Source organism: Microtus pennsylvanicus, chromosome 6 (assembly GCF_037038515.1).
Source record: "Microtus pennsylvanicus isolate mMicPen1 chromosome 6, mMicPen1.hap1, whole genome shotgun sequence".
NCBI lineage: Eukaryota > Metazoa > Chordata > Mammalia > Rodentia > Cricetidae > Microtus > Microtus pennsylvanicus.
In genome coordinates this window covers 123,991,793-124,233,491 of record NC_134584.1, presented here as the reverse complement: position 1 = coordinate 124,233,491, position 241,699 = coordinate 123,991,793, and the positions used below count along the sequence as shown (strand labels likewise).

Here is a 241,699-nt window from a genome sequence, read left to right as displayed (position 1 = left end):
GGCCAACCAAGGAAGGCCTCCCTTGTCATTTTCACACAGCAGTTATCTCAGCGTCAGTGCTAAGGACTCGATGTCCTAAGACCCCAGGATCTGTCCGTCTGTCACGTGCAATTCCAGGGCCTTGCCACTGTGAGGAGTTAAGTTCCTTCGCTTTTTGATCACCTCAAACCCCCAAGTGTGTCGTACGGTGCTGCTCTTCTCTCATCCATGCATTCTTGTCCCTGAAAGGCGCCCTGTGCAGAAGGCGGGAGAGGTGGCTGTGCAGGGCTGCCCGGGTTGGCCCTGGCATCAGCGTATTGCTTCTGGGCTCTAGTGAGCAAAGGGAGACATTTAGCACCCCCACTCATGCTGCCGTGGGAGATAGGGAGCTGGATCTCCCTTGCTCAACTCCAGGGAACCTCCTTAAAGAGGTTAACTGAGTTGGGTGCGATGCTCACCTCTGTAATCTCAGTACTTGGGAGGCTGAGGCAGGAGGATTGCTGTGAGTTCAAGGCCAGCCTGAGCTATACAGTGAATTCCAGGCCAGCCTGGGCTACAGTGTGAGACCATGTCTCAAACAAACTAAAATAAGAAGGAGAAAGAGTAAAAGGAGGCGGGGAGAAGAGAAAAAGGAAGAGAAGGGGGAGGAGGAAGAAGAGGAGGAAGAGGAGGAGGAAAGTGATCTCCAAGAGCACTGGGGGCTCAGTTGTTGAGCATGTGCAAGACCAAGGCCATGGGTTGGATTTTCCAGCACCAGAAAAAATAGTCCCTGGAATGGTGGCCATTTTCTTATCTCCCCAAAGCTACCCACAGCTCCAGGTCTGCCCAAGTGACTCCCACTTCCCAGGCAGGGGCTTGACCCTGGCTTTGAAGACTGCGGGGCTCCCCCTGGCCAGCTTTTTTGTGTGTTCTTACTCCAGAGTCTCTGGAATCTTCTACCAGAGAGCCAGACACCACCAGAGAACCACCACCATCACCATCACCGCCACCACCCCAACCATGGCCACATGTGACTGCCTGGGTCTTCACTTTGAAGCTCCTTTCCCTCCATCTGCTGGGGTCTTCCAGAACTGTGTCTGTGGGTCAACAGGACCAGCTGAGCAACTGAGGACATGGTAGCCAGGGTCCTGTGGGCTACCCTGAGGGCTTTAGATGGACTTATAGGCCACTGAGCCAGAGACCACTCAGCAGGAAGAGAATCCAAAGAAGCCAAAGCTATGCCTCTGCATTGAAGGTGACTCCAGGACCCAGTGTGGAGGCTGGACAGCGCTGAACTGCTCCTGGTGACGTCGGAGTATCTGAGGAAACAAGGGCCGTGAGCAAGAGCTCTGAGGTAGGACTGGAGGGTCTGTGCAGCCCAGTGGTGGGTACTTGGGAACAGGTGCAGGACCCGTGCACAAAGGCAGAGAGGAAGCACGGTTGGGATGCCGTGCAGATGCATCCGATAAAAACCAGCCCAGCTGATGGACAAGTCATTCCTCTGTGTAAAACGAAATGCCTGATGAATTCTTTCCAAAGGAGAGAGCAAGGTTAGGGCCAGGCAGAGCGGGAGACTGCGGGACGCTGGAAGGGAGGTCGCGGGGCCTGAAGGAGGGTGACTCCATGTGGACCTCACCAGCGAGAGCAGCGCTCCTCAGAAGAAGGAGAGCCTCCCTGCACCCCAGAGAACCCTGGCTCATGTGGAAAGACAAGTTGTAAGGTGTCATCATCCAGTCTCAGCCTTTCTCCAGGCCTTGTTTGTCCCATTGTGACGGAGCCACCCATATTACCACCAGGTACTTCTCATGTTCAAGATGCTTCCAGCAGGGCACCCAGGGAAGTTACAGGGGCTTTGATGTGAGGCCAGGGTCTGCTGCTTCTGTGCTCAAGGCCTAGCTCAGGAAGGAAGGCAGAGTAGATAGATTTCCATCAATGTCTGGGAAAGCAGGTTCTAGAAAAAGCCACCATTGTGCAAAGACATGTCACTGTCTTGGATTCCAGTGTTTCTGTTTGTAACTAAGAATGGAATGAATAAACTTTAACTGGTTATTACACACCATGTATGTGTGTGTGTGTGTGTGTGTGTGTGTTGATAGCACATGGTTAATAATAAACTTTAACTGGTTATTACACACACCATGTAAGTGTGTGTGTGTGTGTTGGTAGCACATGGTTAATAATAAAGGCCTTAAGGAAGCCCTTCTGAAGGGTTCTGGTAGATTAATGTCCCTTCCATTAGTCCTGAATTAGTTTGTAGTGTATTGAAGACTCCATATCCCGAAGGCTCAAGGTCAGTTTCTCCCAGCAGAGGTGACAAGCTGCCGGTTTGGCAGGAGCAGACTCCTAGAAACAGGTTTGACACTGGCGTGGAGTGACATCACCGCGCAGACTCATCTTGGGATACCCGTCCCAAAGTTAGCTTTCCTCTCTCCCTCCAGAAAAAAAAAATCTAAGGGGAAATCAAACTTTCCAAACAATGTCGGACAACATCAGCCTGAAACCAAAGGCTTCCAGAGCGCCCTCTTGAGGGCACCCTGGGGACCATAAGCTCTGTGGCACAGAGGTGAGAGGTCACTCCTGACAGACATAGGCAGCCACAGTATGGCCTTGTTACTCACAGCGCCTTCACTCTCCATCCCCCCCAAAAAGCATCTTCAGACATTCACTGGCTACTGGGACTTCCTGTTGTGCCCTTGTCCTCTGTGAGGGCCTCCGTGACAGCCAGCTAGGCCGCAGGAGCCACCAGGCTAGTTGCCTGCCAGCTTTGGCCGTCCGAGGTTTGTTGGCACCTCCAGTCCCGTGTGCAGGGTGACCTGGAAAAGAAGATGAGACAGCAGGGATTGGCTCAGTGGCAGAGCGCTTGCGTAGTGTACACAAGACCCTAGGTCCCATCCCTAACACAGAAGAAAGAGAGAGAGGAGGAAGAGGCAGGAGGCCAAGGAGATGGAGCAGAGCAATGGGCAGGCGAGGCCGTCCACAGCACCAAATGCTGTGTGTCCACTGGAGAACTTGTGCTTTGGGCTTTGTTACTCTCTTGTCCAGGTCACATTGCTAAGTCTGTGTCCCCCTGTGCATCTTTCTTCATCATAGGAGCTGCACTGATGGCCAGCTGGGTGCCCTGTTTGGCTAGCGCCATCAAGCCCTGCAGCAGAGGGAGTCTGGTTCTCACAGCCGAGTATCTAGCAGCACCTGCGTCTCCTCTAGTCACCTGACAGCTACTCTGTGCTCCTCAAATCCCTTTTCTTCTTTTTTTCTTTTAGTTTTTGTTTGTTTGTTCTTTCGAGACAGGGTTTCTCTGTGTAACAGCCCTAACTATCCTGGAACTAGCCCTGTAGAACAGGCTGGCCTTAACTCTCAGAGATCTGCCTACCTCTGCCTCCCACTGCTGGGATTAAAGTCATGCACCACCCTTTTTCAAGTAACCAATCAGTTGTTGGGCAGTAGACACAATGCGGGTCCCTACAATGATGGAGGAAGGTCATTGGCTAATAAAGAAACTGCCTTGGCCCATTTGATAGGCCAGCCCTTAGGTGAGCAGCCTGGCTAGCTTATGCCCCGAAATAACAACACACAAACTGTATTCATTTAAACACTGCCTGACCCATTTCTATTAATGTGTGTAGCACTGAGGTGCACTTACCAGGAAGATTCTAGCCTATGTCCATCCTGGGTCGGAGCTTCATTGCGTCTGCCCCAGAGAGCAGAGCTAAGGCGCATGAGCTCACTTCCTCTTCCTCCCAGCATTCTGTTCTGTTTACTCCACCCACCTAAAGGCTGGCCTATCAAATAGGCCAAGGCAGTTTCTTTATTAGCCAATGACCTTCCTCCATCATTACACGGCTCCGGGGATAGAAGAAATCTGTTAGAAATGAAGGGATGGATACCCCTGTCCTCTGACCTCTCGTTTGGCCTGTGTCAGGAGCTCCTCTGCCATCTCATTCCCTTGGGACACTGAGCCCCTGCTTCTTCCTGGAACCCCCCAGAACCCATTTGCTCCAAGTTATCAAGTAGAAACCAAATGCAATACTTAGGACCTCCTCCTCCATGGATACTCAGAGAGGCCGGCATGCAGGCTGCCTATCTGGTGAACAAGGTGGCCAGTCTCACTAGAGTGCTCATTGTTCAAGAAGCAGACACGTCGCAGGGATGGGGCAGGCAGCTGTGTTTCCGAGGATACCTGCACGTTTCGGTTGAGGCTGAGGGCAGGCATGAAGACCCCATCCACGTGGCTGAAGGCTGTGGGGCCCTGCTGCTGCCCATTGATGAAGAAGGTCAGTGTGTGCTTGTTCAGGTCCAGCAGCACGCCCACGGTCGCCCCTTTGCACACTCCGCCTTCAGTCCTGGGAAGACAAGCCAGGAAAACCTGTCACCATGCACAGCTCCTGATGTCACAGTAACTGAGAGTACCCCAGATGATTCTGGGAACACCCTCATCCAAAATCAGCCTCCAAGTGTGTGCGTGCGCGTGTGCATGTGTGTGTCCATCCACATGTGTGTGCATGTGTGTGTCTGTCCACATGTGCGTGCATGTGCGCGCGCGTGTGTATGCATGTGTGTACACTCGTGTGTGTTCACATGTGTGTGCCCATGTGTGTGCGTATGTGTGCATGTGTGTGTGTGTGCGCGTGTGTGTGTCAGACACAAGAGAAGACAGCCCTGAGGGACTAAAGCTGCTCAGCCCCTTCTAATTCATAGTGTCTGAGACTTGCCCACCAGGGAATGAAAGCTTGGCAGCTGGATCCCTCCTGAAAAACCACAGGGCACCAAGTGTGAGCACAGAAGGGAAGTAACGAGGTCATCTTTCTGTGTTTGGTCCACACTGATACGGAGCTGGATGGAAATACAGGTACCACGTTCCAGAGATATTTTGAGAACATTCCCCTTCAGTTCGCCTGCACAGAACCTTCCCAGGGGACCAGCAGCATGTGTGGGAGATGCGTGCTGAGTTGGGAATCAGGTCCCCTATCTGAGTCACTACTCCACCACGGGTGACCATGCTGGTTTTGGAGCACTTGACAAATGTTAGGACTAACACATTGCTGGGATGGTAACAGTCTATCTTCAGATGGGGAGGAAGTTTAAGTAATGACCTGGAAGACTTCGCATGGAAACCTCTGTGCGCTTCTGCAGACTTTCCCTCGTTAATTAAGGGCTCCCTTAGCATCAACCTCATTCAGCCCTGGGAGGAAACTGTGAGTCCTTGGTTAGGACTGAGCCAGGGGCAGAGGTGAGGAGTCTTTAGAAGAAGTCTTTTCCTGACACGAGGTCTTTAGAAGGACCTGGTGGAATGACTGGGAGGAGGATGTAGCTCCTTGTGGGGTCTTAGGGCTCAGTGGAGAGTCCCACAGAGGGACTCTCAAAACTTGACAGTCGACGCATTTCTAATACTGAACACCAGGTGGCAGTAATGACAAGTCTGCCCTGCCTGCTTTCTACACAGCCACCCCTAGGTCACGTCTGGAAGTCGTGCTTCCTCTGGGAGAAACATCACCAGCATTTGCCTCACACCTGTGACACGGGAGGTGTGCAAACAGGTGTAGTTCTTCCCTCTGCTGTCTTTGGACCCTCATGTTCCTTCTGGTCCTCTATGGGAAGCCAAGGGGCTGGCTGGCAAGGGCTCCAGGGCATTTGGGGACTATGATAGCCTATGCCCTGGAGATTGAGGGCTTCCTACCACAGGAGACTCCACTGATGTCCTCTCTAAATCCTAACAGCACCTGTTAGTCTCTCCAGGTCTGAGCAAAGTCCAGCCTGCCTAAATATGCCTCATTGTCTACAACAGAGATAGGGCTTTTGTGAGGAGGAAGGGCGCTCAGGTCGCCCCCTTGCACCCTACAGTATCAAGCAGAGTCAGCACCCGATGCATGCTTAAGGTTATTACTGCCCCATCACAGAGTGTGATGGAGTTGGTTGCTGTATTGGCTCCAGCACACAGACACAGAACGGGTAGGCCAGGGTGGTCTTGGTCCCCCCTGTTGGTTAGAGCTGGAGAGAGGTCAGCCTGTAGCACCCAGTAAGTCCACAGCACCTGGTCAGCCTGCATTGTCAGGTTGGCCTTTATCGCCTGGTCATCCTCGACCACGACCTGGTCAGCCTGTATCACTTGGTTAGCCTACATCACTTTATCTGCGGTATCTGGCCAGACTGCTTTGCTTGGTTAACCTGCAGTGCCTGGTCAGTTCCATAGCTCAGCTAGAGAGTCCAGGGATAGCCACTTCCCTTCCCATAAGCCTCTGGAGAGGAGGACATTACCGGTGAAAAGACAGTGGTCAAGTAGGGACCTGAGAGTCCTCATCAAGCTCCTGGCCAAACTAGACCTGACTTTCCTGGGGGAGGAGCTGGGTTACTCGCTGAAGAGAGCACACTGAGCTCTCTGTAAGAGCAAGAGGGGGGCCAAGAACACAAGCACCTCAGGGACAGACCAGCCCTGCCAGAACTGGTAGGGTCATTCCAGGCAAACCACCGGCCGTGGCAGAGACTTCTGTTCCCTCTGTGGGAAACAGCTCTCCCATTAGCTCTGTGCATTGACTCAGGCTTAGCTTGGCGGTTGTAAAGAAAATTGGAGCAGGACGGGTAAGATAACCGCAAATTAAGCTCCCAGCAGAAAGCCACTGTGAGGCCAGCTGGGGGGTGGAGCACCTCTAGGCCAGAGCCGCTCCTGCCGTCAAGTACTTTCAGTTTTGCCATAGGCAGATGGTTTACTTCTCCAAGTCATTGTCCAAGCCCCCTTGAACTAGAGTACAAAGTACCTCAAAAGCATCTCGTCTCCCGACACTTGGGGACAATCAAAGGGACCCGGTCTGCAAGCCACTCATTGCTAATCCCTGAGTCCCTGGAGGGCGGGGCGGGTGCGCACCTGTTGGTGTGTGAGTTACAGTGCATGAACCAGCTGCGGTTGTTGTCCACGTACATGGCCCAGGCCTTGTCATCCTTGCCCAGCATCATGTCCTTGACGACGCTGGCCCTGGCTACCCCGAAGGCGGGGTCTGGGTGGTTGTCATAGCGGTCCACATGCAGCTCCCAGTAGTGCACGCCTTTGGAGAACGCAGCTGTGCCTAGCACCACCCGGTCGTCATAGCTACTGCAGGTGGCTGTCTGGTTGTCATTAGATAAGATGATGTCCCGGTGACCAGAGTTGGGGTCAAAAGTGAACCAGGCCACTGGAAAGGAAGAAGTCAAAACGAACAAGGTCAAACAGTCTGTTCCTCTCCCTCCCTCCCCTACCCTCACGCAAGCGCGTGCGCATACAAATTTTGCTGTATAGCCAAGGTGACTAATAGATTCATTTGCTGCTTTAGAGTTGATTTTCTGTGACCAGTGGTCTTTGTGGGATGCACACACTCACAGAACAAGCCACGAGGAACAAGCCAGTAACCACTCCTCCATGGCTTCTGTTTCAGTTCCTGCCTCCAGGTTCCTGCCTTCAATTCCTGCCCTGAATTCCCTCAGTGTTGGACTGTGACCTGAAACCTATCACAAAGTCTCTCTCTCTCTCTCTTTCCCCCTCTCCTTGCTCTGTGTTCCTCCAAGTTTCCATTCCGTTGATCCAGCATTGCTAAGGAGCTCAGACATGCAGACCCCCTTGCCCCACAACCAGGGAGTACATTTCCTAAGCCCTGAGTCCCAGCCTCTCCCCAATGATGCAGGCTCTGTTAGAAGTGACAGAGGAAATGGCTACCCATGGCCCACCTTGTAGGGAGGAGATTGAAAGACACAGAGGTGACATGAGGTCACAAATCTCAGGTCCCAGTAGAAGGAGGCACCGTCTTCTGCTCACCCCTCCACCCCAGCCTGTGGGAAGTGTGGCCTTGCTCTGACAGCTGACCTCCCAGCTAAGGCCTGCTCACCATCAGAGGTCTGCAGGACCACGGTCTTGCTGTAGGGCCCGACGCCAGAGGAGTTGAAGGCTTTGACTCTGGCGTTGTAGGTGCTGTTGAAGTGGAGCCCGTCAATGGTGCACAGGGTCTCCTTGCCCACGTATACTTCCTGAAAGAGCCAAGGACATTCATTAGGCCTCAGAGCTTCTGCGAGTTCCCCTGAGGGCACATCCACACTAGAAGTGCCCTCTTACCTACAGAAGTACCAGATGGAGATGCTCCAACCAGGCTAGTCACCCTGGTGGGGGGCAGGCTTTGCCATGGGATGCTGTAAGAGGAATGGGGTCCTGGGAGGATGGGGGTGTGGATGTGAAGCTAGGATGTTGCCTGAGAGCTCCCTGCCTCCACTTTCAGCCCTTCCAGAAACCAAGGGGGACACCTGAAAACCCTCCTGCCCTGAGATCATCATCATCTGCTCCTTGACACCTGTCTCTCTGGTTTCTGTTTCTCCAAGACAACGAGCTTCCTCGTGCTGGACCTTGATTCTCATTTCCTAGGGTTTTTGCTTTATTCCCTGTTCATTTATGAGTTCCCTTTGTCCTGCTAAACACCAGTTTGTGTTGGATTGTTTGAAACAAGATGTTACTCCATAGCCCAGGCTAGCCTCAGATTCTCACTCCTTCTGCCCCAGCCTCTGAGTGCTGGGGTTCCAGGGATGAACCACACACCTAGCTAGCATTCATGAGCCAGCAGCTTGCCAGTTCCTGACGGGCCCAAGAGGACACCCTCCACTGCAGAAACATGCTTCCAAGACAGCCCACCTCACCACCCTAGCGTCAAAGCCAGAGAGCCAGGCTAAAGGCAGTGTGGAAAAACCCCGCAAAGAATCGTGTGGGAGGTATGTAAGATATGGGCTAGCCTGTGGAAAGTGTATACATGTAGGCAGGGCCTTCTCTGAGATGTCGTTCCTTGAATATCACCCAAACTTCTTTGCCAGGCACCTCTCCCTGAGGCTGTGGCCACAGCTACTACCATAGGAAGTGCTACCTCCTGAGAACCCAGACTGGCAGTTTCTTCATCTTTGTAGTCAAAGTGCTTGTTTTCGGGTAACAACAGGGTTAAGAGCAGCCCAGGACAGTCCTGTCTGGGCCTCGCATTAGGGTTTTCAAACAACGGCAGGCGTCACCTGCAGCTGCCCTCCGGACCAGCAGGCCTCAGCAGGCCTCACTGGAAGCCACCCCCTGAGCAGCAGGCTTCTCTAACTCACCCGGAACTGCCCCCCATCGCCGTCGTCCAGCTCCAGGATGTAGCCATCAGCGGGGCTGTGGGTAAAGGGCGGTGTCCTCCAGGCCAGGGTGACGCTGTTATTGCGGGTGCAGCACTTCTCCAGCTGCAGCAGGGGTACAGGTGGCACTGTGACAGGGGTCACTCTGGTCAGCACACAGCACCCTCCTGCAGGTCCCAATCCACCCCCACCCACCCAAACCCTCGGGACCTGTGCCCTGAGGAAGAAACCCCTCTTTTCTTTCTTCCCACCAAGAGCTCCCGGGCCATGAGGCACACCCAAATGACCTCAGCACAGCCCGTACTGTACATGGTGTAGAGTCACCTGCGTGGGTTCAGAAGGCAGAGGACAGGGCAGAAACCAAGTGAGAGCCAGTCTGCAACTTACACTTGATCTGGAAATGGAGGGGCTGTGGCTTGGATCTTAACGTCTCTCAAACGCCCCTGTGTTAAAGGCTTTCTCCCCAGGATGGCACTAATGGGAGGTGGTAAAACCTTTGCGAGATGGGGATGAGAGGGCACATTAGTGGTGTGCCCATGAAGGAGATGGCGGGGCCCTAGCTCTTTTCTCTTTCTCCTTTCTGGCCACAGGACAGGGGGCTCTGCCATGGCATGCTCACCACGGGTCCAAAGCCACAGGCCAACCTCAGACTAAAACATCCAAAGCCATGAACCCAAATAAATCTTTCCCCTTTTATAAGCTTATCACCTCGGATGTGACAAAAAGATTACTGACACTTGATGGAAACTTGATGGAAGCTTTGCAAGGTCACGGGACTAGACCATGGCATCAGACACAACTTCACATGGCTGGGTAGCCAACCCATGGAGCAAGGGACGGAATCCGGCATGCTCTGAGCTCACTAAAGGCAAGCAGGAAAACCTGAATATGTCCCAGCTCTATTCAGGCTCAAGAGGATGTGGAAGGTGACACAGGCCACTCTGGCCTGGTTTGGAAGGGGAAACAGCAAGACTTGTTCTATAAACCTGCAGGCTTCGTTTTGACTCAGAATGACCTTGTTGTCTGTCCAGGGTTGGCTGGTGGCCCAGGAGAGGGAGCCTGTGTCAACAACAGGCGTTTGGCCTCTTTCCTCCTGCTCTCCTACTTTCTTACTTCCTCTCCTCCTTTTTCCTTCATTCTCTCCTCTTCTCACTTCTCTTCTTCCTCTTCTTTTCTCCCCCCTCTTTATTCTCCTCCTTTCTTTTTTTTCTTCCTTCTCCTGTTAGAATTACAGGCACCCCATACCTGGCTCCTCCCCCTCCCCTTTGTTCTTTCCTTCCACCTCCTCTTCTCCTCTTCTCCCCCCCCCCCGCCCCTGTCATCTTCCTTCTCCCCCTCACCTGGGAATACACCCTGACATCTACACAAGCCCTCTGCCCTTTCTCCCTAGCACCTGCTGCTAGCATTAATAGGCCCCTGGAAGGCTGCTTCTTTAGCCTGGAAGTGCAGTCTGGGTAGGAATTTGCAATCTTGCTCACATATGCAACCTGAGCCCCTGGGAAGCCCAGGTCATGATGACACTGCCCCTGCTCTTTCTGCTTCCTGTCCTTGATCCTTGGTCTAAGAAAGGCAGTTCAGGCAGCTGCAGCTCTCCCTTCCTGGCTGGGACCTGGGATCCTCACCCTTCCCTCTGCTACCATGCATGACGGGTTCCCGCCACCATCAAGCCGGCCTTAGCCTGTGTGCCTCTCGGGGAGGCAGCGTCACTAAATGGGTCCGACCACGGCTCACCCCTACATTTCATCTGGACGAAGTCCAGCTGGTGGATGGCTTGCAGCAAAGGCTCGCTGTCCAAAGTTAGGTCAAATTCCGCAGATACTTTGGGCTCCAGGGCACCTTTGACCCACTGCTCCTGGGACACCTGCACACGCTTGATCAGGGCATCTGAGATCTTAAAGGAAGCACAGAAAGGAGGTTTGGGTCTGCAGAGGAAGAGCGGCCAGCCTTTGTGGGAAAGGGCTCAGCTTTGTCTATGGCTCATCCAAGGGAAAAGGTGGACTGAGCCTGGACCTGAGTCATGGCCAAGCTTAAGTGAACACAACCACCTAGACAAACTGTGTTGTTTCAGCCACAGCTCAAATACATAATCATATTAATGTGTGTGTGTGCATATATATATGTATGTATTATTTTTCTGATCATGTTAATGTGAAGAACCACCAGTGAAATTAAAATAAAAAAGGTAGCCCAACATTTTTACAAAGTCATGGTGCTTTTTTCAGGTAGGTAAACACACCCTTTATACATCTGTTTGGCCAGGCCTCTCACTTGGCAAGGTGAGATATACTAGCAGCTTGTCCTGGGTGTGAAGAATGTGCTTCCATTGCCCCCAGGTTTTGAAGCCATGCCCATGTCCTCCTGCTGTGCCTTCTGCCAACTATTCCATGGCTTCTGCTGCAAATCCTGTGTTGCACCTGTGTTCTGCCTTCCTTTGCTGCAAAATTCTGCGTCTGAGACCTGCGTGCATGTTCCCAAAGAATCATGATGTGCGCCTTTCTCCTCTTCTTTTCTTTTTAGATTTCTTTTTACCTTATGTGTACAGATGTTTGCCTGCACTGTGTGTAGGTCTGGTCCCCTAGGAGGTTGGAAAAGGGCATGAGATCCCCAGAAACTAGGGTTACAGATCATTGGGAACCACCACGTGTGTGTTAGGAACCAAACCCAGGTCTTCTGCAAGGGCAGCAAATGCTCTTAGTCGCTGAGCCATCTCTTTAGTCCGCCCTGCAGCCTTCTTTGAGAGTAAGCAATGGGATCCATGACTTCTTCCATGGCTAAGCTGATACATGACGATGTTCTTGAGAGTGAATGTCCTCAAGTTAGCCTGCCTGTGGGGCAATTGCCCTAACAGGACTGCACCATCTCTGGGGGAAGATGGATCCTGCCCCTCACCTTCCTCTGTGCAGTTTGCCGGGCTCATGTGGCATAGACGGTGTTTTCCCGTTACTGGGAGGAAACTGGAGCGTGGCATGTAGTCCCTAGAGATGATGCCTTTTCTTGCTAGTGAGATTCAGAGCCATGGTGACAGCCCAGGTCTCCTGGCCTCACAGAGCAAATGGGAAGCTATTCAAATCCCAGCCAGAGAAGGACAGAGCCTAGAGCAAGACCTGGTTCAGGAAGAGCAGGGAGCATTGGTGGAACAGAAGGAAGTTGCCTTCAGTAGTCCTCCAGGGGCTACCCACCTGCAGGAACCCAGAAGGGTCATCTTCCTTGATCACCTCCAGGCAGTACTCCATCAGGCCTGTGGACTGGCGCAGCTTCAGCGTGCAGTGATTGATCTGGTCCCAAACCATCTGCAATGGAGAGCGTATGAGCAAGAAACATAGTTACAGCGACAGTGTGTGAGCAAGAAACATAGTTACAGCGACAGTGTGTGAGCAAGAAACATAGTTACAGCGACAGTGTGTGAGCAAGAAACATAGTTACAGCGACAGTGTGTGAGCAAGAAACATAGTTACAGCGACAGTGTGTGAGCAAGAAACATAGTTACAGCGACAGTGTGTGAGCACGAAACATAGTTACAGCGACAGTGTGTGAGCAAGAAACATAGTTACAGCGACAGTGTGTGAGCAAGAAACATAGTTACAGCGACAGTGTGTGAGCACGAAACATAGTTACAGCGACAGTGTGTGAGCAAGAAACATAGTTACAGCGACAGTGTGTGAGCACGAAACATAGTTACAGCGACAGTGTGTGAGCAAGAAACATAGTTACAGCGACAGTGTGTGAGCAAGAAACATAGTTACAGCGACAGTGTGTGAGCAAGAAACATAGTTACAGCGACAGTGTGTGAGCAAGAAACATAGTTACAGCGACAGTGTGTGAGCAAGCAAGAAACATAGTTACAGCGACAGTGTGTGAGCAAGAAACATAGTTACAGCGACAGTGTGTGAGCAAGAAACATAGTTACAGCGACAGTGTGTGAGCAAGAAACATAGTTACAGCGACAGTGTGTGAGCAAGAAACATAGTTACAGTGACAGTGTGAGCAAGAAACATAGTTACAGCGACAGTGTGTGAGCACGAAACATAGTTACAGCGACAGTGTGTGAGCAAGAAACATAGTTACAGTGACAGTGTGAGCGGGTGCCTGGGCGGCTGGGAAGGGCGCTGTGGCTCTGCCCACTACACCACCAGCACTGGACTCTGCTCCCCAGTTTTGTAGTCTTCGCTGAGAATCAATGGGCCCACTTTTAGCACAGCAAAGCTTTCTGGGCTCTAGGCAGCCAGGAACACAAACAAAATGATGTACACCTCCCTCTGTGATGTGGCCAGCTTCCTGATTGATCAGAGATAACTTCCCAGAACACATGGCTCCCTTCCAACACACAACCATCTCTCTTTAAAGTAGCGTTTTCTGAGGGGTGTGTGGTACTCAGGAAGTCTGGGTTATATACCGAGTTTGATAGTTTGTGACCAGCAAGCCCCTATATAAAAAAACAAACAGATAAGCTAAAATAGTATGTTTTGGGATGGGGATGTAGTTCAGTTCGTAGTGTGCTTTGTCTAGAATGTCTGAAGCCCTGGGTTAGCCCAGGAAGGGCAGTACATGCCTGGAATCCTAGCACACAGGAGGTGGAGGCAGGAGGATCAAGAGTTCAAGGTCTTTCTCAGCAAACTTGAGGCCAGCCTAGGCTGCATGAGACTCTCTCTAAAGGAAAAACAGGTGTTTGCTAATTCACTGAGATGCCTCTGGCACAGACCTCCTTAGAACCACTTCGGGTCATTCTCAGCCTCTACCTGAGCCAGGAACTTAGTGCTAGAAAGGGACATGACTCAAAGTCCCTTAGCAGAACCTGGCCACACACCGTTTTGCTGATTATAGATACGTGAGATCTAAAAGTCTGAAGAAGGAGACAGAGCGGGAGACCCGAGCAGAGCCTGACTGCTTCTGTTGCTGTCCGCACCTACTAGGCCAGATGAGAGAAGACCCCACTCACTCAACAGACACAGGCATCCAGAGTAAGTGAGAGAGGGGAGATGGATCTGAAGAAATCAGGATGCTGTAGGCTGGCTGGCTTTGGAGACTGTTTGAGAGGACTCCCTGATTCCTGAGCATAACTGGACCAGCCAGCTCTGAGCCTCTCAGCCATATCCACTCACTCAGTCACCTAAGACCATCCCGTGCTCAGTTAGGCAGGGCCACCCTATGCTGGGTGCAGGTGACATAACAGGGATAGAGGACCAGGTCCCTCAGTTCTTACCTTCAGCTTGTGCTCCCTCTCTTTGGTCACCTTGGTGAGCAGCTTGGCTTTCTGCCGGGTCAGTGCATCCACCAGGGCATCACACTGGGCCACCAGACAAGCTTCATAGTCCAATCCATTTTCCTGGGGAAGCAGAGAACCACGATGAGGAGATGCTGGTACCATAGTGTAGAAGAAACGGCTCCTCTCAGAGCTCTCCCTAATGTTTCTAAGGTGGGGGCAGCATGAATCATGAGTGTGCATCAAGAGAGGGTCCCATGAACCATGACGCAGCTCACACGGTGAAACAGCCTGTGCTCTGTTCCTAGGACATTTTTAGTGCCAGGTAGAAGTAATCATAAGAGATAGTTAAAAGGGAAGAATCCTGGGCGAGGTGAGGCTTACCCGACATCCCAGCACCTGAGAGGTGGAGGCAGGAGGAGCTTGACCTGAAGTCTAGCCCCAGACCTTGTCTTCAAAAAGGAGAAGAAGGAAAAGGAGGAAGAAGGTAGGACACAAGTTGTTCATGGAATAATCTCATACAGTGTCTGTATGTCTATATATATGTATATGTGTATGATTGTATCTGTATAGATGTACAGATATGTGCCCTGTTCTATATGTACTTATATGTGTGAGTGTGATTGTATGTATATGGATATACATATGTGTGTCTGTGAATCTATCCATATGTATGTATGTATATATATATGTGTGTGTGTGTGTGTGTGTATGATTGTATATGGATGTATAGATGTGTGTAGTGACAAGCTTGGTCACCTCGGATGAGGAATGTTGGTCAGCTTTTTCTCTGTTCTATCTTCCTTACTCTCTAAAATCTCTGTACCACACACTTTGCTTTTTATAACCAGAAAAAGTAAAGCGAGTGTGAGTCTGTCTGCCTCAGTTCCCGGCTCTCTAGGATCTGAGTAGATTCTGACTTCTAACTAGGGGTTAAATTGTCCCCCTGGATCACATTCTGAATCATAAGCCCCAGGACCACACAGTGTGGCTGTGTTTGAAGACAGAAGGTAAAATGAGGCCACCAGGGTGGCCCCAGTCCAATCCAAATGGTGTCCTTATAAGAAGAAATCAGGACACAGCCACACAGCGGGACAGCCACATGAGGACACAGGACTGCCATCTGCAAACCAGGCAGAGAGGTCACCTTGCTGAGTCCATTTCTGCTACTGTCTCTGCTTCGTCTCTGATCTCTTACAGTAGCAGTCAGAGAAAACTAATATTTCCTGTGTTTCATGAAACATCAGAGCCCTGTGACTTAAGGCTCCCATGGGAATCAGGCAGGGTGGACACGGGATGTCTATCCTCTTAGCACTTTTGAGACTAAGGTCAGCTTGGGCTTTGTAATGAGACCCTGCATATAACAACAGCAACAATGATAACAATTTTTAAAGGAGGAAGAAAGGTAGGGGAGAAAGAGGAGGATAAAGAAGAAGAGGGGTTCAGAGCCCTTAATCCTTTTCTCAGGCAAGGCATGAAAATGCTCCAGGCCTTCCTCTGTGCACATGGACCCTCTGTGTGTACGTGGTGAACTCTCCCTCCCTTGCACACAGCTCACCGAAGTGAGACTCACTGCTCTCTGTATGTCTTTCAGGCTCAATATGGGACATAGCATAGACACTCAGATAACACGTTTGTTTAGGAAATGAGGTGTTTATGTTCTGGTGCACAGATTACACAAGCGCATCTCAGTACAAAAGTGTTACCTGCGTGTAAACGGATGGAGACTGGCTCCTTCAGTACCCAGGACGGTACAACCAGACAGGTGGGCCCTCTAAAAACATCACTGCTGAAAACCACTGTCTCAAGACCAACCGTCCTCTTCCTCTGTGTGTGACAAACATTCCACCCGGTCTGTCCAGCTATCTGCCCAGCCGTCTGTCCAGCACCAGCGTCTGCTCACCTGGATCTGCTGCAGAATGTTCTTGAGCTGAACCAGAAACTCCTTTGCCTCCTTGGCCTTATCTGAAACCCCATTCAAGGCCTGAGAGAGCTGGGCCTGGAAAAGACATCAAGGATGGAGAAGCTCGTTAGCGCGGGAGGTGTGCACCTGCACCGTCTTGCTAGCCTGTGTTTGTAAGGGAGCTAAACCGGTCCCCTTGGTAAGTCGTCCTCACTTAGAAAAGAGGCCACGGCTGATCCACAAGCCGGACAGTGCATGCCTGTTTCCCGAGAGGGAAGCTCGGGATCTTGCTACCTGCACATGCTAAGTAGCCACTCTGCCACTGAGCTACATCCCCAGACCAACATGGATCTACTTCCTGGCAGGGCTTGGTGAGTTGTTCTAGTTTCATTTCTGTGGCTGTGATAAAATAACCTGGAAAAGGTAATGTAGGAGAGGAAGCGTGTGATTGGCTCGCAATTCCAGCTTACGGTCCATTATTGCGGGGAAGTCAAGGCAGGAACATGGAGCACCACACCCGCCATTAAGAGCATAAATGCATGGTTCCCTGCTCGCTTGCTCTCAAAAGGGCTTCTTCCTCTTATACGGTCCAGGATTCCTTGCCTAGGAAATAGTGCTGCCCACAGCCAACTAAGTCTTCCCACGTTCATTAGCTTAGTTAAGACAGCACCACCACACAGGGAGAGATGCCTAGAAGCAACCCAATGTCAGTGATCCCTCATAGAGGGACTCTCTTCCCAGGGGATTCTAGGTGTGTCAGGTTGACACCTGAGTGTTGACTAGTCCATGCTCCACCCACTGACCCAAAGCTGCATTCCAGACTTGTGAGCTAATTGGTGGAAACTAACAGCCTACCCCAATGGCTGCAGTGCTCTGGACAATAACACAGTGGGCACAGGCCTTTGCCTGTCCTGTCCTTCCTCTTCCTGCCACAGACAGATCTGTCTCCCACCAGTAGTGCTGTAAATATTCCTGACCCCAGTCAGGCCCCACCCTCCACCTACCACGGTGACAGAAAGTCTGACAACTTGCAAGGGAGAACTGTGTACGGACTGGACTCACACTGCTCCATCCACGGAACCACTGGACCAGATCCTTTCTGGATCCTCGTGCAGAGCCTACCTACTTACACCTTGGTATGGGCCCCCGGTCTCTGCAATGTAGAGGATGGATCTGTTTGTTTTTCTCCAAGACAGGGTTTCTCTGAGTATCTTTGGCCGTCCTGGAACTCCCTCTGCAGACCAGGCTGCCCTTGACCTCACAGAGATCTGCACATCTCTGTCTCCCTGAGTGCTGGGATCTATTATTGTAAGCTACTTGATTTGCACTGACTTATCTGATAACTGCAACCAATGAATCCATTAGGTACAGTCTTTTCTTCTAGTTCTTCATGAATATTCATAAGATGGAATTACACCACGCCTGTACTTTGTCCATGTAACACAAACAGACATGACCTTCTGGTGAAGAGGAGGGGGCAGGCCAAGGTCCACTACCTTCAGGATGAGTCAGAAGCCCAGAAACCCAAGTGCTCAGCAAGCATCATGGCGTCCTGCTAACTCTCTCTAATCAGTCCCCACCCAGCCTTTCCGGAGGCAGATGGAGACTAGGGAACCTACTTGAGGACAGTTCCAAATGAACCAGCTCTTTGGGGCTCAGTCCTGTTTCCATTCCATCGTTCAGTGGCAGAGCCCGAGGTGGGAGCTGCTCTTTCCAGGAGCCGGCCAGAGGAACAGGACAATTAGGGCAAGCCAGCCATGCTTCTAATTCTCACAGAGGGTCCAGTTATGAGAGACGTCCCGTCTAAGCCTCACTGCGTAAGGGCACAGAGGCGAGGCTGTGGACAGGGACACGTTCTCTGCCACCCAGCCTTTGCACTTACAGTAATGAACATGACAGTGACAGGGCTTTTCCTTGTGACGTGTGACAGGTGGTCTCCATTGTGTTCGGTCAGGAAAGTGCATTGTCTCTGGGCTGGGGAAATGGCTCAGAGAGTAAACTTCTCGCTGTGCAAGTCTGGGGTCCCGAGTTTGGGTCCCCAGCCCCTAAATAAAAGCCAAGCGTCTGTAACCCCAGTGCTGTGTGGGATGGTGAAGGACAGATGTCTGAAGCTCATTGGCCAGCCCACCTAGCCGTTGGAGAACCATTGAAGAAGATACCCGACGTGGACCTCTGGCCTCTCCCGTCACCTCAACACAAGTGTATTCAAATGCACAAGTGCACAATACCGTCATAAGCATGTACATAGACAAGAAGAAGTTCATCCAAGAAGAATGTATTGTCTTAATACAAATGGCAAATGTAGAACCAAATTCTACAAACACCTTCCCTGTAACTAGCTTCATCTGCCTTCCCATACCTCCTCTGCCCGTGTGACATTCCAGTAAGTTGGTCCAGCAAACCTACGCCCAGTGTATGTATTCTCTGGGTCAAGAAGAAGCGTTCTGGCATTTCCCAGCTGGCTCCTGTCATCTTGCGAGGTCAGCTGATTGCTTCTGACACACACAAAAAGAGACATCGGTTGCAGGCAGGCAAGAGGGAGGAACGGAGGAAGGAAGGGATGGAGGAAGGGAGGAAGGGAGGAAGGGAGGAAGGGAGGGGGAGACAGAGAAGGATGGGAGAGGTGGAGAGGGAGAGGAAGAAGGAGAGGGAGTGAAGGAGGGAGGGGGAAGGGAAGGGAGGGAAAGAGGGGGCAGGCAGACAGGCAGGCAGGAAGGATGAGGCAGCGGTGAGCTCAGAGTGTACAGAAATGTGTACCCGGAAAGACATTGATTGTTCTTGTATTTTCACACACGGTCCCCTAAGAATGACCCTTCCTTTGTGAATCTCTCTGCGCACGAGTCGGTGAGCAGTTAATAGTGTCAGCTCTGAAATAATAATCTATGGTATTGACATTAGCATACATCTCAGGGTTACAGCTTATTCATTACTCAATAAAGGTTCTTTTGACCTCCTGAGTGCCGGCTGCTCTCCTGGCTACTAGAGTACAAAGACGCAATTAAGGTGCGATCCTTGCTCACAGGGTCCTTGAATTACGCTGTTATTTATGTGTGTAGTGTCTAGAGATGGCTCAGAAATGAAGAGATCATGTCAGGCTCTGTCAGCTGCATGGCGTCATGCAGGTGTGAATAACGAGAGTCTAACAAGATGGAATTCTATTTTTAAAGCCAGTTCTAGTATTAGAATAAGTGCCCACTGGAGGACTCGAGACTGCCCAACTGGTGGGAAAGAAGCGAAAGCGAGCACAAGCCACACTTCCTGAGCAGATAATAGCTCAGGTCACACCCCACCAGCAACAAGAACAGGCCTGGTTGGGGAAGTATGGGCACAAACCCTGCACTGGCATCTCAACCTCAGCCGTGAAGCTAGACCGCATGCCAAGCAGAGCCAGGCAAGGTGCTTGACACCCCCAAACCAAAGCAACTTCCTTAGGACCAGACAGGTTATAGTTTCAGCACCCTAAAATCAAGATGACTTCGCTATGGTCAGGTTAGCTCAAGTATTGGTGTCTCAGAACCAAAGTGCCCTCCCTAGGATTAGGTCTTGAAACTACAATAGAATTGCTTCTGCGACAATAATGACAAAGGAGAATCTGTCTCAGTTCATTTCTGTGGTCAAATCACCCAAACAAATAAATCATGTCTGTCTCACGGTTTAGATTACACCCTTTATCATCCACATCCTTCTACTCCCCTGACTTGCCTCTCCCATGCCCCCACGCCTCTCTTCTGTCCCACACTGAGAACTATCTCCATGCATGTTCAGTAGTATGCACACTGCTGCTATTCTCTTTCCTTCCTTCCTTCATTCCTCCTCCTCCTCTTCCTGTTCTTCTAGGTTTTTCAAGACTTGGTTTTTCTGTGTAGCCCTAGCTGTCCTGGAAGTTGCTCTGTAGACTAGGCTATCCTCGAACTCAGAGTCTGCCTGCCTCTGCCTCCCCATTGCTTGGATTAAAGGTGGGGGCCACCACCCTGCTTGGTATTGCGGATGTTCTGGATTTCTTGTTTGTAATGTGACAGCTGCCTCTTGTCCACTTAAACGACCAGAGGTAAGAATCATCCCAAATCATCCTCTCCATCATCCTCTTAAATCCCTTTCTACCATTTCCTCATGGATCCCTTTTTCTTGCTTATTTTCTCTTCTCAATTTTGTTCCAGTAGCTTGGAAAGTAAATTGAGGTGTTAAGAAGGGGTCTTCCATCAGGTTTTATTAGCAAAACAGACTAAAGTATGTAGACAGAAGTTTCTGTCCCGTCTGGTCCCGCAGCTTTTCTCAGTAAGGCATTCTCATCTTGCTTCCTCTGCTTCTGGATGACGACTGCACTCTGCCTTTTCTCTTCCCAGAATTCTCCTAGTCTGATTGCCCCACCTATACTTCCTGCCTGGCTATTGGCCAATCAACATTTTATTAAACCAATACAAGGAACAAATCTTTATAGTGTACAAGAGCATTATCCCACAGCAAAAATAATGAAAATGGATAAGAACTCCGACCTGGCTTTGCCAGTTCTCCCGTGAGGTTTAAATGGGGCTAAGGATAGACCTTTCTTTGCCTCTCAAGCTTGATGTCCCTTCCATGTGGCCTCTTGGTTTCTTTGTTCCACCAGACCTCTCCACTGTCTACAGACATTTCCATAACTTCCCAGTGCCAAAGGGGCAGCTAATCACTCAAGTTTCCCAGTTTTGTTAGACACAATGTCATGTTTTTTACTATCCCTATCATTTGTTGTTGCGGGAGGTCCTCCCACTCCTCCAGCCTATCGTCGCTGAGATACCAGCCCCTTGGGGCGTGGTCTCTCTCCCTTTAAAAAAGCAGCCACTTCCCTCTCCTCTCTCTCTTCACTTCCTGCTCCGCCGGTGACTTGACTTCCTTCCTGGTTACGCAGAGGGCTGAAAGTGATCTGTAAGTTTTTTTCCCCTTTAAATAAATATCACCCTATTAATCATAATCCCAAATTGGCATTGTTTGTGACTTACGCCTTCATTTGGCGCCCAACGTTTGGTTTTAGAACCTCTCCCGGCTCGCAGCCGCGAGTTCGGCTTGGCGGCCGGAAGTTCGGCTTGGCGGCCGCAAGTTCGGCTTGGCGGGCGCTTGTTCAGCTTGGCGGGAGCAGTTGCTTCCTCAGCCGCTGCCTGTGGATTTAAACTCCACAGGCCCGCGAAGTCTCTGCCCGCGTGATTTGCTCTTTTCTGAGTCGTTTTCAAATCTCCCTTGCAAGCACAGCTCTTAAGTGGCGCGAACCAGAGCACGTGGTTGCTGAAAGCTGCAACCCCTCAGGGTGACTCTGTCACGTGGAGGCATAAGCGGCTTCCAGGTTGCTCTTCCCTACCCCTGGATTCTGGTTTCTGGTTCCATCTCTGGAATTGATTTAATTACATTTACTTTGTTGAGCAACTTACATTTTCCAGTTTTTAACAAATACTAGGCGGACTCTGAAACAGGACCGTGTTTTCGTCGCGACTTGGCAACAGCGCCACCTGCTGGATAATAGGTAATATGGCAGTTCTCGTTTCCAACGCGAATTTTACTGTTCTGGTTACCAATACAATGGGTTATATCATGCAAGGCTTATATGACTATGGGGATAACTTAATTTACTGGTTACTAGGTTTCAGTATTTTTTTGCATATTCTATCATTTAGGAAGATCATGGCACTCCTAAGAACCATACAATCTTTACTAGAAACTCATGCAGGTCAGGAGATTAAGGATTCAAAAGAGACAATAATAAAAAGACTTGAAATGATTGAAGAAATGATTGGAGCTGGTGAACAGAGTAATAAGGCACAAGGACAGAATACAATGCCAACACCAGCTATTAGAACTGGCTTACCAAAGGTTTTAGCAGCATACCCTATACTTAATTCTGACAAAGCATCAACTTCTAAAGGCTCAAAGGGAGTCAGAGAAGCTAGATGGACGCCAATAGCAATAAATGATCTAAAAGAAATTAAGCAAGCTATTGTTAATTTTGGCTTGCACTCTGCATACGTAAAGGAAATGATAAGGACTTGGGCTTCTAATGCTAGAGCTACCCCCCATGATTTCCATCAGTTAGTGTCTGCAGTTTTAGATAATGGACCTTCCTTGATGTTTGGAATTTATTTCAGAGAAGAATCCAAACATATGGAACAGCAAGGAAGAGCAAAAGGTATTGAGGTTTCCCAAGATCAAATTCTTGGTGCAGGAGAATATGCTGATCCACAGGTCCAAGCTCTTTATGATGATGAAGTACTGTGTCTATGTCACCAAGCAGCTTTAAATGCTTGGAATAGGATACAAGATCCAACAAAAAGGGTTTAATCATATACCAGAATTAGGCAGGGACAGAGAGAACCCTTTATTGACTTTTTGCAAAGATTAATTAAGGCTCTGGACATAGGGGTAACAAACCCAGAAGCTAGACAAATACTTCTTGAATCTCTAGCTTTTGAGAATGCAAACATAGAATGCAAAAAGATAATTGGGCCTTTAAAGTCTAGATCAGCACCTATGGATGAATGGATTCAGCATACGATGAATGTTGAGACGTTTAGCTATAACGATGAATCTTGGGTAGGAGAAGCGATTTCCACAGCAATGAGGAGACATCAAACTGCCAGGTGTTTTAATTGTGGTAAATTAGGACATCTGAAAAGGGATTGCAGGCACAGAATTTCTAGGAATATTATCTCCTCTGGGAATGACAAAGATAGGAGACCTAGGCCTTCAGGTATATGTAGGAGATGCGGTAAAGGCCGACATTGGTCCAATGAATGCAGGTCAACAACAGACAAACAAGGCAACCCGATACCGTCGGGAAACTCCTTGAGGGGCCTCTCGCAGGCCCCCAAGCCAACAGTGGCCCAGTCATTCCCAGTCACAGTGGAGAACGTGCCTCACCAAGAAAATTAAAAGCTCCAATTTCTGCTGTAAAAAGTAATACTGGTCTAAATGATGAAATCCATGTGGAGGATGAGTCAAAAAACCCAGTTGGACAGAGTAAACGTATATTTTGGCAGACTTCTATTAATGATCAAAGACCAAAGCTAAGAGTCTGTATAAATGGCACTTTTATTGAAGGCTTATTAGACACAGGTGCGGATGTAAGTATCATTACCCCAGAATCTTGGCATCCGAATTGGCCTCTTCAAGAGGTAGATGTTCAGTTCCTGGGAATTGGAACCCTATCTCGTGTAAAACAAAGCACAAGATGGGTTGAATGCATAGGGCCCGAAGGGCAAATAGGAAGACTAAGGCCATATATAGCCAATATTGCCATAAATTTATGGGGCTGTGACCTGCTACAGCAATGGAATACCCAGATTAACATTCCTGTAGTTCCAGGAACTCATAATTCTGGGAAGTATATGATGAGGTATTATGGAAAAAGGTCACTAGCCATTCAGGCTGTACAAGAACATACAGCAAATACCAAACCTTTAGAGGTACCAACAGCCCTACCTTTAAAATGGCTAACTGAATAGCCAATATGGATCAAACAGTGGCCTCTAGCTGAAGATAAACTACAGGCATTGGAACAGCTGGTGCAGGAGCAACTAGATGCTCACCACATTGAAGAATCAACCAGCCCTTGGAATTCTCCTGTGTTTGTTGTAAAAAAGAAATCTGGTAAATGGAGAATGGTGACAGATCTAAGAGCTGTCAACAAAGTAATTCAACCTATGGGCTCACTACAATCTGGAATTCCTTTGCCTTCTCTGTTACCAAAAGGATGGCCTCTTATAGTTATTGATTTGAAAGATTGTTTTTTCACTATACCGTTACAAGAAAAGGATAGAGAAAAATTTGCCTTTACAGTGCCTACTTATAATAATTCTCAGCCCAATAGGAGATATCAATGGACTGTCCTCCCACAGGGTATGCTCAATAGTCCTACACTGTGCCAATATTTTGTAAGTAAGCCATTGGAAATAATTCGTAAACAATTCCCCAAGTCCATTATTTATCATTACATGGATGACATCTTGTTATCTGATTCAAATAAAGATACTTTAGAAAGGATGTTTGAAGAAGTAAAGAAAGTCTTGCCTAGGTGGGGATTACAAATTGCCCCTAAAAGATTCAAAGAGGAAACTCTATTAATTACCTAGGTTACAGAATAGGGTTAGAGAAAATTAAAACACAAAAGGCACAAATTAGGAGAGACCGCTTAAAGACTCTTAATGACTTCCAAAGATTGTTAGGAGACATTTCCAGTCTACGACCAGCTGTTGGGATAACACCTGATCTAATAGTTCATTTAAACAAAACCTTAGATGGTGATAAAGATTTGAATAGTCCAAGAGAACTGACAGCTGAAGCAGAAAAGGAACTGACAATGATTGAGGAAAAATTACAGGAGGCACATGTGGATAGGGTGAACCCAAATCTTAGCTGCATCCTAGTCATATTGCCTTCCAAAATTTCTCCTACAGGGATTCTAATGCAGAGGAAAGATATTATTTTAGAGTGGATATTTATACCTAATAAACCAAGTAAAAAATTAAAAACTTATGTGGAAAAAGTCTCTGAATTAATTATAAAAGGTAAGCTGAGACTTCGTCAACTAGCAGGTATAGACCCAGCATAAATTATAGTGCCTTTTACTACTGAAGAAATAAAAAAGTTATGGGAAGACAATGAACCGTGGCAAAGAGCTTGTGCTAATTTTTTGGGAGAAATTAATAGCAACTATCCCAAAAGTGGTAGACTTAACCTCATAAAAAGAACTTCTTGGATTCTTCCTAGAATTGTACGTGATGCTCCAATAACTGGAGCCCGTACGTTCTATACTGATGCAAATAAATCAGGGAAAGCAGGTTACAAGTCAGATAAATTGAGTAAGGTGGAACAAAGCCCTTATAATTCTGTCCAGAAGGCAGAATTATATGCCATTCTTATGGTGCTAAGGGATTTTAAAGAACCTCTTAATATAGTTACAGATTCACAATATGCAGAAAGAGTTATCTTGCATATTGAAACCGCTAAATTTATACCAGATGACACAGAGTTGACTTCATTGTTTATCCAGGTACAAGACATAATCAGGAACAGGCTTTGTCCGATGTACATAACACACATCCGTTCCCATACAGGTCTGCCTGGTCCTCTAGCCCAAGGCAATGCTGAGATTGATCAATTATTGATTGGAAGTGTGTTGCAGGCCTCAGAATTTCATAAGAAGCATCATGTCAATAGTAAAGGCCTAAAGAAAGAATTTTCCATTACTTGGCAACAAGCTAAGGACATTATAAAGAGATGTCCTACTTGTTCTTTCTATAATCAAACACCGTTGCCTGCAGGGAGTAACCCAAAGGGCACTAAGAGAAATGAAATCTGGCAGATGGATGTGTTCCACTTTATGGAATTTGGTAAATTAAAATATGTACACCACACCATAGACACGTATTCAGGTTTTCAATGGGCTACTGCCCTGAGCTCAGAAAAGGCTGATTCAGTAATCACACATTTATTGGAAGTTATGGCCATCATGGGTATACCTGCACAAATAAAGACAGACAATGGTCCAGCATATGTATCTAAAAAAATGAAACGCTTTTTTGATTATTATAATATAAAACACATTACAGGTATACCAAATAATCCTACAGGTCAGGCAGTTATAGAAAGATCAAATCGTACTATAAAGGATATGCTGAACAAACAGAAAGGGACCGAAAATACCCCCAGAAATAGATTACATAATGCTTTATTAACCTTGAATTTTCTTAACGCTAATGAGAAAGGAACGACAGCAGCAGAAAGACATTGGATAATGGAAAAGTCTGCTGAACTAAATCAACCGATTTATTTCAAAGATGTGCTGACCTCTCAGTGGAAGCCAGGAGATGTGCTACGTTGGGGAAGGGGTTTTGCTCTTGTTTCCACAGGAGAAGAAAAATTGTGGATACCATCAAAATTAATAAAGTTTCGATTTGAAGAGGAAAAACCTCTTGGAAAGGAGAAATGACAACTTATCCACAATGATGATATTCATACAGGTGGTAAGAAAAACATATAGAATGGGGGCAGGGTTCTGTTCTTATCTCCACAGGAAAACACTCATCTTTGAGAAATTCAAGGGACCCTGGATGTTTGGATACTGACAGATGGAAAAATACCTGCCCGATAGGAAATATCAAGAAAACTAAATGGGTTGTGTAAGTAATATTAAACCATATTTCTAAATTTATAAAGCTGGTTTTGAAGTTGGACTCTGGCTCAGTCCCTCTCCAATTCCAAGCCTGTTAGTAAGAGAAAAACCCAGAGTTTCTGGAGTTTCTGTCTCATGTCAAGAGCCATGATGTGGGACAGAAAGAAATATGAGTTTAGAAAACATCTTTGCTTTTCTTCATATCTATCATACTTTTCATTGAATATATCTATCATGTCTTTCATTGAATATATATATATATATGTCTATATGATTAATGCTTAAGTTTTTCATAATGAACAATGAGTTTTTCCTGAAGTGACATTTGAAGTTTCCAGGAAGAAGATGGGGCCCCATAACAACAACTCCACCTGGTTGATATGACGTCAGATACTGATAGCGCTACAACAAGACCTGCTTTGGGTACCAGCTGCACAAGACAGTTCCAACTTGGTTAGCTGAAATGGTGCACATCTTGTACAACATTCTGGCCAGACCTCCACAAAATACTCAGAGACTATTTGCAATTTTAAAAGACATTGATCTTGAAATTTAACCATCATTTTACTTTCACAGGATCCCCCAGAAAGAACGTCGCCCCTATGACAGCTGGAAGTAATTTTAGAGGACGACGTCCCCTCTCCCAGTAAAGTTTGCCCTTGGGTTTAGGGACATCATTTAGGGGTTGATTATAATTAGTATACGATTGAGGGTTGGGGGAGGAATTTTATAAGCTCAGGGATCATTTTGAAAAAAAAAAAAAGAGGGATGATGGGATAATAGATTTGTAATTGTGAGTTACTGTTGTTAGACAAATATATTGATATAGATTCTTGTATATTGATACAAAGTTAAATTGTATTGACTATTGTATGCATTCATGTTTCTACCTCTGTTTAAAACATTTTTTATGTATTGACATATATATATTGTATATATTTACCATATTGCAGTGTACATTTCTACCTCTGATTAAGATACTTATATAATGTTCGTGTATTGGTATATATTTACCCACTGCAATGTATATTTGTACATTGTTTATATTTGGAGGTCATTGTCCTCATTTGTTTCACAGTCGTTTATTGTCTTAGTCTTTAAGTTAGATAGATATTGAGAATTATATAGACTAATAGTCATCTAAGTTTGTCATTTATAATTAGACTAATCAGGTTCTTTAGATATATAGAGATTATACTCAGTATAGATAGATAATCTTCAACTTCTTCAAAGAGCTGTAGAAAATGGCCTTTAATCTAACTCAGAGTTTTGTGGTAGTGAGACACAATTGCTCCTGGCAACACCACTCTATTCCCGAGAGAATGTTGAACACCAAAGACACTCCACCTGGAGCATTTCTTTTTGGCAGAACTGGCCTTGGGGCAAAGAAATGCCCATACCTCAACCACTGACAAAGATACAGAGCATGCATCAATGGATAAAACAGGGCTGTCTTATCCTGCCAAGACAGGGTAAGATAGTTTTGAAGGTTGCTTGCCTTTGAAAATGGTGTGTCAGTTATGTTAGGCCTTAGCCAAAGTTGGTTGCTTCAACGCTGCTAATGTGACTTTGGGTGATTGCCTAGGTAGCTAGTTGTCTCTGTGATTTGTTGCATATTTTGGAAGTTGTTTTACTGAACTTCCTAATTACCCAGGTAACAGTATTTCCCTTCTCAGATCTTTGATGGGGTTGAAGACTATATAAATGTAGTTACTTTCTCTCATGACTTGGCCAAGTTATTTATTATACAAGACCTAAGCTAGTTAGAATAGCATATTTGTACTTATTGTATATAATTTCATAGTAGGTTTAGAACTCTCTTATTTAAACAGAAGGGGGAGGTGTTGCGGGAGGTCCTCCCACTCCTCCAGCCTATCGTCGCTGAGATACCAGCCCCTTGGGGCGTGGTCTCTCTCCCTTTAAAAAAGCAGCCACTTCCCTCTCCTCTCTCTCTTCACTTCCTGCTCCGCCGGTGACTTGACTTCCTTCCTGGTTACGCAGAGGGCTGAAAGTGATCTGTAAGTTTTTTTCCCCTTTAAATAAATATCACCCTATTAATCATAATCCCAAATTGGCATTGTTTGTGACTTACGCCTTCAATTTGTGTCAGCATTTAAACACCAGGCGCTCTAGCAGTAGTGAGTCTTAGTAAACTACAGGTATGGAACCCGGCTGGGTGAGCGGGGCTGTGTGAAGACCAGTCCTCAGCAGTGATGGATAGAGTGACAGAATCAATAGGGGAGGCCAAACAGGCTGATGGGCTACAATGATGCCATAGCAGGTGTGACATCAGACGGTGACATGCCATCTCAACGTACACAGTGGTCATTCTGGAGTCTGTGGTACCCACGCTGGGAAGAGTAGCTTCTTCCAGCAACCATAAAGATTCTGGGTTCCTGGTGTCAATATCTCTGGCAACATACTGGTTTTGTCACGGTCTCTGGGACACCTAGGAACTAGGGGAGTCTTGAGGCTGATTTTCAGAGCACTCACTTCCTCTGGTTTCCTGCAAGCTTATGTTTGTTTTATTTTGGTTTTTGGCTTGTTGGTTCAGCTGTTTACTTCAAGGGTAATTGAAGGTAGATCGTAAGCATCTATACAATTCAGGACAGCATTATTCTTCAGGAGCAGCGTGACCACTCTGTAGCTGAGGGAGAAGAGAAGAAAGCACCTCTCTTCCTGAGTAAGGAACAGAGACTGTCCTGGGAGCACACCCTGAGGGGCTTCTTGCTGTGAGGAAGTGGGCAGAATGACCGAGATACCAAGAAGGCTTCAAGGTGGTGAGGCTAGTCAGAAGACTTGACACAGCCTGGGCAAGAGCTAGTGATCTCAGAGACTCAGCAATGGATGTTATTCAGACCATAACACAAAAGACGAGGAAAAACAGAACAACGCATCTGAGAAGCAGAAACACAAGGCAGTACCAAACAATCTAATAGACGCGCATTGGAGTCTGAGAAGGGTGAGAGAAGGCGTGGGGAAGGAGTTGCCAGAACAGAGACGAGTGAGCTGAGAATACAGTAGACAACAGTTCTGCAAAATAACAAAGGATATCAAACCACAAGTCCAAGATGCTTAGAGGATCCCCAGCAGGGACAAAGGCAAAAGCAAAAGCTCCCCCTCCACCTCTGTGGCTTTTCTCTTGATGTAATTCTCACACTTAGAGCTCCGTCTACTGGGAATGCCTCTACTTACACTTCCTGCCTCCTCATTGCTCCCAGAGAGCAGAATGGCCTTTTTGGAAATGAACATCTCAGGATTGGAGGGATGGCTCAGCAGTTAAGGTACACGCACATTAGTGTCGTTCACACTCTAGTACCTACCCCTTATCCAAAGCCGCCCATCTCATTACCCACTCAAATATTTTGTTTTTGCTGTGATGGGTGTACACGCTTGTGCATGCATGCATGCATGTGTGCATATGTGCGTGCGTGCGTGTGTGTGCGTGTGTGTGTGTGTGTGTGTGTGGAGAGAGAGAGAGAAAAACATGTGTGTTCATTTATATGCATGCCAAAGGACAAACTTAGATGTCATTCCTCAGGCACCTTCCTCCAACTTCTTTGTTTGAGACAAAGTCTCCTATTGGCCTGGAACTTTGTCAAAACTAAGCTGACTGGCTAGTGAGCGAAAGGGACCTGCCTATCTCAGCCTCCATCTCACAGTCTCTGCAACTACAAACGTGAGCCACCATGCCAGTTATTAATGTGTTTCTGCAGATTAAGTTTGGGCCCTCACCCTTGCCAAGTGAGCTTCTTACTGACTGAGCCATCTCCCAGCCCCCATGCTGAAATTTTTACCCTTTGAGGTAAAATAGCAGCTCTTCCTGAAGCCTTGGTCCTTAGGACACTAGTGGTCATGGCTCTTTAGTGGGCAGATTGTAGCACAGACTTTCCTGAGACGTAACTCAGTGAAGGATGTGTTGGTGAAGAGTCACGGTCAGCTCTGCTTAAAACAGGAAGTGCCAGTAGCGGCTGGTGGCTGTGTAGACAAACAACTCCGTGCATAAGCCATCATCCAGATGGCGGTGGTTTGCTGAGTGACAGCGGGGCTTCTTTCTCCCTCGAGGAAACCTTTCTGGTTAGTCATATTTCATTAATTTCCTAGATTTTAGACATCACCTAGATGTCTAAAAAAGATCACAAACTAGAATCAAAGATTGGGGGATTGGGTTAAGGCCAAGTATTTGCCTAGCACAGCCTAGACCTAATTTTTTCAAAGTGGTTACTACTACTACTAATGTGTATTATATCTGACTGTGTGTTTGTGCAAGTGAGTGTGCCCAAGGAGACCAGTAGAAGGTGTCAGATATCCTGGATCTGGAGTTAAAGATGTTTGTGAGCCACTAGATGGAAATGCCACCACCGCCAGCTCTTAAAGAATATTATTTACATACAAGAGGGGAGATGGCCACGGCTGCAAGACAACAAATCAACCCCAAGCCCAGGCTGATTTTCCAAACTTGTAGCAATCCTCTTCTTGCCTCAGCCTCTTGAATGCTGAGATTACAGGCATATACCACGACACCCAGCTGAACATTCTCTTATTTAAATCTTTGCTTACATCTTGATTATTCCCTTAGGTCAAAATCATAAGCACCAGCCCACATGCTGTGTGTAATCCCAGCTCTCCTGTGGGAGAGAGGAGGCATAGAGGTAGGAGGGCCACTTGAAACCCCTAGACCAGCCTCACCGCAGTGGGCACCGCAGTGACAGAAACAAGAGAGAACCTTTGAGGACCACCCAGGAGTTTCGGGGTGGGGGGATCAGGTTTTGGTCAGCTACTCTGTTGACTTTGACCTGTGGTCACTGATGGCTGCTTTTGGAAGGACTGAGTGGGTATGGTGGACGCCAGGTAACCCGTGAAACTGAAACTACTTGGTGTCTGGCCTTTCCAGAAGAACACGTTTGACCCAGCTATAGGCAGTGCAGCCTGCAGCTCTGCATGGTTGCCTCTCCTGGGAACTTGTTGACATACAGAGCTCCACAGAAGCCTGGCCTGCTCAGGATCTACGTATACTTCAGAAACCTGAATGGGGCTGCCTTTGGGGCTCTAAAGTGACTGTCACTGCAGGCTATATGGAACGTGGGTATGTCCCTTAGAAATAGGCTCCTGGGTAGCTGGGCTTCTAGGAGAACCCCGTGTTCAGCTGGCTCTGAGAAACAGCAGGGAGTTCGGGGCCTCCTGGCCTGGAGAGGGTGGGACGTAGCTGCAAGGTTGTGGGAGGGCACAGGGGAAGGACTACTAGCCCAGTGACTTTTGCCGCTTTTCTGGGGATTGTAAAGAAGTTGATTTGATACTGGTGATTGGGTTTCCTTGCACTTGTACCTCGGTTATCCCAGAAAGCAACAGAGAATGAACCTCATTCCCGGTGAGAAGGTTGCCAGATGCTGGGAGAACTCACAAAGGTCCCAGCTGCAATGGGAGGTCGGAAAATCCCAACCATGTGGAAGGCCAGCTTACCCTTCCCCACATGGAATTCCCACCTGCAAAGTCTTTCACCTCACAAACTGTGGAAAGACAGGGACTCGTGTCTCCCATGGTGACCTTAAACTCAGAATGTAACTGAGGATGACTGTGAACTCCTGATCTTCCTGCCTCCACTCTGAGTACTGGAATGACCGGTGCGGGCCATCTGCTTTATGGGGTGATGAGGCTTGAACCTGGGTTTTTGTTGGTAGCGGCAAGTGCTCTACCAAGTGAGCTGCACCTCTTTCCTCTCCTTTTCTCATCAGCTATATCCAAGTTTACAAACTGCGGCTTCTTCACTTTCAGATGAAACTTGAATAGCAAGGCATAAAATAAGTTTGTTTGAAAATGGCCCAACAAGAAGCTGAGCAATGGTAGCACACACCTTTAATCCTAGCACTTGGGAGCAGAGGCAGGCATCTCTGTGAGTTCAAGGCCAGTCTAGTCTAGTTCCAGGACAGCCAGGCCTACACAGAGAAATCCTGTCTTGGAAAAAAAAAATAACAAATGTAAGTTTAAAAAGCATACCAGTGAAAGAAAACTGAAATCAATTCAGAAAAAAATATCCACAGTCACCACTTGCTGCTTTTTCCAAGTCAACGGGGCTAAAAAAACAGGGTGCTGCTGGCCTGTTCATGGATTGAGTCTAAGTGCCCTAAATGACAAATGACACCTAATGCCTTGAGGACCACATGGGAGGCTATGCACTTACTTACCCTATCCCACAAGAATCCAAACTAGATGTATTCCCTGTGGGTTCAAAGTTAAGTAGCTAGTAGCTTGCAAGGCTGTGCTGTGGAACCAAGGCTGTGGAAGCCCAGAGCAGGGCTTCGCTCCAGGAGCACAGAGCAGGGGCTGGATCACTGAGCCACTTCTCACTCGCACTGCTGGATCACTACATGTGGTGGAAGCCCAATCTCCAGAACTTTCGGGGTCAGGAGGAGCCGGGTGGAAATGCACATTCGCCCTGGTGGCTCTAAGGTCTAACCCCACATCTATTGAACGCATTTCCTTCTCCAAGGCAATTTTTTGAAGGGTTCTCTGCTTACTTTTTTCTGTATTTCTATATGTCTATATTTTTCATTTATGTATAATACATATAACAAATAAACTCCAGGTGTGTGCCGTGGTTTGCATCTGTAATCCCAGCACTCAGGAGACAGAAAACAGGATTTTCGTGAGTTTAGTGCCAGCCTGAACTATACTGTATGTAAAATAAGACTTTAAAAACAAAACAAAATTCCTCAGCAGGGGAATGAAGCAGGGAGGGAAGGGGTTACAGGGAGGTGCACACCTTTAATTCCAACACTTGGGAGGCAGAACCTGGTAGATCTCTGTGAGTTCAAGGCCAACCTGGTTTACAGAGCGAGTTCTAAGACAGTCAGGGGCTTTTACACAGACATACTCTGTCTTGAAAAACAAACAAACAAACAAAAGCAACAAACAAAAACCCAAACTTTTCTAAATATTAAATTATGAGCTGGGCGGTGGTGGCGCACGCCTTTAATCCCAGCACTCGGGAGGCAGAGGCGGGTGGATCTCTGGGAGTTCGAGGCCAGCCTGGTCTACAAGAGCTAGTTCCAGGACAGGAACCAAAAGCTAAGGAGAAACCCTGTCTTGAAAATCAAAAGAAAAAATATTAAATTATCATAACAACATGTGTTTATTGAAGCAGATGAGAGCATAAAAGTCACTATGTGTTCCACATAGATAAGCCACACCTCTGACTGCTCTGGGCCGTTCGCTGTTCTTGTGATAAGGTGTCTTGGCAAGCAGCCTTATTTTCCTATGGCTCTGCTCAACCCAAATACACACAGTTAGTCTGGGCACCTCTTGCATCTGAAGATTGGCTGCATAAAATGCAGCCTTTGTCGTGGTCCATGAACACATGACTCTAATTTGTCAGTCTAAGGAGGCACTGAGACCTGGATAGAATGTCTAGTGAGGAACGAACCTGGCCTTGCTTTGATGACTGGTGGATGGCCCAGCCCAAGCAGACTGTCCGGGCTTTTTCTCTCACTCTGTGACAGAGAAGAGAGCTCGCTGCCAGGCATAAGTGGCTAACAGTGACACCCCCAGAGGGAAGGCTGTAGGCAGATGTGTTTGGTCTCTTACTAAGAACTTGGTCTGCCATTCCTCCACAGCTTCAGTATCAGAGCCTCAGACAAGAGGACTCTGGGGAAAAACCACTCTCCCGTCTTAGAAGGACACACCCAAAATCTCATGCATAGCCCAAGAGGCATCGCCTAAGTCTCTACGGGCTGAAAGAAATTTTGGGCATAGAACAAGCTGGAAGCTAATTGAAGGGAGAGACATTTCTTCCCTGGAAGCTGACAGGGGGAAAGTGTATCTGCTTGTTGAGGTGAAGCTGACGGAAGGTGTGTGGAAGCAGTACAAGGTGAGCCCCGGGTGCTCAAGGGTGTTTGAGTCGGGTGCTGCCTCCCTGCCTTGGCGGCAGATCCAAGGAAGACTTCAGATGGGTACCACTTGCACCTGAAAATCTTTTTCTCCCTTAGAAGGAAGTAGTCCTGACAGTGTGCCTTATACTTTAAGAGTGAGAGCCCTGTTTTTTGTGCTTTGGCAACCCTTTGCGAAGAATAGGAAAGTCTCAGAGAGGAAGCTTAACAAGTCATTTTTATAACCCACCCATCTAACACCCAGTGCAGGGGTACCTGATCCACTGAGTATTGGCCAGATAGTGATGCTGGAATCCTTGGATGGGTGGATGGATGGATGGATGGATGGATGTATACATGAATGTATTCATGAACACATGGATGGATCTGTGAACATGCTGATGGATAGACAGATGGACATATACATGGATGAACAGACAAACACATGGGTAGATGGATGGACGGAAGGGCAAATGCGTGAGCAGATGGGTGCAGTGAACCCTGTTTGACCCTCAGGCCCAACCTCCTGCAACTTCCCAAGAAGAGGCCAGGATACTCTTGACTTCCACCCTGGCTGACATCCCCACGCAGCTCACCTTGTGTTGCTTCCACGTTGCCCCCAGCGGCTTCACCTCGTGTTTGCCATGCCTGCCTTCCTCCAGGCACAGGAAACACACCGGGCTCCGACAACTCACGCAGTACATGCTGTAGTTCTCCATTTCGTGCTCGGGGCATGTGGGGAACTTTCGAGGCCCGCTGGCCCCGGCACCCCCTGGGCTCCTGCATCCTCCTGTGCTGGGGGCCGTGGATGTGCCGGCTGAAACAGGGGTAGCTTCTGGGGGTGCTGGCGGAGGCGGCGGCTGAACTAGCCGATGCTTAGCGAAGGGGCCCCGGGACGGGTGGCACTTAAGCTGGCAGGTGGCGCAATAGAGCACGTCGCATTGCTCGCAGAGAGTGGCTGCCGGCTCCGGTGGGGTGCGGTCGCACAGCTGGCAGATGGCCACCGCCGGGGCTGCAGACGCTCCAGCAGCAACCCCGCGGCCCTGCTGGTACCGCTGCACTATGCCCTCCAGCAGTCGATTGCGCTGGAAGCCTCGCAGGCCGCGGTGATCCAGTGACGCGCTGCGGTGGCATTGCGGGCAGGTGATGGAGCTGGAGGATGAGCAGAGTGAGGAGCAGGCAGCGCCCCGGGCAGCGGCGGCAGAAGAGCCTGGGGGCGCAGGCACCATCGGCAACACGCGGACTCCGTTGGGAGACTTGAGGCTGGGGGTGTAGGAACCATAGCCGCTGTCAGTCTCGCTGTACAAGCTCAGCTTGTCCGCGTGGTCTCCACCACCGGCCGCCCCGCCGCCCAGGCCTCCAGCTGTGCTAGCGCCGGCGCCTCCGCAGGTAGCGCCGGCCGCAGCGTCCTGATCCGGAGGGGGCGCGGCGGCGGCACCCCGCGAAAGCAAGAGCGGCGGGGGCAGGTGCTGCTCACCGTCTGGGGTCTGAACCGCGATGGTGCGAGCGCACGGCAGGCAGACATTGTGAGAGCAGGGCAGGATGATGGGCTCCCGGAATAGGGAGCCACACACCGGGCACTTCAGCTCCTCCTCCATCGCCGCGCCGGGGGCTCCGGGGACCAACGAAGAATGGTCAGGCTCCGAAGTCAAGAGCAGAGGGGCAGGCGAGGTGAGCGCTGCCGAGACGGGAGGCAGAGGCATTTACACGGGCATGCTGTCTTCACCCGCGGGAGGGGGGCACGCCCCTTTCTGTCTTCAGGCCACCGCCCTAAGAAGCTCGGCCGCCAGAGAAGGGAGGGGTCCTCACCTCCCGAGGGCGAGGCTCCCGCACCAGAGGCGGCCGTCTGAAGGTGGCGGACAGCCCTCGCGGTGGCCTCCGAGGTTGTCCCGGTGATGAATCAGCAGCAGCAGCAGCGCCGTCCGGATACTTTGTGCCTCCCCTCCATGCAGGACCAGTGGCCCGTTGCTGTCAGACAGCTAGGCGACTGAGCTGGGCACCGCATCGTCGTGGCCCGAAGTCGTCTTCTCCGAGCGCCCCGCCCCTACCCAGCTCTTAGCAGCTGCACGAGCGGCTGGGCCAGGACTGGTTCAGCACCACCAGACGGGGGACAGCGCCCGCGAGCGGGTGGAGAAGGAGTCTACGTCGATTCCCGGTGCGCTCCGCCAGCCGGGCTGCTGCGCTGCCACGGCCACCTCGGCATCCCCCGGCCCGGAGGTCGTCGCCGTCCCGCTCCCCGGCCGCTGCTCGCAGAGCTGCCACCTCGCAGGCGGATATCGACCAGCGTCCCCGACTCGTCTCGCCAGCTCCGATTCCTGCAGCGCCCCTGACCTTGGCCGCACCACGCTGCCGCGGCGGGCGGGGAGCGAGCGCCCGCTGGCTCGGGGATCCCCTCCCGGCCCCGCCGCCTCCCGCGCCCGCCGCGCCGAGCGCCCAGGAGTTGTAATTTCCAGAGCGAGAGTAACGGGGCTGGGGGGCGGGGAGCCAGGCGTCAGCTCAGCGAATGAGGGCTCGCCACTCGCTGCTGGCAGTCAGGGGCCGGTCGGAGGGCTGCGCGGGGAGGATCATTGTGGAGAGGAGCTCGCGATTCGGATGGAGACTGCATGGTGAATTAGCACGGCGCCCCGCCCCGCATGCCAAAGCGCCCCTGGCCCGCTCCCGCCCTGCCCACTCCGGGCCACCAAGCAAGCGTAAACAGCGGCCGCTAAAAGGCCAATCGCTTGGAAAAAAGGCCCCGCAGAGCAGTGCGACAGTCGCTTCCTAAATCTATTACCCGCAAAACCTTTCAAAGCACAAAATGTCGGACAGCCTCGCGCCAAAGGGCGAGGTTTGATTTACGTATGGTGCCACAAGCTTTTTTTTTTGTCTCCTCTGTTCTACCGAGGCTGGACGAGGCCAGGAGCGGAGAGGACCTGGCGGAGACACCGTGCAGGTTGCCAAACCCAAGCTCCCCAGGCTGCTCGCGGCTGGGAGAGGCAGGAGGCGGCGAGCAGGTGTTCGCTTTATGAATGGGAGCTTCCTGCTACGCCGCCGCTCGCCCGCGCGCCTGGCGGTCTGGCTCCTCCCGCCAACCGCCTGGCTTGTCCTCTCCTCCGCCTCCCCGGGTAGTGCCAGCTACCCGGAGAAGGGAAGGGTGCACTGTGCGTGGAGCTCAGGGCGGGCCGGGGAAGGGAAGATCTCGCTGGGGCAGGAAGAGCGTATGGAGCTAAAGGCGCGCCACGCGGTCCTCTCTTCCTGTGGAATTCACGCTGGCTTGGAACAGACAAGGCAATCTGTCGGTTTAAAAAGGATGTGTCAGCCAGCGTGGTGGCTCGGGCTTGTCATTCTAGCACTTGGGAGACTGAGGCAGAAGGGTTGCTGTGAGTTCAAGGCTAGCTTGAGCGATGTAGTAATTTCTAAGCTAGTCCGGGTGACATAGTAAGACTGCCGGATAAAAACAAACAAAAACATCAACCGTGGTGCAGACTCCCGCTGAAGTGATGCAGGGCGCTGAGCCACTGTCAGTGTTTGGAGTGTCGGCAGCAGGGAAGAATGAAATCACAGAAGAAAGAGGCAGCTGCCTCGGCCTGGCTCAGTGCCTCCGGGATAAATCCTCTGGCAGGAGGGAGGTCTCTGGAAAGGCTATAGTAAAGCATCCCAATAAAGCCCAGACCTCCCAGGCTTCCCCAGAGTTCTGTAGCTTGCTTCCACTTTTGCCTAGTCTGGAAAATACACACTTATGTGTGTGCGCCAAATTTGTTACCGTAAATACAGATGCTATGGCCTACTTTCTAAGCATCTCACTTCAGTTAAACTGAATAACTTACAGGAGCCTGGCTCTATGTTGAAGGGTAGGCCCCTGCTAAATCATACACATCACATCAACCTTGCCTCTTGCTCCTCAGGAAGCAATGCTGTTCCCAGGTGGATGGTGGGGACAACCTTGTCCTAATCTGCTCTCCATAGGTGAGGCCTCAGTCATCTAGTCCTGCCCACAGCACATTGAAAAACCCTTCAGAAAGTCACCGTCGAACCCAGAGTCTAGGAGAGGGACAGCACGGGTTACTGAAGGTTCTTCGCGGGGCCTTTCTGCCGAACCCAGCTGTCCAGCTCAGCCCGGTCCCTGGTAACCACAGCGGAAGTCAGAGCCTCTGAAAAGCTTCACGATTCCACAGTAAGCAGGTGGGACACTGTCCTCTCCTGGCATCACATAGTTGACCCCTGTGTCCTTTGTCATTTTCAGACCAAGGCAGCCTGCTTACATTTGGGCAGGATGGCACTTCTAAACAGGTATGTGTCTCTCTGCACGAGCAAGACTTACCATGAAGCCACTCCTAGGCTGGCGAAGTAAGTAGTGTGCACATGAAATACCAGCATTTGGAAAACTGCAGTAAGAAGACAATCAGTCCCAGGCCAGCGTGGGCCACAGAGTGGGACACACACACACACACACACACACACACACACACACACACACAGGCTCTGACTATGTAGAGGACTGGTTTCCTGCCATGTCTGCATGTGAGTCACTGTTCCAGCCAGCTCTGTTGCTTCTCATGCAGAACCGTAATCTCTAATGATTGTCACTGTTGTTTATTAAAAATCCTGCCTGCTGCAACTGTGCCGTGAACCATACGTGTACAGAGATTGTCACTTCCGGGGCCAGTGAGATGGCACAGTGTGTGAGATGCTTGCTGAGCAAGACTAGCTACTGAGTCTGAGCCTTAGAACCCAGGTACACACCTGGCTTTATCAGGTTGCAAAACGAAGAACAGAATTCATTAATCTTCTTCTGATTCTAGGATCTCAGTATATTTGTTGTGTCTAAGAGGGATTCATCCAGGGCTGGAGAGATGGCTCGGCAGTTCATATCACTGGCTGCTCTCGTAGAGGACCCGGGTTCAGTTCCCAGCACCCAGGCTGAATTGTTCGTCACTGGCTAGAACTCCACGGAGCTCAAGGAGATCTGATACCTCCCTTCCCGTCTCTACAGGCACCTCACACATATGCGCTCACCCGGACCCATTCACATAATTGTTTAAGAAGTGATTTATCTAGCGGTGGCACACGCCTTTAATCCCAGCACTCAGGAGGCAGAGGCAGGCAGATTTCTGTGAGTTCGAGGCCAGCCTGGTCTACAAGAGCTAGTTCCAGGACAGGCTCCAAAGCTGCAGAGAAACCCTGTCTTGAAAAACCAGGGAGAAAGAGAGAGAGAGAGAGAGAGAGAGAGAGAGAGAGAGAGAGAGAGAGAGAGAGAAAGAGAGAGAGAGAGATTGAAATCCATTTTTCCCAAGTCACCTCTAGAGTATTTTTTTAAAGATTTTATTTTGTTTTATGTACATAAGTGCCTGCTTGCCTGTAAGTGCCTGTGGAGACCAGAAGTTAGAGACAGTTGTGAGCTGTTTCCTGGGAGCTGGGAAAAGATTCTGGCTCCATTGCAAAAGCAGCTGGGGCTCTTAACCACTGAACCATCCCTCCAGCCCTCTTCTAGTGGTTTGTTTTTGTTTTTCAAGACACGGTCTCTCTGCATAGCTCTGGCTGTCCTGGAACTCACTCTATAGATCAGGCTTGTCCTGAACTATATCTGCCTGCCTCTGCTTTCCAAGTGCTAGGATTAAAACCTTCCTTGTGCCACTACCACCTGGCTTCCTAATGTGTTTTAAAAGTCTGGACTTTGGGGCTGGGGAGATGGCTCAGAGGTTAAGAGCAGATGGCTCAGAGATTAAGAGCATTGGCTGCTCTTCCAGGGTCCTGAGTTCAATTTCCAGCAACGACATGGTGGCCTACAACCCTATAATGAGATCTAGTGCCTTCTTCTGCTGCGCAGGCGTACATGCAGGCAGAACATTGTATAAATAATAAATAAACCTTTAAAAAAAGTCTGGATTTTGGAGCAGCCAGGGCAAAATATTCACATGGCCGATATTCAAAAGTATAAAACTATATTCTCACGTGGAACCCTATTTAGTCTTTACAACATGGGAAGAAAGCATCACCTCCTTCCATAGTGTTCAGATATACATATTTTTACATTTTGATGTTCACAACAAAAAATATTCAACAAACGACCCACACTTCTCCTCCCACTTTTACCAGGGGCCTTTCTTGGTGTATGGTTGTGCAAAGCACATTAGCAATTATTATTAATTAACACTCCACAAACCAAGGCCACCAAAGCAGAGAAAAGCAGGCTTCTGCAATGGTCACTTCAGATGACACGGTTTTCGCTCTCAAGTGTCGCGGTAACCCTCAAGAGACAAGTTCCTGTTACTTCCCCTATCAAAATAGCACAGGTAACTTAAATAATTTACCCCAGCGAATACAGTAAGGCAGGGATGAAGTGGTCCTGCTGGGTTGCCTTCAGAACCTTTTCAAACTCAAGTTGCTGTTGAATGAAATTTAGGGCTTTCTTGGTAAAAACTGAAGGTACGGTCTCGACTATAAATTCTAAACTCTAAAACAAACTGTAAGTGGAAATTCACGGAATCACTCTTTTGAGTTCAGCCTTTATAGTTAGCGTTTGGTTCTGCTGCAGAGCAGAAGGATTCAGGGAAAGTAGAAATCTATAGGCCAGGAATCAGAGGCTTGCTGTGGTTCGCCTGTCTCCGCATCTGTGACACCGCTGAGGAGGGAAGATCATCAGTAGCCACACAAAGAGCAGCTGACTTCTTTCCCCAATAAAAGACTCCAGTAAATAACTTTACAGTCTGGTCACTTTGCTGACTAAACACTGTTGATCAGTGCTTAAGAATCATATTTTAAGATTTTAAGATTTGGGCTGGAGAAATGGCTCAGTGGTTAAGAGCACTGACTGCTCTTCCAGAGGTCCTGAGTTCAATTCCCAGCAACCACATGGTGACTCACAGCCATCTATAATGAGACTTGGTGCCCCCTTAAAAAAAAAAAGATTTTAAGTTTCTCAATTATGAGTCTGCATGTGTGTCTGTACCGTGTGAGTACAGTTGCTTGTGGATTCCCAAAGAGAGCGCTGGGTCTCCTGGAACTGGAGTTGTAGGTACTTGTGAGCTGTCTGATGTGGGTGCTGGGAACCAAACCCAAGGCCTCTAGAAGAATAGACCCACGCTTAATCGCTGAGTCATCTCTCCAGCCCCAAGAAACATATTTTATTTTGTGTATGTGTGTATATGTGTGTGAGCTGATTCATAACGTGAGACAAAGATTAACCTTGGTTTCCTCCTCAGTTTTTTTTTTTTGACAGAATCTCTCACTGGTCCCAGAATCACAGATTCGGCTAGGCTAGCTGGCCAATGAGCCCCGGAGATCTTCCTGTTTCCGCCTCCCAGTGTCGAGATTATAAGCATGTCACTATGCTTAGGGGTTTGAGGGGGAGGGGGATTAGTACTGGTAATCACACTGAGGTCCTCACGTGTAGTGATATTTCATTTGTATTTTAATAAATAAAGCTTGCCTGAAGATTAGAAGGCAAAACAGTCACACTAATCAGTCATACAGACCAGGCAGTGGTGGTGCACACCTTTAATCCCAGCACTAGAGAAGAATATAAGGCGGGAAGAGACAGGAACTCCTCTCTTTCATTCTGAAAATTTCATAGAGGTAAGAGCTAGTGGCTGGCTGCTTTGCTTTTCTGATCTTCAGGTTGAGACCCAATATTTATCTCTGGGTTTTTATTATTCGTGCTACACTCATGCTTTTGTGGAAAATATTTTACTGATGCAAGCATCTCCCCGACCCTTCCTTTATTTTTTTCAATACTAAGTCTTGACCTAGTCTGGGAGTCTTCTTCTTTGTGATCCTGATGACCCCGCCTTAGAACGCCTGCCTTCCTCTGCAGCATCTTCTGTAACAAAAGACTTTAGAACCGGGTCCCAGGTGAAGGAGAGCCAGTTCCATTTTTCAGGGTCTTGATGTGCCTAGGGTTTTTTTTCTGGTGCGTAGGAGCTGACATCACTGACACGAAGGCAGTAACAGAGTCGGGGGTCTGGGCATTTTCCCAGTTACGAATGTTGGTAATAGAATTGCGGTAGCCCCTTGTGTCCTCGCGCTCCCTGTCATTTCTGCTATTTGTCCCATCTTCATGTGACACCACCTGGTCTGGGCACTGAGACTGAAGGATGGGCCTTGGCCCTCTGGGTAAGTTCTTGCGAGCCAACCTAAATGTAACCTGACACCCAACCAAGGCAAGGTGGTTCTTTCTGACACAGGGTAAGAAATTGCTGTCTAGGGGTGGCATGGGAGGCAGAAGAAGTCCAGATGTCGTGGTGCATGCCTGTAATGCCTACACTTGGATGGCTGAGACAAGAGGGATGCCAAAAATTCTAGGCTAGCCTGGGCTACAGGGTAAATCTTGCCTCGAAAGGCCACACAGAGGGGTTAAAGAGGTACCTTAATTGGAAGTGCAGCCATGAGGTCCTGCGTTTAGATTCCTACCATCTGTGCGAAAAACAGAGCGTGGTAGAGCATGTCTGTAATCCAAGAGTTGGGAAGGCACAAAGAGGGGGTTCCTGGGGTTCACTGGCCACTCGAGTCTAGCTGAATCAGGCAGAGAAGAGAGGGGTCTCATTCCCCTCATGTCCCTGAAACCGTCAAGGGGCCCTGGGTTCTGTGAAGCCTCCTCACACGCTCATGATATCTGCCCTGTCTGTGCTCACATTGGCTCCTGCTGCGACCCTTGACCTCCTCCTTTTCCCCTCTCGCTTCTTAGCTTCTTCTCCCTTGCTTTTCTAAAACTACCCGGCGTGAGGTCTTCAGGCAGTCGAGGGGTCCCCTTCTGCTTCGTTTGATTCTTCAGCTGCCTGAGTCTGAATGTCAGTGTTTCTGTTGGCGTCTGACCTTGACTCTTCTGTGGTTTCCCATGTTCCTTTCTGAGTGCTGTTCGCTGCCCGCAGCTGCCTGGCTCCCTTTTTACTTCCACGACCACTCACTTTAATGGACAATTTGCTCTGCTGGGCTGAGTTTCTGGCTTCCTCTCCCTGACCACACCGGACGCCTGACTTCACCAGCCCCTTGTCTCCAGGAAATCAATGGGATGTTAGAATGTACTTGGGAGTGCCTGTGGGTATAGCAGCATCTTCATCAAAACAACAAGCAAACCCCAAGATCGTGAGCTGTTGGGGGGCTATACCAGAGGGTGCCAGTCACTCATGCCCTAGTGGAAATGACAGTGATCAGACCACAGTGTGAAGTGACCGCTCTCCCTGGCCATCTCCTCTATAAGGCTTTACCACAAGGACAGACATCTTATGCCATCTATGTGAGTGAGTGCTGAAGACAACAGAAGATCCTGTCACCATCCAATCCACCTGTCAACAACATATCTTCATGTCTTGGTCAACGTTCCATTGCTGTGAAGAGACACCATGACCACAATGACTCTTACAAAGGAGAGCATTTCATTGTGGAGGCTCACTGGCAGTTCAGAGGTCCAATCCGTTAGTTGGTAGGACATGGCAGCGTGCAGGCAGACGCGGTGCTGGAGAGGGAGCTGAGAGGCCTCCGTCTTGCAGGCAGCAAGAAGTCGTCTGTGACTCTGGGTGGGATCTTGAGCATCGGAAACCTCAAAGCTCACCCCCACTGTGACACAGTTCCTCCAATAAGGCGATACCTGTTCCAACAAAGCCACATCTCCTAGTAGTGCTTACCACCTATGACTTTATGGGGGCCAAATACATTCAAGCTACCACACTTCATGACAGGAAGTCCCCCCAAACTCCAGCATAGAAAGAATAGGTTCTCAATGTCAACTACATTGGCCTGATTTTTGCTGAGAGCTTGGAAGCCATTGTCCTTCATCCCAGGTCTGCAGGTAACATGAAGGTAGGGACAGTGGGCTTGGGAGCTGGACCACTGGAACTCTGCTACTATTGCTCACTGGCCAGGAAAATTTGGTCAGGATGCTGAGCCTCTAAGTTGATGACTTGACCTCATCAACTATCAGATGAAATAATAGCAAGCTTATATGTCAAGAGTAGAACAGTTAAGCCAAAGGATTTAAAACCAGAGACTTGTGTGCTCTGTAGAGGGAAGGAGTCGCCTTTAATCTTCCAGCCCAGATCTGTCACCTCTGTGGTGGGAACTGCAGGATGGCTTGATTTCAACAGTATCTGTACACAAAGTGCTATGTAGACTTTTGACTGGAGCATCAGTTGCAAGCCAGCTCAGGGAGAAGTGAGCCACCCACCCTGAGTGAACGAGAACGGAAGGTGGCCAGCTGGCAGGCCGACATGTCAGGAAGTGGAGAAAAGACAGTTTTAGCTCAGGAAATGTTCAGTGTCTCTTGCAGGTGTCCTACTAAGAGATAAAAACTGCAGAAAGGATGGACTTCCTGAGAACAGAGATTGAGACTTTATTACTGTTATTACATTTTGTTTATTTGGTGTGCATAGGAAGGGATGCACACATGTAGAGGTCACAGTCTTACCATGTGGGTCCCAGGGATTGATCTCAAGGCCTCAGGCTCAGTTATAGACTTTTCCCACCTGAGCGCTTTGGCCAGCTCACTGGCCCTGGAGAAAGATTTAAAAAAAAAGAAAAGAAACACGGTCAGCGTGGTAGCACGTATCTGTAATCCCAGCACTTGGAAAGTGGAGATGGAGGTTCAGTAGTTCAAGATCATCCTTAGATACGTACTGAGTTCTAGGCCAGCTTGGGCTACAAGAAATCCTTTCTCAAATTAATTTATTAATTAAAAAATAAAACAGAACAAAAAAGTAACCATGAAGAAGACAGCCCTTTGGATAAGTACACTATCTGAAATCAAGGGCTGTGTGCATTGATTCAGGAAGCATTTGGTGGAGAAATGCTACATAAACAAATTATGAGCAACTAACACTTGCTTATATTTTATATACATGGAAGAGGACAATGATTTTATATGTTAAAGCAATCTCAATAATTTTAAATTTTCAACGATTTCTCTTTACCCTTCCTCCATCTACATTCTCAGGGGACGCAGAGAGAAAGAAGGAAGTGAGTCTTGGCTTCTGACTACCTAGTATGGTCTTCGAATTTGTGGTGTAGACAATATTTTAGAACAAATGCTCTTCATAAAACCTGAAGTTTGAGTAAGTCAACATTCTGGGTTCAAAATAACTCAGTACCACTGAGCAGTGGTGGCGCACACCTTTAATCCCAACACTCGAGAGGCAAAGGCAGGCAGATCTCTATGAATTTGAGGCCAGCCTGGTCTATAAGAGAGAATTACAAGACAGGATCCAAAGCTACACAGAGAAACCCTGTCTTGAGAAACAAAACAAAACAACAACAGATCAAAGCAAAAAACGCTCAGTACCTGCAGCCTGCATCATGAACAACTGCCTGGGGAGACTGAGACCATTAGAATCTGTTCTTTATGTACAGCAACAACAACAACAAACAAAATCCAGCCAAATAACACTTCCACGGTGGAAGAGGAAACAGGTGGGAGGAGAGCTAGACTCCTGAGACATGGACGCAGCACCAGGAGCGTCCTCACGTGGGCCCCTCAGCTGGGGCCACCCTCTCCTTAGAAGTCAGTGAGCAGAGAGAGGAACTGAATCCCATTCAGCTTTGTTCAGAGTGATGTAATCTGGAGAGACAGAGATTTATATCCTAACGGTCTTAAATCTCATCTCCAGCTGGCAGATTATACAAAGAGAAGAGGGTGTCAGGGACACAAAAGCATCAGTCACTCCAGAGCTCCGTCTTGGCTTTGGTCAGCCAGGTTTCTGAGACTTACGGTGTCAATGTTTCTCTCCTATCTCTTCCCTCTTCTCTCATGGTGGATGTCTGAGTACAGGCGTTAGTTACTTCTTGAAATGTGGGGTCAGGTTCATTTCTGCTGGTGTCAACTTTGTACCCTTCCAGGAGCATCTGAGCGGGGAGGGGTTAACTCACAACCAAGTAAGCATTAACAACATTGTGCACCGATTCCTTCTTCCAATATGAAGTGTATGCATCTTTATAAAGCAGAATATGAAAATATGCCTATCCCTCATTCCTGTCCCCTGTTCAGTCCACATAGCCTGATCCGGAAGCCTAGGCTTCCATGCCAGGGGGGAATCTATGGAGTCACAAGCTCCACCAGGGACCTAGACAGGCTCTGAGGCCTTGAGGTCAAAATGTAGGCAGGTAGGCAGACCAAGGTGTCTATCTGTCTCTCCATGATCCCAACACATACCCCAGGAAACCCTGAATGTCTTTTGTGCAGCTCCGATGGATGAGACTCATGACAAGAAAACCACGCTGGAAAGCAGCTGTCTCAGCAGATGCCTGCGTGTGAAGGTGACAGGAACAGGAGCCTGGGTGCCGGGCCCACCCGCACAGACACACGCTATCATCAAAGAAAACCCCACAGATGGGAAACTTGTCCCAGGAGGAAGGGGGAGGGGAAGATTTGCCTGGCAAAGACCCAAAATCACTTACTTGACCGCCACACAGTATCACGGCAGCTGGTAAGAGCTAAATCCATCGAAAGACACAGTAAAAAGTTCTCTGGGGCTGGAGAAATGGGGAGAAAGGCTAAGAGAGGACCTGAGTCAGATTCCTGGTACCCAGGGGGGAATGGTCATATGTATTAATAATCCAGGTGCTGGGGAGACAGAAAGAGAGACAGTGTATCCCTAGGGCCTGCCAGCCACCCAGCCTAACCAAGTCAGTGAGCTCCAGATTCACTGAGAGACCTTGTCTCAAAACACAAGATAGAGAGAGACAGAAGACACCTGAAATTGACACCTGACCTCCACATGTGTGCCTGCATAGACACCTGCACACATACTAGTACACACACACACACACGAGTTCTTTGACCCTAAGTGTGTGGTGTGGGTTCATGTTAGCCTAGATGTTCCACTGTTTAATTATCATAGCCACACAGTAGATTTTGACAGTTCCACTTCACACACAGGTGTGAAGGGGATGGAGGGGGAGCGTCTGCTCATCTATGAGCGATCCCAAGCACAGAGAGTGTGATCCACACCTCTGTTTCACACCATTCTGTCTTTGGAATTGTGTGTGTGCCTGCTCTTTGTCAAGTGTGTTTGAGAAGGAGGCTGGCACAAGTCTTGTCTTCACGGAACCTTCAGAGCAAGAAGAGGAGGAGGCAGAGCTGGGAATGGGGTCCACCTGGTAGAGTGTTTGCCTGGCATGGAGGAAGCCTGGGGACGGGGCCACTGTGCTGCATAAACTGGGCTTGGCGGTGCACACCTGTAACCACCAGGCTCTGGGAAGTGGCAGCAGAAGGCTCAGCTAAAGGCCTCTCTCAGTTACGTAGTGATTCAAGGACAGTCTGAGCTGTAATAGTCCTACCTCAAAAGTAATAACGAAAGAACAATTTTATGCCAAAGGGAAATATTCCTTAAAGGACACAGATAAATAAAGCAAACTCAAGAGGAAAAGGAGATAGTATATCCATTTAAAAAAAAAAGAGGGATCTGGAGAGATGGCCCAGAGGTTAAAAGCACTGGTTGCTCGTAGTAGGGGGCCTGCTTGTTTGTTTCCCAGCCGCCCAGACTCCCGAAATAATCATACAGAAACTTTATTAATTAAATCACTGCTTGGCCTATTAGCTCTAACTTCTTTTTTTTTTTTTTTTTTTGGTTTTTCAAGACAGGGTTTCTCTGTGGTTTTGGAGCCTGTCCTGGAACTAGCTCTTGTAGACCAGGCTGGTCTCGAACTCACAGAGATCCGCCTGCCTCTGCCTCCCAAGTGCTGGGATTAAAGGCGTGCGCCACCACCGCCCGGCCTTAGCTCTAACTTCTTATTGGCTAGCTTTTGCATCTTAATTTAACTCATCTCCATTATTTTATATTTTACTATGAGGCTTGTGGCCTATTGGCAGGGTTCCAAAATTATCTGTCTCTCGAGGTGGCTCTATGGCTTCTCTAAACTCCGCCTTCCTTCTCCCAACATTCAGTTTAGTTTTCCCTGCCTAACTCTACTCTTTTGCCCTATCACAGGCCAAGACAGCTTCTTTATTAACCAATGGAATTCACAGCACACAGAGGGGAATCCCACATCAGCTGCTCTTCCAGAGGTCCTGAGTTCAATTCCCAGCAACCACATGGTGGCTCACAACCGTTTATAATGAGATATGATGCCCTCTTCTGACCTGTAGGGATATATACAGGCAGAATACTGTATACATAATAAATAAATATTTAAAAAACGAAGTCATAAAACGTTAAAAACCCTGCAGTCCCACATGGCCTCACTGGTGAAGGCCACCAAAAATTTAAGAAATGATATCCATTTTATATAAATGTGTCCCCAACGTAGACGTGAGGGCACACATTTCCAGTTCAGTTTTGTTTTAAGATCTGTTTTATTTTCAGTATGCATCTATGTATGGGAATATGTGTGTGAATTCAGATGCCCATGGAAGCCTGGAGGTAGAGTTACAGGAAGTAATGGGCAACCTATTGTGGGTGCTAGGGACTGAACTCAGGTCCTCTGCAACAGCAGTATGCACTCCTAATCACTGAGTCTTCTCTCCAGTCTCCAACTCAATTTTTGTTTTGTTGGAGCAGCATTTCTCTATGTAGCTCTGGCTGGCCTAAAACTTACTGTGCAGGTCAGACTGGCCTCTAACTCATAGAGGTCTGCTTGCCTCGCCTTGGGAGCTGAGACTAAAAGCACGGGCCGTCATACCTGGTCCAATCTTAATTAGGGCAGCTGTTGCTGCCACGAGACACCATGAGCAAAGCAACCTGGGGAGGAGAGGGCTTATCTGGCTTGTGCTTCATCATCAAGGGAAGTCAGGGCAGGAACTGAGGCAGGGCCGGAAGCTGGAGGCAGGAACTAAGGAGCTAAGACAGGATGCAGAGATTGTGGAGGGGTGCAGTTTACTGGCTTGCTTCCCATATCTTGTTCAACTTGCTTTCTTATAGAACTCAGGACCACCAGCCCAGGGATGGATCTATGTTGGAACCATAATGGACCTGTATCTCCTTAGAAATCACTAATTAAGAAAATGCCCTTACAGGCTTGCCTACAGCCGGATCTCATGGAGGCATTTTCTCAATTGAGGTTCCTTCCTCTCTGATGACTCCAGCTTGTGTCAAGCTGACATAAAACTACCCAGCACAGCCAGCTTTACCCCTATGCCCAAGCAAGGTGAAAGATCTTAAAATAGAAGAAAACTGCAACCAGTGTTTCTCCTGAGCAGAGCAGAATTCCAGCAGCTCAGGTCATCACACATGGAAAGTATAACACTGCATAATCAGGCGGGCTTTTGCAAAAACGTGATTCTGTTTCAGTGTCAGGAAATTGATCAATTCAGTTCTTGTCGTGATCAATACAACGTATGTCTGCTCTACAAAAATAAGCAAAAAGAAGAATTAGCATTTGGCAAAACCGAAAAGCAGGAGGTTAAAATCTCTTGGCCAACCAAGAGCAGGGGTTGTCTTCAGTCTAACACAATGCATTTTGTGGAACCCTAAAGCAAATGATACACTTACTGCGGAAAACCGAGCGCTCACCACAGGGTGTGTTCTGGGCAGAGGTGGGGTGGGGTGGGAGGAGGAGGAGGAACAACTTTCAGGAGTCTGAGAGTCTGTTCTCTTCTCCCATTCTGTGGTTCCCAGGAATCCACTCTGTAGATCAGGCTGGCCTCAAACTCACAGAGATCCTCCTGCCTCTGCCTCCTGACTGCTGGAATCAAAGGTGTGCACTGCCACTGCTCGGCATAAGTGCCCTTATATGATGAACCATGTTTCTGGACCCAGTAGATTTTTTTAAAATAAGGGACAAAGGCAATTCAATGGGAAAATGATACTTTTGATCCAACCATTTAGAACAATGGGTGTTCATGTGTATACTACGACCTTATATTGTATAATTGAATTGATTTTACATTGCTCTTCAGTCTAATATAAGTTATTTTGCTAGAACTATTAGAAAACAAGTTTTGTGATTTTTCACAGAAGAGGCGAAGATTGTGTGGGTATAGAAGGAACAATACCTAATGTTCATCAAAATGCAGGAGATTGACCTTCGTCAAAATTTCTCAAAAGGCACTGTTTTTGTTTGTTTGCTTAATGAAGAAACACTGGGTGTGGCGGTGTGCACTTATAATCCAGCACTTAGGAGGCAGAGACAGGAGGATGAGGCATTCAAGACTACCCTGGGCTACACAGCAAGATCTGGTCTGCAAAATTCAAAAGCCTAGGGATGTAACTCAGCAATAGAACACTTGCCTAGTATGGGGCTCCACCCTCTAGTACCACAAAAACAAAACGGAACAAAAATATGAAACAGAAAAACTATAGCATATTCAGTCTTGTGACTCTTAACATTCCTTAAACATTAGAGGGCACAGAATCACATTTAAATTGTTGCTTTTTTGAAAAGGATAAAATTATTTAAATTTGAGACCATCTTAGAGAACCTGAGTCCTTTGTTGTCATAGGATCTGGTGGCTTTGTGCTGTGTTGGCACAGAAGGAGGAGGCACCAGGCCAATGCAGTTTGAAAGGCTACCTTGTGCCAGACACACGCTAGACATTGCAGGCATACTGAGTGCTGGAGGCAGCTGATGCACAGGACGTGGGAGGAGCAGAGCCAGCAGGGCAGGGAGACAGAGAGAGTTCCTAATGCATAGGACTGGTGACTGTGTGTGTGTGTGTGTGTGTGTGTGTGTGCGTGTGTGTGCGCATGTGTGCTTATGTGTGTAAGAACGAAAGAGAGAGAGGGAGGAAGGGAGGGAAGGAGGGAGAGAGAGAGAGAGAGAGAGAGAGAGAGAGAGAGAGAGAGAGAATATGCAAATCCAGGGACCTAAGGGGAAATTTCCAGTCTCCTCTGTCTTCCCATGTCAACACTCACCTCCAGTTCTGCTGTGAGGTACCAGACAGTCTTTGTGGATATGAAACAGGGCACCATACCCACCAAGGACCCCCTTCCTGGCAGAGCTATACCCACCTAGAGAGGTCTCTGGATCCAGGATTATCTGTCCTCAGTCCCCAGGGGTGATCAGCAGACTTTTATTTTTCATTTATTACATTTATGTAGAGAGTGTGTGTGTGTGTGTGCTACAGAACATGTAGTGTGTGTGTTGTGTCTGTGTGCTACAGCACACGTGTGGAAATCAAAAGACAGTGTGAGGGCGTTTGTTCTCTCTACTCTGGGTCCTAGGGATCCAACTTGGGTTTTCAGGTTTGGTGACTAGCACCATTACATGCCGAGCCATCCACCAGCCCTAAAGAATTTAAGTTTTTTCATAAACTGAAAAGTGGCATGTATTTATAACACACAACACAATATTCTGGCATATATTATCCCTCACTTGAGGGAGTATATCCAGACCCCCACTGGACCCCTGAAACGGCACAGTGGTGAGCCCTGTGAACAGTAGGTTTTCCTAGACACGGCAGCATCGCCCTGGAGCTGGGACTACACTGTTATCACTGCTAGGAGCCGTGGGTCGTTTAGTCCTTGCTGATCCCACTTCATCTCGCCCCCCCCCTTCCGCATCACTTCCAGCATCGCTGGCCTCTTTGCCCCTCCAGGGAGACTCCAAGCACCTGCTCTGACACTTGAGGTTCCTCTGTTCAGCAATCCGTGTCCACGCAGCCTCTACCGCCACACTGCACACGGGCAGAGCCGTCACCTCTGCTCCCCTGTTTTATACTGTGAGGGTTACTCTGCTCTGTCATCTTGACTGGCTTCGAGAACGCCTAGAAGACACACACCTGAGCACGTCTAAGACAGAGTGTCCGGAGAGGGTTCACTGAGGAGAGGGGACCACCAATAAAGGTGGGAGCGCGGACCCATAGGCTTCAGTTTCAAACTAAATAAAAAGGAGAAAGGGGGAAAACAATCTGATCGCCAGCATCCATTGATCTCTGCTGGCTGACCGCGGATGCCAAGTGACCAGCGGCCTCCAGCCCCGGCTGCCACGCCTTCCGCACCCTGATGACCTCAGGCTGGCACCAGCCCCTTCCTCCAGTTGCTCTTATCGGGTATTTTGGCACGGTCACTAGGAAAGCAGCAAAGGCACATATTTTTCCTTGGGTAGGGGGGTGTCTTTCCGCGGTCCGCTGGTCTGGCTTTCTCGTATTTACTTGTCTGTGGTTGGTTTCCTGACAAGAAAGTGCCTTTTGGAGAGCGGAGACCGCGTTGCATGTTGGGTCATGGTTCAGGCAGTGTGTGGACAGGAGCAGGTCCTTGGCACTGAGACTAAGTAAACACGGGGATTCCTGTGGAGAAGTTGGGAGGAAGGTGCCGCCCTGGGGCTTTGCTTGGGACTGGCACACTGGCCCCTGCAGTTGTTCGACACAAGGGACAGGTTAGGGTGAGCTTGGGATGATGCCAAGGCTCACAATGCCCAAGCCTTTCAGGAATGCAGAGCATACACCCAGGTCAGGAGTCAGGCAAAGGGAGATTCTTTAAGTCAACACCCGGTCAGAGATGAGAACTCACTTTGTGGAGACCACCACTCAGATCGCCCCTGAATCTGCCTGAATCTCAGTGCCGGAACATTGCACTCACCCTTTTCTTTGGTCTTCAGTAGTTACCAAGCTCTAAGGGTCTGTTTCACCACAGGCCTGCATTGTGTGTCCCCACTCAAGGCTGCTTAAGCAGAGTCAGAATCAGCCACGCTTCAGCACTGACATGAAGCTATGTTTCCAGCCTGGGGGAGGACGCTGACCAGACCTTAGCCCCTGGAGTTCTGGGTGATGCTGCATAGGAAGTGTGGTTTGCAGTGCTGCTGACCGCAGCTCTCCGGATAGGCCTGCTCTTCCATCTGTGTCTTAGCAAAGGACCAAGTAAAGATGGTCTTTGTTCAAAGAAAATATGCATTTTTTATGCAAAAAAAAACCTCCACTAAAATCTCTGTTAAAACCAATAAACAAATTAAGCAAAATGGCAAGATTCCAAAACCTTTAAAACCTGTTTTTTGCATTTATTTATTTATTTATAGAGAGAGCAGTGCCCTTGGAGCCCGGAAGAGGGCTTTGGATCTCCTGGACCAGGAGTTACAGACGGTTCTAAGCTGCCCAGTATTGGTACCGGGAACCGAACTTCCGTAGTCTAAAGAGCAGCAAGTAGTCTTTTTTTTTTTTGGTTTTGGTTTTGGAGACAGGATTTTCTCTGTAGCTTTGGAGTCTGTCTCAGAACTAGCTCCTGTAGGCCAGGCTGGCCTCCAACTCAGAGATCCGCCTGCCTCTGCCGCCCGAGTGCTGGGATTAAAGGCAGCAGTGAGTACTCTCCATCCCTGAGTCGTCTCTCCAGGCTCCCTCTACCCAATAGTATTTTTTACATAAATAGAAATAATCTAAAATTCATATGAAATCTCAAGAAATTCTGAACAGTCAAAACAACCCTGAGAAAGAACAGCTTGATGTCTCACATGTTCTCGTTTCAAAAGCCACTCCACAGCTGCAGGAGTCAAAACAATAGTGCTGGCGGAAAGACAGACCAAAGAGTCAGGCGCGAGAACTGACGGAGGAGCCTGCTTGGCACCACAAGGGTCACGCAGTCCGAGAGGCCGCCAGGATATCTGGTCTATTCCATGAGCCTTGGAACCCCAGCGCAGAGCTGGGGCAGTGTGTGTGTGTGTGTGTGTGTGTGTAAGGTGTGTGTGTAAGGCGGATGTGGGGGGCTGGAACCCCAGCACAGAGCTGGAGCAGTGTGTGTGTGTGTGTGTGTGTGTGTGTGTGTGTGTGTGTGTGTGTATGTATGTAAGGTGTGTGTGTAAGGCGGATGTGGGGGGCTGGAACCCCAGCACAGAGCTGGAGCAGTGTGTGTGTGTGTGTGTGTGTGTGTGTGTAAGGTGTGTGTGTAAGGCGGATGTGGGGGGCTGGAACCCCAGCACAGAGCTGAAGCAGTGTGTGTGTGTGTGTGTAAGGTGTGTGTGTGTGTAAGGTGGGTATGTATGTAAGGTGGGTGTGGGGGGCTGGAACCCCAGCACAGAGCTGGAGCAGTGTGAGTGTGTGTGTGTGTGTGTGTGTAAGGTGTGTGTGTGTAAGGTGTGTGTGTGTGTAAGGTGGGTTGGGGAGGCTGGAGCCCCAGCACAGAGCTGGAGCAGTGTGTGTGTGTGTGTGTGTGTGTGTGTGTGTGTGTGTAAGGTGGGTATGTATGTAAGGTGGGTTGGGGAGGCTGGAACCCCAGCACAGAACTGGAGCAGTGTGAGTGTGTGTGTGTGTTAAGGTGTGTGTGTGTGTAAGGTGTGTGTGTGTGTAAGGTGGGCTGGGGAGGCTGGAGCCCCAGCACAGAGCTGGAGTAGTGTGTGTGTGCGGTCTGTGTAAGTGTAAGGCGGATGTGGGGGGCTGGAACCCCAGCACAGAGCTGGAGCAGTGTGTGTGTGTGTGTAAGGTGAGTGTGTGTGTAAGGTGGTATGTATGTAAGGTGGGTGTGGGGGGCTGGAACCCCAGCACAGAGCTGGAGCAGTGTGAGTGTGTGTGTGTGTGTGTGTGTAAGGTGTGTGTGTGTGTAAGGTGGGTATGTATGTAAGGTGGGTGTGGGGGGCTGGAACCCCAGCACAGAGCTGGAGCAGTGTGAGTGTGTGTGTGTGTAAGGTGTGTGTGTGTAAGGTGTGTGTGTGTAAGGTGTGTGTGTGTGTAAGGTGGGTTGGAGAGGCTGGAGCCCCAGCACAGAGCTGGAGTAGTGTGTGTGTGCATGTGTGTGTGTGTGTGTGTGGTCTGTGTAAGTGTAAGGCAGGTGTCGGGGGACTCTCTCTGCTCAGCTGCTGCTCATATGCTGCTCCCTGCTCTTGTCACATCCTTCTTCCTGCCCCATGGCCCTGGGGGTGGGGTGGGGATGTAAGAGCCAGCCAGCTGTGAGCCAGGCTCCAGATGAGGAGTCCAGTGACCTGAGGCATGGCCCCCATCTGTGGTCTAACATGTGATGGACGCCTACAGGGCTACATTGCCAGAAGTCAGACAGCAAATACACAAATGATGAGAGAGAAAGGAGGAGGCAGACAGGGAGAGAAGAGGGTGGGGGGAACAAAGACAGAGACCATGAGACAGAAACACAAAAAGAGGGGGAAAGTGAAAAAATAGACAGACGAAGAGAAAGAAATAGAAACAATGAGAGAGAGAGAGAGAGAGAGAGAGAGAGAGAGAGAGAGAGAGAGAGAGAGAGATATGCAAAGAGATAGAAATAGAGACCAAGATACACACAGAGAGAGATAAAAAGGGGAAAGGGGAATGGGCATAAGTCAGTATTGCAATGTTTGTCTGGTTGCACAAGGTCCTGGGCTCCATTCCTAATGCCATAAAAACAGAAAGAAATACCCAGAGAAAGAGCCAAAGATAGAGGAGACGGAGACAAAGATAAAGACAGATAAAGAGACAAAGAGGTGAGGACACAGACAGGTGGAGATGCACAGAGACAACAGACTAAGCTGGGGAGGGTGAAGTGGGCACTTCCGAGAAGTCTGGTGTGACTGTTTTGTCTCCCCTTTGTCACAAAAGGACCAAGTCTGGATTGAGAACGGCAGAGCCTCCAATAGCAGAAATGCTGCTGACTGGGGAATGACCTCATTAAGAAGCTGCTGTCTAAGCTGGCTTCTATTTATAGCTGAGCCTGAACCTTCCTGACAGGGAGACAAATTGCAGCCTCTGTGTCACCAGGGAGGCCAAGAGTGCTTCCCAAGTCAGGGGCTGGATGTGCAGCCAAGCTCTCTTTGATTGACAGGCCACTCCCTTTGTCTGCTTGAGATGATACCCAGGGAATATAGTCCTTACTCAGAGATGAGAAACTAAAGGACCCTCTGCATTTCATTTTAGCTAAAAGAACACATGTGAGCCCCGGGGTGCACCCCAGCCTTGATGTCCTGTGTCAATTGGGGATCACTTTCAGCGATCTCATACCTTCACTGAATCCATTCTAAACCATATCCACAGGAAAAGACAAACTCGGAAAAGCCACTTGCAAAGGTCAAAAAAAAAAAAAAAAAGACTTGGCCGGACGGTGGTGGCGCACGCCTTTAATCCCAGCACTCAGGAGGCAGTGACAGGTGGATCTCTGTGAACTTGAGGCCAGTCTGGGCTACAAATTGGATTCCAAGACATCTATGGCTGTTACACAGAGAAACCCTGTCTCAGAAAACCAAAAAAAAGGGGAGAAGGAAGGAAGGAAGGAAGGAAGGAAGGAAGGAAGGAAGGAAGGAAGGAAGGAAGGAAATAAGTCTGGGCCTGGGAGATGGCTCAGCCTGCAATCACATGAAGCTTGATGACCTAAGTTCCCTCCCTAGGACCAACAAGGCTGAAGGAGAGAATCGACTCCTCTGAGTCTTCCTCTCACCTCAGCACCAGCGTGTGCAACATGGCACATACACATTTACATAGCTGTGCACACAAAAGAGCACAGTCATACACATACATGCACGTAGGCATACATGTACACCAATGCCCACAAACACACAAGTACAAGCACAAGCTCTCTTGCAAGAATATATGTGCACATAAAAATACACCTGTCCCTACACATGGGCACTTGCACAAACACATGTGCACGCACATGTACACATGCCCCTACATACATACTAGCACATACACCTTCACATAGATTCACATACACACATTCATCTTTATTCACATACATTCACACGGGTGCACACACACAGTCCGGCACACTGAGCAGCACACACACACCAGATTGTCTCTGCTTCCTTTTCAAAGAAATCTGGATTTTTAAAGGTCCTTTCCCATCTGTGATGTGGGAGTCCCCTCTGTGCGCTGTGATTACCATTAATACCATTAATGAATAAAGAAACTGCCTTGGCTTGTTGATAGGGCAGAGCTTAGATAAGCGGGAGGACTGGACTAAATGCTGGATGGAAGAAAAAAGGGTGGAGTCAGGAGTCATCATGGAGCCACTGCCACTGGAGATAGATGTGCTAAAACTTTGCTGGTAGGCCACGACCTCATGGTGATATACAGATAAATAGAAATGGGTTAAATGTAAGAGTTTATAAGGTTATATGTAAGAGTTAGTCAATAAAAAGATAGAGCTAATTGGCCAAGCAGTGTTTTAATTAATACAGTTTCTGTGTGACTATTTTGGGGCTGAGCTAGCCAGGCGGCGGGGACAAACAAGCAGCCCCTTCCCCCAACACATCTGGACACCCATCAACATGATATGTAGAACGCTAGCCAGCTTCAGCCCAGCACAGCGACCATCAGCCAGGTCCTGTCCACCCCGTCCATCATCTTGTGGGAATTTTCAGGGGTCAGGCTGCAGAAGGGTCAGTGGTAACACCTAAGGAGCAGTCAGCAGGAACTGGCTGAACCTGTCCTGGAAGAGCACCCATGAGCAGGCCACAGGATCTGGTGAGTGGTGAGATTTTCCCCTTCTTTTATTGCTGTGTCTTCTACGACGGTGTCCCTGGAAGATGGCTCTCCAGGATAAAATGCCCCTCAGTGTTATTGTCCTGCCATTTCCCTCAGATCTGGGAGTCAGTGACCCACTTAGGAGGTGTCAAGGGGACAGAAATAAAGCAGTCATGTGATGCTTTTAGCAACTGTTTATGCAACAGTTCTCCCAGGATGGGGGGGGGACCGATGAGGGACGGGCCCCTTGCTTAGATACAGCGAAGAAGTGTCCTCAGAAAGTGCTGGGGCTGGGGGTGTGGCTCATGGACAAATGCTTCTCCATGTTTGGGACCTCGGTTTTGGTCTCCAGAACCACACAAAATAAACACATGGGGCTGGGAGGTGGCTCAGCTGGTAAAGTGATCTGTGTGAAGGCACAAGGACCTGAACTCAAGCTGATGTAAAAAGCTGAGCATGGCAGTGCGCACTCGTAACCCCAGCACTGGGGAGGCAGACAGGGGGATCCCTGGGACTCACTGGCTACCAGCCTAATGGAATTGGCAAGTTCCACGTCCCGGCGAAAGACCCTGTGGACAGTTTATGAGAGGTGACATCTGAGTGTGATCTCTGGCTTCCACATGTGTGCACATGCACACCCACACATACACAAGCATGCACACACAAAATAAATAAAATACATTAATGAGAACAGATTAAAAATGTACTGTCTTGGTTACTTTTCTATTGCTATGAAGAGACAACCATGACCAAGGCAACTTAGAGAAGCAAGGGTTTAATCGGGCTTACTGTCTCAAAGCCTCTTAAAACGCCTTTAATCCCAGCACTCAGGAGGCAGAGGCTGTGTGTTCTTTACCACCATGGCAGGAAGCGTGACAGCAGGCAGGCAAACATGGTACAGGAGCGGTCACTGAGAGTTCATACCTGATTCACAAGCAAGAGGCAGAGGAAGAGCTAGTTAGGAATGGCGTGGACTTTTGAAACTTCAAAGCTCACCCCAGTGACTGACACACGTCCTTAACTCACCAAAGTGACACCCGTCCTTCACAAGGCTACACCTCTTACCCCTTCCCAAACAGTTCTCCTAACTAGGAACAAAGAATTTAAACACATGAACCTATGGGAGCTATTCTCATCCAAGTATTTAAACAGAAGAATTTACGGGGGCTACTCTCATCCAAACCATTGCAAGGACACTGTCCAGAGTTGTTCTATAAGAGGGCTCTCTTAAGGACCTCTGTCTGGGAGGCCACCAAGTATCTAGGCACTCGGTTCCAGCTTTTTGGAAACACCCACCTGTTGACCTGCACAATGTGACTTAAATTGCCCTCCCCCCACGGGGGAATCCAGGATTTTCTGCACACTAAGCAAGTTCTCTACCATCAAACCCCATTGCAGCCTCTTAATCCTTTAAGAACCACATGAACTGTGAGTTTGTGAGCTTGAGACCAGCCTGGTCTACAGAGTGAGTGCTGGGACAGTCAGGACTATTTCACAGAGAAACTGTCTTGAAAACAAACAAACAAACAAACAAACAAAGCATCATATTGAAACAACCAAAGAATTCCCCTATGGGTCTGGAGAGATGGCCCAGCGGCTGGGTGCTTGCTGCTCTTGTAGAGGACCTGAGTTTGGTCCCCAGCACCCATGTTAGGTGGCTCACAACAGCCTGTAACTTGAGTTCCAGGGGATGGGTGGGGACAGCAGTTACAGGTGACAAGGCCCAGAACTACAAACTAAGCAAGCCTGGCACCGCTTCACATACATGGGGGAGACAGGAATAATGATGAAAGCCAAGCAATAGTGAAATAACCGTGGGTTCACAGAGCTACCTGGCAGGTGTGGCCTGCCCTCCACCCTCTGCCTGCTGCCCCGCCTACATCAGCCCGCTCTGATTTCATCAATTCCTGCACACACTTGAACTTACTTTTGCCATTCTAGTGTAAACAACCCCCTCCCCGCTTTTCGTTCTAGACAGGGTTTCTCAGTGTAGCCCTGGTCCTCCTGGAGCTCTTCTGTAGACCAGGCTGGCCTTGAACTCTCGGAGGTTCGCCTTCCTCAGCCTCCCAAGTGCTGGGATTAGAGGTAAGCACCACCACCACCTGGCTGCCTTTTGCCATCCTAAACAGCCTGGGGAGACACGGACATCTCAGTGCCTCTCTTACAATTCCAAGGGGAAGGGCCTTGACGGAGCAGCATCTCAGGCTGAGAATCTGTACTGTGAGCACAGCGTCCTTCTGGGACCCCAGCAGGGGGTGCCCATGAGCACTTGCTCGAGCTCTCTAGGCTGCAAGTCAACCTCACTGACCCCACCCAACCTGCAGAGGGAAAAGCAAGGACTTCCTTCATCTGACTGCCAGCCAGCGTTCCACACTGGTCGCCTGTGACGCTGACTTGGAACTTGACAAGGACAGTTGCCCAGAATGTGCACTGACTGGCAGACCTTGCCTCCTCGGCTCCTGGATGTGTGGGGGTTGGCAGCTGCCTGTCTTCTGCATCCCCCATCCCCCAGGACCACCTGGGACTAAGCAGGTCCATCAGTGTGCCCGGATGTCAATCACAGTCACAAGTGTGACTTTCAAAGCCTAGAGGGAAGAAGGGAAGGTAGAAAGTGAGCCTCATCCTCCTGCCTCCCAGGCCACACGCAGCTGCTTTAGGAAGATGTTTATACCCAAGTCTCTCCCCTACCAGTATGGGCAGGTTTGCACTGTCCGTGGTCTTTCCTTGACGGAGGCTCCTTTCCACTCAGGATGCTGAGGGTCCCTGGACTCCCCACAGGCCTATTCCTACTCTATATGGCCACTCACTGCTGGGAGGCAGAAACAAGGGTTGGCATGTATGTATGTATGTATGTATGTATTTGGAGTAGATCATGCCTTTCACTGCAAGCTTATAACGTCAGAGGAGGGCTTTTCATTCTGCTATGCGGAGGGCGGAGAGTGAACTTAGTCTCGCTGGGTGGCAGGTGCCGTTACCCACAGAGCAATCCTCAGGGAAAGGCAGGCTTCCTACCTCCCGCAGCAGAGGAAACTGCGCTGTTCTGTGGGTCTAGCTGGGGAGGTGATTCCAGGGAGCATTAATTGAAGTAGGAAGTTCCCAAGACCAGCTGTCTGGGCTTCTGCAGGAGAGCAGATAACAGGTCCAGCTGTGGCCTTTGTTCTCAGCACAATAGTGGCCCAGTCTGTCCCCTCCTAGGTTCCTCCCTGAGGCCTGTGGGGCTTGCCCTTAGGGCAGGTTTCATCCTGCACAGCCTTTCCTCCAAGAGTTTGCGGTGGACCTAGGAGCTTTTTGTCCACAACTGACCCTTTGCCTGCTTCTGGGAGAGATTGTCCAGGCCCCTAAGAGTGGTTCAGGAAATACTTGAAAGTGGACCTTTTTAGAAACAGAAATCCTGAATCAGAAGAGAGCTAGGGATAGAGCTTGGTTGATAGTGTGTGAACTGCAGCTCCCAGGAAAAGAAGGAAGGGAGAGAGACAGGGAGAAAGGGAGAGGAGAGAGGGAGAACTCAAGTCAAAGACTCTATAAGGCCCAGTGCCTGGATTTAGAGATTCCAGGGATTAAATGTTTCTAACCGGAGCCAAAGATTCAGGCTATTTTTAGTTTCCCTGGAAGCCATCAACTGCCCATCCCTACGCCTGACCTAGTTGAATGAAAAAAAGAAATAAAAAGGAAAAGGAACATGACTGGTCCTGGGTTTTGGCACCAGATGAATGAAAAAAAGAAAAAAAACAATAAAAAGGAAGGAAGGAGATGACTGCTCTAGGTGTGTGGAGGAGGGTCTTTATTACAGACATGTGGGAGAGAGACAGAGACAGGGACATCTGGGAGAGTCCAGAGTGAACGTGACCAGACTGAGCTAGGTCATGTACGGAGAGGGGGAGGGGAAGGGAGAGGGGAGAGAGGAGAACCACAGCAGCAACCAGGAGGCCCAAAGGTACAAAGAGGACAGGTAACCAAAAAGGCTGAATTATATAGGGAAGAGCTCCCTGGGCTGGAGGGTTGAGGGTAGGGGGCGGGGCATGCCAGTCCGGAGGGGAGGATCCCGTAGCAGGTTTGGATGGGGGGGGGGGGGATGCAGGTGGCCAGCGTCCACTTTGATATGTTAACTAGGCAGCACAGCCGTTTGTCCCAAGTTTGAGACCTAAGGCTAATATGGTTACAACCGTTGTCTTCACAGCAGACTGCTAGCTCTCCAATAATCCAGACGCAAGAAGGTCACCGCGTCTTACCTGAAACCCACAAGAGAGTCTCGGTTACTTTTCTATCGCTCTGATAAAACACCATGACCAAGGCAACTTACAGAAGGAAGGGTTTATTTGGGTCTTACGGTTCCAGAGGGGCAGGAGTCCATTGCCATCACAGAGGGAAGCGGAAGCAGGCCAGCCGGCCATTGAAGCTGGACACCGAGAACTGAGGACTTACATCTTGACCAGCAAGCAGGAAGCCAAGAGTGGGAACTAGGTGGGAGGGTTTGAAGCCTCAAACCTGCCTTCAGTACGGTACTTCCTGTGACAAGGTCACACCCCCTAAGCCTCCTCAAAGGGTATCACCAAGTCGTCAAATTCCTGAAATACAAGGGGCATCTCTTCAAAAGCACAACACAGAGACTTCCCTGTACCCTACAAAGCTGTGCTCCCCACCAACCAATGTATTTGGCAAACACTGTATTTATGACTTTCTATGTTTAATAACTAATAAAATCTTATACAAAGCCTTTCACAGTGGAACATGAAATTCTGGGGAAACTTACATCTGTATTCCCGGCCATGCTCACTCATGTTTCGCTCCAGAATAAACTCTCTGCAAACCACTTTGGAATGAGGACTGTGTTTCTGCAACAAGTGCCTGGCATTCAGTAAGCCCTGGGACCCATCCTTAGCACTGCACAAACCAGGCGTGGTGGCGCATGCCTGCAGTCCCTGCACTTGGGAGGTAGAGGCAGTTGGATCAGAGGCTCAAAGTCACCCTTGGCTACATAGTGAGTTTGAGGCCTGCCTGGGCTCCATAAGACCCCTATCAAAGAAAGAGAAGAAAGACAGGAAAGTGTCCCAGTGTCCAGAACCACAGAAAGCAATGCTTGACAAGTGACCCTTGGTGGCCATCCCTTGCAGGTCCCTTAGTACCTCAGGTGCTGTATCAATATTCTGGGATGTCAGTCAGTCAAGAGGCAACAAGCCGGTGTCCTTCCTCACCTTGTCCAAGCTGCTGTAGGGGGCCCCCTCCTCTAGGCAGATGGGATTTAAAAGGTAGTGCAGTAGGAAGACAGGGTGGTGTCTTGGTTCTCTGGATGGGAATGTTACAGTTGCCCAGATAGAAATGGAAGGGAGGGGAATGGAGAGAGGAAGGTGATAGGAAAAGAAAGAAAAAGGAAAAAAGAAATAAATCCAAAAGTATGAGCTATACAGAGGAAAATACCTTACATCCTAGATGGACACGCCAGTGCAAATGTTTCAAAAATCAAAGCCCCGGGTTTCCCTGTAGCAAGCACACCCAAAGAGAGCAGCAATCAGCTAGAATCCTTCCGGCTTCTGAAAGAGCCTTAGCCACACCAGCGGGAAGAAGCACAGAGCCCTCTTTCAGCAAAACCGGCAGGAGAAGCTGGATGTTTTGCCCCAGGCTAGGCAGATGAGGAGAGTATCTTGGCACTTGCCCACCGGCCACTCCATCCCCTCCCCTGCCACCAGCCTCTGTTCCTTGGAGGCGCGGAGAGTCTGAGGCACCAGGTCAGCAAGCTTCTGTGGAAGAAAATGCGAGAACGGGAGCAGTGCGCGAGGTGTACGGCAAACACAGCTGTCTCTACCCACAGCCTTCACACAGATGGCGGTGTCTCTGCCAGCCCACCCTTGAAGGCAGCTCCGTCTTTCTCCCGACCAGAGCGGCCACTTCCTGTATCGCACAAGGATGGAAGGCAGCCATCTCTAAGCTGGCTCCGCTTGAATAGATCACACTGTGAAAACATAGCCGGCCCTACCCCCCATTCCAGCCATTGGCTGGGGTAGAGTCCTTGCGGTAGTGATTTTTTCCTATTACCCTGACCAAATACTTGCCAAGAAGCAACATGAGGGGGAAAAGGTTTGCTTTAGCTCACAGATTCCAGCTATGTAATCTATCATGGCGGCAGGGGTGTGAGGCATCTGGGACACAGAGCAGTGAGTGCTGGCGCTCAGCCCACTGTCTCCTTTTAGTCCTGTGGGGACTCCAGGCCTTGCTGTTACCTACATTCAGAGTGGGTCTTCCTCAGCGAGCTTTTCTGGAGACCAGGAGGTACGTTTCCACGGTGCTGCTTGCTGGTGGCATCCTCACGGTTCACACTGGGTCTTCTCTTTGCAATGTCCAAGTTCCCGCATCGGAGAAGAACACCAGTCTTTCTTCACCTCTATAACGTCTCAAAAGATCCTGTCTGCAAACGCTGTTTCTTGCTGAAGAGATGCGTGACGGCTTTCGCAGGAATTTGATGACGGAGATGGAATTCCAGCCCTGACTTCAGGAAAGTTTGGGCTTTCCTTTGACTTTAGCCCTTTCCAACATGAAGAATGTCTTTGAGGGCAGAAAACAAAAGCCCATTTGAGCAGCTGAGGACCAACAGCTGGGGAGCCTTCCATCCATTCTAAGGGATCACAAGCATCAGATGAGGTCTGAGAAGAAGACTTAGTTGGTAAAGGGCTTGCTGTGCAAACATGAGAACCCGAGTTCAAATCCCAGACCCCACATAACAAGCTGGGGACGGTAGTGCATGTTCGTCATCCTTTAGTCCCAGAACTCGGGAGACAGAGGCAGGAGAAGCCCCAGAGCGTGCTGTCTAGACAGCCTAGGTAAACTGGTAAGCTCCAGGCTCAGTGAGGGGACCCAGAAGATGGACAGTGTCCACAGATGACACCTGACTGTGATCTCTGGCCTCCACACTTGAACACACAGACGCATAGAAACACACACACACACACACACACACACACACACACGCTGGGAATGCCATGGTAAACCAGGAGATGCATTTTCTCATGTGATGCTCATCTCAAGGCTTCCCATAACACTCGAGAATGAATGTATGGAATGAATGAAGAGTAAATGAGTTCCCTAAGCACTTAAGGCCTCTGCAGAGAGAAAGCGGAAAAGCCACCTGATGGGTTCTGGACTCAGAAGGAACAGCTTCTGGGTCTGAATGGATGTCTGTTTGTGAGTGGCAGCGGCTCCCATTCAGGACTTTTTTTTTTTTTTAAGATAGGGTTTCTCTGTGTAGAGCTAGCTATTTGGAACTCACTCTATAGATCAGTCTGGCCTTAAACTCAGAGACTTTCCTGTCTGTACCGCCCGAGTTTTGGGACTAGAGGTGCGCACTACTGCCAGTCTTCAGGTGGGGATTTGTGGAGACAGCATCTTGCCCATTTTGGTCTGAGGTAAAAGCACCTCGAGGAAGGATCACCGAAGGGTCTGCTCTGCCCACTCCTGAAGGAGCCCTCAACAGAGCCACAGCCCCCAACTGCACCAATTGGAGGAAAGGGAACCCCTCTGAAACATAGGCTCCACCTGTTCCAATTGGAGGAAGAGATGGGTAGACAACAGGGTAAGATACACTCAACAACATAAAGAGCAAGACAGCACCACCAGGAACTAGTGGTTCTACAACAGGAAGACCTAAGCATCCCAACCCAGATGAAGCAGAAGAAAATGACCTTAAATATTGACTTTGTGAAGGTGATTGAGGTCCTTTAAGAGGAAATGAAAAATTCCCTTAAAGAAATGGATGAAAGAACAACCAAAAAATTGGAAGAAATCAACAAATCCCTTAAAGAAAACCAAGAAAAAGCAATCAAGCAGGTGAAAGAAGCAGTTCAAGACTTTAAGACTGAAATAGGCAATTAAAAAAAAAACACAAGCCAAGGACAACCTAGAAATGGAAAATCTGGGAAAATGATCAGGAACTACGGGTGCAAGCATAAATGGCAGAGTATAAGAGATAGAAGAGAGACTCTCGGGTGCTAATGATACAATAGAGGAAATAGACTCATTGGTCAAAGAATATGTTAAATCCAACAAATTCTTAACACAAAATATCCAGGAAATATGGGACATTGTGAAAAGACCCAACCTGAGAATAATAGGAATTGAAGAAGGAGAAATCCAGCTCAAAGGCACAGAAAGTATTTTCCACAAAATCATAGAAGAAAACTTTCCTAACCTAAAGAAGGACATGCCTATGAAAACACAAGAAGCATACAGAACATCAAATAAACTAGGCCCCCGTCCCCCCAAAAAAGTACCCTCACCACAAAATAATCAAAACACCAAACATATAGAATAAAGGAAGACTATTAAGAGCTGCAAAGGAAAAAGGCCAAGTAACATATAAAGGCAGACCTATAAGAATTACACCCAACTTCTCAATGGAAACAATGAAAGCCAGAGGTTCCTGGTCAGGCATTATGCAAACACTAAGAGACCATGGTTGCCTGCCCAGACTACTACATCCAGCAAAGCTTTCAATTAACAAAGACAAGAAAACAAGATATACCATGACAAAACCAGATTAATTAATACCTATCCAAAAAGCCAACCCTATAGAAAGTACTTGATCAAAAACACTGGTGACAGCTTATGCTAGAGAGGATGTGGAGTAAGGGGAACACTCCTCCGTTGCTGGTCGGAGTGCATATTTGTATGGTCACTTTGGAAATCAGTTTGGTGATTTCTCAGAAAATTAGAAATCAATCTACTTCAAGATCCAGCAATATCTCTTTTGGACATATACCCAAAGGATGCTCAATCATACCAAAAGAACATTTGCTCAACTATATTCATAGCAGCATTATTCGTAATACCCAGAAAACAGCCTAGATGCCCCTCAGTTGAAGAATGTATAAGGAAAATGTGTACCTTTTCACAGTGGAGTACTTACTCAGCAGTCAAAAAAGTATTGGCATCATGAAATTTGCAGGCAAATGGACAGACCTAGAAGAAAAAACATCCTGAGTGAGGTAACCCAGACCCAGAAAGACAAATATAATATGTACTCACTCATAAGTGGCTTTGAGACATAAAGTGAAGAAAAACCAGCCTACAGTTCACAACCCCAGAGGACCTAGACAACCAAGAGGACCCTAGGACAGACATACATGGATCCATCTAGGAAGGAGAAAAAGACAAAATCTCCTGAGTAAATTGGAAGTGTGGGGGTCATGGGAGAGGGTAGAGGGGATAGAGGAGAAAGTAAGGGGAGTGGGAAAAATGTATAGCTCAATATAAACAATAAATAAAAAAATTTTAAAAAGATGTGCACCACCGCCACGTGGCTCATTTTCCCCTTCTTGATGACACTTCTCTATTCAGTCTCAGGATCGAAGGCTTTGTGTGAAGCATAGCATAGAGTTAAGAGAATTCACTATGGTATGAAATGTTCTCCCTTCTTCTCTCCCTTCTCCCTCCCTCTTTTCCTCCATTTTCCCTCTGTCTTAGTTAGTGTTCTATTGCTACAAAGAGACATCATGACCAAAGTGTTAAGTAAGTGGCTGGACTATCAGCTGGGCACAGTATCTTATGCCTATAACCCCAGCACTCAGCAGGCTGCTGAACAGGAAGGCCTAAGGCCAGCCTGGGCTGCGTGCTAAGACCCCATCTAAACTAAATACGCGAATAAATAATTCCAAGCTAAGTGGGAAAAGGCAGCTTCCAAAGGCCATCTGTTGCAAGATTCTGCTCCTGTGAAATGTCTTGGTGAAGCCAGGGGGAGGGGCAGTGATGTGATGACCTGGGGTTGAGGGAAGATGAGAAGATTAACCACAGATGGATGAGAGGTGTCTTCCTGGGAAGGTGGGGCGCTTTAAACTTGAGTCACAGAGATACTCGCCAAACCAAACCATACTAAAAACCGTTCATCTGTGCACCGGAGTACTGTATAATTTATGCCTAATGTTGTCAATTACCGAAGACCAAGTGGCTTATGAGCAACAGAAATTTGTTTCTTGTGGCCCTAGAGAAAGAAGCCTGAGCTTAGGGTGCTAAGAGGGCCCATCCTCGGAACAAACTATTAACGTCTGGCTGTGTAGTCACAAGGTGGTGAGAGATTGAGTTGGCGCTCTGCCCTCTTCTCCTGCAGACTTTAAGCCAGTGGTTCTCACCCTCCTGAGGCTGCAGCCTTTTAATACAGCTCCTCATGCTGCAATTCTGCTACTGCTATGGATAACAATGTAAACACCTGTGTTTTCCTATGGTCTTAGGTGACCCCGATGCTTTAAAGGGTCGTTTGAACCCCCAAAGCAGTTACAAGCCACAGGTTGAGAACTGTTGCTCTAATCCAACCCTCGGTGAATCCACCCTTATACCTAATCACCCCCTGTTATCCTGTCTGTAAGAACATCACTTCAGGAATTTTAGCATCTGGAGCTGGAAAGGGAAGAACGCTTGCTGTTCTCCCAGAAGACCTGATGTGGTTGGTGAGATTGGCCCTCACAGGTTCATATATTTGAATACTTGGTCCCTAGTTGGGGGAACTAATTTAGAAAGGATTAGGTGTGGCCTGTTGGAGAAGGTGCATCACTGGGGATGGGCTTTGGAGTTTCAAAAGCCCAAGCCAGGCTCAGTGTCTTTTCTCCTTCCTCCTGCTTCTGGATCAGACAGATGTAAGCACTCAGCTAATTCTCCGGCATCATGCCTGCTGCCACACCCCAAGCCGGGATGGCCCTGACTCACCCTCTGAAACTGCAAACAAGGTCCCAATTAAATGCTGCCTTTTGTATGTTTCCTTGGTTGGGGTGTCCCTTCACAGCAACAGAACAGGAACTAAGACAATGGATGTCAAAACCAGCCTGCACTACAAGAGCGAGCTCAAGGCAGAGAAATAAGCCTACTTCCCGTCTACATGTATTGAGAGCATAGTGTATCAATCACCAGCTAGGAAACAAGCTCTCATTTTGTTCTGCCAACCTGGTTTGAGAATCTGCTTTACATGTTGCTGTCCCGAGAGCTGTGCAATTGTGTTATTGTTGGGAACGCGAGGCGAGATTCAGCGGGCACTCTCGCCTCCTGGGAAAGCGTAGCTTTCTGCTCATCTCTGTGACTCTAGTTGTTGTTGTTGTTGTTTCTTCAAGAAGGTTTCTCTGTGGAGCCCCGGCTGTCCCAAAACTGGCTCTGTAGACCAGGCCAACTTTAAACTCACAGAGATCCACCTGTCTCTGACTCCTGAGTGCTGGGATTAAATATATGGACCACCACCATCTGGAATACCCTGTGATTTTGTAAGCCCTGCCTGGTGCTTGAAGAAGGAGGAACTCGAACTGGCCAGCCCAAACTACAAAGTGTTTATGCAATGAATAGATATTTCTGGATGGTACACTTCCTCCTGCAGATGGTGGGCCATGTCTTAAGACCAGAACAGGAAGTTACCCAGTCAGAGACTTATTTTCCCTTTAGAACCTGAGTCCAGACACAGCATAGTCTGCCCGGAGGATGAAAGTGGCTATAATTGGCCGGCAGATCCTGTCTTCAGCTCAGAACGAGGGCTAACACAGTGGGAAGGGTGGAGAACATGTTGGTTAGTGTGTGGTTATGGAAAACTTTGGGAACAAGGATAGCTCTTGGCCTCCCAGAAGCCCCAGTTAGCATGTAGGATAGGGTAGAGGAGTCTGGGTGACCTCCAGGCCCGGCAAAGGGCATGTGTTGACTGTCCACCCCAGGCATCTCTTTACGTGTGAATGCTGGCCCTTATGTAAAACTCCTGACCGTGAGATTGTTTATTGTGCTTTGCTTATATAGCATCCAATGCCCTCTGCTGGCCTCCATGGGCACCTGAAAAAATGTCATACATATACATACAATAATAAAAATAGATGTATTTTCCAGGCAGTGGTGGCACACACCTTTAATCTCAGCACTTGGCAGGTAGAGGCAGGTGGATCTCTGAGTTCAGGGCCAGCCTGGTCTACAGAGTGAGTTCCAGGACAGCCAGGGTTATAAAAAGAAACCTTGTGTCAGAAAAACCAATCTTTTTTTTTTTTTTTCATTTAAAACCACAGATGGGGAAGGAGCTGAGGTGTCCAGAATCCCCCACATTGTACTTAAAGGTCATGGAGATCCAAGTCCTACTTCCGTACTACCAAAAGAATGACTTTAAGAGTGTTAAAATGCAGATTTGGAAACAGAAGTGAGACTGGGAAACTAAGGGACTAACAGGAATAGAAAGGAAGAAAGGGGAGGGTGATGGAATATGGGGGAATATCCCCAAATTTCACCATGGATGTGCACAAGAATCGTTCAAAAAATATTAAAAGGTTTTTTCCCCAGCAAATTTGGGAGATTCTCCAGTTTCTTAGATTTTCAAAATGACCGTTTAAATATTAAGAATCTTCTGGTATCATTTAATTTGTTGCCCCACCCAAATGCTCTCTGTGTGATTCTGGGCATGCTGGGGATCCAGCTCAGAGCCTCCTGAGGGCCTGGCGAGCCTCTTCCATGCTGGGCACCCAGCTCAGAGCCTCCTGAGGGCCTGGCAAGCCCCCCTCCACTGAGCTACCCCCAGGTCATCCTGGTGTAATTCGTAGGATGTGAGAGCCTTGCTCTCTGCAGGTTGTGGAGGAGGGCAGCAGGGCCCATCAGTTCACTTCACAGTGTGGAACCTGTAGTATAGGATAGGCAGGCATAGAGGGACAAAGCAGGGAGGGAGCAGGGGGAAAACATCTCCTAGAGCCCTCCCCAGTCACCTACTTTTATCAGGAAAGCCCCCACCTCCCAAAGTTTCCAGAACCTTCCCAAAAAGCGAACACCGCCAGCTGGAGGCCAGGAATCAGCACGAGAACCTGTGGGGGACATTTCAGAGTCGAGCCACAGCAGAGGCTCAGGGACTCTGCTTTCCTCTACTCTCCTCTGAGTCTCCTCGGAACCCTTCAAGGCTTCCATTGCTATTTACAATGCAAGGGTTTCTTGGCTTCTTTGCACCCCGTGAGCAAGGCTAAGCAAAGGCAGTCCAGGCGAATTCCCCTGGGGACTGAGCCTGCCAGAATCTAGATGTTTCTGTAGTCAGGGTGTCTGGCTCCAGATCTGGTTTCCCGGCCATTAAATCTTGTGTCCTCAGACAGCCACAGCTTCACTTATGGGATGTGGATAATAGCATACACCCCGCCTCCTGAGTCATTACAGTGATGGCCAAACGAGATGGAAAGTGTCTCTTCAAAAGGGCGTCGAGAAAGAGTGCTTATCTGCCTGCAGACAGCCCATCTCTGCTGTCTTCTTCGTGTTATCTGTGACTGGCACTTTAAAAAAATAAATGTAATTTTAAAAATTAAAATGGCACGTATTTTAAAAGGAATGTGTGCAACAACAAACACATAGATGTCATCTATGAAGCTTCTTATAGCAGGGCCTGATGGCTCACACTTGCAGTCCTGAGCAATGGAGGCAGGAGATCACTACCACAAGGCTGAGGTCAACTTGGTCAACATAGCAAGTTCTAGATCAGCTAGGGAAACAGAGAGACAGCCTGTCTGTGAATAATTAATAAATACATGCATAAATAGAAATTTGTTTTATTTTGGTGTTAGGCCCAATGTTCTTAGTTTTTCTAATAAAATACAAAAATTTGTTAACTTTGTTTGTCCACCGGATGGCGTCAGAATGTCCAGCACACACTCTGGAGCACATGGGAAATAGTCAAGCTAGAGGCTCGGCATGAAGTTCAGTTGGTAAAGAGCTTGCCTAGCATGCAGGGAGCCTGGGTTTGATGCCTAGCTCGATGGTGCACAGCTGTAATTCCAATACTGGGGAGGCGGCGGCTGGAAGATCAAAAGCTCAAAGTCATCTTTGGCTGTGTAATGACTATGATGCTAGCTTGGGATACATGAGACTTGCAGAGAATGGGGGGGGGAGGGAGGTAAGAAAGGAAGAAAGCAGTCAGGCTGTGAATTCAGAAACAGAAAAAATAGAAACGAGACTTCTTGTGGACCTAAATGCCAAGCTACTTCCTGGAGACTTGATTCCCTTTTTGCAGCACGTGTCTTTGCACAAGGCCCCCTGGGTCCTGCTAAGAAGTGAGCCTAGTTTCTCCCCAGGTTCATGGAGCCCCAGGCTCCTCATCTTCTGGGTGAGATAAAATTCTCCTTGTAGCAGCCCTGAGAGCTTTCGGCTGCAGCCCCATGGTAATCCCCTGCCTGGCACCCTAGGTGGGAGCAGGCAGGTGTCTGGACTTCCCATGCTCTTCCAGGCCCTGGCTGCCAGCTCTGCAGATGACTCTCCCTGCGGGTGCAGCAGAGGTGCCTCCAAGCTCTGCCTGGACTTGGGGAGAGTCTCCAGGCAAAAAGTCTAACCAGTGGCTCTCAGGTCACAGTCTTAACATCTGTCATGTTGAAACCCATGCCCTCAGCCCCACTTAGCAGCAAGATCACAACAGAGATCCCTGTCTGCCCAACACCCCGAGGTATCTCCTGGATCTAAGAGCACCCCCACATCTGCGGATGGTGGACACCGAATGCAGGCATGCTCAGGTAGATTCTCATGCTGCTAACTAGGTCGGGCCTTATCGCCACTGAGGGACTGAATAGTAGTTCAGCTGGATTTGACGGCACCAGCCTTATCCTCCAGGGATGGCAGCCCTTTGTGATGACATCCAGAACTCATTCATTATCTACAGCGGCCACAGGAGAGATCATGGGAGCATGGGGAGAGAGAGAAGCCCCTGCCGGTGGAGAGCAATCACCGCCTCTCATCCGCTGAGAAGCAAGAATGCAGACACAATTAGCATTTCCTGTGAAGGGTGCTGTTTTAGTCACTGTTCTGTTGCTGTGAAGAGACACACAACCAAGGCAACTCTCAGATTTTTATTTTATGTTCATTGGTGTTTTACCTGCACGTATGTTTGTGTGAAGGTACCACATCCCTCGGAACTGGAGCTACAGACAGTCACAAGCCACCATGTGGGTGCTGGGAATTAAACCTGCGTCCTTTGGGAGAGCAGCCAGTGGTGCTCTTAACTGTTGAGCTATCTCTCCATTACCCAAGGCAACTCTTATAAAGGGAAGCATTTAATTGGAGGCTTACTTACAGTTTCAGAGGGTCAGTCCATGATCACCAGGGCAGGAAGCATGGCAGCAGGCAGGCATGACACTGAGAATTTACACCCTGATCTTCAGGAAGCAGGCAGAGAGGAGAGACCGAGACAGACGACACTGGACCTGGCATAAGCTTTTGAAACCTAAATGACCACTGCCAGAGCCACACCTCCCTATCCTTTCCAAACAGTTCCACTAACTGAAAACCAAATATTCAAACACACGAGCCTATGAGGGCCATTCTGGTCCAAACCACCACAGTTGCTGACACATTGTTAGTATTCCTTTCCTATGTGGCTATTTTGTGGTAGGGTAACAATAAGCCAGGTGTAAGACCTGAATGTATCAGACTTTGGGAAGAGCCTCCTTCCTCTCCTAGACATTTTTGGGAACTCTCAAACCAGACCGTTAATTCTGCTTATAGTAAAGACACTCCACTTTCCAGCACCACTTGCTCCGTCCAGACCTCATCAGTTGAAGTCCTGTCAGGTTCTGCTCAGGACCACCCTGCGGTCTCATTTAGGTTCCTTACCAACCGTTTGAAAACAATAGCTTCAAACTCACCAGCATTCTCTAGACAAAGATTATAGAGACAACAAAGGGAGACAGACTCTTCTTCGAGAAGTTGGCACCAGTATCTGGATGGGTCTCACTTTCTTCCGAAGTACCTTCCTTTCTTTCAATCCCTGTACTGAAAATCTATATCATAATCTCTTTCTAACAAATTCTAACCTCAAGGACAGTCTCTTCATCCCCATTCCCTTTCCCCCAATAAAAAAAAACCCTCTATGTGAGCCCCGTTGATGGTGTCTCTCTCTCTTACCCTGTGTTTTAAATTATAAGTGGGCCAGCAAGATGGCTCAGTGGGTAAAGGCACTTGCCACGGAGCCTGATCTGATTCTGATCTCTGGGACACACATAGTGAAAGGAGAGAACCATAAATTGTTGTCTGACTTACACACACACACACACACCATGGCACACACACACTCAATAAATGAAAATGTGATAAATTTTAGAAGATTAATTATTCATGGTCTTGGGATCTCCAGGACAAAGACAGGTAAGCCTTTACTTCAAGGATTATTTTGCTTGGTTGTTTTGTATTTTGTTTTGTTTTTAAGCTAGAGTCTCACTCTGTAGCCCAGGCTAGCCTCAAATTTGTGATCCTTCTCTCTCAGCCTCCTGTGTTACAAGTGCGCACCATCACACTTGACCTTAGGTTGTTACTTTAAAATTCTCTTTTAGTTTATAGTAAGCTTTCCCAGAGCGGGTTCATGCATTGCTAAGTTGTCTTAGTTAGGTCTCCTGCTAGTGTGAAGACACACCATTGACAAAGCAAGTAGGAGAGGAAAGGGTTTATTCCCTCACAGTGCCTTATAACAGTTCACCCTCCAAAGCAGTGAGGGCAGGAGCTCAAGCAGAGCAGGAACCTGGAGGCTGGAGCTGATGCAGAGGCCAGGGAGGGGCGCTGCTTACTGACTTGCTTCCCATAGCTTGCTCAGCCTGTTTTCTTACAGAACCCAGGACCACCACCCCAGGGTTGGCACCATCCACTGTGGACTAGGCCGTCACACATCAACCACTAGTTAAGAATATTTACTGCAAGCCGGGCGGTGGTGGCGCACGCCTGTAATCCCAGCACTTGGGAGGCAGAGACTGGCGGATCTCTGTGAGTTCGAGACCAGCCTGGTCTACCAAGGGAGTTCCAGGACAGGCTCCAAAGCCACAGAGAAACCCTGTCTCAAAAAAAAAAAAAAAAAAGAATAGTTACTGCAGGCTTGCCCACAGCTGAATCTTATGGAGGAATTTTCCCAACTGAGGCTCCCTGCTCTCTGATGACCCTAGCTTGCGTCAAGTTGACAGAACACAGCCCAGGATGTAGTTAACCAAACTTTGAAGGAGAAGAGTGGAAACGGTGGGGATTTGCCGAGTCACACAGGTCTTTGTTGTCACTGGGGATTGGCAGCAGAACCCAGTCTGACTAATCCACGGAACTGCACAGGGCACAGTTTCCTCTGTTTTGCCGTGTGGGATTCTGATGACTGTCTGAATAAATTCTGTCTAGTCTTCCAGTTCTATTCACAGCCCAGTTCTCTCAGTGTGCGGATTCCCAGCGGATGCTGGAAGCGTCCGTGAGCCTCCACTGTGAATGGGTGCTGGGAGTTTCATTCCCACCCCCCCATCCTTGCTTTCTGTTTAGGGAGCTTTGTCCCCACAACCTGGCAGGTGTTCATTGAAACTGTGGGTGAGGCTTGGAGGGGAACACCAAGCTTTCAGTTTCTGCAGAGTTGTGGACTGAACAAGATTTACCTAGTATCTGAAGTGTTTTTGGACAGTGAGTGAGTGGGTGAGGGACTTTTCAAAGGCTGGGTTTGTGTCAGGCAGGGCTCTCAACTCTCATTTAATCAGGACGTTAAAAGGCAAGTGTAAATAGTTGGAGTCTAGGGGTGATCCTCACACCTCTGAATGCAGCCTGTCCTAGGTACACTAAGCTCTGTAAATCTTGACCCCCCCCATTCACAACTTTGGCTCCTACATGAACCCAACTTGAGCTTATTAGCCAGCCCTCCTAACTAGAGATTGAACTCATTAAAAAAAAAAAAGCAGATGAGATGAAGATATATTTTGAGATTATCCAACAATCTTACGAATGCCACCAATATAAAAAGGTGTTAGGGAGATATCTGTACTCTTTATTTGGCGCCCACTCTGTATCTCGTACAGCACATTCAGCTAGACCCAGTCCCATCTCAGGCCCCAGCTGTGTCGTCTGGAGGGTTCGGTTTGGGGCGTCATTCTTCAGCCTTTGTCCACCATCGAGTCACGGCTGATACACTCAACAACAACAACAACAAAAAGTCAACAGATTGCTGTCACTGTGGAGCCCAGTTCCGGCACACGGTCCTGTCTGTCATTGACGACTTTGGAGGTACCGTGGCCGGGAATGCCCGCTCTCTTGGCTCTGTTTCAAGTACAAATGGGAATGGCTGGACACGCCTCAAGGAGGGAAGAGGAAATGCGACACAAAAATGCCCCTGCAGAGCGAGTGCCTCAGAGCTGCCGGTGATGCCGCCGTCACTGCCACCGAAAACGACCAATCCCTTCCTTCAGAGTTCAGGGTGTGAGAGCACCGTGGCAGCACTCACCATTAAGGGGCTGAGGCCAGAGGATTTGTATGTATTCAAGGCTATCCCGCGCCGTGTAGTGAGTTCTAGGTGGGCTTAATTACAGGGTAAGATCCTGTCTCAGAAAACAAGACAATAAGGGTTCAAATAGCTTTGCCCAATTAAGGCTCAATAAGGCAAATGAAAAATGGTGGAAATCACTATGGAGAACGCTAAAGATACACGTATTCGGCCTTTGTAGGTTTTGAAAGTTTGGGTGTAGACTCTTTTTCCGTTGTAAAACTTCCCTGGAGGCCAGGCGATGGTGGCGCACGCCTTTAATCCCAGCACTCGGGAGGCAGAGGTAGGCGGATCTCTGTGAGTTCGAGACCAGCCTGGTCTACAGAGCTAGTTCCAGGACAGGCTCCAAAGCCACAGAGAAACCCTGTCTCGAAAAACCAAAAAAAAAAAAAAACTTCCCTGGAAAGAGATTAAATTATAACTGGATTAAAGCTCACTGTTGTTCTGAATGTGAAGCATCCAACCAAACCTAACGTGGGCTTAAGCTTTGAAAGGAGCCAGCTCACAGTGAGGTGCAGGCGGAAGCCTGGAGCTGCCTGGTGCTTGTCAAATACAGCTGGAGCCTTCTTACACCTGCCTCCCCAGCAAGTGAGCATGAGCTGTTGGTGTCTAGAAGAGAGTGAGGAGGCAGAGAGATGACAGCTGTAGGGCTTCAGGTTATGTGACCTGGCATAAGTACACTGGGAGGTGTGTGCTCTGGCCGCACCGTGACAGAATGTCCACTCTGACAGCCGCCAAGGCGGACGGCTCTGGTGCTGGGCAGGACAGACGAACTGGTGAGAACAGCTAAGTTGTGGGGGGTGGAACCTCATGAATGGAATTAGTGTCCTCCCAAAAGAGGCTCCAGGGAGCACCCCTCCACCCTGAGAGGACACACAGAAGGCTGTCTGTGTGACACAGTGTGATGCATGGGCTCTCTGTGTGCCTTGATCTTGGAATCCCCAGCCTCAGAATCAGGAGCAGTTAACTTGGCTGTTAATAAATAACCAGGTCTGAAGTATTTGGTTAGTGTAGCTCCAGCAGACTGAGACGGGCATATCAGATAAAAGCAAAGGCCGCATATTCCAGAGTTCTCCCAAGTAGCCTTAATGCCCCTTGCCTTTGATAGACATGAACATTAAAAAGGAGAAGGCTGGGCTTCTGGTTCATTCGGGGAAAGGCTTGTCGCATTAGCATGGGGACCTGACTTTGGATTCCTCAGCACCCACGTAAAGACCTGTACTGGAAGGCATCCGTAAACCCAGCACTGGGAAGACAGAGGCAGAAGGACCCCTGGAGCTCGCTGGCCGTCAGTCTAGTTGATGGGCAGGCTCCAGGTTCAATGAGAAGACTTGTCTCTGAAAAGGTGGAGGTAAAAGTGTTCAATGGCAAGCCCAGCGACCTTAGTTTGACCCCTGGAATCCACACAGTGGCTTTCCTGAAAGATGTCCTCTGACCCAAAAGTGTGCACATGCACAAAAACAAAATAGAATACAGTGGAAGACACCTGACATTAACTCCCTGGCTTCTGCTACGCACATGCACACATACACACACATGCACACACACACACACACACACACACACACACACACACACACACGGGGCCTAATGGCGTAGTTCAGCAATGGAGCACCTCTCCAGCAGGTACAAGCAGTCTTTAATCCCTGGCATGGCTAAATAAATAAATAAATGAAGCAAGCAAGCACTGGCACTTCCCACGGGTGTCAAAATATTTGGTTGACTGTTGCATAATTGTGTCTGGTTTTTCCATGTAGTCCTTATCAGTGCTGAATTAATTCTGTAGCGATGTCTATTCATCTTGAGGCGTTATTTGCTGGCAGGGACTTGAATATGCTCACCACCTTGAGTACACACCAGAATGTAGGGTCTACCTTTAAATCCTGTGGCTGGCATTGACCAGGTTGTCCAGACACAAAGGGCCCTAGGCTGTTTCCTAACTCACTAAGGGATCCTTTTTCCCTCAGCATCCTCCTTCCTTGGAAAGAAGTACTTTAAGACGACTTCGGTGCCTCAGTTGCTTTGAAATGCTTCCCGTTGCTCTCTCAACTCCCCTGGCCATTCTGCTAGGTTTTCTACAGAGGCAGTAAGGCGGTGGGTGAAAAAGAATTCAGGTCGGGTTGTGAAAGGCAGGTCTAATGTTTTCCACCCCTCCCCTCCCTCTCCTTCCCTCCCAAGCCACATCAGACTCTCCATTGCTTAACAGGCAGATGATGAAAAACTGCCTAGGGTTTGGGAAGGTGGCTGAGACACGGAATGCCTGGGGAATTCTGGGCAGGTGGGTAGGTGGCCTCCAGGGTGCCCTCAGATCTCACTACCTAACTTGCAGCTTCTCATTGGCTGACTGGGTCTAACACCAACTTCCCAGATTGATTTTGGGGTGGCCTCCATGTACAGAGGCAGAAAGCCCCCAAAGATAGAGGGTGTCTTTATAGTAGGCATCTGGAGCCCCTGAAACATTACGGTCCTACTGGATTAACTCAGAATCATTCAGTCCCTTTATAATTAAACTCAGTAGCCATGGGCATTAAAGTTACGGATACTGACTCTCTGCAGTTGAGCAGAAATAGAATTTCCTCATCTTGAATCTGAGCTGATCTTTTGTTAAGGTTTAAGTCTTCCTGGAAGGGCAAAGCCTGTCTCTGACTCGTCTCTTTAAGGTGTAGTTTTACTTATTCTTGCTAAAGTTGGCAAAGAGTTCCCCGAGATTCAACATCTCTCTCTAACTCCTAGACACGAAGCTCTTCTTTTTTTTCCATTGAGTTATTTTAGTGTGTATGCTTGTGTACGTTTGTCGAGATGGTCAGATCACTTGCAGGAGTCGGTTCTCTCCTTCCACCAGGTGAAGCAGGGTCGTTTAGTCCTTGACATTTCTATTTAGAATTAGTCTAGTGTTCTTGGCTGGACTGAAAGACAAGTTCATTTCTTTAAGAGTGAACAAAGCGAAACGGGTGTTCTTGACTGCTGAAGTTCGGGAAACCTTGACATCCAGGAGGAGGCGAGCAAGCCCCTGTGAATGAGCACTGTGTGCGGTTCTGGCTGCCGCCAGCACTCCCAGTCGTCACGCCCACGCTGGGGCACAGGGAGTCCGGGGTTCGGTGCTGAAACTGGGCCCTTCGGTTCATAGATGCGGTTTCAGTGGCTGGTCAGAGTTAAGCCGGCGAGGTCAGACCGGGCCATCCAGGAGCATGGACAGGGAGGAGAGCAGGAGCCTGAGGGAAAACCGCTAGGGATTGGGGTGCAGAATGGGTGGTCGGGGCAGAGCTGGTCGGGTGGGCCTGGCGTTGAAAATGAGGTTCAGAGGGGAGGGGAGGTGACCCGCTGGAGGTGGGGTGCACGGGGCTGGAGTAGGACTGGTGGAGACTCCTGGAGAAGTGGTGAAGAAGGGGGAACTGACTGCATGAGGGGGTTGGTTCACAGAGCTGAGACTTAAGGTGACCTGGGGGGGGGTGGTCTGGGACGCAGATGGGTGGGAATAGAGCTGGAGGCCAGCGGGCCTTCAGGGCGCCACCTCACAGCAGCAGGGAGCAGAAGAGGGGGGCGGGACCCGAGGAGGGGCGGAGACCAGGGGGCCGGGCAGCGGGCGGGACTCGGGCGGGCGGGAAGTGGGTGGGGACCCGCGGGGCTCCCGGGACTTCGGCTGAGCTGCGCGCGCCTGTGTCCGCGCGGCAGCGAGATGAGCGGGGCAGGGTCTGCGGGCACGGCCGGGGGGCTGAGGGTAGAGGGGCTGCCACCGCTACCCAAAAGCCTGAGCGGGCTGCTGCACTCGGCGGCGGGAGGCGCGGCGGGCGGCTGGCGACACCTGGAGCGGCTGTACGCGCAGAAGTCGCGCATCCAGGACGAGCTGAGCAGAGGGGGCGCGGGCGGCGGCGGGGCGCGGGCTGCGGGGACTCGGACCAAGCCCCCCAACCTGGACGCCGCGCTGGCGCTGTTGCGCAAGGAGATGGTAAGGACCAGGCGCCTGGGTCCCGTCGGGGAACGGTCCCTTCTGGTCCCTGGAAACCCTTGCTTCCCTCTCGGACTTCCCTCGGCTGGGCATCCACGCGCAGGGCAGCCTTAGATGCTGGGGTTCTCCTGGGCCAGGCCAGGGCGCGGCATGGTCTGCCTGCCTGGTCCCAGGAGGAACAGGCTTCCTGCGAGCCTGCGGGTCGGTGTGGACAACAGATGGATGGCCGGGCCCCTCCCCGGCTGCCCGCCAGGAATCCGATTACCGGCACGGAAGCCGTGCTCCGGCCGGGTGAAGTCCTTACGTCTGGTCTCAAACAATGGGGTTTAGTTTTTCTCCGTCCTGAGAAGTGCAGTAGGTGTTCCTGGACCAGGACGCGCGATTCAGGGTGACGCCAGGACAGGGATTTGGGCCGCAGGGAGCCCTGTCCCAGCTTGCTTCCTGTGGCAGGCCAGGTAGGGTGGGACAGAGGCATCCACTCAAGACTCTGCCCTCTTAACTTTCTGCGAGTCCAAGATTCACGGGGCCAGGTAAACACTAAAGAAATCTAAGAAAACTTTTTATTCTAAGAGTAAGTTTGCCGAAGTAAGCTAGAGGAGTCGACTCCTTCAATGTCTAGTGCATTTGACATATGGTTTAGAAAATTCCTCTTCTGCCTTCTTCTTAAAGGAGCATAATCTGCCTTGCATACTAAGACAGTTGAATCCACTGAATTCTTTTGGGTTTTCGAAACAAGGTTCCTCTGTGTAGTTTTGCCTGTCCTGGAACTCACTCGGTAGACCAGGCTGGCCTTGGACTCACAAGGTTCGGCCTGTCTCTGCCTCCTAAATGCTGGGATTAAAGGCGTGCACCATCACCGCCTGGCCACTAGACAATCTTAACACTTTTTCACCACAGAAATGATGTCTAATTCTCCCTGAAAAGATTTCCCTGATTTCTTACGGAGCTTCAGAGTTCCAGACTACCCACTTTTCTTTATTAATAACCACTATCCCAAGTCTACCACGTCCGTCAAATTGCATTTGATTAGACACACCCATACCTAGTGTGTTTACGACCTGAACTTGGACATAATGTGAACCTCTGGGTGAAATAAGAAGACTGGCCCCCAGGTGTTTGGGTTTTTTTGTTTGTTATTTTTCTTGCATAAGATGCAGGGCGCAGGGTGTCTCCTGGCTGTGAGGCTGTGCTCTAGAAACACTCTGGGGAAGCTTGGGAGCCCGGCTGCATTCCTGAAGGGATTTCCCAGGTCCCTCCTGGTGTGACTAAGGTACAGAACCTTATAATTATGCCTTGGGCGGGAGCTCCGAAGCTCAACTGTAGGAAATGAGCGGCTGTCGGTCTGCCTGACATCAGTGTTAAAGGTAGGGTTTGGCTGCAGGCCCTGACAGGCCCTCTCAGGAACCCATCCCAGGATTTTCAGTCTGTCTTGGAGGTCAAGAGACTTACTGACCTGGGGGAACACTGAGGGTTCTGCGACAACTCATGTCTTGCTTGACAAGAATGGGCTTTCATTCCAGAGCCTTCTGCAGAATGTCTGTGTTGATCTATTTGATTTGAAGGCCTGAGGTCAAATCCGTGGTGGGGATATAATTCCTTGTCAGGGAAGACTGAATAATGCCTGAGGGAAAAAGCCCTGTATGAGCATAGAAAGAAGTGTCCCCCCGGATTGAGCATACAAAGAGGGAGGTCCTCCGGATTGAGGAGAACTTCTTTTGGGGCTGCAGAGTCAGAGGTGTGAAGGCCTCAAGTGAGCAGAAAGGAGAGCAGTGAGCCTCCAGCTTGACTGACAGGAGTTTGAACAGGAGACAATTAGGAGGGTGGCCCTGTGGCTACCGGAAGCCTGGGTCACAGACAGGTCATCAGCAGGACTGGGGACTTTGAGATGAGCAACAGGTACTGGAGGCTCCTGGAAAATGCCCTAGGTGCACCCGGGAGGGATGGGTAGAGTGGAGGCCAGTTTATTGGCAACAAAACCCCCTAAATCACAAGACTGATTGTGATTGTGAGGACCCAATGGCTAATGGGTCCTCAGAGCTGATAAGGAAAAAGTGAATCAGACATGACCCAGGGTTTTTGTTTGTTTACTAATGGAGTATTTTGAAAGACAGCAATTAAAAACCACAGCCCTAAAGCTGGGCCTAATTGCTCTGACAAAAGCAAGGTAAGGGGGCATTTATCGCCGCTCCTTGTTCCAGGGTACAGTTCCTGGCGGTGAGGAAAGCATGCTGGCAGGGACATGGGGCAGCTGGTGGCATTAGTCTGACTCAGGATGCAAAGAGCTGAGTGCTGGTCCTCTGCTTGGTTTCCTCTTTTCTCTCCAGCAGGGGATCCAGGGCAATGGCGAAATACTACTACACGTGGGTAGGATGGGTCTTCCCAGTTAATTAACTAACCCCAATTAACCCAGTCTAGATACTCCCTCAGAAGTTCCCAGACGTTTATCTCCTAGGTGGTTCAAGACCCTGTTGACAGTTGGTTTTAATTATTCCAAGGTCCCGTGTTCCAGTTCAACACTGAGCAAATCTCCCAATATCACAGTCTAGCACACAGAGAGATCACTGCTAATAGTTTGATATGTGCAAATATTCTGAGTGCATGCAAATATTCTTGTTGCATGTGTACCCTGATGTGGTAGGGTGCACCCGTGCTCTCTCTCACCAGGAGGGAAGCTGAGGAAGGAGGATTATAAACTTGAGGGCAGCCTTGGCTACACAAGACCCTATCTTAAAAAACAAACAAAAGACAAGTGCTTTCTGCACATTGTCTAAATCTTTGTGTTTTAGTTTCCTCTCTGTGGCTGGGATAAAACACCCTCAAAAAGCAATTTAGGGAAGAATTTATTCATCTTGCAGTTCCAAGTCACAGCCTGTCGTTTTGGGATGTCAAAGCCATAAGCACCTAAAGCAGTTAGTTAGATCCATAGTTTCAAGCAGGGAGACTGAGGGAATCGGTGTTTGTTCGTGTTCAGCCCCTCTCCTCTGTACTTAACACAGTTCAGGATCCCCTGCCTAGGGAATGGTGTCTGCCCGCAGTGGGCTGGGTGTTATGTGTTAGTTCCCACAGCAATTAGCATTCAAGGCGATTCTCCATCAGGTCAACCTAATCTAGACAGATTTGAGACTTTCTTCTCAGGGGTTCTAGGTAGTGTCATATTGATAACTTGAACCAACCCTCACACCTTGTAAATTTTTCATGGGAGAGGCACTCTACATATGTTTTTATATTATTTTTTTCCTCTTCCTCCTTCTCAATCTTTTCTGTATTGTTTTGTTTTTCAAGACAGGGTTTCCCTGAATAACAACAGTGCTGGCTGTTTTGGAATTAGCACTGTAGACCAGGCTGGCCTCGAATTCACAGAGATCCACCTGCCTCCACCTCCCGAGTGCTGGGATTAAAGGACTGCGCCATCACTGCCCTTGGCTGGCCTGGAACTCAGAGAAATCTACCTGCCTCTGCCTTCTGAGTGCTGGTCTTAAAGACATTCACCACTATGCCCAGCTTATTTTCTTTGTTTATTTTTTTTAAGTCTCTTTAGACTTATTTTTACTACTTTTAATTGAATGCATGAGTGTATGTATGCTTGAGACACGAGTGCAAGTCCCTGGGAGGCCAGAAGGAGCTGGGTTTCCAGGTGGACTGAGCTATCTGGCCCGGTGCTGGGAGCCAGGACAGTCTGGGTTGTTGATCTCTGCGTCGTCTCTCTAGGTCCTAATTATATTTTCAAAATCAGCTGCTAAGAGTTGAACTCCCACGAGTTAAACCCTTGCTGGGTCTCTTGGGCTCCGCAGCTCTGTCTGATCATTGCCCCATATGATCTGTACACGCATGCACACGAACCATGCACACCTGCTTCACCATGTACTCTGCAGTTTGGGAGGGTGTGTGCTGAAAGCATGTTTTTTTTTTTTTTAAAAATATTTATTTATTTATTATGTATACAATATTCTTTCTGCGTGTATGTCTGAAGGCCAGAAGAGGGCACCAGACCTCATTACAGATGGTTGTGAGCCACCATGTGGTTGCTGGGAATTGAACTCAGGACCTTTGGAAGAGCAGGCAATGCTCTTAACCGCTGAGCCATCTCTCCAGCCCCTGAAAGCATGTTTTGATCACTGCATTGTTGGGTCTTCAGGGAATGCATGTGGCAGTGCTGTGTCATTTTGAACCATGCTAAGGGCTTGAAAGAAAGTTTCTCACAGCCTTTTGGGTGTTAGAGGATTTGCTTTGGAGGGTTCATGACATTCCATCAGTAGAGGAGGGTGCCAAACTGTTCAGATGCAGAGTCGGAGGCTGGCAGAGAGCTGGTTGGAATGGAGGGTGCAAGTTTCATTTCAAAGGAGGGACACTAATAAGAGTCAGGGGCATTGTTACACAGACTGGAGAGGGCAGGAGCCCTGTGTGGGCAGAGGCTCAGTCCCTAGCTGGTTATCACTGTGCTCAGTCCCTAGCTGGTTATCACTGTGCTCAGACCCTAGCTGATTATCACTGTGTTCAGACCCTAGCTGGTTATCACTGTGTTCAGACCCTAGCTGGTTATCACTGTGCTCAGACCCTAGCTGGTTATCACTGTGCTCAGACCCTAGCTGGTTATCACTGTGTTCAGACCCTAGCTGGTTATCACTGTGCTCAGACCCTAGCTGGTTATCATTGTGTTCAGACCCTAGCTGGTTATCACTGTGTTCAGACCCTAGCTGGTTATCACTGTGTTCAGACCCTAGCTGGTTATCACTGTGTTCAGACCCTAGCTGGTTATTACTCTGCTCTCCTCAGAGTTGCGGCTTCAAGGCATGTTACTTCCTGTTCTAGTAACCCCACGTCTGTGAGGTTTTGTCACTCTGAGTCCCTGTAGCCTCCAGGAAAGAGTCCATTTTGAAAGATCCAAAGGTCACGGCCAGTGCTATTGACTGTAAAAGCAATCATTAAAAACAAATCAAAACAAAAAACCATTTTGTGTATTGAGGTTTTTATGAGACTGTCTTACCATATAGCCCTGCCTGGCCTAGAACTCTCTTTTAACAGTATTTATTTATTTAGATTATTATTTTTGAGATGGGATCCGATAGCCCAGGTTCACTTTGAACTACACAGCTAAGGCTGACCTTGACTCTTGATCCTCTTATTGTAGGCACGAACCACCTTAGATTGTTTATTTGCTTTTTTTTTGAGACCAAGTCTTACTATGTAGGCCAGCCTGACTGAGACTGTGCGTCTCTGCCTCCCAGATGCTAGGATTACAGGCGCGCACCACGGTGATGCCCAGCCTGAAAAGGTCTTTTTAAAGCATTCATTACAGGGCTGGAAAGATGCTCCCTGGGCACAAAGCGCTTGCTGTGCGAGCTTGAGGACTTGAGTTTGGATCCCCCGAAGGCACAGAAGAGCCAGGCATGGCAGCGGGAACCTGTAATGCCAGCTCCAGGGCTAGGGACAAAGGAACCTCAGAGACTCGCTGGCCGGCCTGTCCAACGCGGTCAGCTCCAGGTTCAATGGGAGACTGTCTCAGAAAACAAGCTAGGGACGACACTGAGGAGACATTGATGTTGACCTCTGCCCACAGGCACACACGCGCACACACACAGAGTTTGTTATGTTCTCAACAGAATGGTGGGGTCACACACTGTTCCCCGAGTGAGCACTGTAAAACGCTGCGGAGGGCAAACGGGAAAGCAGGAGATTCCAGTGGATACTGGGTGTCCCAGACCGCTGGACTATGACCTATTTTCCTATCTGTGGAGCACCTCAGGCTCATGCTCACAGACTGAACGCCCGAGTGCTTCATCGGCTGCTCCTGCCTCTTCCCCACTGAGTTAAGGCTCCCATCTGGCTTTCTGCACACTGGGTGGGGTCTCTTCATCTTGGAGGACTCCTAGGAGCAGCGGCCTAGGCAGTCACTGCTGCATCTCAAGGATGCTGGTGCCTCCCACACTCACCGCTTTGTTCTGGGCCTTGGTCCCTGCCTTACCATGGCTCTTTTACCGCTGGGTAGGAGGTGTCTGAGAGACAGCCACGGGCCTGTCGCAGATCACCCCAGCTAGCTGCAGCTGGGAGCTTTGAGGATTCGCTCTCGAAGTGGCCACGGAAGCTCCCTGTGGACTCCAGACCTTCCATGGTCCTGTGACAGAAACCGCATAGGCAAGCTGAGCAGGAAGTCAGCCAGTCAGATATGTGCCCGATGCCAGTGCTAGCTGAGCCCTCAGACACCGTTGCCTCCCTCCCGCTAGTTTCCATAAAGGTCACTCATTGCTTCATTGCTTCCTGTGCTGGTCCCTGTCCTGCAGACGTGTGACACTGGGACGCTTGTTCTCAGGTCTCAGGAGACAAACACCCAGGCCTGCCTTCCAGGGCAACAGAAACTCTCCGAGTCTTGTTCATTTTATTATTATTTGTTCACATTTAAGTCTGTGCATGTGTGTACATATGTGTCACGTGTAAACGTGTCTTGTTGTCCCTGTGGAGGTCGAAGGACACTTTGCAAGGGTCAGTTCTCTCCCCTTCTACCCTATGGGTCCCAGGGATCTAACTCAGGTCACCAGGCTCAGCAAGAAACACCCTTCCTCACCGAGCCATCTGGCCAGCCCAACCCTGTGCCTTTTATTTGCTCTGTTATTTCACTTCTCTGGCTCCGAGAGCCACAGCTGCCTGGTCTTGTATATATATGCATATATATTCTGAGTCTTGTATATGGGATGAGAAGACCTCTTCCCTGTGACCAGAGCTCCATAGTATGGGGTAATCTATGGGAAACCGGGTCTGTTCCAGCCAGGAGCAAGTAGACAGAAGATGACTAAGGACCATACTGAAGGGAAACTGTGGCGAGAAACTGTGTAAGCCAGGCCTAGTGACTCATACCTGTAACCTCATCGCCCTGGAAGCTGAGGCAGGAGTGTCACTGTGAGTTTGAAGCTAGTGATAGAGGCCAGGAAACACCATCTAGGACACACTGCTGTGCTCAACATCCTTTGTAACTGCTCATTTAAAAACGATTGTGCTGGACCTAAAAGATTAGCGGAGACTTGACCGAAGGATGGTGCTGGGGCCTCCCCTGCCTGCCTGGCATAGGCTGGTGCCCTTCGTTTTGGGGTCAGTTTCACAGTACCCATGGAATTGAGTCTGGACCTGCTCTTTGGCCCTGTAACTTCATTTCCTTAGAAACCCTAAAACACCGTTTTTGCAAAACACCCAGGAAAATTATGGTGCTCTTTTGTTCGTGAGAGTGGGGGACACTGCACGTGGGTCTACGTGGAGGTTAGAGGACGGCCTTGGGGTTGTTCCTCAAGTGGCATCCACTGTTTTTGTTCCTGACACAGGGTCTCTCACTGAAGAGGTTAGGCTGGCTGTCCCAGGGGTCCTCCTTTCTCTGTCTCTCTGGGATTGTGTACTGACTCCGTATCACACCAGCTTTGGGCACACGGGTTCTTTGCAGGTCTTTCTGCTTACAGAGAGATGACTCTTAGGAGTTATCCTCTCAGCCGTGCGCACTGGTTTGAAAGCACGAGGGGGACCTAGGACGTTGGCAGTGTGACGGCCGGGTCGCCATGTCCTGACCTGCTTAATAGTTCTGCAGGCCTGGGACTCGACACTGACTGAGCTCTCTTAGCCTGACTCACGGCCGCTTTAACCCGACTTCAGACGTGAGGCCTGAGGTTGGGTGTGATGGAACTGATTTGTGGGTCTGCCACCTCACCCCACCCAACCCTTAACGCCACCTGAGCCTTCTCCCTAAGTTGTCTTTTCCAGAAACGCGTCTTACAGATAGAGCCACACACGGGAATAGCAATTCTCCTACCCGGGTGGATGATAGTTTTGTTTGTTTTCCAGCTGAATATTTTGTTGTTTAGTTTTTCAAGACAGGGTTTGGCTGTGTGATAGCCTTAGTTGTCCTGGAATTTGCTTTGTAAACCAGTCTGGCCTTGAACTTAAAGATGTGCTTGCTCCTGCCCACCCTACCCCAACACCCTTGCTGGGATTAAAGGTGTGCCCACCACTCCCGGCCTTCGGCCTTCAGTTGAATCTTACCTAGGCTGACTTGTGAGTCCTGACCCTCTTGCCTCAGCCTCCTGAGTAGTTAGAATTACAGGTGCATACCACTGCAGCCAGCTGTGGCGGGAGTGTGGGGGTGTGTGTTTGTTTGCTTGGTTTTGTTTGTTTTTGTTTTAAACAAATATTTATTTTGGGTTGGGTGTGGTGGTACCTGTCTTTAATCCCAGAATTTGGGGGCAGAGGCAGATGGATCAGAGTTTGAGGCCAGCCCCACCTACATAGCAAGTTTCAGGACGTAGAGAAACCTTGTTTCAAAAAATAAAACAAACAAATAAACAAATATTTATTTATATAAGTTTCTCACTGAACTTGGAGCTTGCTAATTTTGGCAAGACAAGCTGCCTCAGGCATCCTCCTACCCAGCTGGGATTTCAGGTGTGCACCTCCACACCTGGCTTTTACTTGAGTTTTGGGGATAGAACTCAGGTCAGCATGTTATGAGACAAGCTCCTTATTGACTGAGCCATCTCCTCGGCCCTTGCACAATAATATCTCTCTCTCTCTCTCTCTCTCTCTCTCTCTCTCTCTCTCCCTCCCTCCCTCCCTTCCTCCCTTTTCTTCCTTTCTTCTTTCTTTCTTTCCTTCCTTCCTTCTTTTCTTTTTCTTTTCTTTCTTTCTTTTTTTTAAGAGATAGGGTTTCTCTGTGTAATAGCTCTGGCTGTCCTGGAACTCACTCTGTAGACAGGCTGACCTCAAACTCACAGAGACTGGCTTGCCTCTGCCTCCTGAGTGCTGGGATTAAAGGTGAGCACCACCACCACCCAGCACTCAATAATTTTTAAACCTGACCAGGGACAGTGGGCATCATCTCCTAGAGGTTTGTGTGATGCGCACAGGACTGGACTCCCCCAGCACCCACCCCCTTATTGCTTGCTTTTCTCCTCCTCCTGTCTGGGAATAAGAACATTTCCCTGGGTGTTTGTTTTGCTTTGACTCTTCTTGGTTTTTTTTTTTTTTTGTCTGATTTTGAACCTTGAATGAGAAATAATTTATACTGTGGAGGTTAGGAAGACTGTTCTTGCAACACCATTGGGTGGAGGTTGGGGTCCCACTGGCATAACGAGATAAGCTTATTAAGATAAGGGACTTATTCCTAAAATGTCTAATATTTTTTTGAGACAGGGTCTCATGTATCTCCTGTTGGAACTCACTCTGTAGACCGTGCTGGCCTTGTACTCATAGAGATCCTCCTGCCTCTGCCTCCTTAGTGCTAGGATCAAAGGTGTGTGCCGTTTTTAATTAAGTTCAATTTTACCAATATAGTGCAGTGTCTGGAGCCTGATGCTGGGGGGATACCTGCTAGCTCAGAAAGAAGCCAGCTGACCATCGTGCCTGGCTGTGTGTGGCTTTTCTAAGTGTGGTTGGGGATCCAGATTGAGGTCGTGTTTGCTTAGCAAGCACTTTACAGACTGAGCCGTCTCCCCGGCCCCAACTTTCCTCTGTAGGGCTCCTCTGAGCAGAGGGTGGTGGTGAGTCCCTGTCGTTCCAGCACTTGGGAGGCAGAAACAAGAGGGTCAGGAGTTCAAGGTTATCTCCTGTTGTAAAGTGAGTTGGGTCAGCCTGGGCACCAAGGGAACCAGTCTAAGGAAAGAAAAGCTTCCTGGACTCTAAGCCCCTCCCCTACCACAGGCTCGAGGAGTTTCTGGGACTTTAGTGACCCTCAACCCAGCAGGGAGCCACCACCCTGTCGGAGACTATTTCTGCAACTGAGCCTATCGTTAAGTTCCCCTAGGGCAATGGTGAGAACCACTTCCTAATCCTGTGACCCTTTAATACAGTTCCTCTTGTCATGGTGACCCCCAACCATAAAAATTTCTCTTTTTTTGCCGCTTCATAACTGTCATTGTCTGATATGCAACCCCCGGAGGGTTACACATCACAGGCTGGGAGCTGCTGCCCAGGGAAAGGAAGCAGATTCTGGTAGGAAGGATGTGCTGGGCCCACCTGGCAGCCGGAGGGTGAGGAGAGAGCCTGGCAGAGAGGAAGGCAGCCTGGGCAGAGGATAAGCTGTTTACAGTGACTGAGCTGGCCCTTGTGGTGTCTTGTAAGTCACAATAAAGGATGGGAGATCACAGGGGCTGAGGTGACTATGGTTTGTTTAAATGAGCCTAAAGTTTTCAAGATGTCTCCAGAAGAAGGCTGTCATTTCTAAGTCCTGCAGTGTTGTCCTTCAGGGACAAGCAAGTGGGGCAAGAGATGACAGGTGACAGGTGTTTGGGGCTTGCTTATGGGTAAGGACGGGGACAATTCCTTAACACTTTGGTTCCAGAAGGGCAAGCTACTCTTGCACATGGGTGACTTCATTATGTCCTGTAATTCAGTCCTGGGGCATGCTCGCCTCCTTGTCCCTCTGCAGACCCCTAAGCGAAGAGCTGCTGGAGGAGCCCAGGCTAGCCCATTGTGCTCCTCTCTAGCTGATGACGTGGCAGGAGCCATGCAGGTGTGCTGTGAGCACACAGCACTGCCTGTCCAGCCAGGGCCTCTGGGACACCTGAGGGTTGTAGGGACGGTTCCCACTCTAATGTGACCCTACACCAGGACAGGTCTTTGTGTTCATTCAGCTAGAACCGCCTATGCTGAAGAGCACCTGCCGTGGCTAGAATGTCAGTGCCTCTCACCTCGTAAGGGAAATGCTGCCTAGTGGAGGAAGTGGGCCTCGTGCCTGGAGCAGCTGCCGCGAGGGGCTGAGCAGGTGTGATCATCTACCTCCCTGTCGAGGTGTAATCCGCCTGTGCACTGGGCACATGTTTGGCTGTGTAACAGGCGTATCTCTAGGTGGGTCAGTTGTTTCTAGGCCACTGTCACACCCAGTGACAGGGCAGCTCTGTGAATCATCCCTGTGTGACAGTGCAGGCAGCTCTGTTCAGAGTCTCCACTCACCACCTGGCGCAGGGCATGTCCGTGGGAATCCAGGAAGATTTCGCTTGGAAAACCTGGCATCATGAGTCTTGGTGTCATGGGGTCATGACCTTGTCATCCAACAGAGTTTGAAAGCCCCATGGTGCTGAGGCGTTTCTCTCACCATGGGCTGACCCATGGGACCCCAGAAAGTGAACATTACCCTTTGCTCAGAGCTCATTGGGTCTTTCTGTGGTCTGTTCTCGACATGAAAAGCAGATTCCAGTGTCTTTGACGTGATGTGAAGAGTGGCTGGGTAGGAGGCGTGCCAGATGAGCCTCTTAGATATTTTAAGCAAACACAGGTTTGAGTTTAGCAGGTGTGGCTTTATCAGAGTTAAATCTGGGAGCAGACAGACATATCTGAGTACTTAGTCAGAACTCCAGTCGAGCCGTGGAGGTTATGTTAATATCTGTGATAGAATCGTGGACTGTAGGAACCATGCGGAGGAAGGATTTGGCTAGACCATCCCGATGAAAACAGCCAACAGGCTAGGCTGCTTTGTCTTCTGGTGCTATCACTATGTAGCTCAGGCTGGCCTCAAACTCACGATCCTCCTGCCTCAGCTTCCCAAGTGCTGGGATGTCAGTCATGCTTTGTCACACCGAAACTGACAGCTCTTTGGGGGCCACAGGATGTGCTCTGCCTTCAGATACCTAAAGTGGGGTTGAGAGTGACATCGGGTCTGTTTGCAGGAGGGAGGTCACACCTAGTGTGGAGGGCTCTGCAGGATGGACACCTGAGAGGTCGTGACTTTGTGTCCCAGAGAGAGCGTTGGCGAGCTGCCCTCCTTGAGCCTGAGGTTAGCATCCCTAGTCTGGTCCTACAGGACTTTTTCTTTTCCTGGACCAGTTTGATGGTAGCTTTCATCTTGTCTGACACTGGTCTTGGCCTGTTAAAGGTTCAGGTGTGCAGGTTCCCCTGCAGTTCTAACCATCATCCTCTTCCTGGGTTTAGGATCGATGGGACCCATGCGTTTCCAGACCTGGCTGCTTCTTGTCACAGGGCAGGCAGTAAGGAGAGAGGAAGGCAAAAATGGACAACAGATACATGACATTCCCACACATTCCTTGTCCCCTGCCACTAATTTCTGTGAAGTTTCCAGAAGGCTGATATAAGGCTGTATCTTCAGGTTTTTCATAGTTCATCGTAGTGGGGAAAGGATCACACTAGCTCTGTCTAGAAGAGAGAGCATCTGAACTCACCAGGCCTGGAAAACCCTGAGGCAGAGGAGATTGCTACAGGGGCAGCATGTCACACTGACCAGTGAGATCCTGTCCCTGGCCAGGGGGAATCCATTGCCTGACAACAACCAAGTGGGGTCTGGCCAGGGTTGCCAGGAAGTCATGTGTGGGTCTTCTCTGAGTGTGGCTGTGGGGAGCAGTAATGTCTCTGGGACTTGGTGTGCACAATGAGCCAGCGGAGGTGCCCAGAACACGCACTGCTGTTGCTCCGCTGGGTGTGTCTGTAGCCCGGAGCAAATTCAGGCTGGGCTCACTGCTGCCAGGTATGGCCTCCCTCACTCAGGTCTGAGGTATGGCGCGGCCAGTGAAGGACGTGTCTGCCTGGACTGGAGCTCTGCGGCATCCCACTGGTGCTGCCTTTAGCCTTTCTGAGGGTAGGAATGGCTAGCTAACCTAGAAAGATTTCTACTTGGCTGTTCAACTACAATTAAATCTCAGCACTGACTTGGTTTTTGCCTCCTCTCCTTTCCGTTAAGGTTGGCCTGCGACAGCTGGACATGTCCTTGCTCTGCCAACTGTACAGTCTCTATGAGTCCATTCAGGAGTACAAGGGAGCGTGCCAGGCAGCATCCAGCCTGGACTGCACCTATGCTCTGGAGAACGGCTTCTTCGATGACGACGAGGACTTCCAGGAGCAGGGCTCGCTCCGAGAAGGCCAGGGCCGAGGCCCTCCCCGGGACTTGTCACTGCCTGTGAGCCACCTCTCCAGCAGCGACTGGATTCTGGAGTCTCTTTAGCACCCCTGGAGTTCATCAACACAGACAGACGGGCAGCATCTGTTTCTCTTCTTGCAAGAAAGCATGTTAGCCTCTCCAGGGTGGATGGTTCATGGGCACGTGGGGACCGGTGCCTCCAGTCTAACTTGTGGATAAGGAGTTTGTTGACAAGTGGGACAGCCTGCTCAGTTGGCTGCAGGGTCTCCCTGGTGACCTAGAGGCCTGGTAGCATATCCCTGGCATCCTGAGTGGCACCTGCCGGAGGCTGTGACAGAAGGGTTCCGTGTGGAAAGCCTTCATGGGCCTTCTGGGGGAGCTTGCTCTCAGCCAGCTTCTTTGTAGGTGGCAGACGTGCTGTACCCTCTTTGTTTAAGAATGCTGCGCTGGTGTGTGAGATGTGGAAACCATTTCCCCGCCCAGAGTCCCCAGGGTGGTCTGCATCTTTTCTTGCTGTCACTGAGCTGTTAGCTTCTTTGCTCAGATTTCTTTGAAAGTTGCGTCACTGAGTCGTGAGAACTTTCTGGAAGGAGGAAATATTCTGCCACTCTGGTCAGCCACTTTTCTGCAACTACCAAAACTGACATCCGGCAAAGGTAAAGGGGAAAACTTGAACGAATACACCCTGAATGGAGAGAGAAAACCTGGGACACCATGAGTGACGGTTGACAGCTCCGGACTGCAGACTGCCGTGGGAAAGCAGTCCTTCCAAGCCTTAATCTATTTATTAAAACTCTTTCACGAGAGCGTCACACTGTCGGTTAAACATGGATAGAGTGCACAAGTGTCTCTTGCCGTGTGTCGTTTTGTTCGGTGTCTGGGGATGTGGCTCAGTGGGTCCGGTGAGCCCCTAGCATGTATGAGGCCTGGGATTTGACCTTAGTATCGTGTCAGCTGGGCATGGTGGTATGTGCCTGTAACCCCAGGACTGAGGTGGAGGCAGGAGGATTAGAAATTCAAGGTCATCCTTGGCAACACAGAGAGTTCAGGGCCACTTTGGTCTACCCTTTCTCAAACAGAACAAAAATCATATTCTGAGTTCACAACCTGCAATGAGTCCAATACAACACATATTGAAAGAAAGTGAAGACTTTTTTGGCCATTAAGTGAATTTTAGGAGGTAGATTTATTTCTCTGCTAAGCTTGGACAGTTGTCTCATTGGTACTGGACCACATTTACACCAAGATTTCACCTGGTTTATCAGAGCACACCAGGTTCCTTCCTCCTCTTTTGGTGAGAAGTCTGCTCACCAGTGCCCTCTGCAGTCCAGCAAGGGAAGTGCAATTTAACAAGTGAGTTAACAGGGCACCAGCCACAAAGCAAAGGATTACACAAAAGTCCACCTTGGCAAACCGACAAGCTTGTTGATGTTACTCACTGGCCTGCCTGATCCCCAGACAGCTACATCATCACAAAGTCCCTCTCCAGGATGGTCGGTGAGCTTCCCGTAGCTGTGCAGAGGACGGTCCTCTTTCCCCACGCCGTCCCAGCAGCTAACTCTCACAGTCCACCCTCTCACCTTCAAGACCAGACCAGGAGACCAGACGTGACAGCTGTTCCATCAAGATGACAGTGGCTGTTGTGCTTGGAGGACCTTGTGCTGGTTACTTTGTCAACACAAGCTTGAGTCATCTGGGAAGAGGGACTGTCAATCAGGGAATGTTCTCCATCAGACTGGCCTGTAGGCATTATCTGGAATGTTTCCTAATTGATGATTGGCGTGGGAGGGCCCAGCCTACTGTGAGCGGTGCTACCCTGGGCAGGTGGTCCTGAATAGGAAGGTAGTTGATTAAGTCAGAGGGGTCAAGCCAGTAAGCGGCCTTCTTCTACAGTCTTGTGCTTGCCCCTGATGATGAACTAGTAAGTGTAAGAAGAAATAAACCCTTTCCTCTCCCAAGATGTTTTTGGTCAGGGTTTTACCATAGCAACAGAAAGTCAACCAAGACAAGCTGCATTTAGTTACACAACAACCCACGCATTAGCCTGTCTATGCTGAGGGACTATTAGAGGAAGACAAGTGTCCCTGCTCAGCGTCTCTGCTGGCAATAGTCAAAGCGAAGGGGGGTGTGTCTGTGAGTGCCACCAGCCTGTGACAGTGGTTCAGACAGGACGAGAAGTTGAAAGCAGAAAATTTAGTCACCTGTGAGGCTAAGTCCTGCTTAGCTATGAGATAGAGCCCAGGTCGGCTACTCTCAGTCCTGACTGCATTAAGGTCATGTGGAGAGCGTTGGGAAGACCTTCAGAAGCAGTGCCCCACCCCAAATCTGGGTCTTAGATACTGGGGGGTCCAAGCCCGCTAGCAGATGGGAGTCATAGATCAGGAAAGGAGCGTTCCACCACGAGCCTCTCTACTGTAAACCGTCAGGTAACCACCTTCATCCCTCAAAAGTTACCTACAGCTGCCTTTTAAAAACTCACAACACAATCAAAATGCTTTTTACTGCCTTTTCTTTTTTCTTAAGTGGGTTGACAAGTCAGGACAAAGTCAGGGCAGAAAAAAATGAAACCAGGCTTTGGAGAATGGCCACACTGGGGAAGACAAGGCATATGTCTGCTTTGGGATGCATAAGGCAGTTCTCACCTTGGTTCCACTCAAAGGAGAGCAAGAGAGACAGAGAGAGAGAGAACTACAGAGCAGACGCTCTGCCTGGTTCCTGCCACCTGCGTCCTGGGAAGTGCAGGGAGCCGCTGCAGTGGAATCCTCTTCATCTGTTTTCTTGTTTGGGATTTCGAGCAAGGTCTCACTGTCGCCCAGGGTGGCCTGAGACTCCAGGCACTCCTCCTGCCTCAGCTGTCTAAATGTGGAGACTTTAAGACTTGTATCTGTCTGCCCCTTGGTCAGAATGGAATACACTCTGAACGCTGGCCTCAAGGCTCACTGGCTGAGGTAGCAGAGCTTCGTGCATTGCCCTCACACACCCAGAGGAGAGCCCTGCTCGCCTTGGCAGTGAGCAGCGATGCCCTGGTGGATGGGCACAGCATTCACCTGGGGTTTTGCAGCAGGTGGAAAACTCTTCCCAAAGTCGTCTGAAGGTAGAACCTCTCAGGAGTTTGGCTCTGAAGCACGTCTGGAGAGGCCTTGAGAGAACTGATCAGTAACCTTGAAATGGAATCACCTTGTATTACCTAGGTGGGTCAAGAGGGACACGGGACTGGATGGAGACTAGAGTGATGCTGGCCAGTTATAAGCCAGGGAGGATGCAGTCTCTACAGCAGGGTGTTCCCCTTAGCACCTCCAGAGGGCGCACAGCTCAGGTAAGGACACATAGAAACTCATGAAACTGCCTGCCTGCATTCCTTATGCAAGAAGAATGAGCATGTCCTAAGTCTCCTAGCTGCAGGTACCTGGTAGATTCCTGGGCACCTCCATGTTCTCTGATAGCTCATCACCAGAGAGCCAACATTACTCAACCCAACACTGGGCTTAACACTGTCCTCGCTTTCCACACTGAAAACACTTCATCTACTCTCGAGAGCCAACGAAATCAACAGGTTTCTTGTGGTCATTAGGAATTAAGCCATTAAAACTGCCTGCCACAACCCAGAAGGACATGCAGGCACTTATTAAATGGGAGTAAGCAGGTTGGGTCCATTTCACGCCCCAGGTTCTGGCTTCTGTGTTCTTTGTTGATGCTTCAGAAGCCAGTATTTAGCTTGAAGCTAGAAATACTTTACTTCACAGGATTTTCTTACTCGTAGTGAAGGCTGTGGGTAGGCACGGGCAGACTGGTGCAGCTGTCAAGGGTCCCAGCAACATGTTCACTTCCTTTCATCACTGCCTCCCTCAGAGACACTCAAGCTGCAACCTGGACTAGTCACCCGAGTCCTCTACCAATCAAAACTTCTTCTCGTCTCCCTTCCCAGCACTATATTTGAGGAATGGTAAATTGTTCTTTCTTACCAATACACCCCCCCCCCCCAGACCGCCACTAGGTGACTGATAGGTCCGTCAGACCAAGAACAATGGGCACTTGATCTTGTCGTTGCTCTGGTGTGACCCTATGCACGCCCATTAGCCATTTTGTGGTTTCAACATCTTTAAGCTTTCTGACTAATGCAGCCTTACAAATATCTAAACATATCCTTTTTTGGGCTCCCGTGTACAATGCTATCTCCAGACACTGGTAATGAAGAGCACCTGTCTCATGGCTGCACCCTCTGCAGTGCTCTTATGAGCAGTGTGGTCTCTCGGCATTGAAAACAAGAGCTGGTTGGGGGCTCTGCCGCAGCTTAAGCTTTCCCCCTGAGACAGGGTCATTCTATGTGGCCCAGGCTTACTTCAAACTTTCCGTCCTGCTTCAGCCTCCAGAGTGCTGGGATTGAGGGCGCACAACACCTGGCCTCAGCCTGTTTATCACTGTAGTCACGAGGCAGATCTTCCAGGAGGGCACATGCCCCCCGTGTGTTAACACCTTGCAGAAGAAGCTGGTTTTCTCCTTTCAGCACGTGGGTCTTGAGATTCTAACTCAGATGGCCAGGCTCTGCGGCAGGTCCTTTATCCTCTGAGCCAACTCACCAAATGTTTGAATAAACCATGTGCAAGCCCCTGTGCCCAACCCAGGTCTGGAAACACAAAAACCAAAACCAACCACACAAAGAGAAGGTTGGAGCAAAATGAAGCTCACAACTGTAGTCTAGAGAGAGGCATGCATTCTTACTAAGACCCTGCAACATATTTGTCTTTCAAGGTTTTCATTAAAAATGCTGGGGATGTTAGCTGACCGCATAGACATGGTTTGGGTGTAGGGAAAGCCCCTCTCACACGCCACTCCACTGGTAGCTGACTGGTCTCAGCATTTTTTGTTCTTAAGTAACGGGACAATACTGAGCAGACTGCTCTGACCCCTTTGGTTGGCCATAAGCCAAGCGTCTAGCACTAAGCTACATCCCAGTCTTTTCTATTCTGAGGCAGGGTCTTGCTAAGCTGCTTGAACTGACCCTGACCTCACTGTGGCATCCAAACTGGCCTGGAACTTACTCTCTTGCCTCAGCCTGGAGTAGAGGGGATTATACTGTGTACCATCACACTGGCTCTAATTCCTTGTTTTAAGCTGAGCACCACTCGCTGAGCTGTGGTGGCGCACGCCTTTAATCCCAGCACTTGGGAGGCAGAGGCAGGGGGATCTCTGTGAGTTCAAGACCAGCCTGGTCTACAAGAGCCAGTTCCAGGACAGGCTCCAAAGCTACAGAGAAACCCTGTTTTGAAAAAAAAAAGTTGAGTACCACTCTTAGTGCTCAGAAGACGAGGCAGGGGAATATGCTGAGTTCGGGCATTTGAAGACTGGTATGGAGACAGGGTAGATAGATGGGGCGGGGCTACTGCTGCAGCCATTTCCAGCAGCAGCATCTGGGATATGACTTCTCTAGATTGTACTGTTCAGGGATTTTCTGATTTTGATGGTTGGAATGAGACCAAAATTCCCACAATCCCATACATCTATTTTGGTTTTCTGAGATGTTTCTCTGCCTCCCAAGTGCTGGGATTAAAGTTGTGTGCCACCACGCAGTAGGCCCATATATTTGGTTGGACCATTTGTGAAGAATTCAGAGGGGTGGCCTTGTTGGAGAAGGGTGTGTCACTGGGGGTGGACTTTGAGGTTTCCAAGACTCCTGTGATTCCCAGTGCTCAGTGTGCCTCTTGCTTGTGGATCAAGATGTAAGCTCTCAGCTGTTCCTTCCCTCCGCCATCATGGCCTCTAAGCCCCTGAAACCATAAGCTGGATTAAACACTTCCTTTTATAATGTACCCGAGTCATGGTGTTCTATCACAGCAGTAAAGAAATAATTAAGATACTTGGTTATTTCTGGCTCAGGCAATTCAAAAGACAACTGTAGTTACTGAATCAGAAATGCATAAAAAATTGATTTATTCTGAAAGACTACTTAAGAGAAAAGTGCTCCCATCAGAAAAACACAAAATACGATTTTTAAGACAGCAATGTAATACTTAGATTTAAGGACACAAACATGTCAAAGGAATCGAGCTGTGACCTTTCCTTACTGGAAACCACGGGGCCTGCCCGTGTGTCACTGCAGGGCTCTTAGCCTGGAGTCTAGGTGGCTCAGATCTTCCTGGGGGTGTCTGGGTTTGTTCAGGAATCCCCAGTCTTGACTTCACTCCACTAACCGAAAGTGGCGACCTTGTTTCTCCCGTGCCTTCTCCTTTGAGGTAGCTGTCCCGCCAGAGTGAAGAGTAAAGCTGTGGACAACAGAGAACGACTCTGAAGGGCCTGTTCTGGTCACCAAACAAGACCCGCTTCCAGGGCTGCTGGGAGCCCAAAGCAGGGCTCTCCCAGCGTAATTTCAAGGAGACGCAGAGCGAACAAAGTCCACGCTGACACAGCAGGCCGCTGCTCTGCAGTGGGCTCTAAAGGTTCATGAGCTGACTCTCCTGTCTGTAAACTACAGCAGACAACCAGATGCACAAAAGCACCGAGGAAACAGCCCTGGGTGGCCGAGGGTAAAACAGGGAAGGCAGCTGTGAGATGCCAACTGGACAGAGGCCCAGGATCGAGTGTGGAGAGGCGTCCCTCCTCAGGGGTGAACAGGGCATTCTGCAGAAGGGTAAACCAGTAGCAGCTGGAGTGTGGACACATGGGATGGACGCACCAAGTGTCAGGCAGCAGGCAGGGCCCAGCACTGGTCAGAGCAGAGGGATCTAGGGCTAGAATTCCAGTACCAGCAGGGAAGCAGGTCTGAGAAGCAGACCATGAGGGACACAGATACAGTGGCTCCTGTAAAGTCTAGGCCTGTGGACCCAGGGCGTGGAAAGGGGAGGTAAGGAAAGCTGCAGCTTAGGCAGAATGTCCAGAAAAGAGCTATATACACACGTACACGGAGAGAGGACAGGTCCAGCAGCAACACCTCCAAGACCCAGAAGGAAGGGAGATGAACTGGCTCAAAGCACAGCAGGAGGCAGGGGTTGTGAGGGTCTGAGAGCTCCACATGCAAGGTGACTTGGACCGAAGCAGGAATGGGCAGGAGTGCGGCCTCCCTTCCCTGCCATGGGTTCTGCATGAAAAGCTGAAGGAACCTATAGCTACTGCACTCTCAACACAGGGAGGCGGTGTGGCTGAGAAGTGGGGAGGGTTCGGGTCCTTAGACTGGATAGTTCTTAGAGGCCACTGGGTCCTGCTGAGATCACATGGCCAGCAGAGACCACCCATTCAAGAATCTTGAACCTTGTGTAGACACAGGGCCAGGAGGCAGGGTAGAAGGCAGGAAACGTATTTCGAGGGTCTGGCAGAGAACCACTCAGCGGCTTCCTTCAGGGTTTGTGTGTGGTTGAAAGCTGCAGGACAGTCAGAAGTAGAGGGAATCTGGAGGGGAAGAGACTGGGAGACAGGAGTTAAGGGACAGAAGGAGAGGAGCAGCTAGACAAGGCAGCAGCCAGCTATCACTGGATGGATAGAGTCAAGAGAAGAACACAGGCACAGCCATCCAGTGCTGGAGAAAGAGCCTGGAGCAGAGGGATGTGAGGGAAGAGGCCATAGGCAGTACCAGCTCAGCCACACTACTCTGCTATCTAGCGGAAAAGGACCATGTCTGACAGGATTTTCGTGGGATGCTGACCTCCAGGCATGACACTGCCGTGTCCTCAACTCCCAGCAGCTATGCATGTGAGATAGGCCTATACTCAGGCATGGGAGAGGTTCATAAGGCCCCATCCCTTGCCAGGATGCACCAGCAGACTTTCCTGGGTGGTACAGATGCCTAGGAAATTGTCGTGTTCCTATCAGTGATCCCGATTCCTGGAATTAGACTTGGGTGGAACCATTTCTTCGGTTTGTTGACGGTGCCTCCTGTGGAGTAAGTAGCTATGTTAACTAAGAGACCAGCTGTTTGCAGTACCTTCAGAAGTCCTGAGGCTTGTAGACTGCACAGTCGCTCCCCACATCCCACTCCATCCTCTGGAAGAAGCAGACCATGGCGCTCTCCAGCAACAAGCCACTCAGCACGGCCAGCAGGGACAGCCTGCGGCTGGTGTTCAGAGTCACTAGGAAACAAAGGCAGCGAGGTGTCCTAGGAACTCCCGAGACACGACAGCAGGGCCTATGTGCTGCAAGGTGCTGAGCTGAGGAACCCGCCCTGCCCTACAGGTCCTGAAACGAAGTCTCTGCTTCTAACACCAGTGCCAAGCTCTTCTCAAGCAGAGGCAGAAGCCCATGAAATAAGAGAATAAAGGTGTGGCGGTGCCTGCCTGTAATCCCAGCACTTAGAAGGTTCATACAGGTGGACTGCACTGAGTTTAAGGGCAGCCGGGTCTACACAGGGAGACTGTCTCAAAACAACCACCACCATCCAACTTGAAGGTCTGAAGAAACTGACAGAAAGGAAGCCCCATTTGCAGCGCCACAGAGCGGGAAGAGCAGCACTGAGACTGCAGTTCCCAGCAGTGCTTTTCAGTGCCTAAAAGGGAAGACTCTGGCAGGCGGGGGCTGTCTTTGCATGGGAGGCAGGCACCCGACATTTTCTCTTGGCCAGACATCTGCTCAGTCTGGTAACTGTGCGCAGGCACATTCTCCTCACAGCCCCTTAAAGCCACTCAAGTGGAGGTAACAAAAGGCTGATGCCTGGCCCACGGGAGGGACGGTGTGCATGAATGTGCTCTGAACGTGTAGTACCATAAGGCTGAACTGGATGACACAAGTGTCTGCTGTGTGTCCTCAGGACAACATGGGTCTGTGGAGAGCTCATGTTCTGAAACTCTGACGCCCCGGGGCCAGGACCTCAGCTAGAAGCTGACACGTCTAATGAAAGGGCACACTCACCTCTGATGGCCTGGAAATTGGATGTCAGGACAAACACTTTGATGAGCTTGAGGCACAGGGGTGTGTAGTCGTGCTCCCAGATGACGGCCGGGATGAGCAGGAGCTTCCCATAGCTGGACAGCAGCAGAGCTTTCAGGAGCAGGACGAGGCTGGGCTTCTTCTCCGCTGTCGTGGGTTGCTCTACCCACAGGAATGCAAAAATGCCAGCAAAAAAGGCAGCTTGTTCTGTGGAGCAAATGAGGGAAACAGAGATGTCCCACCCATTCTAACCCCTGGAAAACAAAGAAACCCTATTTCCAACTCAGCAGATGTCCTAAGAAACACCTTCATAATATCATTTTCCTACACACGCACACACACAAGCACACAAGCACACATGCACACACAGACACACACAGGCTTTGTGTCCGTCCGTCCCCCCACCCCCAGGTCTCAAAACTTCTGACCTTACTGCATCTCTAAGTTCTGGGATCAGCCGGGCGGTGGTGGCGCACACCTTTAATCCCAGCACTCAGGAGGCAGAGCCGGGCAGTGGTGGCGCACACCTTTAATCCCAGCACTCAGGAGGCAGAGCCGGGCGGTGGTGGCGCACACCTTTAATTTCAGCACTCAGGAGGCAGAGGCAGACGGATCTCTGTGAGTTAGAGGCCAGCCTGGTCTACAGAGCGAGTTCCAGGACATCCAGGACTATACAGAGAAACCCTCTCTCAAAAAACCAAACAAGGGGGTTGGAGAGATGGCTCAGCGTTTAAGAACATTGCCTGCTCTTCCAAAGGTCCTGAGTTCAATTCCCAGCAACCACATGGTGGCTCACAACCATCTGTAATGAGGTCTGGTGCCCTCTTCTGGCCTTCAGGGATACACACAGACAGAATATTGTATACATAATAAATAAATAAATATTAACAAAAATACCCAAAACAACAAACAAAAATAAAACAGTTCTGGGATCCAGATGTGAGCCAGCAGTCCTGAGAAGGCTTCCCTTTAAAGCCTGGAATCATGTTGTGTTTTACTCTTGGGTTGGTGAAATGCTTGAGCTTTCTTTTCTAAGGTTTATTTTACTTTTAATTATCTGTGCATGTCTATGTGTGGGTATATATATACACACACACATATGAGTGCCAGTGTCTATGGAGGCCACAAGAGGGTATTTGGTCCCCTGAAGTTGGGTTACAGGTAGCTGTGAGACACCCTGTATGGGTGCTGGAAACCAAACTCCGGTCCTCTGCCAGACCTGCACAAGCTCTGAGCCACCGAGCTCTCTCTCCAGTCCCCTCAAGTATTTTTTCAGTATTACTATCTCTAAGATGTACATGGTAATAAATCCTGTATATTTCAAGTTTTAATTTAACAGACAGTAAACATTCACATTAAGTTTTCGTTTTTTTTGAAGACAGGGTTTCTCTGTGAAACATTCCTGGCTATCCTGAAACTCGCTCCAGGTTGGCCCCAAACTCATAGAGATCCACCTGCCTCTGCCTCACGGCGTGCTCCACCACTGCCCAGCTTTCACATTAATTTTTATTTTTTTAAATATTTATTTATTATGTATACAATATTCTGTCTGTGTGTATGCCTGCGGGCCAGAAGAGGGCACCAGACCCCATTACAGATGGTTGTGAGCCACCAAGTGGTTGCTGGGAATTGAACTCAGGACCTTTGGAAGAGCAGGCAATGCTCTTAACCTCTGAGCCATCTCTCCAGCCCCTCACATTAATTTTTAAAGTTGCAATGGAATCCAAATTATATCTTAATTACAGACCAAATATGTATTATGATTATTAAAACAGTCATAAATCCAAGTAAAGAAACCACAACCCACCCTGGCTTCTAACCCGCAAAGGAGAGAACATCAGTGTTTTGTGTTTTCCACTGATGCCCTCCAGTCCACTACATGCACACAGAATAGTTCTTACATAAGGCAGCAATGCTGGACAGTGAGTGAGTGACCCCAGTCTAACCGAGGCACGTGCTCAGGCTGGACTGTACGCCCATCTGTATGCAATCCTTCATTTAGCTATCAGACAAATGTCTACCGAGAAGTCATGACAGGCCAAACACTCACTGGGTTTAATGTAAGTAGGCAAAGGCAAATCAGTAAGAAGTTAATAATAACCACAGCACTTGTGTTCGATGAGATAGTGCGCAGAGCGCAGCACAGTAGTAAATAGGGCTATCAGGAAGACGTGTTATCAGGACAAGTGTCACCAAGATGAGATTGAAGCGAAGACCTCAGAGATATGAGGAAGTCAGACATGGGGACATCATGGACGCGCTGGAGGCTCGTGTGCCAAAAGCAGCTGGGTTAGAGTGGGCTGGAGTGGTGGCAGAAGGTGCAGTGAGATCCACGGGAGGAAGGGGCTGGTCCGACTGTGAAGACTGCCAGTATACAGAAAGCAGGGAACTACAGAAAGCAGGGAAGAGCTACATATGTAGGCCCTAGGCTTATCAGAAAGGGAACATTTTGTATGAAGAGACCTTGCAGTATAGCAACAGGTCTGAGCCATTTATTCTAACTTGTAGAAAGTCCCAGCCGGATCTTAAGGCAATGGGAAACAGGTGTAGAACTACTCTGAAGGTAGAATAAATGAGGCTTTCAACGACTAAACAGAGCTCCAAAGAAAGGTTTCAGGCTGGACCCCAAGGCCTTTGATCTTGACAACCTGCAGTGGGAGGCTGTGGGCAGAGGCAGAGTAAGACCAGGCTTAGAGATGGCAACTTACTAGCTGTCCAGCAGGGCTGGTAAGAAGCAGGCAGACACAGGGTCCAGAGGTCAGGAGAAAGGTCTAGGTCAGACGTGGACACCTGGGAGTTCTGAGCAGATCCATGAGATGCAAGGGAGGGCAGGGATGATGGCAGATAGAGAGGGCAAAAGAGGGCAGATGGTCTAGAATAAGATGTGGAAGGTACCACACTCAGAGTCTTCCTGAAACAGTGCCTTGTAATCAGCTGAAGGGCTATTTTGAATTTATTTTTAAGATGGAGTCTTACTGTGTTGCCCAGATTGGCCTCAAAGCGTCTGGGTTCCAGCAACTCTTCTGCCTTAGCCCCTAGAGTAGCTGGGAGCACAGGTGCCTGCCACAGCCTGGCCTAAGCCAGAGGCCTCTGAGGCAGAGAAGGATGAAAACTAAAATGTTGTCACAGACAGGAACTCAGTGCAATTTGGACCTTGGCAAGAAAGCCAGGATTTCAATTTCAGTGAGAGACGCTTCCCACACAACGTTAAGTTTGGGGGTTGTTCGATTCCTTGGCTACAGTCCCACGAGCAGCAAACTTACTGCCAGACATCCGCATGAAGCAGTCAGCCTAATGCACTGGGAAACAGCAGGCAGTTGTTAATGTGTCCTCAGTGAGAGGACCTGACGCACTCTTCAAGAACTTAAAAACGGTGTAGAGTATTTTACAAAATGTCCTAGTCTGATCAGCACACTGTTATTATCTCGCTACCAAATTTTTAAGACAAAGCAAGCAGGTGATTCCGATTCCCCGAGGAGGTTAGTCAGAGCTGAAGATGTGGTCTCCAGTCCTGCACTAACTGTCTTACCGCGTGTCTTAGCTTCACTCAGAGCAGTGAGCTGCTGGTTAGCACTCGCTTACCGAAAGAAGCAATCACAAACATCCTGTAGAAATCCCACTCCTTGGCATAGCGGATCAAGTCGTCGGGGGCTGTGCTCTGGCTTGAGTCTTGCAGCTGCCACCACCTCAGGTATGCTTCACAAAGCAAACAAAACATGCAGAGTTTCCCATGGATCTGACAGTCAAAGACAGTGTCCTCGGGTCAGGTAAAGCATTCGGCTGACTGCACGCCGACAGGCACACTGCAGGTAAGCAGCTGGAGGGCTTATTCTCCTTTCTGAGATGAGTCTTGCTGTGTAGCCAAGGCTGGTCTGACACTTCAGAGAGCCCTCCTGCCTCAGCCTTCTGAGTACTAAGACTGTACATGTGTGCACGTTCACTTAGTAGTCGTACCAAGAATGCCCCATGTGGATTTTCCAGTTTTGTTTATGTTGCATTTGTTTAACTCTGTGAGGCTGTGTTACTGTGCCTGGTTAATTGCATTAGTTACGTGTCAGTTCTTAACTAGCAGTGTCTATTGGAACCTCACAAGGAATTCCAAACTTGACCATCAGAGGACCCAGTCTGGGGTCAGCTTTTTAGGAGTAAGTTGTGGATAGGTGTATTTTGCAGAATTCCTGGGGAGACCCTATGTGCATTCCTATAGGGATTACTGCTTTTAACAGTCAGCTCTCATCCGCACACAGCCAAATACAACATATACATGGCTGACACCGGTGGAAAAGTCACAAGAGAATCAATCTAATCGAAAGCTTTTTTTGTTTGTTTGTTTTTCCAAGGCAAGTTTCTCTGTGTAGTCCTGGCTTTCCTGAAACTCGCTGTGTAGACCAGAATGGCCTTGAATCCACCTGCCTCTGTCTTGAGTGTTGGAATTAAAGGTGTGCATCACCATGCCCAGCTAATCTAAAGATTTGAGAACACCACATAAACTATTAGTCTGAACAGGAATTAAAAAAAAAACAAACCAAAAAACAAAAGACAAACACACACACACACAAAACAAAGCCTTTGGGCTGAATGAGTATTAGGCCAATGAAAGAGAAAAATACATATGGTAGAAATGGGCTGGAACCTCTTAAGATACTAAAATTTTTACTGAATTGGAAAACACTATGTGGTAAGAATGGGCCTTTCTCAATCTGATGATCTTTCCTGCAAACTGAGCTTTCTCCAGTAAGTTACCATGGGTACGAGAAAGCACGTGGGAACCTGAGCTGAACAAGTCCTAGGGCCTGAGGCTCCTCAGCTGGCACACAGGTCCTCTGGTTGCACTCTAGAAGCATCTGGGAAGGGGTGTAGGCCATCCACAAAGATGTTGGGGAGTGTTACTTCAAGATGTGTTACTTTTGTTTATGTTGCATTTGTTTAACTCTGTGAGGCTGTGTTACTGTGCCTGTCTACAACACCTGATGGGCTAATAAGGAGCTGATTGGCCAATAGCGAGGTAGGAGAGAGGAAAAGGAGGGGCTAGCAAGCAAAGAGGATAAATATGAGAAATTTGGGAGAAAAGGATCTGGCAACTAGAGAGGAAGGAGAAGGAATTCAGAGGCCAGCCACCCAGCTACAGTCAGACATGAAGTAAGAAGACAAGAAAAGGTATATAGGAATAGAGAAAGAAAAAAGACCTAAGGCCTAAGAGAGATGGAATAATTTAAGTTAAGAAAAGCTGGCAAGAAAGAAGCCAAGCTAAGGCCGGGCATTCATAACTAAGAATAAGACTCCATGTGTGATATATCTGGGAGCTGGGTGGTGGGCCCCCAAAAAAGTCAAAAGACTAAAGAGCCAAAAGAGAAAAACATCACACAACACAAAGACGCTGAGCTGGCCTGTGGAGGTCTCCTGCACCCCACCCATGAATTTTCAGTGTGTAAGCAAGCTTGAAAATCAACACTCTGGTCACTTTAAAGGCCTTGTTTGAGTTGGAGAGATGGCTCAGTGGTTAAGAGCACTGACTGCTCTGCCAGAGGTCCTGAGTTCAGTTCCCAGCACCCACAAGGGGGCTCCCAGCCATCTGTAGTGGGGTCTAACGCACTCTTCAGGCCTGCAGGCATACATGCAGCTAGAGCACTCATAAATATTTTTTTTTAAAGACCCTGATTATTTGAGGGACAGACTACTGTGCTGTCTACTTCTGCTCAAACTTAGTGATGTCACATTAAGCAAATAAGAACATATGGCCAATTAAATTTGAATTTTAGATTCACAGCAAATAATCTGTCTTAAGTATATTCCATGCAATAATTGGGATAGACTGAATGCTAATAAAAATTTAAACTACTACAACTTACATTTATTTTAGTGTTGAAAAGAATATGCCTATAGGCCTGAGCTTTGCACAAAATGGCATTAATCAAGATAATAACAGGATCATACTCAATGTATTTGTCTACTGGCTTCTGGCAAGATTTCTGAAAAAAAAAAAACCAAAGTAATATCAGAGCAAATAAATTAATACATTCTGAAATTTTAAAGGACTTAAAGTCTATTTCCGACTTCCCCAATGACAAGTGTATAAGCATCTATTTAAAATGCTCAGTTTAAAAATGCTCACCCATGTAAGAAGTGGCTTCACGATGACAAAATATTAGCTTTTAGCTAAAATAGTAATATTTTAAATTTATATTCAAGAATCCCAAAAGAAAGCCAGGTGTGGTAACACACAGTTGTAACCCCAGCATTAAGGACACAGAGGCAGGAGGAGTCTGAGTTTGAGGTCAGCATGCAGTGACTAGGGAGATCCTGCCTCAAGACCAAAACAAAACAGAAAATAACATCAGAAAAGAATTTGATTTAAAGACCCACGGCAGGCACAAAGTATTTCAGAAGATTCTTTCAATTCCACTTTTGGTTTGTATGATTTTGTAAAAAGCAAATTACTAACACACTGGCTGACAGGCTGTGGTCTAGACCGTGGCTCAGGATTTGGAGGAAGGTGTTCAACAAAGTTCCTATCTCTAGCTTCTGAGCCACAGATGGATCAAGATCAGGGTACAATGTCCGTGACCTAAAGTCTGGAATTTTCTTCAATGAGATCAAGAACCTGGGACACACACACACACACACACACACTTTCTCTCTCTCCTACCACAGAGACAGTGAAGAGTGCTGTGCTATGCATGAACTCGGGTTGTACAGCCTGGGTCTATGTCACACTAATCAAGACTCCCTCAGCTTCCAAAGAGGACATTCTGAAAGGCTGACAAGGTAAGAGAGAAACTGAAATAATAATAACAGGCACACAAATATACCAGGATCACCTTTTAGTTACATCAAAACCTAGAAGGAAAGCCAAGTGCATTGGAGGGCTGTCACCCTGTACTTCAACACAATAAAACAGATTCTCCACTTAACTCACGCCATTGTAAGAAATAACATGTTTTCCCAGGTACAGGGTCAAACAGTAGTTGTGCTACTCCCTCAAATGTGAATCTATCTGTCAAAATGGAGGCACAAAGGTTCATATTTTTTCAGATTACCTGAGCAAAGACTGAGTTAAAGATTAACCACAAACTCAGGACAAAAGCTCTTTCCCAGATCCCCCTTCCTTTGCCTGGAAGATCTCCTCTCCTCACATGAGGCTCAAGCCCAGAGATGCAACATTATTGTTTAAAAAAAACTGTTAAGGTGGTAAGTCCCTTTCTAGATCCCACTTTCAGAAAGCACCCCAAACTTAGATTAGGAGTCAGATTATTTTTGGAAGCAGGAGGGGAAAGCCGGCATCAGGACACACAGCTCCTAATCCTTCGGTATCCTGTGTTAGGCTCATGCCCATGCAGTGATGTTAGAAAATCACAAGAGCGCTCTCTCTCCGTCTCAGAGCTTCATGGGCCCCAAGAATTAATTACCTGGCCTCACTATTCTCTCCCCTCAGGGTTAGAAGAGGAAGAAAGCAAGCCACCATGCCATCTGAAGGATGCTGGTGACCTGAAACCAAAGAGGTTACTTATAGTACCAGGTGATATGCTGTGTGCTGTCTAGCCTCCTTCCACAGCACCCCACAGATAGGAACCTCGCTTCAGTCAGCTGATCTAGATCACTGCGACTGCTTGCCATCCCCTCAGCGCCCCCTCTACTCTTTCCTCTGGCCTTCGGTTTGAACAGAAGGAGGAAACACCACACACACACACACACCCCCCAGAACAACTATCTGGAAGTTTACTACTTTTAGTAAAAACCAGAAAAACTTGAGGTAGGGTCTCTAAGCCAGACTGTCCTCAAAATCATGTGAAGGGGACAGGAGAAATGGCCCAGTGGTTAGGAATGCTTGTGCTGTTCTGGCAGGGACCTTCGGTTCAGCTACCAACAGACACACACACACACCCGCAAACAGCTTTGAACTTCAGGTCCTTCTGTCTCCACCTCCCAAATGCAGGGATTACAGGTGTGCACGCCCATGCCTCATAGGTTCATGTAGTGGAGCTGGAATCTAAGATTTCACGCACTTGGGCCAAGCAAGCACCCTACCAACCGAGCAACATCCCTGGCGGTAGGGAATGCTTTCTATTTTGGTTAAATTGTTCCATTCGGTACATTTACTATTTCATTGACAAGTACCCTGAGAAGACACAGGAGAAATCTCTAGAGCACCAGCCCTGAAACACTGTTTCCACCTCCTCAGGCTCAACATGAGAATGACACGCTACCCGCTACAGGGCCTACTTCCCTAGGGAATCACATCTCTCTCCATTCATTCGTTTCAGACAGGGTCTCTCAGGGTAACCCAGGCTGGCGTCGAGTTCGCGATCTACCTCCTGCCAGGCATGCGAGCGGAATGCTGGAGTCACAAAAATGCGTTAGCACTCCCGGGGGTCATAAGTCTAGCTAACGTCCTCGTGAACCCCCTGCTTTCTCTTTCCCACCATCATACGCGCCTCGCCCCCAACGCCCGGGCGTTAGGGTTCGCCTCCCTGGCCGCGCCCCGCCCCCGGCGCGCTCACGCAGATGGTTATCTTGAGTACGCCGTGGCTGTAGTCCCGGTACAGCTCCCGGGCCTCCCGGTTGCACTCGATACAACGGTACAGGCAAGGGGAAGCAACCGTCGCTGTGCCCTCGGTGCCCTTCCCGGACCGCGTCCCTCTACGCCCGCCCGTCCCCATGCCTTCAATACAGCCTCTACTTCCGGGCTTTGGCGGAAGTCACCTTCACTAGACCTGGAAAGGCGCGCGCAGGGCTTCCTGGGACTTGTAGTGCGGATGCTGGCTGCGTGCTTGAGGCTGAGAGGACGCGGACTACGACTCCCGGGGGGTACTGCGGTCGCGCGCCGCGCCCACCTGCCCGCGGCTGGCAGAGCACGCCGCGCCTGCGCCGTGCAGGAAGATGGCACCTGCCGGCCGCGGTTGCGGCTGCTGGGGCGGCTCGGGCGCCGGGGTGGTGCTGTGGCTGCTGCTGTTGCTGCTGGGGGCGCTGGCCTGCGCGCGGGCCACCGAGCACTATTCTCCGCTGTCCTTGCTGAAGCAGGAGCTTCAGCACCGGCAGCAGCAGGAGGCCCCGGCGGGCGGCGGCTGCCCGCAGTCGGGGGACTGGGCGGACCAGTACCCGGAGTGCGGTGAGTGGGCCGGGCTGCCCTCTTCCCGCGGCCGCCCCTGCCCAGCGTGGAAGCACCTGGGAGGTGGAGAGAGCGGGAATGGGCTCAGGCGGGCGATGGGGACGCGGAGCCGTGCTGGCTTGGGCCAGGAAGTCCGACTTCCTTTCTGCCTGCCTGGGTGGGTGTCTTGGGCTCAGTCCTCACCCCAGGAATACAACCCTGAGAGGTACAAGCCAGTTGAGTCTGCAGGGTGACATCAGCACTGGCCTGTGCCACTCAGATGTACCTCCGAGGGTGGCGCCTCAGATCTGGATTCTGGGTGCTTTGCAGTCACTCGGGCTCATTCATTGAAGCGCTGTAGACCTGTAGAATAAGTCATGGAAGACAGCGCTGGGCAAAATACACATACTCGTTTTCCGTCTTGAGTTGTACACTGGGCATTTTTTTTTTACCCCTCAGTACCGTCACCATCCCTTCCCCTCTGTACATTACCCTAGTAGCAGCTGGCTTTTAAGACTCCCCTCTGGTCAGCACCTTATGCCTGCCCAATCACTACCCAATGTCTTGGCTGAGATGAAATCTCAAGATGAGCCCAATCTGATTTTCTTTAACCACCATCTGGCTTGGATAAAGTCTCAGTTACCGACAGTGACTTATTGTGACTTTTTTGTGGTCTGCCGTGTCTGCCAACAGCATGGTTGGTGTGAACTTAGTGAAACGAATGGCCCTTGTAAATGTCACCTCTGAGTCTGAGCAAAGGAGTTACCATTTTACGAATTTGTCTGTAAATCGGAGATCCTGTTTACTTGAATGCGAGGTTTTATTTTCCTCATTTAGCCTTGTTAGTTTGATGGGTTAATTTACCATAAAAGCACTAGTCACCCTGTTGCATGGCAGCTCCTTATCTCAGAAGGGAAAACTGAGGCACGATAGAAACTAGTTCCAAAGTCTCTGCTGTAGAAGAATAAAGAATACTGCTGCAGGCGGTTGTTGCTTTGCATTTTCTGTTTTTGAGAAAGGGTCTCTCTGTAGCTCAGGCTGGCTTTGGTCTTACATTTACTATGATGATCTGTCTGCTTTAGCCCCGCAAATGCTGGGATCACAAGTGTGAGCTACTATGCTCAACTTTGCAGACAGGTTTTTGTCTTAACTGCCAAGTGGTTGTAGGAAATGTCTCTTAATCTGTTTCTCTTGATCCTGTACAATTATATGGAAATTGAACCCTGTGATGTCTCCTTAGGTACCTATCTTAGACTCGGGACAAGTTCAGAACAAGCAACTAGGGCTGCAGAGATGGCTCAGAGGTTAATAACTCTGCCTGCTCTTCCACAGGTCCTGAGTTCAATTCCCAGCAACCACATGGTGGCTCACAACCATCTGTAATGAGATCTGGTGCCCTCTTCTGGCGTACAGGCATACATGGCAGGCAGAACACTGTATACATAAATAAATAAATAAATGATTCTTTAAAAAAAAAAAGAACAAGCAACTAAGCTTGTCATAGCCTACTCCAGTACCACCAACACAATGACCTACTCTTGATGATGTCCAAACTGATCAGGTCTCTGAAATCCTTCAGGTCTGACCTTACCATGAGGGCACTTTTACTCTTACCATGGTCACTTAACTGCCTGCCACATCAAGCCAGACTCTAGACTTGGGGTCTAGACTTGGGGCAAAGAGCAGTGTGACTGTCCCTCAGAGTTGTTCTCAGATTCAGGTTGCTGAGGTGCTGCCTGCTTGGTTTGGGTCTGCAGCTGGTGAGCCATCTCGTAGTTGTCCTCTTACGGCCGAGCCTCCAGCGGTGGAAGGTGCACATGGCTCTAGTGTGAGCCTTGTAGCCTGGAGGTGTCTGTCAGCGACTGGCTGGCCTACCTGGTCCCAGGGAATCTCTACATCCTCAGACCTACAGGCATGCTATGTGTTTACGTGTTTTCCAGCTTATAGTGATATTTTGGTTTCCGGTACATTTTTATGTTTCTTACTGAAAATAATTTATAATATTTATGATCTTAGTTTCCCATGAAAAAAATAACATTAAAAAATGTATGTCTTTATGTCTTTGTTGGGGTGGGAGTTTTATCTGTGGATGGATATTCACTGAGGTCAGAAGGGGGCACCAAATCCCTTAAAGCTGGAGTTACAGGTGGTTGTGAGTACTGGGAACCAAACGTGGATCTTAACCACTGGGCCATCTTCAGCCCTGAGAAAACAATCTTACTCTTTCAAAAGAGAAGAAACCATCTGGTATATTATTTGCTTCTGCTTTTTGTTTCTTTTTCTGCTTTGTTTTGCATGTGACTTGGTACACTAATTTAAGCTAGCCTGGGGTGGAATTCATTGTGTAGCTCAGACTGTCCTTGCGTTTGTGATTGTCTGTGCTGAGAATAAAAGCATGAGCCATCAAACCTGAACATTTTATTTTTAAAATATAAGTTAAACCGGAGCCGGGCAATGGTGGCGCACGCCTTTAATCCCAGCACTTGGGAGGCAGAGGCAGGCGGATCTCTGTGAGTTTGAGACCAGCCTGGTCTACAAGAGTTAGTTCCAGGACAGGCTCCAAAACCACAGAGAAACCCTGTCTCGAAAAACACAACAAAACAAAACAAAAAGTTAAACCGGAAGTTGGTGGCTTATGCCTTGAATCCCAGCACTCAGGAGGCAGAGACAGGTGGATTTCTGTGAGTTTAAGGCCAGTCTGGGCTACATAGTGAGTTCCAGGACAATAGCATCGTTCCACAGAGAAACCCTGTCTCGGAAAATAAATAAATGAAAAGTTAAATTTTCTTATTCCTATGGCCCTATTTTTAATTTATAGTTGTGGGAGGTAATACTGAATGAAGCCTTTCCCCAAGTCTCTTCCCTGCTCGAGTTACATAAAATTCCGTGCCTTTGGTTGACACTCCACTAAGTAGTGTTTATTGCCCTTTCACCCAAGAGGAAACTGAGGCCGAAAAACCCAAGCAAGGGTACCCTGCAAGGAGTAGAGCCCAGATTTGGTATTAATTTGATTTTGGAATATAGACTCGGTAGTTTCTTACATACAATTTCTATAAGCGTTAATAATAAGTCTTATACCTTCAACTTGTTGAAAGTTGTGTTGTTTGTTTGTTTTTGTTTTTTGAAACAGGGTTTCTCTATATGGCCCTGACTGTTCAGGAACTCGCTCTGTAGACCAGGCTAGCCTCGAACTCAGAGATTTGCCTGCCCCTGCCTCCCAAGTGCTGGATTAAAGGCTTATTGAAACCTGTATTTTAAAATAACACCTAGGATTTCAGATTTTGCCTGTGTGTTGGAATGCTTCATTAATCCACCAGAAGACTGTGTGTGTGTGTACCAGGCATTCATTGCTGAACGTGCTGGGCCTTAACGAACTGACCGAGTCCCTTGTGGGGAGTTGATTGGGTACACGGAGTGTAGACCCAGGGACACCTGCCTGAAGGAACAAAGCTGAGCGGTGGGAGGGAGTGGGGTCCCACGTAGGTGCTGTTATGCAGGCAGCTAGGCAGGATCTGGTGCTGACAGTGAGCTCTGGAGGGTAACCTTGACCTACAAGCCTCTGTTGTGCGTCACTCAAATGAAGCATTTGGTTAGTGCTAATGACCTCTGAGTTCTTTATAGCCACCCGAAGCTACATTTTAGTAACTCACATGCATTTCTAGTAATTTCCAGAATGCTCTTGGTTCCCTTTCTTTGCTGTAAGTGGACTGACGAGCTAAGGTGAGGCTCCCCCCCCCCCCTCGCCACCCATGCCCCTTTTCTTTTAAGACAACATGTCACACATCCCAAGCTGGTCTTCAGAGCTCTGGACGGCAGAGTATGACTTTGAACTCCTGATCCTTCCGCCTCTGCTTCCCAAAATGCTAGGATTACAGCTGTGTGCCTCCACACCTGTTGGAGTTTTTTGTGTGTTTGTTTTGTTTTGTTTTGCAGTGGTGGGCTTTGTGCTGGCAAGCGCTTTACCAGCTGAGCCACCTCTCAGCCCTTATGTGAAGTTTTTAAGTGTCAGGCTGGTTGTTTCTAGGTGATAGTCCTGTACTTGATGTCTGATTTCAAAGAGGTACCTCCATCTGGTGGATTGGTGACTTTAGCACGATCCCCATTGAACACTGCACTCTGAATGATAGCTTGTATCCTTAAGTATGGTAAGTTTGTTGGGATAAATAATCCCAGAATTGAGCCAGTGAGATAGCCCACTGGGTAAAAGTGGAACCATATGATGGAAGGAGAGAACTGGCACCTTTAGTTGACCTCTGACCTCCATATGAACACATAGTACACACTTACGCACATATACTCACTAATGATTGTTTTTAAAAAATTCAGCCTTAGAATTGAGGTTTTTTTTTCCATAGTTTTTTTTTTGTGTCCATCAATCTAACTTGGGAGCTGCTTGCCCAGAGAGTAAGAAGTAGCCACGAGCCCAGCCCTGTAGTTCTGGTAGAGTCAGCAAGGCCTAGCTTGCCGATATTGTGTGTCTTTCTTGGGTGGGACTCCTTACAGGAACTTGATCTTGCTCACTGTGCCGAGGTGTGGGGAAGCGTGGGAAAAGACAGCTTCCTCTTTTTGTTCTTAGAGGAAGTTGAGAATCAAGTTTTGTGCTCTGTGAAAAGCTGTGCAAGCCCTTGCTGCCGGTGTGCTGGGTATGTGTGGGTGGGAGGAGGTGCGAGGGGGGTGTGCTTCCTCAGAACCGAGTGTCAGTGTATGGTTGCACCTGTTTTCGGAGCATGTCATCATCATAATAGGCCTGTATCTGGCCAGAAAAAGGTGCTGCTTACTGCGTGTCTAGGGACAGGCCACTGTAGTATTGCCCTGGCAACAGCATCCTTCAGATAGTTCTTTGATTTGACTAGATATGGCCTTGATTACTTTGAGATGGTCTTGGCAGACACAGTTCCTTTTCAGGTGTGTCATAAATTGTTACTTCTTTCTTCTTTTTTGAGAGAGGATCTCACTATGTAACCCAGTCTGACCTAGAACACAGAGCTCCACCTGCCTCTTCCTCCCAAGTGCTGGGATTAAAGGCATGTACCCATGCCCTTCTATAAATTGTATTTCTTTTTAGGTGGTCCAGGAACCACCAGACTCATGAATGAACACCAATTTTGCATCTGTGTGGGCAAAGGACCCAGCCCGTTTAACCTGCAAGAAATAAGACAAATCCAGGCAATTCTGCGCTTTCAAGAAGCCCTCTGTCAGGTGTTTGGGCCAGCCCTGGGTGAATCTCCCTTGTAGTACACTGCTATCCCAGGCTTTCCTTGTCTTGAGAGACAGTCGGTTTTTACTAAAACTTGACATATGCAGAAAATGCACCCGACACTGTTAAGCTCATGGTTTTTACCAGTGGATCTCTCTGTGTGACCAGAAAGGATCCAGTTGGTTTGCTGTAATAGTTGGTGAAGCTTTGATATGTGATGACGTCACATTTGAATGACAGCTCATGTGACATCATCTGAGTTGGGACCAGCGTGGAGCAGTGGACTTAGGTTGACTGACACTTGCTCAGTTTCTTTCCCAGACACCCTGTAGGCCTTTCTCTCTGGGCCCATCTGCTCAGGGCTTCCTGCACACAGAAAGGCTGCTTGATCCTTTGCCACTATTTTTGTAGGCTGTCCAAGGTGTTCTACTCCCTGGACAAATCCATCTGCCACTACCTGGAGCTGGTTCACAATTTTAGTCTAATTCATGTCTGACAGTGACTAGAATTATGGGAAAGTTGTTGACTTTTTAAAACGCATGTGGTTGGGCTAGAGAGATGGCTGGCTCAGCAGTTAAGAGAACTTGCTGTTCTTGAAGAAGACCCAACTTCATTTCCCAGCACCCATGTTGATGGCTCCTGACTGCCTGACACTCCGACTCTAAGTGATTTGACACCTTTTCTGCCCTTCCTAGGCACCTGTACATACGTGTATACTCACATGCTCTTTATTTCCTTGAAACACAGTGTCTGTCTCACTGTGTAGCCTTGACTGGCCTGGAACTTACTGAGATCATCCTGCCTCTGCTTCTGCCTCCTGAGTACTGGGATTAAAGAAGTGCACCGCACACCTGACAAAATTAAATCTTTTTTTATGTTTACGTTGGGGCCTGGAGAGATGGCTCAGTGGTTAAGAGCACTGCCTGCTCTTCCAAAGGTCCTGAGTTCAATTCCCAGCAACCATCTGGTGGCTCACAACCATCTATAATGAGATCTGGCATCCTCTTCTGGCCTGCAGGCATACATACAGGCAGAACATTGTATACATAATAAATAAATAAATCTTAAAAAAGAAAAAGAAATCACTTACAGTAATTAAAAAAAAGTTCATGGGCTGGAGAGATGGCTCGGAGGTTAAGAGCGCTGACTGCTCTTCCAGAGGTCAGCTGGAGCTAATATCCAGCTAGTATCTGGTCCGTCCAAGAAAGGCTAAAGGCAGTGCTAGAACTCTCTTCTTTTTCAACTGTCAGGGAGGAGCAACGGATGGCCAGCCACTCAAGGTTCGCACCCTGTGGCTCACCACGAGCATTTATAGAACTCTACCCTACTTGGGTAAGTTCGTAAAGCTGGGGTCATGCAGCTTATTAAGACAGTATCTGTCTTCAGTGAAGAAGCAGGATGTGGGAAATGCTCATGGTGGGAGGAAGCTGAACGCTGGAAGAATGCATTGCTGCAGCTGGAGTCTGCAAGGCCAAGGCCCTGGGCTAGAAGCAGTGAAGTAGGCGCAGGATGCTTTCTCTATGCTCACTCCTTACTTCCAAGCCTCCCTTTCATTTTGTCTGTCTGTCTGTCTGTCCGTCCGTCCGTCCGTCCATCCATCCATCCATCCATCTATGACTTTTAAAGATAGGGTCTCACTATGTAGCTCTGGCTGGCCTGGAACTCAGAGTCCCTGCCTCTGCCTCCATAATCCTGGGATGAACTTCACAGGTGTACTTCACACCTGGCCTTCTAAGCGCTTATATTTTTCTTACATTTGTTTGTTTGCTTGCTTAGTTAGTATGGGGGGAGGGGAGTGCCTAGGCTACAACACATTTAAGTCAAAGAAAAACTTGTGGGAATTGCTTTTCCTTCTACCATATCGCTTTCAGAGATTAAACTCAGATCACCAGACCTGGTGGCAAATGCCCTTGCTCCTAGAGCCTTGACGTCATGCCTCCTTTTGGTTAGATCCAACACAGACTGAAATATATCATTTTCTGTAGCATGAATAATAGAAACCCAGAGGTTCAAGCTGAAAAATCAGAGAAGCAAAGCACCCAACCACTAGAAAGACCTTTTACCTCTACCAAACCTTCAGACCCAAAGGGCAAGGTCCTGTCTTCACAAATCCTTAGGCTGCACACTCCACTGAGTTCCTGTCTCTTCTCTCGGCCCATCCATATCACTCCTGTCTCCACCTCCTTAGTCCTGGGATTAAAAGTGTGTGACTCCCAAACACTGGGATTAAAGGTGTGAGCCACCACCACCTGGATCTGTTTCTGGATCAATCTTGTGTAGTCCAGGGTAGCCTTGAACTCACAGAGATCCGTCTGCCTCGGTCTCCCAAGTCCTGCAACTAAAGGTGTGTGCCACCACTCCCTGGCCCCTAGTGGCTTAGCTTTGCATTCTGATTTTTAGGCAAGCTTTATTTATTAAAATACAAATAAAATATCATTGCAGTTTTTGCGGAGGGATAATCCATCATGTGTACCTTCCACGGTTCACCTGCTCATCCACTGGGAGTACGTAAGCCATTGCTTAACACCCTTTGTGACTACAGCTTCCACAAACAAGTGGACAGCATTTGTTTGAGTCCTGTGTTCAGTTCTTGATACATTCAGAGGTGGAGTTCCTGGGCTGTATGCTGCTTCTATGTGTGACTTGAGGAATTACCAACTCATTCTCCACAGTACTGAACCATTGTACAGTCCTACCGTCAGCGCCCAAAGTTTCCAGTTTCTCCTAGCTGTCTTGTGGGTTGGGAGGAGGTCCTTGTTGTGGTTCAAACTGTGTTCCTCTAATTAATGATGATGGCCCTTTCTCGTGCTCAGTAGCTTTCGTATCTTTAGAAGGTTGCCCATTCAAGGCCCTTTGCTTATTTGTAAACTGATGTTTTTCTCAGTGAGTTGGAGGACATGTTTACATATTTGGGGCTCTGAACCCTAAGTGCATCTCTCCCAGGCTTTGTTCTTATATGTGTGAGCAGGTGTGTGTTAAGCCCAAGGCAGATGCTGCCACACCAGGAGGGCTTTTATTCAGCTGCTCCACAGCCACTGGCTACACCTGGGCTGTAGACAGGTGTTGGCTCTGCCCCTCATCTCCCATCAGGAAGCCCTGCTGCAGTTTGTGATGGTGACAGGGCACTTGGAACCCACAGAACGCTGTGCGGCTGGAGTGCAGGGAGCCTCTGCGCTTTCTTCACTGGTCTCTAGCTTGGTTGGGGCATCTTAAGATTTCAGCGAGCACCAAAGCACCAAAGGCCTTGGCGATGAGTGAGTGACAGCCTGTTTGCTTTGCAGAGTCACCGTTTTTGAACTTCCATGAGTCTGACTGCGAACTGAGAGGCTCGGCACCCTGTGACTCCCTGCTTTCTCTCAACACTGAAAAGATTCTGGTATGTGACCCACCACCCTGTGTTGGCTGAACACTGGCCAGGTTCCCACCTGTGGACTCCTCTGTAACCGAGGCTTGACCAAGAGCAGAATGTGTCGCATTCCTGCATTCTGGTATCGTCTCCCAAGGCAGTACCCTCTGTCCTGTGTGTGATGGGATCTGAGCTAGTGTGTTCTTGACTCTGTAGGCAAACAGAGCACTGCAGTTTGCAACCAGAAGGTCTTGTAACCGTATTGAACACACTGGCCAATTCATTTTAGCTGACAGTATAGCTCATTGGTCACACCGCATTTCGTCAGCTGTTTAGTTACGTGTGCTGGTAGACTCTGCACTGTGCGTCCAGAAAAGACAAGCTTGGATTTGGAGCTGTCTCCAGATTCCCATTCTCTAGATTTGCCCAGGTATCAGCTCTTTAGTCCTTTCTGATTTAGATTTTCCTGCATATATGACTAGGAGTTCAAATTGTATCTGTGGCTACTCCAGCCTGGGATTGATTGTTTTAATAATTTTTTAATATTTATTTACTTAGTTTGTATGTGTGTGTATACGTACATATGCACATGGTCCAAGGTACAACTTGAGGAATCGCTTCTAACCTCGTGTGCAGTGTGGTATTTACCTTGGCGCTTTTACCCTCCAAGCCACATTGCAGCTGTTTGGATACCAAGTGTGGTTTGTCTCCAGAACCCATGATAACCGTCAGTTTGTATATAAGAGCATTGTATGTAAGAGCATGTAAGAGCATTCAGCCAAGTGTGGTAGCATATGGCTGTAATCCCAGCACTTGGATGGCTAAGGTGGAGGATTGCCTTGAGTTCAAGGGCAGCCTGTCTACATAGATTTCTGGCCATCAGAGTCAACATAGCAAGACACTACCTTTAAAAAGGTCCATGCTTCTAAGACAACTTTTATTCCCTTTGCTTTCTACAGTAGTTTGTGCCTTGTCCTTACTTTCTGGCCACACATGATCTCTGTGTCTGCCTAGGGCCAGCCTGATGCCTCACATCAGAAGCTGTGTACGTTACTGGGTGGGGAAGTATTTAGTCATATGTCTTATTTATTAGTCAGATTCTCCTAGGCCTGTGTGTCCAACATGTGTGGATTCTAGAATAGTTATATGTTTTACCTGGCATTCTGTGTCCAAGCCACCCTGGAGGCCTGGTGACTAAAATGTGATCTTCTCAACATAATAAAAAGCCCTAAAGGCCCTGTGGAAACTTGAGGGGACCTCAGAGTAGCCAGCAGGGCTAATCCAATGAGACAGAGAAGATGCTTCCTCTTGGAAACTGAAGTGACTGATTGATAAGGGGACCAGACCGTTCACCTCTGAACCATGTTCTTGAAACTCAGTCAGCAGACAGTGGCATGTATGTTCCTGCTCCAGCGTCGTACAGCACAGGCTTTCATGCAGGGCGTCCGTCGTTTGTCAGAAGCTGAAAGACTTGTTTGTTTGTTTTCAGAGCCAGGCCAAGTCTATTGCAGAACAGAAGAGATTCCCATTTGCTACCGACAACGACAGCACCAATGAAGAGTTAGGTGAGAATCCAGGCTGGGAGCACCCTGCAACATCTGCCAGAGCTGTGATTGGATGCAGAACAGAAAGCCAGGTGGGAGGGAGAGCTAGAAGATTAGCACTGCCACCCTAGCCAGAGAGGGTTACCCCGGCCCTCCTGAGATTCTGTGGGTGTGCATGACAGAAGGTTTGGGTGGGACCTGAGTGTGGAGTGCTGGCCTAGTCTTCAGGAGGCCCAGGTTCAGTCCCCAGCACAGCATAAACTAGGGGTGGTGTAATCTCAGCACTTGGCAGGTGGAAGGAGGAGGATCAGAAGTTCACGGTCACCCTTGGCTAACTAGTGCGTTTGAGGCCAGCCTAGGATACAGGAGACCCTGGCTCAGACAAAGGAAAGGAAGGAAGGCAGCAGGCCAGCAGGAGGGAAGGAAGAAAAGGCTCTTGCACAGAGGTTGATAAGAACTATTGTAGCCCTGGGTGTGTAGAAATTAGTAGTGAAGTTCGTATGGTCAGAGCTGAGTTAGGCTCTTCTGTGTGACAGAGACTTTGTTAGAAAGAAGTTGTCAACAAAGGCGTGTCCAGAGACAAGTTGCTGGCTACGGAGATCTCTGCTAGAATTGGAGCCGTCCCAGCTTTTCTTTTACATCGCCGGGTCTCCACAGTAAATCTTAGACCCCCATAGCTGTTTACGTCTGAGTGAGATGTGGATCAGTCTCTTTTGAAGTTGTGGGTAGAGATGGCAAGATTGGAGCCTCGTTTGTTTTCTTTTGTGGGATATTTGATAGCTCAGGCCTAGACAGATCTGTGTCCCTAAGCCAAGGCTTTCCCTGAAGTTGTTTCATTTTATTTTTTAAAGAATTAAAAATGTATATTTCTTTTAAGTGAGTGTGTGTTTTGCTCACATGTATATCTGTACACTGTGTCCATGCCCTTGGGGACCAGAGGAGGGTATTGAATCTTCTGAAACTAGAGTTACAGACAACTGTAAGCCACCATGTGGGTGCTGGGAACTGAACCCAGGTCCTCTGCAGGAGCAGCCGATGCTCTTAACTGCTGGGCACCTTTCCTGCTCTCGGTCCATTTCATAGCTCACTTGTCCGTTCAGTGATAGTACCAGCTATGGGAGAACAGGGAATCCTAAACACTCGGCTGAGGAAAATCTTTAAGAAACCTCGCCACTGCCTTATTAGGCAAGAACCGGGAAGTTGAGAGTGGTTCTGGGGGTTCCCATCCACATAAGGCTGGGCAGAACTGAGCCTCTTCAGCAGTCTTCATCTTAATTCAGAAATCTGGTCTCGTGTCTTGGTGCAGCAGGCAGGGAAGGGTGGCTCTGGCGCCTGGCGCCTGCTCTCTTGGCCTCCCTCAGCACCACTGTTCTCAAGCAGCCCGTTAGCCCCTGTGCTTCATTTCCTTGCCAGTCCTCCTTGCTACCAGTCAGAGAGTAAAAACCTTTCCACCCCTACAGGCCTGGGACTGCCGGTGCCCGAGAAGAGCTAGGAGACATGCCCTTGTGCTAGCCTTCCGGTCTCCCTGCTGCCTGCAGGCTGCCTGGCCAGTGTGGGAGGGCAAAGGCGGGAGGACCTGTGGCCTCCTGTCTGCTTGCTTTAACTGCACCTCCTCCATAGACCTGCATTTGAAACGAGGCAGAGTGGCCTCACTGACTACAGCTGTCTTTCTTCCTTTCTTCTCTGATGTTTTCCTGTTTTGCCTCACAGCTATTGCCTATGTGTTGGTCGGCAGTGGGCTCTATGATGAAGCAATAAGGCACTTCTCGACAATGCTGCAGGTAATGCTCTCCTTGGGTGTGTGATATGAGAGTTTAATATGGTGCCAGGTGGAGCCACACATCTGCAGGGGCGCAGTGAGACACGATGCCTGCTGAAGGCAGCACCTTGAAGGGTCACTTTGCTCTATGTGAGACAAAGGAAGTCAGTGTTGGCTGATAACCCACACTGTCTGCACCGTCACGAAGCAGAGGTCCCCTTTTGCTGCCAGGTTGAGCACAATAGCTCCAGGTCACCTATGTAGACCTTCTCTGAGACATGGACTCACTGTGAGAGGTGGACATTAAAGTTGTGTCCTTCTCGAACAGGACTTGAGGTTAACACATTCCTGCTTATGGATCTGCCTCTCACTTTAGCCAGAAATTGTGAGACTGCTTGACGGCAGATATGGTCATTGCTTCTTAGCAAATAGTTCAAGTCCAGTTAAGGGAAAAGAGCCTGGTATGGCGGTGTATTCCCAGAGACCCAGCACTTGTGAGGCTGAGAGAGGAGGCTTGTGAGTTCCAGGGCAGCCCTGCTTACAGAGCTGAAACCCTGTATACACATGCAGAGGGAGGAAGAGGAAGGGAGAGAGTCTGTGTAAGTGAGCCTGTGCCTGCTGTGGAGGAGTCCTGCCGCAGAAGTGCTGCACAGGGAGGAAGAGGAAGGGAGAGAGCCTGTGTAAGTGAGCCTGTGCCTGCTGTGGAGGAGTCCTGCCGCAGAAGTGCTAGCCTTCTCCACATCCTGCTCACTTGGCTGTTTGTAGAGTTTGTCAGATGCTGATGTCTGGCCAGTACTCTACAGGAGAAGGGCCGGGACTCCACAGTGAGAGACTCCCACGTCTATACCTTCTGCTCTGTGCTGTATGTGTGAATCCTAGTAACCACCTCTAGAAATGTTCTCTTTTGGTTTAGATCGAATGTCCTGTGAAGAACCTGGTACCTAATGCCTTGTACATGGGGTACTCAGTAGGCACTCTGAGTTTTCATTACACAAATCTCATTGTTGTAAATGTGTCACTGTTGCTCAGAGGGGCCAACAGGTGGCTCACGGGCCAGCAGATAAACTTCATTTTTAAAATACTAATTTTGAAACTTGAGCTCTGTGTTCCTAAAAAAGCAAACAAATTAAAAAACAACAACAACAAAAAAACTCACCACAACAACTGGATTATGTTGATAATTCTGTAGTCTCAGAAAACTGATGAGATAGTTTTGGTTATTACTTTGAGGTGCTTAAGCCAACAGCTCTGTGTGCAGGTGGTTATACATGCTTTTGGTTTTCAGTGGAATTTAAAATGCAAAAATTGATTGTTTAAATAGGTTTTCAAATTGTGGTTCTATTTAATGTTGCATTATTAAAGTGTAATTAAAGCCGGGCAGTGGTGGCGCACACCTTTAATCCCAGCACTCGGGAGGCAGAGGCAGGCGGATCTCTGTGAGTTCGAGGCCAGCCTGGTCTACAAGAGCTAGTTCCAGGACAGGCACCAAAGCTACAGAGAAACCCTGTCTTGAAACAAAACAAAACAAAGAGTAAGTAAAACTTTCTCAGTAAACACAGGACCCTGTTTAGAAGGGAGATCTGAGTTACTAAGCAGGCCCAGTCCTGCTCAGCTTCTGAGATCAGGTGAGATTGAACTCCTTCAGGGTGGTCTGGCCTTAGACTTAGCCCCAGCATGCCCCTCTCCCAGGATTTCTCTATCTATTCCTGTCCATCCTGGAACAAACTCTGCAGACCAGCCTAGCTTAGAATCAGAGATCTTTCTGCCTCTGCCTCCTGAATGCTGAAATTAAAGGCGTGTGCTGCCACACCCAGTGACCTAAGGCATTTTTATGAACGGAAATCAGCTCCTTTATGGTACCAACAGCCTGCAGGTGTATAATCATTTAGTTTAGCTTTTAAGAAATATTGTTATTGTGGTTGATGATAGTACTAAAACATCAGAATTAAAAATGTCCTCTTTCTACCACTCTAAGGTCGTTTAAATTCTAAAGCTATTACTATTTGTGTTTTATGATTTGAATATATGTACTGCAGATTTTGTATTGTGTTTAAGTTAGTGCTGGAACCAGTCTGTGGGTGCCACCTGGAGAACAGACTATAGAACATGCTGGTGTTCCATTGGTCACAATCTCTCTCTGAGCAAAGACACTATAGTAGCAATAATGTTTCTATTAGGCTGACATAGCCAGTGTGTACTGTGGGTCAGGTCAAGTTTGGAAGGGAGGACCAGGGCATCCTTTGTAGTGCATTTGTCTCAGGGCAGGGGAGCCCAGCTGCCCCTTGCCCCTGCTGGCTTCCCTGGTGCCACACAATGTGAAGTGTGGGATCTGTGTGTGCACTTATGGTTGGGGACAGAGTGGCATGTCTAGGTTGGGCTTGTAACTTTCTGTCACAATTCTTCGTGACATACGATTATGCTAGGTAGAAAACTAGGTCAGTAACAAATGCTGCCATTTCACCAGAAGTCTGAACGCAAACCCTCAGCACTCTTCTCTGCCAGAGCTTCCTATATTTAGTTGTTGTTTAAGAGCTCCCGTTGATTCCTTCGAAAGCCCTGTCAATAGTGCACTGAGGCTCTTGACACGAAGACAGCAGCAGATGAGGAGTAGCTGCTGCCAGCTCTGTTTAGCCAGAACTTTCTAACGTGGGTGGATTTTGCATAAACCAGTCTCTTTAGGTTGAATGTTTACAGCATGTTTGCCCTTTAAATCAAACTGCTCTTGTTTTTTTTTTTTTTTTTTCCCCTCGGGACAAGGTTTCTCTGTAGCTTCATTACCTGTCCTGGAACTAGATCTTGTAGACCAGCTTGGCCTCAAACTCACAGAGATCTGCCTGCCCCTGCCTCCCGAGTACTGGGATTAAAGGCGTGCGCCACCACCGCCCAGCTTCTTGCTTTCTTTATATTGGCAAATGTAGTGGTCAGATTTCATGGTAGGAGGACTGATCTTTATCTCTTGGTCCCTTTTCCTGTCCAGAATTCCAGAGCCTTGAACTCCTTAAGCACACTTGTGGCGCCAAGTTCTCTGCTCTCTCAATTGTAACGCAGCTTCTCTAGAGACTGTTTACGCTATGACAGTGCTCACCCGTTCTGCCTGTTACTTGGAGGGCCCTACAGATGTGCAGTGCGTGTTTAAAGCCAGTGCCCATCTGACTAAGTCACACTGTGGTAGCTATCCTCACACAGATTTGGGGTTTCCTTGAGTTCATTAACACCCAACAGACTTAGATAGCTGCAGACTACAGCACAAAGCAGTGACTTCTGGTTCCGCTTACAGGAAGTGACAAGGGTGACCACAGGGGCTTGGATGTTGTAAGTTCTATATGGATGATATCACTTGTGTGTGAAGGTTGAATTCCAGAGAGCTTGGATCTGAAGTTTCATGTCTTCCCATTATCTGCTCTGTGCCGTCAGGGTATGAGTCTGAGGTTTTCCCATCATCCTCTCTGTGCGTTCATCCCAGTGCTTGTCAAGGAGCAGCGTCCTCGTTGTGTCTTGTGGCTCTGCTTGAGCAGATGACTGGGTTTTTTTCCTTCCTTCCTTCCTTCCTTCCTTCCTTCCTTCCTTCCTTCCTTCTTTTCTTCCTTTCTTCCTTTCTTTCTCTTTCTCCTCTTCCTCTTAAAAGTCTCAGGACGTGGTCCAGAGGAACCCCAGACTCTCAATCCTGTCACAATTTCCTGAGTACTGGGATTACAGGTGTGAGCCACCATATCTAGCCAGCCTCAGCAAACAGCCTTTGTAAATGTCAGTCTGCACTGTAAATTGCTGTTTTATCTGTCCATTCATTTATCAGGAGGCAGTAAACTCTTTGTAACCTGCACTGGCCTTGAACTTGTCCTGCCTCTGCCTCCATAGTGCTGGGGTTCATGTGTGGACCACCTCCAAGGACGGAGGTGCTGATTTTATGTCAGGTTGGGTTGACTTCACATCGGGGTAATGCATCACTTCCCTGTGCATCCGTGCACTGCAGCGGTGATCCTGAATGCCGAACCTTTGCCCAGTTGACCCTGGTAGGGCAGGTATCTGGACACTTTAATGTAGCTGCACCTCTGCGTGCATCTGGTCTGATTGTGGTGGACCTGAATTCCTAATGCAGGAATTCTGCTTCTTGCCTTCCATCCCCAGAAGAGCTGCAGACACCACTCTCTAAGTAAATGAGCCCCGCTGAGGCAGAATTCAGCCCCTACTACACTCCAATGTACTGATTTTCCTGACTGGACTTTGAACATAATGACTTTGTAGTTTGGGTTCAGAAGCCAGCCTTCTGGTAGAAGAAGAATCACCTCTTAAGATTATTAAGAATCACCTTTTAAGATTATTTTGTTTTATTGTGTGTGTATATGTGAGTACTTGCTTGTGTGTACCCGCACCAGCGTGTGCCTGGTGCCCTGGGAGGCCAGAAAAGGGTGTTAGACAGCTGTAAGCCCCCTCATGGAGGTGCCAGGAACCAAAGCTAGGTCCTCTTCAAGAACCACCAGAACCAGTGCCCCACCCTCTGAGCTGTGGCTCCAGCCCGTCAAGTGTGAAGTCACTATGTCTGTTAGCTGTGGCCTGAGGGTAACATGTGGACTGCCTTGTCCTCACTACTGCTCCCTGTTGCCATGACTGTAGCTGCTTAACCTCAGGAAGGCTGGAGACTGTGGTTTTCACTGAGCTCACTTAAAATGTTGAAGAGCCTATTAAAAAAAAAAACAGGACTAATCTGGTCATATTTGCTCAGTAGTCTCCAACTTTGATGCTCTGATCCCAACTTATTTTTAGAGTTAATATGTTTTGTTTTGTTGTGTTTTTTTTTTTGAGACAAGGTTTTTCTGTGTAACAGCCCTGGCTGTCCTGAACTTTGTAGAGCAGACTGGCCTCGAACTCACAAAAGTCTGCTCCCCAGTGCTAGGATTAAAGGCTATGCCACCGCACTGGGCTGTTTTTTTTTCTGTTGTTGCTTTAAAGAAAAGTTATTATTACATTACATAAATAAAAGTTTTGTCTTGTTAACATTGAAAGCTAAAGATGGATAATGTGAGCATATGAGGTTATATCTATTTTTAAAGCTAATAATATCTGTACTTACATTTAGGAGTAGTAACTCTAGACTCTAAACACAGTGATATACTTGTCATATGTCCTGTTTGTTACAAAGTGTTTCTTAAAAGGCAGGCTCAGTGGACCAGAGAAAACTCGAGTGATGCACAGCTGCTCACAGGGATAATCAGATCTCGGGAGGGTTTAAGAAGAGGTCTGAATGGGGCTGCATGTGGGCACACTTCACCCCGCAGCTCAGCTGAAGGTGGCTGAAGACAGGAAGTTGTCTGCATGCCTGTATTCAGTTAGTACTTAAATGCCACAATGCTTTAAATACTCTGTTGCGCCTGGCAGTGGTGGCGCACGCCTTTAATCCCAGCACTCGGGAGGCAGAGGCAGGCGGATCTCTGTGAGTTCGAGACCAGCCTGGTCTACAGAGCTAGTTCCAGGACAGGCTCCAAAACCACAGAGAAACCCTGTCTCGAAAAATCAAAAATAAATAAATAAATAAATACTCTGTTGCTATGAAAATGTTCCTGCTCTGGTAGCCGGAGGCTCCCATGGCAAAGCTCCATCTGTTACAGTTCGCTCTGCAGCTGGCCCGTGCCCATCTGCCACATCCCGCCATTTCTAGTTAGAGCAGGCCTAGCAGAGCTCACTTCAGCCTAATGTCCTTCACCCCCCTGCCCCGAGACTGCTCTGGCCATTGCCTTGTGTTTGTGGCTCGAAGAGTCTGACCGGCTGTTAGACTCTCTCTGGGCGAGTTCTGTGCAGCGGTGACAGGTGTGCAGATGAAAACGATGACGTCACACCGGAGCCCATCCCCTCGGAGGCCCTCAGTTTGTGTGCTTGCTTGAGTTTTTGAGGCAGATTTAAACCGTGTAGCCAAGGTTGGCCTTGGAAGCCTCTTGCCTCAGCCTCTGTAGTACCATGCCCAGCTAAGATACGCTAGACTTATAATTTAATATTTGTTGGTCATGTGATACTATCATTTGACTTAAAAATGTAATCTTCCATGTGACTTCAGGCTGCTGTGGTTTTTTGAAGAGGTGGGGAGAATGCCAAGGATGACTCTGGTCCTTGCTAGGCAAGCGTCAACATCGAGCTACACCACAGACCCGCCAAACTCTTCTTCCCATTTTCTTCCCCTTTCGCTTTTATTCTTTATCTTTAGTTAGTTTGTCCCCCCCCCTTCCCCTATGAAGAAGTCTCCAGCTCGCAGAAATCCTCCTGCCTCAGCCTCCCAGGTGCTGGGGTCAGACAGAAGCCACCATCCTGGGTTCTGGCTCTACTTGGATTTACGTATTTATTTCCTTTTCTATGTGGTTAGTTAGTTTGGTGTTTTGTAATGGGGGTCTCAAGTGTTCCAGGCTGTCCTTTGATTTGTTACATAGTTGAGATTGGCTTTGACCTCCTGATCCTTTCTCCCTCACCTCCCAAGTACTTCGCTGTGCTTGACTTTCATTTGGGCTTCCAAAAGCTATCTTATTCAGAATTCCACATCTTTCTTCTGCCCGTCACCTGAGCCCCATCCAGTCACCCAGCTCTGTACTCAAACTATCACCGAGCCATGACCTTACCAGTATTACGGTTACACCCGGGAACAGTATGATCCTTTATCTGTTCCTCCCACCTCTACAGCCAAGCCTTGAACTGAAGCTATGGTCTGGCCTCCCAGGCTGCCCTCTGTCTGGGTGGTTATCTGGGCTCTTCCCCAAACCCTACCCCCTCCACTGTCCTCAGCGGAACAGGCAGTTCTCTCCCTCTTAGGGAGTCCTTATGTTCTCCCTGAAGGCACACTCACTCACTCCTCAGTGGGGTGTAACCTTGCTCCGACTGCGATTCTTTGGCTGTGTTCTAAGAAGACCAGAATCCTCCCCCTTCCGTGTTGTCTTTGCTTGCTCTTCCCAGCACACAGCAGGGGTGGTGCAGCCGTGCATTGTCTCCTGGCTGGAACCTGGTTCAGCAGCAGCAGCAAGCTCCAAGTGATTGAGTGACTAATGCCCACCCAGCATATGGTGGAGTGGAGGAGAAAGCATGTTTCATTTACAATGGTTCTGGAAGAGTCAGAATAGGTCTTCTCGGGATGGAAGAGGCTTCTTAGGGACAGGGCCGAGGTGTATCTCAGGTGACCTGGGAATAGATGCTGTCACCCTCAGCCAGGCTAGTTGCTAAAAAATGACTGGAAAATAATTCTAGTTTTCTGAGCATGAAGTGGGCATATGGACAAGAGAAGGAGATGACCAGTGAGGTCAGAGACAAGCACCAGTTTCTGCAGGCTCTGCAGTGTGGTCTCACTGCTGTAGTCAACAAGGGTGAGTCTGATCCCCACATGCAGTGTGTACAAGTCTGTATGTGTATATGTGTGTTACATGCTGTGGTGGGCCCATGTGCGCCTTGGGTGGCAGTGTGAAATGCAGTGTTGTTGGGGTTGGGTGATGGCACACATCTGGGCACAGAGAATAATCCAGAAGAGGGTGTGTGTGCGCCCACGTTTGTGTGTGTGTGTGTGTGCGCGCGTGCATGTGTGTGCGCGTGTGTGTGCGTGTATGTGTGCGCGCACGTTTGTGTGTGCGTGTGTGTGCGTGTGTGTGCGCGTGCGTGTGTGTGTGCGTGTGTGTGTGTGTGCGCGTGTGTGTGTGCGCGCACGTTTGTGTGTGTGTGTGTGTGTGCGCGTGCGTGTGTGTGTGTGCGCGTGTGTGTGCGTGTGTGTGGTTTTAGGAGGCTGAGGCAGCACTCTTGACAGCCATTCCCAGCTCCAGGAGAGACCAATCACATCTGTAGGGTAACTGCTTATTTGTACCTGTTTCTGAATCACTTTGTGGTTTCCTAGAGTAAACTATTCTTTGCAGAACTGTTTGGCACATTTGAGTCACCCCAAGTCTGAACCTAGGCCTGTTGTCCACTGAGATGTCGTCTTGGGTTTGAGTCCAAGATGCAAGGGGTCCAGGGCTGCTGTGAGAGCCTATGAGCTGTGTCCCAGGCCCACTTCCCTTGTGTCTTCTCCGTTCTGTTTCTGGGTGGAAATCTCTGCCAAAGCAGGCAGGCAGTTTTCCTTCTGGTCCTCTGGGCGCTTTCTCCTATCTTACACCATGTCTTTTCCTTTCTCACGTGTCTGTTCCCACTCAGTAATCACTTGCTCTGCCTTCCTGTTTTAGTGAGGGTTAGAGTCCTTGGTGTCCTTTGCAGTTTCTCCTGAGACCGGGAAAGCTTGGTTCTTCTTGGTTTTCTATAGTATGTCTTGCTTAAAATGTGTATTCTGTCTGTGGACGAAACAACTGACGGGAACACATGCTCTGAGGAACTTGGGGTCTTGTGTAGCTGTCAACCTAAGCAAGAAGACTGGCTGCTACTCTGCAGTTTCTCCTGTGCACACAGTGTCTGTAGTCACCTGCTAGGGCTAGTGATTGCTCTCAGATGTTATTACAGCCTGCACTCCTGTGTCCCTGTGACCTGGCCCTCCTCCTCCTCAGTGGATACACACACACCCTTCATGCACGTGCATAAGAGGTCACAGACGACAGGCTCAGAATGGCACGGGAACCACGAGGGCACCCAAGAGAGCTGCTGCCATGGGAGATGACTGAAGTGTGCTTGTTCTTGCTAGCTCTTTAAGTTTTCGTTTGTTGTTGTCTTTTTGTTGTTTTGAGATAGGATCTTACTATAAAGCCCAAGTTTGCCTCAAACTCTGATTCTCCTGCCTTATCCTCCTTAGTGCTGGTGTTACAGGTCTGACTTTTTGTTTTCTCCCCAAAGGGTCGAGGAGAAACTAGCAGGACAGTTGTTGGGCTGAATTTCTGTGACTTTTTGCGTGCGGTGTGCAGATTGCTGTGTGGGTCCCTACTCTGTGTCAGCAGCCTAAGCATTGAGTGCAGGGTGCCGTCCCGTCGTCTGTCTGCACTCATCAGTGTGGATGCTGAGGCGCTCTTATCAGTAGTGCGGGCAGACACAGGTCTTAGCTCGGAAGCTGAGCAGCATATTCCCCTCTGAGGGGCTCAACCCCAGGCAATTCTGTACAGCTCTTCAAGTTGCACCAGGACCTTGTAGTGAAGAATTAAAGAATGAGGTGAATGAGGCCAAGGTCCAGCATAGACAGGTATTCCTACCACCCAGCCAGAAGAGAGGCCACACCTCCAGCCTTAGGGGCAGGGCCTTGGAGGGACTGCAGAAGTGATGTCCACACCTCTGGAGATGGTAAAGGATCCGTTTGGTTTTTAAGCTCTGGAAGAATGGGAGAGCAGGCTACAGAGTCAGATAGTTCATCTCCATGGCTCCTCGGCACATTCTGGAACACATTGCTACCCTTCCTTTGTCTGGGGGACTCCTCCTTCTGCAGGTTAAGTCATGGGTATATGTAAGACAATATGGACGGGTATTATAAACCACCTGCTCACATCCCCCACTTTCTGAGCTCCCAGGTTCTCTGTGAGATGCAGTTGCTGGTGTGTCAGTCGTTGAGTGGCTGAGAAGGTGGTGTTTGCACTAAGGTGGCTCCATGAAGGAAGCTGCAGTGCTTGGCAGTGCCGGGCGCCTTCCATCCAGGGCAGTTTAGTCGTGTTTCAGTGCCCTGCAGCCTTCAGCATGTTTCCTTCAGCGAGCTGTCTGGTTGCAGGTTTCAGATCTGGACTGCAGAGTTGCCCAGGGGTTACACTAGTGTAACACTATAGAGCTGTCTCTCGAGGTTTTACTTAGCTTTAAGCAGCAACTGACTCTTGTTTTGTTTTGTTTGTTTCTAGTTTTTGACGTGTTTCTGTTTTGGTCTGACTAGGAGGAGCCTGATCTGGTTAGTGCAATTTATGGCCGAGGGATAGCCTATGGAAAGAAGGGCCTACATGTGAGTATGTACTAGCCGCGCCTGCCGCCGTGCCCACGGGGCTTGACGCACACGAGCCTTTGTCCACACTGCTTCTCGTCCACTCAGCTCTGCCAGGACGTAGACGAGAAAGGGGTGGATGATCACCCCAGGTGCCATGGCTAGAGGTGGGCAACCAGGCTTCCTGGGTCCTCCGAGTCAGCCAGAGTCTAACTGCGTTCCCAGACCATTCCCCAAGAATGCAGAGCCTAGGCGAGGTTGCCACAGGGGGACCCTCAGCCTGGGATCCACGCACAGCTCTGATAAGTTCATGGAAGAACACGGGTCTTTTGGTTTGGTTTTAGCATGTGGCATTTATTTTTATTTGCTACATTTTATACTTTTTGCAGATAGGGAAAGGTCTTTGCTGCAGCAACAAGTCCTTCCCTTTATTTCCCCGAGGAAGGTGGTGGAGGTGACAGTGAGCCCTGATCATGAAAAAGCCCCCGTGCTGTGAGGGTGCTTTCCCAAGGCTGCGCAGTGAATGCAGGGCGCCCTTAAGATGAGCAGGTTTAGAGTGTTGTCCACAGACTCCTTATCAGACTCCCAACTAAAGACCGTCATGTCAAATAGCGCCTGGAGGAGAACCATCATTTCTGTAACTTTAACATTAGAAAATAGTCTTTAATATTTTATTAAATATTTTAATTAAAATTTATTAAAGTTTAAAATATTCTACTATGCTGACACTGGCTTGGAGAAAATTGATAAGACAAGTTATAGCTATACCCTTCTGAGACATGGGGGACTGGGCACACAGCCCTGTGACCATGGTGTTGAGGATACAAAACCTTTTCAGTCATAGGTCAGCAGGGGCCAGGGGCAAATTGTCACATAGCCTTCAGATATGTGCTGCTTCCTGTCCCCATATGTCTAAATTTTACAGTTCAACTTGTAACTTGTTTTTGTCTTTAGCAGAAACTTAAATGTGCATTTTTAAGCCTAAAGTCAACACACACATGCTCAAAAGAATTTAGCTAGGCTGGTCACGGTTTTGATCGACACTTGGCATTTCCCTGTTCCTCACTCCCTGGCGGGTGTCATTCCCGGGCTGGCATCCATGTGTTCACCCTGGGGATTGGATAGGTTACATTTAGATAGTGGTTACGTTTAGATAGTATCTGCCATCTGTGAACTTGGCGTAAGAATCCAGGATCAGTGTGCCCCTTCCTCGAGGGCGGGGACTTGGGCGAGTTGAGCAGCTGGCCTGACAGCACCCCTCGAACAGACCTGGCAGAGTGTTTGTGCAGAACTGAAGTTTGTGTTCGTCTCTGAGCAGCGACTTCGCTGGTGCCTGCATCATTAGTGTCTCAGAAGATCTTGCCGCTGTTCAAGCAGCAGTGTGTCTCATACTGAGCTAATACCTTTTCAAGGACATTAAGAACGCTGAGCTTGCTCTGTTTGAACTGAGCCGAGTAATTGCCTTGGAACCTGACCGTCCAGAGGTATTTGAGCAGCGAGCTGAAGTGAGTGTGGTTTTCTTTTTCCCTCTGTTATTGAACTAGCTGAAATTCAGAGCTGTTTCCTATGATTTTATTATTATAACAACGTTTAATGCTCCTTTCTGCTGAATTGTGTTCCTACCGAGTTCCCAAGGCCTGCAGTTGGTGGCCGTTACTAGACAACCATGGGATGAGGGATGCCCTTGAAGCAACATGAGAGTGATATTTGGTGTGAAAGCATGTGGTTATGTTGTCTGCTTCTCCGGCGGATGCTCATGAAAGAGATGCCCTTCACCGTATCGCACATGTAAATGACTTAACAAAACTGACGATAGCAGTTTGGACAGCCTGAAGTATGTAGCCCTTGGAAGCAGTTGTTGCACTGGTGTGGAAGGGAGGGGAGAGGATGAGTGAGCAAATGCGTGAAGGAGTGAGTTGCCTGCGTGTTCACACCCTTGTGCTCATGGACAGTTTTCTGAGATGGACGCTGAGCAGGTAGGTTTGCTGGAGAGACAGAGGCATGGGAGGGGTGCCTGCAGCGTCTGCTCAGTGGAGTCAGTAGGTGACCTGCACAGAAGCTGACGGGTGTGCTAGACTGCTGGGAGGTAAGAACAGCAGGAGGAAGGTGTTCCAGAGAGAGGAGAGTGCCAAGACTCCCTTTGTGGCTTTAACTCCGTGTGTTCTTGCAGTAGTGATGGGCTGTTGGGGTCATGTGTGCTAACCCGTGTGTGGAGTCAGTTGTTTGATATGGGGTGACTTTTTTCTCTCTTGAGAGGGAGAAGTAAGTATTGAAGCCCTGGGTGCTCACTCACCCCAAGACTGCGTCTGGAGGTCTCATCCTCAACTTGTAGTGTCTTAGTTCAGTCTCTTAGTATTTTTACATTGTGTTGGGGACTTGGTTTTAATCTAATTTTTCTCAGTGATGTAGTTCCTCAGCTGTTCCTTTCGGGTCTCACCATTGGGCTAGGTGGCTGGAGTCCTGCCCCCACAGCAGGATGCCCTTGTATAATAGTGGTAGGGCTGACCATTCTGTGTCCCACCAAATCGGGGTGGGCTTGCTGGTATTTCCCTCAGGACTCTGTGGCTGCGTGAAATGATTCTGATAAACCAGGATTTTAGTTAAGACTTGCATATTTTTAAATTTTGCACATCAAAGAAAAAACAGATTGCTTATCTAAAATGGTGTTGGTGATTAGAACAATAACTTTACATTATCTAAATACACAGCACTATTTATGACATTGTCAGCGGTCACTACATCATGATTTCGCTGCTGAATTGCAGCCTGTCCTGGCTGACTCAGAACTAATGAGTGAGACACGTTGCTTTTATATTTCCTGAAATAATCTGTATTTGATGAAAATATCTTAACCATTTAACTTATCCATTACAATGGATATTAGCAGTTGTGCCAAGATGTGATAGTTTTTATCTAGGGGTTAATAAAGAAGAGAAGGGCATCTTTCCTTCCAAATGGTAGCTCCACCCCACCCTGTGCTGAGTTCCAGGCCATATATCGATTTCTTTCCTCTTTGGAAGCCACTGCTAATGTTTGGAATGGGCCCACCCAAGTGCTCTCTCCCTGGCTGTGCTGAGCTCCTGCAGAGCAAGTGACCAGTTGTAACCCAGGGTGAACATGACCTTTCTTAGAGCACCCTGGTTAGAAATTGCTGGAATGAGGATTGCTTGGGCTCAAGTGCATGGGTTTGGTTGCATGAACACAGGGACCCCTGGGGTTTTCTTATATCTTGTTGACTTCCTTCTGGGTGTTGGGCTGCCATACTGTTGTCATTCTGCCTGGACCACAGTGACTGCCGGCTCTAGGGGGCTTCTCATGGGCAGACCATTTCCCCTGTGATGCTGAGTGTGGTTGATGAGTTGGGCTGACAGGGCACCTGGATACTAGAAAGCATCCTTCATCTTTCACTCCCATAGGGAGTAGAACTAGAGACCATGAAGGACCAACCGCCAGGACATGTCCATCTGTCCTGGTGGTTGAATGTGCATGTGCCAAGTTTTTACTTAAAAAGTGAACATAGCATCAGAAAAAGGGATCTTATTTCAGGGAGAGCCACATCTGGTATGCATAGAGTAGACTCAGTAGCAAGGCAACTGCTTGACCCACATCCCTGTCTCCTCTCACTGCACTGAGCCTAGTGGTCTTTCTGTGCTTCCACCTGTGCGTGCATGAGGCCGTAGGCTGCAGCTTGCTATAGGGAGCTTTGTGAGTGGTGTATGGTTCAGCGGAATTGAGAAATTAAAACTCTCAGTGTAGGGCTGGTTGTAGGAACTTTTCCTGATTGCATGTTTTGGATTTCTAGATTCTGTCCCCTTTGGGACGAATTAATGAAGCCGTAAATGATCTCACTAAAGCTATTCAGCTTCAGCCCTCAGCACGGCTGTACCGACACCGGGGGACCTTGTACTTCATATCTGAGGTGATTGCCCCATAACTATTGGTCCACACCTCACTTCTCCCACCATTCCAGGAGCCACTCTCTGCTAGACTGGGTTCAGTTTAATGTCGGTGCTACAAGGCACCCATGAGAGCATTGTCTTTGACAGGAATTAAATGCAATAGAGATAATAAAGGCCAGTGTTTCCACGTTTGGGCCTTCGGCAGTATCAAATTCTAGGCTGGTAGGAAAAGGTTGCAGTTTGGTTCACAGCTCCTACCTAGAGGTACAACTTGAGGTTGTCTGCTTCCCACTCTGAGGAGAGCTGTAATCAGAACCTGTGAGGCTTCCAGACCATCCTGCTTAGGTGGGCGGGTCCAGCCCGAGTCTCTTTCTGTCACTGTGGCTCCAGGGCACAGGTGTCGTGAGCTGGCAGTACTAACCACGCACGCATAGACCCGAGCTTCAGCTCACCACAGTGAAGATGCAGCAGAGCCTGGCCATTTCCCAAGGGTCCAGTGTGAGAAAAGGTGGCCTTGTTGCTGTTTGGAAGGATACCTTTCCCGTGGTCAAGACAAAAGGCCTAAAATTCAGGCTCTGTGAAACCAGTTAGCAGGACCAAGACTACTAGTTTGGCGGGACTGCTTCGCCGTGGCATTACTCTCAAGGCCAACAAGGGCACAGGACCCGATTAGGGGTTTTCCCTCTGCCCGTTCCACGTCTAATAAACACAATCTTATCTTTCCTCCTCCTTTCCATAGGACTACGCGACAGCCCACGAGGACTTTCAGCAGTCCTTGGAGCTGAACAGAAACCAGCCCACAGCCATGCTGTACAAAGGCCTAACTTTCTTTCACAGAGGACTTCTGAAGGTGAAGCTGCGCTGCCTGCGCCTGCGCTGCTGTGCCCGCTTCGCTTGTGGGGAGCGGGAGGACTCAGTGGGATTGATCTGAGGCATCTGATGCATCTGGGAATGTCACAGGTCTCTGTGTGTGTGTGTTTGCTGGCTAGTAGACATCCGTCTTCCTCTGGGGCAGTGCTGAGCACTCTGGCTCCAGGTCACGGGCCTAGAGGGGCTGTGTATTGTGGCTTTGGGCGAAAATCATAGTGGGTACCGAGTCTGATTTAGAAGTTGGTTTGATAGCGTGGCCCAGGTGAGAAGGACAAGAGACTGATAGGAGACCTTTACAGGTCCTGTTGGGACTGAGGAGACTTGACCCAGCTGCTGGGTCCACAGGAGTGGGAGGGAGGTGTTTTTGAGGCTGGTGATATGACCAGTATGACTAGTATGACCCTGGACAGGGATCCCAGGGCAGTAGGCGGAGTAGGCCACTGTAAACAAATCAAGTCACCTGACTGATGAGAAGTGTTGTGGGTTGCTTCCTGCTGGGCAATCCTTTCCTGTCCTTGTGTCTCTGTGGGGGTCCTGCTGTGTGGCTTCAGAGTTGCTACCTCTCCTACCTGGACCGTAGAGCCACACAAGGCCTCAAGTGTGGGTGGTACCCTAGTACAGGATAATCCAAGCATTTGATGAAACGTGGGCTGGCCTGAGAGCTGAACATAGCCAGCTGCCTTTGTAGCGAGTGCTCTGTGGGATGAAGCAGTTGTGTGTGGAAGTGGTCGTGAGTCCAGTGTTTAAGACTGGGACACGCTTTGTCAGCACAGGATGGAGAGTGTCTTCAGCAAGAAGAACATGCATCTCGGCTCACCAGGCAGACCTGCCATGGAACAGGCAGTACTGTGTGGTCATTAGCTTGTCTTTAGACTCCCCCCGCCATGGCCCTGAAGTACTCAGGGGGGAGCCTAAGCAGTGACAGTGTCTGCAGCAGCCACCTGTCACAGTGGCTGTCACAGGCCATCCAGAGAACCCTGAGAGAGCTAAGAACCCACGCAAACCCCGCACTGTCTTGTCAGAGGACCAGAGGCCCTGTGCATTGTAGCAGCTGCAGGGATCCCAGGGGACTGCAGATGTGTTTGAGGATGGCAGGTTTGTCTGGGCAGAGGCCGCAGCCAGTTCTCAGTGTTGAGGATGGCACTTGTTGTGTGGCCTGTGCTCAGAAATAACAGGGCAGCTGCTCTCATGGGCAGAGCACATGGCCTTGGGGGTCAGGCTGTGATCCTGCTTGAGCCCTGCTAACCCTGCGGGACATGCAGCTGAGCTCTTTCAGCTTCTTGCATATCCATAAAGTAGGCACGGCCTCTGTCTCCTCTCAAAGCCCCCACCAGATCCAGTGGCATCCCATATGAGAAAAGTGTAACTATCGTTCATTTATCAGGAAAAGTTTAATCTGTGTTTAATAGATGTTTTTTAAAAGCTCCCATCCCACTGAAAACCAAAAGACAAAAAAATTGTGCTAGTTCTTTGTATGTTCCTCACATCCCATGTGCCAGTGCCAGAGTGTCTAAAAGAAAGACTTCTCCTAGGTGTGGAGCTACCGCAAGGATGCAGGCCTTGGTGGGCTTTGTGCACCTACTATCTGCGTCCCCTCCGTTCTTCATCTTTTCTCACAGCCTCAGGCCACCATGTTGCTCTCAGAGGCAGCCTCAGGAGAAAAGAGACGTGGAAAAGGCCATGCTACGAATATTTTTTAAAGGAAGGCATATCCCAGCCCGTGCACTCTATTTGTTAGACAACGCTGGGCAGAGGCATAGGGCAGTCTCCTGAAACAGACTTGGAGAGTGAGGCTCGGCTTGGTTCATGCAGATCTCCACATCCTGGCCAGTGCTTTCATTCTCTGGGCATTCAAAGTCCCCCAGGGAATGGGTCCTCCTCCCGCTGTGCTGTGAGTCACCTGCACGGGACAGTGGGAGGAGAAGTAGGGGCTCTTGGTGGTTTATCCATGCTGTCCAAGCAGGTCCAAGGGTTGCACCTAGTCCCTCCAGCACCCTCGTGAGGCGTAGACAGTGAATTACAGAGCTAAGAATGACTCCTGATGTCCACAGGCACAAAGCATCAGACTCAGCCGTGGCCTTGAGCTGACAGTCTTGAAGTGGGTCTGTCTGGTCAGGCCCGGCAATTTAGAAAGTAATTAAGTAGGTGACTTTATTTTGTAAGTACCTTTTATGGAAGGACAGTAAACATTTTAAAATGTCTTACTTATGTACTTTGTTACAGAAAGGGCCTGACTATGTAGCCCAAGCCAGTCTTCAACTGTGGCCCTCGTGGCTCAGCTTCCTAGTAGATGATTTCATGTGGGCCCCACCGTACCCGGGCAGGTGCGCACAGCTTCCCATTGTGGTGGATGGGGCCCTTGCCCATCCATGTAGTCCATGTCATAAGGACATTTTAAGCTCTTCACCTTGAGCTGTCTGGGGAGTAACCAGTGAGGCTGGTGAGGATGGAGTGGAGAGGGTAGCATCTGCCAAGCCCATGGCTCTGAAGCGTCCGTACTTAGAGGTTGCTTCGTCTGAGCTAGTCTCTTGTTCCCAATGGCGTAAAATCTTGATTCTACTGTGTCCCTCTTTGGCAGCTGAGGTAGAGAGCTGAGCAGTGCTTAGACAGGAACCCTGAAACCAAAGACTCTTAAAAGCTGAAGAGACTCAGACTTTGAAGAACTGTGGCGTCCACGCATGCTGTAAGTGGAGCGGGCAGCAGATGCCCACTGGGCATCTCCCCTGGATGTCCACAGACACTGCAGGCTTAACACGCCCCAGCCCCCTCTCCCTACTGTCCTCCCGCACTCCTGTGGTGGCCACTGCTGCCCTTACCTTCCCCCATGCTCTCCAGCCTAGAAACTCCCTGCCCCATCTTCCCCATCTCACTGCCACTGGATTCTGTCTCTGTTTGCCTTCAGAAATGTCCTCAGGGACACTCACCTAGAACTTTCATTATATCCTGCCCAGATGCCCACTGGGGCCTGTTCCCTGCCCTACCCCAACCTGCTGCTCTGCCCTGTCACCGTCCCTTCCCCGAGGCCAGCGCGGGTACCAGCCAGGTGCCGTCCTAGTCCACTCAGACCTGTGTGCACTGTTTGGATTTCCTACCGTTCCTGGCTCTGAGCGGCACACAGCATAGCCCTGTGCTCTCTCCTCATTCTACTGTCCTGTCCCTAGAGCACTTGGCTGTCACTTCCTTCTCTTTACTCCCAGAGCCTCACTCCTCTTTGTTTTAGCCTAACGTTTATGCTAATAACTCCGTTCCGTAATTGGCTTCCTATTCTAACTAGACTAAGTGTTCTAGAGGACAGAGGTAATGACTTGCTCATCTGGTACCCACCCCTCAATTCCTCACTCAGATTCAGGTACATAGTAGGCACTCATATGTGTTTGTTGAGTTGTTTGAGGACTATCATCATAGTCCTAAAGGCTTAGGTCTAGGCCCCTTCAGTAGCCCCATTCAGAGCTGAAGCTCCTTAGCAGCTCATCCTCCCTGCCCTTGCCTTAGGAGCCTGAAACCAACCCTTCTGACCATGCAGCCCCACCCCTCTACCTAGACTCTGGGTACGGAGACAGATGGGTTTTCAAGTCCTACAGTTGGGCTGTTCGCAGACCGTCTTATGCCTGCCAGTCATCAGATATGTAATGAGTGCCTGCCATGTACAAGACATATGACACCAGTCGCTCTCTCTTGACAGCATCTGAGGGACAGCTGTGATGTTGTCTGAAGTCAAGCCTTTCTCCTGAAGTTGCAGGGTTACTTTAGCGCTATTTAGTCCTGTTGGAGAAATGTGAAGTGACTGTATGCTTTTCTAGTATGGGAACAGTAACATCATATCAGAGTGCAGGTGTAGTGGGCACACATCTTTAGGTTGTCTCTTGACCAGAATGGTACCTTTTAGTAGCAGTTTTCACATTAGGATATGGGTATGAGCAAGAGTGCTCTGGATTCCTCTTGGTGGCTGCAGCACCCCAGTCCTCACCCGCACCCCAGCTGCTGTGCCCAGTGCCCCAATCCTCATCTGCATCCCAGCTGCTGTGCCCAGTGCCCCAGTCCTCATCTGCATCCCAGCTGCTGTGCCCAGAGCCCCAGTCCTCATCTGCATCCCACCTGCTGCCCCAGCTGTGCCCAGAGCCCCAGTCCTCATCTGCATCCCACCTGCTGCCCCAGCTGTGCCCAGAGCCCCAGTCCTCATCTGCATCCCACCTGCTGCACCAGCTGTGCCAAGTGCCCTATCCTTGTTCTGTTTTCTTTCACTGTTTCCCTGTAGAACTAAAGACTCCCGACTGCCAGCTTGGGAGCCTTTTTTACTTTTCCTTTGTGCAGTTTATATCTATCTGTCTTGTTGATTGAGTTTAAAGTGCAGCAGGCTGTCATTTTGAATAATCTCACAGAGCTGTTGAGTTTCCTTGGCTCGTTGGGCTGTCACGAATTGAAGAAATGATGTTCTTAGGAGGGTGAAATCGTTACCTCTCCAGCACTACTGAGTTGGACAAGGCAGCAGCTCTGTCACCGTGGGAAGCCTGAGGCTGTTTTTATGGAAATGCATTGTTTTCTTTACTGTTAGAATCACATTTATTGCTTATGTCATTTTTGATCCCATGTAAGATAACTGCCAGAGACAGGTGTGGCATGTATGTAGCCTTCAGTGATGCAGGTGGAGTTAATGCGAATGGCTCATTTTCTGCATATCTCCACAGGAAGCCATCGAGGCCTTCAAGGAAGCTCTGAAACAGAAAGTTGACTTTATCGACGCATATAAAAGCCTAGGACAGGCCTACAGGTGAGTGACAGTGGACTGAAAGGAGACGAAGGCGTTGCCACCCCTGCTGGCACAGCTCTCTGAGGGCCAGCCCCTCAGGGTCACGATAGTCATAGTGGTGTACGGGTATAAATTCCTGGATTAGTGTCGTGCCTGGCACTGGACAGCACTGGGTGATAGACACCATTGCCACTTGCCAGGCTGTGTGGTGGGAAAGTCAGTCCAGCATGGGAAGCTGTGACTAGGCCCTCACCTCTTGGTTCTATACATTGCTTCACTATTAGAATATTCAACCCTAAAAGGCAATCTCACCCTGATCAGAAAGACAGGTGACATGGTTGATGTGGGAACACATGAGCTAGGAGCCTTGAGACTTGACCGTTGAGGTGTGTCACTGTTGGCTGTCCGGGCTTCCTTTGTTTTGCCCATAAAGGAGCCATGTGGCTACAGGGGAAAGGCTCTTAGAGAAATTCCACCCTCATACAGAGGGTGATTTGGTTGGAGATCAGAAAGTTAATTTTTCCTAGAGAAATCCAAAAACGTGAGCACCTGGAATGCTGTGTGTTAGATTCATAAGTGTTGTGAAGACTGCGCAACTGTGTGTGAGGTGTTCAGGTCACGGAGACACACTTCCTTCGGGGCCGCCCAGAACAGACCTGCCGCCCAGAGCTCACCACAGTTGTTCAATCTTTAGAGAGCTGGGCAATTTTGAAGCAGCCACTGAGAGCTTCCAGAAGGCCCTGCTGCTCAACCAGAACCATGTGCAGACCCTGCAGCTCCGAGGGATGATGCTGTACCACCATGGCAGCCTGCAGGAGGCTCTGAAGAACTTCAAGGTGAGCCTCACCGGCAGACAGAGCTGTGGCTGGGATTCTTGCTGGAGGAACCATAAGTACCTGCACATGCCACACAAAAAAAGAGAATCTGGACATGGTGTACTCCTTTAATCCCAGCACTTGGGAGGCAGAGGCAGGCAGCTCTTGGTGAGTTCAAGGCCAGCCTGATCTGCATAGCAAGTTCTAGGCCAGCATAGTTGTCTGGATGAGACCCTGTTGAGAAGAGGGTAGGAGAGAGAGAAGGAGGGAGGGAGCTTTGCTTTGGCCTCTAGACTGCTTTAGAACTTACATGTAGTTTGGCTCAACCTGGAAGGAGAGCCCTAGACCATGATGCACTAATGCAGCCTTTTGTCTTCAATGTAGCGATGCCTTCAGCTGGAACCATACAACGAAGTGTGCCAGTACATGAAGGGGCTCAGCCACGTGGCAATGGGACAGTTTTATGAAGGAATTAAAGCACAAACAAAAGTTATGCTGAACGACCCTCTTCCCGGCCAGAAGGCTAGCCCAGAGTACTTGAGGGTGAAGTATCTCCGAGGTAAGCAGAAAGTGGTGGGAGTTTTCCATTCCATGCCCAGCTGTGGGCATCCTGCCGCTCTGTGAGATGGTGGAGTTGAAGGTGGGCCTCCTGTCTCTAGCTGCTCTTGCTCCTGGAGGTTTCGGGACTGGGGCCTCAATATCTTCTGAGACAGCCCTGATGTTCTTTCCGCCTTACCTACAGGTCTTCTAAACCCACAGAAGGTTAGCCTGAATAAAACCACATTTATAGTTGGACGTGAGGTTCTTTGTAGATAGTACGCCTCGTGCCCTCTCACCTCACTGAAGCAGGAAAGTCCCCTGCATGGGGTTTTCATTGTTGAGAGTTACCTGACATCTATGATCTTCATTCCATCTGTCACAACCCCCTGTATCAGAAAGACCCGGTGTGGTGAGAAAAGGAGCAATTCTTCAATTAGTCACAGCCTTGCTTTTTCTCCATGTCTGTCTTCCAGTATACATATTCCTTCCACAGCAACCCCCCACATCTTCCTGTGTTACATACACTTCTTCATATGTGCATACACACATCTTACGTGTATATACACATCTTGCTATGTACACATACATTTTCCTATATATACACATATAGACACAACTTTATACACACATCTTTCTGTATATACACACAGACATATTCCTATACACACACTAACACACCTTATGTAGACACACACATCATCCTGTGTACACACACCTTTTATGTACACACACATAAGCACACCTTCCTATGTATACACACATTTTTCTGTGTACACACACATCTTCCTATACACTTACACATATTCCTACACACACACAACACACACACCTTCAGATACACTCACATAAGCATCTTTTATATATATCCACATCTTTTTATTCATATATACACACACATCTTCCAGTGTACATAGACACACCTTCATACATATCTTCCTATGTGCGCACATGAATCTTCCTGTATTTGTTTATATATACACACACACACACACACACGCACACACACACCTTCCGGTGTATACATATGTCTTCCAGCACACATGCACATTGTCTTAGGGTTTCTATTACTGTGATAAAACACCATGACCAAAAGCAACTTGTGAGGGAAAGGGTTTATTTGATCACATTTAGATGTTAGAGTCCATCACTGCAAGAAGTCAGGGCAGGAATCTGGAGGCAAGGATTAAAGCAGAAGCCATGGAGGGACACTCCTTATTGGCTTGCTTCTTGCAGCTTGCTCAGCCTGCTTTCTGAAGCACTCAGGACTACCTGCCCAGGGACGATTCCACTCACAGGGGGCAGGGCTCTTCCACATCAATCGCCAGTCAAGAAAATGCCATGCAGACTTGCCTACAGGCTGGTGTTATAGAGACATTTTCTCATTTAAGATTCCCTCTTCCCAGATCTAGGTTTGTGTCAGGTTGACAGAAAACAGCTAGCACATACATACATCTTCCAGCATGCACACACGTGTATCTTCCAGCATGCACAACACGTGCATCTTCCAGCATGCACACACGTGTATCTTCCAGCCTGCACACACGTGTATCTTCCAGCCTGCACACATGTGCATCTTCCAGCCTGCACACACGTGTATCTTCCAGCCTGCACACACGTGCATCTTTCAGCATGCACACACGTGCTCTTCCAGCCTGCACATATGTATCTTTCACATGCACATACATTATTTTCCTATTTATTTAGGAAGTTTTTTTGGTGTCTCATAACCACATATTTTGCCTTTGTTTTCATTAGCCCTTGAGAACATTATTGTAAAATAGAAAAAAGATACAATCCATGTATATAATTTTAAGTTAGTAATAGCCATATTAAAACATAAAAGCATAAGACCTGCAAGATGGTTCAGTGGTTAAAGACAGTTGCCACCAAGCCTGTCGACCTGAGTTCAATCCCCAGGACCCACCTGTTGGAAAGAAAAAATTGAATCCCACAGATTGTCCTCAGACTTGCAGACACATACTATAGCACACACATGCCAACCATCAAATAGGTAAAAATGAAAAAATATTTATTTTTTCATTTTATTTTATTTTTTTGGGTTTTTTCGAGACAGGGTTTCTCTGTGGTTTTGGAGCCTGTCCAGGAACTAGCTCTTGTAGACCAGGCTGGTCTCGAACTCACAGAGATCCGCCTGCCTCTGCCTCCCGAGTGCTGGGATTAAAGGCGTGCGCCACCATCGCCCGGCATGAAAAAATATTTAAAAGAATTGAAAGAACAAGTGGGTGGAGTTAATTTTAATGATTTATTTTATTCAGCATATCTAAAATTTTAATTCAAGATAAAATTAATAGAAAACTATTCATTAGACTTTTTTAAATTAATTTTTTGGTCTTTCTGAGGTAGCATCCTCATCTTGTAGCCCAAGCTGGCTTAGAACTCATGGTGATCCTCCTGTCTCAGCCTTTACATGCATAAGCCACCATTACTGGCCTCTTTAGGGATGCTATGGTTTGGGGATGGGGAGATGGCTCACTGGTTAAGAGGACTCAAGTGTGGATCCCAGCAACCACACGTGGCAACACAGAGCCGCTTGTACTGATCCTGGAGGAGGATCCAACATCTGTTCGCCAAGGGCACCTGCACTCATATGAGTATATCCACATTCAGATACACACGCATGCACGGTACACACACATGCACATATGCATGCACATGCACATACACAGTTTTTAAAATAATCAAAATCTTTTTAAAAATTTACATTCCATGATTTTTACTCTAGGTCTTTAATGTCTGAGATGTATTTTGCAATCATAGGACATTTCAGTTTGAATGCTAATCTTTTATTAGCCATACTTGATTAGAATTTGAACTTCATAGACATTATAGTTGAAGAAAAAATAGAGTGATACATGCATGTTGTCCCAAGCATACTGAAGTTTCTAAAAACTAAATCAAGTATCAACAGCCCAGGGTCCATCTCTTGGTCGGCTTGCCCTTCGCACTCCTCCTGGCTCAGCAGAGCTGGCACGAGATTGGCACCTGATGGGGCTAAGCACACCGTCATGTTCCTTCCTGCACATGGGGCTAATACACCGTCATGTTCCTTCCTGCACATCTCTGTAGAGACTGCAGCTGTCGGCTCCTGGTCCGTCAGAGCTGGCAGAGCTCCAGGCTCAGGCTGGTACTTCCCTTGGAGTTCAGGCTCTGAGACAGAACAGTGAGCTCTTTGGCTCTCTTTGTGGAAAAGTATTTAAGATGTGGTCAAAGAAGACCCCAGCAGACTGACGTAGACCTGATCCTTGTGCTTCAAGTCAGTAGCAGGCTTCTGCAGTCCTGTAGCCGTCTTTCAGAATCCCTACATTAATGGCAGCACTGTTCAAAGCATCCATGTGGTGGCTTGCTCTCACAAGGGCTTCCTCGGCAGTATCTGGGTTTGGCAGCTCCTTTCCTATCTACAGAGTATTCTCGATATCTGCACGCACACCTTGATACCCCCCTGACGGAATATAACATTGACACGGATCTACCGGGCAGCTTCAAGGACCACTGGGCCAAGAACCTGCCTTTTCTCATAGATGGCTACGAAGAGCAGCCAGGCCTGCAGCCTCACATCAAGTAAGTGCTGTGTGGTGTGGCTTTCCGGAACCCAGCTGGGAGCTCCCCTTTGTTTGTAGGGATTGGCTCTTGTGCGTTGGGCGACCTCAGACTCAGGATCCCACTGAGTGCTCAGCCTTCTTCATCAATAGATGACTCTTGCCCATGTTCTATTAATTTCTTTTTGCAGTTTGTATGCCACCAGCTGTTTCTCTTAGTTGATAAGATACCTTGAAACTTTCTTACAGAGGTTGCTTCTCCTTCTAGCCTGACTTTCTGCCCTCATTTTGTGCAACCTTTACCCTTTAGATCCATGGAGGCCTACAGGCAATCTTTAATAAGCATTATTTTTTGCTAGTTGCTGGCAAAACAAATTTTTGCAATTAGAAAGCTTGGCTAGGTGCAGTAGTGCAGTTATAATCCCAGCACTAGTGAGGCAGGGCTGGGAAGCCGGGTTCAGGGCCAGCTGAGGAACACAGGTTAAAGTTACCCTGCTGGGCAGCCGCTGCTGCAGTAGGCAAATGCAGATGTGCTAAAGGCCATCAGCCCAGAACAGGGCAGAGTAGAGAATAGTTCCCAAACATCCAGCAGTGCCTTAGAGTTGAGAAATCGCTGCAGTTTGATATTTCTCTTCTCTTTACAAGGAGGGGGTGAGCTTTCATGGGAGGGAAGCATCCGGATAGTGTGCCCACCCACCCTGCAGTGGAGTGAGGGAAACCTTTTAGGAGTTAATGGGACCCCATGCTGGAGGCATTCTAGGAACTCCGCAGACATAACTGCAAGCTCCTCCTAGGAAGAAAGCTATACCCATTTCCCATGGGCCCCCCTAGTCTCTCAAATAAGACCATGGAAATGAAATCCAAACCTCACGACTCCCCACACCACATGTTTGAGTCAGTGAAGGAGCAGCTGGAAAGCTTGGACCTTAAGGACTTCACACAGCAAAGCTGTGAATACAGACAGAAAATAACTAAATAAAATGAGCTGTCAGCATGAAGAAGAAACAAGAGACTCTGATGAGTCAGATGGGTTTTTAAAATGAAAGGCAAGTTTTAGGGTTAGAAGATACTGTCACTGAAGTAAAGACTTCAATAATGGTCTAAGCAGGAAGACAGGTGACTGCGAGGAAAAGCTCAGCTGGAAGGAAGTGACAAGCAGAGTAGGGTTCAGAGGACATGAGAGGGAGGGGACACGGAGGGCCTGGAGGAGCCCGCACGCCTGAAATGTAAGGAAAACAGGGAAGCAGCAGTGTTTGAAAGAACTGTGGCCGAGAATTTTCTAAAGTTAATTAAGCACATAAGTCTACAGTTGGCTTTGTTGTTGTTGTTGTTTCTTTGTTTTCTTCAGACAAGGTTTCTCTGTGTAGCCCTGGCTGTCTTGGAACTAGCTCTGAAGACCAGAGTTCCTCCTGCTTCTGTCTACTGAGTGCAGGGAGTAAAGGCATGCACCACCACTGCCCGGTGCTTGCTTTTTTTTTTTTTTTTTTCAAGGCAGGGTTTCTCCATAGCTTTGGGTTCCTGCCCTGGAACTAGCTCTTGTAGACCAAGCTGGCCTCAAACTCACAGAGATCCGCCTGCCTCTGCCTCCCGAGTGCTGGGATTAAAGGCATGCGCCACAACCGCCCTGCTGCCCGGTGCATTTTTTAAATCATCAAAAGAAATCAGGGCAGGAACCTGGAGGCAGGAGCTGATACAGAGGCCGTGGAGGGTGCTGCTTACTGACTTGCTCCCTTGGCTTGTTTAGCCTGCTTTCTTACAGAACCCAGCACCACCAGCCCAGGGGTGACCTCACCCAAGTGTCTGGGCCCTCCCCCATAACTCACCAAATAAGAAAATATTCTACAGGCTTGCCTGCAGTCCAGTCTTATGGAGGCGTTTTCTTAACTGAGACTTCCTCCTCTCAGATGACTTTAGCTTGTGTCACATTGACATAAACTACCCAGCACAGGGGAAAGAAAAGGAAATTGGGCTGAAGTCAGTTCACATCTTTGATAACTGCAATAAATGTCAGTGGAACAAGTATCAGTTCAAAGTCATTGCTGGGCCAGGTTTGACCACTTGTTGGAAAAGGCACCGCCTTCTGTGTATCCAGAAAAGTCATGGAGCAGATGCCGAGAAGAGGGCCTTGGACCCCACCTACGCCCCTTACGGGCGTACCACCTTACATGGGGTCGTAGCATGGAAAGACTGCATGTGACGGGCTGTGTGTGTCTTGGCTGAGCTCCAGTAGGGGAATGGTGCAGGCATCTGCTGCATCCTTATCGCACTCCTGGTGCTTCTTGCAGGGACGTGCTGCATCAGAACTTCGAGGGCTACAAGCCTGAAGTCCAGGAGCTGATCTGTGTAGCTGACCGCCTGGGCTCACTGATGCAGTATGAAACACCTGGTTTCCTGCCCAACAAGCGGATACACAGAGGTATTCTCTAGATGCTGGGCTCTGGGCTCTGGAGGCCGCTGCTGCTCCAGCTGGGCTCTGGGCTCTGGAGGCCGCTGCTGCTCCAGCTGGGCTCTGGGATCTGGCTGCCATGTAGATTTGGAGCCTGGCTCTCCAGCCATTACTGAGAGTCAGGTTCCTGATCCAGGGCAGTTGTCGCCTTCCTACAGTAGGGAGGAGGAACTTCAGGCTCTCCTGTTTCTGTAGGAAGCAATGTGGGCCAACAGCCCACCTTCATTTGAGTAGGACACCAGAAGCTCAGTCTTGCTGTTTCATAAGACTTCTGGTTCTTTGTGTGATCACCAGGGCTTGAGAGAAAAGATGAGGACTGGCCCCTTGGAAAGGGTTCTGGTGAACTGTCTTAATATTTACTTCCCTTACTGGCCCCTTGGAAAGGGTTCTGGTGAACTGTCTTAATATTTACTTCCCTTAGCCATGGGCTTGGCAGCACTGGAAGTCATGCAGGCTGTACATCGTACCTGGACCAATTCGAAGGTTCGCATGAATGGAAAGACAAGGTTGATGCAGTGGAGGGACATGTTCGACATTGCCGTGAAGTGGAGAAGGTAACTAGTGGGCGAGTGAAAAGCAGCAAAGAGTGCTCCCGTCAGACCATAGAGTGCTCCCATCAGACCATAGAGTGCTCCCGTCAGACCATAGAGTGCTCCCGTCAGACCATAGAGTGCTCCCGTCAGACCATAGAGTGCTCCCGTCAGACCATAGAGTGCTCCCGTCTGACCAAAGAGTGCTCCCGTCTGACCAAAGAGTGCTCCCGTCTGACCAAAGAGTGCTCCCGTCTGACCAAAGAGTGCTCCCATCAGACCATAGAGTGCTCCCGTCAGACCATAGAGTGCTCCCATCAGACCATAGAGTGCTCCTGTCAGACCATAGAGTGCTCCCGTCAGACCATAGAGTGCTCCCATCAGACCATAGAGTGCTCCTGTCAGACCATAGAGTGCTCCCGTCAGACCATAGAGTGCTCCCGTCAGACCGTAGAGTGCTCCTGTCAGACCATGTGTCTTTTCTCACCGAGAGGTTTGAATCCACACTTTGCTGACAAAATTGGGCCCTATAAGTTAAAGTAGCGCGTTCTTTTCTCCTAAAGTTTGTCAGAAATCACTTTACCTTCATTCTCTGAACATACTCAGCTCATGTTCATGAAACAGGAGTGCGGATTGTATGAGCACAGTGTTTCAGATGGGGTCTGGAGTATCCTTCCTCGCCTGTGCCTGTCCCCTACGTTCCAGGCGGCCTCTGGATTTCTAGCACTCCTGTACATGCCCAGTATATTAGCTCCTTCTCTCATTGTGAGAAGACCCCAGCCAGAAAGCAACGTAAGAGAGAAAGGGACTGGGCAGTAGTGGTGCACGCCTTTAGTCTCAGCACTCGGGAGGCAGAGGCAGGTGGATCTCTGTGAGTTTGAGGCCAGCCCGGTTCTTGGGGGAGAGAGAGAGAGGGAGAGGGAGGGTTTGTCTAGGCTCAACGCTTCCATCATGGTGGGAGGCGTGGCAGCAGGTGGCTCACTTTCTCCGTGCTGAGTGTGGGTCCCTGCCCATGGAATGGTACCAGTTGGACGTCGGGCAGGTCTTCCCCCATCAGTTAATCTCTCTGGAGTCTAGTATGTTTCCTAAGATGATACAACGCACATCAAGTTGACAGTTTAGACCAGCCATTACAGCTCATCAGCCTTTGCTGGCTTCTCTGGTGTGGCCAGACTGCATCAGAGTGTGCTGGTCTGTGTACTCTTTTTAGAAGTTGGAGCCAGTAAGGGCTCCTTCCTCACTTTTGCAGAGAGCCATCTTTGGTTTCTACTGGAAGCGGTGGGTAAGGTGTCAGCCTCATGAGCTCTGTTTCACAGGATCGCTGATCCAGACCAGCCTGTACTGTGGCTGGATCAGATGCCAGCACGAAGTCTCAGCAGAGGTTTCAACAACCATATCAACCTAATCAGGTGGGAACCTTTCGCGCCTCGTTCCTGTTGGTGTAGGAGTGCAGCAATATGAGATGTGCCTTGATGGCCTTGATAGGGAACACACCATGGTAGCTCTGCACCCACGAGTTTCATGGATCCCTTTCTGCTGTTCCAGCTGCAGACAAGCAATGCATGCCATGCACCTCCACATGTAGAAGATTGCTGAAGGGTGGATTCACAAATTAGGGACTGGGGTGTCAATTTTCAAAATGTCATGACAGCTTAGGAAGTGATTAGATGGAGAATTCAGTATTTGCCATAGTATCCTCATGGGTCTGGTGTGTCTGGGGACCCCCGGCTCCACCCTGAGCGCTAAGGGTCACCATAGTATCCTCATGGATCTGGTGTGTCTGGGGACCCCCGGCTTCACCCTGAGCACTAAGGGTCACCATACTATCCTCATGGGTCTGCTGTGTCCGGGGATCCCCCAGCTCCACCCTGAGCGCTAAGGGTCAGTCGCTGTGGTTGCTCCCTTGTGACAGTCTCTCTATTGTCCTGAGCCCTGCAGTTAGGTACCTGGGTGAATAGTTGCCTTTCCTTCCTTTATGGGCTTAGCTACCCTGAAAACAGGCATGAACACATACTGAATAGACCCACTTCAGGGATGCTCTTGGTTTGCCTGCCGTTTAGTAAGCATGACTTTAGATAAAATTGGCACTTTTAATACTGTATCATTTCTAAAATACTTCTAACTCCAGAAACCTGAATCAAGAAAACGTTACTCTGCGTAACATTTGACATTTAGGTTTAGTGTAAATGTCTTTATTATACTTATCTTTTTAATTTCTAGAAGTCATCTTTCCCCCTTGTAATTGCCTCCTCTCTATTTCTCACAGAATGATTTGTGATTCTCTTAACTAGATTTAGGTGAATTGTAACTGAGGCCACCATGTCTTCCTGTATTCTTGCTGGGTGGTGCCTGAGTCACAGGCCCCGTGTCAGGATTTGATGGACACAGAAAAGGACTCCCAGTGTAGCCAGTAGCCATGCCAGAACTGTCCCAAGAGAGAGAATGGGGTCGTACACCAACCCACTGATGAGCTCAGCATGGCAGGAAGCTGTGACCCATCTGATATAGCTGCCCACGATAGCCATCTATTGTAGCTGTGCCTTCCAGGGAGTCTCGGGGATGGAGGTTGGAACGTGGTGAGCCGTTCATGGGTGGTGAGCAGAGAAACAACAAGGACAGATGTGTACATGTGGAGGGCCATGGTGGCAGCAGTGACTGAAAAGATTTGTGAGGGAGCAGCAGACTGGGAACAAAGGAAAGGGTTTGAGGTCTGAGAACGAGCATAAGAGGTGCAGACCCATGCGACCCCTGCAGGGCTGGAGGGGAACTGCAGGTGCTTTGCGGCGCTGTAGGGAATTCTGTGGCTCAGCAGTGCCTGGTAAAGCAGCTTCAGAGGAATTCCTTCAGCCTCTAGCTTAGGCCATGGCCTGTCAGCCTGGGAGTAACAAGTGAGATAGTGGGGGGTTGGAGACTGAAGCGCTCTAGTGGGGAGAGAAGTCCTACTTGAGCCGGAACGTTGGCATGCGGTGCTATGAGCATCAGGATGGTGTTCCTGGAGCAGCGGGACTCAGACTCGGCTGTTGCTAGACATGGACACCTTCTAGAACATGTAAAGGAAGGAAAAAATGGGGCGGGAATGCGAGGACTGTGGTGTTTACAGTGAGGGAAGGAAGACTGCTGAAGAGGAGGAGAGGCAGACGTGCAGACCGCCATACAGAGAGCCAGAGATGGCGTGTCCACCTAACGTAGTTGCCGTCAGCTCTGAACTCCATTTAAGCTGAGGGTTTTCATTCCCCAGTGAAGGAACTAAGTCCTGGACCCTTTCTTCCAGGACAGGCTCCAGGAGCCCAGGCTTCCTGCTCAGACGGGGCTAGCTTTCTTATACTCTGCCACACTGGTCTCAGCTCCTTGTTTTCAGAATTAACTGATATTTACATGCCTTTGTAAAATGATGTTTAATTTTATCATTTTAATTTTTTTTACCTCACAGGGGTCAGGTGATTAATATGAGATACCTGGAATATTTTGAGAAAATACTTCATTTTATTAAAGATAGAATTCTTGTTTACCACGGGTAAGCCTTTGATCCCCCTTCGTTGTAAAAGATTGATTCCATACGTCTTTTGTATGCATATTTGTGAAATTTGAAAGCTGAGCCCCTGGCAGATAAACAGTCTAGCTCAGAAGTTTAAAGCTTCCGTCACCTGCCTGCATCTGTGTGATGGCTTCGGAGGCTTTTAGCCTGACACTCAGCACTGTGTTAGTCCCAGCTGCCTGCCAAGCCTCTGTCTGTTGGGGAACTTCAGTTCTGAGTGGTGAAATCACCAGCCTGGTCTGAGGACAACGTGGAACCCAGCAGGGTGCTTTGATCTGAGCCACACATACTTTCCACTGCAGACTTGGAACAGGACAGTCAGGGTTTTGCTAAGAAACCTGTGCCTGTACACGGGGTGAATGTGAAGGCTGCCGGCCACGCCGACCGTGCTGCTTTCTCTGATGTCTATTTTCATCTGCAGCCTCACACCTGCACACGTATGTGGGGTGAATGTGAAGGCTGCCGGCCACGCCGACCGTGCTGCTTTTCCTCTGATCTGTTCTCATCTCTAGCTCTGCACCTGTTAGCTAGGATTGACTTACCTTGCTGCTGCCCAGTTTGGATACTGTTTATGTCTGGCAGTAGGTTTCGAGATCTCTGAGTGCTCAGGACCCTTCCATTAAATGGTATTTACACAGTGACATTCACACAAAGCTCCCACGTGCTCCAGATCATCTGAACATCCCATGACACCAACACTCAGCCAGTGCTGTGTTGCTTAGGGGGATGCCAAGCAGGAGGAAGGTCTGGACACTTCTGACAGTTTTCTCAGATGTATCATTGATCTGCGTGGACGATCCTGTCAGTGAGGAGCCCCAGGCTGTTTAGGCCTACAGCGCTGAGCTGCTGTAGCACCGAGCTATTGGTCCTTAGGAACAGTTGTTTAAAATTTAAATGAGATCCACTTGTCGTATTTTTACACTAATCTCCATTGCCTCCTCCCTTCTGCTCTCCCCCTCTCTCTTCAAGAGCAAATAATCCAAAGGGCTTGTTGGAAGTCAGAGAAGCTCTGGAAAAGGTACATAAAGTGGAAGACCTTCTTCCAATTATGAAGGTAAGTTTATCATCCGAGTCCCAGATGGGACTGGAACAATGACCTAGCATTTAAGAGCACTGGCTTTTTTTGTCCAGGACCTGGGTTCAATTCCCAACACTCATGTGGTGACTCAAACTGTCTTATTAGTTCAGTTCCGGGGGATCTGACTCCCTCTTCTGACCCAGGCACCAGGCATTATAGATACATAGACATACATGGAGATGAAACATACTTACACATAAATAAACTAAAAGAAAATATCTCAGGAGGAATTGGATGAGAGAAGACAAGCAACGTAGAGAGAAAGCAAAGCACATATTTTAATGTTGTGCTGTTTAGAAATTTATGAAGGATGTCATCCGAAATCCCAACATAAACAGTAACCAAAATCAAGTACAGTGCTGAACCAGACTCAGCCAGAACAGATTTTTGAGGAAGCAGTTGGCTCAGGAAACAAAAAGGGCTTGAGAATAGATGCACTGAAACTGGACTTGTGGCCTCAATGCAGGGCTCCATGGTTGCCCTTCCACACGTGGGAGCCCAGGACCACTGCAGTTAGTTAGACTGATTCCTGAAAGAAGAGAGCCGTCGAGGAACCCCATTTCCCCCAGCTTCCTTGGAGAGTGTTCATGGTCCCATAGGACAGGTGGTCAGCAGCTGTAGAAGAGGAGGAGGTGCCCAATGCAGGGGTGGAGGGGTCCTGTTGCCCTGCCAAGTGTCTGCAGGGAGAGCCTGCAGCATAGCAGGGGCTGCTCAGAGAGCCCTAAGCAGAATTGTCTGGATTGCAGAACCGAGACTGAGCTGTGGTCTTGAAAGTGGGCAATTCCTGTGTGCACCTCCAGCTTCCTTTGGTCCCAGAGGTGACTCCCTGGGAATTATGGTAGAGCACACTGGGCCTGCCCTTGATCCCTAACGCTGGGCCAGCAGCCACAGCATGAATTTTATGTCTGCCTTAATTTGAAATAGACTCTGAAAGAGTGAAAATGAGATGCTGGGAAAGATGCCAGTCCCACTGAAAGCTCACAAAAGAGAGAGAGAGACAGAGACAGAGAGAGACAGAGAGAGACAGAGACAGAGAGAAGTGAAGAGAGAGGGCAAGCTAAAGAGGAAATTCTTAGCTGTGACAAGTGGAAGAAGGATCTCAGCTGGCTTTTGAAGTCCACCTGCCTTGTACTAACCTTCGGTATCATGGCAGTTACTCCCATGACTGAGGGTGGCAGGACACGCCGTAGAGAAGAACCAGAAGCTGCCGTGGGTTAGCTTCCTAGCTGCTTTCCTGTGCAGATGTCAGGTGGAAGACAAAATCTGCTTGTACAGATAGTGGAAAAGAAAGCAGAGTGTACTGAGGGAAGCCCCATAACGCTTCGCCAGACGGTGGCAGCATTGCCCGTGTTGTGTTGTCTGTAGGAGCCTGTCCTTTGGGTAGGAGCATTTTCAGTCAGATTGTGGATGTGTTGGTTGGTCTGTATGCGTTTAAAGTGTCCAGGAAATATGTAGCTTGCCGCTTGCTCTGAAGACTATGGAGTACCCTGGCAGACTTAGAGAAAAGGACGCCTGCTCCAGCACGTGGCCCATTAGCTAGGCCGGCCTCACCCTCCACTCTGCCTCTTCCTGGCCCAGGGGTCTGGCCAGGCTTGTTTGTTTTCGTCAGTATGCGTTCCCACCTGGTCTTGTTTGTGGCATACAGTAAGTACCTGTACTTGTCTTCTGAGAGCCATTCTCTGAAAGAAAGGTGCTTCCTGCCTCAGTTCAGCTGGCAGCCCTGGTAGCCTGCTCTGTCCAGCTGCACCATGCCCTGAGCCTCCAGCCAGCATTCCTATAGCCTGGTGTTGGAGAAGCCCTCCCACCCGAGCCCAGAAAAGACCGTTGTCATTGGCTGTCTTACTCCAGGGCCATTCATCCTAGAAAAGCATGGACAGCACCAAGTAGCCAAAGTAGGAAGTCGTGTTTTTAAAGTAAAGGCAGAACCTGTTTACTGCCACTTTGGAATGTCACAAGTTTTAACACAAAGCTGGCATCTGAAGCTGGCATCCAGGGTGTTCCTAGGAGACACCAGCTCCTAGGCCAACTCTGAGGAACTCCTAATAGCCATGGTCTGCAGAGTTGGAGTATGCAGATAAAACACCCCAGCTAGGGAAGGAATGCTGAGCACCTCTAAGGCCCGCATTTCTGGGGTTGCGCTTGCAGGAACACAGAGTGCTTTTTCAGGGTAGGGATGCTGGCATTGCTGCTCTGTTGGCAGGCAAGATTGCTGCCTGCTGAGTTGGGAGGAGAAACAACCCCAGAGCAGCTGCCGCAGTGAGCCAGATATTGGCTGGTAGGGGTACCCTATACCTTGCTGCTGGAGTCTCTGCTACTCTGTAGGCTTGTGGGAATTGAGACTGGGGCTCCTGGGGTTTGTGCTTCACCTAAAGAGAGGAGAGATGTCCTTAATCACTGCCTGCCAAGAGAGAGCACATGATCTCTCAATTCAAGTGCCTTAGAAAAACCTAAGGCTGAGTTAGGGTACAGGACGGATCAGAACTAGATCTGTCTATCTGCAGCCTGTAGACATATGCAGCCCAGGGTAGCTGTGAGTGGCTCAGCGTGTTTGTAGGTGACAGCGTCATGTTGTAATGTCAGAGCTGCCACTAATATAGATTTTTATTTCCCCTCGAAAGCAGTTTAACACCAAAACGAAGGACGGGTTCACTGTGAACACCAAAGTTCCCAGCCTCAAAGATCAAGGAAAAGAATATGACGGCTTCACCATCACTATCACAGGAGACAAGTATGTGTGCTCAAGTGTGATGTGGGCTGGTAGGGCCCTATGTGTTCTCACGATGTACATCTGGGGCTGAATCTTTCCTGGCCAAGTGCACAGCCCATTGCGTTCCTGCAACAGCTCTACCTGGCTGCTCAGAGGCTATGGAGAGCTTGTCTAGCAGCAGGAAAAAAAGGATCTGTGCAGGTTCAGGCTGCCATGCAGGGATTGCTGGTGTGTGTATTGCAAGGGTAGTGCTGTCTTAGTGGAAAGTTTGGAGGAACAGATAGCCAAAATTGAGAAAGTAGAAGGAAGCCGGGTGGTGGGGGCACACATCGTTAATCCCAGCACTCGGGAGGCAGAGACAGTTGGATCCCGTGAGTTTGAGGCTAGCCTGGTCTACAGAGTGAGTTCCAAGACAGGCTCCAAAGCTTCAGAAACCCTGTCTTGAAAACCAAAGAAAAGGAGAGAGAGAGAGAGAGAGAGGCAGGCAAAGCTTTGAAAAACTGAGGTTGCAATTGTCACTTGTGACCTCCTCTTCTGTCCTTATCCTCACAGCCGCATGGTTTTTTTCACAGCCTCTGATTTAGAAGCGTTTTAAAAAGTATTTTTTCTTTGACAGATTCCTATGTGTTAGTCTTTCTCAATCCTTATACCTGTTTATCATTATAATTACCTTATTATCATCCCTCAACTATTGCCACTAAAACCTTCTTCCCAGCAAGACCCCTTCCTACTTCTTGTGTGACTGCATGCGTGCATCCCACTGAATTTAGTTAGGACAGGCAGACATTCGGGCCACTCCTCTCATGACACTTTCAGCTTTTCCCCAAGTCTTCCAGATTATCAATCCTCTTCCCTTTTGAACTGTTGCCCAGTTGTGATTGTCCCCAGGCCAAGTCACACCTCCCCCTTCTTCCTGCTAGAGAACTGAAGAACTAGAAGGTTCTCCTGATGACACCGTGATAACCCTCGCTGCGTGAGCTTACCCTCACAGAGCTGCAGTGTTGCTGCACAGCAATAGCTGTGTGTGAGCCTCCCACACCTGCTCCCGGTTACGGCAGGGTGGTTGGGGCGTGATGACAGCCTGGAGCACACCTGTTTCAGGAGCCCAGCACGCTGGGCAGATGCTGTGAGCATGTGCGCGCGCGCGCACACACGCATCACACACACACGCATCACACACCACTTCCCCGTTTCCTGTTCAGACTGTTTAATCCATGCCTTTGACAGTACTGCTAATGTTTACAGGGTTGGCAATATCCTGTTTTCTGTGGAGACTCAAACCACAGAAGAGAGGACACAGCTGTACCATGCGGAAATCGATGCCCTTTATAAAGACCTGACAGCGAAAGGAAAAGTGCTGATCCTCTCCTCAGAATTCGGGGTAGGGTTTGCTGTGTCTCATTTTTCTCATTTTCTATTTCTATTCCTGGGGTGGGGAGAGAGAGAGAGAGAGAGAGAGAGAGAGAGAGAGAGAGAGAGAGAGAGACAGAGAGAGAGAGACAGAGAGACAGAGAGACAGAGAGAGACAGAGACAGAGAGAAAGAAAGTTTTGCTGAGGCTGGAGCCCAGAACTCGACACACACTAGGCAGGTGCCCTGCTGCTGAGCCACACTCCAGACCTGCAATTTCTTTGGTAAATGTTCCACACACACCCTTCCCCTGTTTTCCTAGGCTGTATATCTTAAGCCTGAAATTAAACGTAATTGTCTCAACCTCTTTTTTAGAGTCCTATGTGGGGGAAAATCTGGGGTTTAAGAAGCACAGCAATGGGGGATGGCACACTTAGCCGTTTGTATCGTTGGCTGCCTTAGCGCAAGTTTAGGGTCAGGAGAGAGTCACCCAGATTGGCCATGGTGAAAGCGGTCTGTATCTCACCCCCCTCCCGTATTCTTCCCTACATTATGGTCGCTGCTTAGTGTGAGACTGTTGTCTTAACTGCCAAATTGACAGGATTTGGGATGACATAGGAGGCACCTGTGGCTGTATCTGTAGAGTGTTCCCAGAGAGGCTAACTAGGAAGGAAGGCCCACCCTGATGTAGACTGGGATCCTGGGCTGAATCGCAGGGAGGGGAGTGACCTTAGCACGGCATGTGCTCTGCTTCCTGGCTGCAGCTGCGATGTGACCAGTTACACAGCACGCATTTCCAGCAAGTTCTCATTTCAGCTGGTGTGTGCTGACTGGCTCCTGGCAGTGGAAGAGCATACTGGCTGTTCTTTAGTCTGTGACTTCTCTCCCTGTGCCTCCTGAGACAAGAAGTGGCTCCTCACAGGAGGAAGGCATTCCTCTCACACTATTGGCTATTGGCTCCCAGAAGCCTCTCTACTTCCTTGACGTCAGTCAGTTGTTCCATGTGTTCAGGGACCTCCAGCCCCAATGGAGGGAAGCAACTTGTGAGAGTCTCCTGGGGAAGGGATGCTCGTTCTAGAAAGGCTGTTAGGTATTGCCTTTCCTTTGTGAAATGTTGGCTTCAGCGTGCGTTCTGAAATAGCAAGTCATGGTAAAGGAGACTGTTCTTGTGTGCTGAAGCTGGGGACAATTGCTGTAGTGACTGTGGGGAGAGGGGGGAGCCATCCTGTCCCACGTAGTAACGAATGTCCCTCGTTTGTGCTACGGGGTTTAAGTTCATGAACCTCTGTCCTTTCTCCTAGGAAGCCGATGCTGTCTGCAACTTAATCTTATCCTTGGTTTATTACTTTTATAATTTAATGCCATTGTCTCGAGGATCTAGGTAAGTGATATCCTATACTATGACGGTTTCAAGTTCAAAACTATTGCTATGGCTTATGCTTCCTGTTACAGGACAGGCTCTAAAGCACATCATGACTCATAGGAAGCTCCTATTGATTCCTCTAAAACCCACCCACCCCCAACCCCTACCCCCACATCACATCCTTGTTGGATATAGTGGTACGCATCTCTAATGCTAGCCCTGGAGAGACAGAGGCAGGTGGATCTCTGTGAGTTTGAGGCCTGCCTGGTCTATATAACAAGGCCCTGTCAGGGAAGGAAGGAAAATCACGTTCTTGACCAACCCTCAAGAGAATTTAATGTAAGTCCAAGAGAAGAGGCTTATGCATGCTTTTCTCACAAAAATGAGAAGAAGCAGGAAGTAAACTGGTGGATATAGGCTTTCCCTCAGAAAACAGATGTTCCTGTTGACAGCTACCCTTAAGGCCCATATGCTTTTTAAGTAGAAAAGTAGAAAATAAACACCACAAAGTTCTCTGTTAATTAAACATTTAAGGTTTTAGTCCAAAGAATTGTTGTGTAAGAATTTATTTCATGATGGAAGCCCACGGGGAGGTTAGTGCGGTAGCCATAGACCAGGGCTGACTGAATGTGTAAGAATTTATTTCATGGTGGAAGCCCACGGGAGTTAATGCGGTAGCCATAGACCAGGGCTGACTGAATGCATGTGTAAGAATTTATTTCATGGTAGAAGCCCACGGGAGTTAGTGCGGTAGCCATAGACCAGGGCTGACTGAATGTGTAAGAATTTATTTCATGGTGGAAGCCCACGGGAGTTAGTGCGGTAGCCATAGACCAGGGCTGACTGAATGTGTAAGAATTTATTTCATGGTGGAAGCCCACGGGAGTTAATGCGGTAGCCATAGACCAGGGCTGACTGAATGCATGTGTAAGAATTTATTTCATGGTAGAAGCCCACGGGAGTTAGTGCGGTAGCCATAGACCAGGATTTGTTCTCTCTGAACAGTGTCATCGCCTACTCAGTCATTGTGGGGGCACTGATGGCCAGCGGTAAAGAAGTGGCTGGGAAGATCCCCAAAGGAAAGGTATGTTGGGCTGTCGGGGTGCTGCAAGCCTGCACCGTGTCCTGGGGGTGATGCATGTCTGCACCGTGTCCTGGGGGTGCTGCAAGCCTGCACCGTGTCCTGGGGGTGCTGCATGACAGCTCCATGTCCTGGGGGTGCTGCAAGCCTGCATCGTGTCCTGGGGGTGCTGCAAGCCTGCACCGTGTCCTGGAGGTGCTGCAAGCCTGCATCGTGTCCTGGGGGTGCTGCATGACGGCTCCATGTCCTGGGCTTCTGGTCATGAAACACGTGAGTTAGACCTCACACAGTACCTTTCTTCATTTCATCCCATCCTGATTCTCTTTTCCAGTTAGTTGACTTTGAAGCCATGACAGCTCCTGGATCAGAAGCCTTCAGCAAAATAGCAAAAAGCTGGATGAACTTGAAAAGGTAACTGTGGCTGGTGCAGGCCTTGCTGGGAAAGGGCGGGGCTCCGCACTCCACGCTGGGCAGAAGCCCCGGCAGTGTGCTCACCTCCGTGGGTTAGTTAGTCTTGTCGGTTTTAAGGTGGAGAAACGTCGTTACAGGAGAAAATAAGTGATGGTGGGGCTGAGAGAGAACTTGGGATAACGCACATTTCAAGGATCCAAGTTCAGATCCCCAGGACCCAGAGAAAATGCTGGGTACTTGTGGTAGCTCAGAATGCAGAGATGGGATCCCAAGAGTAAGGTAGCTAGGTAGGCTAACCTGTATCTGTGAGCAAGAAACCTGGGTTCAGCAAGAAACCCTGGCTCAATAAATACAGTGGAGAGTAATTAAGGAAATGTCTTGATATCAACCTGGGGCCACCACATACATACATACACACATGCACCTGCACACATATGTAAACACATATGTAATAATCTAAAATGAGTGATGATTTAAAGAAAATAAGGAAAGTGGTATGTGAAGCAGAGTTTACTGGGTCTCTCTTCTGTAGTCAGATTCTCTTCTCCCCGTCCGTTATCCCAGACTCAGGCCTAGGGTCCTGGAGTGCGTGGAAACCACTCAGTGTAGCACAGGCCTGGTGACTGTTCTTCTACGGCATTCCAGTTCTGACGGTGGCACGGTGTTGCAGCCTAGGTGGGAACTAGTGACCTGGTGTGTGACCGGCACCAGCAGGGATACCCCCACCCCATTGTAACCCTGTGCCAGAGCCAGCAAGTTACTACAGCTCCGATCTCCAGAAACGCTGGGGAATGTGTACAAGCTTGCTCTCACATTGCTTTAGGAATGAGGAAGACACTGACTTATTTCATGTCTCTTCATGCCTACATGACAACAGTCATTCTGTCACCTGCTGGGCCGTTTGAGCTGTTTAAAACTGAGAAATAGGGCCAGGGCCAGGGCCAGGCTGTGGTGGCGCATGCCTTTAATCCCAGCACTCAGGAGGCAGAGGCAGGAGGATCTCTGTGAGTTTGAGGCCAGCCTGATCTATAGAGCAAGTTTCGGGGCAGCTAGGGTTATTACACAGAGAAAGCCTGTCTCAAAAACAAAAAAAAGAAAGAAACAAACAAACAAAAAACCAGTTGAGAAGTAGGTGTCTATCGTCCACAGTGCTTAGCTTTTCCCTGTCGTCTTGCTCTGAGCTTCCTTGTTTACATGTGGTCTGGTGCTGTGATCATGGGGGAAAGTCCTGCTTCCTTTTCTTAGGAAGCTTTAACAACTCTTTCCACAAACCACACAGCCACATATTGTACAGTCATGGTTCATGGCGAACCTGGCAAGTAATGTTTCTCAGGGCTCATGTAGTTCTGAGCTAAGGCTCTCATCTACAGTGGTAGATGAAAGGGGTGGGGCTCAGAGAAGGGCAAGACCAGGCTTGAGGCTAGCATCCTCAGAGTCCGGCTCCAGCAGGCATGGCAGCCCCAGCAGGACGTGTGACAAGTGGTCCTGTACACATTCAAGTGGCATTTCTTTCCCCAGAGAGCTGGCTCAGGATGTGAGGTCACTGCTGTGAAGGTGTCTGCTGTGCCTTCTGCCTTTCTGGTATTGTCCCTCATGAGAGACTCTAGAAAGTTCCTCATAGGAGTGCATGTCCCCAGGCTCTAGTCCTTCCTATTAAGCGGTGGTAATAGTCAGTTTCCCTGTGTTTCTCTTTCAGTATCTCCCCTTCCTACAAGTCCCTGCCGTCAGTGTCAGAGACATTCCCGACTCTGAGGTCCATGATGGAGGTGCTCAACACGGACTCCACCCCACGGTGTCTAAAGAAACTCTAGCTACACCAGAGGGTTTGTACACGTGAAGGGCCAGGCTTCTTGCTTCTTAAGTTATTTTTTAAAACATGGAATTATTATGGAATTAGGTCCTTTATTACTTTTGATACCAATTTTTGATAGGAATTGAATACTTGAAATCATTTTTACTTTTTCTGAACCATAACACAAATCATGAAAACGGGTTTTGGGGGAAAGCTACTTGACCGGAAGGGAAGTGTGTGTATTAATGGCACCTGTTGGTTCCCATGTATTAAAGCATACTGCTACTTCCTTACAGCAAAAAAATGTTTACCTCAAAAACCAAAAATTAATAATTATTAAGATGAACAAAGCCAGCAACAAGCAGGCCTTGTCTTTGCTTGTCAGAGGTGTAGATGTTCCTCCCTCCCTTCCTGTGCGCCTTTGTGAGGTGCCTCGCTACTGCCATGCCCCCACATGTGGGCCCCGTCCTCTCAGAACCACGGATGCTTCCATGGCTTGTGCAGACGACACAGACAGTATTTACCAATGTCCCGACACTGAATCACTGAACCATGTTCCTCCTTCTTTTGTTGGAAAAATAAGCCGAGGTGATTTCTGCAAGTCGCTGAGTTCGGGCACTGGATTATGTTTTATGTGTGAGCTAGTTTTGCTTGTAGGTGTAAGAACATTTAGAAAGGTTCTTGTTCTCTCCGAAAGGCGAATGATGGAGTAAAAAGGTCCATTAAACTGTTGCAGTTTTAAATCATGGTCAGTGTTTGCAGTTTTGCTGTTGCCTTGTGCCTCTTTTGCCTTTTTATTTTATTTCTGTATCTGTTTAGGTGCTAGAGATAGAACCCAGGGCTTTGCACATCCTAGAAGAACACTCAGCCACTCAGCCGCAACCCCAGTTTCTGCCTTGAACTTCTGGCAAGAGCAGGGCAGTATCAAAGTTTGTGCCCGTACTGCGGTGACGGAAATCACTATGGGCTCTGGAGCAGGCGGCATGTTTGTTTGTCCCCGCCATCCATAGTGCAGTCAGGAACTGAGCGGTGCTTCAGAGCAGCCCCAGAGATGCAGCTTTCCCAGGGTGATCTCGGGTTACAGTCACCAGAACCCATTCTGCACTGAGACAGGACAAAGGGCCCATGCTCTCAGAGGTGTCTGCCTCCCCACAGCTGGCCAGCAGGCTACAGGATGGTGCTGGGAATTCCTACCAGGGACCCGTTGGGATCCCGGGATTCAAACTTCCTACTCCTTCAACTCTCAGTGCTTAGCACAGTCTTAAGCGATATCTCCGTGTGCTACTTTGGTTACTTTATTCTCCTGGCTTCATCCCCCTCTGACAAATGGTCCAAAACTGGAAGTGGGGCCTAGAGAACCCCCTGAACCCAGTGGGAAGAAGCTGGGCCTGAAGTCAGCTTGTGTGATGATACTGGGATAGGATCCTGGACAAAGAGTGTGACAGAACCCTCCCGGGGTCCACACCTGTGTCCTCTGGGACAGACCGGCTGTGCCGTGAGGAATGGGTGGCACCTCATGCTGTCGGAGTTAGCTCACCCTTTCCCAGAGGCCTGATGAGCTTCAAGCAGGTACAGGCTGCCTGCAGATGGATGCTGACAATGGTGGGGAGGGTTGGTGGGAACCACAAATGGAAACACAAAACCCTGGGGCTTTTCAGCTTCCCTTTTGCTTAAAGTCAAAATCTTTCGGTTTCCTTAGAGACTTTCCTACCACTCACCAAACCGTCATGGCTGGAAACGGAGAGGTGTGGTGAGGGCTGCTCCTCGGCCTTCAAGGAAGGAAGGGCTCTCGTGCCTCTTGCTGTGGAACTCCAGTCCCCTTCCCTGAGGTCCACTCGTGTTATTTCACTCTTCGTGCCCCTGCCGACCCCACTGGCTGAATTAGAATCACCATGGAAACATGCCTCTGGGGATATCCATAAGGATGTTGCCGGAAAGGTTTATCCAGTGTAGGAATATACAGCCTGAGCTTGGGCAGCATCCCTTGGGCTGGGTTCTGGATCACGCTCTGTACTTCCTGGCTGTGGATGCAGTGTGATCAGCCACTTCACCCCTCCCCCCATGATGACTGTACCCTCCAGCTGTGAGCCAGAACGAAGCCTTAAGTTCCTTTTGTTAGATACTTTGTCCCCCAATATGCCCATCTTGGGGAAACACACACACATACACACACACTTGGATTCCAGCAGCCTCATTTAGAATATGGTTCTATCGATTCCCAATTACTATGTTTCAGTTTCTGTGTTACTAGCTCAGTTTCTGCCCATGTAGGTGATGTGATTTGATGTTACAGGTCCGGAGAAGCGGCAGGTCTGTGTCTACAGTGACCAGAAGCTCCCTGACATATGGGCCAAATTCCCCAGAGTCCAACAAAACATCAGAGGCAGTTCTGCTTGGTGGCCAAGAAGGTGTCATCCTAGGGACCCTGAGGACTTTCGTTCCAGGAAGACCATTGGGAATACATTTTTGTGAGGTTCTCTCGTCAGCTTGAGAAGTCCCTTTAGAAATCAGCCACACTTCTGACACAGTAGTGGCCCCGTTCAGAGCTTTTATCCCTCCAGCTTAAATCTGTTTCTTAGAACTTGATATCGAGGGACAGGAGAGACGACTTAGTGGGTAAGGCACTTACTACACAACCATAAGGATCTGAGTTCGAGTTCTCATAACACGTAAGAAACAGCATGGCTGTAATTACCTCTAAACCCAGTCTTTGGGTTACAGAGGCAAGAATCACCGGAGCTTGCTGGCTGCCAGTCTAGCAGGAAGCTGGCTGCTCCAGGTTTCGTGTGCAGTGCTGTCTCAACAACGTAAGGCGTGGGGTGCTAGAACAGGAGACTTGACACCCTTTGGCTTCTGCATGCACTCTGTGTACATAGACTACTACACACACTTAAAAAATAGGAATGAGACGGAAGAATAGAGTACCAGTAATCCCAGGAGGCAGGAGGGCCACAGCTTTGTAGTGTACTTAAGGCCATTCTGGAATACTCGAGACCCTGCCAGAAAAGAAGAAAAGGAATTCCAAGCCAGTTGTGGGAGCTTATGCCCATTGTTCAAGCCAGCAGAAGTATTACTGTGAGTTTGGGACAACATGAGCTATATAGTTCTTGGTCAGTCTGGCCTATACTATGAGACCTGTTTCAAAAGAAAAAAATCACACACACACACACACACACACATATGCATACACACATTTTTGTGTTCAGCTTTAAACACTACCTCCAGAGAAAACCAGCAGGTGCAGTAGGTGCACTAAGATGCTCAAAGCCCCTCTCCAAGGGAGCCGTGTGGTGTGGGCCAGTAAGGCTGCTGGGCAAATAATAGCCTTCCGGAGCATGTGTCTGAGCAGTCCTGACAGGACCGGCTTAGGGCTGCACTTGGATTTGTTAGTCCTGGGGCCTAGGGAAGGCACCTCCCTATTCTCTGAGCCAAAGAGGCTGTGCTGCCCAGATATCACCTGGCAGCTGCCTGAGAGGCCCACAAGCTGCCCAGGAGCTTCCTTCCATTCTGCATATCACTGAGGAAGGCAGCCTGCGCCCAGTCTTATTTGATTCCTTAATTTTGCTTTGTTGTCAGGCGTGAGAACCCAGCTGTTATGCCAACAGCTGGTTGGAACTCAAGCAGCAGATGACAGAAACAGCCAAGTGATTCATGGGCTCTGAGTCTGAAGAGACTCAAACATAAGGTCTGTGGCCTCGAGGGACAGTGTGACTAGGATCTCTTGGCAGATCTCCTGCCACCACCTTTCCAGGGAAGAGCCAGACCAGAAAGGAAAGGCCAAACATTTGATTCTAAAAATGCATTTGCATGATAGCAGCTGGGCCATGTGCTCACTGCGCCCTTGCGAGCTGCCTTAGATACTTACAGCCTATAGAACAGCCCTACTCCGCATCAGTTAGGAAAATTACCCAGGCCTCAGACTCTCCAAGGAAAATGCCATGTGTCCTCCTATGTAGTAATAAGGGCGCGGGGGGGGGGGGGGCTGCGTCCCCAGCACCCCGGCTGCCTGGCTAGCTTATGCCCGAAATAACACACAAACTGTATTCATTTAATCACTGCTTGGCCCATTTCTATCTAGCCTCTTCTAGGCTAATTCTCACATATTAATTTAGCCCATTTCTAATCATCTGTGTAGCGCCCCTAGGTGCGCTTACGGGAAAGATTCTAGCCTATGTCCATCCTAGGTCGGAGCTTCATTGCTTGCGTCTGCCTGGGAGCTGGGAGCATGGTGTCTCTCTGAGGCATCTGCTCCCGAGAGGAGAGCTGTCGTCTGAGCTCACTTCCTCTTCCTCCCAGCGTTTTGTTCTGTTTACTCCTCCCACCTATCTTCTAACCAATGAAATGGGCCAAGGCAGTTCCTTTATTAGCCAATGACCTTCCTCCATCACTCCTAGGCCTTTGCCTCCACACAACCTCTGGTGGCAGAATACACCCACCTAGAAAATGCAGGTTCAGCTCAGTGAACACTTCCTAGGTGGGCACCTCATTTCTCATTAAGGTGTAGGTGCCAGCATTCAGGAAACTGAGGCAGAATGACCATAAACTCCAAGACCAAGTCAAAAAAGAAATCTAAGTTGAATGTGGCGATGTATCCCAAAATCCTAGCAATCAAGAAACCTAGAAAGGAGGATCGTGAGGCCATCCTAGGCTACATATGAGATCCTCATCTTCAAAGCTCAAACACACAGAAGTGGACATGAGCATGTGATGGAGAAACTACAGGGGTGGAAACAGCAATCAAAGTGAGCAGAGCGCCGCTGTGCCCAACTGCTGCCCCTGGGCGTCCTGAGCACAGCTGCTCTGTCTGTCAGAACACAGTGGCTGGGGTGGCCCATCGGCCCCACTCACCTGCCGTTATCACACGGCCATAGAGGTCCCCTTACCATTCAGAATCAGTCAGCTGTGTATTTGGTTCTTTCTCTGGCATGTGTGTTTATGTGTTAAGTCAGTTGCTTTTCTCAGCACTGTGACCAAACATACGACAAAGCTTAAGGCCTATGTTGTGAGGTCTGGCCCATCATGGCTGGGGGAGCACGGCAGCTGGAGAGTGCGGCTGCCGGTTCACATCTCGGTGGAACAGGAGTCAGAAGAAAGTTGAAGTGGGTCAGTCTGTGAAACATGAAAGCTAACCCCCCATAACCCATCTGCTATGACCCACCTCTCAAAGGTTCACGGCCTCCCAAACAGTACCACCAGATGTCGGAGCCTGTACACACACAGACCACACATGTTTTCTTCTCCCCACCTGGAAGAATAGAGAAGACACTGTTGGGCTCAGACAGTGGCACAGCCCAGCACGCACCTTGAAGTGCTGAGTGCTTGGTGGGAGAGCAGCCTCCCATCCAAGGTCTTCCTCTGTCTCCTTTTCAGCCGTCACTCACCATGTAGCCTAAGCAGTCCTGAACTTTCAGTCCTCCTGCCTCAGCCTCCCGAGGAGCTGCGGTTAAAGACTTAACCGTTACAGCTGGCTTCAGATTTAAAACACTGCAGAAAATTGTCTGGCAATAAATTATATTTGCTCCAAAATATAACTTAACAACACTTGTTTTGTTTGTTTTGGAAACAGCACTTATTTTTGTAACTGCTTTCTACAACAAAGAATTTGTTAATTTTTATTTTATGTGTATGAATGCTTGCCTGTGTGTGTATGTAAGTGCACCACATACATGCAGTGCCTGCAGAGGTCAGAAGAGGATGTCAGATCCCTTAGAACTAGAGTTACAGACAATTGTGAGCTGCCATGTAGGTCCTGGGAACTGATTCGTCCTTTACAAGAGCAGCCTATGCTCTTAACCAGGGGGCTCTCTCTCCAGCCCCACAACTGCTTTGGAAACCAGATACCCTTCCTGTGTAGTTTCAAGGTGAGCACATGATATTAATTAAAATAGATATTAATTAAAATACTGGGAGCAAGGCCAGCCTGGTCTACAAAGTGAGTTCCAGAGCAGCCAGGACTACACAGAGAAACCCTGGCTTGTACGAGTTCTAATTGGTCTTAATAATAAAAACCCGGAGCCAGATAGTGAGGCAAACGCTGAAAGATCAGAGAGACAAGGAGCAAACCACAGCCAACTCTTACCTTGCTGACTCCTCAGTGGAAAACTGGCCTGAGCTCCTGTCTTCTCCTGCCTTCTATTCCTCTCTCCCTGTCTGTCAGTACAGACTTCCAGACCGCTATGGTTAACTAGTGGCTAGTGGCTAGTTCCACCCTCTGATCTTCAGGCAAGCTTTATTTGTTAGAATACAAACAAGATATCACCACAACCCTGTTTCAACAAAACCCCGAAACAACAAAAAACAAAAACAAGCAGATTTTTTAATTCTTTTAAGTTTTTGTACATTTATACCATATATTTTAATAATACCCATCCTTCCTCGGTTCTCCTCTGTGTCCCTCTCGACTTCATGTCTTCCTGACCCCGAGTCTAGTTAGTGCTGTCCATATATGCATGGGCTCAGGACTCCACTAGGACGTGAGCAACCTATTAGCAGCATGACTAGACCTCCGTCAGCAGCCCCTGACTGTTAATGGTTTTCCCACCAAGCATGGGCCCTTGCCAGTTCACACTGCCATTTTGACCAGCTTGATGTTGTATAGGTCTTGTGCAGGTGATCACAGCTACTGAGTTGATTTGCACAACAGCTACGCCATGTCCAAAAGTGACCATTTGGCAGCTCTCCTCATGGCTCCCTTAACCTTTGTGCCTGCTCTTCTGCAGTGTTCCCTGGTTCTTGCACGGGGGAGGTTCCTAGGATGACTCATGTGCAGCTGAGCACTCACAGTTCAAGAACACACGTCTTCAAGTACCATTTGTGTTATTAAAAGGGGGTGGGTGGAGATAAATCAGGGGGTTGGAGCCAGTGTACTGAGCCTGTAAATGAGACTTGTTATAGTCCCATTTAAATAGGTACTAATAATAATAAAAAAAACCCCAGCGTCCCAAGTCTGTGGCTTCTTAAAGAATCCTTCATATACAGAAAGACTCAGTTGACGTCTGATGGCTTTGCTTTTTCTTCTCATTTCTTCATCGTGTTATTCTGATGAGAATTTTAGTTTTGTTTTTATTTTATGAATATGAGTGTTTTTCCTGCATGCAAGTGTACCACATGCATGCATTGTCTACGGAGGCCAGAAGAGGGTATCTGATTTCCCAGAACTGGGGTGACAGGCAGTTGTGAGCGGCCCTGAGAGCGCTGGGAAGTGAACTCCTGCCCTCTGCAAGAGCAGCGAGTGCTCTTAACCACTGAGCTATCTCGCCAACAAGATTTCCATTTATTCATTTATTTATTTTGAGACATAATCTTATACTGTGGCTCAGGCTGGCCTGGAACTCACTGAACAACACAGGTTTGTTTCAAACTCATGGCAATCTTCCTATCTCTACCTCCCCAATGGCAGAGTCTCTGGTGTGAACCCCCCCCCCACACACACACATACACACTTGGTGACAGGTTGTTATATAGTGCAGGCCGGCTTAGAACTGACTATGTAGCAGAGAATGGCCTTGAATGTCTGATCCTCTTGCTTTGACCTCAGTGTTGGGATTACGTGTGTCTGTCACTATGCCTGATTTATAGTGTACTGGAGGTAGACCTCAGACGCATGTGGGACACTCTGCAAACTGAGCCACATCCCCACTACCCTGATAAGATTCTTGGTTGTGGTTGGTATCTTTTATTACAGAGTCTGCCACCTCTGTGACATTCCACTTAGATAAAGGCCTTTCGAGTTATTTCTGCATTGCCTTTAGTGTTAGGTAGGCATGGGCTACTTTGAAGGCAACTATGGGTATTTAGCTCTTTTTCAGAAGTGGACATAATGCTTACCTGAGACCTGTTACAGTCTTGTGAAAATCAGACAGTGGGGTGGGGATGCAAACATTCCACAGCCCGGTAACTCTGTGTGGTGTGCAAAGACACTACCATGCTAGCAAGCCTGGCCCCTTTGGGGATCCGTGTCCTCTGCTTCCGTGTGGAAAATTTCCATCCTCTTCATTTGGTTTGCAGACAGCAAACCTCCCGGAGTTCCTGTGATTTCTGAGATTCCAGGATTAGCTTGGCCATTTTTGGAAGTTTAAAGTTTCGGTTTGCCCCTCCCTTAAATTGACAGGCTATGGGTTCCTCACACTGACCAGAGTCTGCTGACTAGAGTTCTTTGATTATGCTTAGGACTCTGAGTGATGTTTAAAGACATAGTCCAGTCCTGAGATCTAATTAACATGGAGGGCAGGGGTGGGGAGTGACTGCCTCCTCTCGTGTGGCAAGCATCACAGAAAGCAAGATCTCTGCAGGCATGGAGAGGTCTTTGTGTGTAGCTCTCCAGAAAAGTGAAAGACCTTTGGAGCTTGGGGCACTTCCCTCACGCTGCCTCTTTTAGCAGGGGGCTTTCTTTTTGTGGGGATGGTGGTAGTAAGACAGGGTTTCGCTATATAACCCAGGTTAGCCTTGAGTTTGCCGTGGTCCTCCTGCCTAGGTCTGCCCAGTGCGGGCATTACAAGTCAGTGTCTCCATGCCAGGCTTGACGGAAGTTTTCTTGAAGACTACCAGGGACAGGGACCCGACACCTCATTGATGGGTGGTGGGTCAGTGCCCACGCCTGGACTACAGCTCAGCGTGGCAGATGGTCTAGCAAACAAGGGGTAAACCCGAAAATGCACTGCACAAGAGCGAGCGCAAAGGAGCCGGGATGATTGAGCACGTGCAGGAAGAAGTTTCCTTTGTCATCAGTGCCACGTGGCGCCATGGCGGTCTTTGCCTGGGGTTAGCCCCAGTAGCTATCTCCAACTGCAGCGCACGGAGCGCAGACACAGTAGCCGCCCCAGCGAGGCCCCGCGGTCCGGGAAAGCGCCCCCACTGTGAGGAAATTGAAGGGCAGCGAGCGGTGAAGCTCGGGGGTGGGGCTCGGGATGGGGGCGGGACTCCAGGTGGGGATGGACCTCCGAGTGGAGGCGGGACTTCAGGTGGCGACAGGGCTCCGGGACGATTCGTGGTCCGGACCGGTATCAGGTGGGGCAGCGGTGGCCCGGAGAAAGGGAGTCCGGGGAAGGTCTGGGGCGGTGCTCAGGCAGGGGCGGAGGCAGGCGCAGCGGGTGGGGTAGGGACGGAGCTCCGGGCGGAGACGGGGGCGGAGCTCCGGGGCGGGGCGCGGGCGGCCCGGGAGGCGGCGCTCGGGCCGGGACGCGCGGGCCGGGCATGGCGTCGATGGCGGCGGCGATCGCGGCCTCGCGCTCGGCCGTCATGAGCGGGAACCGGCCGCTGGACGACCGGGAGCGGAAGCGCTTCACCTACTTCTCGTCGTTGAGCCCCATGGCTAGGAAGATCATGCAAGACAAGGAGAAGATCAGGGAGAAGTACGGGCCCGAGTGGGCGCGGCTGCCGCCCGCGCAGCAGGACGAAATCATCGACCGCTGCCTGGTGGGGCCGCGCTCCCCGCCGGCTGCCGACGCGGGGGACCTGGGGGACCCGGCGCGCTTCCCTGGCCTGCGCGGGCCCACGGGCCAGAAGCTGGTGCGCTTCGGCGACGAGGTGGGTGCGGCGGGACTGGGCCGCTCAGGGCGGAGTGGGCGGCGAGGGGGAGTTCAGACTTCTCCGGGAGAAGGGACCTTTACAGACAAAGTAGAGACGGTCGTGAGGAGATCACGCGAACCTGGGCGCTGATGAGGCTATGCCCCTTAGCAGTCTGGCCCTTGATGAGTTGTCGACTTAGAACCTCGGTTTTCCGGGTGTGAAACGGGAATAATGTCAACCGTTCCCGAACGCCAGGCCCTCGGGCATGCAAGGGTTCGGACCTCAGTGGGGGAGGTGGGAGTGCCAGGCACCGCTGCCCTGGGACGTGCCCTCGGGAGACCACAATGGAGGTTGTGTTTGAGTGTGACATGTGAGTCCCGGTTCCCACCCAAACACCGGAGAAGTTGAGATAACTCCTGCAAGCCTGGGCTCTAGGCGCCGGGGGAGGAGAGAAGCTGCTGAAATTGCTCCAGCCTGACCCTGATCTTAGGCAGAAAGGCTCCGGAGTCTCCGCTGCTCAGAAACCTGGTGTTTTATTTACTTGGGGACGGTTTCTCTGAAGCCCTTTGTGCCACGAGAGTATGTACTTGGACCTCAGAGACTCAACTTTGTTGTGAAGGACAAAATCAGTAGCAGCCAGAGTTGTGAAAGTCCGTTTGGGTGGAGGCAGTTTTCCAGGAGGGGCATGGAGAGTTGTGGATCCCCCCCTCCCTCCCCTCCCAGGGATGGAGGGGGGAAGGTAATGCCGAGTGGAAGGGATAGAGTCAAGAATGAGATTTTTTCGGCCAGGTATTCATCGATGTTTGTTACTACAAAGAACGCTTGTGGTCACAAACCGTCTTTACTGCCAGGGACTTGTGAGGGCAGAACTGTCCACCAACGTTGCCTTCTGCTCTCCACCATCCCACTTGAAACTCCGAGGGCCTTGCCAGGAAAAACAAGGGTGTGGTAGGAGATGAAAATATAAGTCTTAAAATATATTCCTGGAGCCGAAACATTTCATTGTGAAAATATGCATCTCTATAAAGACGTGGACAGTTTGCGCTTGGATCTGGGTGATGAGCCGGCAAGCAGTTCCTCTTTGGCAGTGTCTCAGGTAAATAAATCTAAGAGGAAGCAGCCCGGTCAGTGCTTAGCAAATGCCAGAGATGGTTGTCACTGGCCCTGAACCTATCAAAAGGCCAAGCCACGGTAGAGCCAGGGTCAAGAGATGTGCCCACCTCCTGCCGGACTGCCCTGTTTCTGCCTTTGTAGACGGACTGGGGAGATGGTGTCAGTGGAGACTTGCCGTGCACGGGAGGATCTCTAGCAGTCACAGAGGGGTGTGCATACTTGTGATTCCTGTGCTGGGAAGTAGATGACAGGCAGATCCCTGGGGATCACTGGCTAGCCAGCCTACCGTATTTGTCAAGTTCCAGACTAATGAGAGGTCCTGTCCCCAGAGACAAGGTTGACAGTGTCTCGAGGGGCAACACCTAATGTTGACCTCTGGCCTACACTCATACCCAACGTTTGTGCCAAATGAACATTGTGCTGAGCTAGCTCTCCACGTGCCCTTCAGTAGCGCCCAGGCTGAATCTCCGCAGTGCAAATGGGCAGGATACGCACACACCTTCAAAGTCCCTGAGCTACGCCGCTCGGGCAGAGGGACAAGCAGCCTTGAGTGCTAGGCCAGGGTCTGTAGGGTGTCAGCCAGGGTGGATGTTTCTTTTTCTTGCAGTCGTGTGAGGTTTAACAGCACAGGGGACATAAATTCCACTACTCAGTGAGAGGTTGGCGCCACATTGAAGTCAGTCAGTGGTCTCATGTAGGACTAGTGTCTGACTACGGGGCTGACAGATGGGGATACAATGGGGTGACTCCCAGCTAGGTGTTTTGATACCCAAATAGGTGACCCCAAATTTGAGAGAAAAAAACCCAAACAAACCAGGGCTCCCGAGCCCTTTCTGCTTACTGCCCTACAGGATGCTGCCTGTTTCCTTAGGTCGCGCACGGCCTCTGTTGCCAGTGATGGTAATTGTGCCCCTCATGGTAACACCTTCTAGTCATTTTTTTAAACTGCCATCATTATTTTTAGTATCATCTACTCATTTTTATGTCTCCCAGGAACTAATTACAGACTAGTGACCATAGGTCTTGGTGACTCTGGATGTGGTAGGGGCTCCTTTACCTGTGTACATAGGGCAGGGGCAGGAACGTGAGACCTTGGTGTGCGTGTGTGTATGTATGTGTGTGTGTGTGTGTGTATGTGTATGTGTGCCCTCGCATGTATTTACCCTGATCTCCATATAAAGCTGGATGACTGGGCAGAACTCACATCCCCTCTTGCCTCACTAATTTAACCTGGTCCCCTGTAGAGATTGTGGTTTCTGCCTTAATGTTGAAACAAAGACGGGACTGTCAATATTTTAGCTACTTTGGGAATCAACTGAGCAAGTATTTTTCTAGGCTGTCATAGAAACTAGAGGCACCCTGGCTGAGCCCCGCCACCCCCACCAACCCCTATTAGCCTTCATAGCTCCGCTAAAATTACGGCTTTGTGGATGGATCTCAGCGGAGATAGGCAGAGAACTTGGTTTTGTTCAAGGCTGCCAGCCTCCTGCCCCAACTCTGGTGTTGCCTTAATTCCTTCACCAATGTTCTACAGCAGCAAAGAGGGCTTGGAGCCCCAGGTCCCAGGTTCAAGTCCGGCCATGTCAGCACAGAGTGCTCCTCTGGCAGGGTGAAGTGTAATGTGGAATCTGTGGTTTGGAGCAGGCGAGGCCCCAGGGATGTTCCCTCGGCCTGCGAGTTTTCCTGAGAACACTAAGGCTTTCCGATGGGCACTTTCATTAGGCTGCCAGCTCTCTCTTTTCTGGAAGGTTTGTTCTTTCAGCCAAAGTTCTGGGAAAGGCTTTCTTTGAGAGATGAAAGGTTTCTGATTGAGAAGGGATCACCTGTTTACTCAACTGTTGTCATTGGAAACAATCCAACAAACCTAGAACCCTGAATATTCAGGAATTGGTTGCATCTGTTTCCTGACCCCAACCCCAACTCCTAGCCACACCCAGCAGGACCCAGCACATTGGTGAGTTTCGGGGTTCCAGGAGCTGCTATTTTCTTAGTTCCAGACAGATTCTTGTAGGGGTGCTGGGCGCTCCTGCGGGGTGAATCCTGGCTTCTGTGGCATCTGCCCTCCTCTACCACCTCTCTCCATGGTGGATCCGGGCAGGAGGGAGGGAGAGGCTCAGCTAGCCCCACACCCTTTGACCTGGATTCAAGAGACTGGATTTTTAAGACCCTGGAGCCAGTTAGCTCTGAACCTTGCCTGCAGCTTCGGCGACAGCTGCCTCCACCGCACACGTCCTGTAGACCAGAGGTCTTCCTAGTGCTTCTTACCTTCTGTGCTCAGGACCACCTCCCCCCCCCCAGATCCTTTTGGAATTCTCCTTTTTGTTGGGTGTGAGTTTGGCCCAGTGCTTGACTTCTGGTCTGGGACATGAGAGGGGTTTTCTTCCTCTTCTACCTAAAAAGCACCCCCTTTTTTTTTATCTCCCTCACCCCAACCCTGTGTGTGTGTGTGTGTGTCCTCATGCGGAGGCCAAATCTAGAGTGGAGCTGTCCACCTGTTTTTTGAGACAGAATTTCTGTCTAGCTGATGGTTCGCCTGTTCACCTAGGCCAGCGAGCCCCCGGGATTCTGTCTCTACCTCCCCAGCTCTGGGATTATAAGTGTGTGCTACCGTGCCCTGCGTTTTACCAGTGTCCTGGGAGTAAACGAGGTCCTCTTGCGTGTGCAGCAAACATGCTCCCAGTTGAGTTCTGGTCCCAGCTCTCAGCATTTTGGCGGGTGGGGAGAGTGACTTGGGAGTTGATTTCTTGGAATTTTGGACTTGGTTTTAAGGAAGGTGGAATGTGTGAGTCACCATTCCCTCCTGGCTGGCATATCCACGTGTATATTAGAAATGAAGAAGACAAGGTACATTTGGCCTCTTGAGTCCCTCTGCCCGGACCCTGTGCTGGGAGGCCATGCTAGCACTGAGAATTATCCAGGTGCCGCAGGCTGTGAGGGAGGCTTAGGCCTGTCCCTCTTGTCCCTCTTGCTGATTGATGGTTCCCCAGCCTGATAGCACTTGGCCTGGTGCCCGGAGCTGAACCAGCAAATGTGGCTTCCCTCCTGGGCGCCTCCATTGCTGGCTTCCATGGGAGGTGACCCAGCGGCAGCCTGGAAACTGGTTTTGCAGAGACGAGAGGACCAGTTTGTGTCATTCTTTCTGGGAGGACAAGAGGCACAAGGGCGGTCTTGGAGTCATTTTTAAATTGACAGGAGTCACCCCAAGGAGGAGGTTCCCATGGTGCTGGAAAAATATAGCCACTTCTCAAAGATAAATAAGGGAGATGGCTACATTCCTGCTGGTCCCTTGATCTCCCTCCTCCTAGTCTGTTCTCCGTTCTAAACACCATGAGAGATAACCCCTAGCCCTGCCGTGCCCGTGATTCTGAACTTGTGACCCTAGTGGGAATTTGTCACACGCTAAGTCACCGGGGCGTTCTGTCTTTGGAACCGCAGCTCTGAGCGCCTTGTTATGGACCCTCACTTCAGCAGAGATAATAAGACCGCTAGCCTAAGACCAGCGCCTCTTCTGTAAGTGTGTGCCCAGTTGCTACGAACAGGCAGTTGTTTTTTGAAAAGGCAGTATTTTAATGGCTCTTTTCAAGCCCCATCTTTTTTATTTGTTCTGTACATGGAGAGTGAACCCAGGGCTCCCTGCAAGTGCTCTACCACCAGGCTATGAATGACCTAGCACTTTCTTTTCCTACCCTTTTAGTCTGAGACAGGGTTTTGCTAGGCTGCCCAGGTTGACTTGAACTCAAGGCAGGCCTTGAACTTTTAGAATCCTCTGTCTCTGCCTCCCAAGTAGCTGGGGTTATTGGCCTGTGCCACCTGCTGGGCTTGCTGTGGTTTACCACTGTGAACATCAGAGAATGATCACTTCATTCCCTTGTTCATTTATTTAATTACTTATTTATGATGCTGGAGATTAAACTCAGGGTCTTGTGTATGCCAAGCAAACCCTCTACCATTGAGTCTCTTACATCCCCAGTCTCATTCCTGTGTGTTTAATTAATGTATTGTAGTGTGTGTGTGTGTCTATCCAAACAAGTTGGCTCACATACAGGAGGATGATGTGTGTGCATGGGTATCTGTGCCACAGTACATGGGTGGAGGCCAGAGGACAACTTTGGAGTCATTGCTTTCCTTCTGCCTGTGTGTGGGTTCTGGGGATTGAACTCGGGTTGGCTGGGCTAGTCTGGCAAGTACCTCTACTCACCGAGCTGTCTCACTGGCCCTTGTTCCTGTTTGTTTATTTTTTAATGCTTTTTTTTCTTTTAGTTTTTATTTTGTTTGTATGTGTATAGATGATTTGCTTGCATGTGTGTCTGTGCATCCTCATGCCCAGACTCTTCAGAAGGGTGTTGGTCTCCCTAGAACTTGAGCAACAAGTGCTTGTGAGCCAATATGGGGATGCTGGAATTGAACCCAGGCCTCTGGAAGAGGAGCAGGTGTTCTTAATTGAAGGAGCTGTGAGCTGTCCTTAGTATCCTACTGTTGAGTCATGAGACAGGCTTGGGTGTCTTTGCGTGTTCAGGCCACCCAGCGCCAACCCAAGGGTGACTGCTGTCAAACAGGGGACTTTCTGTTCCTTTCCACAGGCCCTGCTGTCAGATCTTGCTTTCTCTGGCTGACAGTATTTCTTAGCCTGAGCCACAAAGTCATGGCTTGTCCCCTGGGAACGCCCCTGATCCTGGGCTTTAGAGACATAGTGACCATTTGTGGTCCCCAAGGCACCTTGTAACTGCAGACGCTGCTTCCGAGTCACCAAGGAAACCAGCCCTATTTCTGGGACGTAGTAGTTGGGGTTCCCACTCTTGGAAACCAGGCAGCCCTTGCAGAGGTGTGTCTGCTTTGTGGTCAGGGTGTGCACTGCTGGCAGGCAGTAGGGACTGTAGTTCTGGAACACTGTGATGGAACACACTTTGCAGTGGTCAGTGTGTAATCTTCAAATGCCACCAAGAACAAAGATGCTCTTGCAGGGCTAGGAGGCCACTCATTTGCCCTGGAACTACCTTGGAGGGATGTGTAGAGTGAGCCCATAGGAGGTTGGGCAGTGTTTGTAGAGGGTCTTTGCACACAAGGTGGCTTTTACACACCTGGCCACACTATCTCTGATCTTTTCCCCAGGAGAGTTGGAATCATGGACTGCAATCTGCCAGGTTGGCAGCTCCCTGCTAGTAATTAGCATCTTCACTTCCTCCTTGTCTTCCCAAGACCTTCTTATTGCTATGCAATAAACATAACTCGCAACTTGCCACTGCGAGTTCTTTTTCTTTTTTAAGACAGGGTCTCTGCCTGGGCTGTGGTGGCGCACGCCTTTAATCCCAGCACTCAGGAGGCAGAGGCAGGTGGATCTCTGAGTTTAAGGCCAGCCTGGTCTACAGAGTAAGTTCCAGGACACCCAGGGCTAAAAAGAGAGACTCACCCTGTCTCAAAAACTAAAAAAGATAGTGTCTCACGATTCCCAAGCAATCCTTGAACTCACTCTGTAGCTGAGGATGGTCTTGCACTTCTGATCCTCCTGCCCCTAATTCCTGAGTACTGGGATTACAAATGTGAACCTTACCCATCTTATGTTAATAGCCTTCTTTTTTATTTTAAGTGACAGGATCTCGCATATTGTAGTACACCCTCCAACTCTACAAAGCTGAGGATGGCCTTGAACTTCTGACCCTCCTGCTTCACCCCTAGTTGCCCCACTGTCACACCCTGTCTGCACTGCGCTGAAGGTCAAAGTGCTTGAGGTCAAACAAACAGCTTTTGGAAGTTCCAGGGAACACTCCACCAGCTGAGCTCCATCTCCTACCCCATTTCAGCCACGTCTGAGTGTGCAATGTCATTCCACACACTCCAGGAGTGTGCAGCATTCCTGCCTTCCAGGTCCAGATTATTTAGTTATTTGTTCTTGGCACAGTCTTGTCATGGGGCCCAGGCTAGTCTGGAAGTCACCGTCCTCCTGCCTTCGTGTCCCAAGCGTGGGGATGACAGGCGTGCTCTGCTGTGCCTAGCCGTGTTTGGTTGGCTTTGGTTTTTGAGGGAGGGTTGCGCTTTGTAGTAGTTTCAGCTGGCTTGGAACTCGTTATGTAAATCAAGATGACCTCGAACTCAGAGAGATCCACCTGCCTCTGCTTCCTTTTTTTTTTTTTTTTTTTTTTTTTTTTTTTTTAAATGTTTATTTATTTATTATGTATACAATATTCTGTTTTGCGTGTGTGCCTACAGGCCAGAAGAGGGCACCAGACCTCATTACAGATGGTTGTGAGCCACCATGTGGTTGCTGGGAATTGAACTCAGGACCTTTGGAAGAGCAGGCAATGCTCTTAACCTCTGAGCCATCTCTCCAGCCCCTGCCTCTGCTTCCTAAGTGCTAGGATTAATGGCGTGCACCACCAAGCCTGGCCCCAGCCGTGTTTTGTTTGTTTTTAAGTTACTATTTTTGTGTGTATACATGATGTATGTATGTGAGTATTTGCGCCAGTGTTTATGTCCATAAGAAGCTTTGTGGAGTTGGTTCTGGGGGATTGAATTCGTATTGTCGTGCTAAACCGTCCTGCCCTGCCCAGCTGCTTGTGTTGTTCGCATCCTTTAAGCTGTAAGACAGTGCGGGTTAACAATGACTGTCGCTCCCCCACCCCACCTCCAGCTCCTGACAGCTTCTGTTTTCTGTCGCTGTGATTTTCCATACTCCAGTGTTGCATGTAGATGGGGCCATAAAAACAATATTCTTGTTGTTGTGTTTGGCTCATTCCACTTAGCATAATGTAAGAATCTACCTCTCTACATTTACACGTAGTGACGCCGCTTTCCTTTGGAGACACTGAGTGGGATCGGCATTTAACAGACAGCAGATGCACCTGAGATGGTAGCTGGTTTTGGTGCCTCTGTCTGGAGCCCTTGTGAGGACCAGCAGCCCCACTGTCGTGTGTACCTGCTACTGCTTGCTTCTTTCCATGGTTTTCTGTGATTTTCCGTGCTCTGTGTCCTCTAAGCTGTGTCTCTTGTGGCTTCTGTTCTGATTTGGTGATGTGTGGTATACATACTTTCACGCCGTGCTCCACAGTGGCCCAGCCAAACTTCCCGTGCCTGTGTCTCTTTCAGATAGGATTCTGATGTGGAGGGTGATGGTTGGCCCGAGTGAAGGCCACCTGTGTTGTCCTGCTGTCTGATCTGGGTGCCTGGGTGGCAGGCAGAGGGCTCTCCAGCAGTCCCGGAGTAGGAGTGCACAGTCCCACTGCAGGCCTGCACCTGGTTTCTCCTGGTTATTGTGAAAGCAGAAGAAAAAGGGGAAATGCTGTGTGCGCGCATGTGTCTATATTTGCAAGAATGTGTCTCTGTGTGTTTGTGTATATATGTCTGTGTGTCTGTGCTTGTGAGTGTTTGCATGAGTGTGTCTGTGTACCTATCTGCATGCAGATGTATCTATGTGCCAGTATCTAAGTATCTGACTATGTGTATGTGTGTATATCTGTGTATGAGTGTATCTATGTGTGTATGTCTGTATGTGAGTGCATCTATGATATATGTCTGTGTGTCAGTGCATCTATGTGTGGGAGTGTGTCTATGTGTAGGAATGTATCTGTATGTGAGGATATGCTTGTATGGGAGTGTGCCTTTGAGTGTGAGTTTGTCTGTAGGTGAGTGTGTCTCTGTGTGGGAGCAGGGACTGCCACTTTGAGATCCTGCTGCCATTTGTGCTGGCAGCCTGCGCTGATGCCAGCACAGTCTCTGGCTGGCGGCACAGCCACTGCCTGCTGACGGCAGAGCTCCCGTCACATTTTTGTTTGGCAGATTTATTTTTGCTAAGTGCTTTATTATTTTTTATGAGCTCAGAATTGCAGAAATCCAAGGAATCTGCCTCTTGGTTAAGCTTCTTGCTGAAGCAAACAAAAGATTGTTGACACTAAGTTAAGGGGAAATCTCAGTGACCTCTCCCTGCCTGTGACTCTCCACCCCCCATGGAATTCCAGGAAATGTGGGCAGCAATCCTGGGGCTCTGACCCACCGAGCCCTGGGCCCTGACTTTTGCTTCCTGGAGCCCTGCTCTCTGTTGCCTCCCACAGCTGGGAGCCTCTGACTTACCTTTGGAGATTCAGAGAGACCGACTTTACAGAAGTCAGAAGTCAGGCCAGGGTACACAGGAGTGGGTCTAGCTCCCACCCACCCTTGGGATGCCTACATCCTTCCTCTCTGTCCAGTAACACGGCTGGTGGCCTCAGGGGAAAAAGGCATTAGCCAGGCAACGCCCTTCACCTCTCCTGGTCACCGCTAGAATAAGCAGTATCTGTTCCACTGACCTGCTCCACTTCCCCGTGAAGGCTGTCTGCCTTACTGCCTCTGAGAGGAGCGCATAGTGTCCCAAAAGCCTAGAATTTCAGAGGCTCCCTGTCTCCTTCCCCAGCAGCCACAGAGATGAGGACAGGCCCGAGCTGCAGCTGTCGCTCCCAGGCAGTGACTCAACATTCCTCCAGATAGACATGGCCATGTTTGGAGGGGCAGAATTTAGACTTTGGAAGTAACTGGGATTTAGCTGAAATTCCAGAGCAGAATGCAGTGACCCCGTTCTCAGTTTTAGAAGTTTGCAAAATAGCCCAAGTGGGCCGGGAAGGTGGCCTAGTGGTTAAGAGCACTTGCTGCTCTTGCTCAGACCTGAGTTTGATTCCTAGCACCCACGTACAGTGGCTCACAACCATATGTGACTCCATCTCCAGGCCAGTCTGACACCCTCTTCTGGTCTCCACAGGTACTTGCACTCACGTGTGCATATCCACACATAGACACACACATGCACATACAGAGATGTTTCTTAAGAAGCAGTGCAAGTCAGTTCTGAGCCAAGATCCCCAACAGGTGTTGCCAAGGTTGTATTACCTCTGTCCAGCGGCAGCTGAGGGGCCTTTGGGCTTTCTTAATGCCTGGCCCCACGTCACTGCTGCAGCCTACCCAGGTCTGGGGGTGTATGCTCTGTGATGTGGGCTTGGCATAACGTGTATTCACAGGAACGGGATTTCTCGGGTGTTAGTGTGCAGTTCTTGCACACCCACTGGAGGAAAGGGCCTGAGCATAAACTTGCAGCCCCTCTTGCTGTGTCCAGCCCCTAGTTCGGCAACCACCGAGAGGGTAGCCCTTAGTGTGCAGCCTCCAGCTGCTCATCCCCCAGTGCAAGGGACTTTCTATCCGAAATGGCAGCTTGACTCTTTGGGCCTCCATCCCAGAAGAACCAGGGTCTCACTTCCCACATTGGGGTGCTTTAGGAATAGGAATAGGGTGTGGGAGTTGCAGTGTGTGAGGACCTAGCTTGCACAGGGGTCCTGATCTAATAACTTTGAAACTTGGGTTTCTCCAGCTCTGGGGACAGGGCAGGGCTTATTGTGTTCTTGTGCCTTGTGAAGTTTCTGCATCCCCTCATTCTTAGGCTGTCAACTGCCCAGAGCCACCACCGCCACCGCCACCTTTGTTATAGTTCTTAACTGGGCCTCTGCTTCTTCCCAGCTCAGCAGGGGTGTGCCCAGGGAAAGCTGGCTTGCAGCCTGGATGGCTGTTGTGCTTGTGAGCATTCTTGAGGAGTTCCTGCCATCTATGAGGCTGGTCTGGGGCAGGGCTCTGTCAGCATCTGAAGCTCAGCAGCTCTCGTTGTGGAGGGTGGAGCCAGGTCACATGGCTGCTAGGTGACCAATACAAATCACGTAGGAGTTGTTTGGGGACAGAGGGAGATGAACATAGAATTAATGCCACTCTCAGTTCACGCATATTTTAAAAATATTTATTTATTTATTCATTTATTTATTTATTTTTAATGCAATATTCTATGCAGGCCAGAAGAGGGCACCAGACCTCATTACAGATGGTTGTGAGCCACCATGTGGTTGCTGGGATTTGAACTCAGGACCTTTGGAAGAGCAGGCAACGCTCTTAACCGCTGAGCCATCTCTCCAGCCCCTCAGTTCACGTATTTTATCAGGACTTTCAGACATAGCTCTATTGGTAAAGCTTGCTATGGTACATAAACCAGCTATGGTGGTACACGCCTATAACCTCAGCACTTGGACAGCAGAAAAAGGAAGGTCATGAGTTCAAGGTCATCCCTGGAATTTGAATTTGAAGCCAGACTGTGATACATGAGACTGTCTTTTTAAAGGCAAAATTTTGTCCTGTGTTTTAGAGCAGTCAGGCACAGACAGGTACCCTGTGGGGGTGAAGAGGAGGCCTCAGCCCTTTCTTCAAGTTAACAGACAGGACCTGCAAGCCCAGGCTCTGAGTCCAGTGAGTGCTCGGAAGAGGTCTTCTGCTGCACTGTGTGAGCCGAGTCAGGAGCAGCATCAGCCGTGTTACGATCAGACACTTGTATCGCCTTGACGCTTTGTCCCTTGACTCTGCTACCAGTGCCTTTCACATGGCCGGGAGGGGGCACAAGTGTGTTGCTGGATGTCTTCTTTGCACAAGATACCAGGCTACAACCTCACAGCAAGCCTGGAAGGTGTGTGAGTCCCTCACAGAAGCAAGGAGCAAGTTCAGAAGGCTGTGTCCTCACACCAGATCATAGTTTGCCCTGGTCGGATTGAGACTCCACCCTGTTTTCTGAGGATAGTAGCACCATCCCATTTTTTGAAGCTCCTGTCTTGGGTTGAGGCCTTACTGGTGCTCACTACGATGCCTGTTTGGCAGGAGAGGACCAGCAGCCTGGGCTGCAGGAGTTCCCAGTGCAAGCCTTGTCAAGTACTGAGACCTTCATTTGTCCTCGTGTGTGTGTGTGTGTCTGTCTGTCTGTCTGTCTGTCTGTCTGTCTGTCTGTCTCCCTCGTGGCTCTGGGTAGATGTCTGCACAGGGTTGGTGGAGTTTGGGCCTCAGACTTATTCTTGAATTTTTATTTCAGGACATAACTTGGCAAGATGAGCACTCGGCCCCATTTTCCTGGGAAACAAGGGTAAGTTGAATAAAATTTAGATGTATTTTGTTCCCTTTGAAAATATGAGGACCTGTACATTTTCTTTCAACATTTGATGGGTGCAAAGGGCTTTGTGTGGTCCTTAATGCTGGGCTGCAGTTGACAGCCCATGTTGGTAGGACAAAGTGTGTGTGTTGGGGGAGGGGAGCTTGGGGAACTGAACCTGTGTGTGGGCCTGTCAGTCCCACTATGTCCCATGATATCCCTGGGACCCTTGAGTTCCAGCCATCTTGGGTGAGGCCTGCCCTGTCGGGGGGCTTCTCCTTCTTCCTACTTTATCCTCCAGTATTTGGCCCTTCGGTGGCGGATACCCCTTGAGATAGCTAAGAGCCCCAGGTTAGCTGGCTGTGGCTGGTTCGTATACGCAGACACACGTGCGCACGTGGAAAATGGGCCCTGATCTCCCATTCACTCATATACTGGTTGTCATCACTGCCCAAGCATCAAGCCATACTTCAGGGCACACCCCCATCTCCCCTGTTGTCCAGGAGAAGGACCTCAGCAAGCAGCAAGACCACAAAGAAGCAAATGTCATATGGCCAAGGAGAGGTGAAAGGCCACGATTGTCTCTGAAGCAGATGGGGCTGCAGAGGAGACAGCTGTGTGTGGAGTGGGCTTTTGGGGCACAGATATTTTAAAAGCCTTGTTTCTTAGTCTTTCACTCTTTCCTATTGCTTCTGATCATAGGCCTTGCCCCAGCTAACCCTGGCACCCAGGGGACCTGTGGAGAAGGAGGCTCAAGGCTGGGGAACAATGGTGGAGTTCCAAGGGACCTTGAGAGGCCTCTTCTCCAGCCTATAGTTTTTATTAATTATGATAAAATTCACATAATGTAAATTTTAGTAGCTTAGCTTTTGAGGAGGGGTGCCCTTGTACTTAACCTTGGAGCCATCCCTTCAGCTTCATGTTTTTCTTTTTGTAAACATGGACTCTGGGGATCAGCCTTAGGTCTCTGTGCTCACCATTGGTGTCTCTCCAGCCCCGGTTAACCACTTAAGAAAACATCTTCTGCAAGGTTTATTTATTTGATGTATACGTGCTCTGTCTGTGTGTACATCTGTGTGCCAGAAGATCCCCTTATAGATGACTGGGAGCCACCATGTGGTTGCTGGAAATTGAACTTGGGACTCTGGAAGAGCTGCCAATGCTCTTAACCACTGGGCCATCTCTCCAGCCCCCAAGAAAACTTAAAAAAAAAATGTATGTGTATATCTATGTATGCCACATGTGTGCAGCTGCCCAGAGTGGCCAGAAGAAGGCGTTGGACCTCAAGGAGCTGGAGTTACATGTGGTTGTGAGCTGTCAGACTTGGGTGCTGGGGACAGAATTTCCGAAAGAACCGTCCACCCTCCTAACTGCTGAGCTGTCTCTTCAGCTTGAGAGTGCAGCTCCGTGGCAGTTAGTGCCTCGGTGTCCACCTCCCATACCATCATTCTCTTACACACTTGCGTGTGTACACGGAGCACAAGTTGTTTTGGTATTAGGGATAATTGGATCAAGCTAATGAACACATCCCAATTTTCCACCATGCAAGACACATCCCTCCACTTCCAACAGTGACTCCCAGCGCCCCTCCACTATCCTACCCCATACATCCCCGCAGGGATATGGTCACCACGGCAATCTCTTCCACTCATCTCTCAGTTTGGCAGGCAAGCTGGGGAGGGGGGATGCCCATGGGACTGCTGCATTCCTCTCTCAGGCTCCCATGTTTCCAGAAGAAAAACCCAGCACCCAGAAGGCCCCAGACTAGGAGGGAGGAAGGGATGGAGAAGATTCCTTGCATTCCCAGGCTGTGTGGGCTGCAGACAAGTTGCAGAGTTTATGGGGAGGCTAGGCCCTTGGGACCCGTCCTCAAGGTCCCTCTCCCTCTGAGCTGTCTGGCTTCTGTCTGCCTGTCTCTACTAATGTGCAGCCGCCTATTTCAGGTCCAAAGGAGGCTAAGAGGAGTTAGATCATGATGTCCAGGCCGGGTGAACTGTTAAGACAGAGCAGGGGGCCTTCCAGACCTTTCTCAGGAGGACAAAACACCCCTGTAAGCACACACTCCCTGCATACACGCTAGCACCCCTTCCATCCTCCAGACCAGGTCCTTCCCCACAACTCATGCACACACCTGAATTCCTCCTCCCGTTCCTGCCATAGGTGAGCAGGTCACATCACCATCTGGCTAGAGAGCGGAGTGCCTGCTGGCTGTGGTTCAGAGATGTCACTGCCCATGGAAGATTGAGAGGCCTCTTCTAAGCCATGATCTTGCGTGCACCTCCTTAATGTTAGTTGGTTTCTGAGGGGCATGGCCCTATAGGCTGAACCCAATCCCATCACAGCGTAACCCCTGCAGTGCCTGGGCCAGTGCATCTTAGGAAGGACTCTTTCCCTTACTTAATGGCTGCCTTCTCTCCTCCCTTTCTTCTCTCTCTCTATCCCTCTGGGCTGTCCTAACTCTTACCCTTCTGAAAGCTTTGTGGTTTTCTGCCCTAGATCCTTCAATGTTTTCCCTGAGTGTGGAGTAGTGTACAGCTCTTTTAGTGCGGTGGCCGCAATGCTGCCCCTGAGACCAGGCTCCTACGGGTCTCCCAGAAGCCCCCAGCCCCTCACTGCTTTCCACTAACTGTCCTCCCTTACCACAGTGTCTTGGCTGGATTCCACCCACCTTCTCTTGAAGACCCCGCCCCTACACTCCAGCTGCTGTGTAATCCCGTTTCTGTCCCAACCATCATGAGAACTATGCTGAGTACGTGCCTACATCTCTGATCATCCAGGCAGGAGATGAACAGGGAAGTCTTCTGCCTAAGTTGTGCCCCCCCTCCCCTTTACTGTCCATCTTCCACATTATGGTCTTAGGGAGGCATGGATGTCTGTGTCCCTGTCACAGGACAAGATCTGAGGGCTAAGACTCATGTGTCCCTTACCATTAACTCCTGAGCCTTGGCTACCCCCTGCCTGCCACTTTCTGGGTCTCACGATGACACTGGGTTTTTGCTGCCCTGGAGCTTGACTGAAGGATGAGTAGATGCCCACCTCAGGGCTTCTGAACAAGGGGCTCCAGGTCTGGACCCATTCCTCAGGATGTGAGGTAGGTGTTCGAAGCTGCCCGTCCGTGCTGGCTCATCTCTATAAGATGGCCCCTTTGCTAATTTTGTGATTCTTAGAGTTGTTTAGGTTCCTCCCTTTTGTCTCTTGGAGGGCAGGAGGAAGAACCCGTGTTAAGCATTTGGCGGCCTAATGGAGATGTTCTTCCGATTCTTTCTGACCGTGTGTGCATGGCCTTTGCCTCAGTAGTTTAGCTCTTTCTGACCGTGTGTGCGTGGCCTTTGCCTCGGTAGTTTAGCTCTTTCTGACCGTGTGTGCGTGGCCTTTGCCTCGGTAGTTTAGCTTTGCCAGCTGCTGCCAAGCCAAACAGTCCTTTTCCGTGGCATGTACCCCCCTTTGCTGAATATCACACATTCCTCTCCAGTGAGCGAGGCATAAAAACAGACACTGGGCTCTGTTGTGGTCTTGCTGTTTTTAGAATGGATGTGGCCAGCTGAGCCCTGTTCCCCACATGGGCTGACCGATGCCCCACTCTGCTGACGGACTGGATTGTAGAGAAGTCAGGAGCCCAGGGCACAGAGGGCAAGGGGGTGCTGCTGTTAGCTGAGGAGACCCTTGCCTTCCTCTTTTGTGTCTATGCCTCCAGGATCACAGAAGACGCTCAGCTGAGCCCTGGCCCTTTCTACCTGCAGCCCATGCCATAGCCCTATCTAGTGGCTGCTGCCCTTCCCATTACCTTTGATGCAGCTTCCTTCTGCAGTGCTGGCTCAGCAGCCTGGGCATTGAGAGAAGGCTGCCATGACCTCCTGCCCAGGCTGTTTGGAAAGCCTTGTCTCCGGCATCCACAGTCTTTCTGTTTTCCACCTTGGCATGTATGGGCCTCAGGTGGAGGTCTGGTCTGGCCTCTGAAGCCAGTGCAGTCTCTGGGAAAGTTGGGTGAGCTGCCAGACTGGCTCTTCTGTAATGAAAAAGGGGCAGTGATTCTGCTCCTTCATGTCACTTGTGGGAAAGGCTTCCGTGCCAGGCACGCAGTACATGCCCAGTCAATTAAAACTTGTGGACTGATCTTCCCAAGTCTGTTAGGTGTGAAGTCAGCTGACTTCTGTCCTGGGATCGAGGGACAGGTGGTCATAGTGTTACTGCTGGCTTCCCAGCAGGTCCTGGGCTCTCTCTTACCTTGTTCTGGGCCCTGGAGATTTGGTTCCTGTTTTTTCTAGGTGGGACCTATGACAGACTGAACCTGGCATAGGAGAGTTGCACTGTGGGTGTTCCTCGAAGCACCCCCTCTGGCTCCCAGGGCTGAAGCTGTGATGCTCCCTATGGGTTCTGTTGTCTAGCCACTGCCCTGTTCCAGAAGCTTTCACAGCGTCTAGGGGTCCTGGGACTGCCAAAGCTCTGCCCTCTTTACCTCCTGTGAGCCTGGAGTTATCTGGTTGTATCAGTAGTCTTGAGAGACAGCTGTAAGAAGGGCTAATTCCCAGCACACCAGGAGGGAAACATGCAGAATGGGACTTGGGGTCACTGACCCCTGAGGGACAGTGGTACTGCAGTTTCACATGGCCTCCTTGAGCCCATTCTTTGGTTCTTCAGCTGAGCCAATATAGATGGGGACAGGGAAGAAGTTCTCCTCCCCTCCCAGCTACCAGATAGTGTTTGGATGTCTTGGTTCACAACCTTCTCTTATGGGGCAGTGAGAGGTTCTTCACCAACAAGGAGGAGGAGGCTGAGTTGTGAGAGGAAACCGGTCACACTTTATGTGCAAAGTTAAGGATCAAGAAAACATTGGGGAAAGGACAGATAGGTTAGGAGCTGCTGCCTCCTCTCCCTTCCCTCCTCCTCCTCTTCCTCTCCCTCCACTCCCTTCTCTTATTTGTTTTTTGGTACAAGGTGTTGCTGTGGCTTGTTGACCTGGTAATTCCTTTTCTTTTTTCAAATGTAACTTTTTATTGATTCTTTGTGGATTTCACATGATGCATCTCAATCCCACTCATCCCCTCCCTTTCCCATCCGCCCTCTACCTTTGCAGCATCCCCCACCCCCACCCCAGGAAGCTGTTGTGTGACACGGTGAGTCACACAGTCCTTTAGTGTTTAAACCAGGCTGGCTTCAAATTCCCAGAGATTCATCAACTTCTGCCTCCCCAGTGCTGGAATAAAACGGTGCTGTGTTTTCTTGTGTTTGTCTCCCAAGTCCCCAAAGCAGGTAGGTAGCTGCTCCTGACAGCACGCTCCTTCTAAGTTGATGTCACCTCCCACTGGGTAGCTGCAGAGCATCTGGTTACCGTTGAGTGGATGGGAGTGACCGTCAGCTCCTGCAGTCACACAACCTTGGATCCCAAACTTGGCTTCCCTCCTCAGTATCTGTCCACCCACATGTCTCTGGCTTTGCGATTCACAGTCTTCTAAGCAAAGACCCCACCAGAGCAACTAAGCCTCCCCCACCTGCCACCAAAAAAATCAAAAAACAAAACAAAAAAAGTGGTTCTGTGTGCCTTACTCTACGGTTTCCAGACCACAGCCAACCCTTCTCTGAGACTTGGCATTTCCAAGTTATTTTTAGCAGTTTGCTTACTTAAGGAAACGATCATGTCTGTTTGTACCAAGTGTCTTTGTGTCCTGCTAGGGAGTTTGGAAATAGGCAGTGTTCAGAATGCTGGACCTAGAAATGATCCTGAGAACGATAAGGAGCCACATTCCTGTAATCTCATCACTCAGGAGGTAGAGGCAGGGGGATCAGGAATTCAAGGGCAGCCTCAGTAACATAGAGATTGAAGCTGCCTCGGACTATGTGAGACCCTGTCTCAAAAAAAAAACAAAACTGCTTTTTCCATGACATTGTATGTTAGCCCTGCAGCCTGGGATTTCAACTGCAGGGTCTCCTAGTAGGCTAGTACCCCAGGGAAACCAATCACTCTGTACCCCTGTACCTCCATCCTCTTCCCTTCTCTTTATTCTTCCTTGAGGGGTTGCTGGTGGCAGTATATAAAAGCCCAGGCTGGAACTTAAGCTCCTCCCCTTGACCTGCTGAGTTCTCCAGAGGTCACACACAAACTCCAGTTTGGCAGCCTGGCCTCGTATAAACCCACCACACTGGATCCATGGTTCCTTGCAGAGCCGAAGTGGGGATGACTGTTTCTTAGGGAAGCTGCATTTTCAGGCTGCCTAGGCTCTTGGTTTAAACTTGTGTTCTTCATCTCTAGGCCAAGGGCAGCCAGCTGCTGGCTTCCCATCCAGGGAATGTGTGGTATACTGCCCTGAGCCTAGGGCTCATATGGAAGAAGGGCTGTGTTCCGTTTCTAAAATCCCTGCTTATGGATAGGGACCCGATGGTTTGATGGTTTGCAGAACTTCATGTCAATCCATGGAGCATTCCAGGACACCACCTCTGCACAGTGCACGGGCAGGTTCACTGCAGAAGACCTGTGCGAGGGTTTCCCAGCCTTCTGTCCCCATGTTGGAGCCAACCGTCTCCTAGGCATCTTGGAAGTTTCAAGGTCCTAGTCTCTAGTCCCTGCCCTGTCTGCTTCACTAAGAGGCTTATACAAGTTGTTTCTGACTGCCAGGACCCTGCCATTCAAACCGTAACTGTCTAGGGAACAGGAAACCTGACGATCTTCTCCCTACTCCCTCTCCCCTGTGCTGTTACATAGTGCCACTGTCTGTTAATTTACTACTTTTTTTGCTTCCCTTTAAAAAAAGAGAGAAAGGGAGGGAGGGAGGGAGGGAGGGAGGGAGGGAGGAAGGAAGGGAGGAAGGAAGGAAGGAAGGAAGGAAACAGACTGGCCCGTTTATCAGATGCTGCCGTGTGTGTCCGATTGTTTTCGGAGTCAACGCAGGTTAAAATGATCAGCTCTGTTGACCAGAAACGACTACAGCTGGGGCATTAGACACAGAGCGGCTCTGCAGAGCAGCGTGACAGTGTGCATCTGAAACCATGCATGGGGAGTTTAAACCTTTGCCTTTCAACATTTTGTTCCTGCAAGTCTGAAGAAACTAACCCCGAGCAGGGCAGCTATGTGCACAAAGAATCTCAGCGGCCTGGATTGCAGGAGCGAGGGTCAGCGGGGGTGAACTGTTGAAGAAGAATGTGCGGTCGGCTGCGGGACGGCCACCGAGGGAAGTGTTCACAGCCGCAGTGGCGGTGGGCTGGGGGGATGGCTGTCAGTCCCTGCAAGCATGAGACCCTGAGTGGGACCCCCTAGAACACAGATGGGAAACTCTGACATGGTGACAGGCACTTGTTTTCCCAGCACTGAAGACGTAGAACAGACTGATTCTGGGGCTTGCCGGCCAGCCAGCTTAGCCTCTGAGTTTCTGACTGGTGAGAGCGACTCTGTATCAAAGAACAAAATGGATGCCATTGTATAGCATTATTCTTGGGAACACATGAACAAATGTCTGCTCACCCTAGACAGGAAACCAACAGCAGACAAAGTAGGGATACCACCAAAGTCCAACTTGGTGAACGAGAGTGTTTTGTTGAGTGTGACTTACAAGAGCATGGGGGGGAGCGCTCACTTACAGGTGCAATAATAACTTAAAGACAGCTGCATCCCCAAAAGTGCGTCCCAGCATAGGAGGAAGCTCACCAAAGCTGGAAACGGAAGTGTACTGCATAGCCCATGGGCAGCTCAAGATTGGAGGACATTTCTTCCAGGGAGCTCAGTTGATCTCTCAGTAGCTCCTCACTGCTTATGTATGTTTGGGAGGCAGGAGACTCGTGAATTTGATCAGATCCATGCTTCCTAAAGCCATTGAGGTGTTTACTTTCTGAGTCTTGGAGAGTCCTTCCAAGATGGAATTTACCTCAGTGGAGTTTTTTACTATACAACACTGGTCCCTGAGGGCCATCTGACTGCTACACACGTTCATGCACCCATTGCATATGTGTGTACACACTACATACAGAGAGAGAGAGAGAGAGAGAGAGAGAGAGAGAGAGGAGAGAGAGGTTGTGATGATCAAGAAAGAGCTGAAAGATGCTCACAGTGCATTGAAGAAGCGACATCCCACCCTGCAGACCTGACATGATCGCAGCTGACATGTATGAAAATGTGGCACAAAAATAGTTATGGGGGAGGGGTTATGCCTGATTTTCTGAGTTTTCTCTACTTTCCCAGCTTTGTGTAATATCATTTGCTATTTTATTTTTGTAAGGAAGTGGTAGAAGTGATGGGGAATTAAAATTTTCAGGGTCGATTTTGAGATCGAGAATGCTGAGTTCTGCAGAGTGAGGATGACCTGGCCTGCAGTTAGCTCCCCTTTGATGGAAGGCTCGGAGTTCCTGGCAGTGATTTCTGTCAGGACTGCTCAGTGGCAGGGTTTTAGAGGTCGCCATGGTTGACAGATGTGGTTCAGGAAAGTGGTCAGTCTGCACGTGATGACACGGGGTATGGACTGGGCTTGCGTAGCTTCCCTTCTCTCTGAGGACTCTAATGCCCTGAGGACCCACTCAGCCTTCCTCACCTGCCTATAGCAACCCCTCCTGAAGTCAGAACCATGCTGGGCCCTGCCATGTGCTCTCATAGTCAACAGGGACCCTTGATTGTTGCTGATTCTGGTCTTAGAGCTGCTAGGGTGCACTGTGACAGGGCTTGGCCTCATGGCTCCTGATGTGTTTCAGGTAGGCAGTAAGGACTGCCATGAAAATCGTCACTTGGGACCACCAGACAGCTCTCAGCTTATGTCGGTACAGTGTCTGCACAGATCTGAGGGAGTGTGTGAGCCGGCTGTCTGTCCCAGAGGCTTCTGAGGCTCTCATGTGTCTCTTCCTTTCTGTCTCCCCACAGAGTCAGATGGAGTTCAGCATCTCCTCCTTATCCATCCAGGAGCCCAGCACAGCCACCGTGACCAGTGATCCCAGGCCCCTGGCCAAGGCTCCTCAAGGCGCACAGGCTGCCAAGCCTGCCCAGAACAGCAGATCCTCTAGCTTGGATGCCCTAGGACCTTCGAGGAAAGAGGAGGAAGCGTCCTTCTGGAAGATCAACGCTGAGCGCTCTAGGGAGGGGCCTGAGGCCGAGTTCCAATCTCTGACACCCAGCCAGATCAAGTCCATGGAGAAGGGAGAAAAAGTCATGCCCGCTTGCTACCGCCAGGAACCCATCACAAAAGACAGGGAGGTCAAGGCTCTGCCCCAAGAACAGCAAACTCTCTCCAGTGTAAGCACAGCACAAGAGGTGCCCCAGCCTGTGCAAGCCCCTGCCAGCTTGCTGCCCAAGGCTACCCCCATTGAGTCCCCAGAGAAGCCGCCACCTCCCACTGCCCAGCAGGATGACGAAGATGATGCTCTGTTCTCAGAGCCTGTGTTTGCGCAGGTGGGTGGTGGTGCCAAGTCCACATCAGAAGTGGGGGGCACATTCTTTCACAGATATCCAAGGAGGACTCACAGGACGGGACAGCCACCAATGCTCCCATGGCGGTCTTCTCCACTGAGTTCAATTTCCAGAGCCCATGTTAAAAAATATCTGGACTTAGATTGGAGTTGGAGACAGGTGTAACCTTGGGCTTGTTGGCCAGACAGCCTAGCCCACTTGGCAAATTCCTGGCCAAGGGTGGACCACACACACACAGACACACACAGACATACGAGCAGATGTATCTGTTCACTTTATAATGCTGTCGGGAGCAGGAGGGTGCCGGGGGAGAACTAGGTTGCTTTCCTCTGCTCTTTGTATGCTGGTGTTGCAGGAGTGTCACTTGCGCTGGGTTTTGTGCAGCTTTCTGGTCCCTGGCACTGAGGTAAATTAAGGTCAGGTGCCCCTAAGGCAGCAGCTGCTTTCCTCTGGGCCATTTTAAATGGAGTGCAGTATATATAGGTTGTCTGTGGCCGGGACGGAGGCCCACGTCTTATTCTTCACCTTTGTCCCTCTGCAGATTGGCTCAAGTAACACCCTCCTAAAGACGGGCTTTGATTTTCTGGACAACTGGTAGACGGTGCTACCCGGAAACACAGCCAAGAGCCCCCGTGTGGCCCACGTGGTGTTCGGAGGAGAAGGCAGCTCTGCCTGTGTATTTTCCTGTTTCCTCTGCCCTTTTCTTAGTCTTTCAGGAACTAGGAAATGTTGCCAGGTTTTCTTTCTTTCTTTCTTTCTTTCTTTCTTTCTTTCTTTCTTTCTTTCTTTCTCTTTTTGGTAAAACCAAATAGATAAATATGCTATTTTCAAGGATTTGATAACAAGTTTTACACTTGGGATTTTTAAAGACAAGAATCCAGTAAGCCTTGTAAATAAAACTTCTGTCCCGGGCTCCACCCCACTTCTTCCACCAAGGAGGTTCTTGGACCAAGTCACCAAGGGCCGTGCAGGTGACCATCTCTTTGCGCCCTCCCCATTCCTTTTCACTGGGGGCTCCCTGGGTGGAGCTGGGCTGTTGACTGTCGCTGTGGAAGATTCATCCTTAAAAATGGGCTCGCCTGGAACCCTCCCTTTGCTGAACCACATCTGGCATTCTGTGCCCTTCCCCACCCCTGCTTCTAGGAAACAGACTGCTGGCAGGTGGTGGCAGGTGCCCGCTAAGCTGCCTGGTGACTTACTCGGAGCTCTGGTTGTTTGAGAGCCCCTGCCTGCTGGCAGGTTTTCTGTCAGCGTCTCGCTGTTCTGTATGTGGCTGCAGCAGCTTCCTTGGTCTGGATTTTCTTCTGAAGATGCTGTAAGTGTCCTGCCAGTGTCCCAGCCCTGTCCTCTCCAGCAGTCAGGGCCGTGGCAGCGGTGCTGGAGAGCAGGGTGCTTCTGACTCACTGTGTTAGAACCTTCCAGCATGAGACTGGAAGGCTTGACAGTTCTTTACCCCGGTTTGGTCAGCTGTATCGTGAAGGCCTCTCCCCAAGACCTGACCACCTTCAGATGAAAGAGGCCTTCCTGATGGTTCCAGAAACTTCCCCTTGCAGCCCTGAGAGCTCACAGCAGCAAGGCTGGGTGAGGAACATGAGCCTCACCCAGATCTGCTCCCTGTCCTCCCCGCTGCCCTGCCACGGCCCCTGGACCACACGCATCTGCAGGAGGCGCCAAGCAGATCTGTGAGCTCTGGGTGGCACGGTCTACCCTTTGCTGTCACTCCGTTCTCTTCACCTGAAGCCTTAATCTCAATAAGCCCCCTCCTCCGAGCACCTGGTTTCAGTACTGAAAGGTGTGACCTTAATGCCCACGTCACAGGACTTTCTGAACTAGCTCCTGGGATATCTATTAGACCCTGCTTACCAAGGCAGAGCGCACACAGCAACTGTCCCACCCTTGTCTTTTCCCCTGGGAAAACATGCCAAAGCTGTACTTAGCCAATATTGATGCGATACCTGCCAATTAGTTTATGTCCTGAGCCTCCCTTGGTCCCTAGGGTGTGGCTTTGCCTTCCTCTGGTGGCTTTTGACCAGCTATCATCCCGTACTGTTGTAGAGCAGTGGTAGCAGAAGAGAAGAAAGGCTTCTGGCACCACGAGGACGCACAGCCCACGCTGGCCCTGACTCTTCAGGGGGTCCAGCATGGCTACCGTGTGCCTGCCTCCCTCCCTCCCCAGTGCAGTGGTTGATTTCACGTCTGTGCACGTTCTCCTTCCGTGTAGGTCTATGGTCCATGGCAAGGGCACAGCAGGAAGGCGAAGGCTCACCCTGGCCCTTGACCAGCGTGACATGTCTATTCTCTCTCTGTGCAGACATTTTCCCTTCTTCCCACTTTCTCCTGATTCCCTTCTAGCTTCTCTAGTGAAAACACAGAGAAGGCTGAGTGTAGGCACAATGGTGTTTCTCAAGGAGGCCTCCTGAGAGCAGTTGGGAAGCTGGGCGGTGGTGGTGCACACCTTTAATCCCAGTACTTGGGAGGCAGAAGCAGGCGGATCTCTATGAGTTCGAGGCCAGCCTGGTCTACAGAGTGAGTGTCAGGACAGGCTCCAAAGCTACACAGAGAAATCCTGTCTTGAAAAACCAAAAACAAAAAAGCAAACAAACAGAACAGGTGGGAAGTCCTAGATAGGGGGTCCAAGAGGGATCCTAAAGTACCCACCTGACCTGGGCATTGTCCTTGTGCCTGGGCAGACCAAGCTGGCTTCTTGGTCTCCCCCAGGGACTATGTGACAGTGGCCAGGAGATTAACCAGGTATTTTCCACCTTCTCTTCCTCTGTCGTCATGATGATACACACCCATCCCTTCTCTTCCTCTGTCGTCATGATGATACACACCCATCCCTTCTCTTCCTCCGTCGTCATGATGATACACACCCATCCCTTCTCTTCCTCCGTCGTCATGATGATACACACCCATCCCTTCTCTTCCTCCGTCATGATGATACACACCCATCCCTACTCTTCCTCTGTCGTCATGATGATACACACCCATCACTCCTCTTCCTCCGTCGTCATGATGATACACACCCATCCCTTCTCTTCCTCCATCGTCATGATGATACACACGCATCACTCCTCTTCCTCCGTCGTCATGATGATACACACGCATCCCTTCTCTTCCTCCGTCATGATGACACACACCCATCCCTTCTCTTCCTCCGTCGTCATGATGATACACACGCATCCCTTCTCTTCCTCCGTCGTCATGATGATACACACCCATCCCTACTCTTCCTCTGTCGTCATGATGATACACACCCATCACTCCTCTTCCTCCGTCGTCATGATGACACACACCCATCCCTTCTCTTCCTCCGTCGTCATGATGATACACACCCATCCCTTCTCTTCCTCCGTCGTCATGATGACACACACGCATCCCTTCTCTTCCTCCGTCGTCATGATGACACACACGCATCCCTTCTCTTCCTCCGTCATGATGACACACACCCATCCCTTCTCTTCCTCCGTCGTCATGATGATACACACCCATCCCTTCTCTTCCTCCGTCGTCATGATGACACACACCCATCCCTTCTCTTCCTCCGTTGTCATGATGACACACACCCATCCCTTCTCTTCCTCCGTCGTCATGATGATACACACCCATCACTTCCCTTCCTCCGTCGTCATGATGACACACACCCATCCCTTCTCTTCCTCCGTCGTCATGATGATACACACCCATCACTTCCCTTCCTCCGTCGTCATGATGATAAACCTATCACTTCCCTGTAAAGCAGTTCTTCCTCTCAAGCCTGTGTATGATTTTGATCTCCACCACACACCCAGGCTCAACGCCTGGGAGGCAGCTCCAGGGCTCTGTGTCTTGCTCTTGGTGGCCATATTTGACAAAAGCTCTCAGGAACCTAGACTCTGCCTGTCTGGGTTGTCCCTGAGTCCCCGGCCCTCCTGGCTTGGACGTGCTCCTGTTAGGAGCAGCGGAGCCGGCCTCCTGGCCAGGTGCATCCCTCATGCCAGGGCCAGGAGTGGCCCTCTATTCTTTACCGCCCTCTCCTTTGATACATATTTTCAAAATGGCAGATTCTTAATGACAACTTGTAACTTTGTTCTATTTTATACTACTAGCCTTTAATAAAGCCATTTTAAAAACGAGAGTTGGGTCTGTTTCATTTTCTGCTTTGTTCAGGAAGCTCAGCAGGGTGGCAGGAATTTAATGCCAAATTGTGTTTTCTAGGAAGATGTCGAGAAATATCTGCTCACCCTCAATAGGTCACTAATAGACCAAAGAGAAGATCATCCAATTACTTACCAAAGTGGTCCCTACAACCAAGAGGTTTCTTCCTCAGAATGGTGGCTTATCTTGCAGGTCCACCACTGAAGAGTCCCCAGGTCAACCTCTCCCTCCTATATATCCTAGTGACCCCTCCAAGACCAGGAGGGAGTGGCCACTAGAACCTCAGTTTGCCCCTTTGCTATGACCTCATATCTGACTCCTACCATATTCGAGTTTCCCGTGGGCTATGATCTCCCGCAGGCCAGCAACTCTGCTCTGTGGCATCAATAGTCATATCATGCCTGGAGGTGATGGCTCCACGACCACATGCAATAAAGATTCACACCAGTGGGAGACAGCCCAGCAGAGTCTACACCATCCCCTGTGCAGCTAGTGGATGTAGTGGCCCAGGTACACCTGCCCCAGCAGACAGATGGCTGTCCTGGAGATGTAACCCGAACATTAGAATTCATGCCCCTCCTCGCCACAAATGCCAGTGGGCAGAGGCAGGAATGGATCTCGAAGTCAAGTTTTATTCAGAGAGCCAGAGATCCAAGAAGTCAATGCACCAACACTAAAAACTCCAGCCAGCAGGATTTTCAGGGTGGACAAAGGCCATAACTGTTACAACAGTGTTTAGTTTCACCCTGGTTAGGTGGCAATGTCTCCAAGGTTCATGTGCTGGTGCTTCTGGCTTTGTGTCTCCTCCACTTGGTCCCCATTTTTGTCTCTCTGCAGCTAGATTTACATACTCCCACAGCCAGTGAGCCTTGCTTTCCTCCCATGGTGACCCTCAGGGTTAACTTAGAGTAAACAAACCATTAGCAACGTGATCATGTCCATTCTCCCTTACGGTAAGAGGAATAAATGTACCCTTCAATGTAGAAGGCAAAATGCCCCTCTCTGTCATTGTGACCTTCCAGAGGGATCATAGGGCTCCAGAAAGACTTTCCGAAGACAGGTTCATGGTGCAGTGACCGCAGGGCAAACGTGGAACTCCTCCACCTGCCCTGCTAAGTGGTAAGTGAGTATAGCTGAGGTGAGTTTTTGTTGGGGGTGGAGGAAATTCAGTATCTAGCTTGGTTAATTAGTCAGATCCAGTTTGTTGACTCAGAGTGAGAAATTGCCAAGTGTAGATAGGAAATTTTCAAATGTCACTTTTTTGTTTTTTTGAGACAGAATTTCTGTAGCCCCGGCTGTCCTGGAACTCACTCTGCAGATCAGAGTGGCCTTGAACTCAGGCCTGCTTCTGCCTCCCAAGTGCTAAGATTAAAGGCATATACCGCCATGCCCAGCCAGATGTCACTATTCAATAAGCTTTCATTAATACAAAATACAGCTCTCACCTCAAATGGAATAAGACAGCCCCCACTTCCATCTCCAGCGTCCTGCCTGCCCCTCTTACTTGGTCATATCACCTGTGCCTCTCTGATACCACTTCAGGCCCTGCTGTCTTCTGCATGCCTTCACGGCTGCAGCTTCCTGAACTGGGTTGCCTGTTCATTCTGTCCCCTGGCTTCCCAAGTGTTGACTCTATAGAGGAATACAGGTTCCACGTTCAAGTCCCCCAAGCCTACCGGCTCTTCCTAGGAAAGTGTTGGTGCCTTGAAGCCCTAGAGTAAAGGGAGGGGACCGGTACAGTGTAGAGAAGCCTCAGCTGACCCTCAGGTGGCTGGAGGGGCTCCTGGGAGATTGTGGTCTTTGTGTCCCAGGCCCTGCAGGCCAACTCTGCTCTGCTTGGGGCCTCTGGCTTTCTTGCTTGTCACACAAGCTAGCTATCTCTCATCGAAGCCGCCAGTGCTGACTTGGCATTCTGTGATCAATGGCCTCAATAGATCATGTCTCTGGGACACCTCCCTGCTCCTCTCCTTGCCATCGGTGACCCAGGCTCTGAGACTCTGGCCCAGTCACTCTGCAAGGCCACTTTAGAGAAGATGTCATCCATGAACTCTGCTGGAACCTCAGCATTCGCCAAAGCCCTGCATCATATCCGCATGAGGTGACAGGGTGAGATATTCAATGTCCCATAGATGAGTGTTGTCTCTCAGTACCGCTTCTCGCTAGGCCGCCTGGGAGTCACTCAGCGTCACTTCCCGAGGCTCCTTACCTGTCGTCTATGTGAAGCGGCAGTTCTGTGACATGGCACAGGATGAAGCTAAAATGCAGACCGAGGGCTAGCATACAGCAGGTCTCAGATGTCAACCTGAGTGGCGTCTGACAGCAGGCTCCCTGGAGCCCTTCTTGCCCTTGGGACTCTGTGACATCCATCTTAGTAGCCTTCGGAGAAATGGCTTGACTGCAGCAAAACCCGCCTTTTGCAGCCAACATAAATGAGAAGCTCAGATGGCTGTTAAGGACACAGCCGGGCAAAACTCGCCAGGTCCCTGTCACCAGCCATCTGGGTCTCTTCCCAGCAAACTGCTTTCTGCCTCCAAACATCACCGGTGACTCATGCATCTATTTTTGAATTTTCTGGAATGGATTTTAACCCAAACCAACTGACAACAGTCTCTGCTTGAGGGTCAGAATGACCAAGTCACATTATACAGCATGGCTGTTCTTTAGTTATGATGGAGAGTGTCTTTGACTGTTTGCCCACTGGAATGTGACCCTCTGGGCTGGGGTCTCCATCAGGCACTGGGAAGATGTCCCACATGGTATAGTGGCTTGTTGCTGCAGGGCATGGTATCGAGGCTCGTTGCTGCAGGCTGTCTCAGGGATTGCCAACCTCCTCCTGTGTGGTGGAGGTTGGCTGGGCCATGTCCACTGTGGGGCCGTAGGAGGGGCAAAGACGGAGCACCTCCATTTCCTTACCAGGAGTGTGAAGGTGCCTGGGCTTACAGATGTGTGTGCTGGAGAGGCAAGTCCCCGTTCCTAAGAAGGTGTTAGGAAATGGGAGTGTCACTCAGAGGGCTGGACACTCAATAGTGGAGGGAAAAGATGCTCCATCTGCTCCCCAGCTGTGATCCAGCTCTGATGGTTCAGTTTAAACTGGAAAAAAAACAAAACTCGATTGTTTACTTTGGAACTTCTTAGGGACCCCATGGCCTGCCTGTCTAAGTCGCAATGTCCATCAAGGTGAAAGCCACAGCTGCTACCTCAGCCTCCTACATCCAGGCCTCAGTAGGCTTTGAGCTGCCTTCCCCTGGGGGCTCAGTATGCCAGTGCTCAGTGTGACCCTAAAGGGGGAGGGGCAGGCATGGCTGGGTTGGGGTGAAGTGAAGTGGGGGACAGTTCCTGCAGGGCAGAGTCACCAGGTCGCTAGACCCAGAAGGTTCTGGATGAGTCCAACAATTGAAGCAGCATGCTGAGAACAGGAGGATCAGAACCAGGGACTGAGCACCGGTCCTGGCCTGCCCTGCAGTCCCTTCAGTTAAGGGATAGAGGCACAGTCACCTGCAGCCGCCAGAGGGGTCAGAGAAGCTGAGTTCTCTCACAGGCCTCTGAGCCCTTTCAGGTTCCCAGGGGATGGGTCCGGCTCTCAAAGGGTTTCCTTACTGGTGCCGGCAGGAACGCGAATATTCCAGAGACACTTGTGCCCTCTTCTTGTCCACCAACTATTGAAATCATGGATGCCAAGAAACTGGAATTTCCCCCGAGAGTCTGATGCCCAGTGTAGGAGAAGGTTGAAGTCCGGTGCCAGCCGGAGGGGGAGCTTTTCTCTTGACAGATTTCAGGTTTCACACAGTTCTATCAGATTGTCAGACCATCTTGGAAGAGACTGGAGCTGGGACAGTGATGGATCAGTGATGACCTGGACCACACCTGGACTAGGACTGCCTAGTTCTTGCCCTCAGTATATTTCAGAGATGGGCTTGGTCACTTGTTCCTCTCTTAATGTGGCCACGGTGATTAGATGCCTTTTTCTAGGACTTGCCTCTGTCACTGGCAGCTGAGGATGGTGGCTGAGCCTGTCTTTCGAGCCTGCTAAAGCTAGCAACAGACTCAAGTAGGGAGGACCCAGAAGTACAAGGGCTCCGCCCTCAGAGGCAGATGTCAGCTTGCCCAGCATGGGAAGCTGAGCCTCAAACAGCCTGTTCCTGAATTCCTACCTTGTGCTGAAGGACAGAGAAAGACACACTTTTGTAGAGAAAACTGACAAACCATCCCTGAGTGTCTAGGAGCCAGACGGTGTCACCAGGGTGAAAAAAAACAAAGCTATAAGTGGCCTTTTTCTCCCTCAGCAACAGGCCCTGGGGCTCTGGCAGCAGTCACCTCTTAATGGTGCCAAAACTGGGCCAGATGCACCTAGAAACAGGTGGCCGTAGATGCCGCACCAGCTGGCTCTGCTCAGAGATGCCTGAAGCCAGCCGTGATTCTAATGGAATGTCTGGTCCCGTGACTCAGGGAGCACACAGCAATTTGCAGACACACATGGGACACAGCTGGCCCTCCTCCCCGCTGAGCCTGATGCAGGGTAGGCAGGGTGGATACTGCTCTGTCCCTGACAACACCCAAGGTTCAGGTGGAAACAGGCAGGCCTATGACCTAGAGCCTGAGAAGGCTTGTAACAGTCAGGCCCTGGGTATCATCCACAGAGACGGGGTTGTCGAGGTCAGTCTATGCGCTGGCAAGCAAGGCCTAGCGAGCAAGGCTTAGTCACCTGTCCTTAACAGCAGTAACGAGATGTGGAGCCGGGGAGCCGACTTAGTGGGTGAGAGCACTTGCTTTGGAAGCCAGAGGACCGGAGCCTCAAGGCAGTAATGTCACCTGCCTGGCAGAAAAGATACCAGCTGGAGGAGGGCTTGTCTCCCGGAAAGAGGTTTCACACTGTTCTAACAACTTATCAGGCCACTCGGCAGGACGAGACTGATATCTAGACAATGACGGGTCAATGGTGGGCAGGACCACATCTTGACAGTGCTACTTAGACATGCATGTCCTTGGCCCTCTTTAAATGTTGATCTCGCTTCACGACCACGAAGTTGGACCTGGGGGAGACAGGGCTTGCTGGAGCTCTTTGTCCCTCTTCCCAGTATGGCCACATTCAATAAATTCCCTTTTTCTGCTTTCCACTTTAATGTGGCTCTTTTAACCGGCTTATTGAGGATGCATGGGCAGACCTGCCTTGGGGGTACAGGTTGTGACTCTCAAGTTAGATAACAATAAACACAGATACAGAGACAAGGTAACTGACACCCTGCTCTGACCTCCTCACATTCACACACAGACACACATACACAAACACACAGGCCACATACACACACATACAGACACACAGACACACACAAATACACATACAGATACACACACAAATACAGAGATACATGCACACACAGACACACATACAAAGATACACATATACACAGACACACAAAGACAAGAGTTACATACAGACACATGCACACGATATATACAGATATACAAACACACAGAGATACATGCACAGACATACGGAGATACACATATACACAGAAACACACACTCATACAGAGATATAAATATACAGACACACATAGACACACAAATAGAGATACATACAGATATACACTCAGACAGAGACACACAACACATAGAGATATACGCATATACAGACACACACATACAGAGATATACACAGATATACATACAGGTAGACATAGACACACACACATGTTAAAAGCAGGAAGGGGGCATGCTGGCTAACGCAAGTCGGCAGACTAGAGTGGACAGACATCCCCTAGTGGTGGGGGCAGTAGAGGAGGAATTTGATCTGTTGTAGGGACGGTCAATATGTCGGTGGGAGGGTTCTTGTTGAACTGACGGAGCAGCATGGAGACCCAACATAAGAGGCATCACTTTGAAGAGGATTCTGAAGAACCAGTTCTCAGCCTTCTTCCCTGAGCTCTGCACCCTCCTGTTCCCACGGAGAATGTTCTCTACAAAACCCGTTCTTGCTTTGTCAGCTGCTCTTCTGCGGCTCTGCATCAAGTCGCCGGAGAGAAAGGAGGTCCAGAGACCCACGGAGGGTGCTCATTTCTTCCCATGAACCTCTGTCCATGTGCTCATCTTGATATCACCGCCTGATTCTCCTTCACATTGCAGAGGCTAGCATGTAGCTTTCTCAGCCCTCAAACCAGAGCCCTCAAGGCATCCCCTTTGAGATGCTGTATTATCGATTCCTCTGTAAGTTCCTGAGATAGCAGAAGAGGCCAGCACAACCAGACCCACCTTCCCTACTCTGCATGACCAAGTGAGGGATCTATAAACTACAGGCACCTTGGCAGCCCGCTCCCTGTGGGGGCATCTCAATCAGAGAGACGCCCAGGGAGAAATCGAGAAAGCAGAGACCTGATGATGGGGCCGTTGACAGTTGGTGAGGCGTAGCAGAGCATTTGAGCAGAGACAGGACTGGTCTGGACTCTAGGAACCCGGAAAAGACAGTGTGTTTGACGGTTCCAGTCCTCCTGATGAAGCAGGAAGTGTGGGCTAGTGAGCACCAATGTTTCTCATGTAGGAGACAGAAATAAATTTGGTGGGGGGTGGGGGGAGAGCCAGAAAATGTGGTAGAGTTTATAATAGCCTCTAAAGGCTTTCTAATCCCGGAACAGTGAAAATGTTGTATTACCTGAAAAAAGAGATTTAAAATTACAGACCTCTGGGGAAAGAGATGTAGCTCAGTTGGTAGAGAGAGATTGACTTGAGGCCCTGGGTTTGAGTCCCGCACCACAGAACCCACGTTTGGTCATGCATGTCTGTGATCCTAGCATTAGAAACAGAGGATCAGAGTTTCAAGGTCACTATCAGCTACATAGCATGTTCCAGATTGGTTACATAAGACTGGGTCAAAAAAGAGAGAAGGATGCTGGAGAAGACCCAAATTCTGTTCCCAGCACCCACATGGTGGCTCACAAACACCCGTAACTCCACTTCTAAGGGTTGTGACACCCTCTTCTGGCTTCCAAGGCTTCCTGCACACACATGGTGCACTCACTCAGGAGCACACCCATACACATACAACTTAAAATTAAATAATTTTTAAAAATAACTTTTAATGGATGAAAGACCTTAAAACTAACTGGTTATACTGGATTTTTGTCTGTGAGTTCAGCAGAGGGGAAAGTGGATCCTAAACTAGATGCTGCCGTGGTCCCAGGTGACAAAACTTAAAATCAAGACACAGAATGATCCCACTGATTTCCAATAACCTGTGTCTCTGCAGAGGTAAATAACATTTATGGGGATGTGAAAATATTTAGCAACCAAGCTAAAATTCACAATCAATTAAAAGTGCTCAGTCACGCAGACAAAGCAGGAAGACACAGCCCATAATGCAGGGGAAATCAATCATTTAAACTGACCCAGAATTGAGCCAGAGCGTGGATTGAGAGACAAGGGCACAGATGGGGCTCTATAGTGCTCTATGTGTGCACAAAGCCAGGGGAAAGATGGAACAGAGACAGGGAAAAGACAGAAAACCTAAGCCGACCCAAGGAGATGGAAACCACACAGGCTTAGGTGAGAAAATGCATCCGACAGAATGAGAAGCAGACAGAGAAAATGAAAAACAGAAAAAGTCATAGAATGGAACACTGGGAAAAACAAGTGAAGGCTGTAGTTTGGCCCAGCAGTTAACAGGACTTGTTGCTCTTACCAAGAACTGAGGTTCAATTTCCAGCACCCACATGGGAGCTCACAGCCAGCTGTGACTCCAGTCCCAGGGAGCTCGAAACCCTCTTCTGACCTTCAAGTGCACCAGACACACAAATGGTGCACGTCCACGCGTGTAGGCAAAACACTTGTAGACATAAAAGAAATCTTAAAAAAGGAAGAACAACAGAAAGGAAGGAAGGAAGGAAGAAAGGAAGGAAGGATAAAAGGAAGGAAGGAAGGAAGGAAGGAAGGAAGGAAGGAAGGAAGGAAGGAAGGAAGGAAGGAAGGAAAAGCAAAAAAGCAAGAGGACCCAGCACCCTCATGGTTACTGACACCCACCTGTCACTTCAGTTCTGACACCCTTTTCTGACCTCTGCAGGCATCTTCACATGAACACATGTGTAAATACAGGCCAAACATCCACACACATAAAATAAAATAAATGAATAAGAGACCATACAAGCTGTCAGAGAAGTTCAAGTGCCTTCATTTATCTCCACACCCAGACTTGCCCAAAACAGAAGTGGAGTAATAAAAAAAAAATGCTTGAAAGAAGTAACCCATTTCAAACTTTAATAAAAGCCATAAACTTATAAACAAACAGAAACCCAGGAACTTCAGTGGACAGCAAGTCCAGAGAACACAGGGGCTCATCTCGCTCCTGCCATAGGGTGGAGATGTTCAAGGAAGCCCGACCACAAGAACAAAGTGCACACAAAGGGACAAAAGTCAGGATGATAACAGATTTCTCATCAGAAATATTATGAGCTGTGAGAAACTGGAGCAACGTCTTTAATATATTGAAAGGAGGAAGAGCCATCTAGAAGTTATACCTTGTATTGAATCTGTGGTTTCAACGTGTGCCCCAAGATTTCTGGTGTTGAAATTTAATCCTTACTCTAAGTATTAAGAAGGAAGAAATGAAGGGTCTCAGTGGTAAAGGGCATGCCGTGCAAACCCTGAGGACCTAAGCTATCTAATCCCAGCTCTTGAGGGCAGAGCCAGGTGGATTTGGGAGCTCATTGGCCAGTTAGTTTAGCTCAAATGAAAAGTTCCAAATTTAGAGAGAGACTCTGTCTCAAAAGCTAAGGTGGAGAGGGGCTGAGGCAGAGGTGTCCAGTATGACTCCAACAGGGTAAGGGATGGAAATGCAGACACAGCTCCTCTCCTGTGGTGTACAGACAAGGATCACGGAAGCTCACACACCAGACAACAGCAGAATGGTGACTTAAGCTACAGGACGTTTAACCAGAAACGCAGAGGGGCTGAGAGGAACCCCCAGGAAACCTGGGCAGAGGCAGGTGAATGCGCCAAGGGGACCAGAGAGAGGGGCTGGAGGCAGGCGACAGCCAGGGCGTGAAAAGAATCAGTGTCACAGAGGGGACTCGACCGCGGCTGTAGATCTCACACGGATCTCACTGACACTCCCATTTCAAGTGGCTGGCACCGCTCTGATGAAGAGTGATGGGAAACGACCATGGGGATAAAACCCACAATGCTGGAGGCAGACTCTGGGGGGGGGGGGGCAAGAGAACCAAGTCTATATAGTGAATAAAATCTGGCAAACATTTAAGATGGCAGTTCCCGGGATTGTGATGGGAAGGAGAGAGTTGAGAAGCTTCTGGGAGCCAGGTTCTGTGTGTGATACCTTTTTAGACATCTTCCCTAGTCAGTACTCTGAGCTGTCAGGGGATGGGGCAATTCTCTCCCCCTTCTTCCTAGTGTCTCCATCACTCGGTTAGACTAGGAGACACCCCCCTGGCTTGGCCTTCAAGCCTTGGTGCTTGAGGACTTCAGAGTGGCATGGCTGAGGTCTCAGAGAGCACAGAAGCACTGAATTCAAAGCTGCTTCTGTTATGCTATCTTGTATTTGCTCCCAGAGGCTCCAGTGCCTCTCTGGATGTTCCCTCTCATTGGAAGGAACAAAGCTTCCCCTGCAGACAATGAACCTGGCTTTGTCCCCAGGAGTGTTCCAATGCACTTCAGGTGCCTTGAAAGTCTTTTGAGCTCTCTCCTCTCCTTCTCTTTCTCCCTTCTGAAAAGCTTGAGGGCTGGGAACATGCCCATGTCACACTGGTAGCCAGCACAGCCTACTACCGATTCACAGCTGTGGTGGTGGGTAGCCTTCACCCTGGCAGTTGGCAGGCACTCTTGGCTCTCGGTAGAATGGCGCCTTGTTCTCACCAAAGATCCAGGGCCCAGAATTGGGCTGGCACCAGTAAACTTGGTGCTATTGCCCAAGTCACATGCCCTGTTTTTCTCAAGCCCTGGCCTCTCAGTGGACCACAAGGCTCTAAGGGGATAGGATTTGGGGGAGTTTGGAGCCAACTTCAAATTTCAAATACCAGGGGTTGGTTCTATATATTGCGCCAGGCAGAGCCCAGAGGAAAAAAGTCTAAGGACCTTTAGAGACAGTTTCTATGCCTCGTGTGTGTGTTCTTTTGGTCTGACGACAGGGCTGTGACGGGGTCAAGCCTAGAAACCACTCTGAGGAGCAGACATTGATGGCGGGTGACTGTGAAGCCCCCTTGTGAGCGTGGAGACTTCGACTTCAGCCTTTGACATGAGCAGTTCTTGCTTTTAACCACCGAGTCATTTCTCCAAATGGAGAGAAAAAAAATGTTTAGGTAGTGATGGCTGGAAAGATGGCTCATGGGTTAAGAACAATTAAAAGGGCTGGCCAGGTCTGGGGGCTTTAATTTCAGCACTGCGGAGGCAGAGGCAGGTGGATCTCTGAGTTTGAGACCAGCCAGAGCTGCATAGGTGAGACTTTGTCTTTAAAAGAGTGCAGTTCCCAGTATGCAACTCAGGCAGTTCCCAGATGCCTATAATCCATTCCAGCTGCAGGGAATCCAGCACCCTCTTCTGGACCGCTCAGGCACCTGCACTCACCTGCACATTGTTATACATATACATCTCATTTAGTAAGTAAATAACAAATGCTCTTAAAAGTTAGAATGAAAAGGCAGGGAGACAGCTTAGCATGTAAAGTGCTTGCCTCTCAAGCCAGAGCATCTACGTTTAATCCTCAGAAGCCTCCTTTTAAAAAGGCAAAGTTGGTGGTGTGAAACAGAGAGATCCCTAGGACTCACTGGCCAGCCAGCCTATCCCGTCTGGTGGGTTTCAGATGAAAGACCCTGCCTCACAAACAAAAACCAAACACAACCCGAAACAAGCCAAAACCCAGGGTGGGATGGCTGAAGAGAGGGCTTGGCAGGCAAGAGCCTGTGCTGCTCTTGCAGGGGACCCAGGTCTCTAGCACCCCTGCCGCCCAGCTCCCAACCGCCTGCGACTTCAGCTTGAGAGGATCTTCTGGCTCCTGAGGGCAGCTGCACGCATGCGTACCTACACATAGATATACGTGTGTGCATGGAATTTAAAATAGAATAAATAAAATTATTTTAAAAACAAGGCAAATAGTGTTTGAGGAATGGACACTTGATGTTATCCTCCAATCTCTATGCACGAGCAACACACACACAGGTACACACAACACACACACAGGTACACACAGACACACACAAACATACAACACACACAGGCACACAATACACACACAAACATACAACACACACAGGCACACAATACACACAACATACAACACACACAGGCACACAATACACACAACATACAACACACACAGGCACACAATACACACACAAACATACAACACACACAGGTACACACATACACACAACATACAACACACACAGGCACACACATACACACAACATTCAACACACAGGCACACAATACACACACAAACATACAACACACACAGGTACACACATACACACACAAACATACAACACACACACAGACACACATACACACACAAACATACAACACACACACAGACACACATACACACACAAACATACAACACACACAGGCACACACACACAAACATACAACACACACAGGCACACACACAAACATACAACACACACAGGCACACACATACACACACAAACATACAACACACAGGCACACACACAAACATACAACACACACAGGCACACACACAAACATACAACACACACAGGCACACAATACACACACAAACATACAACACACACAGGCACACACACACAAACATACAACACACAGGCACACACATACACACACACATACAACACACACACTACAGTAGTGCCAATAGTCACCTATAGTACTATCAGAATAATTTCCAGGTTGCTCCATAATATTTCAAATTCTTAGCATCAGCAGGCTCTATTTCTTCCACCTGAGATAAACATCTTCACTAATCTCTCACTTAATGAAAAAAAAAGGAAAACATTGTGTGTGTGTGTGTGTGTGTGTGTGTGTGTGTGTCTTAGTAGCATGGCTGGAGCATGCTGAAGCCAGGACTCAGGCACTGGAACATTGAATGACCAGTCAGCAGTGGGGGCAGGGAAGGAGGAGAACCTAACAGGCACAGTGGCACCATTGGTTCTTGTGAAGAAATGATTTTACAGAAAATATCAGAATCAGAAAACACAGCCAATTCCTTTAGATTCTTCTAGATCACCGTGGAAAGGGGAGGGGGTAGTGTGAGGCAGGGAGAGAGCAGTGGGGACAATGGCCTTCCAATAAACATCCTTACTCTCATGGTCTAGGTGAGTATTGGAGGGACAGACGGCGTCCCGGTGCAATCTCAGATGTTCATGGTCACGGCGATGAACTGGAGAGAGAGAGAGAGACGAGGGCTTACCCTTCCACGTCCGTCTAGCACGGGAGTGGCCTCAGTTTATGTCACATGTCCTCTGCTGATCATTTTCCCTACAAATTTGGACTTCTGACTCAACATGAAATCATTTTTTAAATATTTAAATTAAAACAAATTTGGCAGGTGTGTTTTGATTTATATAAATTAAAATATATAATTATTTTATGTATGTAATCATGCCTACAGACCAGAGGTTGATATCAGGCATTCTCCTTCCTACCTTATATTTTGAGACAGGGTCTCTCATTGAACTTGGAGCTCACTAGTTGCCCATACTGACCAATGAGCTCCAGAGATCCACCTGCCTCAGGCCCCAGTGCTTGGATTACAGAACGCGCCACCAAAGGCAACTTTTTACATGATTATGGGGGCGCTCCAACTCAGGTCCTCATGTTTGTACAGCAGGCACTTCGCACACAGTTATCTCCCCAGCCAGGTGAATCCTTTTTTAAAGGCTAAATGAACTTTCAGGACAGAGAGATGACAATATTTTCTCCCTGTTGAAGGGGGCAGCCTCCCAGAGACATCTTGGGCAGGGCAGCTTGCTTTTTGGTGACCCTCCCTCTTTCAGATAAAGGTGACCCTCTACCACAGTGGAGCTGAGGGAAAGAGAAGCAGGCAGACAGCTCAGGCTCTTTGTGGGAAAGTGGACCGCTACAGAAGCAGCCGGAAGCGGTTCCCTTCTTCCTACCAGGCTTGCTCACATTTGCATGGAATGTTCTGTTTCCTCCACACGTGCTTCCGTGGGCAAAGCACGAGCAGGCACGAGCGCAACAAAGACACCCACAGCTCAAAGGATTGCAGCACGGATCCTACCGACTGCCAAGCGAACGGAAACACCAGCCTCTACACTGTAATCGCCCAGTGTGAGTGCTAACCCTGCCAGGGGATTGGGATAAGGATTACAGAGTGTTCGTACTCTGCCGGGCCCTAGCTGGGGTCCGCTTGGCCGTACCTCGTTTATGTTGAGATGGATGATGTCTTTGTTCTTTATCCTGAGAGCCTGGAACACCCCTGGTGGAAGGGAGGGAGTGTCACATTGGATGGAGACAAGACCCTGGCTGGGCAGGTTTAAGGGTTCCTGGACCACTGGAAAGTCTGTGGGTAGCTGCGCCCTCTAATGGAGATCAAATTCCCTGCCTGGCAAGGTGGAGACCGTCCAAGAGGCTTCAACAGGCTTCAAGTCCTGGCCCAAGAGACCTGAGAAATGACTGTCTTCTCTGGAAGCCAGGCTCCCATTCCAGAAGATATACAGCCAAACGGTGATTAACAAGGAGGAGGAGGAGGAGGGCTGTCCCAGAGCAGCAAGGAGAGAAGGGAGACTCCACAGATGCAGTATGGACCTGTTTGGATGCCGAGTCTACCAAGCAATGGTGACGTTCTTTCACTACCCTGGACACTTCACTATGGACTGGGCAATCCATAATGGTGAAGATTAGCTAAGATTTTTTCCAGGGGTGTAAAATGCATAGTGATTATAAAGCCACAAGGATTGGCTTTCTGTTTGTTTGCAGCAGAAGGGACCGAGGATGGCTGAGCCGCCCTGGACACACTGGCCACTCTCAGGGCTATTTGTAGGGGGAGAGTATGACAATGAACCACCTCTTTAGAGTACGTATACACAGGCCTTCCCACTCTCTGGTAAAATGATCGAGTCTGTGTCTAGGCTTTCGGAGGGACAGCAGCAGGTGGGGGGACTCGATCTGAAATGGGGCCTTTCCTCAGTGAGTGGTATGAGACCTGCCCGCTTCCAGCCCTTCGCAACCTGTAGGTGTGTGACGGATGACAGCCACAAGACATGGTCTCCTGCAGCCACTCCTATTCCATCTCTCAGCTGAAGACAGGGCACAGTTATCTCCACAGACCCCACGGTGCCTCTGTGTCCTAGATCTACCATATTTTCCCCGGGTTCGTTCGTTCGTTCTTTCTTTCTTTCTTTCTTTCTTTTCTTTTTTTTTTTTCGAGACAGAGTTTCTCTGTAGCTTTGGAGCCTATCCTGGAACTAACTCTTGTAGACCAGGCTGGTCTCGAATTCACAAAGATCCACCTGCCTCTGCCTCCCAAGTGCTGGGATTAAAGGCGTGCGCCACCACCACCCAGTTCCCGGGTTCTTTCTTATATACCCATAGATGAGGGCTGGAGACCCGGAGCTGGGCACTCCATGCCCCCAGGAGTCCAAGGACACTCTCAGCTCCCCTGTCCACTTTTGGATCCCTTGCACACTCATGGTCCCCTGCACACTCAAGGCTCCCCCGCACACTCATGGTCCCTTGCACACTCACTACTCCCCTGCACACTCTTCACTACCCCTCCCCCGCACACTCACGGCTTGCGTTCTCCAGCCGCACTAGGCAGTTGAGGTAGTCATCAAAGCCCAGCTGGAGGCTCTCGTCTGTGTACCTGAGGATGATCAGCTGCAGGAGATGGCCACTTAGCTGAAAGCCTGCAGAGGGACAGGAGACCCAGGACCTGCGATGACCGAGTCCCATAGTGAACCCACAGCTTTGGGGTCTCCAGAGTCACAGAAGTGAGTTTGTGTGTGTGTGTTCATGTGGATGTTCCTGTGTGAGAGTACGGGCGGAACCCGGGCCTTGTGTAGTGTGGTTAGTGCCTTGACGGCTGAACCATCGCCCCAGTCCACTGGTACTCTCAAGACCCTTAAGATCCAGGGTGTTGTAGCTATCTCCTGAGGGGGATACCACCCTCAAGGAGGGATGTTGTGTAGGGACTCACTCCTCACATCATACTAGAGAGAGGTGCCATGCACACTGGAGGCCAGCGCGGCCCTGGAGATGCCCTCGCGACCACAGGACATGGCTCCCCTTCTCTGGCCTTCGTTTTTCTCATTCATCAGATAGTCTGGATGAGTTGGAATTCCATCTGGGTCTGACTTCATTGCTCTGCTTCTTAACGCATGTTTTCGGGGAGTGGAATTCGTTCCCTGCTGTAACTCCGGGTGTGTGCCTGTCCGCATGCGCATAGGAGCATTTCGAAGTCCACGGGGGTCTTCTCACTTATGCTCCCCCTTCCACCAGAGGTGGAGGCTGGTCGGGCTCAGAGCACGGTCTCTGCGGCACACACCCCATGCTCAGCCCTGTCGTTCCTAAACCCTGGCGTCTACATCCATAGGCACAGAGGAGCAAGATAGGCTGCTCTCCCCCATATCAACTTAGGATGACAAAGACGTGGTGAAATCCCATAGTTCCCTGCTCAGTCTGTTCTGCTCAGGAAATGGGGTCGCACTCTCTCGCGTATGACACATTCTGTTCTTCACAGAGGACCCGAGGGGTCACCCTGTGTTGCGGCTGTAAATGCCTGTTTAGCACACAGCAAGGCTGGCCAATCACAGACAGCCCTGTTCTTTCCTTGTTGATTCTTTTCCCCATGTTTTCTCCCCTCCCCCTTTCCTCATTGCCCCTCCCCCATTCCACCCAGCCCCCTTTCCTGTTCCTGTCACATGTCCAATTGACTGCCCCAGCCATCCTCTCTCGGGTTCTTTCCCCACTTAAAACAACAGGTGAAAAACCAGCTAGAACACGCCTCTGACTGCAGTTTCTTTACCTGCAGCCTTCAGTGCGGTCCGCAGTTCATAGGAAGACATGGTGCCAGACTTGTCCACATCGAACCGGAGAAACAGGTTCTGGGCCAGGGAGTGGAGCATTGAGAAGTCAGAGTCCAGGGACCAGTGACAGCTGGTAGCTGCCACGGAATGACAGCTGCCTTCTAGGCAAGGTTGGACCAGAACCTTCCCCCTCCTCCCTCCTCTCTCCCTCCCTTTCTTTCTTTCTTCCTTCGGTCCTTCCTCCCTTTCTCTCTCTCTCTTTCTTTCTTTCTTTCTTTCTTTCTTTCTTTCTTTCTTTCTTTCTTTCTTTCTTTCTTTCCTTCTTTCTCTTTTGCTTTGACAGAGTCTCATCTAGCCCAGGCTAGCCTCCAAATCTCTATGTAGCAGACGATGAACTTAAACTTCTGATCTTTGTGTCTCTGCTGCCTAAGTGCTGGGATTATAGATGTGCAGCAAAATGCCCAGCTTCTTGCTATGGATCACACCCAGGGTTTCATGCATGCCAAGCAAACACATTATCAATTTAGCAGACCCCCCAGCCTGTGGACCCCTTTTTACTTTTCTTTCTTTCCTCCTCCTTTTTGTTATCGTTATTTTTAGTTATTTATTTTTTGGAGACAGGGTTTCTCTGAGTAGCCCTGGCTGTCCTGGAACTCATTTTGTAGACCAGGCTGGCCTCAAACTTGGAGAGATCTGCCCACCTCTGCCTCCTGAGTGCTGGGATTAAAGGTGTGTGCCACCCCCACCCACTTGGGCCCTCTCGTCTTCAACGCAGGTCTCACAGGGCAGGCTCTATTCTCAGCCTCCTTTTCTTTCGAGCAGAAGCACCCTTGCACCTCTGCCAAGAACAGGATGCCCTCCCAACACTGCTCAACCTGTAGCCTAGGGGATCTGCTGGGGATCTGGACCAGACCACATACCATCCAGTGCTTCAGCTTGTCCCAAAACACCCGGAACTCTTCAAACTCTAGCTTCCCATTGCCACTGGTCTGGCCACGTGGGTTAAGGGTCCTTCAACTTAGGATCCTCATGGTAGCCTGGCTCTGGGCTCACAGGAGGAGGCCAGGGTTATATGGTAACAGAGTTGGGGCTCTGGGGGAGTGACTTAGTGATGGATACAGGAAGCTCTGAAGAGCGGGAATGGCAGATAAGATGGGGATCACCCGACTATTTATAATACAGGAAAGCAGGCCCATTATCCCCTTGGGGGAGACCCCAGATCCCCTCAGAAACCTTCTTTCCACTGCGTGGTGCTGACCCTTTTGATTTTGACCAAACCCTAGTTAGGTTGGAAGAGCCCTCTATTTCTAGAGCTGCGGTGCCTGCCGCAGGACAGTGAGCACCTAGGACACCCCTGCTCAGGGGGATCCCAGGAGAGTGATCACCTAGGACACCCCTGCTCAAGGGTATCTGTCCATGGAAAGGATACGTCCATCAGAGAGATGATATTTCTGCAGGACAGCAGGCTCAGCTTCTTGAACTTGAGGGCTGTTTCTGTAATCACATGGGAAGCTATGCAATCAATGACCCTGACAAGACAAATTTATCCCCTATTCTTCTGAGAGTCCATGGTGTATTTAGATGAGGCTCTCTGGGACCATCATGTGAACACTGTCTAAGGATGCTGAGAGCAGGAACTGGACTTCTGGAAGAAAGGCTGGCAATCTGTGCAGAAAGCCTTAAAGATGGGACTGTTCTTACGCATATACTTTAGCACGAGGGATCCTAAGATTTTTACCATCTGCCTGTTTATTAAAGATGTGTGTATGTGGGTTTGTCTGCGCATGTGTACGCACCGGTGCCTGTGGAGGCCAGAAGAGGGCATGAGGTGCCCCGGAGTTCGAGTTACAAGAGATTATGAGCAGCCTAACTCTCGTGCTGGAAACCCAGCTTTGGTCCTCTGCAAAGACAGCTCCTAACCACTGGGCCATCCCTCCAGCCCAATCAGCATCCTGTCTATAACTGCAAAGGGTATTTAGAAGTTATAAAAATGGCTAGCGAGGAACAGTAACGTGAGTTAAGGGCAACCACACAATAGCCCGCTGTTCCCCAAGGGTTCTTTAATGACCAGCTCACACACCTTCAAAGGGCAGGATTTAAAATAGCAGAGGAGCTGAATGCGGTATTGTATGCCTATAATCCCCACACTAGGGAGGCAGAGGCAGGGGAATCACAGCAAGTTCCAGGTCAGTCACGGCCCAAGAGAGATCTGGTTTTAAACAAAAACAATCAAATAAACAAAAAATAAATCCCCAAAAGTGCTGAAGAAATTTGATATTCATACACAGCTGGTAGAGGTAGTTGGGTATACAAGGTGTCTTTAATCCCAGCATTCAAGATCCTGGGCTGGAGGAATGCAAATTTGAGGCCAGTCTAGGCATTTAGCCAGACCCTGTCCCAAAAAATAAAAACAAGGGCTAGGGAGAGTGTTCAGGCAGTGGAGTTATTGCCTTATAAGCATGAAGTTCTAAGTTCAATTCTCCAGAACCCACACAAAAAACAAAAAAAATCAGAAGCACTGGCATGAATCTGTAATCCCAGCACTGGGGAGGTGGCATACTGGGGGTTCCCTGGCTGGCCAGACTAGTTTACTTGGTGAGCCCAGGGCAATGACAGACTCTGTCCAAACAAACAAGACAGGAGGAGCCATATCTGAGGTTGTTCTCTGGCTCTGCACATCTGTACATGTGAACACACCACACACACGCATACACAGACACACACACACGTACACAGACACACCGACACATACACACACACGCACCAGTATTCCATGTGTAAGAATCTAGTAACAACCACAAATTGCATGATTCTTTTGTATGAAATGCCCAGAATGTCAGGTCTAAGACAGAAGATAGCTGAGAGTTTACCAGAGCTGGGGGAGGATGGAATAGGAAGTGACTGCTGTGGCAAAAATGTCCTGGAATAGACTGCTTACACACATGTGCAAACATAGACACATATACACACATACATATACACACAAGTGGACATACAACACAGATAACACACATGCACACATGCCCAGCACAGACAAGGCACACAGACACAAATGCACACACATTCACAGTGCACACACACAGTGACAGTGGTTACTTGGGGTCAAGATGTGCGATGGATTTTATCTTTACCACTAACTTTTCCGTAGAAAGGCTGCAGAACACTCTACCATGCCTGCATCACTTCTGCAGTTGGGAAATCAGCAAAGAGAACAGTTTCTACAGTCTGCATACAGGCCAGCCACTGCGAGCAGATCTGAGGCTCTAAGGAGCAGGGCCGGGGTGAGCCCAGCTAGTGAGGCCATTCTTCCTCTCCAGAGAGCCCCTGTCCCCTGTGGGAATGACACTTACTCTTTTGCAGAACAGCATTTAAAACATACTCAAGCTCCTCAGCAGACACCTCCATGTCCTGTGGAGTAGAGACAATTGTTCTTCATGATCCTTATCAATCCTAAATTGGACCTGGCTCCTTGGAAAGGCCCTGAGGACACTGCTGGGAGCTGAGTTCACCTCCAAGGTAGCTGCAGCCTAGTGCTTTCTCAGGGGAGGGCCATCCGCCCCGGGAGAGACAGCAGCCTGGAGAAACTCAGGGAAGGGAAAGGCATGCTGCTCATTCCCCAGAGGATGCAAGGTTCCCCGAGAAGGTCCTTGTACCTTCTCACAGGAGTACACAGAGAACTGGAAACACTTCATGTATGGGAGTCTCACCTGCTAGTCAAGGCAGGAGACCTAGGACACAGATCACTGGTTAATATAAAATCTCTAGGGGGTCAATTTTGGAATTGTCAGTTGAAGAGAGCAACTACCTCCACCATCTACAAAACAGAAGCTGGTGTTACCGGAGACACAGAAGGAAGCCTGCAGTTCTAGGTGGTCCAGACACTTCAAAGTAGATTGTGTTGTAGTGTGTGTGTGTGTGTGTGTGTGTGTGTGTGTGCACGTGTGCACACACACACGCACACATGAGAGAAAGAGAGACAGAGACAGAGAGAGACAGAGAGAGACAGAGAGAGACAGAGAGAGAGAGATAGCTGCACATGTATGGAGGGCTGGCTCTCTCCTGCCACCTTTACCTGGGATCTAGGGATCCAATGCTGATCAACAGGCTTTAATGGCAAGTACTTATACTTGCTGAACTATCTTACCAGATCCTGTTTAGTTTTTTTGAGACAAGGTAGCCCGTCTAGCCTGGAAATCTTCCTATTCAGCTTCTCTTGTGCTTACATGACAGGCACAAGTCACCACATCCAGCTACCTATGTGGTTTTTATGCCCTTGGAGGTCTGGTAGCTCCTCAAGACGCTCAGGTGCTGAACTAACCCAAGTGTATATAGTCACTGTTGACATCATTTTAACATATGCCAGTCGGCTCTGCCACTGAAGCTTCCTGGCCCGGTGAGTGGGTCTTTGGGGTGTTCAGCACTGGTAAGAAAGTATATTGCAGAACACGGCTCCTCCGGCCAGGGGAAACAGGCATGGGGCCACACACCCAGCCTCCCAGTTGCATGTGGAGCAGGACAGGACCTGAGCAGTGGAACTTCACTCTCAAGGGGCTTTTATTGGTTGTTGCGAATTAAGGCTGAGTGAATGTTCCTGCACTGGTTCCCCACTTCCATCCAAATGCTGCAGGCACCGTTCCCTCGGGGACTTCGGTCCCTGCCACATGCACCTGCTCAAGGACTCACAGCTATGGTGATGTGGGTGGGACCAGCCCATCACCTCTAAAATCCTCTGGAGATCATTTGCCCCCCTCACCCCTATCGTGCCTGGATCTGGAGAGGGGTGGCTGCATATGGCCCCGTTTCTCCACCCGAGTCCCCTGCCCCACTTTCTAAGTATCTGAGAAGCAACCAGCTGATATGGTCCTCTGAGTGTAAGATCATGCCCCCAGGCTGGCCCTTTCAATCCAGGAGCCCCAGGCAGGAGAAAGGAGCAAGGTAATACAGTCACTAGTGTCTGAGGAGCTAATCCGTCGTCCGTCAGGCTTTTCCTATTATGGTCTCTAAGGAGGCAGTTACCAGCAGCGGCATGAGGCCCGGAGCTAGGTAAGGTTTCATCTCATTCCTAAGAACTGCTAGGGCTCCCCAAAAGGAAGCTGAGCAGAGATGAGAATGAGGCAGAAGACCAAGGACAAGCAATGGGCCCTAGCCCTAACCCTAACCTTCTTCCCATCCCTAACCTATCGCTGGTCAACAGAGGTGATTTATTGACACTGTCAGCAACCCCAGGGACCGAGCTGGCTTTATTTTGTAACAAGCCCAGAAGGGCTCGGGGAAATGCTGTTGACAAGCTCATGATCACAGTCCTCTGCTGGGAACCCAGAGCAGGCCCTTAGCCAGGGTCAGAGTGTAGAGGGGACCAAGACGGTTGTATCCTACCTCACCAGCAATTCGCTGGAACAGGGCCCGGAACTGCCGCTCCTCCTCTGTTTCCTCCTCCCGTGGAGTTGGCTTTGGGGGCTGCAAGAGCCAAGTGAGGTTGTGTAAAGGTCAGAGAGGAACTCACAGAAGAGAAGCCAGACACGTGCTTTCCCACACTAATAGCAGAAAAGAGGAGCCCCACACTGGACGCTAGGCTGGCCCTGAAGGAAAAGCCAGCGGAGCTCTTCCCTAGCACGTGGGAGGTCCTTAGTTCAATCCCCTCACAACAAAAGGAAAGAACGGGAAGTGCCCAGCACAGAACATGCTGGCCAGCATCAAGCTGCTCCAGAGAGTTTCACATGGGGCTAGAGAAGAGGGCCTTTTCAGTCACGTGGCCAGAGCTGCCCTGCGGGTTCATCCGGCATCTCCTGATCTCTCAAAGCTAGATGAACAACTTGGTTTCATCAAGAACATGAAGCTTAGCTTGAGTGAACTCACTGCAGTTGTCCAGAGTGGGAGATCTGTACTCCCTAAGTCTCCCTTAACATGAATGAGAAGGCTAAGGGTGTCTGGACAGATCTAATATCTCTCTTGATAGTCACCTTCCAAGTCTGTCACCAGCACCCAGAGCAGGCAGATGGCTCAGTGCAGTTTAGGTGTTTTGCTCTGCTGTAGATTTTGGCCCAAAGGTCCTGAGTTCAAGTCCCAGCAACCACATGATGGCTCACAGCCATCTGTAATGAGATCTGGTGTCCTCTTGAGGAAGAGACCTGGTCAGTTGTCCTCATCAACTTAGATCATGAAACCCATACGGACAAGTTCAACAGAACCGCCATATACTGGCTGCCCATGTATGTTTAGAAAATAATAAATAAATAAACTGCAGTCCTAGGGGGCAGCACAGAGCAGCAGGCTTTCCCCAAAGCAGGTTCTGCAGCCTGTGGATATGCGGACCGTTTCAGAACACTTTGGAGTCTTCCCTCACCCCTCACATAGCCAATATTTATTATGCAGCTTTGGATTTCACAATGACATGTTGATTCAAGTATATTATGTACTTTGACCTTATTAATTCCTCCATTAGCCTCCCCTGCTCTCCCTGCTAGATCCCTTCCTCCTTTTGGTTAGCCCCCCTTCTACTTTTATGACACACATATATGACACAGACATGTGCACATGGACAGAAAGGTCTTAAGCATAGTTCAGAGATCTCACAGCCCCCACAGTGAGTCCTGTGTTCTCCAACTCAACCGACCTCATTTTTCTTTTCTTTTCTTTCTTTTCTTTTCTTTTCTTTTCTTCTCTTCTTCCCCTCTCCTTCTCTCCCTCCCTCCCTCCCTCCCTCCCTCCCTCCATCTGATCTTCCTTCTTTCTATCCTCCCTCCCTCTTCCTTCTATTCTTCCCTCCCCCTCCTTCTTTTTCTTTCCTTCCTTCTTTCCTTCCTTCCTTCCTTCTTTATCTTTCTTTTTTTGTGTGTATGTTTTGAGGTGGAGCCTTATATATCCCAGGCAGGTCTTAACTTTACCCAGTAGCCAAGACTGGCCTTGAAGTCCTGAGCCTCTCGCCCCCATCTCATAAGTGCTGGAATCACAAGTGCGCCCCATCTCAGCTATCTTCTTAAATAAAGTAAATTTGAAGTCACTTCACTTCTTTAACAATTAGCAGAGGCCTCTCAGGAGAAGGGGAAGCTCAAAGAAAGATGGTACCTGAGAGGACTTTATCCCAAGCACCTGCCTGGCCCCTGCCTAGTCCTACAGGTTCTGAGGGATGAGAAACAAAAGCCCTGACCTCTGAGTTAGAATCAGTCAGGGCGCTTACCTCTCTTACCTCGCTGCAGGCAGCCAGCTACTGTGGTTTCAAAGAAGAGTTCTAGAACCTTCAGCTGAACTCCTCCCTCCCCAGCCACACCGGAGGACTCACCTCAGGAAGATCAATGTCTACGTTCTCATCCAGGTCCCTGCAGTGGCAGAAAGCACAGCATCTTAGTTGCGGGCATGCATCTCATGGGACCAGAGCTATGGAAGGGTTCTGGCCTGTCAGAGCCCTCTTGTTCAGTGTTACTTGTGTCTCATGGGGTTGGCAACCCCTCCCTGCACCAAGACCCCATCCCCAGCCTTTCAACCCCGCCCAGAGTGCCGGAGAGGAGACTGACATGATCCCAAGGGCAGCCTGCCATCCTGAGCACATGAAACCTAGAGACTATGACAGCACCAGCTTTTCAGATGCACCCCAAAAGGGCTCTTGGGGTGATCTTCAGAACAGGGCTCCTCTAAAAATCATAAGCTCTGCCTCCAGAGGAGACGGGGATTGTCAGAGACCAGCCGCTTGGCCTGCTCAGCACTATTCCTCTGGGCTTGGGTCCTGAATTGCACAGAAAGGACAAAGCCTCCTGAGCAGCGGCATTCATCTCTCTTGTTTCTTGACTGCACAGGCGATGTGAACTGCTTCAGGCTCCTGCTGCCTTGGCTCCCCCACTCACAGGGAGTGCATCAAGAGTTGTGGGCTCTGCAGCTCCCACTCCTCACCGAGTAACTGCTCTCTTCTCAGAGAAGATTCTCAGGCAGAAGTCAGCCTCCTGGTGTGGCTCAAAGGTGCTGGGGATGAGGACATAGTCTCCCGGGGGCAGCTGGAAGCGACCCGACACTTCTCTTAAGTTGATGAATGTCTTGCTTCGGGCCAGGGAGGCGTGGTACCTGAAAAAGTCCCTACTCAGGTGTCCATCCTGGTCCTGGTCTGTGTCTGGGCACTGCAAAGGAAAGCAGAGGTCATCAGGGAGACATGACTCTGGTCTCCATACTCAACTCGGCTGCAGAACTGGCTGTTTATTGTGGCCCAGAGTTCAGAAGCAACAGGGAACTCACAGTCCTCGCAGGGACACTGAGAGCAGCTGGTCCCTACCTGGTAAATGGCGTAGCCGATGGTCAGCATGTTGGCACCAAACCTCTTGAGCTTCCTGCGGTCTTTCTGCATCAAGGCAGCTAAGAAAGTGCAGCCCTCCCGGCCCTCATCCCTCTCGGTCAGGGACAGCTTTATCTGTGGGTTGGTCCAGAAGGTGTCTGCATTTGAAAGGGAGTGGATTACTATCCCTCCCTTAAAAATGGAAAATCATAGCTCAGATGACAAGATGCTTGCTGTGTGGGCATGTGAGTACGATTTCCCAGAACCACCAAAAAATGAAAACAAAATAAACAGTAAACAAAATGTTCAGCAGGACGGCTCAGTGGATAAAGGCATTTTCTGTCAAAGCTGATGACCTAAAACCCACAAGACAGAAGGAGAAGGCCCACTCCCAGAAGCTGTCCCCCAGCCTCCACTGGTGCACCATGGAAAGCATATGCATGTTTGCACACACATGCACACGTGTATGTATACACACACTAAATAAATGTGATAAGTGAAAACACAAGGTGGGTATAGCGCACACAGTTAGAGCTGGGGATGTGGAACCAGGCAGATTCCTGGCGCTCACTGACCAGCCAGCCTAGTCTCCTTGATGAGCTTCTGGCCAGTGAGAGACTCTGCCTTAAAAACAAGGCGGTGACTTTGAGGGGTCACAGTCAAGGTTGTCTTTTGTCTCTCAACTCACATGAGCACACAGAAAAAAAAATTACAAAATCAAAATAAAAACCCAACTCCTGGGCTCATACATGTGAGCACTCATAACACTAACACAAAGACCAAAATGACAAGACCCACACTCAGAAGGACACATACACTCTCTACTGCACCCCCGCTGCTTGCTTCCAGTCCTGGAGAGGTGGTCTCTTTCCTCTCTGTTTCCGTTGGCCCTCTTGCCCTACTTTCTTTACCCTCAGCAGTACCCAGACTCTTCTGCTTCCTCCACCTCCTCAACCATTACCCACACAGCCCTTTAAGGCTCTGATGCCTGCCCCCACTTCTCTGTGGGGCAGTAGATCCTTTCCCCCCACTAACCTGGTGTGACTTGTGGCTGTGTCCCCTGAACCTCACAACAGGGCATTTCCCTGGGTGTCTCTGGCCAGCTTCCTGCCTAAGACTCGGCTGTCAGCCTCTGAGCTGTCCCACTCTACAGCATGCCCCTTCCATGTCCCCAGATAGACTGGATATGGGAACAGGAGACGGAATGACGGAGAGGCCACCTACCCAGGAAGTTGCGGCAGCCACCAGCTGTGGAGCCACGAACCCAGCTTCCTTGGTGGACGGTCACCTCCCATTTGTGGAGGGCATTGTCTTCCAAGGCATCAGGTGTGAGGTTGCAGATCTCCACTTTGTCAAAATGGGCCTGGAAGTCCTCGAATGCCATCCTGAGACAGAGGCGAGGACACGTTATCGGGCCTCATGGCAATGGCAGCAGCTGTCTGTACAGTCAACCACCTAACTCTCTTCCTGGAAGGGGGGACACTCCTGGGGTCCCTCCCAGAAGGATGGAGACAGGGAGAAAGACAGAGGGAAGAGGGAAGGGGACGAGGAAGGAAAGGAAGAAAGAGGGGCGGTTGTTGGATACATGACCCTGATTGCACACAAAAATGGAAAGGAAGCCATTACCAAAACTCCCCATCATCAAGAGCAGAGTGACCCAGGCGCTTCTGCTCCTCCAGGTCCACAGAGCGCCACTCGAGGGAGCTGAAAGATCAGAGCCACAGGTCAGCCTGGGTTCAGGGCCACCACCCTGGAGTCACACCAAACCAGACATGCATAATGTAGGGATCATCTCCTGCTTAGTGCGGCTCACTGGGCCCAGGGACATGAGGCCAGCTCACCGCTGGCTCCAGCGTGACAATGGTTAGAAGGTGTTGTTGGTAAACAGTCCTTTCATAGGTCATTGTGGGCCAGTCACAAGGAACTGACACAGTAGCCCTGTTGGAGGTCACGGTTCGTGCATGCCACTAACTCAGCCTGCCTGTGGCCTGGAACAAGCCAAAGCCTCCTTGTCTATAAACTGTCAGCGGAAAGTGCTACTAACTCCTGTGGGGGCCATTTGAAATACCAAGTGCCTCCTTTATGCTACCAGGAACTCAGGAAGGGTCTTCTGTGGCTGAGTCCAACCTCAGGCCCCAACTGGAAGGCTCAAGTAGACCTAGAACTCACTCTCAGAAGAGCTGCCAAGGAGAAACGCGGACACCCTTGCTCAAGCTTGGCATTCCGGTCTCAGTGCTGTGTGTGTTGGACTCCCTCATTGTCTTCTAACCCAGAAGGCTCCCTAGCCTTGCCTGGGTAGGTTCTGGGATCCCCAAGGGATCCACCTATAGTATTTAGTTATCATCTTTCCATCCATTCATTCACACATCACCCACCCATCCATCATGGACCCGTCCACCTACCCATCTACCTACCCATCTTCCTTTGCTCTATCCATCCATCACCTGTACACTCATTCTTCAACCTCCATCTGTCTATCCAGCCATCAATTATCTACCCATCCACTTATTACCTTCCACATCCAGCAGTCCGTCATCTCTCTATCTGCCAATCCGTACGTCATCTAGCTATCCATTCATCCACACACAATCCATCAGTCATCCGTACACTCATTTTAACCCATCATGTACCAATATGTCCATCATCTATACATCCATCAATCATCTATGCATCCATACATTAATATCTTTGTCCATTATCCATCATCAGTGCATTCATTCATCTATCATTCTATCATTATCTAACCCAACAATTTATCCTTCATCCACTCATCCATCATCTACCCATCAATCCATTCACCACCTATCCATCAAACATAAACTATTATCTATCTATCTATCTATCTATCTATCTATCTATCTATCTATCTATCTATCTATCTATCATTTATCTATCATCTATTGCTCTAATTATCCTGTAGATCTTAGAAATCCCAACATATACTGTTTTTCTTTCCTAATTAAGGTAAGCACTTTTATATTTTCACACGAAGGTTGAATTTTCTGATTCCTCTGGCCTGTCTAAGTGGCCAATGTCACTACTTGTACACTTGGGGCTGTCATCAAGTAGAATAAGGTTACTTGAACACACACTGCAATAGACCACAACACAGTGGTGGTCAATATTTATATCTAGAATTTTCCGTATGATACTGTGTTTTCAGACCTCAGTTGACCATATTTAATTGATACTCTGGATGGTGAGATCTCAGGTGAAGGGAGTGGCTGTCATTTAAATCTCGTCACTTCTGCTGTGGTTTGGTGACTGTGTGGCAGGGCTAGGCAGGCTCATGGCATCCAGGGAGGGCCCCGACAGGACAGAAGAGAGAACTAAGGGTCTCTGTTGACTCGCTGAGTCATCTTCTTCAAAGTGGGACGCATTCAACGATGGGCAGCTGAGCAAGGCCTTTGACGTGGCAGCATAGGACCCCAAGGGACTAGAATGGTCACGCCACCTGCTCTGTGGGCAGACAGCCTCTGTCCTTTTCCAACTGCAGCCTCCGTTTCTCCTTCAGCCAGAGTTTCAGAAGGGGAAAATGGCAGCTTCCTTTTATAGATTGATTCTGCAACTCATGTTAATTCTAGTTTCAATGTCAGTCTTGTTATTCAGGCCTCACTCTGTCTCCGTTCTCCCCATTTCCACCGGCAGAGGGAGGCCCATCTGCCCTTCCTTTGCAGTCCCGGTCCAAATCCTTCCTAGCCAGTCTCCTTGACATCTGAGAAGGGCAAATGTGGACCAGCAGCACCAGAGTCTTGCACAGCTGTGGAGAGGCTGTGTCTTCTCAATTCCCAGTCACCTGATCACTGTCCCTAGGACTGGTGGGGACAGCCTGGAAAGAGTCTAGTAATGGGCCAGTTTCCTGTTCTTCTTCTATTTCTCTGTTGGCTTTCGCCAGAGATCAATGGCTAACAGAAAGAGCCGTAGAGTGACCTTCTTGGCAGTGTTTCAGAGATTCCCAGCCTCATGCACACTCACCCACGCACACATGTATACATGGATTCCAGTAACTGGAGTCAAAGTCCTTCTTGATACCCCAGTGGCAGTAACTATCCGCAAATGTGACTGCGTGGCGGTGAAAGACCTATCCTGAGAGTTGTTTATACAGGATCAAGTTTGACATAGGTATCCTAAGTGAGGCCTGAAGGGAAGAATCAGGGAGTTCTGCACAGGTCTCCAGACACATGGAGCTGGCCACGAAGAAGGAACGGAGCCTCTCACCTGTCGCTCCAGGGCCCGGTCCACTCCACCTGGCCCCAAGGGTTTCGAACTCTGATGAGCTTGATTCTCCGGCCTTGGAAGTTTACCTCAAAGGAAAAAGCATCAAGGAAACAGTGTGATGAGCCTGACATTGGCTTTAGTCATCCGGGAGACCCGGGTCCGTTTCTATGTATGGCGACATTATTCAGGCTCGTGGGTAAAACACAATGGAGATGTGTTGCCCAAACACATCTTCTTTCAGGCCCACTCAGCTTTTCTGAGACAGGTTTCTCTATATCCTGGCCTTCGATTTCCCACACTCCCATCCCAGCTTCCTAAGTACTGGGATTATAAGCCACCAGGCCTGGTGAGAAATTCATTTTCTTTTGAGACAGAGTCTCACTAAGCACCCAGGCTCATCTCGAGCTTGCTGTGTAACACAGGCTGGCATCAGCCTCCCATTGCTGGAGTAACAGGATGCCGGGGCTACAGATGTACAACGCTACCCCAGATGTGCAACGCTATCCCAGATGGCCCATCCATTTGAGGCACTTGGGTGGTAGAAGCCCGAGAACCAAAACTTCAAGACCATCTTTGACAATATAACAAGTCCAAGGCCAGCCTAAAATATGTAAGATTCTGTCTCAGACAAGAAAAAAGGAAACAATTCAAGCCTCAAAATTCAGGAGCTCATGGTTCTGTAATCATACGAGCCAACTCTTGTCAGAAATCTCACATTTAGAAATGAGCAAGCACCTTGTCTGTGGACAGAATGCAGAAGCAAGTGGATCTCTGAGAGTTTGAGGCCAGTCTGGTCTACAGAGCGAGTTCTAGGACAGCCAGGGCTACACAAAGAAACCCTGTCTCCAAAAACCAATCAAGCCACCAACCAACCAACCAAAGAACCATAAGCTCAGACCAACTGCAATTCCCAAACGGCTAGTTTGGAGTGAGATCACCTGCCTGCTCTCTGGTTCCTGCCTGCTGTGTTTCACCCCAGCCCACCTGTGTTAGGTAGTCTGTTCTCTGCTCACAGCAAATCTGAAGACCGGTGTTGTCCTGTTTCCCGACCTCAGTCTCCTAAAGTGGGCCCCACCCCTACCTGGTCCAGCCCAGTCACAGTGTAGGCGTGGCCCTTAATGAGACCAAAAGGTGTGCGGGCTTCAGATTCAGAGGCATCCAGGATCTAGAACAAAGGAAGAACAAGGGTCATACCCATCCTCTGACCCGGACTCCCCGGATCAGCCCTAGCCCCAGCCCTATGCCCAGCTCACACATCCCAGTCCTCACTTCCGCTAGGGCAACCATGTATGCAAGTCTTAGAAGTTGGGGGTGCAGGATGCCCTAATAGGTTCATCAGTGATAGACAGCAATACCAATCTCTTCCAAGGGTGTCGGGGGGGGATGACGACCCCATAGATTGAAATGAGTTTGCTTTTCTATCTCCAAACAGAAACTAGCCACCCTGGTTATAGATGGGTAGACGGCACCCACAGTGACACAGAGGAGAGGCATACCCTGGAAACGTGATTTGGTCACAAAACATGAATCTTCAGGAGAAGCGTTTATAAAAAAAAACCAGATTTTTATAGTTAATCCAAAAAGAAAGGTGAACTTGAGTAGCTTTCAAAAGCAGAGGGTAGAAATTATACCTACGTATGTATCCTACTGCATAGCGGAATTAGGAATATGTATGTATCCTACTGCATAGCATTTGGAAAGCCAAATGCTGTTGGCTTTCTATCTGGTGGCTTCTCTTGCATGGCATAGAAAGTAAAAGAAACACGTTTCAGAAAAGCACGCCGGAGGGTCCCTTGGGTGGGATGACGTCAGCGTTGATGGGCAGCCGCGTGACACCTCTGGCGTTGAGCACAGCCAGCGCCCTGGCTGCTGTGCTGCTGGGGAAGCAGCCCTGGGTTTGACAGGAGACACAGACCCCGCGCTTCCAGACCTCACGGGTGCCTCACTTGGCTGCAGGGATATTTGCCTTTTGCAACCCAACATGCATTAAATAAAAGCTTGCATTTGCTTGTTTGTTTGAGACAATCTGGCGTATCCCAGCCTGTCCTCCGGTTATGGAGTGGAAGATGACTTTGAACTTCTGACCCTCCTGCCACCTCTCCTGAGTGCTGTGTCTCCCCAGTGTCTCTTATATAGTGTTGGGGACGGGTCCCAGGGCTGCCTGCAAGCCAGGCAAGTTCTACCACCTTGTGTAGTAATTAAAGATGACCATACTCAAGTGCCTTCTGGGTTGCTACTTCTGTCTGTTGGTGCTTAGATGGCCGGCCAGCCACTTACATCTATGGAGCAGCCCAGCAGGGAACAACGCTTCAAGGCCTTCTCCAGAATCTCATAGAAGTCCTCCGGTGCTTCTCGCATTTGGAAGGTCTCGGCCACACCCCCAGTGAAGTCTTCCATGGCCTCCATGGTGCTGCCCCCCTTCAGGGCCTCATAACTCCCGTTAAGCCTATGACGATGGAAGAGTGGATTGTTTGAGGGGGTGGAGGGACAGGGAGACGGTTTGTTCAGTTTGCAGAGCGCAAGCCAGACTCTATGAGGAAAGGCAGTGGTTGGTAGTGGGGCAAGTCCTGGGCACCAGCCAGCTGAGCAACCGAGGCTGGCAATGGAGGAGTCTGTAGAGCTCTCTCACAGTCTTCCTGCTGAACATGGTTTGTGTGTTTAAACTGCATGCTTTCTTGTTTGTTCTCCTGCCTCAGCCTCCTAAGTGCTGAGATTCATAGCTGGAATTTTCTTTGGACTGCCAACCAGCTCCCCAATAAAGACAGAGAGATGTATTAATTATGAATGCTCGATCTTAGCTTAGGCTTGTCCCACTAGCTCTTTTAATTTAATTTATCCTGTTTCTATTCATCTATGTTTTGCCTCGAGGTTTTTTGTTTGTTTGTTTGTTTGTTTTATTTGTTTTTTAACCTTTCTTTTATTCTGTATTCCCACTTTCCTGTTTCCTCTGTGTCTGGCTGGCCCCTGGAGTCTCCCTGGCATCTCCCTGGCATTTCTTTTCTTTCTTCCCCAAGCCTAAATTCCTCCTTCTACTTACTTGCCCAGCCTGGAAGTTCTACCTATATCTCCTCCCTCTGTATTGATCATTCAATTTTTTATTAGATTAATCAGGTGCCTTTAGGCAGGCAAGATAAAACAGCAACACATCTTTGCACAGTTAGAAAACTGCAGCACATTGTTATATAGTCAAACAAATATTCCACAACGGGGATTGTTTCTCATTGTTCTTTGTTGAGACAGGCCCTGATTCCATAGACTAAGTGGGCCTCAAACTCATAGCAATCCTTCTGTCTCAGATTCCCCAGTTCTAATACTGTAGGAGTAAGGTACCACATTCAGCTTCTAATTGAAAAAACAAATTAAGACACAATATTGCTATATATCCTGGCTAGCCTGAAACTTGCTATGCAGGCCAGGTTGGGCTCAAACTTATGTTGATCCTCCTACCTCAGTTTTCCTAAAGCTGGGGTTAAAGACATTCATCACCATGCCCAGCTTCTTCTTGAAATGTGTGTGTGTGTGTGTGTGTGTGTGTGTATGTATGTAAGCAGCTGTTGTGTATATGCACATTTGTGTATTGATGCATATGCCTGTGTGCACACACAGATGCCAGGGGAGGGTTGTGAATGTCATGTCTATCACTCTCCTCCTTGATCCCTTACAGGGTCTTTCACTGAGTCTGGGGCTAGGACAATGGCCAGCAAACTCCAGAAACCTTCCTGCCCCTGTTCCCTACAGCACTGGGGTTACAGCCATTCACGGCCAACCTAGCATTTTGTATTTGCGTGTTTATACACACGCACTTCTCACCACTGCTTCTAATGCGAGCATCGACCCTGTGCTCCAGCTCCCTCCGTCCACATATGCAAGGTTACACACCGGTGGGTAACCTTGCCCTCCAACGGCTAGCTTCCGGCTTTTCTCTTTTTTTTTTGTTTGTTTTTTAAATATTTATTTAATTATTATGTATACAATATTCTGTCTGTGTGTATGTCTGCAGGCCAGAAGAGGGCACCAGACCTCATTCCAGATGGTTGTGAGCCACCATGTGGTTGCCGGGAATTGAACTCAGGACCTTTGGAAGAGCAGGCAATGCTCTTAATCACTGAGCCATCTCTCCAGCCCCCCTGGCTTTTCTCAATTGTTCACTGTGGACCGCTGCATCAGGCTTGTCTGCCTGTGTCCTAGGAGATGTGAGCACTCTTCCCTACTAACCACACCAGTTTTTCCACCAAACATTTTTGTGAGCAGATGAGCCTGGGCCTCTGGGAGCAGGAGGCAGGAGTCCCACTCACTTGGCGTAGGCTTTCTCCAGCAGTGCGCTCCAGAACTCATTGTGGTCAGCGGAATGGAGGAAGACCAGGCGGTCCCTGAAGGTGGGCAGGCGGTCATCGATCACGACATCCAGCCACTCGCTGTGCTGCCAGAACTGGCACCAGGGCAAGATGAGGAGACAAGGGTGAGTCCCAAGGTGTGGTCCCCATGGTAAATGCTCACCCCTTGGGTCCTCCTTCTGAGCAAACTTCCCTTGTGCTCCAAGGAGAATCTTATCTGGTGTCACACAGGACCACATGAACGTCGTGGCAGAGTCATCTGGGCGTCATAGCAGGGTAACCCAGGTGTCACAGCAAGGCTACCTGGATTTGTCCACTCAGCCATATACTGGGCTTTCATTCATCATAAAATTCAATTTCAGAACTGTGTCACCATGGAAGTGGGTGAGGAATCCGTCACAGTAGACACATCTGTGCTCTGAGCTAACACATCTTCTCCATAGGGCACCAGGTTAGGTGGCAGGAGAGGGTGGTGTATGGGCTCAGCTCTGTTCCCACACAGCCCAGTCTCTGTATATATTCCTGCCTTGTCCTGGCCATTCATTATCCCACATTTTCCAACCCGCATAGTCCTGCTTGGTTCATAGACAGAGCTCCAACATGAATGTATGGACTTGGTTTCCCTATGTGCCATGCATGTGGAAATGAGGGTCATATGGGTAATGCACCTGAGAGTCTGTTTGGGTGTATGCATGCGTGAACATAAGCCTTTATGGGCTTGAGTACCCATATACATACTTATGTTTGTGAACATGTCTGTGAGTGTTCATGTGCATGCACGAGGTGTGTGTTCATGTGCATGCCCTTGTGGGTTAATCCATGTGTGTATACCCTTAAATGTGTACTGTGTGGGTGTCCTAGATGGCATCAATTGTCAGCCTGGCACAGCTTGGAGTCATCTCAGCATAGCAGTTGAGGAACTGCGCGGACTGGGTTGACCTGTGGTCGTGTCTGAGAGCTTGTCTTGACTGAAAAGTGATGCGGGAGAGCTCAGCTCCCTGTGCCCCCCCCCCCGCCCTTAGCAGACAGTCCCACCCTGTATAAGACCGCTAGCATGCGCTAGTGAGCAAACCATTGCTCCATGGTGGCTGCTTGAGTTCCTGCCCTGACTTCCGCTCGGTGAAGAACCGTGACCTGAAAGTATAAGCTGAATAAACCCTGTCCTCCTCTAGGTTACTCTTCCATCAAAGGGCTCTATCACAGACAGAAAGACACCAGGACAGAGGGTGAGCACACGCGCGATTGTGTGTGGGACAGAATGTGTAGATGTGTGTGTGTGTGCGCGCGCGCGCGCCTGTGCGCACATGTGTGAGTGTGCATATATGTGAGCTAGCGCATCTATGTGGGTGTACTGTGTATGAGTCCACAGGTATGATAATGCAAGAACGTGCATTGCCTGCATGTATAGAAGCATGTGTGTCTTGGCACAGGCATGTTAGTGCATGTGTGTGTTTATGAATGCAGGTAGGTATACACACACATGTGAGTCTATACACCTATGAACGTGTTTGTACATTGTGCTCATTTGTGTATTACACGTGTGTTTACCTAGGTGGAGAGAGATCGCAGAAGAACCTAGACAGCCTCACCATCAGCTGTCACATAAGGTCGTGGCTTGTGTGACTGTGTTTCTCAGTTTTCTGTTTGAAAGCCTCCAACAGCTCCCCAACTGCACTTCCTCAGTGAAGGGAGCCGCTCTGCTTATGAGACATGCCCTGGCTCCCCAGAGGAGCAGCCATGTTTCCCTGAGGACACTATGTGCACCTCCTTTCCTGATGCTTGCTGCCTCTAGAAATCCCCGCAGAAGATCCCCACAGTTCACACTAGGACTCATGCACACTATCACACAGCTCCCAGAGCTGTCAACAGTGCAAAGCTGCACACACCTTCTCCTGGGCCTCCTACCCCCGAAACAAACACAAAGGCTCAGGCTTTCCTTACCTGGAAGTGAAATATCCCGGCATAGCCAGAGCCAAAGCCTTGGTCCTGGGGAACCACCCTGGCCAGTGCTTTCTGGTTGAGGGTTAGGGAGGCGATGGCCGCCAGGAGCCAGCAGTCTCCTGCAGAGTGAAGGTCACATAGGCATCAGACTTTCTGCTGCTGCTGATTCTCAGGAGTCAGTCCCGAGGGGTATGGAGACACATTTCCACTTTTCTAAAGATGACAGAGTGACAGCGAATCCCTCGGTCCCCTCCCCCTGTCCAGCCTGCTCTTCTGTCGTACTCTGTGTGCCTACTAGATGCTCGGGCAGCGTTTGCTGAGTGGTCGCATCTCATCTTCATAAGGTCCCAGGGGACCAGAGCTGCACGATGTGTCTCAGTGGCTCTGGAGTCAGGGTGGGGAAGGGGTCTTGGAAACAACCGAGTGGTGTCTGCTGCAGTCCTGGGCTACTGCCTCTCCTAGACCAGGCTTGGTTCAGCTCTGAGCAGCAACAGCTCCAGGGAGGCTCCTTAGCCTTTCTTTCTCCCTTCCTTTCTTCCTTCTTCCTTCCTTCTTTCCTTCTCTTTTTTCTTTTTTGCTTTTTTTCATTCTATATACCAGGCTGACCTGGACCCCGTATGTAGCCTAGACTGCTCTCTCCATCCATGTATCCATCTATGTATCATTTATACATCATCTACTCATCGCTCACTCATTCACCTCTACCCATCATCCATCCATTCACCATCCAGCTACCGTCCTTCATCACTGATCTACCCATACAACATTTACCTATCCACTATTCTTCTATCCATCCATCCATTGACCATCCATCATCTATCAATTGTACCATCTATCATCTGTCAATCATATAGCATATCTGTACATTTATTTATGTATGATATATCAATTTTGTATGGTATATCTATCAGTTTACTTTCTATCTGTATTATCAATCTTGTATATCTGTTATCTATCATCTGTTATCTATCATTTATCATCTATCTACTTGTTATATATTGACTATCTTTTATAGTCTATCTATATATCATCTATCTATTGTCTATTATCTGTCTTCAATCTATCATCTACATATCCTTATCCATCCATATTCTTTCTCTCTCTCTTTCTTTCTTTCTTTCTGTCTTTCTTTCTTTCTTTCTTTCTTTCTTCCTTTCTTTCTCAATCTAGTCTAACGTCACCAGTTTCAGCATCTGGCTTTGGGATTCTAAGTGAAGAAACTCAGTGAAGACATTGAGATTCCAGTGTTCTTACCACAAGGATCACGGTGACAGCCTGGGCTATGAGTAGCTCAATCTACACAAGCCATGCTTCCTTCTCTAGCAGATTCTATGACGTGTTTGTTTTTCACATATCTGGCAAGGGTAAGTTTTGCCCTAACTCTTGATGCACTGGACTGATTTCCCGCTGTGAGCCCGAAAGCCACTGTGATGTAATAGCAAGAAGTGAAGTTTCTGTAGACAATGGCTTTGCAATCTGGCTGCCAGCTGTCATTCATGACCTTGGACATATTGCTTGGTTAGCCTCAGTTTCCTGATGTGCAGTCTTGGGAGGTGTCTGGGAATAGGAACAACAGTGTGCAAGCTTAGGGAGTGTATCTGGCAGGTGCATAAGATCACGGTATAGGCGTCAGTGAGCTATGAAACCATGAGGTGACCGTGAGGAGCTGAAGGGCTGGGAGCCTCTGAATCAGGTGCTGCTTTAAGGGGAGGCTCAACTCTCTGGAAACTTCTGGACAGGTCCAGAGCCCAAGCACTACATACCAGAAAAGCAGGAGTGGCAGGGGTGGGGAGGCCACTGGACTCCCTTCGGGGAAGGAAGCGGAAGACTAGGGAGGGAGGGGACAGGGTGGCAGCCTTGCTCTGCCCAGCCCTGTGCCCTGATCCCAAGGGGCCTGTGCTGCTCTCACTCTGGGGCACTGAAGTGTCATCCCCTGTCGTCCCCTCTCCTCTCTACTTACCCAGTTCCCCTTGGCAGATGTCAGTCCTGGTGGCTCCTCCAAGAATGAATTCTGGGTTTTCCACAATTTCCTGGAGGGTAAGAGTACCTTAGGGAAAGGCCCAAAGCATAGCAGCCATTACAGAGAGAAAGGCAGCCCCCTCGGGGGAAGAAGATTCTCCTGGAAGGACAGGAGGAGGAAAAACTGCCAGGAATGTACACTCTGACCTTCCTGAACTCAGTTTAGTCCATCCATAGCTCAGCTCAGGGGAGAGCCTGGCACAGGCACCTTCGTCTATAGAAGCTCACAGGGTATCTCACCAGGAAGTGCCAGCCACATACCAAGCCTCGGTGTGGGGTCAGGCACAGGCTGGTTTTATGTAGCCCCTTACCACGAGAATTACCAGCTGCGGGCCTTTGAACTCTTCTGCATGGAATGAGCACATGATCAGCTCCTCAGGCCTGCTTCCCCACACCCTACCCAGCTGCTTTCCTTTCTCAATAGATTGTCTGTGTCTGCACCACATCTAGAGGGATGTCTTTATGTCACATGTAATTTAATCCACACGTACTATGAATGCTTTATTACACATTACTCTATTAGGAGTTTAGTGTAAGTGTGTGTATTTTATGTATATTACTATAAACATTAACATAGAAACCTAATATGGAAAGTTCTATAAAGAACATTAAAAAGTAAAAGCAATTATATGGAACATGTGGGGTTTATTGAGACAGGGTTTCACTATGTAACTTTAGATGTCCTAGAACTGGCTATGAAGACCAGGCTGGCCTTGAACTCATAGAGATTCTCCTACCTCTGTCTCCAGATGCTAGAATAAAAGGCCTGTGCCACCACATCCTCTAAGATGTGTATATATGAAAAACTGTTTAAAGTCTCGTAAGAATGAAGTCATGACACACGAAGCGCTAGATGGCAGTCACCTGTTAGCAGAACAGCAGGGGTCTCGGGACCCCTGACATGGCAGAGGTAACAGATAGCTCCAGTGGGAACCTTATTTCTGCCTTTCTGCCTGTGCTGAGCACGGCTCCCAGGGCTCAGCATGCTCAGCAACTGCCCTACCACCCATCTACATCCCCAGGTTTATTTTATTTTGAGACATGTTTCACGAAGTTGCCCCAGCTGGCCTTGTACTCCCCAGTCTAGTCCAAGCCAGCCTTGAACTTGGGTTCCTTCTGCCTGAGCCTGCTGGTTGCTGGGATCATCATAGCAGTCACTATATAAAAAAGAGATGGGAATATAATGATTTGTTCTGTCTCTTTAAGAGACAAGCCACACCCACTCTCTCCCTATCTCCTGAGGCAGGCTGATCTTCAGCTTCCAGCCTGAGTTCTTTCTCTTTTCCATCTCCCTCCCTGAGAGGCAGCTTACGTCTCTCCCTTCTCTCCTCTCTCTCTCTCTCTCTCTCTCTCTCTCTCTCTCTCTCTCTCTTCTCTCCCCTTTCCTTCCATACTTCCATAACCCACTTAACAAATATCCAACCTTGTTCTGCATCTCTGCATGGCCTATCCATGTCTCTGTCTCTTGCCCACCACTGTGTGTCTCCCTGAGCTGGACCAGCCACCACTCAGGGACCTGCAGTCACCTCTGCCTGGGATTGGCTGCTCTTGGGACCCCTTGCCCACTGCCTGCCGCCACATGGCCTGCTGCCTGCCACCACTGGGGATCCTGCAGCATTTTTAATTTTTCCGTTACCCCAGGAGTCTCTGAGAGGATCCTGGGGTAGCTCCAGCTTCAACTCCTCCTCCTCCTAGCAGTTCAAATTGTCTGTTTCCTCCCTGGGCTTCATTCCCAGAGAGATGGTGGGAGTGGGGGTCTGCTAAGGCCAGGGGCTGAAGTAAAAGCTGGGCGCTCTCCATGAGGCCCTCAGGATGTGGCAGTTTTGGGGCGTGTAGTGTCCTAGGTCACCTGCTGAAGAAGGGCTCTGTGCCTTTATTTGTTTCTAACGTGTTCATGTGACCTTAGGGGGAGGGTTCTGGGGACAGACTGTGCTGTTGGCTGTGCCAGAAGCCCAGGCCTGGCAGAAGACCGACATGGGAGGCCAGCTTCTCCCCGAGACCCTGCACAACCTTTTGTACCGGCCCACGGCCCCAGAAACCTTGGAGTCCGTCCATTAACTGACCCCATCCGCCATGCCCAGGGCAGACAACGAGGCAGCAGAACAGCTCCTCCTCCATCTTTGTGTCTCAGGGTGGCTGTGTGGCCTTCTCTGTACAGCACGGCACACTGTTGTTCTCTTCTGCTGACCTCTCCCAGGACAGAACAAATCATTACATTCCCAAACTGGGGCAAGCTCACTGGTGTATAGTTAATGCCCCCAGGAGCCATGATGTCTTTCTTGTGTGTTTTCTAAAACTTAGACATGTCGTGTATTGAGTACACTGGCATCACTGGAACGATGTGCAAGAGGAGGCAGTGGTTACGGTAAGAAAGATGAGGGCTGAAGCCTGGCAAGATGGCGCGGTAGGTAGAGCACTTGCATATGGGCCCAAGGACCTGAGTTTGACCCCCAGACCTCACAAGGTAGCGAAGAAAAGAAACTCCCAAGAGTTGTTCCCTGACTTCCATACATGGGCTATGGATTGTTTATTTATTCATGCCTTCAGGCAGAATAAATAAGGACTGGTAATAGGCTCAGCAGGTAAAGGCACTTGATGCCTAAGGCCAATGGCCTGAATTTGATTCCTGGGACCCATATAGTGGAAGGAGAGAACCTGTTCCTGCACGTTGTCATCTGACCGTCACATGACCATTGTGGCACCCATGTGCACACACACACACACACACACACACACGTAAATGAACAAACAAATAAAATGTCAAGATGAGATTCTGAGCGGCTGATGATGGAGAAGCACACAGCAATGCTAACAGTGAAAATATGTTGTTTACTAAGGACACTTGTGTGCCCTCCAGGACCCACCTCAGTCATCTCTAGGTGAGGCAGCAGCTGGTCCACTGCCCCTCCCCGCACACAACATCTGTTCTCACCCAGAGGGTGCAGCGTCATGGCCCTGGGTCACAGGGAGGGCCCCGACTAATCAGGGCTGCAAATATTGACCGTGTGTCCTGAGCACCAGCTGGGGCCTCCTAGGAACCCACTGGCTTTGTCTTTCTGGGAGTGGTGTGTGTTGCTTTGGAAAAGGAGCCCCGCTTTGCCTGGGGTCCAGGTATCACAGACTTGCTGAGAACCTGTAGTAACATCCACCTAACCCCCTGGTTCATCCTCAACTCCAGACCAAAAGCTTCAGAGCAGGGCTGGCTGTCTCCTAATACATCACACACATCTCAACTGAATGCCCCTCACCCCCAGCCCACTCCCACACCTGTCATTCTGGATAGTTTGCCTTTGTGTTCTGATTTACCAAGTCACCAGAGCACTGGGCTACAGCTCTGATCCTGCTCACGGGTCATAGATGAGACCTTCTTTCTGTGTGTCTCCAGATGCAGTGGGATTCAGCTGGAGGCCAAATGTTGTGGCTGGGGAACAGCTGAAGGTGTCTCCAGCCAGCACACTACCAGAGAGCCTCCCACAAAGGACAGAAAGTGGTCTTACAAGTGACTGGCTTTCCTCCATCCCCTTCAGTCTGCCCCCCTCTCTCCCCTTATCCCTACCCCCCTCCTGTCTCTCCTCCCTCTCACCCTACTCACCCCTGGTCGTTTCCACACAAAGGGGACCTGGGGCCTCTCGCTGTAGAACAGGGAACTGTTGCTGGCAGGGAAGTCAGCATCCTCAAACAAGGTTCTCGACTGTAGGCAACCCTGCCTCAACTGTTCAAAGCTTTGACCCGAGGAGTGGATAGTCCGGGCATCCCCAGGGACTGGGTGTGGCTGGGGCCTCAGAGACCGATGCAGGTAAGGCATGATGGCTTCTCCACAGCCTGGTAGAGGCAGAAGATGTGAGAGACGAGGGGAGAGTGGCCAACAAAGAGGAACAACCAGAGGCTCTCACCCTAGCCTGCACCAGCTTGCTGGGCACCTCCCTGTGAAATGAGATAGGGCCCCTCCCAGATGGCAAATACCGAGTGAGACCTCTGCCCACTCAGGCTCTGAGGAGGCACAGGCATCTCTAGAGCATGGCAGAGTCTGAGCAGAGGGAGGAGGTACTCTGTTCGAGGCAGAGGGAGGAGGCACTCTGTTCGAGGCAGAGGGAGGAGGTACCTCTGTTCGAGGCAGAGGGAGGAGGTACCTCTGTTCGAGGCAGAGGGAGGAGGTACCTCTGTTCGAGGCAGAGGGAGTCCCTGAAGGACAGGCAGGGCAGCTTCATAGGGAAGGATAGTAAGCAACCAAAGGGGTCCAGGAGTGTGGGGCCGAGTCAGGGCAGAGCGGCAGAGCATTGTGGGTGGAGGGACCTGGGTGAATGACAATGCCACACTGCTAGCAGAGCTCCCTGGGCTCTTGTGAACACAATCCCAGCCTGACTTCCATCAGGGCTCAGCAGCCTCTTCTGCGGCAGGCCAAGTCCACGGAGCGCTGTCTGTGATCCAGCCACTCACTCGCCTGATGGTCACAGTTGCCAAAGCAAGTGTGTTGCCACAAAGATGAGGTTATAGTCGTACTGAGCCTTCCCTACAAGGCTGGGGAACTGGCTCAGCATGGGAAAATGCTCACTGCCCATTCAACAAGGAGCCGAGTTTGAGCCTCCAGGATCTACATTAGAAAAAGCTGGGCATAGGAGAATCTACTTGTAATTCCAGCACTGAGAAAGTAGAGACCTGTGGGTCTCTTGGGGCTAGCTCAGGCTAATGAGAAGTGCTGTCTCAAAACAACAAGGCACTCCAGCGGGGGTGGCACACATCTTTAATTCTAGCACTCAGGAGGCAGAGGCAGGTGAATCTCTGTGAGTTCCAGGCCAGCCTGGTCTCCAAAGTGAGTTTCAGGATAGCCAAGGCTAGCTATTATACAGAGAAACCCTGTCTCCAAAAAGAACAAAAACAACAAACAAAAGAGCAAGGTATGAGGGCAGGAGAGATGACTCAGCACCTAGGAACACTGACTGCTCTTCCAGAAGGCCCTAGTTCGATTCCCAGCACCCATGTAGTAGCTCACAACCATCTGTAATTCCAGTTCTAACAATCACTTCTTCTGGCTTCTGCAAACACTGCATACATGTGGTGCATATACATAATTCAGGCAAAACACCCATACAGACAAAGAAATAATAACAACAAGGTGTTTGGCACCAGAGGAATATCATCTGACACACACACACACACACACACACTCATACACTCCCTACAAAAGCATGAGGTCCTGGTGGTTTGGCCCCGGGACAAGTCAACTCAGCTATAAATCTCCTCTCCAGACCCTGCACTCCCCATGTCTCTCATCACATCAAACCCCCCATCATGATCTTGAAGCTCTCGGTGGCTCGAGCAAAGCGTCTAGGCATCTCAGAGGTAGACACAGGCACTGTCCAGCACAGGCTCTCTTCCTGGAGCCAGGACAATGGTGCCTGAGGAGTTAGCAGGGCCTGTGGCAGGGTCTCCAGGTCTAAGGGAGCCACTGGGTAATGCCGGCTGGGTGTCTGGCTGAGATGAAGATGATCCCCACCTTTATAGAGTCCCGTCAAACTGACTTGCGAGAAACAGTGCTGAGATATTGCCCCAATTGACAGAGCACACGTCTAGCATGCAGCAGGCCCTGGGCTGGGGGGTCAGCACCTCCAAAACAGGCGTGTTGGTTCATGACTGCAACACCAGCGCTGGGTGGTGGGACAGGAGCAGCGGAAATCTAAAGTTCCACAGCCTAGGCTAGAGACCCTGTGGGAGGTGGGGAGGGGAGGAAGAAGGAATGAAAGAAGGAGGAAAAGAAAGAAAGAGGAAAAAGAAATCACCTAATTTCTCCCCATCTGAACTTCACGGTCAAGTTCTCTAGAACAGGGCCAGTCCCTCAGAGGCTTTCTGTCCTCGCACACCAAGGGTGTCATTTGGAAGTGCCTTACCGACTCGCAGCAACTGAGACAGCCTTCAAGGTGCAAGGAGGTGGAAATCCGTAGCTGAGGACGAAGGTCTGTCTCATAGCCAAGGGTCGTCAGTGGGATTTCCACTGTGAGAAGACAGTTTCATGCCATGTGCTGACACCATCACCTTGAGACAGGGTGCCACAGTGGGATGGGGCGGCCACAGGCCTCTGCTGGAGCCCAGATATGTGTGACGATGCTGCATGGTGGGAATGACCAGCGTCCCACTGTGTGGGGGACAACGAAAGTGCGCTCACTGTGTTGGACCAGGGATCAGGAGGCAGGTGCTGTAGCTGTAAAGGGGTGGCGGTCATGGGATTGCACACGGACTGGGAAGGCAGCCTTGGGAAAGCCCTCTGAGAGGGCTCCATCAGAAGTTTGAACAGAGGAAAAGAACGCCCTTCCCTTCTGGTGGTGTAGAGAAGGGGTGATGTCGGGAGTCATGAGAGCCCCCCACCAACAGGGAGCGCTGTTGGAGCTAGACCTGAAGTCACCTTCCACAGCTTGCAGGATATGAAGGAACCAGATGAGGCAGGAGCCTGGCTGCGAAGAACCACCCAGGCAGAAAGAAGCCCATCAATCACAAGACTTCACCCGGAGGCAGGGCAAGCTTTCCTTCCTCCTGCTAGAGGATTTGGTGCCTTGGAGCAGATGCTTGCAAAATCGAGTCTTGCTTCTCACAGAGACCCAGAACTGTGGCCTGTGTCTCCAGAGATGGTCCAGGACTGTGATGAACGTTCCCGGTTGCTGCAACTGGCTAAGCCTGCCTAGTCCTTGAAGAGATTTTGCATAGCTACAGGAGAAAGTCCCCATGGTGATGGGCTGCACACAGCCACCCCTCATGAAAGGGGGAAGCGAGTTCTTCCATCTTCCACAGGAAGGATCACACCTCTTATGACAGCATTCAGGTTGATATCACTGCCTGGAGCCAAGGGAGGGCGACAGGAGGCTGCAGTCCCCAGGCTCTGGCCTGGCTGAGTGTGGATGAAAGCAGAAAGGTGGAGTAGCAAAGGGCACAGTGCGGGAGGTGGGGGGGGGGGGTTACATCAGGCACAGGGTCAGGTCACCTTTGCTCTTTAAAACACACGCATACACATTTACTTGTGTGTGTGTGTGTGCGCGTGTATGTGCTTACGAGTTTCATAGGACAATGTAAGATGTCAGCTCTCTCTACCATGTGGATCCCGGGGACTGAAGTCAGGCTATAAGGCTTGGATCCAGGTGCTTTGCCTGCTGAACTGTCTTGCCACCTTTGTCCTCCTACGTGGCGATCCTCGCGGTCACGGACTATGTGGACATACACATGAGAGGTACATCTCC

At 49.4% G+C, this 241,699-nt stretch overlaps 6 protein-coding genes across 17 annotated transcripts; 3 read left to right on the top strand and 3 right to left on the bottom strand.

The window, feature by feature from the left end:
- Positions 1-2,632: 2,632 nt before the first annotated feature.
- On the bottom strand, positions 2,633-35,989 carry Trim67 (tripartite motif containing 67). The gene is made up of 10 exons (XM_075977674.1): positions 34,757-35,989; positions 16,164-16,259; positions 14,261-14,383; positions 12,240-12,350; positions 10,798-10,951; positions 9,043-9,188; positions 7,806-7,944; positions 6,815-7,118; positions 4,136-4,298; positions 2,633-2,771 (listed from the first exon to the last, which is right to left on the bottom strand). Exons 1-10 carry the CDS (start codon positions 35,861-35,863, stop codon positions 2,706-2,708), a joined length of 2,409 nt encoding a protein of 802 aa, XP_075833789.1. The 5' UTR covers positions 35,864-35,989; the 3' UTR covers positions 2,633-2,705.
- Positions 35,990-79,245: 43,256 nt separating this feature from the next.
- Fam89a (family with sequence similarity 89 member A) lies at positions 79,246-93,179 on the top strand. Its single transcript, XM_075977669.1, has 2 exons — positions 79,246-79,532; positions 92,191-93,179. Exons 1-2 carry the CDS (start codon positions 79,263-79,265, stop codon positions 92,449-92,451), a joined length of 531 nt encoding a protein of 176 aa, XP_075833784.1. The 5' UTR covers positions 79,246-79,262; the 3' UTR covers positions 92,452-93,179.
- Positions 93,180-94,059: 880 nt separating this feature from the next.
- On the bottom strand, positions 94,060-109,889 carry Arv1 (ARV1 fatty acid homeostasis modulator). Of its 5 annotated transcripts, none has more exons than XM_075977666.1 (6): positions 109,716-109,889; positions 107,067-107,186; positions 104,800-104,953; positions 101,200-101,424; positions 100,280-100,424; positions 94,060-94,197 (listed from the first exon to the last, which is right to left on the bottom strand). In XM_075977666.1, exons 1-5 carry the CDS (start codon positions 109,872-109,874, stop codon positions 100,282-100,284), a joined length of 801 nt encoding a protein of 266 aa, XP_075833781.1. In that variant the 5' UTR covers positions 109,875-109,889; the 3' UTR covers positions 94,060-94,197; positions 100,280-100,281. The 5 variants fall into 5 exon arrangements, with proteins under 5 accessions (XP_075833781.1, XP_075833779.1, XP_075833783.1 ...); XM_075977664.1 differs by lacking the exon at positions 94,060-94,197 and adding an exon at positions 98,279-98,627; XM_075977665.1 differs by lacking the exon at positions 94,060-94,197 and adding an exon at positions 99,606-99,719.
- Positions 109,890-110,061: 172 nt separating this feature from the next.
- Positions 110,062-163,447, top strand: Ttc13 (tetratricopeptide repeat domain 13). 7 transcript variants are annotated; one of them, XM_075977657.1, is made up of 23 exons: positions 110,062-110,323; positions 118,781-118,875; positions 120,335-120,410; positions 122,100-122,170; positions 131,936-132,001; positions 133,393-133,485; positions 135,783-135,899; positions 136,619-136,729; positions 141,435-141,517; positions 142,191-142,332; positions 142,696-142,870; positions 146,274-146,430; positions 148,694-148,824; positions 149,276-149,408; positions 150,701-150,793; positions 152,815-152,898; positions 153,889-153,973; positions 156,619-156,725; positions 157,950-158,085; positions 159,355-159,434; positions 160,422-160,500; positions 160,829-160,908; positions 162,605-163,447. In XM_075977657.1, the coding sequence occupies exons 1-23, from the start codon at positions 110,095-110,097 to the stop codon at positions 162,717-162,719; spliced, it is 2,538 nt and encodes an 845-aa protein (XP_075833772.1). In that variant the 5' UTR covers positions 110,062-110,094; the 3' UTR covers positions 162,720-163,447. The 7 variants fall into 7 exon arrangements, with proteins under 7 accessions (XP_075833772.1, XP_075833771.1, XP_075833774.1 ...); XM_075977656.1 differs by having other exon boundaries at positions 156,616-156,725; XM_075977659.1 differs by lacking the exons at positions 131,936-132,001; positions 133,393-133,485.
- An 8,292-nt stretch (positions 163,448-171,739) lies between these two features.
- On the top strand, positions 171,740-197,723 carry C6H1orf198 (chromosome 6 C1orf198 homolog). Its single transcript, XM_075977655.1, has 4 exons — positions 171,740-172,225; positions 184,173-184,223; positions 193,066-193,590; positions 194,150-197,723. Exons 1-4 carry the CDS (start codon positions 171,893-171,895, stop codon positions 194,204-194,206), a joined length of 966 nt encoding a protein of 321 aa, XP_075833770.1. The 5' UTR covers positions 171,740-171,892; the 3' UTR covers positions 194,207-197,723.
- A 12,079-nt stretch (positions 197,724-209,802) lies between these two features.
- On the bottom strand, positions 209,803-240,593 carry Capn9 (calpain 9). Of its 2 annotated transcripts, XM_075977974.1 has the most exons (21): positions 240,362-240,593; positions 238,069-238,298; positions 234,418-234,487; positions 232,458-232,576; positions 230,478-230,611; positions 228,460-228,628; positions 227,264-227,347; positions 226,183-226,268; positions 223,591-223,668; positions 223,189-223,349; positions 221,965-222,122; positions 221,592-221,812; positions 220,987-221,023; positions 219,084-219,164; positions 217,058-217,115; positions 215,137-215,201; positions 214,628-214,696; positions 213,707-213,785; positions 212,472-212,588; positions 211,101-211,159; positions 209,803-210,100 (listed from the first exon to the last, which is right to left on the bottom strand). In XM_075977974.1, the coding sequence occupies exons 2-21, from the start codon at positions 238,279-238,281 to the stop codon at positions 210,074-210,076; spliced, it is 2,085 nt and encodes a 694-aa protein (XP_075834089.1). In that variant the 5' UTR covers positions 238,282-238,298; positions 240,362-240,593; the 3' UTR covers positions 209,803-210,073. The 2 variants fall into 2 exon arrangements, with proteins under 2 accessions (XP_075834089.1, XP_075834090.1); XM_075977975.1 differs by lacking the exon at positions 240,362-240,593 and having other exon boundaries at positions 238,069-238,337.
- Positions 240,594-241,699: the final 1,106 nt, after the last annotated feature.

What these genes read in the sequence shown, in the direction of transcription:
- Trim67 (XM_075977674.1), bottom strand. Translation starts at nt 35,863, where the DNA reads ATGCCTCTGCCTCCCGTCTCGGCAGCGCTCACCTCGCCTGCCCCTCTG. An exon ending in GCGATGGGGGGCAGTTCCGG is followed by an intron (nt 7,945 to 9,042) that starts GTGAGTTAGAGA and finishes TGGCTCTTTCAG; the next exon opens with GAAGTATACGTGGGCAAGGA. An exon ending in GCCTCAACCGAAACGTGCAG is followed by an intron (nt 2,772 to 4,135) that starts GTATCCTCGGAA and finishes CTTCTTTTCCAG; the next exon opens with GTCACCCTGCACACGGGACT.
- Fam89a (XM_075977669.1), top strand. Translation starts at nt 79,263, where the DNA reads ATGAGCGGGGCAGGGTCTGCGGGCACGGCCGGGGGGCTGAGGGTAGAG. An exon ending in CGCTGTTGCGCAAGGAGATG is followed by an intron (nt 79,533 to 92,190) that starts GTAAGGACCAGG and finishes CTTTCCGTTAAG; the next exon opens with GTTGGCCTGCGACAGCTGGA.
- Arv1 (XM_075977666.1), bottom strand. Translation starts at nt 109,874, where the DNA reads ATGGGGACGGGCGGGCGTAGAGGGACGCGGTCCGGGAAGGGCACCGAG. An exon ending in TTTTCAACACTAAAATAAAT is followed by an intron (nt 104,954 to 107,066) that starts GTAAGTTGTAGT and finishes TTTGACTGTCAG; the next exon opens with ATCCATGGGAAACTCTGCAT. An exon ending in CAATTTCCAGGCCATCAGAG is followed by an intron (nt 100,425 to 101,199) that starts GTGAGTGTGCCC and finishes TTTGTTTCCTAG; the next exon opens with TGACTCTGAACACCAGCCGC.
- Ttc13 (XM_075977656.1), top strand. Translation starts at nt 110,095, where the DNA reads ATGGCACCTGCCGGCCGCGGTTGCGGCTGCTGGGGCGGCTCGGGCGCC. An exon ending in ATGGAAAGAAGGGCCTACAT is followed by an intron (nt 132,002 to 133,392) that starts GTGAGTATGTAC and finishes TACCTTTTCAAG; the next exon opens with GACATTAAGAACGCTGAGCT. An exon ending in CCTTGTACTTCATATCTGAG is followed by an intron (nt 135,900 to 136,618) that starts GTGATTGCCCCA and finishes TCCTTTCCATAG; the next exon opens with GACTACGCGACAGCCCACGA.
- C6H1orf198 (XM_075977655.1), top strand. Translation starts at nt 171,893, where the DNA reads ATGGCGTCGATGGCGGCGGCGATCGCGGCCTCGCGCTCGGCCGTCATG. An exon ending in CATTTTCCTGGGAAACAAGG is followed by an intron (nt 184,224 to 193,065) that starts GTAAGTTGAATA and finishes GTCTCCCCACAG; the next exon opens with AGTCAGATGGAGTTCAGCAT. An exon ending in CAGAGCCTGTGTTTGCGCAG is followed by an intron (nt 193,591 to 194,149) that starts GTGGGTGGTGGT and finishes GTCCCTCTGCAG; the next exon opens with ATTGGCTCAAGTAACACCCT.
- Capn9 (XM_075977974.1), bottom strand. Translation starts at nt 238,281, where the DNA reads ATGCCTTACCTGCATCGGTCTCTGAGGCCCCAGCCACACCCAGTCCCT. An exon ending in ACCGGGCCCTGGAGCGACAG is followed by an intron (nt 223,669 to 226,182) that starts GTGAGAGGCTCC and finishes CTGATCTTTCAG; the next exon opens with CTCCCTCGAGTGGCGCTCTG. An exon ending in TCCAGCGAATTGCTGGTGAG is followed by an intron (nt 217,116 to 219,083) that starts GTAGGATACAAC and finishes TCTACTCCACAG; the next exon opens with GACATGGAGGTGTCTGCTGA.